Here is a 288,358-nt window from a genome sequence, read left to right as displayed (position 1 = left end):
TCCCGGAAGAGTTCTATATGGAAGTCGGTAAGGGGCTCATTGAGTTAGGGTCATAAGTCCGACTCCTGAAGACTTGGCCATCGCCACATAACTTTTTGTTTTATTTTCTTTCTTTTCTTTTGGAGGACAATTTTAAGAATGATTAATTTGTTATATTGAGAGCTTGTACTGAAATCGTTCGAAATTAATTTTTAAAATTGCTCGAAAGTACAAAATTTAATCCAGCTATGATGTGTTTATTTCATTGTCGCAAAACTGCATGTACATGCTCAGTACCTTTGCGCATACCTTGTTCAGGCCTGTTCCCTGATCCCAGACTGCGGGGGGGGGGGGGGGGGGTTCTTTAAATCCTATAGTGGATTTTTTTAATGTTTTTATATGCACAGCTGCAGCTGTCAACCCCCTGTATATGAAGCGACTTCGCGCGGCAGCTTGTGCCGACATGACAGAATGTACAATCTTTTGACATGGGTTTCAGAACCGGATTTTAGCTTCGCGGAGTTTTGAGCAGCGGTATTTATTATTTACATTCTCCACTTTGTTCTTATTCCCTCTTCCTTTCTCCTTCCTTCTCTATTCTTCGGAACACTGGTGCCTAGGGCCTACGAAACACTTAATCCGGGTCTGCTGGTGGCGCTTCAGGGCCCCTCGAAAAGAATAATTAATGTGTAAAAGTCAGAGTTTCTAAAACTAGTTTGGTCTATTGATTTCTTAAACAAATCACCCGCGGAATTTTAAGGAAACTGAAACATCGCATGATGAGAAAGAGAAATATCCTGCAAAAAAATGGACCTGTCACTTCCGAAAACTTCCGTGTGGACTCGTGGAACTCGATCACTCGTTTAAGCATGAATATTCCTGGCAAATTTTTTTTGGAACAAACTTGAAGGATTTACTTTTATTTACAAACAAATCTCAAATGACCGTTGATAAGAACTGTATTAAAACGTGATCCAAACGAAATCTAGAATCCATCAGATGTAGGTAGGTATTAAAATCTTCGCGTCGTTATCATATTGTTCTCACGCAAGTAGGCGATGTGAAAACAGACGTGATCGAACAAGGAGACCTAGGTACGAAAATAGGTCGTAGGTAAAATTCGCTTTTACCCATTTCCAACTGATTTCTCATCTATTCTGAGGCACTTTTGTCAGTTGATAAAATTATACACAAATCGATAGGTGTGATTTCTGAATTTCATGATTTATTTCTTCCTGTCCTTTCATCTTTGCCGTATCCCAATAATTTTGGACTCGCCAGCCGGGCTAAGTTAAGGAATAGTTTGACTAGCCCGCCTCTGTTTTGACTAGCATTTGGCTAGCGGGCTACCGCTAATTTCGAACCCTGAAGGCTTCACTATTTATGACCATTGCAACTAAATGAACTTTCTGTAGCATCAGGTTTTGTTCCCCACTGAAGAATGATTTACGTATCTTTAACATTAAGTGCCCTGATTGTGGGAGTACTATGCCCGGACGCACGCTTCCCGGACCCAGGTAATGAGCGGATCTCCGTCATCGAAGAGTTCGGGAGTAGAGTTATCAGCTGCACCGTTATCGCCTTTCGTGGCGTCGCCGTGTGGCTTCGGCATTTCGCCGCTCAGTATCCGCAGATGCAGTTTTGACGCGATCTTTTGTCGCAGCTCGCCACCTATATATGCTAGGACGGTCCATGACCAGATTTTCCCAGTCGTTGATGGAAATGTTGGTGGCATTGAGGTGGCGTTTGATGACGTCCTTGTAGCACAGCTTGCGCTTCGGCCTGCAGCCTGGCCGTCTGGGTGATTCCGGGAGCTCGCCACTGAAAAGGAGGATCTTCGGCAGTGTGTGCTCGTGCCCACGACGACATGCCCTGCCAGCGGAGCTGCATATTCAGCCACGACATGCCCGCATGATGCGCACTTCATCGAGTGATCCCGCAGGAAATGATAGACCGGGGGTCGCGCTGCTAAATGGTCCGTAGGTTCTTGATAATTGAGGTTGCAGGCCAGTAAATCGTTCCGAAATTGCCTGCGCCGGCCAAATCACGATTTGCATGCCCTCAAATTCTTCAATATTTGAGCGTATTGTGGGCCATGAACTTGAGGTTTGTAAAAAAATATATATATATATGGTCGGAAGCGTGCACAGAACTGTGAGCTTGCGTTTCAGTAAAATTTGGATGAAATTGAGGCCCTAAAAGTGCTCAGGCTGTTTTTAAATGGAGTGTATAGGCAGCGTGGAAGTAACGTGTAGCCTCTATACGTATAACATTTACTAGTGCTTGCCGTTCTGAAGCACGACAACCATGGGCGTCGATGGGGGGCATGTCCACCCCCCCCCCCCAACTATGTTCGTTCCCGAATAAACAATTGTGGCCTACATTTGGTTTTATATAGCTCAGAATAGCTTATTCAAGTACTCCAAACTAGAAAGGTATGTTTAGAATTGTGATCTTTTGGATAAAGTGGTCAGAAATTGCCCCCAGATCGCACCACAGAGCATCTAGAATCCATTTGTTTTTCAAAGCCCTCAAGCGGGCCCCCAACCCCACGCCGTTAAGCTTTGCACTCACATTAGTTCTGATCAAGACACACATGTACATGCATGTAATGTACCATCCGCACTTTTGAGAAGCGATTGACGCGCTTGGTGCCAACAGCGTTTTAGAGCTAGGACCTATACCATTTTACCCTGGCTTTATTTGTACAGTGCTTTGTACTTCAATAGCATACATTTTGTGCCGGTGCCTAAGGCCTGCTCAAAGTAGATGTTTTCGTTGAAATAAAACACCCAAAGTGTACAAATTCGTTAGAATTAAGAAAAAAAGAGCAAAAGGGAAAAAAGAGTGAAGAACACGCGGACAGTACGTCTTTAAGGATACGAGTTATATTAATGAGTTACTGCATTTTTTATGTTTTTGATGCAGAACCTGGACCCCTATTCAGCTGGAGGCCCTCCGAGCCCGTCCGGCAAAAATCTTCTGACGCCGATTCGGTGACGAAGCCGACGGTTCGAAAATCGCGTTTCCCTATGCACCCCTGTTGACGACCTTCGTGTACATACATTGAGTAGCATAATACGCTCCATCTTTAGCATCACCATGTGGTATCGTAGCTGCATTATCTATTTTTAGCTGAAAGACAAACCTTTTGCAGAGTATCATTAGCACGATAATACCAAAGTCCACAGCGTTAATGACTAGCGATAAATGTTTGGTATTATAAACATAGGATTTGGAAACAAACAAAACTTGTTTTGCATTCATAATCCTGAGGCATATTTCTGATGTATTTTCAATTTGCTACACTTAGACCTGTAGTTTGATTTGGATTCAAGGAATAAGGAAGTTCAACGAACACAGACCCCCTGAAATACTGGACCCGCTCTACACTGCAAAAACTGCAGTGTTAAATTTACACCATTGGTATCTATATAGGACCATCTGGTGTTAAATTTCACTGGTGTTGTCCTATGTAGATACCGAATGGTGTTAAATTAACACTACAGTTTTTGCAGTGTATGACGATGAAACTTTCCCAGTATTTTCTCATACCACGCCATGTCCGAACTCAAAATGCTTACCGCCCCAATTGCGCCCCCCCCCCCCCCAAAAAAATAAAACCTACCCTTGTTTTGGATAATGTGTATAAGTCCTCATAAACACAATGAGCGGATCGTCTTTTAATTTTATGTGTCGGGATCTAGAAAGCGCCATCTCTATAAAAAACAATGCCCTTGAAGTATTTCAGTAAATTCGGTTGCGTATTTAGCAGGGGTAATTTCAATATTTGTTTTACAGCAGAGCACGGTCATACCATGGCGGTAGGAATATACATTTATGGTCATACCTACTTTATCCCCTACCTTGCTTTGCCAAAAAGGCTTGAGAACTATAGCATCACCGAAGAGGATGCAACAATTGTGCGTAAAAACGCCGGGAAAAATGCCAATTGCCTCTTATACTAAGCTTCTAGCAAACCACTAGGCGTCATGTTCAAACACTCTATTTTTCCAGTTGCCACACAAGAGATCATTGCTGCGTTATCTCCGGGTTGTACATTTTTTTCGAAAGGGCAAACACGAACAAGATTACTTTGAGAGTAGCGGGTTGCGATGTATCAACCCCAAGAAAAACATCAAACAAAGATAGGGTGTTTGTTGATGGTGTGGGCAGGGAGATTAGCCCAGATCACTGTGACTTTTCGGCACTGAATGATACTTCCATATGGGTGAATGGAGGACGAGGAACACCATTGCAATTTCGACGCTGCGTTTTTGAAAAGAATAGAAGGAAACCTTAGGGGACAAATTGGAGCAAGATCAGTTAGTTATTTGGAAGAGCTGCAACCAACTGCTAACAACAGCTTTTCAGTGTAGTCGACCACTTCTGATGCTTATAAATTTGACTCGAATAGATGAATTCAAGTCACTTCATTGTTGGAAAACTGAAGGTGGAAGGATTTTTCAAGTAGTCAACTTCCATGAAGATTTATGGAAATTCTTCGATTGCAACAGCTGGACTAATTGGCATTTTGCCGAAACATGAACCGCGACAACAATGAAATTGTTAGCTGCCATTTTACGGCGCGTTACGGGTCGTCGGGTAATTTTGACTTTTTTCACGCTTAAATGATACAGGTTTTAAATTGATGATGCGAAGCTGCGATACAAATGAATGTCATGGAGCACTTTAGTGGATTCTCCGACCACGAAATGGCAGAGAAGTCCAAGCGAGTCCTGATGTGCAACAAACTGGAGCGCCAAAGATACTTGGAGACCTGCCAGCGGCTGGACCGGGCCAACGTTCGGCAGCTTAGGGCCTACGACGCCGAAATGTCCGATCTCAGGAAGGAGTTGCACCGCTTCACCCAGGCCAAGCGGAGCATGCGACCGCCGGACGACAGCCCCGAGAGACTTTCCACGGTGGCTTCACCGGAGAGGGTTCAAGAGAACATATCGCCTCGATCTCCGCGATACAAGGCAAAGCAGGGAAGCAAGACGATTGTTGGAACTAATATTGGAACAGAACTAGTAAAATCTGCGGTTACTTTAAGTGCCTCAAAAACCAAGTCCGACTCGGTCCGGAAACTCGACGAACCATCAGAATCGGTGAAGGATCCCGTGGAATCCAACGGTGTAGATGAGCATTTGAGTAAACGTCTTCCAAGCAATAGTGTGGTAAATTCTGGACTAGAGGAAGACCAGATTCCGTTCAGAGCAACACTAAGAGCATATCGAAAAACAGCTGGCAAAACGAAAATGCCACAAATATTCTACAACCGCTCGTCTGTGATGAATAACAAAGGAAAACAAGAGACACTTATTAAACAACAGACAGCCACAAAATCGGAGCCCCAGCCTCTTACAGCGGACAGTATCATCTCTGCCGTTGCCGATTCCAACAAAGGTCTGATGCCTTCTCCTCCAGATATTGAATTACCGTCCTACATCAAACCCCCACGCCTAGGGAAGATTGATGAATCTGACGAGTCGTCAGAGAGGGGGAGCATCACCCCTCGTCTGACCCCGTCCCCGCAGCAGGGGAAAACCGGGACGAGCGATTTCAGCCAATCTGCCGGACTTCTGCGTGGCTTGGAGTGGCTGAGCAATCAGATGAGACAAAGTGCGCTCCGGACCGATGACACCGTTACAGCCACATTTCCCGAATCATCCTCTACAGATGTTCCTCATGTTGGAAACTCCAACATCAGCGATATGCCTCTCCCACCGATCGCACTCGGAAAAACATCCACCATGTCCACAGGCAGCGACGAGAACGCATCATCGCATCTGGGAAACTTAGAGGTCGACGACATTTTGTCCTACACGCGACAGCAGGAGAGATCAGCTCGTGCCAACCGCTACCGAGTGAACAGTGCGGCTTTGCATTACCTCGGCGAAGGGAGCTTCTACGGCCTGGAGCAAGGAGACGGGGCTGGGTATGGTGGACTCGCCGAAACCACGCGGCCACGCAGGAAGAGCGACTTCGGCCAGGGTCGACACATGACGGTACGGATCGAAAAAAGACGGGTGCTTCGAGGGGAAAGCAACTTGAACAGAAAAACTCTTGTTATGAAGTGAGCCGGAGAATTAACTATATAAAGAGTATATCGATGACACTGTTTAAATGTTCAGGTGATCTTTGTGTGACTATCTTATTAATTAACAATACCATAGGATCAACTTTTGAAAACCAACTTTGAGCATTTTCTTCCAAATAATTCGGCAGTTTATCAAGCAGCCTTTTCCTTTGTACATGAAACGAACCATACATGCAGTGGCACTCTTTAAATTCCGAAGAGTGAAAATTCACTTCATTCGAGTGAAGATTCAATCCCACAGTCGGAAAGTATAGGGACTAGACGTTTTGGAGTGAAATTTCTGCAATCGTAAAGATCGAGGTTTCACTCGAGCTTCGACTGAAATGGCTCTTTTTTCAGACTATTTCAATCGAAAATGAGAGTGATTTTCACTCTAAAACGTCTAGTCCCAAATTTCACTCTTTGCAATTTAGAGAGTATAACTTTTAAGCATCCCTCATTTCCCCTCATAGATTTAATTATAAAGAAAAGGAAAAACAGAAGTTGGAAGAAGAGGAAATGCGTGTATAATGCATGCCTTTAGAAAAGAAACATGAACTTTTCTGAACTTGATAAAACAGAAAAACAATGGTGGACCATAATTCTTTCGACACGCGATCACAAACTGACAGGTAGAAGTACCAGTCAGGTAAAGTTCATTATGATTTTTTTTGTATTCTGCTACAAAGGGCGGATCCAGATCCAAATTTGGGGGGTGGGGGCCGGTCTACAGTATTTCTTTTCTTCAAAAAAGGGATTGTTTATCAAAAAGGGAAGGGGTTTAAGTATATAGGATCGAGCGCTATTTCCAAATTGTAATTAACATTTTAGGCAAATAGATGGTTTTACTCCTCCGATAAAAAAAAATCGTTGGGGGGGGGGGGGACGGGTGCATGGCCCCCGTTACCCACCGGATCTTCCAATATCTACCCTAGATATGGTTTGAGGTTAACATTCTGTAATTCATTAAATGTTATAACAGTCAACATTAGGCAATCGCCCTTTAAACAACTTTATTTAAATATAAGCGTCCATGTCAGGCAAACAAATCGCTCTTAATCCATACCTATAGCTCGCAGACGACTGTTTTGAAAGGTCACATTTCACCTTTATCAATTAGGCGCTCTCAAGGTATAATGAGGGTGGGTAGGGAGGAACTTTGTTCAAGAACGATGCTCCACTATATTATGTAAAAGATACGAGGAGCACGTGACCAAATGGGCTAATTGTAAAAAAAAGAAAAAAAAAGAATGGGTCTGTTTCCTCTATGGGGATATTTCTCCGGCAATTAAAGGTAATATTCAACATTTGCTGCTGTAATTTTCAGAAATGGATGGATTTCGGGGTAACTATTTTGTAGCAAATATTGTTATGCTGTTTAAAGACTAGCGTTATGGATGCTCGAAAAAAAACAAGACAAAAATGCTGTACTTGTAGTTTGGTTCCCTTACCCCACTTCCTGTGCCGCGATTTCACAGGATGCTTGAGACCATTATTTACTGACAGTCAAGTAAGGTATTTCATAATACATGTGTAGTTTGTTTTTATGTTTGCAAATGTGATATTTTTAAGTCCGTGATCATCGAAATCTATTTCTGGAATTGTAGGCAACTATTAACAACGCCGTATCAGGACATTAAAGTTCGTTCGTAGTACGCAGTACATGCGAACTTACCGATATACATGCGATATTTGCTCTTGCTAAGCAACGGAAGATAATCATGATGTAAGTTTACACGCTCACACACGGCGAAAACAAGCAAACCTTGACAGCGATTGCTAGGGCTTGATGCGGGCGCTGTGAATGTTGCCACGCAGCCAACTGCAGCATGGCTCGTAAATTTTCTTTCTGAAACTTATTAATACTGGTTTATCATGTCAATGTAGTGGAAGAACTTCACGGTGCACATTCGGCCAGATTACGCTAAAATTTCATGTTTTTTATTGCTGGGTCACAGAAAATCCACATAATGTCTTATATATACGGAGAAAACGTAACAACATGCATTGCAAAATTGCCTGGGTTAATTTTACCCAAGAAAGGGTGAAAACTGGAACTACCCAAACTTGGGTTGTTCTGTAACCAATTGTTTGGGTTAGAATTTCTGCTAAATTCAACCAAAACTTGTAGTCATACAAGACCAAATTGGTCTTGTATGACTACAAGTTTTGGTTGAATTTAAATTCGCCCATGGGTAACAATCTCTTGTTAATCTCTTGTGCTTAGGCTATATCTGACGCGGCAACCTTTTTTTTTTGGCCTTGTCTATACGTTTTTCAAACATCAAATTTTGAGTCAGTGGACTGTCAAGGAAAGACTGCACAGTAGAAATGGTGCTCAGAAGTGAAACAATTTTTCTACCCACATTTGTATACGTAAGTCTTAACATAGTCATGTTTAGATTTTTAGCACAGTATACAAGTCCACTGGTGGTAGCAAAGTATATATTTGGAGTTCGTAATCATCACATGTTAATTTCGGGGCACCCGGCAGTCGCCGGGGCTGAGTATTGGTGGCGCTGTTTCAAACAGACAATCTTGAACGTTTTTCGACAATAGCTGGCGCTCTTCGTTGCGGAAAATTCGCCGGCACGGCAGACACACGATTTTCCCGACAGAGCGACGATTTGCCTGACAACAATTAATGTGGGTACAGGACGATGAATTTGCGGTTAGAGAATTATTAATAGGAGAGTGTGACATGTCTCACTTCCCTCCTCTAGCAAAAAGCCCGTGATAGTATCATTGAGACTATAAGTGCAGTAAAGCAGCTGACAACTCACAACCTAAATATTTTTTATTGAAAAAAAATCGTTATTCTTTAAACGAAATATTGTTTTTCTCTCCCTAAACAGTGTCTTGTGTCGCGACACGTAGCAAAACTTGGCGATAGGCTGCAGTGGCAGTCCAAACACAACATTTGCCTCACTTTTGCACAGGAACGATAGTCCACGTCGACACGCTATCTCAAAAATTAAGTGGAGCATTGAATTGAATTGTGGCCAGATGATTGGTCATGAAAGAAGACAAACTAGACAGAAGATTTAAACGAAATATTGTTTTTCTATCCCTAAACAGTGTCTTGTTTCGCGACAAGTGGCAAAACTTGGCGATGGGCTGCAGTGGCAGTTCAAACAGAACATTTGCCACACTTTTGCACAGGAACGATAGTCCACGTCGACACGCTATCTCAAAAATTAATTGGAGCATTGAATTGAATTGTGGCCAGATGATTGGTCATGAAAAGAAGACAAAGTAGACAGAAGATTTAAAGGGAATGTACATTATTTGCTTTTGCTGTAATTTTCAGAAATACATGGATTTGGAGGATTAGTATGTTATAGCAAATGTTGTTAAACCGACTTGCTTCACGTTTTAGGAAAACCAAGAAAACCAATCATGTTCTTGTAGTCTGGTTCCCTGAACCACTTTAGATTAAAAGGAGTAATTTATAGACTTTAGGGAATTGTAAGGTCAGAGAATTAGTCTAGCACGCTTGTACCTAGTTGTGAAATCAATTTTATCAATTGCAAAGAAAATGCTGAATAACGTAATATAAAAAAAAATTAGGAGCAGTCTTTGAAAAAAAGTCAGTTTTCTCCAACGATGGTCGGCCAACCAGTGTTGGAAATTGATACACCAATACCACTTTACTTAAAAAATGTCAGCACAGAAGGAGCCACGCTTTTATGGGATCCTTTACACTGTCATTTCCTAACAATCCAGCAAAGTATTTTGTGATAATTTGATCATTTTTTTTTTTATGTTCGCAAATGTTGTATCTTCCCTTTAAAACGGTCTTTTCTCAAGAAACAAAACTCACGTTTGAGAAGCTAACAACTTTTAAAATCTTGGAAGAGCGTGAAGGGACATCGCATTATGGCAGTGAACCCAATCTGGAATTAAAAAAGAAACCGCTTTAAGCCATCGAGGATTATAGCAATGATACCGGAGGTCAGATTATTAACCAAATATCTCCATCAACCTACTCCACTATTATTGACAGACATGCGACTTGAGTGCTCGCACGATCCCAAACCCACAACAATTCCCCTTGTCAAATATCACAGCTCAAGGCTTATTTATTTGTCTGCACACTCGTCAAATTCGAACGAGGGAAACCCACTCGATCGGCAAGATGTAGTCAAAGGACTTTGTCCAAAATTAGAGCGATCGGAATGCTCGATTGAAGGGCAAATACATAGAAATTACTGAGTTGTAGGCCTATGTTTGCTCCGCTGTTTATACGCCTCAAGTATCGCCGTCGAGCCATGGTGACGAACTAGACCCCGGCACTTGAGCACGTATACGCAATTATAACCCTCGTGTTTCTTGTTCTTGTTCTTTTAACCGGAAAATAAAACAACACTCTTTTAAATCAACTGTCATTTCATATTTCTGAGCTGTGACACGATATGCTGCTTTGGTATTTAATACAGAGACCACAACTTTAATGTGCAGTCGATGAGAAACGTAGTTGGCCTACGGATTCATTGAATGTGTGAACTGAAGGAGTCTCAACTGGATAGCCATCACCGGACCGTTCTTGCTTCCAAGGAAGTTTGGCCGTCAGGAAATTTTCTAAACAATTAGCCCAGGAGCTCTGAGACTTGTACCAGGATAAGAAACACATGTATGCCCTCTCCGCATCTACGCCGCCAACCCCTTCTCGAACAACAGCGAGAAGCGGTTTGTACAGACCTGGCCGTCAGGGAAATTTATACGCCAAAATTGTGTTCTCAGACCATTCTGCTGATGTACTGAACAACACCATTAGGCCCTATAGAATTTCAAGCAATTATCCTCTCATTGGTATTGATTGATACTGATGCCTTTACCGCTTTTGCAATGAAAAAGGCAACTGGAAGAAGAGTGCAGTACCTCTCCCATCAGAACAAAATGGCAGAGGCCCAACTAGGGGAAAGGTCTGCCAAGCTGGATCGGCAGTTTGTGAGCACACGCTCCGCCTACGAACTGGAGAGGAGACAATTAGCCCAGGAACTCCGAGACTTGTACCGGGATAAGAAACGCTTGTCTGACCGCTTAGCATCCACGCCGCCAACAGCTTCTCGGACAACCGCGAGAAGCGGTTGTACAGACCTGGCTGTCAGGAAAATTTCCGTACCTTCGAAGATCTCGCCGGCAACGCGTGATCCCAACCTTGCCTGGAGCAGTTCATCAGAAGGGCAGACATTCTTCAGACGTCCGCGAGCCATGTCAAGAAGTCTCGTGGATATACCTGGCGAATTACGGAAGCTTGAGCGAGCAAATAACCTGGACTGCAGCATCTCTTGCGAACGTCTACCTTCTTGGAAACATGAGTCCGTCTCGCTGATGATCAAGGAGAACACGACCAAGAAAACACCGAGATCTAGCCACTACCGTAGAAGTACTTCCTCGGCCGACAGTCTCCCTCCAATATCAACTTTAGAGGGCATGAATTACTTTCGCAGTTTGCACAGTTACACGGGAAGAAGAAGGGATGAACATCCGACTGTAGAGTACGAACTTTCACATATCCCACGGAATATCAAACGCGGGATGGAGATCAATCAGCAGCCACTGTTACGGACGTTGACACTTCGTGATCATCCTGGCAACGAAAGTAAAGAGCTGGCGCAGTTCATTGAGACTTCCATGAACTCACCATTGTCAGAACAAACAGTGACAGACACGTCTTCCACTCGTCAATCAAGTATTCCGTCGGAGCAATATGGGAATAAAGGAAGGTTTTCTCACGAGGTTTTGACGGACGAAGAGTCCAATCTCAGACAAAACGTCGAAGAAACCAGTTGGTCATCTCCATGTGGTGAAGAGAAAGTATTGAATGACGAATCGAAATCAGAAAATGAGGAGAATCTGGAAAATCAAGAGATGCAATCTGGCTTTCTAAGTCCTCGCATTCCAGATCCCGACAATAGAAAGAACATGAACAGTCGAGTAGACCCCGCAGTCAAACACGAGTCAGGAACGACCTTAGCCACAAAACGAGACAACCATGAATCGTCGGCTTCCTCCAATACTCAAACGAGTCCCCGAGGCCAGTCCGGAGTTTTGCAATCACGCAAAAACTCACTGTCCCTCCGCAAGACGTCAACCGGTTCCCAACACGGTTGTGTCCTCCTAGGTCCGGCTCCATCGCAAGAGGCCCTCCAGAAAGCCGCTCGGAAAGTCTCAATTGAGGGAAGTGCCCCATTAATCAACATCTCGGCTGCCGTACACGGGAAGACCCGCCGTGCTGGGACTGGACTTGCTCCGTACATGAGCAATGTATTTTTGGATCAGGCAGAAGCAGGAGGCGGGGTGATGATGTCGAGCGGGGTAGCGCTGGACTCAGATCTGGTTGCAGTCTCCAACTTCAATCCAAGCAGGAGGCCCTCGTACGGTGTTCCGACCAACGCGGCCGAGCGTTCCAGAGAGAGGAGCTCCCTGGCGCTCCGCGGTAACAGAGTACGGCAGGAAGATCCCTCTACGGCGGAGCTTATTCGGTACTACCAGGACGTGCCCGAGGCGGCAGCATTAGCGGGCATCAGCGTGGAACCTCTAGACCTATCAGAGTTGGAATCTTGTCGGTATTTGAGGAAGTACGTTCCGAAATCCATGAGGGATGGGGATCCGTGTGAAGGCGATATCTAAGTTGGTGAGCAATATGGACTGCAAGGACATAAAAGGACCGCTCCAAAACGTAAATGATTGTATCCCTGTATGGCATACTCTATTCGGAATGGATTTATTACAGTAGTGTCTCAGCGATGATACACTTTCTCAGTGGAAGTTTGGTAAGCTTTAGCATTATTGTTCAACACCGCATATGCAGCCAGCAATTCGGTTTGGTTGAAGATTCGATTATCTGAAAGTTTCTGTAGCAGAAGCAAACTTTTCTTTCCCCGTAACGTGATTCACCTTAAGGGCACCAGTCCAACTGTTTAAATTATACAGGTGTTTATGATTATTGATAGTGGACCAGCCAAAGTGGAATATTACATTTTGGACGGCATTTTGTGGTAATAGCAGGCAACCATGTCAGATCAATCAGTCAAAGGATGGAGAAGAAAATGTAGGTCGATGCCACCCTTAATTTTGACCAAAACATACCTAATTTGCATAAATTGTTTATCCCTGCCGTGTTATATTTTTATTCCCATAGTTAGGTATATTCTTTATTTTTTTATTTTTTTTAAAGTCTTTTTTTTCAGTTTATTTTTGGTGAATCTACTAACACACCCTTACTTAGATAACATTTTCTGAATTAAATAAGTGACTGAATAATTATGAGGACATAGTAACGATCCAAAATGGCTACTATTACACCCAAAAAATTGCGCGCATTTACCTTTTCTCCAGATATCATCAAGTAGTTTTGCCAAACCTCAGTATTGATGAGCTTCAAATTCACTAAGTTGCTCACTGGCGCAGTTACCATATTAGAACCTTATGGAATATCATGTGAACACGGATAACATTGTGATATTTAGCTCCGAAAACAAAAAAGAGGAAAACTGATCTGGCTGGCCGTAAATTTGACTAGAATTAAGCAAAGGTTCGCTTGAATGAAAGGGAGACTTGAATAAGTCAAAGAAATCCCCCCCCCCCCAAAAAAAAATCATTGCTTGCAATAATTATGTCAATGTCAAAATGTTTTCTTTCCATTAAGTTTCTCTTCAATAGTTTTGGGGATTCCTTGAACTTTTTTCAAATCTCTCACGTTAGGCAACCCTTCACTAAGTAACAGACACCTCGTTTCCCCGTTTTTGTTTGTTTGCTGGGCTAAATATCACTATGTTATCACTGTTCACATGATTTACCGTAAGGTTTGAATAGGGTAACTGTGCCAGTGAGCAACTTGGTGAATTTAAAGCTTATTAATACTGAGGTTTGGCAAGACTACTTGATGATATCTTGAAACAAGGTAAATGCGCACAATTTTTGGGTATAATTAGCAGCCGTTTTGGATCGTTACTATGTCCTCATATTTATTCATCCTTATTTTCTAATTGTCTAAAAAAAATTATTATTTTTTTGCCATTTTCAAGGGTTTTTGGTCACATTCATGAGCAAAACTTTGACGTCATTCCAGGCAGAAATCAGAAATATCAATGCTACGGATACTTCAGCACAATAGAAGTTGCTAGAATTTTCGATATTTTGCGGTTGTAAATTTCTTTTCTTTAGCTATTCGTTGTTGTGTCAGTAGGGCCTAGGCTATACATGACAGTAAGCTAATCTGCAAACCTTTTTCACAAACTAATGTTTTCAATTAGCAGATGAAAACAAGTTTTCAAAACTTTTTTGCGTTATCCCTGCTTTTTCTACTGAATGGGGGACTCTATGTTTAATTTTTAATTTACAGTTCAAGATATTTTTCCTGTTAAATTGTAACTAATCTGTATCAGAATTTTGTGGAAATTGCGAATAAATCAAATCAAATCAAAACAGAAAAACCCTAAACTGAACAGTGTCTTACTGAAATGACATCACAGCAACAGCGTCCTCAGTTGTCCGGAAAAGCATGTATTTTTTTAATGTTTAAAGAAGAGCTCTTTTCACTAAAATTAAACAAAAAGGGATGTCTAATAGTTGTCATACATTTAAAAGGAGTAGAAATTGCACAAATTGTGTTCCTATGAAAAATGTATCGCATGCATGAACCCTTTAAATCAACACAGGTTCACATTATGTCAATAGGCTTGTTTCCTGGTAATCGCCAATGTTCTTTTGAAATCTCACGTGCCTTTAAAATTTTACTTTCGGATGCAAAACTTAATATCAGAATTATTTGACACTATTCAATTCTAAGTCCAGCAAAAAAATGTACTTCCAGACATTCTTTTATTTTTGAAAATGCCAGCGTCTTAAAAAGAAAATATACAACATTTGCTGTTGCTGTAATTTTCAGAAATGGATGGATTTGGAAGGTTAGTATTTTATAGCAAATATTGTTACACTGACTTGTTTGCAGTTTTGTATTCGTGGATGCTGGAAAAACCAAGAAAATCAATTATGTTCCTGTAGTCTGGTTGCCTGACCCCACTTAAGATGAAACGGAGCAACTAATAGACGTCGGGGAATTGTAAGGTCAGGGAACCAGTCTAGCTGGCTTGTACCCGTTCATATACGTGTGTAATCGACAGCAAAAAACAAAATGCGGACTAACCAATGGTAAATTGGGGGCAGTATTTTTTTTAAAAGCCAGTTTTTTTTCCAACGCTGGTCGGCCAACCAGCGTTGGAAATTAATACAAAAATACGACTTTTCTTGAAAATGACAGCACACCAGGTGCCATGATTTTACAGGATGCTTTAGACTGTCATTCACTAACAGTCCAGTAACGTATTTCATAATAATTTGGTATTTGTATTATTTAATATTTGCAGATGTTGCATATTCCCTTTAACGATTTCGACAGGTATTACTAATATTTTAGCGAGAATACGTAGCCAAAACTCGTTTGAAATAAAGGACATCCCTCCTGACGTTGACTAGAGCAGGCTAGTCGAAACGTTGAGACCAAAGACAAGTTCTTTTAGAACTTAAAGCAGGACTGTTCTTATCAGAACTAAAACTACTAAGTGAAAGTTGACAATGAGCAGGACAGGTTCTTTTCAGAACTAAATATCTTCTAAGCAGTAGTTATTACCACGCAAAGCCTTAAATCTGACATCCTAGATCCATTGATAATAACGTAGGGCCACTATATTATCGAAAATTCAACATTGTTCATGGATTTATTGTTCATGAAAAAAAAAATTCACATTTTCGCTGAAAGCAAGGGGGCCGTATTTCTTCAACTGCGTGGCTGTTGGCATTCATTACATGTAGAGATCACATACAATGGAACAACAGTGCGCGGCAATACAATGTTTCACTTGATGTCAATGAACCGTCGACCACACCACTTCAGCATTCCGCATGAATTCACAATCTCCATTTTTGAAGCTGCAAGGTAACTTTGCAAACCATAACAACACTGCAGAGGGAATATCTTAGAGTTATTCTTACTTTTATTTTGCATTGATGTCTTTTACTATACATGGCTCAATTTACGATGGGTTTTGTGCCAGAGAAAAAAAAGTTGGAGGAATAAGAATTGCTAATGGGATGGGATTGCTAAACAGAATTTAATGTGGCTCATAATGGTGAAGGATAAAATGAATACTAAATAGGTGATCTCGGTTGATGTTCTATCCCGCTCATTGTTTCGCACGTCACAATGCGCAAGGACAAATGCTTGGAAATGTGCGCAAGTCTGTTCAGACAAAATGCGGGTATATATAGTAAACAGCATTTTGCCATTAGGCAGACCCATTATTTCTGCTTGCTTGCGCATGATGATTTTTTTTACAACAAAAGTAATGCCGTATTTTGCCAGAGAGCAAATTGCTCACCTGCTGTTTTTTTCTTTCTGTTTTTACAAGTAAGGGAGAAATAAATTTAAAGTGATGGCCGTACAATATTGTTTATAGCTCAAAGTGCTCTTTTTATCCGAAACGGTGAGCAAGGTGAAAAGACGATGTAACTGTTTTCTCATGTTCGAATTCGAGGATTTTTTTCCCAACCGACTCTTATGTGGGGAGATTTGACAGAAGACAGCCGTGCTAAACTCCAACCAGCATATTTCTACATTAAAATGGCTACGAGCTGCTTCTGAAGTTTCGTAGGTTGTCGCCTTTGCGTGTATATGTTCGGAGATTTTGGACTTTAATTCCCGGTGACGATATGAAGCTCTGGCAGAAATCTCTTGTGCTCATCCTAGCGCTCTTCCTCTATCTGTTCCTCGGGGCGCTGGTCTTCCGGTTCCTGGAGGTAGGGGCCAACGAAGCAGCCCAGCGGGTCTTCTTGGACGAGGTGGAGGCCTTCTTGGACAACCACACCTGCGTCTCGGAGGAAGACCTACGCGAGCTCTTCCGGGCGGTGGAGACAGCCCTCCTGAGCGGGGCCTTCAAGCTGGACAGCGATCCGACCAACGATCAGGACTTGGTCGTCTGGGACATGCCCAGTGCTGTGTTCTTTACGACCACTGTGGTCACAACTATCGGTAAGACACCGTTGTTTTCGTCTTCTCTGCTCTTTATAACATAGAAAGTAATTGTTGAAAGTTCAGGAAGCAGAAGAATGATGCATGGATTCCGGTGCTTAATAATCAAAACCAACCTCCATTTGTAAACGAAAAGTGAAGCACTGAGAAATTTCGTGTACATGCAGGGTGAGTCAACAAAAACGAAACCCAAATGTCGGGACTATCGTTTTAGTGACGTTCTGCATGTAGCACTTTCGAAATTTAGGATATGAAAGCCCAATTCCTAAGCTTTCTTTTAGTACAAGAATCATTCCAATCACTTATGTACTTTTTAAGTTACGGAATTTTATACACGACCACCGTTTTAAAGTTCTGTCCACGGATCACAAAAAAGGTGTGCGTTCTTTCAGCAAAACGAAAACAATTCACACACATCCTTTTTGTGATCCGTGGACAGAACATTAAAGGGAATATACATCATTTGCTTTTGCTGTAATTTTCAGAAATGGATGGAATTGGGGGGTTGGAAATATATAGCAAATATAGTTACACTGACTTTTTTGAGGTTTTGGGTTCGAAAATGCTATAAAACCAAGAAAAACGATCATTTTCCTGTAGTCTGGTTCCCTGACTCCATATAAGAAGAAACAGAGCAGTTTACATACATTGGGGAATTGTAAGGTCAGGGAACCAGTCTAGCTTGCTCGTACCCGTTCATAGGTTTGTAATCGATTGCAAACAAGTGCGATGGTCAATTGGGGCCAGTATTTGAAAAAAAGCCAGTTGTTTCCAACGCTGATCGGCCGGTCAGCGTTGGAAATTGATACAAAAATACCACTTTTCTTGAAAATGACAGTATACCAGGTGCCATGATTTTACAGGATGCTTTACACTGTCATTCACTAACAGTCCAGCAAGGTATTTCAAAATAATTCGGTAGTTTTATTTTTTGATGTTTGCAAATGTTGTATTTTCCCTTTAAAACGGTGGTTGTGTTTAAAATCCCGTAACTTACAAAATACATAAGTGATTTGAATGATTCTTACACTGAAAGGAAGCTTATGAATTGGGCTTTTATATCCTAGATTTTGAAAGTGTTACATTTAGAACTCTACCTAAAACAGTGGTCCCGACATTTGGGTTTCTTTTTTTTTTACTCACCCTTTAGTGTAAAGAAAGCTGTTTAGTTGTGCAGCTTCAAACTTGTCGTGTTATGTTTTACATTCAAAAGAGTAACGGTAGTCAAATATACGGGGTTCGTACTTTTGAAGGAGAGGGCACTGGGTTGGTTTAATCTGAGTAAACCAAAATTGAATGTTTTGGACATAGAATGGTTGACGCGGTAAACATTTGCTGTCTGCTTTATTGTGAACACGTAAGAATCGGTTTTCATCATAGAAGAGAAAACTCATCAACAAATAATTACTTGTAATTCAAATGTTGTAGGCCTACTCGCAATTCAACTCTTTGTAATTCTTTATAATTTTTTTTTACAGGCTACGGCAATTTGGCTCCTAAGACCCCCCTGGGCCGAGTTGTGTGCATGTTCTACGCTCTGGTAGGGATCCCCCTGACATACTGGCTTCTCTCGGCGGTGGGTGATACGTTCCAGGGATGTTGGCGACCGTGCCACGGCCTGATCAAACGGTGCACCAAGCACCTCAAGCCCGGTTCCACCCGCACTGCGGTGGAAGTCATCATTATCTGCATCTGTCTTTACGTCCTGATCGTCGCTCTACCGGGTATCGTCTTCAGTTACCTGGAGAACTGGGACTTCTTCCAGTCGCAGTACTTCTGCTTCATCTCGCTGAGCACCATCGGCTTCGGAGATTTCGTGCCGGCACAGAGCCCGGAGCTGACGCCTCTTTCACGCTGGCTGTACAAGCTGGGCACGGCGGCCTATCTCATCATCGGTCTTAGCATCCTGTCCGTGGCCATCAAGGGATTCCTGGACTCGCAACAGACCAAGCTGAACAAATGGAAGGCCAGGATAGCGGCAAAGCGGTTGGTGCAACTGCATGATCAGCAGCAGCAGCAATCGCAGCAGCAGTTGGCTGGTGAACATACATTGCAAGATTACGATGACAAGAATAAAGTAGTAAAGATAAACGGGTGTGTAACGGAAAGCGAAGAATTTTATAAATGAACATTAACAAATAAAAATTGTAAGATAACATACCAAAGAGTATTGGAGATAAAACACATGCACTATTATGTTAGTTATTGTTTGTTTCAAATCAAGAACTGATTTGAAGTTATTCCTGGAGACGGAAGATTGGAAACATACAAAAGAATCGCTGGGAATGTTGCATGGGTGAATGTGAATTCGAATAAGGCGTTTTGCCCTTCACTGAGCGTGCATTTGACGATCTGTGCATTTTTCCTTCCCATGTTGCCCATTCTTTGTCTTTGTAACCCGCACACAAGTCAGATGGGGTGTGTTATTACATGGCTGAATCATAACTAAAAACGCAATTTTTGGGTTTACCAGAACGGGTTAATCCAGGCTGGCAAAAATGAGGTTGTCGGTTCAGACCCTATCCTAAAGAGACAACAAATTGAAGGGTGTTGATCCAAGCCCAGGTCATAGAATTCGGTAACATCTGAAAGAGGAACAATGATTTTTTTGTAATTTTTAGCGTGTTTTTAGTCTAGTCCAAGACGGAAGGCTTTTTTATATGTTGTCTTTTATATATCACCATGTGATCCTGGTATATGTTTTTAACTATGTTTAATATGGCACTGAAGGTACATCGTAAAATATATAAATGTAAAGTTAATCAGTTCAGAAATGTACATGCACGTTTTGAAGGTTTGCTTGAACAATTCCTTTACCACCGGGATAAAAAAATAAAGTTCTTAAAAGAGTGAAATGATTTGTTGTTATCGTGTTACTTGTGTTGACGTTCTTATATAGTAGCTCACAGATCTGTCAACAACAATCAGCTTTCAAGTTTTCCGTATATTTATGGCCCACTGCTTCATCCGGGGACCGGGGGGGGGGGCAGCGCGGGGGGCCACTGCCCCGCTCCGAACTTTCATTTCTTCTTCCCCTTATTTAAAATATTAAATCTGAAGAGGAATGTAGACAACTGTTTCTAAATCGGCGCTACTCGTCCCTTTAAGTAAGTAGACAGCGCGCCCCCTTGTGCCAAAATGAGGTGCAAAGGCCGGTGTCATATGAAAATTCGATTCCTGTGAAAATCGGACTCCTTTTTCCATGTTATTGGTTAATCCCTCGCACGTGACCAGTTACTCTCCTAATTATAATACTTAGGCATTCGCAATACTACCAACGAGTCCATACCGGGAGTCGGATATTGACGCCGACCACTCAAACACCCCATAATGGTACCGAGACTGGTTCCGCCCCCCCCCCCCCCCCATGGACTGGTAGCCAGTTCCATTTACAGTAATTTATTGAAGTCCCCCCCCCCCCCGCCATCACCCGAGCGTGTGCATAGATTGATTTGTTTTTATCTTTGATTGATTTATCTTTGAATAATTTTATCTTTGAAAAAGTATGATGTTTACAACGTTTACAATGTTTACAACGCATGAATGACGGTTGAACACATGCCTATAGCAAAAAACCTTAGACCTACTCTCACCATAACCAGCGGCAGGCGCGGATCCAACGGGTCCAATTGAGGGACTGGGAACCAGTCTAGTCCTGCATATAATTTGCATACATTTGGAGTAAAACAGCCCCTCGTGTTTCAGGATCCATTGCCCACTACCTCTCCCAACATTCAAATCCAATGAACAGTGGAGGGACCCGGAACTAGTTCCATTATCCATAAGGTTGCAGACCAGTAAATCGGTCCGAAATTGACGCCGGCCAAATCACAATTTGCATGCCCTCAAAATCTTCATTATTTGAGCATGCTGTGGGCCATGAGCTCGAGGGTTTGTAAAAAATATGGGTGGAAGCCGTGCACAGGACTGTGAGCTTGTAGTTCCGTGAGCTTGTAGTTCCTGTGAGCTTGTAGTTCCGATGAAATTGGGGCCCTTAAAGCGCTCTATTTTGCAATGGAGTGTAGGCATGGCGATGGGCTTCAGGACTATTTTCAGGGGTGATCATCTTCCGATTGAAATTTCTCCTAAAAGTCATCAGTTCATCAGTTGCCCCCCTTCCAAAAAAAAAAAAAGATGATGAAATAAGCTTTAATTTGATGTGTGTCTCGAACACCTTGGAGAGTTGTGAGTATTTTCCCCGAATTTCTGAAGTGGGAGCATTTACCATTGGGATCTATGGAAGTTTATTTACTGGTCTGCAAACTATAAACATTACAAAGGATTCAGTGAAAACAAAAATTGGTGGCGCTCTTCTTTCTATATTCCCGCATACGTTTCAGTGCACAAATAGTCGTTGAACGTGTTCTTTGATTTTGAATCTTCTTGAAAAGGCTATGGATGGTTTCAGGAATCTTTTTAACAGAATAAAGTGTTTTTTACCCAAAAAAAGTATCACAAGAGGAATATATTCCGGTTTAAAATTTAAATGATAGAATGGCCTGCAATGAATGAAAAGTGAAGATAATGATTATTTTCTTTCTTCAGGTTTTTAATGAGAACAGCGACACCACGTCCAAAGGTGTACAGATTTCTTTTTGCCGTCATCATTAGGGTGTAGACCTGTAAATATTAGCTGCCTTGGACTCCAGTGTCAATTAAAATAGGGAAAATACCCACAACTCTCCAAGGCGTTTGAGACACACATCATATTATAGCTAATTTCATCATCTTTCTTTTTTTGTTTAATTTTTGGGGGCTTAACCCTAAAAGGTCCAAGTTACTTTGACCATCTCTCGGCCGGGTGCGGATTCCGCCCCCCCCCCCAAGATCTCGGCCATCGAGTGACGAAAAATTATGAAACTCGGTACATGCATAGAACAACTTATCATAAACATACCCAAGACATTTAATGACAATAGATCAAAGGGTTTTGGTATTATGGCTAATTAGTTATTCATATGCACAAATGGTAATTCTGCTTTGTGCACACTATACGTATATGGGGAAATTCAGTTTTATGGCGCCTAGCGCCGAAAAAAATTTCCTGCGCGGCAACCCGTGATCCAAATTTTATGTTTTTGGTATCAAAAGAATTTTCAAGGCTATCGCGGAAAAAGTTGAGGGGGTGGGCCCCCCGGCCCTTTTAGGGTTAACCTGTGACTTCTGGGAGAAATTTTCATCCAAATATTATGATCACCACTAATAGTAGTCCTGAATCCGGTCGCCATTTTGAAGAAATGATGCCTACGCCCCATTGCAAAATAGCGCAGTTTTGGGCCCAATTTACTCAGAACTCGCAGTCCTATTCACGGCTTCCGACCTTCTTTTTTTTTTTTTTTTTTTTACAAACCCTCCAGTTTTTTGAATAACAGAAAAAAATGGGGGCATACAAATCGTGATTTGGTCCGTGTAGGCAATTTAGGGTCTATTGACTAGCCTGCACCCTTTATCATACCCGAAATTTTGTTATTTTCCTACACACCAGTTTACGGTAAAAGGGAGGATCTGTATATCCTATTTCATCAAAAATGAGGAGGTTATCTGAGTTCGATATCAGGCCTGAACATGGGCAGCTTGTACGCGACTTAATGCCCATCATCCTAACTCATAGGAGAAAAAATCACGCCATTGCTTGTGGGAAATTATGCCGTAAAAAATGGGATGGTTTTATACTTTAATCAGTTTTCCTTTTGAGACGAAGACACTAAAGGTCCAACCCCCCCCCCCTTCAAAAAGTCTCGATTCATCCGGGATTTGTTTTAGCTATGTTGTTTTATGTCCCAGATCTCAACCCCTGAACTACATCTCGTTGAAATCAGGCCCGAAACAAGTCTACATGTGCAGAGCTCTATATCCCTTACACAGCGCCCTAGAAGTGTTATATACGGAAGCGTTAAAATAAAAAATAAGTCATAATTATGACTTATTATTAAGTCATAATTATGACTTATATTTTATAATTACGACTTAGGATATCTCATAAATATGACTTAATACTAAGTCATTACTATAACATATAAGTCATAAATATGACTTAATGATCAGTCAAAATCATGAGATATAAGTCATAATTATGATATAACAATTAATACTAAGTCATTATTATTAGATATAAGTCATAACAATGACTGAATAATGAGTCATAATTATGAGATATAAGTCATAATTATGACTTATTTCTTTTTTTTTTAGTTTGTATTATGTCCCTTTAATGCTTCCGTAGTTATAAAATATGAATTGAGGAAAATAAGCGGGTTTGGATTTTCTCGGCGACGCCTCTGATAACGGCCAAAATGATAAAGTACCTCGGCCTCGCGCTCAAGTGGAAATGTACCAGCAAATGTAGCGAAACTACCACACCATTGTTGTATAGTTTTAAAATCAGGGTTTGCGCAAATTGCGGGTTCTATACATCACCAGGGATCACCTTTTGTCTCACGTTTGATGGAGACAGTTTCGATACTGATCTGGATAGCCATTCAAATCAAAGATGTTTAAAACCTAAAAAAAAAAATGGAATATATATATGGAAAGACAAGACATTGTTCGTGAATTCAACTGATTACTTTATCGTGTTTAAAACAGCGGCGGCGGAACGGTTTTCAAACTGGGGGGATTACCAAAAAGGGGCACTTGCAAATCCGTGCTGAAATTTCGACACGTTTTTTTCACCGGACACTTGGCCTCCGTAAAATCAAATAGCTGGGGGGGGGGGGGGGGGGGGGGGGGGGGGGGCTGGTTCCCATCTTCCAAATTAGGGGCCGCTCTTCAAAACTGGCAATTATGCAAACTATGCATTATGTGCCCATTTTCAGGGCGCATTGTATTAAAGGGTTTTGGGGATCGGTTTTCAGATTCCTCGTTTACATCAAAACTGTCTATACCATTTTAGAAAATACTTGCTGATAGCAAACTATCCGACATTTAGGGCAAGTTTTGTTTTATCCCGAGGGGCACTAGGGTAAATCTGGCGGGCAAGTACGGACATTGTCGGCAAGAGGGGCACTGGGGTAAATCTGGGGGTTAAGTGCGGACATTTCTGTCGGCAAGAGGGGCACTTAGGTAAATCTGGGGGGCAAGTGCCCCCCCCCTCCCCCGATCCGCCGCATCCAAGAAAGACAGGGCATTGTTCGTGAATTCAACTGATCACTTTCATGGTGTTTAAAATGTATCCGGAGTCAATCATGTAATCGCTAGAACATTGCCAAAAGAGCGCTCGTGTGTCAAGAAAATAACTTTAGAAGTCCAGGCACGTAAAACAAACACTTTCAAGTTTGGAGATCATTAATTGTGTTTTAAAGTTTTTGGGCTCCCATTTTTAAATAAAAAATCACACAATGCTAAAATTTTGACTCATGAAGGTTGTCTATAATTGAAACATTCTTGTACATTTTTATTTCAAAGTATTACTTAATTTCGAAGTTAATCACATTTTTTTATGCTTGCGACCTTTTATCGGTCCGTCTGCCTTAAATGGCATTTCCTTTTGCCAGGAATAAACTTGAACTCCATTACCTCCCATTTCAATGGGCCGTTAGCGTACTTGAAACATGTTTTGTGACGTTAGTATTATTATTACATGCTAACATCCTTTTAGCAGGGAAAATGATGAAAAACCTCCTTCCGTCTTTTTCATGCTATTAATGACGTGGGAATGGCGCATCCCATTGAGATAAAAATGTTCACCAAAATGAAAGACATTTCCATGCTCTATTGACTTTCTGACCGGCCCAATTTTTTTCACCTTATAACGAGCTTCTCCCACGAACCCCCTAATTTTGTTGTGTGGTAATTTGAGTGCTACCATCCTACACTATACGGGCAGAGTTCCCAATAGACAAGTTAAAGAAACTGTCGGAACATCATAAGTTTGCAAACTGTTTCCCATTCCGAGGATCATATCTTCGTTTCAAACTCTGAGTTGGAAATATTAACGGAGCCATGGCCCGAGTCACAATCCCCATCACGTGTCACTTCAACGGTGAGTCGGTACGACAGTCCAGTCACTCCCTGTCCCTGTGCGTCTCTCCTAAAGGCATCCATCAGGCCAAACTCCGTGTGATAGCTTCGAGCAAGGTTCGAAATCGCAGACTCCGCGGGGGGAATGTGCCTTGCGGCGCTGGGCGGGCTGGGCCTCAGGGTGTAGCTGCGGCATTTCTGACCGCGCGTCCTGCGGAATCTGGCATGCGCCCGGTGCAGGTTCTTCCGCTGGGAGTGCCAAACCCCTTTAAAGACGATGGAGATCAAGCTCAGGCCCAGGAAGAAGTAGACCAGGATGCCCATCTTGTAGCTCCAGTCCAAGACGTAAGAGTCTCCTTCCCTTTCCTGGCCGTAGATCAAGTCCCCGAAGCCGATGGTGCTGAGGGAGACGAAGCAGAAGTACTGGGCCCGCCACCAGTCCCAGGGTTCGGTCTTGGTGAAGATGACGGACGGAAGAAGGGCGAGTAGCATCCACAGCCCCGTCAGGGTCAGGACACCTAGCAGTACCCGACGGGCTTTCTTGGACCTGATGGCCTTGAAGCACCTGTCCGAGCCTCGGATGAACTTCTTCCAGAGCTCGTTGAACGTGTCGCCAACCACGGAGAGCATGGCGTAACACAACGGTATGCCCAGGATCGCAAAGAAGAGGCAGAAAATCTGCCCGCCGGGAGTTTTGGGTGCCTGTCTCCCGTAACCTATATACCAAAAAAATATGGTTACAAAGTTTAGAAAATGTTCACTGTGTGTTGATGAATCAGGTATTCTGAAAATTAATTAGGAATGCTCTTAGCTTTTGAATGTATTACTTGAAGGGCATTTAGTTATGGACGGTGAAAAATAGTTCCAGTTTTTTGGTCCAGAGAAAGAAATGGTACATGCATGTTGAGAAAGAGACATTCTGACTTGAGGTATATGTAATTTGGATGAGGACCTAGAATTTTAATCATGTCGATCTATTAAATTGAAGAAAAAAAGGTTGTGTAACGATTCAGGAAGTTGGTTATTTACAAATCTTGTCGAAATTTGGTCATTGTGTATGACATGAACACTTTGAAAATGGGTTTATAGATTTGTTGGATTATTGGCAATGCAGCCTTGGCCTATTGGAGGGCTGTTGAAAGGAACGTTGGTTTTCGCGTATTAATGTTCCTATTTTGTGACTTGAAGGAGCTGTATGGATAACTTGAAGACGATACAAACTGTGTGTATACGAGCCTGCTTGTTGTGTGAACAATTGACAAGTATGCGAAAAAAATCATTTAAACCGAGTGCTTAATAAATGCATTCAATGTTAGTGACACCATGGGTTAGTGACACCATGGGTCTAAATTTGGGAGTTTTTGGGGGGCGGCAGTTATCCACCCACGAGGACGCTTTTGAAGAAAAAACACTCACCTATAGTGGTCACAACACTGGAGGCAAAAAGAATGGCGTTCGGCCAGGACCACACCGGGACCAGTTCGCTGTCTGGAATTGCCAAGGCAGAATGGAACGCCTCTCTGGAGCTAGCCACACCCGCCTTCTCTAGTAAGGCTAGCACTCGGTCCGGGGTCGCACCGCAGGCGTAGTGGCCCTGTACGAAGACAGCCAGCTTGTCGAAGAATTCCGTCTGGGCGCGGCTGGTCGCATCGTTCTCGATCCGGATCATGACGAAGGCGCCAACAGACAGATAGACAAACAAGGCCGTGAGGAGCAACAAGCATTTCTTCCAAGGTTTCATCGTTGGGGCTGGTCCTTTCACACGCAAGATTCGTTTGACAGGTCGCCGGCCACTTACAAACGCGCTCGGTCGAACTGTATCTTCGTTGAAGGGAAAAACCTCACAATGTCATCGTTTATTCTGCCAATGTGCAATCTTTCGTAAAAAACAGAACCAACTAAAGACCGCTTTAGGAGTTCATGGTCTCACTCACATGCCTTTTAACCATCATGAATGAAACTGATGCTCACGCAATCCGTTCATGCTTGTTCTGACCGTTTTATAAATCATTCTTCAACCGTCTATAAATTATAACCAGTATCAGAGGCCATTAAACCCAGTTTACTTGCTGGCTGAAGTGTAATGCAGTACTATCCCTTTCTCGCAAAAAGTGCGGGCAAGGGGAAATCCTTGAATATAAAGTAGTCATATACACAACAGGAGGGCGGATTTTGATTTAAAAATCCGTTTAGACTACAAGATATGCAGAAAGCGCAAGAGACTTTCTTAAGCACAATATAACCGTTTCACAAAAACTGGTCAACCTTTCGAAGTTAAGTGATCAGTGTCTTTCAATGCTTATCTTAGAGTGAATTCAGATAACGCTTGGGTGTATGCGTTGGAATTGATCGCGTTACTTTAAAGGGCAGCCGGACGGTCGGGAATGTCTTCGTGTAAAGTGTCAGTGTTGTCATCCATGACAGGTCCTCCGTCATTTTTGTGTCATGTTCGTTTTTTGTTCTCTATCACCGGTAGTAGTATTGTTCAGCAAGACAACGATCATCATCGCCTTCTTTTGAGAGAAATCTACAAGCATCAAACAGTGTTGTTTGTTTATTTTTTTAATATGAATAGGGTCGATTAACACTGTTGCAAGAATATTTCAATGAACATTACCAAAAGACCCAACGGCATTGATGGAAACAACAAAGGTATTTCAACAAAAATTACCGACCTTCACTTTTCGACACGCACGAGTTCATTGGAAATAGACTCCTAAAAAAAATAGCCCATCAAGACTTTATACGCCTCATAAAACTGTCTGTGTGTGACGAACAACGTTTGAAAAGAAACCCGCATGTTTATAAGAAATCTCGCGGTCTCGTGGTTGAGAGCTATGGGCTAAATTTGAGGTGAAGAATCCGCCATTTTTTAAAAGTCATTTACACACTCGATATGTGCTCGTCTCAGCCACCAAACTGTAAAATCTTGCCTGAGTGACAAGACGCTTTCTAGTTAAAAGGCCACCATGATGAAGCCCTGGGTGAAGTCTGTGATCCTCCTGCCCCTGTTCATTCTCTACATCTTCCTTGGGGCCTACGCATTCCTCCGATTGGAGCAGGGGAACGCGGAGGCCGCTCGGGAAGAGTTCTTCGGGTTCCTTGTGCCGTTCGTCCTCAATCACTCCCAGTGCCTGTCGAGCGACGAGCTGCTGTCCTTACTAAACAAGCGTGCCGTGGCCAGGGCGAAGGGCGTGTACACACCATCCTTGTTGGTGGGAGGGCAGTTGTTGAGCTTCTGGAGCTGGTCCAATTCGATCGTGTTTGCCTCTACCATTGTCACGACCGTGGGTGAGTGATGATGCGAAAACACTGCACCAACAGTTGTTGAAAGGTGTTACCAGGGTTATAAGCCCCCTATTTTACCGTAGGCTACATGTCAATATATTCATTCAACGCGGTAGAAGTATTTGTTTTGGAGTGAGCAGTCTGCATGCCCTATCCGCGTAGGTCAGGATTTTTGTCCATCAGTGGCGTAGCCTAGGAGGTCACGTGCCCCCCACAAATTTTCCGTGCCCCCCCCCCCCCCCCCGGGTGCCCCCATTCCTTCTCCAACCTAGAAAGAGTGTTTGTATTAAGTTGTATTAATTTTTTCATAGCCAAAGGCTTACTGTTTACAATGTCTTATGTCAATGGATATAGCGAGGCATGGGGCCCAAGTGGGAAAACTGCAATAGGACGTTTGCGATGTGCCCCCTCGACATTATGATGCCTCCTCTGTGGCCCTCACTAAAAAAAATCCTTGCTACGCCACTGTCTATCTGTCTAAAGGGCAGGCTGCTAGGGATACAGTTGGTCTCTCGTGTTCAGTACTATTTTTGCCTTCCCTTGCTGAAACCATATCGATTATACCACGAAAGTGAAGACTGGAACATTAATGTACAATTTACCGAGCTTATTCACGATTTTTCTTTGACTCCGATATACGGTTTATTTAGAGACAGTTTTTAATTTTGAAAGATAAAAAAAGGAACGACTACTGTGTGAAACAAAGATGCATAATTCACAGTGAGCATGATTTTTTGTAAAAAAAATCAACTTCAATTATTGAATTGATTGAATGATCAAATCAAAATTTGCTTGACATATAGCCCTACACCTGGTTTACAAAATAGCTTTAATTAATGTTTCCAGTTCAGCTAACTGCCTCATTTTTCATGAACACATTTTGCTTTTAGTTTATGACCTATTACATAACACCTTATTTCGTTTTATTAGACGTGTTATATAAAGACCTACTTCAAGCTACATTGAAGTATTTATCGCAAAAAAAAAGAACTGGACACTCTGAAGCAGATTTGTGAAAATATTCTTGTATATCTCTTTACAAAACTTAGGATATGGAAGGTTGGTACCCAAAACTGTGGGCGGTCAGGTTTTCTGCATTGCCTACGCCATTCTGGGCATTCCCCTGTGTTATAAGATGCTGTCGGTGGTCGGGGATACCTTCCAGAGTCTTTGGCAACACTCGCTCAGGCTCTTCGACAAGGCGGTGGCTTGCTTGAAGTCTCATCGCACCCGGAAACTCCTCGGCGTGCTGGTGACCATTTTCGTACTCTGGATCTTTCTCGTGATGATCCCCGCGGTCATATTTGCCAACACCGAGTCCTGGTCGCTGGTGGACGCCCAGTACTTCAGCTTCGTCTCCCTCAGCACCATCGGCTTCGGCGACATCGTCTACGGGATGGAGGACCGACTGATGACGGTCACGCAGGATTGGTTGTACAAGATCGGCATGCTGGCATACTTCCTGATCGGTTTAAGCGTCATCTCCATCGTCTTCAAAGGCGTGTGGCGGGCACAGAAGGACCGCCTCAAGCAGGCGCAGGAGACAACCCGGCGGTTTTGGCAGAACCGGGGCGGCAGGCACCGCAGCTACTCACTGGGCACTCCCGAACCCATGGACGAGGTACTGCAGGCCCGTGGTTTGTTCACGCGCAAGCAGAGCAACCCAACGCAGGAGCCGATCTTCGAGGAGCACTCCTCCGAGGATGAAGAGATTGAGAGGACTATGGCCATGGATGCCATGGAGATGACCGGCAGGAAGGCCTCCGTCTTCTCCCTGTCTTACCGGAGTGTCACCATGAGGCGAATTGTGGCCGACAAAGACTCGGGTCATGGCTCCTGTAATAATTCATTCATGGGAGATAATGGATTTATTAACTCTGAAATCTAGGGGCAGACCGTGGCAAAATAATTGTACCAAAAAGAAAAAGGACAAAAATGACAGTTTGACTATAAACTCGATCTCTGTTTCATATACTTTTCTTTCTTATTCAAAATTTGGTACGAAGAATATTTTGCCCGTAAAATCCACTTCCTATCGCACACTTCAGTGAAATTTAAAGCGGACAAAAGGAATAACAAACCCTGACTCTGGACGTTCGTGAAGATTTTATTTCAACATTACTGCAACTAGAAAATTGCATGAATTATGAACGTACTGTTATTAACTGCATGATTGTAATGAAGAAAATAAATAAATAAATAAATAAATAAATAAATAACGTAAAGGGAATCGTGTGATCTCAATTAAATGTTTAATCTTAATCAGTTCCCTAATTGTGTCCGGCAATGAGACAGTCTGTTGTTTAAATAAGTCTTAAAACAATATCACATTTTCCATCTATAATGTATTAAACATTCCATTTCAACAACACTGCTCAATTCTAGTGAACGAGTTCTCTAACTATAGACAAAATGTGATTTGTCGAAAAGGCTGAGGTCCTACTTGCCAATATGTTAATGTGAGACTAGAATGTATTGTGACTTTGAGGGGGCATCGCAAATCGTGAATATTGACGTCAATATTTACGTCAAAAAAAAAATCAGTTTTAAACGTCAGGGTGAGGGCTGTTTATCATTTGTATTGGGCGTACGGGGGGACCGACAGGGGGATGGGAAAGTGGCAAAGTGGCGGGGGAATTGCAAGTTCACCTGAAATCGTTGTGCAAACACAACCGACATGACATCAACTTGCAAGCCTACAGGAGGTTTACCTCAACCGTCGCACGCGAGAGTAGCCTTGACCAAGGCTATCAGCTTGTTCCCATATGAGCTTGTTCCCGCTACCGCACACGGCGCGCGCAGCAACACAATGTTGTACTATACCGTTAGCCCCAACGACCCTTGCGTGTGCTTTGTGTGCATGTACGTACGCCCCACACTCACTTCCGCAAACAGCCGTACAGTAAGTCGAGGCAGGAGATAGCCTTGACGCAACCGTGTAGGCTGAATATGATAATTAGTTCGCGCTATGGTAAATAGTCTTCTCTCATTGGATAACGGCTGACAAAAATATGAATATTTATTAAATTGCATAATACGACCAAAGGTTTATAAACCAGACGGCCTGTGGTAACAATAATTATTGTAAAACACCCCCTTAAAATCTTAAATAATAGTAGAATAATATTTATAAAGTTACACATAGTTTGGGTCGAAAATGAAATGAAAAGGATGAAAAATTAGACCTTCAAAAAACGGCAAACGGTACAAAACCGCACGCCGGCAAAAACGATGTCACCATGGACAGAGGCCGTCCACTGTAGGCACCGGCCCGGCTGGCGCCATGCAGTGAGACACGCTGCGCTTTCACGTTCAGCGGCCAAAAAAGCGCTCACACTATTGAGTATGTATCTACCGCTGACTTTTTTTGGGGGGGAGGGGTATCTCTCCTTCAGCAAACTTATTCTGTAAGATGAAAAAAAGTAAAACTGCTGCAAACTGCTTACTGACTGGATGGACCTGAAATATATAAATCTTAAAATTAATGTGGCCTGACGTTGCGAACTTAGCAAGTTCTTCTTCAGAGGCTAAAACAGTTTTAGCCTCTGAAGAAGAACTTGCTAAGTTCGCAACGTCAGGCCACATTAATTTTAAGATTTATTCTGTAAGACTTATTTTAACTTGTATGAACAACTTATAAGTTATATGTCGTATGTACGACTAATATATCGACAGGGTACGACATATTTCGACAGGGTACGACTAATATCATCGACAGGTTACGACATATATGTCGACAGGGTATGACATATCAAACATATGACATAATGTCGACAGGTGCCGGTACGACATATATGTCGTGCATAAGTCGAGTCGACAGGGTACGATATATGTCGCATAAGACAAAGTCGTATATATAAGTACGACTTAATATCTCGTGTGTACAAAATATGAATTGTAACTCGTATGTTCGACTTGTTTGTCGATTATGTCCTACATACAACATATCTTGTGAGAACGACTTGTATCTCGTACGATTTACATCTACGACTTACATGTCGTACGTATGTCGTAGGTACGACATACGATTCATACGTACGCGTTAAAATACATGTGTCGTACGTATGAGATGTACATGTATGTTGCACATGGTACGAATTCAGGGAGAGTTTGTTTTTTCACCATGTACCTGACAGTTTCGTATATTTCCATCCCAAAGTCAATAGCTCGTTTCTTGCACTTAATTCATACGGGTGCTTATAGATACGAGTTAACCTGCATTCGATTAAATGGGTACAATTTGACCTGGGTCCGAGTTGACCTATTCCCTACATTCGCTGTCCGGCAGAATAGCACGGGCAGGTAGCGGCGTGATAATGTACGCTGTTGCACCGACAAAATGTCGGCGGACGGTCTTGAACTGTCCAATTCGCAATACATTGGAAAGATATCATTTTGAACAATTGTTCACTCATATAGCGGCATATTTTATTTGTTTGTAATAAAACTGGAAAAATGGTTTAAAATGGGACCATGGTTTGAGTGAACATACATGTACGTGGTGTATACAGTAATTTGCGGGTCATGAATATGTATATCGCGAGTCAAAGTTTACGGGCTTTGATTGGATATCGTGTAATATATGCGCATCAGAAATTTTCGGCCGATTTCGGTCGAAACTATAAAGAAACACATAAGAATTCGCTACGGTTGCGTCAAGGCTATCTTCCGCCTCGACTTGCTGTACGTACGGCTGTTTGCGGAAGTGTGTGTGGGGCGTACGTACATGCACACAAAGCACACGCAAGGGTCGTTGAGGCTAACGGTATAGTACAACTAGTGATTGTGTCGCGGCGCGCGCGGTGTGCGGTAGCGGGAACAAGTTCGTATGGGAACAAGCTGATAGCCTTGGTCAAGGCTAACGCGAGAGCTATACGTGCTGAGCAAAATAAAAGTCGTTCGAGACCGTCTGCTCAGCACGTAGCACACAAAATATCACAGTGTGCGGTCAATTTAGGGTCAAACGAGGATAATCTGGCCACAACTCAATCAGCTTGTCCTAAACTGACATTTTTGATATGGCCATCATCCTGAAATCACGTGACCAGAGTATGTGCTTTCGTTGGCTAGTTATTTTGTAGCTCAGCACGTAGCTCAGTTGACCACACACGGTGAAATATCTCACCTGTTTGATTTGTTTCGCCTCGCGAGGCGTAAAACTCACCCGTGTGCAGTCAACACATAGAGCTATATTAAAGGGAATGTACAACTTTTGCTTTTGCTACAATTTTCATAAATAAATGGGTTTGGAGGATTAGAATGATATAGCAAATATTGTTAAACGGATTTTTTTCACATTTTGGGCTTGTAGATGCTGGAAAAATCAAAGAAAACCAATCATGTTCTTGTAGTCTGGTTCCCTGACACCACTCAAGATGAAACGGAGAAATTTGTAGACTTTGGGTATTTGTAAGATCAGGGTATCAGTCTGGCAGGCTTGTACCTCTTCATAATTATGTGTGTAATCAATTTCAAAGAAAATGCGGAATAACTAAATATGAAAAAAAATAGGAGCAGTTATTGAAAATAAGCCACCAAAATACAATTTTTCTTGAAAATGTTAGCACACCAGGAGCCACAATTTTACAGGATGTTTTAGATTGTCATTCCCTAACAATCCAGTTGGGTATTTCATGATAAATTTGATCATTTCGTTTTTTGATGTTAGCAAATGTTGTATCTTCCCTTTAAGTCATATAATATAGCTCTATGGGTCAACCTGAGCTATGTGCTGAGCTACAAAATTATCTAGCCAATGAAAGCACATACTCTGGTCATGTGATTTCAAGATGGCGGCCCCCATCGAAAGTGTCAGCGACTTTGTCGGCGACTATAGTTTAGAGGACAAGCTGGTTGAGTTGTGGCCAGATTTTCCTTGTTTGTCGGTCGCATGATTTTAAAAATGGGGACCAACGCCAGCAGGCTTTAGAAGAAATTGCAAAACAATCATGAAATCACTGCGTGAACAGAGTATGTGCTTTCATTGGCTAGTTAATGTTTTTAGCTCAGTACGTAGCTCTTGTTGACCGCACGAGTTTTTCGCCTTCGGTTGCGACTGGTCCATTGTTGCTTATAGTTTTCAGAACATGCCGGCTGCGTCTCTTCGGAAAGTTCTCGGCAAAATAGTAAAAAAAAAACCAAAAAAACACACACATACACACTCACACCCGTTTGTTTATGGTGTAAATCGAGGATTTTCTATTGTTGCTCTTCCCTTTTCCTTTGTTTATACTCTAACTTTTTTGTAACAGCTCTCATTGGTGTTGTACACGTTTTCTAACCGAGGAGTTCTCGATTTGGTTCCTGTTCTCGATTCATCGATGATGTTGCACGTGTGTGTCCTCGATCTGCACCATAAACAAACGCACACACACAGTGGTGCACTTCTATACGCTCGAGGACAATGCTTTGTGTTTCCCTTTGTCCCTGTAATATAACACTCTCCCATAGACTAAACACAATTGCACGATCGAGGATCGTTTTCAACAAAAGACCCAACACTCGAGGACTGAAACGATCATTTGTTCTCCCTTTTTGAGGTCTGTCCTCCAACGTAAAGCCATACAAGAACACATAAGTGTGCAAACACCTTTAATCGGGGACCCCCTATTGTCCCTCTTTTGTTTTTACCCCAACTTTTTAGGAAGACCTCCCATGTGTTTTGTACACGATCGTCAATCGTGGACCTTCGGGAATTGTGGGCCCTTTTGTCCTCTATTGTTCAACGTCCCCTCTTGAATGCAAAAACAAACCAAGGCACACACAAGTGACACGCTTTCCACAATCACGGGACAGTTTCTATGGATGAGGTGCGTTTTAATCGATACGTATACCAGCTTTCTTTGAAATGCTCGACCTCGTTAAAAATGCTGGTTATTATAGTGTATTGCTCAAAAAAGAATTCACCAAAACCATGATACAAATGAAATAAATTTAAAAATAAACAAATGCAAAATGGCAATTTTAATCAAACATGCACAATGAAAATCAATAGAAGTGGTCCACATATATTTGATTTAATCGACTAAATATTGTATTGTAGACCTACATAGTCAGTTATCTTTGTGGTTTATTTGAAGAAAAAAAAGTTAATAATGTTTGCATTGATTGACATTTGAAAAAGAGATGCATCAGAATGAAGGGCAAACTATGCTCTTTCGTCTACATATATAAAAACTACTTTTCATTTGTATCCAGTCATAGCTAAGGCCAAAAAAAAGTCTCCGGTTTCTGATATGCGCGCGCGTCGCCGTAGCCAATCATGCGCGTCGGCAAAATGAAAAAGTTTTTTTTTCAATGAAAGATGATGTCTCAAACCACCAAACTCACTGGTTTGACTGGAATCCTGCTGCTGCACAATCTTAACGTGTTTCTAGATGGGGTTATGATCGAGAATAAGCTTTATGTGGCCTCTCTGGACTCCCATATATTTGCACGAAGTTTAGTCGGGCACCATTTGCAATCATCAGCCGACATTATTTTGAAGCAAAAAAAACAGGTAAAAAGAAAAACAAGCCGCGTCGCCGCACCACTTTTTGGGCAAGCTCCATACCAGAAACCGGAGACTTATTTTTTTTTGGCCTAAGGATGAAGGCCAGTAAATATGCCCAATATTGCGTACCCTGGCAAAAACATGATTTGCATGCCCTCAAATTCTCCAGTATTACAGTATTTTGTTGGCCATGTAAAAAAAAAAGGTTGGAATCCGTGAAGAGGACTGCGAGCTCGTATTTCTGTGAAATTCGGATGAAATTAGGCACCAAAACTGATCTATTTTGCAATGGAGCGAAAGCATCCTTTCTCAAAATGGCGGTGGGCTACAAGACTACATTTAGGGGTAATCCTCTTCGGATGGAATTCTCTCCCAAAAGTCACTGATTTAACCCCCCCCCCAAAAAAAAAAGATTAAACAGAAAATGAAAGATGATGAAACAGGCTTTAATTTGATAGAATTATCACTGAGGATTATGGCAGATTATTTTTTACTGGTCTGCAACCCTAAGGGCTAAGTATACTCAGTCCGCTCAGGAACTGTAGAGGGCGCCCAGGGTCTACGCTTGAGGGATCTGAACACTGCCTTGTGTGCTAGTCTTAACTCAGAACTGTGTTTGCACATTCGTTCCCAACACAAAAACGCGCGCCATTCTGGAAGCTACCCACAGACAGAGGGCGCTATAATAATGGTCAGGTCAGAAAAAACTTAGACTTAACCGTTCACGAGGAGATGTTAAAAATTGTCGACGCAAGGCCCCTAAGCGTAAGCGTAAGCGTAAGTGTAAGGAAATCGTGCGAAGCCTGAAGTGCCCAGTCACAGACCGTTAATTGTTATGGGCGGCAATAACAATGTCATTGTGCATGTAACGGTTCAATCATGTGCAAAAAAGTGGCATATAGGTAGAATTGTCCGTTTGGATTAAAAACAAAAAGCGATTTTCGAGCTATTATATATAATTTCTGTAAATATAAGCACCATCGTACCGGCCAATGTAATTATAAGCTCCTTTATAGTACGGTTCCCGGACCAAAGTATGCGGAGTATTCTGACAAATCTAAATGAAATCACTGAGGTGGACGCACGGCACGTGACCAATACGTGCAGGAACCTGACACGTTTCCGAAAATGTCCGAAGTTTACCGAATTCGTTTCGTTGTCACTGGAATATGTTCGTGATAGCTGGGGTATATCCGGATGTAAAATGTTTTGTTTTTATTTATACCAACAAAATAGCTGTTTTGCTTGTTGCTAGTTTTGAAAACTTTTGAGCTCATTAATTCAAGGCTTTATACATTCAATATTTCAAATCTTAATGTCCAATGTAGACATTGTGCCTCAAGTATGCACTGTATGAGGCCTAGGGCTGGGCTTTTCCAACCTCGTTCCAAGAGTGTCGAGCAGTACGCGCCCACCACTACCCTATCTCTCACCCAGGTATTGGATCATTAGCATGTACACATTTTTTGAACACGTATGTTACAACTGATAATGTAGTAACCAACGGATAACGTATCACTGACCAATAATGTCACACAAATTGACCGATATTGTATCACTAACCGATAATGTAACAAAAATTGACCGATAGTGTAGTAAACTGTACTACACTATTAGTCAATTGTGGTAACATTATCGGTCCTGGCCGATAATGTAACAAAACATAGACTGATAGTGTACATTTTACTACACTATCGGTCAATGTCTGTTACATTATCGGCTATTGATACAATATCGGTCAATTAGTGTGACATTATCGGTTGGTGATACGTTATCCGTTGGTTACTACATTATCAGTTGTAACACACGTATGCAAATGAGGAATAGTCTGGTGCCTGCCTGTGCGTTACATTTATAATATTTGTGTTGGTGTGCGATGTCTGGGGTAAAATCCAGAATAATAGGGCCTAAGTACAAGTGAAGTCTGTCTCGAGCAAATGTGGTCCATCAGGCCGGCGTTTATCTCCGGTTTCAATAGCATGAAATGACTAAGAATATTGGTACTAACTCCCACTGGTTGTGATTTTAGCCCCTCGCAGGTTACTCCCCAGCTTTATACTCCTGGGTGGAGAGAGGCAAGAGGGGTGAAGTAGCTTGCCCAAGGACCAGCAGCTGGATTCGAAACCCTGATCCTCTTATCGTAACCACTATAGGCCACACTCCCCTAATAGGTCCTTGGCCAGTACATACAAATACTTCCTTAGATCGAGGAAACATTGAGTATTATGCAATACGTATGCATTCACTTTGCTGGGCATAATTAATGTCAACTACATGTACCAGCATGTTTATACCTTGCATTAAGAGGCGCATTGCAATGAGTGTGGATGGTGGCACGTATGCAGAACTAATTATAACTGTGCACTGTGTTGGGTAAAGTCAATAAAATGCGGATGGTGAAATGTATCAATATGGTGTTCTTCGGTTGAAACACGTCAAATAAATACTCCTACAGTTATTCAAATATCTGGCTGAGTATTCATCGGTCGACAGCGACATCAAAACAGGTCGACAAATCTGAAAATGTTACCCTCGACAGTGTCGCAGGTCAGTGGTTACTGTTATAATTGACAAAAAACCTTGGTAATTATTCGGCGAAGCAATCGTCAGGGGCTGTCGAAGGCAATCTCAACCGGGGTATATCATCCGCGGATCGATAAGCAATGCTGCCATGAAAGCCAGTGTGAAATCACTCCTGCTCCTCGCCACTACCTGCGGGTACGTCTTCCTAGGTGGCTACATCTTTGTGGCTCTGGAGCACAAGCAATCTGTGGAAAACCATCAGAAGCTAATCCGTCAAGTCGCCGGCTTCCTGGCCAACCACAGCCGCTGCGGTGTGGTGGAGGATCGTCTGCGGGACTTTTTGGAGAACTCTGTAGCCACGGCTAATGGGAATGGAGTGATGCTGTCTCACGCTCATCCGGCCAGTGGCGTGCAGGACATCTGGACATTTTCGCACGCTCTTGTTTTCGCTTTCGAAGTCGTGACGACTATCGGTAAATATATACTCTTTTTACTAATAACAGTCAATAATTGTATTTCTTATCAAAATCCAGCATTGAGAACTAAAGTGAGTCAAACGGTCTTCCATGGTAAAATGTCATCAGACAATGTGTTTATTTAAAAAATCCAGTTCATCAGAAGTTTATTAGAAGTTTGTAAAAAAAAAAAAAAACAGTTGCACGTTCTTCTCGGATGAGACATTATTTTCCCTCCTTTATAAAAGAAAATATATATGTCCGTACTTCTGTCATGAAATAAAATTATTTCCAATTTGCCGTAAACACACTCAATCAGTTTGACGTTATACAGCTGCGGTACCCTTTTGACATCATGGTGTACAATTCATGTACTTAACGGGAAACGTAAATTCACGTAGGGGACACTGGTAATTAGCCAGTACGGTAACATACTTATCGATTTAATGGGAAAATCTTGCTCGCATCAAAAACAATGTGAAAGTATTCCGGTATCGTTCGAAAGATCGAAAACAATCATTGAAGATGGGGCCAGCGGGGACTTTTTACGTGCGTTAGCATGGCATTCCAGTTTAAAATACAAAACCCCTATAATCGTGGGTTACACCTGTATGTTCCGACACCCCTATGTTCCGATACCCCTATGTTCCGACACCCTATGATGTTCCGACTGCATATACTATTCCTACCCCTAACTCTAACCCTAACCGGGAGTATTATTATTATTATTATTATTTATTCGGCCAACAAATGAACCAAAGTACAATGACAAAGCAAATAAAAAGTAAAAAGTAAACAAAAATTGGAAATTGAAAAGTAAGACCAGACAAGACTGAAGAATGCGAGTAGAAATGGGTCGGGGGAGGGGGGAGGGAAGGGAGGGTGGACAGTTTGACAGGGGAGAGGAGATAGAGGGACAGAAAACAAAAACAATATAACATTCCAAACCGGCCAGGGTAAACAAAAGTGTACTAAAACACTGTCGGAACAGAGGGGTGTCGGAACAGAGGGGTGTCGGAACATAGAGCAGTCACCCAATCATGCATGGCTGTTTGTCTCAAACTAGTGAGCTCACACTGTACAATGGGTTATTCCTATACTCGCAGCAGAGAATCTGAATTGCGAAGGACGCGGGGACGCGGCCAAAACGTGGTTGAGCCGAAGACATGTAAAGGTGCCTTAGGCTGCCGCCATACGAGCCGTGTCTGACCACGGAGCACAGCCAGGGATCGAAAGTGTTGATTTTTGTGGAGGGAGGAAAACCGAAGAGCCCGCAGAAAACCTAGCTCGTGGCACAAGAGAGAATCAACAAACAGCTCCACTCACATCTGGTCCGAGCCGGGAATCGAACCCGGGCCACAGTGCTGAGAGGGGGAAAAAAGAATTAACAAAAAGCAAATCTTCCCTTTATAATCCTCATGCAAGATGAGAGGGGCGCATGCGACGAGATCATGTCTTGAAAACTAAAAAGAAAACGAAACAGGGAAAACGATACGACGGTTAACAAAGAAATCTTTGCACAACATCTTTTACCACATTAAGTTCTGCTGCATATTTCGAACTATGCCCTTTCGTCATACGAACCTTAATCAGCATAGGGGACATCATGATTCACATTCACATGGAACAATCTCACGGTCTGAATAATGAGCGCGGTATAAAAAATAATCTAAAGCCTGTCGCACACATATTTCGTTTTACGGTTCACCGATCTTCGGGCGTTCGCACGGAGTTGCATGCGCTGCAAAATCGGACCGATCTGACCGTACACTGAGCGATCATATGAAATCAAACGTGTGATATTTTTTCGCATCCGATTTCACCGGATCCGCTGACACCGGAAAAGTGTGCGAGCAGCATCCCCTTTCACCCGCCGAAGGCAATAGTTACGCTAACTTAACCAATCAGATTCACGAAGGAAGTCACTTGACTCAAAATTGACGGTTGTCATTTTGTCATCATTGTAGGTGGTCATCATGTGAGTGGACATCTTTTTGACCGATTATTGAACAGAATCGGGCATTTGTGCGGGTTAATGTCACTGTCTCCGAAACGATGGGGAACAACCGTACCGGGTGACTCAATAATGGTCACCCGGATGGTAAACCGGTAAAATCGGACATGTGTGCGGTGGGCTTGTTTACTTCCGAACAATACTGGGCGGAATAATTCCACAGGATATTTTGTACCATTCGTATCTTTACTCTGAGCAAAGTTTGGGTCAGGTGATTGCAAATGATCATATACGTTGCTTCAAGCTGCATATTTTGTTTCCGTTTGCATGCAGGTGAAGGAGTGCTGGTGCCCAGGACATTTGAAGGTCGTCTATTCGCCATGGCCTACGCCGCTATCGGTGTTCCCCTTTGCTACTTAATGCTGTCCGCAGTGGGGGACACCTTTTTATTCATGTGGAGGAAACTGCGCCGTCTCTTCTCCCGTATACGGCAACGAACCATTCGCGTGGCCCTGGGAGTAACCTGTACCCTGATCGTCTTGCACCTAGTCCTGACCGTTATCCCAGCTTTCATCGTGTCCTATCACGAAGGATGGGACTTTTTCACCTCGCAGTATTACTGCTTCATGGTCCTAAGCACCGTGGGCCTGGGGGACTATTCCCGCAAGCGGAAAATGGAAGACTCGGAGGAAATGGAATGGGCCTGGACTGTACTCTGTGTGCTGTACGACCTGCTCTGCCTCAGTATCGTCTCCGTCCTCTTCAAAGGTATGAACGAGTACAGGGAGCACGTGCGCACCCGGAAGGAGGAGGCAAATCAGGAGGAACAATGTTGGGCAGACAGACGGGGAGACGAGGCGTCATCGTCTGCTCACGGCAGTGTAAGCCCATCGATCTGAGCTTCGAACTGGGCAAAATCTAGTCCAATGAACTTGGAGATGTCCCAGACTCTGGACTGGGTTCGTTATCCCTAATCAACAGTTAAAAAAAGATCCTGACCAACTAGGATATGGAACTTGCACCGTTATCTGTCAAGAAATCTCAAACCGAACAAACTTGCTTTTGTGGTTTTTTACGTTTTAATCGCTGTTATTGATACATCCCAAATCGGCCGATATATTGAGCAAGGAATAGCATTTTAAAAAAAAATATGACAATCACATGCCTAGGCTGGAATCAAAATAGCATGCCCCAAACCTTTACAAACTTATACCACAAACTCACACAGACACCGTTTTCCGGTTTTCACTTTTATTTAGGAGACGTTTCATCATTAAGTTCCGTCATTAATTGAGTCGACGATTGGTGGACGAGTGCAGAATACTATTTTGCACCAGATACATCATGTGTTTTTGCAGAGAGCAAGGAGCAGGAGGTTCGTGATGGCATTAGCCCCGCCGTCCGAAACGAAATTGATTAAGGCCGGGCGGGCCGGCAATTAACACAGCTCGGCCGAATCATTTACCCATTTATACTTCTGGGTGGAGAGAGGCAAGTGGGTCGAAGTGGCCGGCCCAAGGACACAACATGTCTCAGCAGCTGGATTCGAACCCCTGGCCCTCTGATAATGAGTCAAGAACCGTCACCACTATAGGCCACACTCCCCTAATAGGGCCGAATACTGAGTATAAATATCTGACCAGTACATAAAAAATACTTCCCTAAATCAACCCGGTTTAGATCCAGGAATCCTTGAGTGTTATGCAATACGTATGCAAATTCTTTGCTCGGCATAATATAAACTAATGTCACCTATACCAGCATGTTTGTTATATCCTGCATTAAGAGGCTAATCCCAATGAGTGTGGTGGCACGTATGCGGAATTAATTATAACTGTGCACTGTGTTGTGTAAAGTCAATAAAAATGTGCGGCTGGTGAAATGTATATCAATATTGTGTCGTTCGGTTGAAACACGTCCTAAAATACCTCTGCAGTTACTCACATTTCAGGCCAAGTATTCATCGGTCGACTGCGACATCGAAATAGGTCGACAAATCCGAGAAACAAATGTTACCCTAGACAGTCTCGCAGTTCAGTGATTACCGTTTGAAAACACTTTAGTTATCCGGCGAAGCAATCGTCAGGGGCTGCCGAAGGCCTTTTCAACCGAATTATTATCCGCAGATTGGGAAGGCAAGCATCTGTAGCTCTGCCATGAAAGCCTGGGTGAAATCGCTCCTGCTCCTCGCCTCTACCTGCGGGTACATCTTCCTAGGCGGCTGCACTTTCATGGCTCTGGAGCACCAGCAACCCACGGCAACCCATAAGGAGCTTACCCGTCAAGTCGCCGGCTTCCTGGCCAACCACAGCCACTGCGGTATGGTGGAGGATCGTCTGCGGGACTTTTTGGAGAACTCTGTAGCCACGGCTTATGGGAATGGAGTGTTGCTGTCTCACGCTCATCCGGCCAGGGGCGTCCAGGACATCTGGACATTTTCGAATGCCTTTGTTTTTGCATTCGAAGTCGTGACTACTATCGGTAAATATATATTGTTAACCAACGGTCAATAATTTATTCCGTACCAAAATCCAGCACTTGAGAACTAGATTCAGTAGAACGGTCTATTATGTTACAGAGAATGCGTAAATTTATTCAAAAATCCAGTTGACCAGAAGTTTATTATAGAAGTTTAAAGAGGAAAAGCAAACAATAAAATTGTACGTCCTGCTCGCCAGTGATCAAAATTATTTCCCTCCTTTATGAACGAAACAATATAAAGCTGTCCGTGCTTCTGTCATCAAATACAATTATTTCAACTTAGCCCAAAACATACTCATTCAGTTTGACGTGGAAATACATGCAGCTGCTGCAGCAGTACCCGTTGGATATAATCCAACTCGGAAACGCAAATTTCAATCCAAACCTTTCAGCCTTTAAAAAATACAACTCTACTTACATTATGCTCTGAGCCGGGAATCGAACCAGGGCCACACTGCAGTGGTGAGAGGTGAGCAATTCACGCACGAGCAAATTTAATCCTGATACAAGATGTATTAATATCGGTTCAGAGTTTGCATGCGATGAGATCGTGTTTTGAAAAATAAAAAAAACCCACCGAAATACGAAAAACGATACGACAGTTAACAAAGAAAATCTATGCACACTTTTTACCCTTTATGTTGCATATTTCGAACTATGCCCTTTCGTGATGCGATTCCTAATCACTGGCATACGGGACATCATGATTCACATTCTCATAAAGCAATCTGACGGTCTAAGTAATGAGGGCGGTATAAAAATCATCTAAAGCCCGTCGCACACCTTTTTTTTTACCGGTTTACCGACCATCGGGCGATCGTACGGAGGTGTGCACTGAAACATCGGACCGATCTGACCGTACACCGAGCGACCGCATGGAATCCAACATGTTGTTTTTTTTTCGCATCCGATTTCACCAGATCCTATGTCACCGAAAAGGTGTGCGAGCAGCATCCCATTTCACCTGAGGCAATATTTACGTTAACTTAACCAATCAGATTCACGGAGGAAGTCACATGATTCAAAATGGACGACTGTCTTTTGTCATCATTTTTCGCATCCGATTTCACCAGATCCTATGTCACCGAAAAGGTGTGCGAGCAGCACCCCATTTCACCTGAGGCAATATTTACGTTAACTTAACCAATCAGATTCACGGAGGAAGTCACATGATTCAAAATGGACGACTGTCTTTTGTCATCATTGTGAGTGGTCATCACGTGAGTGGACATCATGTGGCCGATTATAGAACGGAATCGGGCATGTGTGCGGGTTAACGTCGCTGTCTCCGAAACGATGCAAGGGGGGAAAAAACCATACCGTTGATCCAATTTGAACCGGTAAAATTTGACAGGTGTGTGGTGGGCTTGTTTACTTCCGAACAATACTGGGAGGCATAATTCCACAGGATATTTTGTACCATTCGTATCTTTACTCTGAGCAAAGTTTGGGTCAGGTAAGTGCAAATGATCATATACGTTGCTTCAAGCTGCATAATTTGTTTCCGTTTGCATGCAGGTGAAGGAGTGATGGTGCCCAGGACATCTAAAGGTCGTCTATTCGCCATGGTCTACGCCGCTATCGGTGTCCCCCTTTGCTACTTAATGCTGTCCGCAGTGGGGGACACCTTTTATTTCACGTGGAGGAAACTGCGCCATCTCTTCTCCCGTATACGGCAACGAACCATTCGCGTGGCCCTGGGAGTTTCCTGTACCCTGATCGTCTTGCATCTAGTCCTGTCCGACTTCCCAGCTATCCTCGTGTCCACGCACCAAGGATGGGACTTTTTCACCTCGCAGTATTACTGCTTCATGGTCCTAAGCACTGTGGGCCTGGGGGACCTGTCCCGCAAGCGGCAAATGCAAGAATCGGAGGAAATGGAATGGGTTAAGCATGCACTCTCGGTGCTTTACGACCTGCTCTGCCTAAGTATCGTCTCCGTTATCTACAAAGGTGTGAACGAGTACCGAGAGCAAGTCCGGAAGGAGGAGGCGAATCAGGAGGAGCAATCTAGGGCAGACAGACGGGGAGACGAGGCGTCATCGTCTACTCACTGCAGTAAATCCATCGATTCAAGCTTCGAACTGGGCAAAATCGAGTTCATTGAACTCGGAGCTGGCCCAGACTCTGGACGGGGTTCGTTGTCCCTATTCAACAGTTAAAAAAGCTCCTGACCAACTAGGATATGGAACTTGCAACGGTATCTGTCAAGAAATCTCAAATCGAACGCACTTGCTTTTTTTTTTTTTTTACGTTTTCATCGCTGTTATATTGATGAATCCCAAATCGGCTGATTAATGAAGCAGGAAAGAGCATTAAAAAAAAAAAAATAATTAAATGAAAATCACATGCCTAGGCTGGAATCAATTAAGGTAAAAATCCTGCCCCGAACCTTTACAAACATTATGGCACAAACTCACACAGGCACCGTTTTCAGGCTTTCACTTAGATTTATTTAGGGGACGTTTCATTATGAAGATCCGTCATTGAGTCAACGATTGCTGGACGAGTGTAGTATACTATTTCGGACCGCATACCTAATGTGTTTTTACATCGCTGAAGTCATTAGACAAGCGTTAACGTACAGCAGAGAGGAAGGAGCAGGAGGTTCGTGATGTCATTAGCCCGCGTCCGAAAAAGAAATTGGTTACGGCCGGGCCGGCAACAACACAGCTCGGCCGAGCTGCAAAATTTGCAACGTGAAGCAAACGTTATGAATATATCAATTTGGTTCGACATTATAGGCTTGTTAATGGTGTTAAGCCAGTGAGAAGTTTTAGTCGAAGACTAAAGTGTTACTGCGTGGCTATGGCCAAGTAATTTAGAGGTAGCCTCTATTTTACGGTGGTTGTTCGTTCATTGATGTCTAATAGCGTACAGGTGCACTCTAAAAAAAAAAAAAAATGGTCAGACTTGACTAGAAACCAGTTAAATTGGACCAGTCATTCAGGGTAAGCTGGGTGCAAATAAAAATCAGTCAATCTTACTAGATTTTTTTTCCAATCTTACTAGCCTTTGGAAAAAGAGTTATGCAAAGATCTGAAATTGGAGTCAAACCCAACTACTTTTTCTAATCTTAGTATGAAACTTTGCATGTTGAACTTTATTCCTCGTCAATTTTCCAAAACAAGGAAAACCAGTCAATATTTTGACTAAGTTGTTTTTAGAGTGTGGATTCGAATAAAACTGCAATGGTTCATGGGCAGACCACCGTCATGGGTTGATGCTGTTTCAACGAACTGACGAACAACGATTGAAGATGGTCGAACTATCTCCAGAATGTATGGGTGTGAATAAACTACATTTAAGATGTGTCCCGAGGTAATTATATACCCTAAAACAAATATAAGAAACACCTTTTTTATGTGAGTAAATGTAATAAAACACAGCAAGAGAAAACGTTGTATACCCAGTCAAAATGACGGTACTGGGCTACTGACTTCTTGATCTTGATCCAATACGTGGTAACGGATCCAGTAGAATCCATGTGGAGCCACACAGGGGCGATCGGAGTCTACACTATACACACTTCCGCCCTGGCCCTGGTCTACGCTCCCGTTGAATACTTGTGCACCTGTTATGGTCTAGGAGTGTTCACACACACCTGGTGGGAGAAAGCCTACACAAAACGCTCCGTGTCTTCACTGGCTGCCTGCGACCAACCACAGCTGGAACAGCTCCCAGTTCTAGCAGGAATCCCGCCAGCTGCCCTGAGAAGGAAATCCCACGTAATGGCATTGGCTCGCCGTGCGCTCAACCCAGACCACCAATACTCCATCAGGTCATCACTGAATTAGAAGCAATCAAGGCACCCATTCGCACCCGAGACACAGTCACTGCTCCAACAGGCTAGGCACGCACCAAGACAACAGCATCCAAATGGACTGTCAACAGATGGTCGCAGCAGTGGCAACTGTCATCATCGCCCCTGCATCTCCAAGCCATCGAAGTGCTCTGCCTGAATTGAATAGGTGCCAGCATTTGCACACCCTAACAGCAAACGGTACAGAGCCTGAACTGGGCCAGTTCTAGAGCAGTATGAAGATAAACCATAACGGCAAAACGTAACAAAGCCCGAATCGTATAGGTGCCGTGCTTACAGACCATGAACGGCAAACGGCGAAGAGCGTGCAGCGGGTCAATTCATAGGTACTCGGTAAAGGTAACGTAAAACGGAACAGAGTCTGAATTGAGTAGGTGCTAACACAGGAGACTTTAATGACAAACGATACAGAGTCTAAAACGGGCTAATTCTAGATCAGTAAAGATACACTATCACGGCAATACGGATCAAAGCCTGAATATGTCTTGCAGACCATAATGGCAAACGGTATAGAGCCTGAAGTGGGCCATTGTGTTCTAGATCAGCAAAGATAACTCATTACGGTAAAACGGAACAACGACCCGAATTGAATAAATGTCTTTCCTTTGTCCCTGTAATATAACACTCTCCAGACTAAGCAGACAAACTTACTACAGAGGACCGTTTCAAACAGTAGTTGCAGACCAACGGAACAAGGCCTGAATTAAATAGGTCTTGAAGGCCATATGGGCAGGCGTTATACAGAGCCTTGACCGGGCCAGTTCTAGATCAGTAAAGATAAACCATAACGGCAAACCGGGCAAAACGGACCAGAAGCCTGAATACATTAATTCTCGCATAATGGCAATAGGGTACAGAATATCTTCAAAGCTGGACAGTTCTGGGCCTGTTACGGCGCGGCGGAACAGTTCTGGGCCTGTAGCAAACAATATGGGCAATGTGGTAAGTGCACCGATGCTCGATCGATGAAACAGGCAAACCATATTAAGTGGACAGTATTTACATCCTTTAATGGACAAGTGTCATTCCAGTATGCCCTTCCGGTTCCAGCAAACCATAACTGGAAGAGTTACCTATATACATACTACATGGTCATACTGGATCACAGGCAAACCAATGGCGAGACGTTCTAAAAGTACAGGACTATCCTAATGCGACTATATGGGTAGTCGGGTAATTGCCAGCACATTCATTGCTTCGATGTCCTATGGAAGAAAGTATCAATCAACTAAAACCATTTTTACTCTTGCTTGGTTGGTACTTGGTTGGTTCTTCTCCTAAGGACTTCCACAAGGGAGTATATAACTAGGAGGGCAGGAACACCGGGGCAAACCCTTCTCTTAGCGATAAGTGTTACTGTGTTCTTTTACGTGCGTTAGGCCTTATACAACACACGGGACCTCCGGCTTAACGTCCCAACCGAAGGACGAAGCAATAATGGTTAAGTGCCTTGCTTAAGGGCACAAGTGTCAGGGTCCGGGCTCGAACCCACGCCACTGTTGCCTCTGAAACACCAGAGCATGAGTCCGGTGCTCTTAACCACTATAGGCCATGACACTCCACAATCGTATAATTGCCATCGTATAATTTAGACCGACCTTGTACTTTACCAATGAGAACTTAGCTGAATTACCCGCATTTTAAGCGCATGTTCTTGACAGGATACGCAAAACTAGAAAGCAAGCAAAAGGTAACAGAAAAACCATTAAAACGACTACATGTATATGTATTTGCAGAGTGGCAAGTCATACTTGCATAGGCGACTAATTGTCAATGGAGTACCAGCAAGTAAATCGTAGGTTGTACGGCAACAGTATATCGGGTAAGGAATTCCAAAGCGATGTAGAACGTGGGAAAGATATTGGAATAGTCTTGTTCCTGCACGTCTAGGTATATCATGCAACGGTGCATGCATGAGAACAGCAGAAAGCCAAGGTTGTCACTCAAACTATATGTCAAAGATCACATCGTTTGTGATGTGAAATAGACATCCATGCATTTTATATGAAGGATATTTGTACCAGCTATATTGAGTCAGAGCTCTTGAGGCTGTGACCTACAACTCGATCAGTCGGTAATAATTCTTGTCGTTGAGAGGTTTTTTATGGCAGCATCACTAGACACGGCGAAGTATAAAACCGCTGTCTGGATGAACGGCAGTGGTTAGGTTGAGGGCTGATGTGTATTTGAGACGTATAGGCCTATGCCTACACGAATGATGACGACCACTCAAAGTTGGCAGACCCAGAAAGTTGGGTATAACCTACTGTAACTTGATATATAGTTAATGTTATGTGGTGCACTCGGACTTTTTGATTTTTATGCCGGAGAGATTTATTGGGCCTTTTTTTTCATTACAAAACTGACGGAGCGGAGTTACAGACTTCATGTGGCCGAACTTTTGATGAGACAACTTTATCCAGCAGAGGTGTGCTGAATAAAACGAACGATAGCCTTTTATTTAAGTAGCGCATGGAGCAAAATGGATTGATTCCAGAGGGACGGGAGAAAATTTATGGTTGTTTGCTAGCAAAGCTGTACAATGGAGCTATCTGTTTTATAGCCCATGCTTAGACCGAAGTTTAATAGGTTTGCATCGAGGACAGCAAGTAGAACTGATATTGTTTATGTAGTTAACGATGACAGCTTTGACGAAAACAAGGACCCGGTGGCTGGTCAAGACAATCATCTTGAGCCTCTGTTTCTATGCCTACTTGTTGCTGGGGGCGCTGACCTTCCAGGCTATCGAGGCCGAGACGCTCAAGAACTCGCTCCGGAAATCACGAGCAGAGCTCTTCCGAGCGATTCATAACTTCACCGATGCGCACCGGAACTGCGGCGTGGCTACGGGCGGTGTCAGGGCAGTGCTCAAGGCGGCAAATGCCGCGTGGGAACGGGACGCTTTTCATGCTGATGCTGTTCCGTCCAAAGGGGCCCAACCTGTGTGGAACCTGGCCGACTCCATGGCCTTCTCCTTGTCAGTTGTCACAACTATAGGTGAGTATTAAGCTCGCTCTCCCCATGCTCTTCACTGACGTTCGATACTTAGTTGCTATTGAAAAAGTTATTACCTTTTGAATTAGACATCGAACGATAAAATCCATCAACGTTTAGTAACTGAATAGGATCATTAACAGTCCGACAATAATTCGGCTCTCGCAGGGCGGGTTCATTTGTGCGCAAAAATGAAAGCCCTTTTCCAGAGGGCTGCATACGCCCAAAATTGGGGGGGGGGGGTCGTTAAGACAAAACATACAAATTGAAAATTCGTTTGGAAAAAACTCCTTTCTCTTTTAAAGCACGGGGCACGCATCTTTAAGTGCCTGGCCTTATATCGAGCTGCAGTAATGTTACTATACGCATAGAGACCTATTATGTATGGAAGGACTGAGCTTGAATGTGATTTATTGCATCTCTGCTTTTACCGATCCCTTTTCAGGTTATGGAGATTTAGTGCCCAGGACCATGGGAGGCCAGCTCATCTGTACGGTATACGCAGCCCTGGGAGTCCCGCTCTGCTACTACATGCTCATGGTGGTGGGTCAGACGTTCCGTGCAGCCTGGGTGACGCTGTTCCACTGCCTGGCCAATCTCAAGCACCGTGCAGCCCGCCGGTGTATGTACCTCATCATGCCACTCACCTCGCTGTGGATCTTCCTGGCCGTCATACCGAGCCTGACGCTGATGCAGACTGAGGGCTGGCCGTTCCTGACGGCGCAGTACCACAGCTTTATCTCGCTCAGCACCATCGGCTTCGGAGACGAGCAGCCCCGTCGAAGCTCGCCCTACACGGGCTACGTGTACGCACTCAAAGTGATCTTTGCCTTGTACATTCTGGTGGGACTCAGCATTATCTCCATTACTTTCAACGGCGTGTCCACGGCAGTTAAAGAGTTTCGGGACAAGAGAAAACGGAAAAGGAAAGAAAGACGTCACAGAATACAAGTTGAAGACCACCTGGCGCTTGGGGGTAGCCCAGACGTCATTCCCCTATCCTATACACAAAGGCTATCAGTATCAAGAACTGAACTGTAAGCCAAGTAACTTTCATGATAAGTGCCATCACACACGTTAGATCATGCGGTGTGGAGGGCTGCCCAGAAACTAATAACTTTGTAAACTTTGATCATTAAACAAACTGATTAGAATGGAAGACATCGGTTCATAACACCGTCATATACTTCCGACAATCCGAACTGCACACCCACTTCCTTATTGGAGCCTGATGATTTCACCCTCAACTGTTCTTGAAATATCAGTGGTGATCTACGGGGCCGCCAAAAAAGGAAAATATCAGGAGAAGCAATATCAGACGCCTGTTAACCCCCCCCCCCCCCCTCTTGAGCCAAACCCGAAGCCCCCCCCCCCCCCCCCGCACACGCTTCCGATTTTACGGTTCACATCGGATCATCGGGCCATCTGACGTACAAATCGGAGAGGTGGTGTGCGCTGAAAAATCGGACCGATCTGACCGTACACAAGGCGATCGGATGAAATAAATGATGTTTGATATTTTTCGCATCCGATTTCACCGGATCCGATGTCGCCGGGAAAGGGTGCGGGCAGCAGCCCGAATTTACCGGACGCATCATTTATGTTAACCAATCAGATTCACGAAGGAAGTCAGATGATTCAAAAATTGACGGCTGTTGTGACTGGTCATCATGTGACAGATCATCACGTGACCGATTATAGAGGAATCGGACATGTTATGTGTACGGGTTAATGTTGCGGTGCGGTCTCCGCAACGGTGAAAACGTACCGGTGATCTGGTGATCCGGTGATCTTAACATTAGGATATTTACATCTACATGTATAGTCGATCAAAGATCGAACGGGGAAAAGGGCATAATTGAAACCATATTGGAACGCGATAATGCGCCCGGCTCTTGTTGCATTACAAAACACTGCATTCGAATCGACCAATCAGACCTTTAGTCCCGATTTGGGAATAAAATGACGTCACGATTTAGTCAAGCTGACTCCGATTGGCTGGCATTATCTGCATGTCTCTATATCAGACGTTATACAGGATACTCAGACCACGGATCCTACACACAAGGATTAACGACTCGGCCCAACTCCTGGTTAGACGCGTGATAACGGCCCGTACTGGTGGCAAATACCATGAATACTTTTCAACAAAAGACCACTGCGCGCGGTGGCTTTCAGATTTGCAAGGCTCTGCGCCCGATCTGGCCTCGAAGTCTGTCAAGCTAACGAATTATATTATTGAATATTCATGATCTACGTTTTTGGTCTTTATTATTGAATTCTGATAAGTAATAACTACATAACCATGGTAATGCCGAGCACAATATCTTTAGTTTTAAGATGAACAATGAAATGTCGCATTTGTTTTATCGGTTTGGCATCTTATCTCTCTAAAACTTTTTAATAAAAGCCTAATTGAAAACGAAATTTGGGTAAACGGTGTTCTCCTCGAAATTTGACGTTTATTTCCCGGGTAAATACTTCATCTATGACGACAAAAACTGCACAATACCATCTGTTATATCCTGAAGTATTTATTTTTAAACAATATTTTGGAACAATTAAATCTTAAATAAGGAGTAGTTTTGCTTACAGTTTTATGAATATTTCCGTTTTAGATGTCTTGCAAAAACCCAACACAATAGGACACCAGAATGTATTGCTGCTCTGTGATGTATGGATTTGTATAGCAAAGACAGGTGTGCAACCATTCTGCGTTCCTCTAGAGGTCTCCAACTTAGCCTTGAAATCATGGAGGAAACACTGTCGGTCTTGGTGTATTGGTTTGTCACAAATCTAGCGGCTCTGCGCTGGACTGCCTCGATTTGGGATGAGTGTTTTTTATGAGATGGGACCCAGATACTAGCACAATATTCCAAGCGTGGGAGAACAAGGGTTTTGTAGGCTGCTTCTTTTACCCGTGGAGAACAGCTGTACAGATTTCTACGGATGAGACCCAGCATCTGGTTTTCTATGACGACTCGCTGGGTGCGGGTGGTGAGGAAACATTCAATACATTTCAGCAGGGAACCCTGGATGCCCACTTCCTGCAGTTTTCTTAATAGGCGCTGATGAGGGACTTTATCAAATGCTTTGGAGAAATCCGTTATGATGACATCCATCTGGCTATGGGAATCTGGGTAGCTGGTGATGTCATCTACGACATTTGCAAGTTGAGTTTCGCACGATCTCTCCTTCCGAAACCCATGATGTTCATCTGATAAAATGTAATGATCTTCAAGATGTGACATTACATGGGAATGAATGGTGTGTTCAAGGGTTTTACAGCAAAATGAAGTTAACGAAATGGGACGATAATTTTCCGGGTTTGAGTGGTCGCCTTTTTATAGATAGGCGTTTTGCTGCTCTCCAGTCGGTTGGGAGGATTCCGGTATCCAAAGATTTCTGGTATCATTTCTGGAGGATTGGTGCTATGCTGCCTGAATAATCCTTGAGTAGCCTTGCTGGAATGCCGTCAGGGCCGGCTGCTTTGTGGCTGTCAACAGCTTTGAGCAATTTCTGGACTCCTTCTTGGACCAAGCGTACAGCAAAGAGGGAGTATAAACACGCAGAAACGTTTCAGCATAAGGAGATTGGTTAAAGGCATATAGGATCATTTGGGGGGTTTTTTCCATGCATTTTGTTCGTTTCCAAATACACCAACAATCCAAAGAAGCAGAGTTTTAGCTCAGTGGATGCACAACCCTTTGATCACGAAACACGATCTCGTCGATGGCATTGTATATTCCAGAAACCAGTCAATTGACTGATCGTTGGAAATCACCTGCATGTACATTTCTTGATTTCTTCTGAAATGACAGCAAGCCAGATGGAATAATTAGACGGGATGTTTAGTGCCAGTATACAATCCTGAATCTAAGTAAGCTTTTTGATAATAATTTGGTAGGTTACTTTTGGGATACATGCAAATGATCCAATACGCCTTTCTAAGAGAGTAATCCGAGTATCACCCGTTATCCACGGAGCAAGACTCCATAACGTCTGACATGTCTAGACATGCAGATGCAATCGGAGTCGACTTTACTAAATCGCGACGTCATTTCATTCCTAAATCAGGACTTAATGGTTTGATTGGTCAATTCGAATGCAGTGATTTGTAAAACAACAACAGCCGGGCGCGATATCGCGTAACATGATACAGAGCGCGTGACACAATTTTTGTACATGTATCCATTGTCTATGACACGCAACGGGTGAATGACCGAAGACCCGATATAGAAAGCGCCCGCTGATTGGTCAAATCTAGGAGGTCAAGAGGCGGGGTCTTGCCTAATTAATCAGCAAATCTGTTCATATGTGATAGACATAGACTATTAAGAGAGGGCAGACAAAGGCAATAATGAACAAGTCCAACGAAAGTCCATATTAGTCCTTATTTCTAGTCACGAAGTTAGATTTTATTATATACCTTTGAAAAATAATCAAACAACCAAATTACATGTTACCTCACTCATAAAATATCGACATCAACAAATTATTTAACTTTGGAATAAACTACTATTGCAGTTTTGATCAATTAATAAAAAGCAGCAATCTCAATTTCTAAAAAAAGAGTGTTTCTTATATACGTCTCATGCTAGTATTTTATCTCTGGACAGTTGCTGCAGCAACACTTTTATGACAAGATACGGTAACATGAATCTTTAAAGGATAACCAGGTAGGCTTACTTTAACAATATTAAGGAGCATTTATTCCAAACTAAAATTTGAACGGAATAGACCCCTGTTTCAACTAAATAGCCAAGTACACATACCTAATATCTTTTTGAAACTCCAAAGTAAAATAAACTGCATACCACACAAGCTATGGTCATTTCAAGTTAATCTTGTGAAAAATCAAAATTTCAATAAAATGATTGATAAAGCATGAGTAACCATTCCACGTAATCAGTTTTTACACTTAAAATGTTTGAAGCTGTAAAAATGGATACAAAATAAGTCAACAGCACTCAAACAAACCTACTGCTAAGTTTACTGTCTGCTACTACATGTTTAAGTCTTTTACACTATTGTATATCGTCTATTGATTTGGTTGCAATTGGAAGCACAAAAAAAAACACATTAGGCACTTTTATAAATATCTCAAATACATAATCTTTCTCAAGTCATTATCACAGATTGAAAAACATAATCCCTGCATCAAAGACTACTAGAGTCTAAATTTTAACTTTTGGTCATTTCAACAGCTGATTGCTTGTTTTCAAAAATAAACTTGTTATCTTTGGTTTTGTAATGTGGGCCCAATTTCATGGCTTTGCTTAACACAGGAAAGAATATTCGCCAACCATAGAACATATGTGATGCGATCAAGCTAAATGAGTCTTTTGTCGACCCTGGTCAAAATCTTTTTTACTACAGATTTGAAAAGAGCACAATCTCAGCATTACTGCTGTGGAAACTACATGCTGATACCATCTTTAGTTCAAAATTATGGAAGTGGGAACACCCAGAGACGTGATGAAGTGATGTGATGAAGTGGCCCTATTTTGATCTGTATCTCCAAATGAAAAGTCCCGACAAACGACTCATGTAGCTTGATGGCATCACATATTCGAACAAAATGTATTTTGTTCTTTTGGATTTTGCTGATAAGCATATAAGAACAATGATCATAAGCACAGAGTTGTGTGGTTGCAACGCCAAGAGTTTGGGTGCCAAACTTGATTTAATCATTATTGGTGATGACATTCATTCATTCATTTCATTCATTCATTCTTTATGATTCCGATCAATGTGATCAATCACAAGGACCTTGACTATGACACTCCTGGTAAAAAAAAAGTTTCATTCACAGAAAAAATCACAATCTCTTGTCTCATTGCGCTTCATGTACAGGGTGAGGAAAAATAGCGGAACCCTAACCCCAAAAAATGTATTTCATATTTACAAAAATATATAGCACCAAAAATAATCATGAATGGAAAGCCAATTTCATAAACTTCTTTTAGATGAAAAAATACTGAAATTGCTCAATCCTTTCAAATAATATCATCATTTAAACGCAATGACCCTAAAACCTGTTTCGTCCAAAAATAAAGCGATTTATTGTGTGTTCTGACTGTTCTTTGGAACAACAAAGAAAATGACACAGAATACTTTTTTAAAAAGCCGGGCCTTCAAAAGGAGTTTGTTGAATATTTTTAACTTTTCACCTGAGGGTTTATCGCTGGTGATGTTTGAAGATACTTGTGACGACGATTCTTGAAAATCGCATTTTTTGACGAAAGAGGTTTTAGGGTCATTGCGTTTAACTGGTGATATACTTTATGAACGGATTGATTAATTTGTGTTATTTTTTCATCTAAAAGTAGTTTATGATATTAGCTTTCCAGTCATTATCATTTTTGGTGCTACATCTTTTTTATAATATGAAATATGTTTTGGGGGGTTTCGGTTCCGCTTTTTTTTTAACTCACCCTGTACGTACATGTAACTAAGCCCGTCCCTGTTAGTACATCACTCCTTCTTACCAGTACGTCTCAAGCCTTTTTTTCACTGTCCGCTGAGGAAGTCCCTCATGTGCTTGTTGACCACGTCTGGCGCGTCCTGCTGCACCCAGTGACTGGCCCCCGGTACGATCTTGATGGTCAGGTTCTGGACGTATTTGTCCGTCCCGTCCAGGAGTTTTATGGTCAGCGCTTTGTCCTGGTCACCCCAGACGATGAGGGTCGGGGTGGTCATAGTGGACTTGATGCGTGGGGGGTAGCGGACGGCGGCACGGTAGTAGTTGATCATCCCGGTCAGGTTACCTGTGTGTAAATAAGTACTTTTTAAAGATGTGCTCTTCCAAAAAATAGATTTTTTTTTCTCCTCACAAATTTTCAATTGGTATATTTTGTTTTAAAGACACAGTCCATCATTTACAGCTATCCAAAAGTAACTGACATATTTATTGTTGAAAAGCATACTTGGTTTAAAGATAGTAATGGGACTAAACTCCCCTATGAATTATTCTTTCTGGCAAGCTGTCATTTTGAAGAAATCAACGAAAGAAGGCCTTTCTATCGATAAAAACGCATCGGTGCAAATGTCCATTGGTATATTGTTTTTTTATTCAGCGAAGCGCACACAAGCGTTGACTAGACGCACACACGCGCGCGGTTGCTATAATTCGTTGGTTCAGTGCGCGACATCGCGTAGCTGCAATCAGCTCAGTGAGAACGTGTCTCAGAAGCTGAATTCAGGCCCAATTCAAAACATGACTCAGCAACTTTTGATTTGAAATCGAGATCCTAAAATATTTTTTCTCGGAATATACAGCATTCACTGAGCTGAAACTTCATCAGGTTAGTTGTTCAGCACTTAGTTGTTTTGAGCACTTTTGTTGCTTCAAATGAACGTAATGCACAAATTACAAATGATGCTACCCCCCCCCTACACATGATGCTACCCCCTACACATCCCCCCCCCCCCCCCCCCCCCCCTCTGTGATTTTGGGTGTCTGCAACCTACTGGAAAAGGGCTTTAATTTTGCGCATGACTGAACCCGCCCTGCGAGAGCCAAATTATTGTCAGGCCACAAATAAGTCGAATTTTGTAAAGGAATAAATCAATGCAATCAGTGGAATTTTTTGTTCGATGTCTCATTCAAAAGTGAACACTTTTTACATTGCTGAGACTAAAACGGCGAAGCTGCCATGGCTCGCTGTTGAAGGCGGGAAGGGAGGCTGAATTTAGGGTTGGGGATGGGCATGATGGAAGGGGATCGGGATTCAAGATGGTACAAAGGTGTAGGTCAGTTTTTTAAATGCCAACATAAAAGTCAACAAATGCCCTTACATGTACATGTATGTGCATGTACGACATCACCACCATCATCACACATCCCCCACCCCACCCTTCCCCCACCCTCTTCCCCCACCCCTTTTGACAAACAACAAAACAAAACCACAAAACACATTTTCCATCATCTCGTCTAGACCGCTCACATTTTCAAAATATTTGAATCAGAAAAAAATGTTTTTTAGGATAAAATACTCGAATTTATGGCACAGCTCTAAAAATGAAACTAGTTGCAAGAGCTTACTTTTGAGGCTCACGTCAGTTGAAAAAAAAAAAATTTTGAAATGGAAATCAACAGGAATGATCACCCTTTTCAAGGTTTTTACCGAATACATAATGTTTGCATCCATCAGAATGTAAAACTGTATGTTACACTTTGTGTTACATGTATATCAAAATTAAGAGGTCACTAAGCTCTTTTTAATCTTGGTGGAAAGTAAACGTCCTTAAGACTCATTTTTCAGGATCCTGTCACAAACAAACCAAATAATAAAATTCGAGATTTTCTGAACATATACATGTACATGTACCCATTGTATCGGTATGTGACACTTTTGAATGATTTTGATTATTGCTTTCACAGTTACATGTACAGCCTTGGACTGATATAGATCAATCCGGGCACACTGTCACTTCTACCGGAATCATGAAGATCCCCTTCAATGGCCAAAGCATTGTGCTAGCTATTGTTCAGATAATCCATTACGGGGCAGTTGCTATGTACAGTAGCATGCTGATGGTTTCGCCATTGAAGGATGCTTTGTGAATGTGCCCGGATATCTTGTACTCACTCATATCACAGAATGGCTGTTTATCACAACGGCAAATACGAATCCAGACTAAAGCTATCATAGGCAAACACAAGTGACACTGGTACACTGTATGTTCTGCAGATAAACACATTTCCTTGTGAAATCAAGGTGCACTACTAGTAGTCAACACAGTACCCAATTTGAATAAATGCTAGACGATATCATAACATGATTTTTAATGGGCAAACAAACCACAAGGAGAAACTAACTAGATGGATTTACATGTATAGGCCTAATAATTATAAAACTGAACAAAGCAAATGACTGGAGCAGGGTTTGAACCTGTGACTTCCGGATTGCCGTACCCTTGCTCTACCAACTGAGCTACATGTAACCATCCCTATTTTGGCAGTACCCCATTTTGTCAAAAATGACTTTGTTCAAGGGGTGCTAGTCAGGAGCCTGTATGCCATGTAGCCAGGGATCACACCCAAAGTCAGAATGCTAGCAGCATCAACAATGCCGCACACCTGGGTAATAGCAAACGGAGATCACTCAAAGAGGGTACGGCTTTTTACTACAAATCCTCAAATATAACCTCAAGGTGTTTGTTTTTTTAAATATCTCCCAAAAATCGGAGTTGGAATATCAAAGATGATGAAGGATATCTGGCTAGTTCACAAAGAACATAAAGAATCCTGGAGAAATATACATTGTAGGTGACATCATCCCATGAAAACATCTCTTCATTTGCACACCAGCTTTCATCAATTGCTATGTGTTAGCATTCAGCACTTCCAACTCAAGAACCATTGCGTTTCAAGAACATAGGTCTGGGAGCGGCCACCTATAATGGAGGATGTTGACATCATTTTGTAAACCAAGGTTGACTTTGCTCCAAATTACAATTTAATAACTTTTTGACTACCAGCATTTTTTTTTGATAGACAGCCCATGCTTGCTAAAACAAGTATCCAGGAATAGCCTATGTTATATAACACCGAAGTAAATCCTTGTCATTTGATTGGAGGATTGTAGGTCATGCGGCATTCATTAATCGAATCATTGCACGGCCTACGTCATAACCGTGCATTTTTGGTTCCATTCACCATGCATTTTCGTCCCATCCCTTTTGATCTTTTGCACGCCGCGTACACGCTAAGACGCGCAGCGGCCCAGCGCTATACGATCTTTGGGCTATTTAGACCATATCATGCGTTATAGCAGTACAAAACTTGCCTTTGAAGTTGCAGTTGCCTTAATGATTTTTTTTCTCATTTTTTAAGAACTTACAATGTTAATTTTCATTATTGTTAATGATTTGACTTTTCATACCTTTGTTAGCCTTGGCAAACTGAAAAAAAGTAGTGGATATGTTACAATTTTGTGAGTTTTGCTTGTTCTTAAATTTTTATCCTCCAATCGAATGACAAAGATCTACTTGGATGTTATATAAGACAAATAATGAATATTTTGCATTCGTGCAATGGTGGGAATATTTTCATTCGTTGAAAGATGGAATGTTCCATTCAACTTGGCTTCGCCTCGTTCAATTACGTTCAATGGAACATTCAATCATTCAACTCATGAAAATATTCTCACCATTGCACTCATTAACATTCATTATTTGTATACCAGGGCCCAATTTCACGGCGCTGCTAAGCACAAAAAGTTGCTTAGCACAAAACAAGTCTGGCTTATAAAAGCAGGTTATCAGCCAAAACCCCATGTGATTTTCATGCTAAGGAAACAAAGCTGAATACAAATCACAAGCAATATACATGTACATCACGTGGAGTTTTGGCTGGTAACCTGCTTTTACACATGTAAGCCAGACTTTTTTGGTGACTGCAAAGCAAATTTTTGTGCTTAGCAGCGCCGTGAAATTGGCCCCTGTACTGGCAGCAACGTAATTATATAATTGACCTCTATTAAAACCCAGTTATTCACAAAATGCAGTCACTAATCCAATCTCAAGTCAAATCACAAGAAAAATGGAATGACCAAGAAATGTTCACAGTTCATATATAAAGTCTGTCAACAGACCAGAGACTGGGTAACTTGGAGCTAGTAGCGTATCCAGGTTTTGGGTCAGGGGTGGGGAGGGGGGGGGGGGGGGGGAAGAATGGTCATTTTTAGGGGGGAAGTGATGAGCCAGATTTGTCTTCCCATTTGTATAACTGGTTAAATGCAGGGAGGGTATTGCAACTACTAATGGTTGTGAGGTGTTCGTGCTTTCATTTTCTTAAATAAAAAAGGCAAAGTGGGGGGGGGGAAGCTGCCACCCTCCTTTACTGGATACATCACTGCTTGACACTGACGACTAAGGCCTGGGAGGGCTAGACAACAACTGTTTGGCAAACATTTTACAATGTATATGTCTTTGCCATCTTGTCATGCTTGTGGCATTTATTACATACGCAGCTGGAATGTTCTTGCATCAGCTATTAGAGCTGTAACCGGTAGCAACAGTTGATGAACAGCTCTACATTATCGGTCTACCAGCATATATTTGGTTTTACCATAAAAACACTTGTGTTTACGATGTGTGCATAGTGGCATTGGTGAAAGCTAGTACAACTGAGTGAGCTCATACTTGCAGGTTCACATTTGAATAAATTATATAGAGTGTGAAATTAAAGTTGGCGAATGGAGACTGGACAGTTTCCTACTTAAATACCATATTTTCTCTGAAAAATTAAAATTTGTCTGAGCAGTTGTGTGTCTAATGGACTCGCTTAAAGGGACATTACGTCCTGGAAGTTGGTCAATTAGGCTGCAAAACGGGTTTTACACGCAATGATATTGATTGGAAAGAGCATTTATAAGTAGGATATAAACATCCACACCACCATCCTTTAAACACTCTGCGCTTTTTGTGTTATTCTTGCGAGAACGAATTTCGCCGGGGGTCAAAATGTTGACACTCAAACATCGAGCTGTTTGGTGCTAGTCGTGAATCCTGCCACATTTGTGTATTAGTGCTGTGTGTATTACCTGTATGTGCCACACACACAACACACGAGTATACTGAATGAACACGGCTGGTAATGTGTATGCGATGCCGCAAAATGTCAGATGCAAACGACCGGTGTTTTTTTTTGGCTTTTCACTGGAACGTTTCTTTCAACCAGACCTTTGAAATAGGATTAGTAAACAATCCAAAACATGAAATTTTGGGGGATTACAGGCCGTAATGTCCTTTTTAATGACATTTTTACTTGGTATATTCTATTACTCCTTGTAAAAAAAACAAAATCCATGACTTTTCCATGAGTTTTTCCATGAATTTCCATGATAACTTTGAATTCCAGGATTTCACCCATGACTGTCAGAACCTTGGTGTATCTACCTTTCTGAGAGGTGCAGTACTTGAATGCCTCGATGTCTTCCTTGCTCATGTTCTCTTTGTGTCGGAGACCCATACCGTCCGACAGGAAGGCTCCCGAGATGAACCCATAGTCATTCGACCGGCAATTGAGTTCGGGGAGGAACGGCAGCTGGAAGAAGAAAATGTACCTGATGGAAAAAAAGAAAGAAGAAAACAGTGTTAACGAAAACAGTTTTAAATGTATGTAGAACCTTTTGTTTTTGCGAATTTTTTTTTTTTGGTTTAAATCAAAGCAACAAAATTGCTCAAATTCTCGAGTAAGGTGCATCTAACAACTACCCTGAAGAAGTATTGCCTTTGCTAACACCTCCCCCGTAACACCTCTGTATCTTGATTGGCCAAGAGTGGGTCACATGGTATTCGCTATTTTTGCTATCCTGCTGTAATGTGCATGGCCAAAAAGATGCCAAAGTATACTATGCGACCAGCATTGTAGGTCAAATTAGGTTTTGCCCTTCACCGACGTATAAACACTGTATACTCAGTGTGTTACCTCCCGAGTGAAAGTTGGGAGAAATCATTCGGGTGGGACTCGAACCCATGACCTCCTGCTTTCTAGTGCAGATGTCTTAACACTCGACCACCGAGCTAACAGGATGGCTGGTTCCCATCTTATGAACAATAATAATTGAGTGGTCGGGCACAACCCGACCACTCTTTGGATCTGTTACAATAAATCTTTCTTTCTTTCTTTTTTTTCCCCGGACAATACTTCTCCGCGGGTTTTCTCCTAAACGGTATACGGTATGAACTTGTAACTTTCATACAACCCTCATCCGAAGTGGTGCATATTACTCTGACGTCATGATGACGTCATCGGGTGTCAAATTACAAGCGATTTTAGCTGGAAAAGGGTCAAATTACCTTCACCTATAACTCTTGAACAAAATAATCAGTGGGTTTATATTCTGTAATAAGATAGACCATGAATTGATGAACATTTCTTTTCGTGTACGTGAACTCACTTGACCTCTTCTTCCGGGACAACAGGAAGGTTAAAGTAAGGTGAATTCAAAATGAAGACTTTAGCCTGAAATCAAAACAAAGCAAAATTTCTTCCATACAGTTTACGGTATGATCATAAAACCTAGTGTGAATTTGTACCACGTTACGAAGATACTATAGATTTTGTTACGTTATCATGACGTCATCAGGTATCAAATTACAAGTGATTTAAGGGCAAATTTTGACGAAATACATGTAGTTTGCGCTATATCTTTTGAACTAAATAGAGTATCGTGTTCGTTTTTTCGTGAGGTTGTAGACTATGCCGTGAAAAACATTTCTTGTTCCCGGACAAAAAACCGCTTGACCTTCACTTCCGATGTTACCGGAAGTGCAATAAAAACCGAATATAGCTCAAAAGCGGAAGCATTTTACTACACACATATAAATTATAAATCATGAAAGTGTTTAGTGAGAAATGCCAGTCACACAAAAAAAACAGTGTGATGACGTCATTATTCAAAAGGGCACCCCCTAGTGGCACATACAATATTGTTTGCTTTCTTTAATTTGAAAACCATCCGTTCAAATTTTACCAAATCGCCCCGTGATATTTTCTGACTAACCACAGATAACTTGGCAAGGTTTCAAATTCATGACGTAATCAGACCGGAAGTTACTTCTATGAGAATTTGAAAATGATCATATTTTAAATTAAATTCTATCATTTGATCCTTGTTGTATATCTTCGTATATATATACAATAAATATATCTTCACACATATAAATAATGCAAGTGTTTAGTGAGAAATGCAAATCACCAAAAAAGTGTGATGACGTCATCATCCGAAAGGGCGCCCCCTAGCGGCACACAAAATAGTGTTTGTTTTCTATAATCTAAAGACCATCGGTTCTAATTTTACGAAATCGCTCCTTGATATTCTTTGATTAACCACAGATGACTTGGCAAGGTTTCAAATTCATGACGTCATCTATGAGAATTTGAAAACTATCATATTTTAAATTGAATTCTATCATTTGATCCATGTCGTATATCTTCGTAGCCCAAATAACGATATCCATAACAATGTTAACCTTTTGCTTCCAAATACCAGTGACGTCATGAAACCGGAAGTTAGATGTTATAAATACATACAATTATATTTTCCATATTTCCATACGTTATTTAACTTCACAATAAACATTTATCCACTCCGAACTAAATCAGTTTTCACTTCCCGATTTTTAATAATGACGTCATCAAGCCAGAAATAACTCGTATGTGTACAGAAAATGTTTATGGAAATTTATCACACCGTTAAAGATGCATTTTTAAACAAAATAGTTTATTGTGATGGAAAGGATTTAATTTCGTGATGCCTTGTTCTTACATCAACATATTCATAACTTAACTCGGCAGTGTTTTATGAAAACAATTGCCTGCCCGACCACTCTGCGTTTGTAACAACAAACGCGAACCTCTAGTGTTTTGTTTACTTTTCTCAAATTTTGATTAAACCTGTTCTTTGCTGCATGATTAAATAGACGATTTATAATTTACTCTGTTGCCAGACATAAACAACTAATTAATATTACACATATTTCACAACCACGATGACAAACCTCTTTCTTTCAAACCATTTTCCTCCACCTGTTGTAAACCTACATACTGTTTTCCAGTAAAGGAATGTACGAAAGACACTGGTGAATCCATGCTAGGTATATTAATCATTGGCAATGCAAGCATTATCCCATTCACGCTAACTAAATTGGTTGCCCAGAAAGTAACTTCTCCCCCTCCCCACTCCGCACGCCCCCTTCACACGCTGTATCCGCCAACGTAATGAAAGTACCCGCAACATTTCTTCGTTTAAACTCCTCATGGCGTTCATTTGAAAATTCGTTAGAAATAAAAACTAGTCCACATCAAATTTTAAATTACTACGAAAATTTAAAATATATTATTAATCCAGGAAACAACCAAGGATGCACTTTACTTTGTTTTGCACTTTCCTCAATGGTAAAAAGAAAGGGAAACACATAATTACAGTTGCACATTTCTAACATGAAGAGGCAAAAACAATTACATTCTAGTTGAGTGGTCGGGCACAACCCGACCACTCTTTGGATCTGTTGCGATTAATTGAGTGGTCGGGCACAACCCGACCACTGTCTAGAATTGTTCTCATAAATCTTCTTTCTTTCCTTTTTTTTCCGGACAATACTTCTCCGCGGGTTTTCTCCTAAACGGTATATGGTATGAACTTGTAACTTTTAGCATATATCAACCCTCATCCCTAGTGGTGCATATTACTCTGACGTCATGATGACGTCATCGGGTGTCAAGTTACACGCGATTTTAGCTGAAAAAGTGACCAAATACTTTCACCTAAAACTATAGAACAAAATTATCATTGAGTGGTCGGGCACAACCCGACCACTCTTTGGATCTGTTACGATTAATCTTTCTTTCTTTCTTTCTTTCTTTCTTTTTTTTTCCGGACAATACTTCTCCGCGGGTTTTCTCTTAAACGGTATATGGTATGAACTTGTAACTTTCAATATATATCGACCCTCATCCGAAGTGGTGCATATTACTCTGACGTCATGATTACGTCATCAGGTGTCAAATTACAAGTGATTTTATCTGAAAAAGTGACCAATTACTTTCACCTATAACTCTTGAACTAAACATTCAATGATGTTTGTATTCTGTAATCAGATAGACCATTAAACGCTTAATAGTTTTTGTCGTGTACGTGAACTCGCTTGACCTTTACTTCCGGGTCTACCGGAAGGTCAAAGTTAGGTGATTTCAAAATGAAGACGTCAGCCTGACATCAAAACAAAGCAACATTTTTTCCGAACGGTTCACGGTATGATCACAAAACCTTGTGTGAACTTGTACCATGTTACGAAGATGTTATAAATATTGTTACATCATCATGACGTCATCGGGTATCAAATTACAAGTGATTTAAGGGCAAATTTGGACAAAATAGTTTGCGTTATATCTTTTGAACTAAGAGTATCGTGTTCGTTTTTCCGTGAGGCTGTAGACTATGCCGTGAGAAACATTTCATGTTACTGGATGCAAAACCGCTTGACCTTTACTGCCGGTGTTACCGGAAGTGCAATAAAAACTGAATATAACTCAAAAGTGGAAGCATTTTACTACAGACACATATATTATGTAAGTGTTTAGTGAGGAATGCAAGACGCAAAAAAAACAGTGTGATGACGTCAACATCCGAAAGGGCGCCCCCTATCGGCACATATAATAGAGTTTCCCTTCTTTAATTTTAAAACCATCCGTCCAAATTTTACCAAATCACCCCTTGATATTCTCTGATTAACCACAGATAACTTGGCAAGGTTTCAAATTCATGACATCATCAAACCGGAAGTTACTTTAAGGAGAATTTGAAAAGGATCATAGTTTTAATTTAATTCTATCATTTGATCCCGAAGTCCAAATAATGATATCCATTACAATGTTCACCTTTGGATCTCTAATGCTGCGACGTCATCAAACCGGAAGTTAGGTGTTATTAATACGTCATCAAACCGGAAGTTAGGTATTATTAATACAAACAATTATATTTCCCATATTTTCATACGTTATTTTAACTTTACAATGAAAAATGATCCTCTCCGAACTTTATCAGTATTCACTAACCGTTTTTGACTGATGACGTAATCAAACCAGAAATAACTGTTTTTTGTGCACATAGAATGTTTACTGAATTTATCACACCGTTAAAGATATCTTTTTGAAACATTGATTGTACTTGAAGGGATTTAATTTCGTGATCCTTCTTTCGTGATCCTTTTTTAACTGGGCAGTGTATAATGAAAAGGCTGTCCGCCCGACCACTCTGCGTTTGTAACTCAACAAACGCGAAACTCTATTTGATGTTTGTATTCCGTAATCAGATAGACCATTAATTGATAAACATTTTTTGTCGGTACGTGAACTCGCTTGGCCTTTACTTCCGGGTCTACCGGAAGGTCAAATTTACGTGAATTCAAAATAAAGACTTTAGCCTGAAATCAAAACAAAGCAAAATTTCATCCAAACGGTAAACGCTATGATCATTAAACCTAGTGTGAACTTGTACCATGTTACGAAGATGTTATAGTCTTTGTAACGTCATCATGACGTCATCAGGTATCAAATTACAAGTGATTTAAGGCCAAGTTTTGACAAAATAGTTTGCGCTAGGCCTATATCTTTTGAACTAAATTGAGTAGGCCTATCGTGTTCGTTTTTCCGTGAAGTTTTAGACTATGCTGTGAGAAACGTTTCTCTTTTCCGGACACAAAACTGCTTGACCTTTCCTTCCGGTGTTACTGGAAGTGCAATAAAAACTGAATATAACTCAAAAGCGGAAGAATTTTAATACAGACAAATATACCGGTATTATGAAAGTGTTTAGTGAGGAATGCCAGACACAAAAAAACAGTATGATGAAGTCATCATCCGAAAGGGCGCCCCTAGCGGCACAAAAAATAGTGTTTCTTTTCTTTAATTTTAAAACCATCAGTTCAAATTTTACCAAATCGCCCCTTGATATTCTTTGATTAACCACAGATAACTTGGCAAGGTATCTAATTCATGACGTCATCAGATCGGAAGTTATGTCTATGAGAATTTGAAAACGATCATATTTTAAATTGAATTCCATCATTTGATCCATGTCGTATATCTTCGTAGCCCAAATAACGATATCCATAACAATGTTAACCTTTTGCTTCCAAATACTAGTGACGTCATGAAACCGGAAGTTAGATGTTATAAATACATACAATTATATTTTCCATATTTCCATACGTTATTTAACTTCACAATAAACATTTATCCACTCCGAACTAAATCAGTTTTCACTTCCCGATTTTTAATAATGACGTCATCAAGCCAGAAATAACTTGTATGTGTACAGAAAATGTTTATGGAAATTTATCACACCGTTAAAGATGCATTTTTAAACAAAATAACTTATTGTGATGGAAAGGATTTAATTTCATGATGCCTTGTTCTTACATCAACATATTCATAACTTAATTCGGCATAGGTTTTATGAAAACAATTGCCTGCCCGACCACTCTGCGTTTGTTACAACAAACGCGAACCTCTAGTGTTTTGTTTACTTTTCTCAAATTTTGATTAAACCTGTTCTTTGCTGCATGATTAAATAGACGATTTATAATTTACTCTGTTGCCAGACATAAACAACTAATTAATATTACACATATTTCACAACCACGATGACAAACCTCTTTCTTTCAAACCATTTTCCTCCACCTGTTGTAAACCTAATACTGTTTTCCAGTAAAGGAATGTACGAAAGACACTGGTGAATCCATGCTAGGTATATTAATCATTGGCAATGCAAGCATGATCCCATTCACGCTAACTAAATTGGTTGCCCAGAAAAGTACATTCTCCCCCTCCCCACTGCGCACGCCCCCTTCACACGCTGTATCCGCCAACGTAATGAAAGTACCCGCAACATTTCTTCGTTTAAACTCCTCATGGCGTTCATATGAAAATTCATTAGAAATAAAAACTAATCCACATCAAATTTTAAATTACTACGGAAATTTAAAATATATTATTAATCCAGGAAACAACCAAGGATGCACTTTACTTTGTTTTGCACTTTCCTCAATGGTAAAAAGAAAGGGAAACACATAATTACAGTTGCACATTTTTAACAAGAGGCAAAAACAATAACATTCTAGTTGAGTGGTCGGGCACAACCCGACCACTCTTTGGATCTGTTGCGATTAATTGAGTGCTCGGGCACAACCCGAACACTGTCTAAAATTGTTCTCATCAATCTTCTTTCTTTCCTTTTTTTTCCGGACAATACTTCTCCGCGGGTTTTCTCCTAAATGGTATATGGTATGAACTTGTAACTTTTAGCATATATCAACCCTCATCCCTAGTGGTGCATATTACTCTGACGTCATGATGACGTCATCGGGTGTCAAGTTACACGCGATTTTAGCTGGAAAAAAGACCAAATACTTTCACCTATAACTATAGAACTAAATTATCATTGATGTTTGTATTCCGTAATCAGATAGACCATTAATTGATAACCATTTTTTGTCGGTACATGAACTCGCTTGGCCTTTACTTCCGGGTCTACCGGAAGGTCAAAGTTACGTGAATTCAAAATAAAGACTTTAGCCTGAAATCAAAACAAAGCAAACTTTCATCCAAACGGTAAACGCTATGATCATTAAACCTAGTGTTAACTTGTACCATGTTACGAAGATGTTATAATCTTTGTAACGTCATCATGACGTCATCATGACGTCATCAGGTATCAAATTACAAGTGATTTAAGGCCAAATTTTGACAAAATAGTTTGCGCTATATCTTTTGAACTAAATTGAGTATCGCGTTCGTTTTTCCGTGAAGTTTTAGACTATGCTGTGAGAAACGTTTCTCTTTTCCCGACACAAAACTGCTTGACCTTTCCTTCCAGTGTTACTGGAAGTGCAATAAAAACTGAATATAACTCAAAAGCGGAAGAATTTTAATACAGACAAATATATTATGAAAGTGTTTAGTGAGGAATGCCAGACACAAAAAACAGTATGATGACGTCATCATCCGAAAGGGCGCCCCTAGCGGCACATAAAATAGTGTTTCTTTTCTTTAATTTTAAAACCATAGGTTCAAATTTTACCAAATCGCCCCTTGATATTCTTTGATTAACCACAGATAACTTGGCAAGGTATCTAATTCATGACGTCATCAGACCGGAAGTTACTTCTATAAAAATTTTCAACGATCATATTTTAAATTTAATTCTATCATTTGATCCATGTCGTATATCTTAGCCCAAATAGCGATACCATTACAATGTTCTCCTTTTGCTTCCAAATACTGTGACGTCATCAAACCGGACATTCGGTGTTATGAATACATGCACTTATATTTTCCACATTTTCATACGTTTATTTAACTTCACAATGAACATCCACTCCGAACTAAATCAGTATTCACGTCCCGTTTTTGACTAATGACATTTTTGACAAGTCAGAAATAACTTGTATGTGTACATATAATGTTTACTGAAATTTATCACACCGTTAAAGATGTATAACAAAATAATTTATTGTACTGGAAAGGATTTAATTTGGTGATCCTTTGTTCTTACATAAAAATATTCATAACTTAACTGGACAGTGTTTCATAAAATAGTTGTCTACCCGACCACTCTGCATTTGTAGCAACAAACGCAAATCTCTAGTTAACAATAATTGCGCTTTACAATTATTACCCCATTCATCAGGCCAGGGCTTGAATTGAACGACGGCCACGACGGCCAGTGCCGTCGTTGCCTTCTTACTGGCCGAGGTGCCCCACAAAAAATCCCTGTCTTCACGGCCAGTTTTGCCTTGCCCCATAATTACCTTGGCCGTCGTGCCCTTTTTGCAAAAACATCTATCAGCCTATTAAAACCACTACAATCCTTGATTCCAGTTGTTTTTCCACACATTGACAATGTATTTCGATGCCATGCCAGCCCGATCAGTTGTCTTAATATCTCGCCGAATCAATCACACGCGCGCAGTACGGCCTTGGTGCCCTCTATAATTTTGCTCCATTCAAGGCCAAAGTGGCCTTGCCCTAAAAATCCCCAAATTCAAGGCCTGTCAGGCCATGGGACCACGTGGCAGCCGATATCAGCGCTCAATCGGTCCTCGACCCTCACAGGTACCCATTTATACTCCTGGGTGGAGAGAGGCAATTGTAGTTAAGTGTCTTGCCCAAGGGCACAAACACCATGTCCCTGGCAGGGTTCGAACCCATGCACCTTCGTACATGAGGCAAACACCGTAACCATGGTAACCACTGGACCATGGCATTCTACAACGGTATTGTAAGCAAATGCATACGGGTCAACAGATGTTGCGCAGGCATATTGATCCCAAGCGCTTGCGCTACAGAGCTGGGTTGAAACATTTTGTGAAGGGGTGGTTTGGAAGAAAAGTTCAAGTAAATTTTCAACTAATTTCGAATTGAAATAGAAATACACTTTTAATTGTATATTTATGGTAGTTGTCTCTTAAAATCAAGCAGCATCTGAGGGTGAGGTGCTATAAAACAAATAGTGACTGCTTTGACTTGTGATGTAATAAAATTAGCCTCCCGTGGTGATCTATGGAACATTCTATTTTCTTGAGAAAATAGAATGCTAGATGGATCACCTTGGGAGACGAGTTTTACAATACCACTTGAAGCAGTCAATATTTGTATACTACACATTTGGCGAAAACAGAGGAAATGTATGCACAGTTTTTTGTGCCTCATAACAGGAATCCGTTGCTAATTAGAAAAAGCTGCTGAACACTTTACATGCTAAGCGAAATATCATTGGAGACCTTGTCACAAGCAATCCACATTTGGGGGTTATTGGAGGCACTGTTTCCATTTAACAAACTTTCAAGTCCTTTTGCCTTCCGTTTCAAACATAGCAGGGCATATCTCTAGCAAAATTGTGCATTGACAAAAGGGTGCATATATTGAGATGCATTCTGTTTTGTGCTAGATGTGACCAGTCTGATGTGACGAGGCAAAAGGGCGTAACTATACGACATACGTCTTTTTGCCTTACGTTATGCTCATTATCAAAGTGCCATGATAATGCACTGGATGTGCTATCTAAAAAATACATGTATAAGCCTTTTCATTATGTTGGTGATAGATCATGGTAAAATGGTGCAACGAGTTTAAAATTGCCTTCCCCCCCCCAAAAAAAAAAACCAATAAAGACTACAAACTGACATTTCTACGGTATACAACATGATTTACAGCCTGCGGTAGAAAAATTGGTTTAACTGATGGTAAAAAATATAAAAACATGGAAAGCCTTGAACTTTTAACATGATTTTCTTGAAATGCGTTTTTTTCCCCCCGAAGTTCCACCCTTTTGCCGTGAGAGGGCCACCCAGTGAGATACAACTGGTGCATGTACCAGCTCATGCACTTATGCATGAAGTACGCACGACTAACTTTATTCTCAACATGCACAAACCTATACTGCCGTAGCAAATTCGCAAGCACATCTGCACCCGATTTCATCAAACTCCTCGTAACTTACGATGTATCGCAGCGATGCGACGCGTCATATCTCTACGCGATCCATTTCACAAAACACGTCGTAGGTGTATTTATAGCACAACTCGGTGACTGTTTTATGTATTTAGTCAGCGTAAAGTAAATAGTCGTCTGATATTCAACAAAGAGTCGTCAGATCTCAGCTCAAAATTTGTTTAAACGTAAAACAAAATGGCGGCCGTGCGATGCAATTTTGAAGGAAAACAAGCCCTCACTGGACTGTAAACTACTTTGAAATTTCAACTTCAATATTCCGGTCTAATTCATAATTATTCAATGAATTTTCTATTTACAACTTTACGCACATTGCCTCGGTATTATAATCTCGTTTATGTAATGTTTATGGCATAAAACTGGTTGAGAAAATGACTCTTCTTATTTTGCGATGACCACTAGACACGTCGTAACTTGCGACGTGTTTCAAGCCGTTGTCAAGGAACTTACGACGCGTTCAACACATCGCAACTTTCGTGAAATGGATGATACGACGCGTTGCGAGTTGCGAGGTATTACACGTCATAACTTGTGTTGCGACGCGTCGCAGCACTTCGTGAAATCGGGTGCAGGCTTCCTCAGCAATGCATTGGAATGTCTCCCCCAACTCTCCCGCTGTAAACGTCGACAGGGTACTAGTACAACGGAGTCCACATCAACACTTACCAAGAAGCCAGGATCTGTCTCCAGTTGAGGTTGTCGTTAAAGCAACGGGGGTGGGGTATGTTCATGACGATGAGCTTGTCCACGATATCGGGATAGGTTGCAGCCACGTACCAGGCAATAGCTCCACCCCAGTCATGGGCCACCAGGGTGCATGAATTGTAGCCCAGGCCTTTCACAACTTCCTTTACATCCTCTGTAAGATAAGTATATTTTATTTGCAGGAAATACAATATACTGATCCAGTAAGCCCCGCCCACAAGCATGTCAGATTTTTGTGTACACATGGCCGACATTAATCTCATATGTGTTTGGTGGAAGGGAATTTTACCAGTGTGCTCTAGACACATGTACATGCATAAAGAGGATACAAATTAAGCTATTGTAATGAGAAAATAATAATAATAATGATGGTTATTTATAAAGCGCACGTATCCACCATTATTAGTGCTCAAGGCGCTACATCATTATTACCCTGCTCATTGGGCCAATGAAACATTCTAAATACCATCTCAGCTCTCTGGGGAGTAGACAGCTTGATGCTGCCATTTCGGCACAAAGCAGCTTAAATCAACCACAATAATCACCTGTGCCCTCACAGGTACCCATTTACTCCTGGGTGGAAAGAAGCAATGAGTGACAAAGTGCCTTGCCCAAGGGCACGCGCACCATAACCCCGGGCAGGACTCGAACCCACAACCTACAGAATTACCCGCAGACCACAAATTCAATGCTCCAGACCACGAGGCCACGGCGCTCCACAAATACAGACCGAATATTCATACAAATATTTATAATCACCCAATTGGAGGACGACTGCATTAAGCTTTGCTCCAGAATTATAAAATTATAAGATGTCAGATGTAACAGGGACAGAAAAAAAGTAGACCCCAAAGTTAATAGCGTGACCCAGATATACAGAAAGTTGTACAAAAGCCGTACACAATTTTGAGTATTCTATAGGTTTGCGCACAAACATGGACGTGTCCAGCAGTGTTGTAGGTCTGGAGACCGGTCTCGGTCTCGGTCTCGAGACCACTTTTGGCTGGTCTCGGTCTCAGTCTTGGTCTTGAGAGCTGTGGTCTCGGTCTTGGTCTCGGACTATCCGGTCTCGACTACAACACTGGACTGTCCAGCAGGCTACATTGTGTGCAGCAAGTAAACTCTCTCTGTCTCTTTGGTTTCGTTATACCTGTAAGTTTGTCCATGGTGTAGTTGGCGACACCGCTCGGAGTGTCCGAGTCTCCATACGCACGCTGATCAATGGCAACAACCCTGCAATTCCACAAAGGCAACCAGAAATTCATTGACAAAAATAAATGTTTACATTTTTTATATTAGTGTCACATTCATTCTCTAATGTCACGTTCAGCAGATTTATCCCCCGTGATCGTCGTGGAGCCTGTTATTGCACAACTTATCAAGGTTGATCAAGACACTCACAACTTTATGTTGTGAAAGTAAATGAATTTCTATTTTCCTCTTAACATAATTTTTAGAGTTGCCCAACGATTCCGAAGAAAGCAGGACAAAATCATTTTCAAAATGGCAGGCTGAGGTGATCCAACGACTGATTCGTGAATGAACAAATTCACACACAAACAGCTGTCGTAAATGCTGCTTTTATCTTCGTCCGAAATGTTTAAATTGCAGTGAAATCTCGATAAGTCAAACTCTGATAACTCAAAACAACTGTTTAGTCAAACAAAGAATCCATTGCCTTCAGTAGTATAACAATGATATATATAACCCCTGTTTAACTCAAAACTCTGCTAAGTCAAACTTTGAACCTGTTCCCTTGAGGTTTGACTTATCGAGATTTCACTGAATTTAAAATGTTGCGCAGCTAAGCCAAGTTTCGTGAAATCGATCATAGCTTTACTGCGCAACAAATTTGTTGCGTAAGTCTCGCATGGCGAAAGCTGCGCACTTTTTCGTGAAATCGGCTGCTGCAATACCTGTAGTCTTTCTTGAATTCCATGATCTGATAGCGCCACGAGTACCAACACTCGGGGAAGCCGTGCAACATCAGCATCAGGGGTTTAGTCTCGTCACCAGCTGATACGTAGTGCAGCCTAACGTCCTGCAGGAGCAAAACATCCAAAAGGACGGCTCTTAAAATTAGAAACCAGTTCCTGAGACTGGATACGCAGACTAGTGGGAGTAATGCATTGCAGGCCAGAAAGTGAAAAGGTGCAAACTGTGGAAATTGCAGGAATTAACTTGCAGCCACTCACATTTTTAACAGCGTAGTGGCTATCGTTACGACAGTCGTAGCGCAATATTCAAATACTACTATGTAAAACGCCTTGGTCCAGTGGTTACGGTGTTTGACTCACGCACGATGCATGGTGCATGGGTTCGAACCCTGCCAGGAACATGGTGTTTGTGCCCTTGGGTAAGACACTTAACTACAATTGCCTCTCTCCACCCAGGAGTATAAATAGGTACCCGTGAGGGTTGAAGACCGATTGAGCGCTGATATCGGCTGCCGCTTGGTCTCATGGCCTGATGAACAGAGTAATAATTGTAAAGCGCTTTGAGATTGTTGATGCGATGGAAAACGCTAAATATGCACTACGATTATTATTATTATGTTATGGCATTGTAAAAACACAATGCAAATGTCATGAATATATATCAGATTTACAACTGCCCATCCAACCAGAACGCTTCGGTAGTGTAAGACCGAAATTTGTACTGTCCCAAAGCCCATACTACCGCTCTCACAACAGGTGTTCCACATTACACCCCAAGGCCTTCACGTCACTCTTTCCCAAGCAACGCCCACAGCATACCAAGACTGTGATTGCACCCTTGTACAGGGGAAAATGACCTCATAGCTTACTCCCCCAGACTGACCATTACGTCAGTCCATGGTCAGTCTACCTTTACTCAGAAATGATGTCATACATGTGTAAGTTATGTTTTCCTTATATGACATCATCTCCTATTTTCACCTAAAGATGCCCCTCAGAAATTGTATAAAATGTCCCCATTTTCCTGCTGTCATGGAGTTCTCCTTTTTCTCCCTGGGAAACCAGAGGCATAGCCATAAGCTGATTCAGCCCTATGCTCTGGCCAGTCTTCATCTACGATTTTTCTTCCGTCTCCCACTTCTGTTTTTATACCAGACCCGGTTTTTAATTGAGTTCTTGAGAATAAAATAGTTTCTCCGTGAAAGCTGAGCTGATACAAGTGGGTCTTTGTATTCTTCGTTTTCATCGTTCATCCCGCTCTTAGCCACAGCTACCGTATCATAACATATAAGTATAGTCAAACATCCCAAAGACTATATCCAATTTTATATGTTACAGTAGCTCGATTGGGTCCATGTTAGATTAATAATGAGCTGGGGATCCGGGTTCAAAACCCCTGCCGCGCTACTCAATTTTTTTAATTTATTTTTTTAATAGATTTCTTAAGTTTTTAGGTTTTTCATCAAATTGATTTTTTTTTAGATTTCATTTTCTTCTTTAAAAATCAGTGGTACTTTCAATGGAGAATATTTTTTTAAAAGGGAACTAAGTCAGAGAACCTTCGGTTGATAGTCTGGTTCCAACAGCCCAAAAAATGTGACGTTGAATACTATTACGTCAGGGAAGCAGACAGTTCCGTAACGATAGCAGTTGAAAGTCTTGTTACGGCTGCCATAACGATAGTCACCGTGTTTTAACAATAGTGTGATATCATGGAAATTCCATCTACTCAACCAACGTACATGTACACATGTACATCTTCAACAAACCTTGGTGCGTATGAAACCGTGGGTCCCGAGATCCGGATTGTCCAAGCATTTGGGTCTGGTGTCCCGTGTCTTCCAGCTGAAGACCCGCTTTGGTCCCTTCTTGATGGCCGCAATCATGAGATGCAAGCAGACCATGGTGCCTCCAAAAAGGGCATAGCTCACCGTGAAAACCACAGCAAACAGCTGGGATAATATACTCTTTGCCATGGTTGACTAACTGATCTTCCCAACTGTGGGGGGTGGAAGAAATACAATGTAGATACTCCAGGTCAAGAATTAGAATAAAAAAAAAAGAAATTTAATTAAATTTGAATTAACCCATGAACCTTCTCCTCCTACTTAGTCTAATTCTAAAGAGGCCACTTATATTTGTGTCTCAAGCAGTGGCATTTAACATCCTGGAAAGAATGCTGCATCCTGTTGCCACTTTGGAAAGAATTTTGCATCCTGACGCGAATTTCGAAACAGAAATCTAGTGACCTTAACTTAAGTTTTGAGACCCTCTTGTCGACTCTAGTATTGAGAGTCTCAAATTTCTGGACAACGTGACATGTACAAATTCACTAAGTTAGCCACATTCGCCTACAAATCTCTCTTAAAACTTTGTCAACATATTCCTTACAGTTCTCATATGAAAGTATACTCTCTGAGGTACAACTACAAGATAAGCAAACAAAATTGGCTTTTTTTCTGATTAGAAGGTAGCGTCAGGATGCAACAGTTTTTCCACACATTTCCCATTTTGTTACAAAAAAAGTTAGAAAATACAAGTTTTAATGCTCTGACTCTCCATAGATTTTGAACACAATCAAAGAAGTGACGTCAGGATCCTTTTCTTTCCAACATTCTTTGCAACAACATGAAGCCACTGAGTGATTGCCCCCGCTGACATGACTGATCCCTGCCGCGCAGCTGCCCCCTAGATCAACCCCATGCAGTTCCCAGACCCAGCCCAGCAAACTGTACCCAACTTTAAACATTAGGTCTGTAGTTGTACCATCCATGAGAATGACTATAGGCACACATACATGACATACCTCTGGTTCTACTGCTGGTTCTGGAAGTACATGTACCCTCGTTGCGACATTAGTGTTGAGCAAGATTCGGCAATGGGTTTGCAAAGTAGTTAACAACTTTACGCAATACAATCCATCATTCATACATGCAATATCTGATTATCAATCAATGATTGATAATCAGATATTGAATCATATTGCAAGTCATGCCGGGTTACTTTTTAACTTGGACACGAAGACGGAAGAGGGTCTATCTTTTCCGGCTTCTAAAAGTTCTATTCTTCATAAGGCTACTGGGAAAGGTTTGTCTTAATAGTAATAAGATGAAAACTGACCAGCGGTAGTTATGACAAGTTTTATACAATCCGAAAAACCTTGGAAACTGGAAATATACCTACGTGCGTACTTGCCCGCCAGTCGACCGGTCGCGTTCAGTAAGTAAGCGAATTGGGTCATCAGCAGTAACCTAGGCCTCTTGGTGGCGCGGCGCACTGCTAGCGTAACTACTAACGGAAATGTTCAATGGTACGGTGCGTCTTAAGACGCACCTTCTTTCGTTGATTTCTTCAAAATGACAGCATGCATGCCATAAAGAATAATTTCAGAGGGAGTTTAGTCCCTTCCTGTCTTTTCAACCAAGTATGTTTTTCAACAATATTACGTCAGTTGCTTTTTGAATAGCTGCAAAACGATAGGCTGTAGCTTCAAACAGACGAATGGCTAGCCAAAAGAAAGTTTGTCTCAGTCCGAGACTGGGTTTGTGTTTTATTTCTCCATGATTAGATGGTATTCCTTTATACAGCTTGTCAAGCTGCCGCTGTAGCAAGCGGTTCGGCATATGGTATAAACAAGATGAATCAAATCACTGAGAAATAAAACATTTCTCCATATTGTTCAATAGTGCAGCATTGGCTGGTCTCGCACTCTTAATATTCTTTCAGTAGAGGGCGCGCCACAAAAATAGTGGTCTCGATAATTATCTACCAATAAACTACTGAGTTTGGGGGGCAACAACTCCAGAAATACAAGATGTATTCAATTGAATTTTCCTGTAGTGATTTGTCATTATGTTTAACATTACGAGATTTAATTTCATAAGAAACCGTCAAACAATGAAGCTACATTGACCGTAACAATACAGTGTTTTAAGCGCGACAAATGCAATCCGAATGAAAGTCAATGTGGATTTTTCGCAAGTAAAACACTACATTGTTACGATCATATTATTTTTATTGTTGCACTGTTTCTCCTGATATTCAATACACCTCTGACACACATTGTGAAAAATCAGTCCACAAAACTTCAGTTTAATACATTTTGTATTTCTTGAGTTTTTCATCGGAAAACGAGTTGTTAATTTTGTTCAATAGTGCAGCATCGGCTGGCCTCGCAATTTTAATATTCTTTCAGTAGAGGGCGTGCCACAAAAATAGTGGTCTCGAAAATTATCTACCACCAAACTCGTTTGGGGGGTGGGGCAACAACAGAAAACTCCAGAAATACAAGATGTATTCAATTGAATTTTCGTGTAGTGATTTGTCATTATGTTTAACATTACGAGATTTAATTTCATAAGAAACCGTCAAACAATGAAGCTACATTGACCGTAACAACACAGTGTTTTAAGCGCGACAAATGCAATCTGAATGAAAGTCAATGTGGATTTTTCGCAAGTAAAACACTACATTGTTACGATCATATTATTTTTATTGTTGCACTGTTTCTCCTGATATTCAATACACCTCTGACACACATTGTGAAAAATCAGTTAGCGGTGTGGAAAATCAAATTAGCGGTCTCGATAATTATCTACCACCAAACTCGTTGGGGGGGGGGGCAACAACTCCAGGAATGCAAGATGTATTCAATTGAATTTTCGTGCAGTGATTTGTCATTATGTTTAACATAACGAGATTTAATTTCAAAAGAAACCGTCAAACAATGAAGCTGTATTGACCGTAACAATACATTGTTTTAAGCGCGGGGTATGCATACGTTCTACAGCTTCGGCCTATTTGTCTTTTCTTGTGGTTTCTAAATCATTTTAGGTGAAATTATCCAACGTACGGTAACTTGCATCTGTAAGTTGTTATGTAAGTTTCAGCTTACTGATCCCGCAATCATTCTGCAATATCAAAGCATTACGGCTTTGACAGCAAAATGATTAGTCTGAGTATCACCCGTAATCCACGGAGCCATCTCCTGTCTAACGTCCGATATGTCAAAGCATGCAGATTTATGCAAGCCGCGCGAGTCGACTTTACTAAATCGTGACGTCATTTCATCCCAAAATCAGGACTAACGCTGTGATTGGTCAATTCGAATGCAGCGTTTTGTAATACAGCAACCATAGATATAGAACTTAAAATTCCATATCTATGACAACAACAGCCGGGAGCGCATTCGCGTAACATGATACCGAACGCCGCGCGCCTGACGTTTTTTTTTTAAATCGATGTCTTTGACGCGCAACGGGTGAATGACCGAAGACCCGATATACCTATAGACCGCTTGCAGACGCGTTCGATAATTGACGCGCGAAGGTGCGCGACGCCATGTTGTGGGACAAAATGTGCATGGATAGATATGCGCTTGACCCACAACATGGCGTCGCGCGCCTTCGCGCGTCGATTATCGAACGCGTCTGCAAGCGGTCTATGAGAAAGTGCCTGCTGATTGGTCGAAATCTAGGAAGTCAAAAGGCGGGGTCTTGCCTAATTAATCAACAAATCTGTTCGCGCATAATAGCCGTGGTCTATTACATAGACTACAAAATGATTAGCTTTGTGCTAAATACGTAGCGAACCTTGGTAGGTCGATGTCACATTTCATATCAATGTTCCAACTTACGTCAGAGGCGGATCAAGTGACTTTTGCTGCAGTTGGGTTGGGAGGAGTGGGAGTGGTTCAGGCCCGTCAGATACATAAAAGCCACTGCATGAAATCTTTACTTTAGTGTGTTAGAGCAGGAGAGGGGTTCGACCCCCCCCCCCCAGCCCCTCTGGATCCGTGACAGCATGTCACTGACAGTCAAAGGCAAGTCTGTACAAGCCCGGAATTTTCAAATTCAATCCTTAAGGTACGTACATTCGGGTGTTCCATTTGACTTTGGTTTTCTATTTTGTATTTCCAGTTCTAAGGGTGAGGGGCTTTGTTTTCTTGCGTTTTCCTATTTTGCGAATTACTATATATTTGGGGAACTCAGTTCACAATTATAGAAACGTTATTATTTTGAAACATGCAATAAACATATTACAATGTTCATTTTTATTTTTGCCCCGCATACTGCGTTTCTTACTTCAATTGGAAATTGCGACATTTTATGAGCGCTTCGCTCGTACCCCCGCCCTGCAAACAGCTAGGGCCTTGGGCGCCGGGCAGTTAAGAGCTGATGAGCTTGTGAAGCAAGTGGGAATGGCATTCTGGGTAACTAACCGCGGCCTATATTTTAAAACATAATTCAAGCTGATGCAGCTGTTTCTAAGGGTGCAGGTTAGTCTAGTTCTCTGACCCCATTGTCCTTTGAACTTCAGAAATATCTTTAGGTTGGGCCGGGAAACAGTCTAGGTGCAGGCCAGTAAATCGGTCCGAAATTGCCTACGCCGGCCAAATCACGATTTGCATACCCTCAGATTCCTCAGTATTTGAGCATATTGGGGGCCATGAACTTGAGGGTTCGTACAAAATAAGGATGTGAGCCGTGCACTGGAAGGCGAGCTTGAGTTAGCGAAAGCAAAATTGACTTCATAGTCGTACCTATAACATAGTCTATCAAAGCCTGATGTAAAAGCAAAGACACTGATACAAGTCGACTCAACTGATACTCGGATAAATGCCGTGCAAAATGTATTTATTTACATGTTTATTGCAAATGTGTTACGGGTATATACACCGTTAAGCAATACTTCACACACACCAAATGATATTATACAATGTACATCCGCTAACAAAAAACACTTTGGCAATGACGCAATAAAAACAAAGCCGGGTAGGTGGTAGAAAAATAAGAATCGAAACATTATTTAGATAAGTTTCATTTTCAAAAAACAGTTGAAAATATGCACGTTCCGATAGCTAGGCCTATGTACATGTTCTTATGAATAATGCGTAATTTCACATAATTATACCAACCAAAGTGATACTGTGTTGTTAATAAGTATATCAATTTATGCGCAATGCTTCATGGTAAATTATCCTGAAATGATTTAAAAGAATTTAAATCAAAATTAAACAAAAACTGAGGTCAACGGTAAGAATGGAATATAAATATAATAAGATAAAAGGGACATCATCTTTTCTGAACTTAGCTTTATACATGTATAATTATGAAGTATCATAATTCTGAAACGTGCATGCCTATCTGTTTAACTTTGCACCAAAAGTCACGTTGCATTATATCCATGGCAATTAATAGAATAATGAACTTATATCGTTAAAAAGAAATACGCACAATTAACGTTAAGTTTCACGAAATAACGGCAAGACTTTAACAAAATGATTCGCAAAACATAAACGAAGATGACAGTTACTTCGTCGGTTATAAATGTACACATAGTTAAAATAAAGGAAGCATTGTTATGGTAATAAGTACCCTTTTTACTTTATATAGGAACAAGACGAACAAAACAAAACCAACTGGATTGGAAAATAAACAATTAAATATTGATCGTGGAGGAAGAACATTCTGCACAATTTGTGATTTGCCATATAGGCCAGCAGCCTGGGGGTTTGGCCAGTATCAAATCAGGGCATAAATGATTATAGTGCGCATGCGCAAGGTATACCGCCCCTAGAGTGGTAACAAGCATTTTGATGGACATTTTGAAAAAAAAGGGTGATAACACCCAAAAAGCTGCCACCGCTGCAATGCTATCACATATTTTCCAACTCTGGAGGTGTATACCTTGACAAAAATCGCTATGACGATTATTCCCCTCCTTTGATAACGCCATGGCCAAATGTTGGACCGAGGCTGATGGCCTAATACCTTTTTTGGCCAGTGCACTGGTTTTTTCACACAATGGTGCTTATGTAAAGTTTCAGTGCACATACAGCCTCACGGCATACTACAACGCCCTACGGGCATTTAATAAACCTCGGTCTCGCCCCATTTGGAATCAGCCTACGTGATACTAGGCCAAATTAAGGCCCTTGCCTTGATTTCCCTACATTACTTTTGACAATACATGTACTGGCTTTCTAGATTATTCCGTAACCACATACAGAGCTGAGGTATAGTAAATCCCTTGATTTAGAAACTGGCTCAAGAAAATTGCACGTTCAGTTTGACATCACGAACATAGAGCACACAAACTGTTTTCCAAAACAATTTGCTATCAATTTGTAATATTTAAATACTAAACATGCTTAATAGTGTTTAGCAACTGAACATTGATGTTTAGGAATAAATGTTGAGATCGTGTTTAATTGCTAAGTACATTTTTTTGGAGTGTGCTTTACAAGTTATAGACTCTTATTTTACGGCCAAAATTAAAAGGAGTGACCAATAGTTTTTTTTCAAATCATGAGCGCGCCTCAAATAAAGGACGCATCACACATGCGCATGAGCGTGGTGTCACATCTGCTTCAGTAAAAATCAAATGACCTCCAATATTATTGTGGTCGTTAGCGTTTGTTGTTTTATCGCATAGTCTTTATTCTGACGAAATTTTACGACAGCGTTGTACATGTAAACACCCAAATGGGCCAAACAGTACGTCATACACAAACCCAATCATTACAAATGGTATGTGCGTACGGAATACGTTCGCGGATCGGAAATTTGCTTGTTAAATCACCATTTTGAGTGGTTCAACTGCCACACTATGGGCAAAATGCATTTAACATCAAAATGGATATATACGGTGTGGATCAGTTGGGGAAATAACTCCGCAATGCATGCAGTGGTGATTATAACAAGCTGGTTTTTCAGAGCCGTATACGTATCCCGTACACGCACCACTTTTAATGGTCCCTATTTTGGTTTTACGCGTTCTGGAGATAGCAAGTCGAAGAAAGTTTGTTATATAGAGGCCGTCATCATTTCTGGCTTGATGAAGTCTTGATTGGTTACCGATTTGAACTGGTTCTCTGCAATAGAAATAGAAGAGAAAATGATTGTCAATTCTCATACACTCTTAATAAAAAAAAGGTAATTATACTAACACTAATATTTATGATATACAAATATATATTCATGAACACTATCAAGAGTACTATTCATTATTTTGCATACTTTGCGACTTGGGTACATTTTTAGTTAATACTGCGACCCATTTATCCCCAGACAATACATTAGCACAAATTCAAAATGTGTTTAGAAATAAAATCGTCAACATTTCTTTCTTTCGTTTGTTGTTGTTGTTTTTTTTAGGCGGATCGACAAAAACAATTCTCTACAAACTTACCTCCGGAACCGTCTCTGTGAAAGAAGTGAGTGTCTACTGGTTTCAATGGTTTCATGTCCATATGTTGCATCGTCAGTAGCTGTGCATTGGTAAAACTAAAAAGAAACGAGGGGAAAAAACGTGTCAAACTTAATATACCGGGAACATCATATTGACTCTTTTGACATCCACTCACGATATTTTACTGTTTGATCGTTAGCTTTGACGATTATGCCAGAGGCTGGAATTTAATTGATACAGTCTGTATGGCATTTAATATTCGGCTGGTCAGCCGGATGTTAAATGTCATATATGTACTAAATGTTTCCCCGCCTGACTGTGCACCGAATCCGGGCAAGGGATGTGGATACCGACTTGTGACAAGTCCAACATGAGACAAGACTGTCTCCAATGCCACCATATTGGATTTTCCAGCCTTGCGCCTGTGCACGCATGTCGGACATTGGTTTTGATTGGTCCAAAACACCATTAAATGGGGTTTAGTACATCATCTTTTGCACAGCAAAATAGTTTTTTTTCTACATAAAACACAGACTTTTCTGTAAAAAGATTGGACAACAGGGTTAAGTGGCTCTTTCGAAGGAGAGGTCCTTTCCATGTTCCAGTTTTGTTGAGTTTGCATTTTTTTTTATGTGAAAACTAGGATTGTTTATTAGTTTGGCTGGTTTCAGTAACATTTAGCACTGAAGTATTTCGCGGCCGGTGTTGTGTGAAATTTGGACCCTCTGAAATACGGACTTGGATGACGCATGCCTCAGTGGACATAATTTGAGCAGGGACATGCATGTCACCTCTCCGACTTGGAATACTTATACAAAAAGACACGATTTCATAGGAATCCCGATTTTATATAACACCGGCCAGCAAATATGAAACTGTTTACTATAGCATATACATTTTGTAATTACCTGCGTTGGTTGAGGGGTCTGTAGTCATGTCTCATGAGCGAGGCACCGTGGGAAGACGATACTGATTCAGGAAGTTGCTCTAGGGTCAGAGATCTGATAAACTGATGATAGTCCACCTTATCTTCACCGTGTTTGTCGCATCTATTAAACAAATATATATTTATATGTAAATATTGTCAATTATTGTAAAGTTACACAAGATATACCATAAACTGCATTTGGCACAATGGGTAACTTTGGCAGAAGCCTTACCGGCATTACTGACAATTTTATACACTGGCGAAGGGACCTCACCTCTGCATGAGTCTGTCCAGCGCTTTGGCGCTCACGTTGATCTGGAACTTCCCACAAGCCTCCTTGAGGACTCTCTTCGTCACGTGACCTGTGTGGTTGGGGTCCATCTCCATGACGACCCGTCTGAGGTTGATGTGTAGTGGATCGGAAGGGTTCGGTGCCCTGATGGGGAAAAACAGAAAACCGCACAATTAGGAACTATCACTTCGAAAGAGTTAAATAAAGTCCAAGAAACAATTATTTTACGATGTGGGACATTTAAGGTAGGATTAATGGGACACCACAACATTTTTATGTCGTCATACTTATAGGCGATATTTGAAGAATATAGTTATGATCTGCATAATATATTTGAGCTTGATATACTTACCCCAACAACAAGTATTCACGCCGCTCTTTCATTTTTTATTATCGGCCCATAATTTTAGAATTTACGTATTTTCTTCGATATTCAGCTTGTTGTTGTGATGAATTCATTTAAAGTCGTTACAAAAACTTTGTTCTCACGACAAGTCAATCAAAACATAAGATTTTGGCCTTCTAGAAGTTGTTTAGTGAACCTCGTATATATACGTTAAAGTTCAAAGTAAACGTTATAAAAAAAGTACCCTGAATTAGTTTGGAATAAGTGATACATTTATTTATTACATTTCTTTACCCAGGGTTTGCCCAAACATTTGAAAACTGGTTTCCATTGGGGCCCATGCATACACTCACGTGTTGTAGTAGGATTTCTTGGCCAGGCGAATGCTATCAAAGATCCCATTGGCCATCGGATCTCTGCTCAAATCTTGCGTGTTTTTACTGCAATTATCAACACAGGAGAGAAGTTCAAATTCGATTTTAATGCAACAAGATATTTTACGTCAATACTTCCGACAAGACAAAGTAGAGTTAAAACATTACACAACAGATTTATTGTTTTCATTAAAGCTGAAGCTTGGACAGAGAAAGTTTCTTGCATTTTCCCCTCTATTTTTTTACATTGTAAGACGCGCAGCTTAAGTTAGACATGGCTCCTATAACAAATGATTTCATATAGGCCTACAGAAATAGGAAACGGTAAGAGTGACCAACAGCATATTCAAATGGAAGAACTAGCTTTCATACTTAACGCCACTTCGTTTACTCCTAAAACTTCACAGTCAAAATACTGACTATACTTGACTAGATAGACTTTTCAAGTCAGTTTAATCCAGACCACATTGATAGTTTTACTGAACTTAGTTTTACCCAATTTGACTGTTTTGTGATCGAACACATGGGGTACCTTCGCTACCACACTGTTTCTATCTTACCTGACCATCAGATGTGGATATTTAGGCTCCGTCTGATTCTTTGTCCCCGCCGCCGGAACGTCTCGGCCCGGGGTCGCCTCGGTAAAGTTGTCCCTGGCCTCCGTCGTGGGCGACACCTCGTCCGTGCCGAACTTGAAATGCACCCGCCGGCTGTCCCGGACGCGCTCGGCGTTCTCGGCCTGGAACAGCCGCAATTTGTCCCCCGTCTCGGCCGGCATGGACAGGCAGCAGCCGCTGTAGGCCTCGATGGTCTCGGACCGGCCGGGCAGGTTGGCCGGGTAAGGCAGGGCGCCGTCCCCGTCTAGGTACCGGTACTTGGGCAAGGGAGGGGCCACGGTGACTTTCAGGGAAGCCGGGAACTTCACGTAGCTCTCGTGAGATACTGTAACATTGGTAGCAAAGTTCGGATAAAAATTATCATCAATTACGGTCGAGTTTAATTAGGATATCTTATCACAAAATTTTATATGATTATTGAAATAAAGTATGTATAGTTCAACCACATACCGAACCAACAACACTGAAACAAAAGATCCATCGAAAGCCTTGAAATTAATTGGCTGACAATGAAATACGTCACTTTATGCACATTCATAAAAATCATACTCACGTGACTGATGCCTGTCTTCAGCGTCTCTGTCTTTATCACACGTTAATATAACGCTATTCTTGTCGTGTCTGCCTTTATTCTTCAAACCCTGGTCATCTCTCGATTTCAGCTGTTCAATAAATAGAACGTAAAAAAAACCAATTAATATTTCAAAATGTGTGATGTATCAGATCTAATGAGTCACGTGATTCCTTCAGATAAAATCTCATGCATGCAAAAATCAACATAATAATACATGTGATTATTTCAGTTTCTGGCAAAATATCTACAAAACCAACGTATTGGCAAACATTTTCACATGTTCAATTCTCCTTCTTTTTTTTACCTCGATTTCCATTAATAATAAAGGTTGCACCCATTATAAACGAAAATAGTACAGTAGGGACACATTCCCAGTGACTTAGGCACACACAAAAACCCCACAAACCCTTATATAACCCCCTTTTGATAATACACCCCCAGACAAAAAACTTTGTAATTATACTCAACCTAATCTCAACCTAGTGAAACGTTTTAAACAATTTGCGACATGAACATTCGTTCCAGAAATGGAGTTGAATTACAGAGAAACTAAAAATATCTCCCTACTGCCCAGTGTCTCCCTAGTGTAAAAGACAAAGTGTTTCCCTATACGGGTTCCAGAACAATATGCTTTCAGTAATCATGATATCATTGCAAATAATCGGAACAGTCCAAAAACATACTTCGATGATAGCAAGTTTATCAATAAAGACATTTATGGTCATATCATTGGGCCATTATGATCTTCATGGGAAGTAAAACACACACAATACATTCACTACAAAAACTGTAATGTTAATTTAACACCATTCGGTATCTATTGTATATAGGACAACACCAGTAAAATTTAACACCAGATGGTGCTATATAAATACCAATGGTGTAAATTTAACACTCCAGATTTTGCAGTGTAACACTGGAAAACACTACTCACAATGCTTCGCAATTGCACCTTGTCCTTTTCTTGGAAGCTTACGAAGTCACTCTGTTTCGTGCTATTTCCAAACTCAACCCCGTTTGTCGTATGCATCACCTGGAGAGTGTATCATGAAAATAAAGATTAAAAACCAAACTAATGATTGACATTAATAAGGTGATAGTCTCGATCTTGTAACGGGAGGAAAATGTTTCCATGATTTGTTTTCTTTGATATTTATTTCCTCCTGTGTATTTAACATCATTATTCGTTCAATTTAATTTGATTTCGAGCAACGGACTATCTGTGCGCAAAAGTAATGATCAATTGAGAGTGATGTGGTCAAACTTGTTCGTTCGGAAAAATTCTATTTCGTTTGTGGGCTTCCGATTTCGCATCTGAGAAGACGACTATGATAGAAGTGTTCATTTTCAATGAATGTTCAATGGAAAAAAATTCTGCACAGAAAAAAAATAGACACTTGTCCAACATTATTTTATTTCATTCTATCACTGTGATACTTTACCTTTTTAAGTTCTGTTTATATACATTGTTCATATTTCCTTTTCAAGCATTCATATATTTGGCCATTGTTTTTAGACATTTAGACCCTGTTTTAACACTATAACATAAATCATGTTTAATATCTTGCTAATGCAACTGCCAAATTTCGTTGCATCGAATTGATTCCTCGAGCAAAATCCAAAGCTCATGAAATGAAACGATTACTTACGAGATTTGCTACCTACATTTTACGCGTGAACAAAGATAGCCTGAATTATTTTGAACATTCGCTGGAACTCACCTCAGACGACGTAGGGCCTTGACACTTTTCCGGCTTCTTGTCCGTCTTCAATACTTGCGCGTCGTAGTCTTTGTGGTATATACTCGCTGGCTGGTCCGCGTCTGAGCCGAACTGGAGAAAAATTTATACAAGCCAGAAATTTCAAATAAGAATCAAAAATAAAGTATTTATCAAACTTTCTTGCGTAGATCTTGCAACGTCTTGCATGGATGTAAGTTGATTAACACGCAACCCGATACTTACTGATGAGAAAACAAAAATCTACAATGTCACTGCGTCATTATACTCTCTTAATTCCAAAGAGTAAAAATTCACTCCATTCGAGTGAAGATTCACTCTCACAGTCGGAAACTAGGGACTAGACGTTTTAGAGTGAAATTCCTTCCATCCTAAGATCGAGTTTTCACTCGAGCTTCGTCTGAAGTGGTTCTTTTTTCCGACTATTTCAATCAAACATGAGATTGATTTTCACTCTAAAACGTCTAGTCCCTAATTTCACTCTTTGGAACTTAGAGAGTAACTCCAGTTACTTTCCACAGCTTATATGTCCTGTTCCTGATTAAACAAATACATGAATAATATAGAAACACTACCTGAAAATGTACGCCAGTTTGGTATTCTTTGCCGGTCGATGCGTTCTCCAGCACGGGGCCACTGCCCCCAGAACCCCCGGCACTCTTCATTGCGTCACGCTGACTGGTTACATCGGCGGATCGCGTCACGCCATCTCTCCCCGTTGACACTTCTAGCTTCGCAGTGAGAAGAGGAGACTTGACTAAAAAGTAAAATGAAGGACAATTTTGTTGGATTAAAAAAACGACCTCTAATAATGAAATCAGGACTCTTTAAAGGTATTTGTAGGCTGCACTGCTATAAATACAGCAAGCCGGAAACAAAATATGTCGTGATGGACAGAAGACGATGAGAAAGAAGGCTACCGATTTAGACGACACGAAGTTTGAACTTATTCATAGGGTTAAATGTTATCTTTGACGTCTTGGTTGCAAAGTTAATGTCATGGTTTCGTAGATCAGTGACTTCCATTACAATTGAAGAAAACAAGGTTTGGGTAAAGATGAGTCGACAACATCAGAGTTCAAAACGTATACATGTATATTTCAACATATAACCGTTAAACATTTCACACCCATGATAGTCTGGTCATTCAGTCGTTTGATTTAATGCACTGTCAATATGCTTTTCAAAATAGGCCTATTATACAAAATGAAGTGTAATGTAATAATGAAAATGTGGCTTACGATTATACTGCTTGATGAAGTCTAAGTAGTCTATCGTGTTACCGGGCCCTTCTTTAGTCGATGCGAGCAGCTCATCTACGGTAGGTTGCGGAATAGGATCTAACAGACTATTACAGGCTCGCTGTAAGAGCTCCTTCGAGATATAGCCGGTCCTGCAATAACGATGGAAACATTCAAATAGTCATCATTCGTACGGTATATTTGGACCGGGTTGCGAGGCACATAGAGAATAAATAATAAGACATTTTGGTCAACTTGATTGGCTGAAAGAATTGGCAAGCTTGATAGGCACTATCAGAATGCCTGCTTCGTTGTGAACGAAAAATTAATATAATTTGTGACGGTTTTGCTCGTTCATTTTAATGCGCAACACGAGACAAAGTTAACCCCTTCAGTGCTTCAGCAAATCCCAGAATCTTGTCTTAAGCTTTTTGTTTTGATTTTTATACACTATGTGGAGATTTCATTCCAACAGGAACTTTGAGGCGATTTTAAATTTACCAAAAGTATCTATTTACTTCATCATATTATTTTTGTTTCGATATTTATTTAATTAGTGCACCATTTAACGTCAACCAATAAAATTGTCTGATAGTGCCTATCAAGCTTGCCAATAGTTTCAGCCAATCAAGTTGGTCGGTGCCGTCAGCCAATCAAGTTGCCCGATACTGTCAGCCAATCGAGCTGGCCGTTACTTACTTCATTGAGTCGTACTGCAAGAGGATGTTTCTCAAGATGGCAGCGTTGTCTTCGGCGGTCTTCTTAGCCGCGGTGACCGCGTCCAAGGGGTCAGGGGTCAGAATCATCTCTTCTTTCATACTCGCCCTGAAATGACACCGATTTCTTCATTATTTCCGTCCAAAAAAAAATCACTTTTAAAAATAAAAAATACCAAAATATTACATTAAAAAGATGTCACTCTGTTTTCGAATTATTATTCCCATAAAAAGTGAGCGCAAACAATTTTCAATAAGGTCCAGCTTGACGTTATACCGACATTTCGTGACTAACATTAAATAACTCAGTGGAAATCGAGTTGACTTATTCGTTTATTTTAGGAAGAGCTAATAATAACGGGTCGCTCTTAATTGCGCACATAAATATTGTGAAGATAGTTGTGAGTTGGTTTTTCTTTTTTAACTTTAGCAGATTAGTGTTTATGCGAAATAGTAGGAAAAGCCTAAACGATTACAAACTTTCTGGTGAGATTTTGCAGTGACGCAATGTGCAGAATCTCTTTTGAGAAGATGTGTGGTTCTGGAAAGAATCGGTTGGTTGTGAAACTCGACGTTCCGATCAGTATGCTGTGATCATCTTCAGAGATTCTGCACATTATTTATCGCAAACTCTCACTAGTTAACATTACCGCCATGCAAAGTTTCAAATCATATTAAAAGCTTTGATAAAATCACCATTGGTGCGGTGAATAATACAGAAAGATGGATGAAAGTTTAGACTCACTTCAAGGTGTCGGCGTCCTGCAAAAACCTGCCTTTTGCGATCTGCGTCGGTTCGACGAAGGCCGCCGATTTGGGCTCCTTGGGCGCCGCGTCGTAGTCTCTCTGGAACGTGGACAGCTTGGGTTTGGGCGCCGTGACGTTGTAGTCTCCACTCCGGAAGACATAGGATTCTCGCTCCTCTTCTAGCATTCTCCGGACCGTGGCGGCCGGGTCGCGATCGATGGGCTCCGTCTTGGAGCGGTACAGGGCCGGCGGCTGGAGCGGCTCGAGTCGGAGACCAGACCGGGGCCGGCCAGCCTTGAAGGAGGACACTGTCTCTGTTTGAAAGCTGGGATTCCACAATTTCAAAATTAAAATAAATTATTAAGTTTCAGTGAAACGTATGTATCTATTGTAAAATATTTTGTCGAATAATTTAATAGCTGTATATATTATTTGTATCGTTTTGGTTTGCGGTAACACCATGTGGTAATAACCATACGCTTAGAAGATATTTAGCTCTGAAAAGAATTTGTCCTGCTTATTATCAACTTTCGCCAAGTTCTTTTAGAACTTAGAGCAGGACTGTTCTTATCAGAACAAAAACTACTAAGCGAAAGTTGATAATAAGTATCTTCTGAGCAGTAGTTATTACCACATGGTGTTACCGCAAACCGAAACGATACCGATACTCCACCATGCAAAGCCTCAAATAGTATTTATTATTAGAAAAAAAATAACAAAAAAAGTTTATATGGCCACTCACTTGGAATCCTCGTTGCCGAATTGGAAGTGTGTGGTTCGGATGTCTTTCACATTGCGCCTGCGCATCTCTGTCCTGGCCTTCTGCAGATCCGGCAGTGTGGTTTCGCGTTGTATTGTCTGCAGAAATAAAATGATACAATGAGTGGTAAAAGCCGCTCTCAACCGTTCCATCACACCAATTTTATATGTTGTTTTTGTGAATTAAGAAGCATAAATAATCAAATCAAATCAAATAACTCACTTTGCTAAAGTCCGAATTGTAGAATGAAGTCCCCATTGCTGGATCTCGAAAGAAACGAGGGTTCATGTCCTGAAATAAAATAAAACGGGAACATACATCAGATTAATTTTGCCACTTCTGAATTTATGCTTGAAGTAATCGAATAATTTGTCTCTGAACTCTTCGTCCACGTTCAAAAGACAATACTTGGCAAGATGTTTAGAAGCAAATTATTTCTCATCACTTACCGGCAGATTTATTTGATTGTCTTGACGTAAAACAGTTTTCTGTAATGAAAAAGAAATGGATTTTGTTTTCTTACAAATTTTAGATCGTTTGGAATTCACAAATGCATGGGTGGTAAATGTAGATTAACTAATCATGGTCTTATTCGAGTAGTACACACAGTAAACGAAATAGTTGTCCCAATTATGGGGTCTGATATGGTTGCAGACCCGTAAATATACCACCATATATACCTCAGCGATAATTACGCCCACTTCCCGAAATTATGAAAAATATATACATGTACATGTACTCACAACTCTTCAAGGTGTTTGAGACACACATCAACTGAAAGCTCATTGAATCGTCTTTCATATTTCTGATACATTTTTTTTTTGGGGGGGGGGGTTAACCAGTAACTTTTGGACGAAAATTCCATCCAAAGATGATCACTCCTAAAAGCAGTCCTGAAGCCTATCCCCATTTTGAAAAAAAAAGGATACTGCGCTCCATCACACAACTGCAGAGCAATTTAAGGGCCCAATTCAGTTCATCCGAATTTGACAGAAAAACGAGATCGCAGTCATGTTAACGGCTTTCTCACTTTTTTTTTTAACAAACCCTCAAGTTCATGGCCCACAAAATGCTGTAATTTGTGCACGCAATTCGTGATTTGACCGGCATAGGCAATTTCGGGCCTATTTACTGGCCTGCACCCTTATGATGCTGATCGCTTCGACTGCATTATAAAAGCCAAAATCAGCACCACGAAACAGCGTCATTAAGCAATTTCCTTTCTCATGATTTTTGTAAGCCTAATCCGTTTGTGATCAAGCAAATCGTTAGCACGATTGAATACTGAAAATCTTTTCCCATATGGCCCTTCTCGGATTTTGTTGTTGGACACAACACTGAAGGTATAGTTACCCTTTGTGGTGGATGTTTCCTGTAGTCGTTGGTAGTGAGTGACTTCAGATAGACACCGTTGTCGACTGGCGCTGCGTCTCCTCGCATGTCGAAATGTGCCTGGTTCTTTACAGACAAAAATCAAAATATTTTTTGTTTTATTTCAGTGACCTTGAAAATAATATCACATTATAAACCAAATTTGTGCAAATTTCAATTTCCCTAAACTGTATGAATACAAGCCACTTTTTTCGATTTTGGAAGTGTCATTTTTCATTTGTGCCCATGCTGTTCCAAAAATTGGGGACGCTCTTGCAGTGATGTCACTTCCGGAGCACATACAGTTTAGGGATTTTCATATTTTCTTTCATGCAGCGTTTAAAGGCAAATTCGCCAAACCTATAATTTGAGACTTTTTTTTTTTAATATGTCACTTTTTTGGTCCTTACAAAGACATCAAAAGCCCGATTCAATTTTGTTGTTCAAAGCCTACCTGAACCCCGGAGTCCCATGACAGAGCTGTGATCTTATCCGGCTGTGTCCCCTTGGAATGAAACAGAAAATTAAATGTATGTTAATATAAAGAAAAAAAATAGTAAGTGATTGGAATGACGATGACGAATCCTATCAAACACCGGTCCCGCTTTATCATACTCTGTCCAGTCTCGACCAGGTTGAGCGTCCAACATAAAAAATGCTGAGTGGTTGCCAAACCGGTTTCTATACAAATTGTACGCATGCCCCAACAAAACTAGTTTTGAGAATTGATTTGGGTATTCAGTGCCATAATATATATCTTTCCACTCTATCGCACACGATGACCCTTAACCTCGAAACAATATCCCGACACGACCATTTCTTTTCACCTGACATAACCGTTTACAGAGTTGCCGCTCAACTGTCAAGTGAAGTTACGTTCAATTACGCAGTTTGCAGGCCTGTGCCAGAAAAAAATCTGCTAATATGATGGATTTTTTGAGGGAATAGAAATATAAATATAGCACAGAATGGGCCATACTGTGTATGTAATGTTGGAACAGAAGAAAATAATGCAAAATGGTGCATTATAAGCAGGCCTGTAGTTCAGTGCCCAAGCTTAGGACTCGAACGAGCACCTTCTTTTTATTGACGCACAGCTGTTTCTGTTTTAATATCGTTTTTTTTATGAATGTTCAAAAAGAATACAGACGCTGAAGAAAAAGGCCTACACTGAAAAATCTAGTGCTGAACTTTTGAACACATAAAAAACGTGCGACTTTTTTTTGGGGGGGGGGGTACAACCGTTTATAAACATTTGAACGCCTTTATATGGGGAGAGACGTCAAGGGTTCAAGCTCATAAAGCCCGGTTCATACTCGGCGCGAAAGCGAAAGCGAACGCGAATTTGTGACGACATGGCAAGTATTCGCGCTGCGAATTCACATTTCAACTCGGACGAATTTCGCAGCGAAAGTTTCATGACGTCAACTTCGCTTCGCATTCGCTTTCGCATGAAGTTTGAACCGGGCTTCAGGAGTAATTTTGAGTCTGATTCATTAAGCAGGTATCCATGCACCAAAAACAAAGCCACAAACAGCCGGTTTAAGTTTAGCAGCCGCTTGAATGAAATTTGACTTTTTTTGACAAAATATATACATTCCGTTTTACATTGTCTGCCTCGTGAACGATTCCAGTTGATTAGAACATGGAGGTATAGCTCCATGATTAGAAACACTAAACATGTGTTTAACTTTTAAACGCTTGACGTCAAGACATTCAATTTTTAAACGTATTTTTGCCATTACCTATAACCACTTGGTTTTTCAGTATACTGTTATATTTATGAAAGCATTTTACTGTGCTACGCTCCATCAAATATACATGAGATGTAAGCAAACACAGGTTATTCACAACAGTCGCATCACAGTATCGATCGTTGCTGCTGAAGTTAACAGTAAACAAGGCTGGGGACTCCAGTGAATTGTCCACCCAACGTAAAGCAAACACGGGACGAGTGTTTAAGAAAACTCGAGTCGAGTGTTGCTATATTGTTAAACCTTTCCCCATGTATTTATAGAACAAGCATGCCTGTCACGGCCCTTAGCCTAATGGTTAAGAGAAAATGCCGCAGAAAAGTGCAGATCAAAGTGAACAGGCACCAGTAAGGCAAGAGCAAAATGATGCTTGCTTAGAACTAGTCACTTTTTTGTACCTACATTTTTCACGTGTAGTCCTAGCCATGTTCAGATGTTTTGCACAGGAGGATATAGTTCGTTAATGGCATCGGCCTAATGAATTGTAATTCACGCCGATATTGTGAAGTTGGGGTTTTTAAAGATGCTTTGTGAGAAACAAAAGAGAAGCAAGGGTTTATTTGGACTGGAACCCATTAATTAATCTATATTTGAATTATACTTGATGGTACAGAACGTCGTACGATGTACATAAACATGTCGCATACATCAAAAAAGAATTTAACAAATCGTAGATTCAATCATGTGGGGAAAAAGTGGGCACAGTTAATGTTTAGAAATTTATTTAAACTCTAAACACACATTTTACAGTTGATATTTTTTAATGATGCAACCACGTGACCTAATTATCTCACTGGTTGAACAAAATACCCTCGTGAATGAGACTCTATAATAAAAGAGGCTATTTCACGCGTTACTGATTTATTATCATGAATCCGAATTAATCCGTGGGATGGCCATAATCCCTTAACCTTATCAGTGTTAACCCGCGTATTGAACAAGTTAACAACAATCGCAAATACTACGTGTGTTCAATACGCGGGAGATAAATTCAATTCCAATGTTTCATTGATAACAACAACTGTGCATGATGTACGATATTGCACTTTCGAGACCGAATTTCGGCAAACTGTAATGTAGACCATTTCATCACTGAATGCCGGTTTCCAATGAATTGCGATATACTTCAAGCATGAACGTTACATTTACATTTACATTTCTTTCTTTGGCTTTAGTGTCATCACATTTTGTTGGTGTGGGAGTCTGGACTCTGGAGTTGAGATGGGATTAGTACTTTGCTTCTCTGTTAAATGTCAAAGTTTTATAGTGTAATAAGTATGCCCAAGCTATCACAGTTTTTCATCCTCCGATCATTATATATATTCAAAAAAGTTACGTGCAAAGCGGAAAGAAGTCTAGAAACTCATTCACACATTTTTTTAAATACATCTTCCGTTATTCTTTGATCGTTTTAGCACGAAATAATTTCGTTCTCTGTGATATGAAATTCACTTTGAACGCTTCTTTTTGGACCTATACCGTATACGACCATTGCAAATTTATGGGCACAAGTCATTTCCATTTTATGGATAATTTAGAATTGAAACTATAATTTCAAACATTATTTTAATTGTGCCTTTGATATAATGCGAAACGGTGATTCTGCGTGCATTCTGTTCCACCTGACCGGCTAAACTATAACGTGAATATAGTTATGCACCGCTCTCAATGTCGGGTCGAAATTTCTCGGAAAATTGTCAAAGATTTTGTTAGGGCCCTGTCGGAGCGATTCTCCAGAAATACCACCCGTTTATATGGTACCACCCGTGTACGTGTAAACCTCACCACAACTCCCTGTATTTCTCCGGGCCTACCTTGTAAGCGAATTTAGTCGTGCTGGCCCATGGCGGTATTTTAGTCCTGTCACTCGTCAGGTTGGTGATGTGGTCTTGAGTGAGTGACCGCCGTAAGGCCCGGACCTCCTCCACACGGGACGCGCCGTACAGTTGCTCCCTCCTCCTGGCCGTCGACGCCGGGTTCAGTACGCTCATGTCTCCGGTCGACCGGGACTCCGGGCTTTACCAAGACGATTGGATGATTTGGGTGGGGAAAAACTGAAGTTGAAGTACTTGATAATGGATTTCCCCAGTGAAGTTTAAGAAGTCTGAACAAGGGAGATTGATACAAGGAGAAAGTGCTTTCCAGAGTTTTGCTTCACACCAGTTTCAGGAGAATTTTGTCTTGAATCGGCGATGTAAGTCAACGCGTGTGTATACGTTCCGCGTGCGGGACAGTGTTGCTGTTCGTTACCATTGTACACGTAACAAAATCAGTGTTTACGAGCGTTGCGTGGAGGTGCTGTGCGAGGGCGCTGTTCCGAGGAGCGATTGTTCGGGTTTTGTGCCGCGTTGCTAGACAACCAAGGCCAAATGTTAACCAAAAGGGCACCCCCAACAGCCCGAAGGGTCACTGTATGAGTCGGTTGTACCCTCATATCGATCCACTCAGCAGAGTTACGATTATCTTGAATAGCGACAAAAGGAAGCATCTCGCTCATAATACAACAGACCTTTCTCCAAAAAGTACCAGGTATACAAAAGGGGTCGCCGAAAGATTTGTGTATTAAAAGATAATCTTTTTGTCCAGCTTGATAGATTGCTCAATAATGGTACGTGGCCGGTGATCTTACTGCTGACGCACGGCGATATACTCAAAGATTAATGTCATTTGCATCACCGTTGGACTCGTGAATTTCCTCTATGTAAACAAACAAAAATGGTTTATAGAGGCTGGCGAGAAAATACTACAGATCTTGCAATGAGGCTACAAAATGTATGGAAGTTTTATGGATATATTTGTTCACTTTTATTGCCAAGAAAGTACAATGTCCTTTTCTCATTTGTGGTATCGTTTATGGTCTTTCATTATATTATAACCGAATGTAATTTAGTAACAACTGCAGATAAATAATTAATAATGTCGCAGACTCAAATCGACATACACAGCACTGTTACTTTAATTCCACATGCAGGCCAAAGCTTTTTTTTTAGACTATAATTTCACCTATAACTCAAAGGAAAATTGTAGCTCGGATATTAATTCTTAAAGGTTTTCCCAGCATTTTCATAACGTTTATCATTCAAATTCCGCACCTCTTCCTATATTCAAATTCGTCCCTCAACATCGATTTAGTGCGCTAACGTTTAATTTCGTCCTGTGTCAGACAATTCAGTTCAAGCAAATTCAAACAATGACCACTCGTTTTCGTCCCGGCTTCGTCTCGTCTATGCCAAACCTTGTTATTCAAAAATCAAATTCGTCTAATTAATTGATATAAGACGAATTCGATCTCTGAATGCTGCCGAATGGCGTTGATCTGTACTGATGAATATTCTCGACCCGGTGACTAAAGAGGGTGACCAAACTTAAAATTAAATGGTATATAATAAATGACTAAATTGGTTTTGTTAAAAGCGTGTGAATTTTTCGTGGATGAAATGATAGAGTTGGTGAATTTGAATTTAAAAATATGTTAAAATAGCCGGGGAACCATTTCTAATTGAAAGATAGGCCTAATTGGTAAGGGTTAAAAAGTCTTTGTAGCTGATGTAGTTAAGCGATCCGCAGTAGACGGCATGCAATCTTTACGAGCAGAAGTCACTCAGCTGATCAAACGTTGCGGTGCCGAAAGTCAAACGTTTCGGCCGTGCAGACGTGAACCGATTTAGCGCAGTTCAGTCAATTCGGCGCAGACGGTCCGAACGATTCGCCACAGACGTATGATTCGACGCAGATCAAGTCATTGAACGATTCGGCGCTGAAGTCAGTCCGAACGATTCGTCACGAACGTCGATTAAAGTGTTATAAGTTTCAGTTTCTTTCCCGGTGCTATTTTCGAGTTTTACCCCCAAATAAGTTTTTAAATTATTATAATTTGTCTAGCAATAGGCCTACAAAGTTATTCACTTTTGAATGAAACTTCGAACAAAAAAATAATCCAACCCTGGTTGGACACTCTTTGCCATCCCCTTACAAAAACCTCAGGATCAACCACTGAAATCCAGGGATAAGTTTTCTTTTAATTGCTACAATAAAGCATTCATCAGAAACGAGATTTGAACCTGCCACCCATAACACCGTCGGGGTTATTTCGCAGATTTACATCCGGCTCCAGTCACTTTATTTGTTCTATTTTATAAATCGGTCTCTTATTCCGAATTTAACCAAAGCAATTCAGTTGCACATCGTGTCAATTTTCTTTAAATTTGAGTCAACTCATCTTGACCAACGCGTACCTTGGTTAAGACAACCCGTTACCCATACACAAAGGTTAAAGATTCACTTACAATTTCATTCTTTTTCATTGTTTAAGGGATCGGATTTGACAGAGTTATCTTCATAGACGTCGTGGAGAGATCTATATGATCTTCAAACACTTCCGTTTGACATTGGCCCGGTTATTTTAAAGCGTTTATCATTCGAATTCACCATTTCTAATATTCAAATTTGTCCATCAACATCGATTTAGTGCACTTTCAATATTTAATTATTTTCGTCTTTTGTCAGACAGCGACAGCCCCCCTCCCATGAAACCTTGTCGCCCCCCCCCCCCCCCCCCCACTGAGATTTTGAGTTTCTAAAAAAAATATCATTGATCTACATGACGCCCCCCCCCCATGAAATGTTCCAGCCCCCCCCCAGCGGCCCCCCCCCCCCCATGAAAAATTCCTGGCTACGCCACTGGTCCAAACAAATTCAAACAATGAGCACACGTCACGGTTTTCGACTCGGTGTATTCGATTTCGTCCTGTCTACGCCGAATCTTGTTATTCAGAAATCAAATTCGTATAATTTTATTGATTTATATAAGACGAATTCGATCTCTGAATGCTGCCATTCGGCAACAGCTTAGACGAATTTGATCTGTAATGACGAATATTCTCGACCCGGCGACTAAAGAGGGTCACCATACTTGATTGAATGGTAAATGACTCAAATTGGTTTTGTTAAAAGCGTGTGAAATGTTTCTCGGACGAAATTAAAGGAAAGAGTTTGTGAATCAAGTGAACAATCTTTTAAAATAGCCGGGAAAACCGTATATTTGAATCGTTACAATCTCAACAATGTGTTTTCTCTTCTATTTAATGCATCCCCCTTTTTTTAGGTTTCGGATTTGACAAATAGACTTACTGACAATTATATTCAGAAACCTCTGAGCGAGACGGTGGCGCACCCAGGATTTCTTGGGGAGGGCTCACAATTTATGTTTCAAATTCTTTCGAAGTTAATTTGAAGAAAAAAAAATCCGAAAATGTTTAGCCGCAGGAAAAAAAATGGGTTTTTTTTTTTTTTTTTTTTGGGGGGGGGGGACTATTTTGACGTTGGTGGCGCCACCTTCACCCCTATTATACTATTCAAAAATAGGCCACATACATATCGCCAAGGTCAAATCGTGGGAGTAAAAAAAACAAAAAAACATTGACAACCTCGAGCGGGGGGGGGGGGGCTCAAGCCCCCCGAGTCCCCCCCCCCCCCCTTGGGTGCGCCACTGGAGTGAGACGTAACTTACATCGATGAGTAATCATCAAAATCTTCTGTTTGATTATAACGGGGACCTGTTGTTTTCTCCCAATTAAACGTATGTATGAACCATTAGGCCAAAAAAAAAAAGTCTCCGGTTTCTGGTATGGAGCTTGCCCAAAAAGTGGTGCGGCGACGCGGCTTTTTTTTTTTTTTTACCAGTGATTTTTTTGCCTCAAATGTGTGCTGATGACTGCAAATGGTGCCCGACTAGACTTAGTGCAAATACATACATAACCCCATCTAAAAACACGTTAAAATTGTGCAGCAGCAGGATTCCAGTCTAACCAGTGAATTTGGCGGTTTTGAGACATCATCTTTCATTGAAAAAAAAAACTTTTTCATTTTGCCGACGCGCATGGCTACGGCGACGCGCGCGCATACCAGAAACCAGAGACTTTTTTTTTGGCCTTAACGAACATGGTATAATTTTCTTCAAAAGGAAATCGGGAGTTTTTGAAACTATTTTACTCAACCCGTCATCCGGTTTTGTTTCCTTTTGCCAACGATTTTGTTTCTTTCTTTTAATAAGAAATTTGAAGTTTGTGAATTTGTCTCCCGTTGTTTAGAAATTGGTTTGGTGTGTGCTTCGAAGGTTGGGCTTATTATTTTTTGGCCTTCAATTTTTTATACTTCGTTTTGAGAACTTGTTTAATTAATTATAATTTGTTTAGCTTCCATTTTTTTAAGATTTCGGAATTGTTAAATGCTTGACTAATTATTCTCGTAATGGTGCTTTTTTTTAGACATTTAAAAATTATTGGTTTCTTTGGTTTTTACTTGAGGGAAGTGGATTTTCTGTCAAGTTACAATGTCAGCATGTACTAAAATAATTGTATGTCCTTTTTCCATAAAATTCAAAGCATTGTACATGTATAAACAAATTCATGGCGTTATACACCCGTCGTCCCTTATACATGCACATGCGCGTATTCAAATTTCTAATGATGTTTTTGTGACGTGATAATTGTATTTCCACCCATGGAGGACCATGCCGGAAATTATGTAAGCCTAAACCGGCCTTGACCCATTATACACGTCATGCACAGACCGGCTTGAGTCCGTTGCGCATGTATGGTGATGTACATGTACATGTACACAACGTACCAGCAGGCCTGTACATACAAGATATCACGAGCAGATTGTATGCGGATACTGATAACAAAAGGCCTGTACGGGTCAACGGTTTATGCATAGTACGCATACGAATGAATGGGATGGGCCGTAACGGTTGTCGTGCGTGTGCCGGTTTGTTTACAAGCAATTCAAATCAGAATGTTTAAATGCCATAACCGTTACGAGGAGTACGAGTCGGCATAGCTAAATGGTATAGCTAACTCAGTTCCCATCAGCATTTTTACTGCAAAAACATAATATTTTTGAATATATGTGTATTGTCTAGGTTCTGTCGTAAAATGGAAAGCCTGGAGGAAAATACAGAACTGGAAATCAAGATGAGCGATCTGTACCCGCGGTTCTTGAGTGGCATCAAGGAGCATCAGGCACCATCATGTTTGGAGATGCTTCGGTTAGAGATGTACCAGGCGTGGATTGACGGCAAAGGGGACGCTAGTTATCATGTCACAGCATCAGAGGCCGTCGGCATGGCCATCGGACACAAACACGTACAGTACGTGGAATATCTGCTGCAGGAATACCCAGTCCAAGCCATGAGGACTGGGGGGTACCGCTGCAGTCACGTCGCCCGGGCCGTTGAGACGGACCTGCCAGCCGTGGTACGCAGGCTTCTCCAGCACACGCTGATGCTGCCTGCCTCGCAAAATCACCGCTCCAAGCTGTACCACTACGGGTTCCGATTCAGAAAGAATATACGCTCCCCTTGTAATGGACCGAAGGGACTGGATTCCAAATTCAAGAGCAAGAAGACGAAGAAGGTGACGATGATGAGCTACTTGAACAAGCCGTCGGGATGCATGGTGTCCGGACCCAGTAAGACGGCCGTGCATCTGGCCAGCGAGATGGGCCGCGCGGCCTGCCTGGCTGAGCTGCTCCATCACGGAGCCATCCCGACCCCAAAGGACAACGCCGGATTCAATCCCTTGGACTGCGCTCTTCGTAAACTCTGCAGCGACAGTAGGAGCCTCAACCCGGCCAAACTAGCTCAAACCTTGAAGGAGCTGTTTCCCTTCCTACCCGTGGTCCAGGCTGCTCCGGAGACGGTGGATCTGGTTCGGAAGACTGCGGAACGAGCCGATATTTCCCCGGAGTTGAAGGAGATTCTGTCATGGGTACTCAAAGAGATGGGAACCCCAAGATCCCTGGAACAGATCTGCAGACACCGGATCCGGACGGAAATCGGACATGCAGGCTTACAACCTGTTCCGGTTGGGGTTCTGCAGTTGCCCTTACCTAAACTTATCAAACAATATCTCTTCGCATCGTTTTGATTTGAGAACAAATTAATTTGATGTACCATGCTGGATGGTTCAACTGTCGCTTTCCCATGCTAATAGAAGTATCAACGGCTTGCGTTCTATACCGAACTCAATAATGGATGGATCATACATGTACAGTCGAACACTTTTATAACAAGGTCCTTTGGACTTTGGACTTACTACCCAACCTTGTTATAACAGGTACAGTCGAGTCTCGTTAATACAAACTCGTTCAGACCATGGAGCTATTGTAGCTCCATGTTCAGACCTAGCCAAATTGTTTGTTATATCAGAATTTTGTATTAAGAGGAATATCAGTCCCACTCACTGTGCACATAAATGCACAGTCGGGACCAAGGCTTTTTGTTTGTTTATGACCAGAATTTGGTATTAACAGAGTTTGTACTAACGAGAGTCGACTGTACATGTACTTGGGGCGTAAACTGTTGCTTGTCTTCTTATCAGGGTTCGACTGTACTTGTAATTATTTTCAATGTGGAATGCAGACATTTTAATTGCATTCTGTTTATTGCTACATGGTTGTGGGGGTTTTTTTTTGGGGGGGGGGGGATATTGGGTCCGGAAAAGGCAATGAACATGTATATGCATGGAAATCTTTGTAATTATTTATTCAAATTTTACAAGTACATTTGTACATGTAGTGTACATATCTGCATCATGAAGTTTAAAATTTATAAATCTCTTGTAAAGTCTTGTAAATAGTTTCTCACTTACATAAATAAAATGAATTACAAAATAACGTCGAAATGAATAATATCAAAGGAATTTCATCCGTTGGAAAGTTCTCTCTGTAAAGGTCCAGATTATTGAAACGAATTTTAAAAGATACAGAAGTTGAAAACGCTCATCATCACAGATTACAGATTCAGTTTGAAAAAAAGGTGTTGTATAATTTATAGACGTCTTTTGCCGTAGAAGGTGAAATATGGACATATTATTATAGACCCATATTCTAAAAGTTGAAAAGATATAATTATTTCCTTCTCACTTTTCCAGGCTATTGCGTAATTGGAAAACTGATAAAGATGGCGGTTCGTATTGTGAAACAATCTCTAAAAACTCCCCATAAAATCATTTCGCTAAGATCAATGTATTGCAATCTTGATTAGCGGGTTTGACAACGTTACATTTTATGTCAAAATATCGCATAGACATCTTATACATGTAAATATATTTATTTCGTTATATTTATTTTATCTCTCTCAGGCATTGTTGTGTTTTTATCTTTTAATTGAATATTAATTAAAAAAAATTATTAATGACATTAAAATTTGGTAATCCCTTTTTAAATTTAATTTTGATATAATACATATTGTAATTATTTGGGCCTACTAATATCAACCAATTAAATGGTTTTCTCGAAAATGGAACTTGTTGAGAGTCAATTCATTTTGGTTTATATTAAATTGTCATAATTATATTTCGTGTGCATTGTCTTCTCATTTGCATCATGATCACTTTGGTATTTCTAGTACTGTAAGCCTACGCATATCTTTCGAGATTCAGTCGAAATTAGATTCTTTCTAATTGCTATCTTTGTAGTCCTGCAAAAGTTATTCACTTTTGGTTAAGAAGACATCGAACCAACTAGTGATAAGTACTTCCACTTCCGAATTTCAGGCAAAATACTCGCAACCCTCCAAGGTGTTTAAGACACACATCAAATGAAAACTTATCTTATTCATCATCTTTCGTTTTCCGTTCACTTTCTTGGGGTAAACCGGTGAATTTTTGGAGAAAATTCCATCCAAACTGCTAAAGATAATCGCACCTCAATTTGGTCCTGTATCCCAATGATGCCTGCGCTCCATTGCAAAATACCGAAATTGAGCAAAATTATTATTGTAAAGCCTTATTTCATCCGAAATTCACAGAAATGATACGAGTGCGCTGCCCTCTGCACGGCTTCCACCCTTCTTCTTCTTTTTTTAAATTTTTTATAAATCTTTAAATTCATGGCCCTCAAAATGCTCCAAGGGCATGCAAATCGTAATTTGGACGGTGCAGGCAATTTCGGGCCTTTTCTGACCTGCATCCCGATAATTTCCCCCAAAGTCATCATATTACCCCAAAAAATTGTAAAGCAAAAGAAAGATGATAAAATAAGCTTTAATTTTTATGTGTGTCTCGAACGCCTTGGAGAGTAAATTGTGGCAGTTTAATGCATCCATAGGGGCACTGTTAAAAGCGGACACGCCAGGACACTCACGGACAGTAGGTGGCGCTCTTCATCCCTTCCGAATGACATGACACACTTTTTTCCCCTCCCCTCTTCTCTGACACCATAACAAAAATATAGTGGTAATAATGTCCGCCAGTGCACAAAATACGGACAGCTAGGCATTTTGGTTAGGGTGTATTGTGCATAATCGTCGGATTTGAACAGCGCCCCCATTGAAATTATTGTGCGAGCGCCCGGGTACTATATTGCAAACTGCGTTTCTTGCTTCAATTGGAAATTGCAACATTAATGTCATATTGATCGAAACAAAACTTCGTTTTTATTATAGTCAATTATTAAAAAATCATTGATTTATTTCATAGACCTTTGCTTTGTTTTTAATACTACCGTAGGCCTGCCGAACAGATGTAATCATCAAACTTATTAAACCAAAGTTTTAAAAAATAGAGGCTAAAAAAATCAAAAAGTTATGTGCTAGCCAAGCATTCAGGGATCGGTCTGAGCCATAACAATGCCCCAGCCAATCCCTTAGGACTCTTCCGGGATCTCGGGGGTCCCGACCAATACACACTTCCTTCCCTGTCCATCCATGTAACCCCGGAGGGCCAGTCACCATGTAAAAGCAAAGAGCTAAGGGAGGAACAGGGCGGCACCCTAAGCCCTGATCCTCCGAGTGGACCACATGCCCTGAACCTGTACGAAGGCGCCAATCTGGAACTCGCGGACAGTACCAGCAGCAGTGCTTACCGATTAAGCTAAGGTACTGTTGGTATTCTACGACGGGAAATTAAACATCTTATAATGACTGAATAGAACGCGTGCGGTGAAAAGCAAAATAGACACCGACGGGATTCGATCCCGGGCTCCGCGATTCGTGGACGACAGATCTAACCACTCGACCATCAGGCTTCCTTAGAATTCTCGCCAAACACAATTTGTTTTAATGATAGGTGGACAAACCTCTGTGTGCATCTGTTTTGGCTCCATGGACGAACAGAATTGAAGTCTATATTCCGGGCAATAATGAGTCAACTGTTATGGCATTTGTTTGGAAAATAATGTATACGGCAGCCTCGTTAGCCGTAGACCTATACGTGTGCTAAGCATACCTTTCGTTACGCAACAATGAACACGATTATTATGTATATAGGCTTTTTTTTAAACAGGCATCAGGTGCGTTGAGGGGCGGATCCAGGAATATTGGCGGGGTGGGGGATCAGGCCCGTTGAGATTTTTATATCCGATCTTATCAATATTATAATTGTTAGCCTATTCATAGTCATAGCGGAAGGGGGGGGGGCGTTCCACCCCCTTCCTGGATCCGCGCCTGACTTCTACTCTTTGTATTTGGATAGATGATTCTAAAATCCGTCACTATTTTAACATGGTACGGACGTCTTTAAAAAGGAAACGATAATTGTTTCTACCGATAATTGTTTTCCTTCATCAGCCTGTTATCAAACAATGTTTTCGTGAAAAAATAAGGTCAACAGCAAGTTTTTTCCTCAATTCTCAAAAAAAAAATTAAAATGTATACAAAATCAACATTGCACCAGGACACCCCATTACACTAGAGGAGCTGTTCAAGATACCGATGTGCCTCCGTTATGATAGCTGATGAGCTTCACAGAATCTGGTGAACTCGTTCGTAACCCCCGCCCTGAAAAAAACAGGGCCTAGAGCGCTATATAATAGCGCTGGACCGGGGAAGGGCTGCATAGGTGCGATCCTGCATTAACCCTAAAGGGGCCGGGTTATTTTGACCATCTCTCAGCCGGGGGGGGGGTCTAAGATCTCAGCCATCGGTACATGAAACTCGGTACATGCATAGAGCAACTCTTCATGAACATACCCAAGAAATTTCATGACCAAAGGTCAAAGGGTTTTGGAATTATGGCTAATTAATTATTCATATGTATGAATGGCAATTCTGGTCTGTATAGGCCTACACGACGTATATGGGAAAATTCAGTTTTCACGGCGCGTAGCGCCTGAAAAAATTTCGCTGCGCGACAACCCCTCGTCCGATTAATATTTTTTTATGTTTTTGGTGTCAAAAGATGCGCAAGGCTCGAGGCTAAAAAGTCATCAAAGCTTGGGTCGCGAAAAAAAAAAATTCAAAGGCTATCGCGGAAAAAGTCGAGGGGGGGGGGCGGATTCCGCCCCCGGCCCCTTTAGGGTTAAAATTCCCATAGACACTTGTGCTAAAATTTAATGATGCATATACTTCAAACTTCTTTTTAAAATACTCAGAACTCTCACAGGTATTTAAGCTGCACAAAAAGAAAAATGATGATCAACATGTCATTTTTTTGGTGGTTGACCATTGACTTTTCGAGAAAATTCTCACCCCAAGAAGACGACCCCTATTTTTCCCAAAACGGAAAGGTAGCCATCTTGAAAACGATTCTTCCACAATGTGGCATTATAGCGCCACTTTCGAGCCCAATTGCATCCAAAATGCTCATAATTAACTTAAGCCCCAAGTCCGGGCTAGTGGTTCATTGCCATAAATAGGCTAGGCCTATCTCTTCAATTCCCCAATTTTTTTATGGCTCTCAGAAGTCTCTAATACATGATATTTTGAGGGTATAACTTTTATTCATGAGCTCGGCGGATGAATTTAGGCCTATTTACCGGTGTGCACCCTGTATGAGCTTAAACTTGTGAAGGAAGTGGGAATGGCATTCTGGGTAACTATAAGACATGTAGCTGTTTAAAGGGTGCAGGCCAGTACTGTGGCGTAGCTAGGTTTTTTTTTTGAGGGGGCATCAGAATCTCATGCCGGGGCACATTCGCAAACCCATGCAGTTAGGCCCCATAATGCCTCGCTATATCCATTGACATTAGAAATTGTAAACAGTATTGCCTTTTGCCAAGTCAAAAAAACAAAACAACTTACCTGAAAACCCCGGCCTTTTTGGTTGGGAAGGAAAAAGGTCATTATAGTGTTTTGGCACTGTGGGGTAGCTGGGGGGGGGGGGGGGGGGGGGGGGGGGGGGGGGGGGGGGGGGGGGGGGCACGGCCCCCCCCCCCCCCCCCCCCCCCCCCCCCCCCCCCCCCCCCCCCCGTGGATTATGCCAGCGCCACTGCATGGAGTGCATGTTCCGGCCTCCATGATATTTTTTTGTTGGGGAGGGGGTTGTATGGGTATGGTGTCGTTCGTAGTTAGCTGGTTATGAAGTGCTTGCAGTTTATTTAGTTAACAAAACAGAAAATGAAAGAACTTTGCAGATGTACCTATAGGGGAAGGAAGTTGCCGCATCCGCCTTCTGGATACGCCATTGGTCCGGATCGCATCATTTAAAATGCAGTGCAACTGGCATGATCGAGAATTAAACAGTACCGTCTTCGGAGATGAGACATTGAGGACACTTTTGGTTAACCCTTGTATTTCATGTAGGCCTACATTTACCATCACCGAAGTTACAAATAGCCCTACTACTATTGTATCTGCAATGTTACTCTCACTTAAATTACCCTTTCAAGTTTCATTAAGTTAGTTCAGTTTACATTGTGAGATCCCCACAGGACGTCCCCAACCCAAAGTCCACCTTATTTGAAGTGCGCCACCACAAAAATTTAAAATTTTGCCACAGCATGCAGCATGCAAGCGGCAGCATGCAAATGAGGCCAGAGGTCGACACGTGGGATTCAAGATGGCTGCCGCGGGAGCCATTTCGTACTCGCCAAATGGTAGTTTTTTGGCAGTTTCCAGCCCCGACGGGCGCCTTTCGCTGTGGGACACGACTTCTGCAACTATTACTCAGCAGTACACGCCAAGTTCGCACCTGTCAGCCACCTGCACTTGCTTGTCCTGGTGCCCAACAAGAACGGTGAGTGCTCGGTGCAGCGCCGCGTTAATAAAGTTGCACAACATTGAATCTGTTGCCCAATTTCCGGACACCACCCAATGCCGTTCGGGTTGAACTTGACAAGTTGATGCTGTGTCTTCGTCACATGCCATTGGTTAGACTAGCCTCATAAATTACAAGACTGTCGAACGCTGGCTTATATTGCTAGTTTGGGTAATCCTTACTTTTAGGACACCTCTATTTTTTACGAGTCTCTTCAAAACTGACTTTTGCAGATGTCTGTCCAGTACCAAAGTGACTTTTGCAGGCTAAAGCAGTCTTTTTTCTTCATATAAACTCATGTTAGTTGTAATTTTGAAAGCACTTTCAAAGAAAATGTGACTTTCCTACCTTTTTTCGCAGTCAGATGTGCATGTTGTAGTTCTCACAACACAGTGAAATCCCTACATAATGAAAGCCTGATGCTGATTGGCTGCTAAAAAAAATAAATAAGATGTTTATATTTTATCAGCCAATCAGCAACGAGCTTTCATTGCATCAAGCTTTCACGTTTGCCATCTTGGTTTTTGAGTCTGTTTTCTGGTTGTCATCGTCGTCTTTTACCCCTGAATTTCCCTCATAAATCAAAGCCCTGCCCTCTTTCCACAAAATTAAACCTGCTGATATTCAAGAAGGTGTCATTGCCAATTGTTCAGATGTGCCAAGAAGTATCAGATTTATGTCAATTTTGAGTGTCATTTAGTCAACTGTTTTGGTGAGTCTTTCCCTTCCTATATAGGAACGGGGTCCTAAAAGTAAGGATTACCCTAGTTTGGGCAATGGGAAAACATGTGGAAATGCAAATACATAGCCATGATAGCCGGGCCTACCGACCGGCATGGTCGTCACGGCCGTACATGATCATCATCATGATGATTATTTTTGTTCTGCATGTTTGTCATGTTTGTTTGGAAGCCTTGCCAATGCTAAACATTTGTTTAGAACGTGTACCGATGTACGTTTCAGCCGTCTCCACCTTCGGTGTATTCAAAGCCCTAGTGTCATACTGCGTGGATCGATTGGAGCATGTATCATTACACGAAACATTCGTTGATAAAGCGAGAAATGATATATGAAGAAAAACGTGACTGCAGAAAACAAAATCAGTTTAAGGTCATCAATGTCCAGGTCATTTCTTTGTACTTTAATTAGCCCCCCCCCCTCAAATGTTGTATTTCCTATTTCATTAAAAAACATCTAATGAGTGGGTGGGTAAAATCGCGTTACAGCTGCCGTAACCATCATAACCACTCCTTTGTTTTACATGACAAATCAACTGTTCATTCTGCATTTGCTGCACTGTTTATAAGCTTCACTGAATGGCACGTTAAGACCGCCAAATTACAACCAAATTAAATACAAAAATTATAATTTAAAAAAACAATCTTTAGGGGGGGCACCATTTATAAAAAATAAAAAAAAAAAGTTTAGGTTTTGCCTTTTTTTTAAAGTTTGATTGGTATTAGTAACGCAGGTATTTTTTTCTTGGCCTTTCTTTTATGTTATGACAAATAACTCACAGCAAAGCATCAGCAAGTATTGGGCTGGTACATAAATTTTTTAACTATGAGTCTAAAATATTATCACACTGACAGTGAATTCCTACTTGTTATGACTCCGTAAATTTGTTTTCTTGTATAGGAGCCAGCTAAGAAGAAGAGACGATCACACAAAGTACTTAAGAGAGAAAATGATGTCTCAGCTGTCTCGCATTCAGACCTGGTTGCCTTGGGGACGCAGGCTGGCACCATCCTATTGTATAGTCTTGCTAAAGCGGACATACACAGACACTTGGTAAGAACATAGAAGGTTTTTTTTTTTTATCAAGTGGCTGATCAAAAATGAACCATGTTGGAATCAGGCATTATATAACCGACATACATATCCTTGTCATTTGATTGGTGGAACTCATTCACGTGACATTCGTTATTGCTCCCATTCATGCCGCGGCTCAAAAAGTACTATCCACCCATGGGGAATGGGAAATACTATTAAGTAGTTTCGGTCACTCTTGTTCCATGATGCGGTATTTGTGTGCAAATGCATGCTGGTGTGCGCGTAGCGCGTATTGTTCCAAAGAGCCAGCGCTACAGCGTTGGGTTCAAACATTTTCATGAAGGGGTGGTTTGGAAGAGAGAAACACATTTTCCTCCAGTTTTTATTGAAATAAAAGTTCAAATATATCAAATGACAAGGATCTATATGTCAGTTATATAAAACAAATATTGAGTGGCTTTAAATTGTGAAATGGGAGGAATATTATCGCTCGGTAAAATCTGGACTTCTCCAGTTCACTCGGCTTCGCCTCGTGAAATGGAAAAGTCCAGATTTTACCTTGCGATAATATTCCTCCCATTTCACTCTGAGCCACTCAATATTTGAATACTATCTCACCGTTAATGAGGAGTAACAGCATTATGGTTTGAGGCAAAAGATTATGGGCACTTTCAACGGCCAGAAAAGGAGAGTTGGGGAGACCTAGTCTGGTTCCCGGTCCATCCACTGCGTATTTCGTATGATCCAAAGTTATTGGGGGCGGGGATTAGTCTCGGAGACCATCGCAAGTAAAATTCAAATGCACCCGCGCCCCGACTACGCCTGACGCTCAGGCGAAGACGCTGTGGCTAAAAGCTTTGGCACATTCAGAAAGTCAGTTGTCCGTACTTCGGGCGCGAACCAGTACAGTACGCACACACTGTTTGTTCGGTACGCTCTCAAAAGTGGGAAAACGCGCCCTCTTTGTTGGCGCACGGAGCCCATGCCAGAGGAAGAATAAAAACGAGAGAATCTGACATTGCTTTTTTACATGTGCATCACTCAAAGTGCGAGTTGAAAATGGCAAACTTCTCGACTTTTTTTGAAGTGGGATGGCAGTATGCATGGTATGCAACAAGTAGTTGAGTGTCTTATGTAGGACACATTGATTTTTATTCGAATGCAACATTATGCTCGTTGAATTTGAAAAAAGTAATCCTGAACCCTTAAGGGTATTTTGGCTAGAAACCTGCTTATTGCTTAATGCAACTTCACACCATGCGTGATACAGTCAACGAGTCCGTATTTCCTAGGAGTCCAAATTTCAGACCACGGCGATAGTACAAACTGTACAAAGTTAAATATATCAGCTGAATGGATGGTGAAGTACAAAAACACTCTTGCTGTTGATCCTTGATTTAGGACCAGGGCCACACAGATAAGGTCAACGACATCTGCTGGCACCCAGACGGCGAGACACTATTCAGCTGCTCCAATGATCAGTACATCATAGAGTGGGACGTCAAGCGTAGCCAAGTCAAATGGTAAGATAGGAGTGATATGGATAGACTTGAAACTGTTACACACAACTTTCACTTTGAGCCTAGTGTGTTACATCCCAAGCGAAAGTTGGAAAATATCACTCGGGTGGGACTCGAACCCACGACCTCCTGCTTTCTAGTGCAGATGTCTTACCACTCGACCACCGAGCTAACGGGATCGGTTGGCTGGTTCGAATCTGATGTACATAGCAGCGGGTACCGCATTAACTATTCATAAGATGGAATTTGCATCGGGGCAATGTAAATCATCTTAGTTTTTTTTTTACCTTAACTCCCCAGCATAATTTACTAGGAAACGTACCCATTCAGGCAAATTCCAACACCCACATGGGAAATTGTACACACACACTGTTGGACTTAGTTTCTGGAGGTATGCCAAACCCAATGTAAAAGACCATCTGTTTAGGGGTACTCTACCTATCCCAACAGATTTAAACAAAACCTGCTTTTGAACTTTGATGGGTTGAGTTCGGTTAGGGTTAAGGGATGTACAGTGACAAAGGAATGCCTTCGTCGCAGCTTATTTGCATAGCTTGTGATTTGAAATGAGACTGACTGACTTGCGATTGACTTGCGATTGATTTGTGATTGACTTGGGACTGACTTGGGACTGACTTGCAATTGAATTGAAGTGATAACAATTTGACTACGTTAACATTATATGAGGCTTGATACCCCTTGAAAGATAATGGAAAAGAATATTCTGTTGGGTTTTTGCTGAGTGGTGGATCTCAAGTGATTCAAAAAGCTTCCAAGCCAAAATTCCTGGAGAGTTAGGAGACAGAAATAACCAGGAAAAAAAGTAGCAAAGCAGGTACATTTTATAGTAGAATTGTGTCAGTAAAGACACCGTCTTCCCTTGTCACACATTTAAGATAATTGTTGAGAAGATGTATGTCCCATCAACTAAACATTCCCCGTACATTTTCTCTTTGAACAGTAAGTGGAAAGCAGACAGCCATTCTGTTCATTCTATCTGCCTCTGTCCCGGGGCCCGAGCCCTCCTCTCAGCAGGCAGAATGATCCAGCTGTGGGATTTGGACACCAAGAAAGTTTTAAAAGTGAGTACCGGTTTAGGATTTCCTCATACCCTGGTGGGAAATCAATATTCAGAGTAGTAAGTAAAGCCCTTTAAAACCCCTCAGATGAAGGGTTATACAGTGTTAAAGGTAGAGTAGATCATTTGCAGCTATCCAAAAAGCAAGTGATGAAATTATTGTTGAAAAGCTGACTTGGTTTAAAGCTATAATCCATCATTTGCAGCCATCCGAAAAGTAACTGGCGTAATTATTGTTGAAAAACATACCTGGTTGAAAGATAGTAAGTGGACTAAACTCCCTGTGAAATTATTCTTTCTGGCAAGCTGTCACTTTGAAGTAATCAACGAAAGAAGGCCTTTCCAACGGTGCGTCTTAAGACGCACCGTAGGAAATTTAAATTAGTATTTCATTTTGTGCGCGCGGTTGCTATAATTCGTCAGATCAGTGCGCAACATCGCGTATAGCTGCAATTCAAAACAATTCAAAACATGATTCAGCAACTTTTGATTTGAAATTGAGATCCTAGAATGCTGTTTTTCTCGGAATGTACAGCTGAAGCTGAGCTGAAACTTCATCAGGTTAGTTGTTCTTTCATTAGATTTTGAACACTTTTGTTGCTTCAAATGAACAAAATGCACAAATTACAAATGATGGACTATATCTTTTAAGATGGAGATGCCAATAAACTCGCTGTGAAATTATTCTTTCTGGCATGCTGTCGTTTTGAAGAAAAGAATAAAAGAAGGCCATTTCCAAAGATGCGTCAAGTGACGCATTTTTGGAAATTTCCATTAGTAGTTGATTTGTAATTCCACGAATCTGGGAATGAGTGCGCCCAAGCATTGACACGACGCATACGCGCATGCAGTTGTATAATTTGTCGGCTCAGTGCGTGACTGTGCATAGCTGCGATCGGCTAAATGACAAAGTGTCCAGGATGCCGAATTCAGGCGCAATTCAAAACATGGCTCGTCATTTTTGATTTAAAATCGAGAAACCTAGAATATTGATTTCTCTGAATATACAGCATTCATTGAGCTAAAACTTTATCAAGTTAGTTGTTGAGCAACTTCCTTTTAGATTTTTAGCACTTTTGTTGCTTCAAACGGAAAAAACGCACGATATATATAATATCACATAATATATAATATCACATGACGCCACATCCCCTGCAATGACGTCATCTTGACATAATGACAACACTTGTCAATGCACATTTTGTCATTGTGTTTTTGGTTTGAACCAAGTTTAAAGTCAATCCGATGAAAAGAAGTGTGCGATTTTGGAAGCAGAATAAAATTATAAATATTTAAAAAAATCATAAAAAAGACAAAATGCAAGGATTTAAGGGAGAGGCTTAGTTATATCTAAATGCTCCATGGTTGTATATATGCTCCCATTTTACTGTCTTCTGAACTCAAGATTGGTGCAGGAAAAACCGATTTATTTGTTTTGTTTTGCTTTTTTGGCAAAATTTGTTTCTTTCAGACTTTGAATAGTTAAATATTACAACATTATCTCTGTGAAAACACTCCGAAACGTATTGCTATTTCACAAAACATAACGTTCATGACGAAAAATGTGGCAAAATTGCTGAATTTGTACAATATGAATATGCATTTCGAAACCTGACTGTGTAATGAACCCCTCAGAAATACGTCACTTGAGGGCGCACTGACCTGCCAGCAGGTGCTGCCAGAAGTTTGTGTAAATGAGCCTTCTGATCTAGATACAAAACCGGATCAATTCCAAAGAAATTGCAAACAGCTATTCCATTCTGTTGTCCAGCATTTCAATAATGCATGATTGTTTTTTCTTCTTTTTTATCTCAGAAATTTACCGGTCACGCAAGCCCGGTAACGAGGTTAAAGGTCGTTCCCAGCTCCGCCCCAGAGTCACCTGACGTAACTAGCAGCTTAGAGTCCGTTGATGGGCTGTACTTCCTCTCCTGCGCTGAGAGGGATAGGGTACTTAATGTATGGTAGGTAGCCTCAATCCTCTTATTCATACCATTTAGAGAGCTTCATGCAACTGCTCTCCTCCTTCCCCTCCCACCCCACAATCGCTCCAAATATTGACCGGGGTCTATGAAAACTTTCCTACTGCAAAGCTTTTGATAGTGGCTTTGCTCATACTCTGTCAGAAAAGCTGATTATTTTCAAATTAAGAAATCAAATCAAGAAGATTATTATTATTATTATTAATCATTTCTGGTAATGAAACCAGGGATTCCTCAAAAGCGCCCTAGGCACTGTAGCTCGCAAGCCTGAAATCAATCGGACACCCCTAGCACTGTTTCAGGCCATTGCAGGCCCAAGTCCATCATACTCCATCAATATTTAGTCACGTCAGGCCTTCTGGACCAAGTCTTCCAAAATCCACCAAAATGGGGGATGGATTTTGATGGAGTTGGGGTGGTTAGGATTAAAGTACAAGTCAGCCATTTTGGAAAACATTAGCAAAACAATCAGGAAGACAAAGCACCATTGTTAACATCTACCAACATTGGTGGCAAACTTTTGGTCCGGTCCCACTGAAGAAATCTTCACATCCCATGGGACGATACGGAATGTGGTACTTGTCCATATCACGGCGCGGTGCGCGGCGTGTGAACAAAACCAGGCCAATCAACAACTTGATTTCAAGTACCACTATGCTAACACAACTCCCAAAGAGTGAGAGTTGTAATTAACCCTTTTTTTTCGTTTCAAACCCTCAGGCAAGTACGGTCATCATCCAAGAGTAAAGCCTCCATTGCTTCCCTGGTTGTCCCCGACGAGCCCCTGGATTTTGACATTCTGAATTCTTCCGAAGACCCAGTAAGTTGACTTTAAAAATGAGGCCAAAAAAAACAAGCAAATAAAATTTTGTTAGAGAGGGTGGGATTATTCAGTCAGGAGATTGAGATATTTTTTTAAAAACAAAATTCTGCTGAATTCCAGAAGATCCACGAGAGGATATTTTGTATATTGAATTGTCAACATGAAAACAAGAACCTTTAGTAAAGTGATTACAAAAATCTTCTAGAATCCATTGTAAATCACTAGGAAAGGCCTACTTGTACGTTCTGATTAGTGGACTTATTCTTAAGACTTAAGTCCAAATAGTTTTGAAAGCAGAATGTAACATGGCAAAAAGTCAATGGTAGATTTTCTATCAGTTAAAATTCCTCGACTTTTGGCAGTGCCATGGCAAAGACACTGACCAAAGTCAGCAACATGAGACATACTGAAAGTTAAATTTGCATGACAGTTGTAGTCTTAACTAGTTCGCATCGGATGATGTGTATACCCGCAAACATTTTGCAGTAGTCGGAACGGATGATGGATAAACACGCAGGGAGCGAGGCCCGAAATATCCGTCAGCGACCCGCTCGCAACGAGCGTGGCCGGAAATATGAGTGTGCTGGCCGAGGGTAATGGCTTTAACCCGCCAGGCATGAGATCGAGTGAAAAGTAATCCCGTGCCTCGTTCCGTTCTTGTCAAAATAATCTTGGCGCGAACTAGTAAAATAGAATTGGTAATATTCTGTTCTCCACTCCTGTTATAATATGTTTAATCAAGCGCAGTCCTTCTGATTTGAGGCGTGCGATCACACCCCCACACCATCGCACACCTAAAAGCCTCCCGAGAAGTGTGAATAATTGCACGCCTGAATTTCCCTGGACCACAGATCACACACCTAGAAAACCACACACCTAGAAAAAACACACACCTAGAAAATCCAGGTGTGCCTTTTTCCACACGCCTGGGATTTTCAAATCAGAAGGACTGAAGCCGTTATTGTAAAATAACGAAACACTAATTTTAACTATTTTTTTTTCCTTTCTTCAGAAAACGTACCTCTCTGTTGTCACAAGGGGCGGGGAAGTCCACATTTTTGATCCAGTATTGAATGGGTAAGAAACAACACAGATCCGAAAATGACTGCCTTCTTTACTAGTCATTGAAGTGTTTACAAAATACACCTTGATGGTCTTTGCCCACCCCTTAAAAAAGTCACTCCTAATGACCATCATTGTGAACTGTTAATAATTCATGTTGTGCCCAAAAGTTGATCCCAAGTTCCCAACTCTTTTAGAAAAACATCCTGAATGTGCAGTTCCCATATGTTTAAGCTTTTCACATTATTAGAAGCAACAAGTGCCATTTTCGTGTTTATTTAGTGAAACTTTTGTTCACAATTGTTTTATTCTTTCTTTTAAAATATGTGAAATAGGCATATTAGAGAATACAAATGTCACTTAAAGGGAATGTACAACATTTGCTTTTGCTGCAATTTTCAGAAATAAATGGATTTGGGGGATTAGTACGTTATAGCAAATACTGTTATGCTGACTTGTTTCACGTTTTGGGTTCGTAGATGCTGGGAAAAACCAATGAAACCAATCATATTCTTGTAGTCTGATTCCCTGACCCCACTTAAGATGAAACGGAGCAATTTATAGACTTTGGGTAATTGTAAGATCAGAGAATCAGTCTAGCAGGCTTGTAGTCTTCACAGGTGTGTAAACAATTGCAAAAGAAATTGCAGACGAACTAAATATGAAAAATTAGGAGCACTTTTTGAAAAAAAAAACAGTTTTCTCCAACGCTGGTCGGCCGACCAACGTTGGAAAAATACAGTTTTTCGTGAAGATGTCAGCATACCGGGAGCCACAACTTTACAGGATGCTTTAGACTGTCATTCCCTAACAAGCTTGTAAGATATTTTGTGATAATTTTATCATTTCGTTTTTGGATGTTTGCAAATCTTGTAACTTCCCTTTAATCTGAAAATCGAAGAAAAAAAAATCACCCCCTTCCGTTTTTTTTTTGGGGGGGGGGGGGTGCACTATGGCCTGTGCCCAGTTCTGTCTCACTTTGCCAGAATTCCTCACTATTTTGACCAGCTGCCCAGAAGAGTCTGTTTTTAACAGAACATGTAACAATTGTAGTTTTTCCTTCTGCCAACAGCAAAGCCAAGAACCAGCTTCTGGCAAGATCACACCTCCTGGTGACCACGGAGGGCGGGAAGGACACGCCCCCTCGGCCCATTCCCATCCTGGCTGCTCTCCTGTGCCGGGAACCACAGGTGCCCGTCCTCATCGCCCACGGCACCATATTCAAACTCACATTTGAGAGAGTGGTGAGTACAAGTTACCAGACTTGACCATTTTGACTCGGTCCAGTCATTCTTGATTGGGTAGGTAGTCTCCCATGCCTGATTTGAATTGAATTGCAGGTGTTTGCTCGTGTCGTATGTGAATAGAGTTATTCATCGATTGTCTCCTAAGTCACGGGGGTTTTCTCCGGCAACAAAAATCACCACTTTAGACCTGGCTGTGCCCTATGGTAAGACATAGGTTGTATGGTAGCTGCCTAAGGCACCTTTACCACGGTCCGACTTAAGCGGTAGCCCGCTAGCTAAATGCTAGTCTAAACAGTGGCGGGCTAGTCAAACTATTCCGTAGCGCGGCTGGCGAGTCAAAAATTATTGGGATATGACAAAGATTAAAGGACAAGAAGAAATAAATCATTAAATTTAGAAAGCAAACCTGTATCACTGCCTAATTTTGTTGACTGTTTTTAGGTTAAATTATCAGATCTGTTTATTAAAAACACTGACAAGATTGCCTCAGGATACACGCTGTACATGCACGCAAATTGTTGTTTATGAGACACTCTATTAAAGAAAACAATGCGGACTAGTGAAAATGTCCACGGGCTAGTTAAGAGTCTGTTTCAGTAGCCCGGCTGGCTAGTAAAAAAAGGGTCAAGGTCGACTTGACCATATTATAGCTGCATCCTTCGCAATTCAGCTTTTGCTGCGAGTTTGGATGATTAGACCCCCAAATTTATTTATGTATTTCTGTCCGTTTTGTTGCTCAACTTGTTTTGATTTAACCGGCCATTCCTAAGCAGACAAAAATGTCTTGTTCCCTTGCATTTATTATTGTTCATTTTTTTAATTTCTTTTTTGTGATATTAAGTTGTGGGGTTTATGTTGAAAAAAAAGCAAGTAAACACTAGTCGTCGTACTAAATTGTCCATCTTCCCTCATACATTTGTTATGCGACATAATTATTGCTTGCCAGCAAACAGTGAACTTAAAAAAATAGTAAAACTGCAGTAAAGAAGCGTTGAATGCAAAGACAAATGCAAAAACATAACATTCAAAGAAAATTTAAAATCTTTTATTGAGGTTTTAAAGGGCAAGCAGTAGGCAACAATTATTTTAGCAGTAGAAAGTTCAGTCCTCATAAAACGAACAAAACTTTAATTGATGAACAAATTACCATACTTCTTTCAAATCCTTTCCATTTTTTAGTCATTCCTATCAGAAGACAAGAGCATCTGCTTAATACGGGAAGATCCCTCAACTCAAGCCGTCCCCCAAGTGTCTGGAGAAAAGGTAAGGACGTAGGAAAATGTGGTTCTGAAGTACATGAGTATTACATAATAGCTTTTGTACAGGCTGGTCATCAACTACCAGAAACCCCTGTGGATTATACTGTATAACTGTCAAAGCCTGTTGAAGTGGATTGATAGATAGGGTGACCATTAATACTGGTACAGCTTGTGTAGCAGCCATTTTAACCTGTCAATTGTACCAATATGAGGCCAGTTGGCAGACCTGATACAAACGATAAGCTGTTAGATTTTGACCCTCTACAGATTGTCACTGAGATAGGGAGGGTTAAAAAAACCTGGATATTAACCCTAACCCTTGGGTATTTTTACTAGAAAGTATCCTGAATCCGCCAAAATCCATCAATTTTGTCATGCAAAAAAAATGTTGGTCTCCTGAGTCCATCCGAATTCATCAGGAATCCACCAGTGAGTCCATCAGAATCCACAAGTGTAGTACATATAACTCGTACACACCAAACATATAACCAAGGAGTTCAAACTGTTGAGATCCTGAATCCATCAAAGTCCCCCAACTGCTCAATATGGAGGTATCCTGAATCCATCAAAATCCTGCAGTACCACTAGGCTTACTGTCATGAATCTATCAAAAATCCCCCAACTTTTTCAATTGAAGGCATCCTGAATCCGCTGAAATACTCCAAAACAGGGGTGTGGAATTTGATGGATTCAGGTACGTTAGGGTTAATGAGGCCTCAGACCACTGCTATCATTGGCTATGGAATGTTTTCGGTCGAGCATGGAGTTGACTTTTAGAAATATCTCAATCCTCTGTGTACTTTGATCTCCTTCAGTTGAAGAAACCTATTGTGACTGGAGCAGAAGCAGTGAAGACACCCAGTACCCTGGCACACAGTGGCTACAGGGCAGCAGCAGCAGCAGGAGGCGAGGCCGCTGTTGAAGGAAGGAAAAGCAAGAGAAAAAGCTCTCAATCTACAGTAAGAGCTGGAAACATTTTCTTCAACTGCTGATTATTGGGTTAAAGCTACAGTCCATCATTTGCACCTATCCAATAAGTAACTGACAAAATTATTGTTGAAAAGTATACTTGGTTTAAAGATAAGTAATAGCACTAAACTCCCTGTGAAAATATTATTTCTGGCAAGCTGTCGTTTCGAAGAAGACAATGAAAGAAGGCAAATTCCAACGATGCGTCTGAAGACACATTCTTGGAAGTTTCCGTTTTAGTAGTTCGTTTTTTAATTTGGCGAAGCGCGCGCACTACTTAACTGTGCACACCTAAAAAGGCTTCACCGTGAAAAGTCAGTTATGCCACCAGAGCAGTCAGTGATTATTCTCAGTAACCCTTTCTTTGTCCTGGCAGGTAAGCATTGAGGAGCGGCTGGTCGCCCTCAACGTCGCCGGTGCTCAGGTAGACATGTCAACCCAGAACCAGAGTGCCAAGACAGGATCGCTAGTCATGCTGCTGACGCAGGGACTCCAGAGTGGTGACAAGAACATGCTCAATGTGAGTCTGCACGCGTGTGTTGAACTCTGCTTGATGCAACAGCAGTGTAACAAGATCCCACAGGTCAAAACAAATCCATGGCCAAACTGTCTCAGAGCCTGTGGTTTGCCAGCTGCAGCAGGATACAGCTGTGGCATTGCTCAATGGGACTAGCTCCCACTGTCTCAATAGTGGCCGTTGATGCACTGGGGTTGATATCTCAATGCAACAAGGCCAAACAGACTTGTAAAACTATTTCACTGTGTTGCATCTGACAGGGTTGGGGTTAAGACAACATAAGTTTGAATATAGAAATTGACCGGAGTGGGACTCGAGCCTGCAACCGCTGGCACACTGTACCGGTGCTCGACCCAAACGTGCTACCAGACCTATGTTGGCAGTTTCCCAAATCGAGCGATTCACAATGTAGTGCGCCACCAAGAGTTTGCCATGGAGAGTCAACTTTTCAAGTTTACGGTCGACAAAATATGGCCCATTTGAATGAGTGTCAGTAGACACTTGAGCTAATTTGTTATAGATTGGGGCATAGCATTCTGCCGCCTTACCAAAAATCACCATATTGATACAAAGAAAAGAAAAGGGCAAACATATACTCGAATCATACGCTTACGAAACTACTGACCAGAAAAAACGAACAATTTCAAATGTCCCACTCTGCGAATTTGTCGACCATCTCCCACAATGCACTGGGAAAAATGAACTCTCCGTGGCAAACTATTGGTGGCGCTCTGCATTGTGAATCGCCCGAATTGACGGTGTGTCTTTGTACGTGTTGTACATAACCCTTGAGGACTGACACACAAAGGGAGAACAACAGATCCTTTCAGTCCTCGGGAGTTGGGTCTTTTGTTGGAAACGGTCCCCTGTAGTAAGTTTGTGCACGCTTAGTCTATGGGGGAGTGTTATATTACAGGGACAAAGGGAAACACAAAGCATTGTCCTCGAGAGTAAAGTAAAACATGACTGCGCTCAGTAGGTGTTGATCAGAAGCCATATACCTTAAGGTGTCATGTGGCCAGGGATCATGCCCAATGCAAAATGATGGCAGTTTGTATCAGTACATGTAGTTGCTGAAAACCCTTGGAAATAATGCGGTGGTGCTTATATAGCACTTTATACCAAAGATCTCAAAGCACTTCACAATTATTACCCCCGTTCATCAGGCCATGAGACCAGTTTTTACAGCAGTTCGAGATCAGCGCATTCGGGTCTCTGCCTTCACAGGTACCCATTTACACTCCTGGGTGGAGAGAGTGATTGGAGTAAAGTGTCTTGCCGAAGAACACAAGCACCATGTTCCCCGTCAGGGTTCAAACCCACTTACCACGCAAGTCAAACACTGTTACCATTAGACCACAGCGTTCCACATGGCAATTGGGGATAGGATACAGATTTCAATTAAAAAGATCTTCAAGAAACTCAAGGAAAATGACCCTGGTTATGCAGTATTCAGATGAATTCAAATCTGTACAGTCCAGCCACTCATTGGTTTGGTATCCCATGTATAAAGAGTGTGTCCTGTTTACTGGAGACTGCTGAATTGTTTAAGAGATGTAGGGTAATTGCTCAAACTGCATAGAAAGTGAATTTTAAATTTTGAATTTGAATATTATTTTCTCTTGTACATAAATCAATGTAATTTTTCATTTGTTCAAAGCGTATTTTGCTGCTTCTTTTTTTTTTGAGACATATATTTATTGATTTTGTTATCTTGCTATGTACCAGATTTCTTTTATTTATGGATGTATTTCTCTCAGGAGTATGGAATAAATGTCTTCTTAAATTTGAATTTGAAGTGTAAATACAACTTCATGAATTGCATTCCTTTGACAGAGCGTGTTTCAGCAGCAAAAGGAGTCAGTCATCAGGAGAACGGTTCAGAGACTGCCTATCCCACTCGTAGTGAGTCTCGTACAAGAGCTAGCCTCACGGATGAACACAACACCACAGAGGTAAGCAGAAGAAGTCATCTCTTGGCTAGTCATCCATTTTGATTTCTAAGTTTCTGAAAAATGCCCACCTTCAATTGTCAGTAACTGCCAAGGCTCGCACCTGAATTTTTTAACGATCAGCCAAATATTCTGTGTAGATTTTATATCTTGGAAATGTTTCTGAGCGTAAACATTGGATAATTTTTAACTACTCTGTAAAAATGACCCTGGTTAAATTTTCGTTACATTTGGTTCTAAGTGGGATAAATCTTAGCTCTGTGTTTGATGAAGCTTGCAATGCTCAGCAAGCAATTTTTTTGTACAATATTAAAACTCACAGTGGTTTCCTCTGGTGTAAATTAGATCCAATTGCACTGTCATATATGTGACCCGCTCTGCAAAAATGAGTCTGATGTCGCATAGCTTGAATTCCAGCTTTTACCACTTTTAAATGGAAACAGTGAAAATTTGCTCAAAATTTGGAGTTTTTGTTTTATTTTGGTTGTTTGAGAGTTTTAGTTCAGATATCTTACACAGAAATTTAAATATTGTAAAAAAAAGACTAACAAATTTATGATTTTTGGTGCTTTTTGGCGAGCTGCGAAGCAGATGCGAGCCTATGTAATACCAATTTCCGTCTGTCTGTCCGGGCGCCCGTCCGGGCGTCCGTCCGTCCGTCCGTCTGTCCGGCCGTCCGCGTTCAGATAAAAATGTTGAAGTTTTTGGTTTTAGTTAACTTGGGGAAAAAAATTAAATGCAGTTGTCATGTATCATCTCTAGGCCTATAACTTCAGTTAGGTTCATATCATTGCAGTAAATTTTATGATTTTATTGAGGAACTTTAATTCAAGGAAATGTTAAAGTTTTTAATTGTTACATGTACATGTATACTGGTATAACATGTACATGTGTGTATACCGGTATAACATGTACATGTACACTATGCATTTTGGGGATGTGCATGAGCTTCTGGTTTGATCTTTTAGTTTTATGGGATTGGAGTAGGGATGGGGTAGGGGAGGGTGGGGTGGGTTGGGGGATAGGGGTTGGAGTTAGGGTTTGTGTGAGTAGGATGAGTAGGGGAGCTAGGATGGGTGGGGTGGGGTGGGTTGGGGTGGGGTGGGGAGAGGGGTTGGAATACTGGGTTTGGGTGGGGTGGGGATTTGTAGGGGTGGGGTGGGAACTTGTAGGGGTGGGGTGGGACAGGTAGGGAGAGGATGGGCATGGATGTAGGGGTTGGGTTAGGAGGGGGTTGGGCAGGGGGCGGGATATAGGATCGGAGTAGGGGTTGGGTTGGGGATGTGTAGGGATGGGTTGTTGTAGGGGTTGGATAAGGGGAGGGGGCAATATATAGGGATCAGAATAGGGGTTGCATGGGGTCAGGTGGGGATGTATGGGTGGGGGAATGGGGTGGGCGGGATATTGGAATTTGAGTAAGGGTTAGGGTGGGGATGTGTAGTGTGGGTAAGGACAGATAGGGGAAGATAGGGTAGGTGGGTGTAGGGGGTTGGGGTAGGGGAGGGTACGGGTCAGGGGAGGGGGAAGGAGATAGGGATTGGAGTTTGGGTGGGGTTGGGATGTGTAGCTGATAGGGTGGGGATGGTTAGGGGAGGATGGAATGGGTGTGGGTAGGGGGTGGGGGGGGGGGAGGGGGCGGGTTGGGGATGGGGTAAGGTTTTTGGATGGGGTAAGGTTTGGGGGAGGTGGTGAACGTGCTGTGTCTACATGTACATGTATACCCATTCTTGTTCTGCATTTGTGGCGACTACACAAGATTTTTCCCATGGTAATACAAGTATGGGGAGCAGAAAACACTGTTGGGGCTGCAAAAATCCACAACTGGGTCCTAATTACCCTAACAATGGAAAACTCCCCCATAATACAGTGACGGCTAACCTATATACACATGTATTTATTAGGTAATCTGTTGACTTTTTATGTGGACATTTAAAAACTGACCCCTACACCTAGGCACATCATCAAGAATCCTGATCCCCTTCCATCATGCCCATCCCCAACCCTACCTTCAGCCTCCCTTCCTGCCTTGGACAGCGAGCCATGGCGGCTTCGCCGTTCTAGTCTTGGTTAGTTACAGTGTATTTGTAATTTTTAAACCCTTTTTTCTTAATTGAGACATTTCTTGCTTTGCAAAAACTTGACAGAATTAAAAAAGGCACAACAGTGCAACCAAATGTCCTAGAGAGTTCCATGATATACCAAATGAAAGCTTATTTCATTCCCATTTTATCAATGTAGTTAACTCAAAATTTCAGTTTTGCCACAACAGACTCATTTTTGTGGAGCGGGTCACATATACAGTCTGTGACAGAAAACAAAGATAATAGTATTTTTCCAGGTGGATAAATCCAGTTATCTAGTTCAGCATTACCACTAGAAGTCGTTTGTGCTATGTAGCGAACTATAACTTAGTTTTATTTAAACTCAAAAGTTGAAAGAAAACTTAATTTTGAAATTGAACAAAGAATTTGACTGGAGCAATGTCTTTGTTCAAGGGGCGCTGGTCAGAAGCCATAACCCCATATAAGCCAAGTAGCCAGGGACGATGCTTTCAAAATCAGCAATGCTGCAATTGTGGGAAATAGCTAACAGGGATAACTGAAAGAAGTAACGGCTTTTTATTACAAATTTTCAAATAAACGTCAAAAGTGAAACTGACTTAGTGCATTATAATTATTTTTAAGCTGAACAAAGAAATTGACTGGAGCATGGTTTGAACCTGCAACCTCCGCTCCAGTCAATTTTTTCCTTTCAATTTTAACTTATAATTGACCTATCGCGGTAGAATTGCGGTAGAATCGCGTCAACGCAGCTTGTGAAATATTGTCCAATTACATGATACACAAATGGACGCGGATCTCGCAAAATGTGAGACAAACAAAACATAGTGTACATAAAATTCCATTGGGTTGTCTGAGGGGCGTGGCTAAATGGCAAACCGCGATTGGTCAATAATGCACCTAGTCAGTTCTCCTCTGTGGTTTATTTAAAAGAAAAACCACTCTGTCTTGACATACTAATTTTGCTGTCGCTGTAAGTTTTTAGGAAGATGCGTGTCTTGCGTATCAACTCTTTCACTGAGATTGTGTGGGTATTTCTTATCAGTGGACTGGTGCTAGCCCAGTGGACCAAGGTGGTGCTGAGGGAGCGGGCGTCCTACCTCATGACCTGCCCGGAGCTTGTCACCAAACTAGGCCAGGTGTACGAGATGATTAACACGAGGACGCACCAAGCCTCGCGGATGACCAGGCTACACGGCAAACTGGATCTCATGCTGGCACAGGTAATATTATCGTTTCAATAAGGGAATAAATCTGTGCTTGGCTGGTTTTAAACAAGTGCATTTAAAACTGGCTCAGGGGTCTGAATGCAGATATTCGGCAAGGGACATTTACAGCGACTAGGCCCCTGAGCCGGTTTTAAACTCACTTCTTTAATAACAGCCAAGCACATTTTTATTCCCATTCATAAATACCTTTGAGTCAACAACTCAAAAACAAGTCAAAAATTATATATTTCCAACGATTTTGTTCAACAATTTGGCTTAATGCTTTTTGAAACACCCCTCTAGTCATGTTAAGGTATGTGCCTCTTGCGAGTTGTCGTAAACATCTCCTTATATGGAGATTGTCATGCGCGTTGCACACACTGTGCGATCTGTGCGAATTCAGGACTTTGGAAATACGGACTCATTGCTAGTATTGCGCAAGCCAAAGTGAAGATTTTGAATTTCAACCAATACAAGGGTTAAAGGGACCAGATTTCATTGGAGTCCAACTTCATGTGACACTGGAATAGTGTTAAAGACCAGCCAGCCGGTGTTTTATCAACCATTTAAAACCACCCACATGACAGGCTCTCGACCAATAGGAATGGGTAAACTGTCCTAGACCAATGAAATTACAGTATCCGAGCACAGGATATAACAAAATATTTTGGTAGTTTTGTTTTTGGATGTTTGCAAATATTGTATATTGCCTTAAACAACTTTTTTAGTGCCTTTTTACTCTGTGTGTCAGCAGTCATCCTTTGCTACATGTATAGGCCCAATCTGCTTCCATGTACTCTTCATAACTTCAGCTTGTCTCTTATTTTTTTCATTTCAACAGATTGCTTCTCAGAAGCAGCGTGAGGAAGAACAGGAAAGGCCCACCAAAGCAATGCTGGTGTATGAAGAAGGTAAATTATTCAGTTCTTGAAAACATACTCAAGATGGAAAATCTTTAAAAAATGACGCATCAACGTGTAATATAAACACTGTATACTCAGTGTGTTACCTCTCGAGTGAAAGTTGGAAAATCACTTGGGTGGGACTCAAACCCACGACCTCCTGCTTTCTAGTGCAGATGTCTTACCACTCGACCAAGCTCGAGCTATATCAACATGAACTATTGACCCTGAAAATCCTAACCAAACCCCTGCCCCTCTGACAAGAACCACATCCTTGTGTAATAAAACCCTTATAGTGAGTCTAGCCGGCCTTGCCGCGGAACATGGATAATCAGTCATCCTGTCAACAAGACTATTCAGCAAGCTCTTCTGACAATTGTTAAACCTTGATTTGATAGTCAGCAAATAGTTGAGTGATTTTGGACCTTATAACATATAATGTGTACTGCAAACTGCAGTACGGTCGTGAAACCGTGCGTGGAAAATGGCATACAAATGCGAGGATTTTAAGGTTAATATTGATAGTAAAACCTATGCCATCTTACACAGAAAATCCTTTCACGTACTTAAAGATTAAATGTAATACATGGACTGTCTTTATTAAAGCTTTTTTTCTCGTTATATAGATTCTTCAGACGAGGGTGACATTATGGAGGAACCATATCCCATGCACTCGGAATCAGAGGTAGGCAGTTACTTCCTTATGTAAATCTGTTACCAACTCAGGCATGTTTGTGTATGGCTATAGATATTCACTTCAGTGTGCCAGTGAATTATACCTGAACCCTAGCCACAGAACGGCTTTTTTTGAAGCGGCTTATGCTAATTGGTCTTAATGTGACCTTCGACCAACCAGGTATCAGAGGTATCAGAGGTGACATCATGTGCAACTCGCTATCCGCTATGCGTGTACACAGCATGGATGTACTGTGCGCTATGCGTCAATGCGAAACGCATAGTACATTGTCGATTATCACCCCTTTTCAATACATGATTATTTAATCATGTATTGTTTGATTGAAAGGGGATGAATTGCTGAACATACATGTGCCAATTGTCTGTGTTTCAAAGCAAGATTAGCCGCATATATGAGGCTTTCATCGAAGGCTGCCATTTTGGATTTCTGCTTTGGTGCACGATGCAAAACAACGGAACGGTCAATGCAAACCCTCTCTATTGTGCTCACATGTCAGACATTTTGAGCACAAATGTCAGACATCAATCACCACTGTGATTGGCGAGACTTAGTAGATAGGTCAATTGACATCAGTGTCCTCAACGGTACTCGCACAGAGCGGATGAAATAAATAATTTCTCCTTGAATTTTTCTTTTCTTCTTCAACATTACAGGGTGAGTGGGAGGAGCTATCAGAAATGGATGCCCAGGAATCCCAGGCCGTCCAAGATGAGGAGCCAGGGGGGAACGAGAGTGACATGTCCGACATGGAGGAAGATGAGGTTGAGAATGATGAAGAAGATGAAGATGACGATGACGATGTTGGGGAACCATCAAGTAGCGACGATGAGGATTGAGGAGATTTTTTCCATAATCTAGGATGATTACCACCAATGGACTGAGTCACATTAACCTGACTGCCACTGTCATTATTAGTCTTCTCTTTAATGACTCAGTCTGTCACTATAAACGCAAGAAAGGACACCGTCCTGAACCGCTAAATATCATATTTTTTTCACTTCTTGAAAATCGTACTGATTTCAGAACTGCATTCATGTGATGTACAAGTCTTGGCCATTAGTACAACTGTTTGCTTGCGGTCCTGTGCGTATTGATTGTGCCATGGCATGCCAGCGAAACCATGTGAGGCTCATGCAGATTGCATATTCATTAAACGCCCTGAATACATGCATACATTATGCCATCTTAATCGGTTTAGTGGGCACGTGTGGTCTAGCGGTAGAGCACAGGATTCATGATCGTGAGGTTGTGGGTTCGAGCCCCGCCGTGGCAATGCGTGTTGTGCCCTTGAGTAAGGCGCTTTACCTCAATTACTCCTCTCAACCCAGTTGTTAAATGGGTACCGGCATTATTCAATGCTGGGAAGGTAACGGACTCACTGTGGAGACGATGTGGCAATCCCCCACAGCAGATATGAGTCTGGCCCAATCGCTTATGAAAGAGAGATGGGCACTCCGTTCCTGTGAACACAGGTTTATCCCCTTAATCGGTTTGCGCATGCACCGCAGTAGATTTTAAAATGGAACAGTAGCAAAAGGAGAGGGTTTGAAGCTTTATAGAAGGGGCCTAGAATCTGAGAGCAAATTTAAAGGGAATCATACTTTTTGAAAGTAAGTGAGAAAACAGACATTTTCCAGTTAGCCGAATTCGTAAACATGATATTGAGTATTTGAGGACCGTGTCCGTGTCTGGCGTCGATAGCGACAGTACAAGACCGAGTCAGTCAAGAGGGGACTATTAATGACAGAGGTAGTCTGGCTAGAAGCACAAGTACTTTCCACGAACTGGTACACCTCCCTTGGATATGCCAGTGTGGATTAAAACTAGTAATTTATTCATCCTCGACAAATAATTTAAGTATTTTTTAGCCCCAAGTCTTTGTATATGAGATACCGGTACATGATAACCAGACTTAGATTGCTTGCTGATAACTAGCAAGAGGCTAGGAAGACTTGAATGTTATGCCGAGCCAGAGTTTAAAGAGCCATTCATCAATTATTTAGGGTGAATAGTGTTTAACTGTCCATGCTTAATGCATTGAAACTATGCTGCATTTTCTATTTTCTCCCCTTTTTTGTCAACTGTAGCTGTTGAATTTCTCATGCACAGACGCAGGTCTGGAACTTCGTTGTTTGATGGCAAGCATTTTTTTTAGGGGTTTGATAATAGGCATTTTTATTGACCCAGCTGTCTGGCATTCTTGCCAGGGACATTCCTGAATCCTCCAAAATCCTCCACTGTGCAGCAAATCAGTTGCATGTTCTCGGTACATGTACTTGAAAGTTTCAAGGGACGTCGACCGTTATGCAGAGCAATGGTGGCTGGGCTGTACCTTCCACAATTTTTTCCACAGGAATTTTGCTGACCTATATTGTGATCTACACACAATCGTATTAATACTTCTGATACATGGAGACGTCCATTTATGACGTCACTGTTTCTCGAATAGCAAATTCATTCATTGGCCAAGTTACCAGTCGTGCTCTTCACTATTCTACAGTGCTTTAATACAATTTCCATAAAATGGACTTTTCTATTTGCAGAAACACTCTGTGAATTACAGGATAACGAAATTGATCTCCACTGCTACTGCTTTTTTATTTCTTAAGCTGTCATACTTTTATCATATTCAACCCCCTCCCCCAATCTTTTTGGACTCCAGTTCTGGTTCACTGTGTGTTAAAATCATGTTTCAAAGATGCAATGGTTTGTCCAGTTCACGTTTGTTACCTGTTAAAATCATGTTTTAAAATGCAGTTGTATTCCCTTCGCAAAAATTGTGTGTATTTTTATCACGAGTCTTGCTCCGTGCTGGCCTTTTGCTAACTGCTTCTGTATTGGTGAAACACTTTGCCATGCCCAAAACGCCCAAAAGTTATGGCTATGTCTGTTTTCAGCATTTCTCTACATAGTTGCAATTGACGAGGACCTAGACATGAGATCAACAGCATCTAGACATGAGATTTGGATGCGGCTTTGTATTCAAATCCAGCCCATTACATGTGCAGTTCTCTTTCCTGCAAACTTTGTCAACAAAAGGAACCACCGTGTTCCTTTGCTAGTATGGGCCCGTCTCCATTCATATCTGGGACGAGTTCCGGACAAGTTGCGGGTAGAATCATTCACTTTGTCCAGAAGAAGCTCTGCATTTGTCCCGGACATGTTCCGGGGAAATTTACATTAGCAACAGCTTGACTCACCAATACTTCGGTGCGGGAATATTGCGGGGAAGTTGTCAAGAATCCTGCAACGAATGGAGTGTCATGGCCTAGCGGTTAAGAGCACCGGACTCATGCTCTGGTGTTTCAGAGGCAACAGTGGCGTGGGTTCGAGCCCGGGCCCGGACACTTGTGCCCTTAAGCAAGGTACTTAACCATTCTTGCTTCGTCCTTCAGATGGGACGTAAAGCTGTAGGTCCCGTGTGTTGTATAAGGCCTAACGCACGTAAAAGAACCCAGAAACGCTTATCGCTAAGAGAAGGGGTTTGCCCCGGTGTTTCTGGCAGGAAGGATGTGTATACATCATGTGCGAGTATACTCCAGCGGAGGTTTCTGCACAGTATAGGAAGATGAGATGATGAGGATAACTGATACAATGTCTGCAACTTGTCCGAAACTGGTTCTGGATATGAATTGAGACAGGCCCTACTGTGTTGGACTGTGCTAAGTGAGATTTGAGGCTTTACTAATGAATGACAGGTTTACAGAAACACCATGCGGGAATAATTTCTCACACTGGAATGGTTCTGAAAAGAACCAGAGGTATAAACTCGACGTTCTGGTCAGTATGCTGTCAAATACTACTCATGAGTTTGTGTATCGTTTAATATCAGGAAAATGAGTACACTAAACATCCATTATTATTTTTGGCCATCCTTAAAGTGAGGTATTAAGATAATGTTTTCCCGACAGATTTAAGTTTTATGTTTTTTGAACATGATTCATACATGTTTTGGACATGCCTAAATCATGTGATACTTGTAAGATTTTATTGTACAAATTCTGTAGTGTTTGTTTTAATTTCGAAAGTGCCTTGATCTTAATTATGCCAAAAAAACCTTTGTTTTCCTGCAACCCTGGCTTATCAGCAATATATATATAATTTTACAGGCATTATAGTTGTGCTTCCCTCTATAGTTCTACCAATTTATTGTTGATCCTGTCTAGCAGGCAGTAATGTGTTGGTTGTGGCTTGCAATACCTGCATAGAAAAGTCCTTGCATCAACAGCACTAGAGGGAGAGTGTTGGTTTGGATGTCTGTTAAAGAGGTTGTGGAATGCTCGAAGACATTTCTGTCATTTTTCGGGTATATGTAGCCTAAGGTGTGATGAAATAAAAAAGACTGTTGTTTCTGTCATGAAATGAATACAAAAGGTGCTTTTGAGAGCTGTTTTTCAGGTCCTGTTTCGACCTGAACAATTTGTGTAAAAGTCGTCGTTGGGGGCAGCAAACAAAACATAGTAAATCGTGACGTAATAAACAGGACTCCCGATGCAGCGTAGTATAAACGAGTCCTGTTTATTACGTCACGATTTACTATGTTTTGTTTGCTTCCCCCAACGACGACTTTTACACAAATTGCACGTTCGGGTCAAAACAGGACCTAAAAAAACAGCTCTCAAAAGTACCTTTTGTACTCATTTCATGACAGACACAATAGTCGTTTTTATTTCATCACACCTTAGGCTACATATACCCGAAAAATGACGGAAATGTCTTCGAGCATTCCACAACCTCTTTAAGAAAAAACATTGAAAATGTAATATTATTAACCGGAAATACAATTTCAAAACGATTCTTATGACAAGTTGTAAATTGTCAATTCAGTTCACATTAGTACCATCCGACATGGTCATATTAAATTGAAAATAGCAAAATGCATGTCCATTACAATGAGCGATTATACACTGCAGTTACTGTAGAAACCATTCAACAATTATTGACTGCTGTGATGTGGGATATGCCGTTTTCAACACCCGAGGGGCGCATAGCACCCGAGGAGAACTATGCGTTCGAGGGGGTTGAAAACGGCATATCCCACATCACAGCAGTCAATAATTGTTTTGTTATATCGTGTCAATAACTCAAAAAGATTAATGGTTGTAACTTACCGTGTGAGAAATAAATTAAACCACTGCGATGTTACATTTGATAACTGAATGTCCAACTACAACTAGACATGAGACTAAGCGTTTGACGTTGCAGTTTTCATTGCGCAAAGCTAGCGCGCCGGCAGGTTCCACATGCGCGCGCAACGGGCAACGCTGAAAGTGTGATATCACCCTCAGTGTGTGACATGCATTTTTATTGTCCAGACATGTGGCCGTCCTAGACCAATGAAGTTACAGCATCCGAACACACGATATAACAGAGTGGTCTAGTCAGTTTCTTGCGTCTTGTTCTCTAATGGTGCCTCAACATGAGAGCTCAACAGGGCTATACAAACTGGTAGTCCATTATTTGGATATTTCCGACTTCTTGTGTTATCTCAGTATGGAACTGAAAGATAGGACAGCATTGCCTATATTACTTAATAGGATTATCCCCAACTTTCAACTACCATCAAAGAAATAAAATACATCTGTTTTTTTAAAATATTTTTGTCAGATGCTTCGACTTAAATCTGCAAAGTCTTAAAGGGAAAATACAACATTTGCAAACATCGAAAAATAAAACTACCAAGGTTTTACGAAATACCTTGCTAAGATGTTGGTAAATGACTGTCTAAAGCATCCTGTAAAATTATGGCACCTGGTGTGAAGTCATTTTCAAGAAAATGGTATTTTTGTATACATTTCCAACAGTGGTCGGCCGACCACCGTTGGAAAAACCTAACTATTTTTCAACAACTGCTCAATTTTTACCATTTGTTTCAGTCCAAATTGTGTTTGCTTTTGGTAACATGTTCATGAACGGGTGCAGGTCAGCTAGACTGGTTCCCTTACCTTACAATTTTCCGGCACCTATAAATTGATCCATTTCATTTTTAGTGGAGTCAGGGAACCGGACTACTTGCACATTTGTGTTTTTCTTGGTTTTTCCAGCATTTTCGGACACAAAACTTCAAACATGTCAGTGTAACAATATTTTGATCTATTATACTAACCCCTCAACTAGTTAATTTCTGAAAAATACAGCAAAAGCCAATGATGTACATTCCCTTTTAAAGAACAATCCTAATTCACCCTTGATTTGTGTTGATTTCAGTGTCTACTTTACCTCTTCTCAATAGTTTTTCTTGGTGTAGGGATGGGTGTTATAAATTCTGTAAAATTAAATACATGTACTGCCAAATCAAACACCAAAAGGTTCAATCCCACCATATTTTTATTAGATACTTTTCATTGGGATGATATGATGTAAATACATTTTACATAGACACCCTTGTTTAAATGCAGTCTATGGCAAGCCTAAATGTAATAATGTTGCTTCCTTGAATTTATACAATTGTCACAAGATTGCAAATTGTTTTTCATATTTTAAGTAAAAATAGTTATTTTGCTTGAATCGTTAGTTGCCTTTTTATTTGACATAACATGGAAACCTCATTTTCCAGATCAGCCTTGGCAAATGTTACTTGTAAATTGCTGTATGTACATGTTTATCTTACCTTTTTTTCCCTTGAAATTAGGTTTTGCTTTTTTATCTTCAATTTTCCTGACTAAATTTGCTCACCTTTATTTTATATTTTTTTGGTGTCATTTCTCCATGAGGTGTTCATGTACATTTTTGAAGAAAACAAAATCAATTGAAAAACCAAAAATTGAAAAATACGTCTTAATTATTTTCCACCTCACTTTGAAAATGGAATCCTCTTCTGAAGCTAAACTTAACTCAGAGTAAATGGAGTTGCATTAAAAGAAAAGAAGTGGGGATTTGTAAAACTTTGCTCTCCGTAAAAAAAAATGAAGAAATAAGTTTTCCCTGATCAAAATAAAAGAAGTTTATTACTGAGAAAAATTGGTTCGTGTCATTTAATTTTGTGTGAAATTAAAGATGTATGATGTTCACACGGCTGCAGATAGTACTTGTACTTTTTTGTAGTGAATTATGATGGTCATTAGGCAGTGTTAATGATTTGTGATATTGGTTGTACAAATGAAAATTGATATGATGCAGGATAACTTTTTTTTAGTAACTACTTATAAACTACTTTTGCATAAATGGGTCAAACAGGCACATTTAAATACCCAAGTGAATGTATTGATGTCTGGGATGACGTCACACCAGTGTATAGCAGCTGTTTATGTGCTGATACGACCCGCATTACATGTGCATGCGTAATACGCGTTTATTGTACGTACGTACGTGCAGGCTACGGAACTGTGCACGTATACGACTAATGTACGACTAATGATATAGATTTTGGTTTGCTCCCGGACACAGAAACTGTAAACAAATCCGAGAATTATACCCTTTTGTACTTCCGCCATGTGCTAAAATTCCTTTGTCTTTGAGTGGGTCGCAATACTGGCATCGTCATCGGACTCAGACAACGGTGGGTTGTCTCCTCCACCGGTGAAAAAACAACGCCTTTCTGCCGCCGCAATGCAAGCCAACTCGACCGCAGCGGTGCACAATGGAGACGCGAGCGTACTCAACAGCAACGGGGCCAATATGGCCCCCGAACCGGTCATCAGCAACGGTGTTGAGGCGGCCAGCAGTGGCGCCGGGCCGTCCTCTTCGGCCGAAGGAATCTCTCGCAATCCCCGTGCCAAGCAGTTGTCCCAATGCGACAGAGACATTGTGAGACTCATAGGGCAGCATTTGAAGGGATTAGGCCTGACGTAAGTTGCCTGGTCCAAACAATAACAATAACAACATGCCATAAACGCTTACCCCATAAACTATGCTGCCATCAAATTTAATGATCAAAAAATTGTGCTGTTTTGATTCATTGAATCGTAGAACATGTAAAAGAAGAAGAGATTTAACACGTTTATATGTTCAAATAAGGCGTTAACAATATCATGGTTAACAAAGCAGTCACAACATAATTGATTCACACTATTTCCTCATTTTTTTCTGGAGTGTTTTGAAAAAAGGAGAAGCCAGTATTTCAATTTGTTTCAATTGCAATTTCATTTAGGCCAATTGGACCTTTAAGTTAAAATGAGATTTGTCTTCATTACACATGCAACACATAGAAAGATAAACCATGAGTGCTAAATAATTAAATCAAAAAGCAAAATGATTGTCAGTAATAAACCAATGACTTATACTGCTTGTACATTTAGTTACATGTATACACTACATGTAGATTTGTAAACCCACTAACCCTACCCTTTTTTGACTATATTAACCCTAACGTCCCTGAATCCATCAAAATCCACACCCCTGTTTTGGGGGATTTCGGCGGATTCAGGATACCCCCATATTGCACAAACTGGGGGATTTTGATGGATTTAGGATTGTAAGCCTAGAGAAACTGCAGGATTTAGATGGTCTCAGGATACCTCAATATTTAGCTGTTTGGGGACTTTGGCGGATTCAGGATCTCAACATATTTACTCCCGCCTAAATGGTGGATTCTGATGGACTCACTGGCCACCAACATTTTTTTGCTTGGCAAAATTGATGGATTTTGGCGGATTCAGGATACTTTCTAGTAAAAGAGCCCAAGGGGTTAGGGTTAATAATTATTAACCTTGACCCTTTCAGATTTATTCTTCAAAAATGAGGGTTTGTAACGTTAGGATTCTGCTGGAATCGAGGAAGTTGGAGCCAAACTACTAGGTTGAGGCTAGTCCGAGTAACTTGGACCCAACTTACATGTGCTACAGTACTGGATTGTGCTTTCACATTTAACTACAAATGTACATTCTCGGTGTGCATATATTTGTACATCATACATACATGCCGTGATGTGCATGTATACATGCAACTATGTTGTTCAATATTAATAGAGGGGTTGTTTCAGTTTTTTCATTCAGAAAAAAATTCAACAATACACCATGTATGATGTAGAGAACAATGCTTGGGCGGAAAGAATACTTCTTGGATTTATTGCGGTCTGAGAGTTGTCGAACAATGAAACTTGTTCAACTCCAGTTTCCTGTTGTTTATTCAGCATTTTTAAAGCAAAAAAAAAAAAGAAAACAGAGGAAAAAAAATGCCACTAATAAATATTGCATTATACTTTCTAGTAGAAAAGTATAATTGGAGAGTGAAATTACTCAACCAGGATGATTGAAAATGGCGACCAGAATCCTGATTATTAGTGTTTTATTTGTATGACAACAGAATCCACCACAATTATGGCCAACCCATTGTATGTGTAAATGCCTGTCTTTGTTTTGTTTGTCACAGTTTGTCACACAAACCCCATTCACAGTGATTGCAACGTGTGTAATTGCTATAGACTCTGAATGACCCTTGTACATGTGGCGTACATCTAGTTGTACATGTACATGTAGACCTGTGTAAATTTATGCAAGTCATATACATGTACATGCATGTACGACTCTCAATTTGTGTACTGTGTGTAATGAATAATTAACTTGATTCACCTTTGAACCAAGTTAATGCATTTTGAAACAAAGACTTGAGTTGACCTGTGGGAACTGGTTCCATTTGGCAAAACAAGATGTCAAAGGCATACATACATTTACTTGTACGTGGGATCATTTGCATTAATTTATTTATCCCAAAAGTAACCTACCAAATTATCAAAAATCTGAAGTCTAAAGGTCATACTAATACTAAACACCTGGTGAAATTATTCCGTCTGGCTTGCTGTCATTAACTCTCCTGCGCAAACATACATTCTGTGCAAAGTTGTCCTTTCAGTCAAAATCAATCAAGTGACTGTTTTCAACGCTTAAGAGCTCCCAGCCCACATAAAGCAGGGTTGACTGGCTGTGACTGTTTATAGCTTGATACAGCTATGCTTAAACTGTGATTGATAAGACAGCTGTGCCACCACAGCTGACTGTTGCCTGAAGTTGACTAGTCAGAGTGCTTGCTGTAGAAATATGATCTGAGTGTTGGTGACTGGCCTGAGTTTACCAGCAGGGGAAGTGGATGGATTGTTTGACTGTCTGTGACTGTTCAAACAGTAGGGGGTTGAGAATATATCAAGAAATGTATGTACATGTATGTCTACATGTAGTTGATTTTCAACAATCAGTCAATTGACTGATTTTTGGAAATACAGAGTGCTATGGATGAAATCGTGTTTCGTGGTCAAAATTTAACGTGTTACCATTTTATTGAAAAGTGTAATCCTGCCAATCTGAAATTCAACAGGTTAGGTTTTGCACGCAGAGTTTGAGTGGTGTTATATTGGAAATTCACAAAATGCGTGAAAAGCAAATGATCTAGAATTCTAGATGCTTTCCAAGGCCCCCATGTACCCAAATTCCCCTAACATCTCCAACCACCATAAATCTTTCCTCCCATTACAATTGTTGGAATCAGATCACTACCACCCTCCCCCACCTTTGCCCACCAGGGAAATCACTTATCCAAACTTCCTTCCCATAGCAATAATCATGATTTCCTGGGATCATGCATTGTACAGGTTCTTGTGATTTTTTTCATCAGGTTTAGTTCTGCAAGTTTTTTTTCACTTATATTCACATCTCATGTGTTTAATCAATACCAAAAAAACCCGCTCATTTTTCAATAAAAACCAACATAGTTTGGAAATATGCCCTTTATTTTTTTAATGAACTTAGTAGGGCCTACTCTCTTGATCTAAAAAATTAAGTTCTACGTTCAGTACGGTACCTTCCCTGGTAAATGTATTGTAGTGCTTAAAGGGAAAATACAACATTTGCAAACATCAAAAAATAAAACTACCAAATCATTTTGAAATACCTTGCTGGACTGTTAGTGAATGACAGTGTAAAGCATCCTGTAAAATCATGGCACCTGGTATACTGTCATTTTCAAGAAAAGTGGTATTTTTGTATCAATTTCCAACGCTGATCGGCTGATCAGCGTTGGAAAAAACTGGCTTTTTTTCAAATAGTCCTACTGGCCCTAGTTGACCATCGCACTTGTTTGCAATCGATTACACACCTATGAATGGGTACAAGCCAGCTAGACTGGTTCCCTGACCTTACAATTCCCCAATATATGTAAACTGCTCTGTTTCTTCTTAAATGGAGTCAGGGAACCAGACTACAGGAAAATGATTGTTTTTCTTGGTTTTTATAGCATTTTCGAACCCAAAACCTCAAAAAAGTCAGTGTAACTATATTTGCTATATATTTCCAACCCCCCAATTCCATCCATTTCTGAAAATTACAGCAAAAGCAAATGATGTATATTCCCTTTAACCAATTAACACCTACAATGTATAACACCTTTTTCAAACTTTCAAAATTCCTGTATTTGATTAAAGTCGCCTTTTTTCTTTTCTTCTCATCTCCCATGCAGTCAGACTGTCGATCAGCTGATGATCGAATCAGATTGTCGGCTTGAAGACCCCTCAGCATCCAAGTTCCGCGCCCATGTCATGGCTGGGGAGTTTGGCAAGGTAGGCTCAGTCATGCACTGCTAAAAAGGATATTCTTCAAAGTGGAAAAAATCTTTAGTTCAAGAATAAGTCTCACTCCTAAAAACTTTTGCTAGGGAGTGATGCAAGAAAACAGTTCTTCAAACCAAGAACTAATTTCTTAAACTTAAATGTAAGAAAATCTTTTTTAGCAATGTGTGACCTGATATCGTGTGATCCGGCTCCGCCAAATAAGTGAAGAGCCTAGAGTTTTTAAACAAAAAAATGAGATTTTGGTGTTATTGATTAGAAACAAGACCTTTCCAATAAAATGAAACTCAAAGAACAAGAAAATTACTTCTGATATCATCCTGTAACTGCATTGAAAATTTTTTTTTTAAAAAGTCCTAAAAGTGTTCGGTGTTGGCACAGAAATTTTAAAAATTAAGGTGACAAACATTTTTTTAAATTTTCTGTCCTTTTTGCCAAACAGGCAGAGGAGGACTTGGAGGAACTGAAACCCCAGATGACCTGTCCACAGAGTCTTATGGTAAGCGCTGGATAGCAGGGACCTGGGTATGAGTTGAAGTACAGGTACCAGACAATGGCCACTCAATATTTAAATCCTGTTTGTAAAACAGGATTTAAAACACATGCCTTTGTCGCAGTTCACTTGAAGAGCTTGTCATTTGACTTGAAACTGGATGCCTTGTGATGGATTTGTGAGGACTTATCTGCAACTCGATCTACATGTTATTAACATTAACAAAATTGAGCTATCGCGGTAGAATCACATTAGAATCGCGCCAACGCAGCTTGTAAAATATTGTCCAATTACATGATATACAAATGGACGCGGAACGCGCAACATCTGAGACAAACAAAATTTAGCGTACAAACGTTCCATAGGGTTGTCTAAGGGGCGTGGCCAACTCGCAAACTGCGAAAGGTCAATTGTACATATACAAGTACTTCTGAAATCTTTTAGAGGCTATACATTTTAGCTGCAGATTACACAGAAATTGTCGGACCCCATTATTTCTGCACGATCAAAAACATGGTGGAGTGGACGAATGAAATATGGCAGCTGCCTGATGAATATTTATGAGGTATAGTAAAACAAATACAACATGTTTTTGCGGGGAAATAGTGAAAACAAATGATCCCTCGGTGTTGGATGATTGGGAGATAGTCCCAATCATCCAACACCTCGGGGTCATTAGTTTTCACTACTTCCCCGACAAACCATGTTGTATTTGTATATTAAACAGTGAGCCATTTTTGTTGCTCTAGAAATTGGGTGAAAATGCCACAAACATGAGATCCTACAAAATTAATGGTTCATGCAATTCCATGAGCTACATTACACTATAAAGATACTTCTCATTCATTAACCCTAACTCCCTAGGCCTTTTTGCTAGGATGTAGCCTCAATCCTGCAAAATCCTCCAATTGGCCAATTGGAAAAATAGCATATGTAGCCTCAATCCTGCAAATTCCTCCGTTATTTCTTGAATATGGTCCATGGAGGGATGACCACTGCCTGAATCCTGCAAAATCCTCCGGCTATGTCTGTCAATAGGCTGAGGCAGAGGCAGTGACATCCTGGAGCAGTGCGGAGGATGTCAAGTATAATCAAGGACTAAATTTATGCACGGCTGAGCATAAACAACACAAGGTCCGGCCTAAGACCTTGACACAGTGCGTACTCCGAAATCAGCAACGCACTTTTGCCATGTAACCTCAATCCTGCAAATTCCTCCAATTTGCAAAAAGGATTTTGGAGGATTCAGGGCGGTTAGGGTTAACAGTTTACGACAGATTGCTATAACCAAGAATTTTTTGTTCATGCATGTCATCCTGCGATATAACAGGGTTTATCTAAAAAAAGAAAAACAACACACACCCAACCTGGACAAATGGTTACATCCTTATTAAATTACATGTAAATATGCGAAATTGCCACCTTCTGTACCAGTACATGTATCGGTACCAGCATGTTCTGTGTACGGTACATGTATGTATATCGGTATGTGTTTATTGCTGGCATATATTGCATGTGAGCTGTAACGTATCCTGCATTGTAATGATCGTGCATAAAAAAAGGGAATTGACACTGGTTTCTGTTAAGGAGAATACACGAGAAAGTGTGGATTCGTAATTTAAGAATTCACGAGGCGCAAATTTCTTTCTGACTAAAAGTAGTTTTTTTTGCAGTGACGGCGGAGAATCTTCCATTGAAGATTCATTGGTAATTTTCGGAAAGCAAATGTTCACGCAGATGGTCCTATTCATGCTCATTGTGGAGAACAATTGTCCGACGTGTTCAAAGTGTGGATTCGTAATTCCGAATCCACACTTTACTAAAGATTCGTCGTTCCGAATCCACACTTTGTGACCAGTGTAAGAGATTCGTAGATCCGAATCCACTCTTTTAACAATAGTGTGACGTCATAGCAATGGTTTAATGAAGTTGAGACACTTTATGTGTAGTTTACCTATTCACATGTAAACATTATTCAATACATTTGTACAGGCTGAGTCAAAAAAGGCGGAACCCAAACCCCAACACATATATATTTCATATTTAAACAAATATGTAGCACCAAACATAATAATGACTGGAAAGCCAATTTCATAAGCTACATTTAGATGAAACAAATACTGAAATTGCTCAATCCGTTCAAAGAATATCACCATTTAAACGCAATGACCCTAAAACCTGTTTCTTCCAACAAGAGCAGTTTATTGTGTATTCTGCCTGTTTGGAACAACAAAGCAAATGACACAGAATACTTGTTTCAACAACTGCCAACAACTGCAGTGCACAATATCTTTATGAATAACCCTGGTTAGGCAAACAATATGATTTATCATATCCACTTTTTTTAAAAAGATGGGCCTTCAAAAAGACTTTGTTGAATATTTTTAACTTTTAAACTGAGAATTTATCGCCGGTGATGTTTAAAGGCAATTTGTGACGACGATTCCTGAAATCACATTTTTCGATGAAAGAGGTTTTAGGGTCATTATGTTTAAATGGAGATATTGTTTGAACGGATCGAGCGATTTCAGTAATGTTTTCATCTAAAAGTAGCTTATGAAATTGGCTTTCCAGTCATTATTATGTTTTGTGCTACATATTTTTTTAAATATGAAATATAGTTTGGGGGTTTGGGTTCTGCTTTTTTGACTCACCCTGTACCGGTAAATACACATTTGAAGGCAGTTCTCCTTTTTTTTTTTTTTTTTTTTTTTTTTGCCACAAACATCCCACCACAATGTACAATTTCTCCAGAGCTTGAAAAAAAATCTGGGTTTATGTTTTTATTCTTCCTACCACACAAAAATCACTGTGACAAGCAAAAAAATGTGCATGAAAGTTGTGCGATACATGTCTGCAAACACGTCAAAGTTTCCCTTTCAATTTCCTGGTTCGATATTCTGACGAAATAATGTAGTAAGCAACGGATAAAATATCGCCAACCAATAATGTCGAACCAGACTACAAAAGCATGATAGGTTTTCTTGGTTTTTCCAGCATCTACAAGCCCAAAACGTGAAACAAGTCAGTTTAACAATATTTGCTACAACATACTAATCCTCCAAATACATTTATTTCTGAAAATTGCATCAAAAGCAAATGTTGTACATTCCCTTTAAGATTTTGAGCAATTTTATTACTTCAAACGAAAACAAATGCACAAAAAGCAAATTAATCCTATGGACATGTACATCTACAAATGTACATGTACATCTACATGAACCTTTAAGGTTGTTGCACATTATATACCTGGTTGTTGATCGTGGTGAGGAATTTCTGAACGTTTTCATAGTTCGCGTGGTTTTAATATAGTTTCCCTGACCTCCCTTGACGTGCATCATGCATGTAATTTCTAGTTGGAGTTGGGACACATTTTTTAGGAATTAATTCCTCCGGGCAATAGGCCTACTATGCCAGGCTTTCCAACCATGACAGACAATTGTTGACAAAAATGTTTTTCTTGAAAAATGTAGCCCATATGAGCTTGGAGGTATTTTCAAAGTACACGTACCCCTGTCAATGTTAGTGCATCAACAGGTATACGTATCACTCGCAACAATACATGTCCCTGTGATTTATCCATGGCACATCAACATGTACAATGTACATATGCAGCTTTGCCTTTTCAAGGGTGGATATTGAAAAGTATAGTGGAAAGAAAATCATACTAAGCAGACCTAACAAAGAACAGTGAGTATAACTACACATTCCGATCTCAAACTCTTGTCGCGACAACTTTTCCATTCTTTGAATTGTATGCCCATCACCAGTATTGTGATTCGTACAAGTCCGAAAGTTTGGAATAATTCATAAATGCTTTCCATCCGGCAGACGTCAGAAATTTGCCTCAATGCTTTCAATAGCGCATGGACTGTTCCCAATGTTTCATTATAAGTATTGTCTTGGAGAGTGCGGTACTAAGTCTGAGATCAATTAATGATATAATTGAATGACACAGAGACAGTTCTTTAGATACATTCGTCTAAGAAGTTAGGGTCATGTTCCCGTCTCAGTCTAGCTCTAGTGACCTCGTGTATGACTAACTAAGTGTAACACAAGAGGGCGCTATTATCATAACACTTAACAGTAATAAGTATGCCAAGTTTTACTGACTTTGAAGCTACTGTATATATTCCCTATACACATACGTAAACACTACACATTTATGCATATCTAAGGACACTATATTTGTGCATATTCAATTTAAAAGCTGGTTCCTACTCAGTGGGAACGCAAATGCGACCACTAATTTGTGACGTCATATCAAATCTTGCTATGAATTCACAAAAGTTAAACGCATTTCAAATCTGGCGAAGTTCCCAGTGAATGCTTCCTGACGTCTTATTCGCCTCGCATTTGCATAAAAAATCCTCTGTCATGTGAAATTTTGGAAATCAACCTGCCTGTTAATCTCTGTATCGATCACAACCACTCCAGGAATGGCTTTAAGGATTTATCGGGAATAAACAAAAAATATAAAGTTGATCTAAGAACTTGACCGCAGTGGGGTTTGAACCAGCGACCTTTGGATTACCCTTCCAGTGCTCTACATTTTCGTACCAACTGAGCTATCCATTGCTATGTTGGCAGCTCCCCATTATGTTATTAAAACAATGTTACACAAGTGCTCATCAGTTATTTTCATACAGTCCAAATTTTACTTTATTTCAAATTTTTAATTTTTTTTTTATCCTTGCCACAATTTCCTGAACAGAAGATGAAGTTCCTGCTTCTTGAGCAGAAATACCTGGAGTATCTGGAGGAGAGTCGGATCTTGGAAGCGCTGCAGTGTTTACGCCAAGAGCTGACACCTCTCAAATTCAACACAGACAGAGTCCATGTGCTGAGCGGGTGAGATCTCTCATGAAGGGTTTTTTTTTTTTTTTTGCAATTTTTTTTTTTAAACCCCTTGACTGTAGGGCTGTGATGAATATACCAAATATTCAAATATCATCAACAGAATATCCGAAAAGCACTTTTTCAATACAAATATTCGATAAATGTGAGCAATCTCGAGGAGATGGTGAAAAATGTCTGTAATGTTATTTCAGTCGTATAATAAGTTGCGTGGTTTTAATGCTTGTCAAATGCCACACTTTTGTAACGTCGACCAGATCTTGGGTTTTCACACCTCAGAGGAAACTTACACAGACACTATTCTTCAGGATTTTGGGGCTCTAGGCCGTTTATTCTTGCCACTTTCTTACACGAGGCTCTCTCCTTTTACAACTCACAACAAGAAACAAAACTTCATACCAAAATGTCCATTACTGAGTCAGCGCAGTCCGGCAACGGGTCTCCCTGGCCAAGCAGCAGGGTCCCAACGCTACGGTTGCACCGTGGGTCCATGCTGGCGCCCTCTGCCGGCGGCCCGGCACCGACGTTACACTTTTGTCGAAAGCCATTATTTGAGAGGTTCCAAGAGGACTATTAGCTCAACTCTCTGGCTGGCAATGTCAGCATCAAGGCCTGCCCAGCACTCAGAATAAATCAAGTGACTGTCTTTAACAGTTTCAGTGCTCCCTCCCTTCATCAAGCAGGATTGACTGGCTGTGATTGTTATGAAACCTGATATAGCTGTGCTTTGACTGTAGGAGATTGATAAGCCAGCTGTGCCTACCGGTCACCTGCTTTTGTCTGTTGATGGAATTTGACTGTCACAGTGCCTACATGAAGTATGATATACATGACTGTTGGTGACTAGCCTGTGTAAAAGGCATGGTAGGGGAACAGGATTAAATTGTTGACTGTCTGTGACTGATCAAACAATAGGAGGGATTAAAATCGGTCAAATATCAGCCATTCTGTTAACCTGTTCTTTATATTATTTTGATAAGCTCTTTGCTTTTTTTTCGTCAGTACACGTACTTCATTTGAAATTTCAACTGCAATATTCAAGGCTAATTCATAATTATTCAATGCATTTTCTATTAACAACTTCACACACATTGTCTCGGTATTATAGTCTTGTTTATGTATTTTGTTATGGCATAAAACTGGCCAAGAAAAGAATGCGTCTTATTTTGCGATGACCACTAGACACGTCATTAAAGATATATATGATGTAGTCCATCATTTGTAATTTGTGCATTTTGTTCGTTTGAAGCAACTAAAAGTGCTCAAAATCTAAAGAAGGGTACTGAACAACTAACCTGATGAAGTTTCAGCTCAGCTGTATATTCCGAGAAAAACAGCATTCTAGGATCTCAATTTCAAATCAAAAGTTCCTGAATCATGTTTTGAATTGGTCCTGAATTCAGCGTCTGAGACACGTTCTCACTGAGCCGATTGCAGCTACGCGATGTCGCGCACTGATCCGATGAATTAAAGCAACTGCGCACGCGTGTGGGTCGTGTCAGCACTTGCGCCCGCTTCGCTGAATAAAAAAACCAACTACTAACGGAAATTTCCAACGGTGCGTCTTAAGATCTTTAATGATTACTTCAAAATAACAGCTTGCCAGAAAGAATAATTTCACAGGGAGTTTAGCCCCCTTACTATCTTTCAACCAAGTATGTTTTTCAACAATAATTATGCCAGTTACTTTTCAGATAACTGCAAATGATGGACTATAGCTTTAAATTTGGGACTTGTTTTTAGCCGTTGTCAAGCATGTCAAGGAACTCACGACGCGTATAACACATCGCAAGTTTCGTGAAATGGATCATACGACACGTCGCGAGTTGCGACGTGTTACATGTCATAACTCTCTAAAATCGGGTGCTGGACTGTTACACTTGACCAATGCATTTCGAATATTCGATCAAGTGAAGTTGAGAATATTCGAATAATAAATTATTGAGCACTGCACAGCTCTACTGGGGTAATTGGCTGTGGAATTAATTTGCCTTCCTACACGTACATGTACCTGCCGACAGTCTGTTCAGCACCTGTTGGGAAATGAATATGGGAAGTGTAAAATCCAAGCCAGATTGTCGGCTTTGCAAGGAACAGGAGGCGGTCGGAAGAAGCTTGCAATCGCCTTCACTGCAGCCTTATGATTAAATTGCCTGTTGGATGCTTTATGACATCATATGTCGGCTTGTCTTATTTAAGCCGGGCGCCGTTTTAAATTGATTTGTGATCCGTTACAACAAAATGAGCTTAAAGTCAGACTTTTGAAGAATTGACATATTTTTATGTATGGATTCTGCAGTACAAGCCATTTCTAATCATATATTGTAGAGTACTGATTTCTGAGCAACAGAAATATAGGCTGCCAACTAGATTGAAGCTGTTCAACCAATTTTTGAGAAAATAGCGTTTAAAAAAATCTGGCTGTTGTATTACAGTGAATAAACCTTCAAATAATAAAATAGGATGAAACTAGGTTTTAGAGATGTTTGGTAGAACAAAAACACTTGGGGAAAGGTGTAGAACAGGTCTTACGGATTTTGGTTCACGTGAAAAACAAAACGTTGAACACCCCTTCAAAATTTGGCTTTGCCCAAGTGTACTGGAATATGGCGATTTCCAACCTAGTGCTCATTTCTCCTATTGTTTATTTCTTTTGATTTTGAGCCATTTTGTGCGTAGAGCTCCATTTGGATCACCCAAGCCTTTTCAATTTACATGTAGTACCTTCCTTACAATGTTCCTAATGAATATCTTTGCAGGTTTCTGATGTGCACAAGCAAAGATGAGCTCCATAGGAGAGCAGATTGGGCCGGGAAGGGCAACGCTTCCAGGACAAAACTAATGGAGCAACTCCAAGGTATTTAAAAGGAAGGACCCCATAACAAACTCTGTAAAGGAAAGACCCAATGTGTCCAGCAGCAAATTGGGTTGATGATACATGTAACGGAGTGTTGTTGATGACAAACGACGCTGGCAGTCATTGTTATAATAAAGGGACATGGATGAAGATAGCAATGGTGATGATAATAAGAAAGAATGAATAAATAATACAAGTATACAGGGTGAGTAAAAAAAAAACGAAACCCAAACGTCGGGACCATTGTTTTCGTGAAGTTCTGCATGTAGCACTTTCAAAATATAGGATATAAAAGCCCAATTCATAAGCTTTCTTTTAGTACAAGAATCGTTCAAATCACTTACGTACTTTTCATGTTACAGAATTTTAAACACAACCACCGTTTTAAGGTTCTGTCCACGGATCACCAAAAAGTTCAGTATTCTTTCAGCAAAACAAATCACATAGGGATGTGTGTGAATTGTTTTCGTTTTGCTAAAAGAACGCACACCTTTTTTTGTGATCCGTGCACAGAACTTTAAAACAATTGTTGTGTTTAAAATTCTGTAACTTGAAAAGTACATAAGTGATTGAAAGATTCTTGTACGGAAAGAAAGTTTATGAATTGGGCTTTCATGTCCTAGATTTTGAAAGTGCTACATGCAGAACTTCAATAAAACAATAGTCCCGACATGTAGGTTTCGTTTACTCACCCTGTATATGCCAATAATTCAAATGCCAATGACAATGTATATTCTCAATCATTAAGTTGGAGTAGCTAGAAAAACAAAGCAAATCAGAAAAAATGGTTGACTTACTGAATAAAATAACTCGCTCCACTATCTGTCATTTGACCAGTCGAATGCAACATAGCTGTAGTTCTATCCAGTAAGTCCAGTGTTTAGATTAATTTTGTTATTTTGATGCAAATACCATTATTTTCAAGTCAACTTGAATCCTCCATCCTGATAAGTCGATCCATGGCAACAAGCCATGCTGCATATAAAACCCTGTAGCATGGCCACGGGCCCATACAGCAATCCGCATATTGCGCTATTCTAAGCTTACGCGAAGCGATTTGGTACCATTGCTGCACAGTATTCATCGTGAATTCAAAAGTGGCGTGTTTGCTTGAAAATAAATTTGTTGTCCCACTTGCGCTCGTGGAACACGGAAAATGCACTCCCGCTCATGGGATAACTAATAATATTTGTGATGTGATGAAGCTAAATGAGTTGTTTGTCTGGAATTTTTATTTGGAAACTTCATCACATCACTTTATCACATCTCTTGATGTTCTAACTTCCATAATTTTTGAACTAAAGATGGTATCAGCATGCGGTTTTCACAGCAGTAATGCTGAGATGGTGCTCTTTTCAAATCGGTAATAGAAATTTTTTTGACTAGGGTCGACAAACGACTTGTGTAGCTTGATCGCATCACATTTGTGTTGAAAAAAATTACATTATAACTGCTGTTGCTGATAACACTTCAAGAAAAAGCAAGCATTTGAGACCATCAAGCTCTCTACCTGTTTAAATATCCTTCCTTAAATCCTTTGTTATATTTTTGCTATCCTAAGCCTTCCTGCCTCCATCTGTGATGCTACCCCCGCGCCGGTTATACACCCTCCTCAGTCAGGCCGTGGAGCTACAGAAACACCGCTGTCCCTACCACAACACCGCCATCAAGAACGACGATTCCCTTCAGTCTATTTCACTCCTGCACGATCATATATGTAGTCGGTAAGATTACGAGGAGGATGAGAAATGGACGGTCCCAGATTTGGCCATGAGCCCCGCCCACCTTTGAATTGTGTACATTTCTCAGAACTTGTGGCTGAGTTTGACCGGGGTCACCTGACTAAAAGTTGCGATGTAATTGGTCCATGCGCGCTGTTTGATTGACAGGTGGAACGGGTCTAATAGGAGGATACACTTCTTTTTCAAAGGCATATCCGGTTTGTTAGTAAAACCTTTAAAGGTATAGTCCATCATTGGTAATTTCTGCATTTTGTTCGTTTGAAGCAACAAAAGTGCTCAAGATCTAAAGAAGGGTGCTGAACAACTAACCTGATGAAGTTTCAGCTCAGCTTCAGCTGTATATTTCGAGAAAAACAGCATTTTAGGATTTCAATTTCAAATCAAAAGTTGCTGAATCATGTTTTAAATTGGGCCTGAATTCAGTGTCCGAGACACGTTCGCACTGAGCCCATTGCAGCTACGCGATGTTGCGTACTGATCTGACGAATTATAGCAACTGTGTGTGCGCGTGTGCGTCGTGTCAACGCTTGCGTGCACCTCGCCGAATAAAATAACGAGCTATTAACGGAAATTTCCAACGGTGCTTCTTAAGACGCACCGTTGGAAACGCCTTCTTTCATTGATTTCTTAAGAATGACAGCTTGCCAGAAAGAATAATTTCACAGGGAGTTTAGTCCCCTTACTATCTTTCAACCAAGTATGTTTTTCAACAATAATTACGCCAGTTACTTTTTGGATAGCTGCAAATGATGGACTCTGGCTTTAAAGCATTGCGAACCCAGACATGACTCTACTTCTTACAGTGATCGAGTCCGTAGTGAGTGATTGGATTGGTCTTGAAATTTTTTTCACCAAGTTGGTTGATCTTTAATTTTGTTCCCATCCTCCAGGAACCAGTTTCCCTCCAAGTCCCGGCAAGTCCTGCCCGACCACTGCGACGAGGTGTGGTTCTGTAAATTCTCACCTGATGGTACTAAGCTGGCCACGGGATCCAAAGACACAACCGTCATCATTTGGGATGTTAATAAGGTAATTATTAATATTATTCGTTTGTTTCTGGTAATGAAAACAAGCTTTCCTCAAAAGCTCCAATGGCACTATAGTGCACAAGCTTGGAGAAAGCTATAAACCAATCCATGCTATCAGTTCTAGCATGAAGGCCCCTTCAATGGCGAAAGCATAGTGCTAGCTATTGTCCAGAGATAGGGAACTAATATTGACTATCCACCCTCAAACTATGTTATATTCATAAATACCTCGGACAGTTTAGCTATTCCTATTGGTCGAGAGCCCGTCACGTGGCCGGTCTTAAACGGATGATAAAGACATGGCCAGCTGGTCTTAAACACTTTTCCAGTGTCACAATAAAATGTGGACTCCTAAAAATCCAGTGCCTCTTACCGTTTCATTGGTTGAACGTTCACAATCCTCACGTAGGCATGCGCAACACTACAAGCGAGTCAGAATTTTATAGTTCTAAATTCAAAACGCAACGCCCCAGGTGCGTTCTGCGTGACATCGCGCAGAACATGTTACGCGCGCGTCAATCTCCATAAAAGGGTTGTTTACATCTTACTCGCCAGCTGAACACTCCATTATTTTGCTAAAGGGATGTTTCAAAAAGCATGAAGTGAACTTGTTGAACAAAATCGGGATTTTTTGAACAAATTATTTGATTTTTTTTTTACCGAAAAGGTATTTATGAATGGGAATAAATATGTGCTCCGTCGGTATTCATCACTCTGTTTAAGACCACTTAGAGTCTGGGTGCTGATAATTACCCTCGCCTCCGGCTCGGGTAATTATCAGCACCCAGACTCTAAGTGGTCTTAAACAGAGTGATAAAAACCTCCGGAGCACACATTTATTCCCTTATTTGTGTACTACAGCAGGGACCTTTTTCTCCCTTGTCAGGCAATTTAGGTGTTTAAATTGTGCAATTTTTTGTTTTTACTATGCAGGAAACATTAGAGTTGAAAGCCATTAAAACCCTGGAAGGCCATTCCTACGGCGTTTCCTTCCTAGCCTGGAGCCCAGACTGCAAGTATCTAATAGCCTGTGGTCCAGAGGAGTGCTCCGAATTGTGGGTCTGGAATGTAGAGGTATGAAGTTCTAAAAACAGCTTGGCAATTCTTCTGCAGTTTGATTTGATGAAGGAATGTTTATGAGTGCAATGGTAAGAATAATTTCATGAGGTGACAGATGGAATGTTCCATTCCATGAGGTGAAGCCAAGTGGAATGGAGTAGTCCATCTGTTACCGAATGAACTGATTCTTTCAGTTGTATGAGTGTGAAATATTTGTCCACTTCTTTGGCTTCTTACCTGTTGGACCTATAATTGCATATTTCCTTTGCTTCGTAAATAACCGCTGAAGTAAAGATTTGCTGTAGCATGCCACAGCGCCCTCCTGCGTCAGCGCCCACAATAGTCGGAGCCCGCGCTAGTAATTCCTCTTTTTCTTTATCGCTCGTGACGGTAGGACGTGTTTTCAGTGCTCATAGTAGCATTCCCGTTTTTACTTTAGCTGTTATTTGCATAGCTAAGGAAATGTGCAATCATAGGTCCAACTGGTAAGTAGTGCCCTCGTGGACAACTAAACACCGTAGTTTGGGGGTGATTTGCTTTATACACGACCGGAATAAATCCTCGTCATCTGAATGGTGATACAGTGAAACGCCACTAAAACAGACACCGCTGTAACAAACATTTGGCTCCCGAAAAAGTAAAGTCAATCATAATGCACAATACTATAAAAAACGACCACTATAGGGAATGTTTTTTTTATGGACCCCATCATGTTCGTTATAGTGGTGTTTCAGTTTAGGGGTTTTCTGTTCAAACTGTGAACCCAGAATGTGCTTATTGAAAATATTTGTCAGAAAAGTTTGCTTACTGCCATGTACTGCCATGTACTGACACAACCACGAATCACCAAAGGAAAAGAACATTTACGACAGAGAAATATCCAAAGCTCTGGCAACTTTTGGTGCTGAAATAGCTGTAACCTTGAGGTTTCTGACTGAAATGACATCACATTTTTCCTCATGAACATGAGGAATATGGAAATTTGCATTAGCATAAAACCATAAAAATGGCAACAAAATACCCTTTTTAAATGGGAAAACGAAAATTGAAATTAAGGTTAAATGGGACATGAAGGTGCATTTCCAATGATTACATTCAAAAACCACATTACATGGGCCCTTTAACTCAGTCCCCATTTTCATTAAACCATTGTTTATACTGACAGTTTTTAAGTAGCTTTTTTACTGTTTATTTTTGTCATTATCAGACTGGGGAAAGTAAAACTAAGATCAGCCAATCACCGGAGGACAGTTTAACGAGCGCATCCTGGAATTTGGACTGCAAACGCTTTGTCACAGGAGGCAACCGGGGACAGTTTTATCAGTGTGTGAGTACAGGTGCCAGACGGTGACATGATGTGATAGCACATGGATGCTTTATAAACGCTGCTGGCTGAATGAGGGAATAGGGAATTATTGCACAAAATGTGGATAGAAACCACACGCAAAATATGGTAATGGTGGCTTGAAGCCACAGTCCATCATTTGCAGCTATCCAAAAAGTAACTGGCGCAATTATTGTTGAAAAACATACTTGGTTGAAAGATAGTAAGGGACTAAACTCCCTGTGAAATAATTCTTTCTGGCAAGCTGTCATTTTGAAGAAATCAACAAAAGAAGGCCTTTCCAACGGTAAATTCAAATTAGCAGTTCGTTTTGTTATTTGGCAAAGCGCGCACAAGCATTTGCACGAGGCACACACGCACGGTTGCTATAATTCGTCGGATCAGTGCACGACATCGCGTAGCTGCAATCGGCTAAGTGAGAACATGTCTTGGAATTCAGGCCCAATTCAAAACATGATTCAGCAACTTTTGATTTGAAATCAAGATCCTAGAATGCTGTTTTTCTCGAAATATTCAGCTAAAGCTGAAACTTCATCAGGTTAGTTGTTCAGCATCCTTCTTTAGATCTTGTATGTCTTGAGCACTTTTGTTGCTTCAAACGAACAAAATGCACAAATTACAAATGATGGACTATACCTTTAACATTACTGTCATGTTTGTTTCGATGCCACTTTTCCGACTATATTGTGAAGTGCTTTGAGATATTGGCATACAGGGCTGTATAAGAACCGCCTTATGATTATGATTATCATTTTTGCTGCCATTTCAGCTAAATTAAAAATTAAACTGAAAAGTATCCTCTCCCCTATCAAAACAATTATCTTTTCCGCTGTTTCGGCAATTTGCCGAAATAGCCTTTGTAATTGTTAAGAATTTTTTGTCCTTCTTTAAAAAACTTTTTCAGATTTCCTCCATACGATTTGTACACATTTTCTTTTCAGACACCCACTTTGGCATTTAAAAAAAATCTGATCAACTTAATTCTTGGCACACAGCGCTTCTTTATTGCCTACAGCTCCTCACTAGCCGAAACAGCCCAGTGTTCTGTTGAATATGTTGCAGAACAGACTATTGGTCTCTAGTTTTCATTCTTTTTTTTCTTTTTTTTTTGGTACAGGATTTAGATGGTAACGTCTTGGAATCCTGGGAGGGTGTTCGAGTGCAGAGCCTCTGCATCAAGGGAGACACTAACATCGTACTGGCCGCCGATACGCACAACCGCATCAGAGCATACAACTTTGAGGACCTCACAGATCAACATGTGTAAGTGTGTTTTAGATCAGGCAGCAACTTTATTTCGTTCAAAGCTCGAGACCGTTTTACGTACAATTGAACATGTTTTTGTTGTTGCATGCGAGACCCGTTACCCTAATTTGCCAGTGATAAATCCTCCAGGCTTGTGCGGTATTGGACTTGGAGAGTCCATGGTATGAGCACTGTGCGCCAACAAAAGAGGGCGCATTTTTACCACGTTTGAGAGCACCGTGGACGGGACACACAGCGTGTGCGTACTGTACTGTACTGGTTCGAGCGCGCCTGAGTACGCACGACTTGCTGAATGTGCCAAAGCTATTTGCCACAGCGTCTTCGCGTGAGTGTCAGACATCGTGTTGGACTCCCAGACTTATCCCTGCCCCCAATAACTTTGGATCATGCAAAATACGCAGTGGATGGACCAGGAACCAGTCTAGGCCTCCCCTAACTCTCCTTTTCTGGCGTTGAAGGACTACTTGTGCAAGGAGCCCATACCGACACAGAAATATAGCAGTATGCGGTATAACAGGGTAATTTTCTGGGAGGACTATTATTGTATTAAAATACAATAAGTAAGATCACATTTTGTTTCTTCACATTTCTAGAATCCAAGAGGACCATTCCATCATGTCGTTCACCATCAGCTCCAACCAGCGGCAGGCCCTTCTGAGCGTGGCCTACCAGGGCGTCCACCTCTGGGACATCAAGGATAAAGTCCTGGTCCGGAAGTTCCAGGGCGTCACCCACGGGTTCTACACCATCCACTCCTGCTTCGGCGGGGTCAATGAGAAGTTCATCGCCAGCGGGAGTGAAGGTCAGTCTGGGACAAAAATCAGGCAGAAAATTAAAGAGGTTGTGGAATGCTCGAAGACATTTCCGTCATTTTTTGGGTATATGTAGCCTAAGGTGTGATGAAATAAAAACGACTATTGTTTCTGTCATGAAATGAGTACAAAGGTTACTTTTGAGAGCTATTTTTCAGGTCCTGTTTCGACCCGAACGTGCAATTTGTGTAAAAGTCGTCGTTGCGGGCAGCAAACAAAACACAGTAAATCATGACGTAATAAACAGGACTCGTTTATGCTACTCTGCATCGGGAGTCCTGTTTATTACGTCACGATTTACTGTGTTTTGTTTGCTGCCCGCAACGGCGACTTTTACACAAATTGCACGTTCGGGTCGAAACAGGCATGACAGGACTTGAAAAACAGCTGTCAAAAGTACCTTTTGTACTCATTTTATGACAGAAACAATAGTCGTTTTTATTTCATCACACCTTAGGCTACATATACCCGAAAAATGACGGAAATGTCTTCAAGCATTCCACAACCTCTTTAAAGATATAGTCCATCATTTGTAATTTGTGTATTTTGTTCGTTTGAAGCAACACAAGTGCTCAAAATCTAAAGAAGGGTACTGAACAGCTAACCTGATGAAGTTTCAGCTCAGCTTCAGCTGTATATTCCGAGAAAAACAGCATTCTAGGATCTCAATTTCAATCCAAAAGTTGCTGAATCATGTTTTGAATTGGGCCTGAATTCAGCGTCCGAGACACGTTCTCACTGAGCCGATTGCAGCTACGCGATGTCGCGCACTGATCCGACGAATTATAGCAAGTGCGTGTGCGTCGTGCCAATGCTTGCGCGCGCTTCGCCGAATAACAAAAACTTCTAATTTAAATTTCCTACGGTGCGTCTTAAGAAGCACCGTTGGAAAGGCCTTCTTTCGTTGATTACTTCAAAATGACAGCTTGCCAGAAAGAATAATTTCACAGGGAGTTTAGTTCCCTTACTATCTTTCAACCAAGTATGTGTTTCAACAATAATTACGCCAGTTACTTTTCGGATAGCTGCAAATGATGGACTATAGCTTTATCTATGGACTTAGCTTGGACACAAGTACCCCCCCCCAACAGTTACAAGATGAGAGTAGGGGAGAGGGGATTTTGAGAGTCTACGGCATACCGTGATTGGGGAGTGTGGCCTAGTGGTTAGGGTTCGCGACTCATGATCAGAGGGTCAGGGGCTCAAATCCAGCTGCTGGCCATATGTTGTGTCCTTGGGCAAGCCACTTCACCCCCACTTGCCTCTCTCCACCCAGGAGTATAAATGGGTATCGGCATTAGCCGGGGAGCAACTTGCGATGGACTAGCATCCCATCCAGGGGGAGTAGAAATATTCTCAGTCGTTTCCTGCTACTGAAACCGGAGATAAATATGGCAGTATTCGGTATTATAGGGTACATTTCTGGGCGGACTATTATATTGTCAAAATACATTAAGACACGTGGAATTAGGGAAACAAGCAGTATGGGCAAAACTTTAAAGGCCCTACTTGAGTTGGTCACAAAGCACCTAGCGACTAGTAACCACAATTGTCACCTAGATACCATGAACACAAGAAATTTGAACACTTTAGTGCAGATGTTGCCAAGTTGTTTCTGTTAATACCTTTTTAAAAGGGTTTTCGCACACATCTGGCCAAGAGGGAAAATTGAGCTAATGAAATTCCATGAAGTTGAAAAGTTGACACTTTGCGGCGATTGACCTATCGTGGTAGAATTGCGTTAGAATCGCGTCAACACAGATTGTGAAATATTGTCCAATTACATGATATACAAATGGACGCAAAATACGCAAAATCTGAGACGAACAAAACTTAGTGTACAAAAACTCCATAAGGTTGTCTAAGTGGCGTGGCTAACTCGCAAACAGCGATAGGTCAATTGCTTGGTGGTGTATCATATTGTGCAACCTGTCTATTTTATCCCTGCGCAGACAATAACGTGTACATATGGCACATCAAAGATGAGATGCCCATCGCAGTACTGCAGGGCCACACGCGGACAGTCAACTGTGTAGCCTGGAATCCAGTGCTTCCTAACATGCTGGTCAGTGTCTCGGATGACTGCACCATTCGAGTCTGGGGACCGGACGAGTCGGGTAAGGAAACCCAGGCTAGGGTGGGGACTGAAGAACAAATTGAAGTTTAGGGTTCAGTTCTATGTCTGTGCTTACTGCAACAGTATTTTCTCAGTTTAACATGGAAAACGTACAACCCATAACCAAGGATTTTGTGCATGCAGAGTGTCTGTGGTAGCACTTAAAGCTGTCAAATTAGGTTTTTTGCCCTTCACCGACGTTTTTAAACACTGTATACTCAGTGTGTTACCTCCCAAGTGAAAGTTGGACAAAATCACTCGGGTGGGACTCGAACCCACGACCTCCTGCTTTCTAGTGCAGATGTCTTACCACTCGACCACCGAGCTAACGGGATCGGGTGGCCGGTTCGAATCTGATGTACATAGCAGCGGGTACCGCATAAACTATTATATTCCATCTTATAATACTTAAAGCTGTGTTCGTGTGGGTCACTTCTAGATACTCTAGAGAGTAGGAAAATGTTATGTGCACTCAGCATTCAAGTGACATGGAGTACCGAAGTGAATACGTCACGCGCACAAAATGTGTGTAAAAGACATTAGCACGTGATTCAGCCCGTGAACCAACACGTGCGCGTACTCCTACACTTAATGACGTCACACTACGGTACTCCATTGCTCAGTCGTTATTAAGGATGTTGTTAGTAAGGAGCTAGAATAAATAAATACATTTCACTTCACAATTTGTAAATTTACTGAGGAGTTCATTTGGGAAATTTTAACGACAAATTTCTCGCTTACTTAAATGCCGGAAAATTGGGAAATGAAAATACCTTTCAATCCGTCAGATTTTGTCTGATTGCCATATTCTGTGCATTATCGGAAAGCTGATTCAATGTCCTTACCAAATGAGCCCAATATCCCAGTTTTCACAAATTGGTCTGAAAGTGACTGGTTTTGTCACATATACGAGTTTATTTTAACAGTTTTACTCAATACACAAACTATTTTTCATACAAATGTATGTTTCACATTTTTGTTGAAGTTTGTCTGTGTTTTTTTAAAAGCAAACTTTTTACATGTATTTACATTTTTGGTTCTGTTTCAGAGGGTGACGGTAGCACGGAAGTATGATGTCAACCTACAGGGAGTGGCTTGGATTAACCCACACCCTAACTGTCAAAAAACTGACAACCACACAATGAAGACATTATCATCTGAACTTGACAACTTGTGTCCTGTCGTGTTTTTTTTTTTTATATATATTAATACGCAAAATGTTTTTAGTCGGTCAGAGGAAGTGCTAAGGAGGGATCAACTTTAACGTGGAGACTAGACCTTCGAGAGCTACGTTGCTTGTTTGAAGAGAGAAAAAAAAAAGTGTAGATGGGGTTGTTAGTTCAGGATCTGGATATTGTGTGTAACATATTTCCGCTACTGTTTCAACTGTTTGCGTTAACTGGCCATGGGTGCTGTGTTAAGGGCTCCGTGCACAAGTACCCGTCAACGGTAGTAGGGAGAGTTTGGGGAGACCACGGGGGGACTACCACTGGGATAGACATTCAAACGCGCTGCCGGTAACGCCTGGGGCTCATGCGAAGACGCTTTGGCTGTGTGCACGTTCAGAATAGAATGAGTCGCGCGTACTTTGCGCTGTATGCGCGAGAACCAGTACGCGCATGCGGTGTGTGTCCCCCAACTGGAGCTCCAAAAAAAGTGGTAAAAAAACACCCTCTCTTAATTGTTCACGCACGGAGTCCATTGACGGAATAGGACAACTTCACAGCTGGCTGGGTTCGTGTCTGCAACCTTACTTCACTTCAACTGCTTGGCATGGCTTCTACTGGGGAAAAAAGTCAACGGCAGAGGTGAATATTTATTGCTACTGAGGAGTGATGTTGATGGGTATGTGAAGCGACTAGGCTTACCGGAGACCGGACCTCATAACGCACGTGTACATTGTATATGAAGACAGGCAACGGCCTCATACTTCTGACACATTTTCGTACCTGTAGATCTTGTCGGTCGAGCTTGCAAGCATGGCACAGAACGGAGACGCACGACACATCTGGATTTGATATTTAAATTAGGTTGACCTCTATGTTATAGGTTGACCTCTATGTTATAGGTCGCCATTTTGAGTCTGTGCTCAGACTGTGATGCGTGTAGCTTTTTAGCAATTCTCCAGCCGGAACAACTGTCTTCTTTCAGTTTTCTACACCAATTGGTTTTTGCGCTTTTGAGCAGAAAGAGGAAAGTGCATCGAAGATGGGAAGTGAACAGTGCCAAGGCATGGTGGGATAAGTTTGGCCGGGTCATGTGACTCGTGGTGCGCCGTCCTATTGGCCGACGGTCAAACTCGGAGCAGACTGCTGGCACCGCCTTCAGCGACATGTTTGTGTTATTCTGTGAATAGTCTACGTGGAAACTTGTGCGTACGCACATTACGTTTTACATGTCTCGCCCTGATTATAACATGTTGCTTGTAAAGGGAATGCTGCCCTCTATAGCCGACAGTTGGTCAGGATGAAAAAATGCTATGGTGGTTTTTTTTTTTAATTTAAACAAATTAAACTTTGGGGTTGTGTCTAGGAATGTTATAGAGTCAGGTATAGGTGTGTGTGTGTGTAGGAGCCCCAGTGTTTATGCATGTACATTTTGTACAGAATCTGTATGGCATAACAGCATTAATTGTCGGTAGTATTTATAGAGCTTGTGTTGTGTCGGGAGATAGGGAAACTGCAGTATGCAGGGCTGCACTTGTGACGAGAATATGGGGAAATCAGTCTTGGCCACTCTTGGCTACTGAGACCCAAGTTATCCAGGATTACCATTCACCAAGTTACGAACTTCATTGAGCCAAAAAATTAATCGCTGGATTTTTTTTTCCTGTTGATTAACCAGTTCGCATCAGAAGGCCGTGTTAACACGCACTGGCTGTTTTTATACACAGGCACGTCTGATGGGTTAAAACCTCAAGCGTGCCTCGACTCGCCTCCAAGCTCTGGGTGATGTCTAAACACGCTCATCCCTCATGTCTATTGTGCACACACACAAAGTCCGTGAAGTCTGTGGAGGCGGACCGAGTGTTGATCATGAATTGGCCGCTGTGCATGGACTATTCTACAATTTATACTCCGTTGCACACCCCGGAGTGTTGAAAAATTTGAGGTTTTGGCAAGAACTATCGTACAAATACTGTTGTAATGACTCTTGCGAATCAGTATTTGTGACATTTGGCTTTATATCAGAAGTTGGCTGCTATATTTTGCCTTTTTTCGAAGATCAAAATTTTTGGCAAAATAATCCCGGCGCGAAGTGGTTAAACAAATTTCAAAAGACTGATCTGCTACGCCCCGCCCCATAAAGATCTGACATGCGTGCACTTGCAAATAACACGCGTGTCTGGAACATGCCGTTAGGCTTAGGTTAGTCGCATGTGTTGATACCCATGTGTATGGTGTGGGCGGGCCTAATGGATTGGTCTGTCGCATCGAGTATCCGGTTCGTCAGTGATTTCGTCATACACCCGCACTCACCACTGATTACAAGCGCCCATTGGATAAACATTCAAGTTGCGTTTTTAAAACTTCCGTTCCATTCTTGCTATGCTTCACTGTGTGAAGTACGCGTGGCTAAGTTAAGATGACGTCACACTAACGAACCGGATAGGACCTACCGGTACTCACGCAAATTAGAGAGGAAAGTATAATTGGCTTTGACATCATTTTGAAGACGTATGTATGTAAAAAATAAATTGAATTCGTTGAAGGGTGGGGGGAACGCAACTTTAAAAATGTAGTAGCTGATTTCTACAGAATCATCATAGTATCAATCAAGAAAGGGTTGTGGTCTCGTCATGAGATTGTTTGAACAAGCTCGATCGGATCTCGGAAGCTGCCGGCCAACGAATTCGTGTTCATGCATGAGTCACGTGATTGTGCCATGTAATTTCTGGAAGGAGTAGTGTTTTGGGTAAAATAATTCAGGTTTTTAACCCCAGTGACTCCATGATGACCTTTGGTCATGTGACATGGGCTGGGCTACTGATATTTTTGACAAAGTTTGGTTGAAATCGGTCAAAATATGTAGGAGCAGGACATTGTCAACGGACGTTCCAGCCAGACGGAATTGTGGGGTGATAGCATTGTGTTCCCATTATCCCTTTTTCTAAAGATTCTCTTCTGGGGTGATGTTTTTCTATTGTGAAAATAGTGGGGTGATGTGTCCTGAAAGGAACATCACCCCACAAGGGTGGTATGGTCAGAACTTTTGTACTAACTAATGGACAGACATGATGATTTGGTCAGCTGCTATCCCGCAGCTAAAAACAAGAAAAGATGTGTTTAAGACTCCTGTGCATTCCCAAAATTGACTTTATATTTGCATTGTAAACTGGATGCCAAGTAGTGAAAAATGTGTTGACTGTAAGCCCAAGCATCTATTGACTGACAACTATGGTGCACCTTGGCACAACTATAGACTTCTATGCGGTTTTAATAGCCCATTAGTCACTGTATTGTCCCACACCGCCCTGCCTGTTACTCCCTGTAGCGCCCGAAACCGCCTGAGCATTCTATGGTGTTGTTGATTCATCCGTGAATAAACACAAAGTAATACAATGTAATTCAGGTGCTGATGGGTTCAAACAACTACTGACAACTATGAGATGTTGTTTAGCACCGTGTGATTTGATATCAGAAATGTGACGTGTCAAAATGTGATTGTCAATTTTTGTTTTTAAATTTGTATTTACACAGTTCACAAAGACTTACATGTACTTCTTGAGATTGACCCCCCATGTTAGCCCGGGTCAGACATAAATGCTGCGTTTGAAGTTGGAAGGTTTCCCTTGTTTGAGCAGTTCAGGCATTTGCACTGTGTACATCTGGAAATTTTTTAAAGAGAAGCTTCATTGTACTGGTGACCTGCCAAAAGAATTCTTATGTGTACATGATTTGAATGCAGGATTTCTGCATAATTGGAGTGTTCTCACGCCAAAAAAAAGGGTTTCGAAGTGCAAGGCATAAATGTGAAATCTCCCCCCCCCCCAACACAAAACCAGTCACTTGGACCACAGAGGCAGGGTTTGATTTTAGCGGTAGCCCGCCAGCCAAATGCTAGTCAAAACAGCGCCAAGCTAGTCAAGCTATTCCTCAAGTAGCCCAGCTGGCGAGTCAAAAATTACTGATGAAACAGATGAAAGGACAGGAAGAAAACCTGTATCAATTTGTGTCTAATTTTATTACATGTAACTGTTTAGGGTTAAATTATTAGATCTGTTTATCCAAAACATTGCAAAGATTGCCTCGGGATGTGTTTTTTTTTTTTACATGTATGCACATTTTTGTTTATGAGACACTCTAACTAAAAAAGAAAAACATGCGGGCTAGTGCAAATGCCCGCAGGCTAGTTAAGAGTCTGTTTCAGTAGCCCAGCTGGCCAGTGAAAAAAAGAGGTGTTTCCTACCTCCATGCTTGGACCAATTTTTGAAAACTGTGACTTTGTAACATACATGTATATGAAATTCTGAAATTTAGGACCTCGGAAAGTTAAAAAAAAAATTTGAAAAAACTTGTCGTTCAGGTGTCCCAAATTATCTCCTTAGCAATGCACATTTCTATAACAGCAATTGAAATGAAATTTGGAGTATACATTCATCATTTGTTCTAGTTATTTACACAAATTTTCATCAGTGTTGTATGGATGATAGGCTGTATTTCAAAATAACGTCCGTGTGACTTCGAATTGGTTTTGTGCTGGAGTGAAGGTTTTTAAGTTGTGAGAAAACTCCAGTGGAAAAAAGTAAATGTGACCCACTCCACAAAAAAGGGTATAAAGTCGCGCTGTGCATTATCGTGTAATGGCCCGCTCAACGTTGAGAGGATGAAAATTGTGATTTCCATTTTTGTCGTGAATGTCATCTTTACTACCTCAACTTTTGGGGTTCATTCACAGAAATGTTGATTTCAATTAATAAAGTGGGGGGAAAAACCCACAATTTTGAGTGCATCGTGCCCAAATCTACAACAGAGCCAGTTATTTCAAAGCCTGTTTTCTCAGTTGTGTAATTTGAACTCCAAGGAAGTAATTAATATGCAAATACATCGCATCTCCAGAATGAGAGGGGCTATGGAGCTCTGTTATATACCAAATGAAAGCTTACGCTGTGGGCTTTCCAACCATGTATATAAGTCAATCTCACCTTTTTTTTTGTGGCGCGGGTCACAAATGTACAATGAGCAATTTCTTTTGCAACAAAATGTCTTGACAACGACTTTTCAAGATCGTCTAAAGAACCGAGATACAAACAATCAAACAATATGCCCACATTACTGACTTTAGATTGAAGGCATTTTAGCCATGTATGTCGTATGTACCTAGCTTGAACCTTTTTTTGGTATGTTTCTCCAACATTTTGTTGAAATGGGTGTAATTTTTATTTTTAACATATCCTACATGCCACAGTTTTTGTCAAATGCACAATGAAACACCTGTGTAATTATTCTTTCAACAATTCTGCTGTCTTTTATTAACAATGCATAGACTGAATAAAAAACGATCACAAAGTAGCAATTGGAATGTATTGTATATCATTTTTACAAAGTTCTTTGCTCATACAAATGTTATTTAATTAAAACAAAATAATGGCATTACATAGGACAGATGCACTGAGCGTGCCTACATTCTTTTGTTAACCCTAACTCCCTAGGCATTTTTGCTAGGATGCAACCTCAATCCTGCAAAATCCTTGAATGTGGTCCTTGGAGGGATGAACACTGCCTCAATCCTGCAAAATCCTCCAGCAATCGCTGTCAATATGTTGAGGCAGAGCCAGTGACATCCTGGAGCAGTGCAGAGGATTTCAATATATTTATAATATAAGCCTAAATGTATGCACGGCTGAGCATAAACAACACAAGGTTCGGCCCAAGACCTTGACACAGTGCATCCTCCAAAATTAGCCTGACATTTTTGCCATATAGCCTGAATCCTGCAAAATCCTTCATTTTGCAAAGAGGATTTTGGAGGATTTGTGAAGGTTAGGGTTAAAAGGTACATACATGTGGGATCCCTCGCTTTTTGTGCATTTTTTGTTTGTCTGAAGTAACAAAAGTACTGAAAATCTTAAGTAAGGTGCATAAGAACAAATCTGTTGAAGTTTTAGCTTAGTGGTTGCTATACATTTTTAGAAAACAGGGAAACATATGCACAATTGTTTGGGTCTCGTAACTGGAATCCATTGCTAATGCACGTAAAAGATAAAAGATTGTTTGCGGACACACTTTTTTAAAACCACCTTGAATGATCTGGGAAAGTTAGGGTTAACTTTCAATTCCTACTTCAAAAAGTTGGTGTGAAATGGATCAGAAAATGAGCCAGATTACCCTTAATTTTCTGGACGACAGTTTAGCATCACACACGTTCATCTATTTTTGTAAAAAAATCACAGTTCATACAAATCTGCCTCTTCAAACATGGAAAAGGCAATAAAAACTGACTTACTCTGCACTTTCTGCAAAGTGTGTCAGAACCATAGAGCTACATGTATATTAGATTACTAGAGCGCTAACTCTTCTTTCTTGCGTGCGGAGAAGCTTTGAAGCCGCTCCAGGCGCAGACATTTTGAATTCATGTGCTTGTTTGTAGAACACAATCACAACAGATGGATTGAATTTTAAAAGTGTACTCTAAATACAACGCGCAAGTAGAAAATACGCAAACAACTTAAGCGCGTCATAATGGTTAAAAAAACGTCACGGCAAAAGCATCTGCAGCAGGGGACATGCACACGTTGCGCTGTTTGCGTAGAGCAAAATGAAATGCTCATTTGCAGATCGTGCATTTTGGTTTTGGGCGTATCGGCTTCGATGACGCACCGGTATGGAATACAAACGCAGATATGCAAATAGACGTACAAAATACGTACACAATATCTAGTTCTCCATAGGTTTGTGTACAAACATGGATGCGCCTAGCAGGCATAACTTTGTACATGAGTTATAGCGCTCTAGTAATTTAATATAGCTCTGTGGTCGGAACTGTAAAGTTGCAAAATGTGAAATGTTATGTACATCTTCACAATAAAATGTAGAGTAGGCTATTACATAAGAGTTTTGCAAAATCAACTGTAGGACGAGCAAGCCCACACTCTACTGAAGGCCGGTTCATTCTTGGCACGAAAGCAAACACAAAACGCATTTGTGACGTCACAAGTATGAATTTGCAAACAATTGAGCAGATTAACTCTGGCGAATTTGCCGTGAACGTTTCCTGATTTTCAAATGTATTCACATTCACCGGCCTTTAAACCACGTTGTATTCGTACATCACTTCACATGCTTGGGAGTCACTGTTGATAAGGCTTTGCCATTCAACATGTTCACCAGGGTGCCGTCGGAGTGTGACCTTTTGACCTCTCGGGTATGCGGCCGAAAGTAGAAACAGATGTTCTTTGTCGAACCGTTACAGCTGCTGATCTGTAAAAAATAAAAACCGATATTTTTATACAGCTCATCTCTAAATTCAAATGGGCAAGTAAAACCTATTCGATAACAGTGGTTGATCATAAACCAATTTTCGTAAGCAAAACCGTTCAGAGGTATTACATACATTGTATCACTGAGGAGTTTCCAATTTATAGGGAATGGGAAAGTGTTATCTTTCATGCCATTTTACATTGTGTGACTTTTTTTTGTTATTTGTTTTATTCAAAATTATTTCACAACCACGTTAAAGGTACTACAGGGCGAGTCAAAAAACACAAAACCCAAATGTCGGGACTATTGTTTTAGTGAAGTTCTGCATGTAACCTTCAAAATCTAGGATATAAAAGCCCAATTCACTAGCTTTCTTTAAATACAAGAATCTTTCAAATCACTCATGTACTTTTCAAGTTATGAAACTTTAAACACAATCACCATTTTAAGGTTCTGTCCATGGATCACACAAAAGGTGTGCGTTCTTTCAGCAAAACGAAAACAATTCACACATATCCCTATGCGATTTGTTTTCGTTTTGCTGAAAGAACACTTACCGTTTTGTGATCCGTGGACAGAACTTATAAAACGGTGGTTGTGTTTAAAAGTCCGTAACTTGAAAAGTACATGAGTGATTTCAATGGTTCTTGTACTAAAAGAAAGTTTATGAATTTGGCTTTTATATCTTAGATTTTGAAAGTGCTACATTTAGAACTTCACTAAAACAATGGTCCCGACATTTAAATTTAGTTATTTTGACTCACCCTGTATACAACGTTGGCAGACATCAAAAGACAAAACTACCAAACTACTATGAAATATCTTACTTGACTGTAAGTAAATAGTATTCTCAAGCATCCTGTGAAATCACGGCACCTGGTGTGCTGTCATTTTCAAGAAAAGTGGATGTCTTATATCCAAAAACTGACTTTTTTTCAAATACTGCCCCCAATTCACCAAATTTAATTAGTCCACAGTTTGTTTGCAAAATCGGTTACACATCCATGAATGGGCGCAAGCCAGCTTGTTTGGTTCCTTGACTTGACAATTCTCCGACATCTATTAAGTGCTCTGTTTTGTCTGAAGTAGGGTGAGAGAACCAGACTACAAGAAAAGCATCTTTTCCCTTGGTTTTTCCAACATATATGAACACAAAATTTCAAACAAGTCAGTGTAACAATATTTAATATACTATTACTAACTCCCAAATCCATTCATTCCTGAAAATTACAGCAAAAGCAAATATTGTAATATTACCTTTAAACTCATTCTCAATGAAATGACCACTTCAATAACATACTCAAACAACTTAAAAATGTCCTTTGTTCAGACACAAAACTTAATCAGTTAGAATCAAGACTTATTCTGGGATTTTATTCTAGAGATATTTTTGAGTTTCAGTGTAAGCCGTCTTAATTTAAAACAACAAACCTAACACCTCTCTGGCTAATGACAGGTTTTAAAAATGTTTTTATCACTATACCTTTGGTGTCTCTCTGCCTGAACTTGTTCCATCGAGAGAATCAGTCAGTTCTGTGCTTTGCGTTGCCGCATTACCATTGGCTGCTTCATTGCCCGCTGTTGAATTACCAGGTGGGTGTCTGTGGTTTCCAGAGCAACTGCACGTGCACATTTGATGCTGGGCGTGGCTTGTCAAAGAGCCCCGCCCCCTGCCCTTAGCATCTCTTGGCGAGTCCAGGCTTCTGCTGCGCTTCACCAGTCCTGGGAAAATCGCTTCAGCTGCCGAATCCGAACCGTCTTGGTTCTGATTTTCACTCTTGAAATTCTTATTTGTGGTTAATAACTCTTCCGCAAACTCATTCCTCTTGCGCTTCTGGCCTGGACGTGGAGATTCTTTCAAGCCTGTGTCGATTTTTTCAACTGAAGTTTCTAAAAGCATGTTCCGATGAGAAGCAGAATCAATGGCCATAACAGCTGAACTTTGGTCATCTATTGGAGTATCTGCTGTCTTAACAGGACTTGGTTTAGTTGGCCGGTTCCCATTTGAAAAGTCTTGCAGGTGATCGTGTGCCTTGCTTCTTGTGTTTGCAATCAAATCCAACTCCACTTGTAAATCCTTGGTCGAATCAATAGATATCGCTGCTCCGTCTAGAATTCCTAATCTCTTGGCCTTCGCTGGAACATCACAAGGCAAATCCTCTCTCTGCGCACTGTCGTGCTGCTTCAAAACGGTACCGACATGTTTGGTCTTTGGGGAACTTTTAAGCTCCTTGAGCCCAGAATTAAATCCTGATTGTGCATCTACTACAATCTGTTCCGAGCCACTAACTTTGGTGTTTGTGATATTGATGTCATTCAGATTTGCAGTTCCGAGAACAGTACACTTTTCCTTGGGCGCTTTCTGTGGAGATGATGCCTGCCTTTCGGAGTCGGTTTTTGTGCACGAGTTCTCGACGTCTTGACTGTTCTCCTTACACTTGACGTTGGTTTTGGGGCTGTTCTTGAGCCAGTCCGATATTGAAGAGTTGCGCCTGCTTGGGGGTTTGGGAGTTGTCGGGGTTGTTGGGGGAGCTGAGGAGACTTTCCCCGTTTCTTGTTCATAAGACGTGGATCTACTCAGACGAGGGGGTGTTGAGTGGCAAGTTCGGAGGGAAGCATTTTCGGTAACGGGCGGAAGATTTTCCTTCACTGCAAGAAAAAAAAAAAGGCTGATCAATTGTAATTGATATCAGGGTGGACAAAGAAACTGAATGGGCCAATTTTTTAAAATTTTGGGATCGATTCCGATTCCATACTGGTGTCACGATTCCATTCGGAATCAAATTCATTGCTATCCATCCAAAAAAGCCGTGAGGAAAGACATCTACAGGGTGAGTAAAAAAAAACACATTTTCTTTATCAAAGTTAAGTTTATCAGAAATAGAATAAGGGTGGCCAAAATAAAAAAAATGATAAAAAAAGGCCTTTTTTTATACTCGCCAATTATAATTTCACTTATAATGTGTTTTGTATGACACAAAAATCTGTTTGGAAAACTATTCTTTGAAGAACTATTGGGAACTGATTCCTCACAAAAGTGGAGCCACAATTCCGATTCCTACTTTGGAATCGATTCTATTCGATTATGACTTGGAATCGCCCAAGCCTACAATTATGCTCTTTTTAATTAACATGAAAAAACAACTTTGGAAAACTTGTGATGTCTGGTTACACTTCACATATTTCTTGAGTCTTGCAATTAAAAAAAAAAAAAATTCCATCCTAAAGTGATTGTCAAAATACCAGGTCGTCAAAAAGTTTGCCTCTTAACCCCTTATCCCCTCTTTCCAAAAAAAAAAAGGGTTTGAAAATATATGGGGTTTTTTGAGAATTTTATAAACAATGCTACATACTTTGAGTACTCAATTGCGACTGTTCAGCATGTCCAATCAGTCCGTCTTGAGCTTGATGACGTGTAGGTGGGTTTTCATAGTTGTGCAATCGCCAGATGCGAATGGAGGCATCATCTGCACCAGTTATAACCTGTATTCATAAATACCTCAGACAGTTTAGCCATTCCTATTGGTCGAGAGCCAGTCACGTGGCCGGTATTAAACGGATGATAAAGACATGGCTAGCTGGTCTTAAACACTTTTCCAGTGTCACAATAAAATGTGGACTCCTAAAAATCCAGTGCCTCTTATCGTTTCATTGGTTGAACGTTCACAATCCTCACGTAGGCATGCGCAACACTACCATGGAGTTAGAATTTTATAGTTCTAAATTCAAAACGCAACGCGCCAGGTGCGTTCTGCGCGACATCGCATAGAACATGATACGCGCGCGTCAATCTCCATAAAAGGGTGGTTTTCATCTTACTCGCCAGCTGAACATTCCATTATTTTGCAGGAGGGATGATTCAAAAACCATAAAGTAAATTTGTTGAACAAAATCGGGATGTTTTGAACGAATTATATGATTTTTTTTTACCGAAAAGGTATTTATGAATGGGAATAAATATGTACTCCGTCGGTATTTATCACTCTGTTTAATACCACTTAGAGTCTGGGTGCTGATAATTACCCTCGCCTCCGGCTCGGGTAATTATCAGCACCCAGACTCTAAGTGGTATTAAACAGAGTGATAAAAACCTCCGGAGCACACATTTATTCCCTTAATAATAATAAAATAATAATAATTATTATTATTGATAAAATGCCCGTATCTACCATTATTGGTGCTTGAGGCATTATTACCCTGCTCATTGGGCCAATGAAACATTCCAAAGACAATCTCAGCTCCCTGAGGAGTATACAGCTTGATGCGGCCATTATGCAGATAGGCAGCTAAAACCAATCACAACAACCATCTCTGCCCTCACAGGTACCTATTTACTCCTGGGTGGAGAGAAGCAATGAGTGACAAAGTGCCTTGCACAAGGGCACATGCATCATAGCCCCAGGCGGGAAAACAGCAGAAATGGGACTCAACAGTAAAAAAAAAGTGTCACTGTCAAATTAGTGACGTACATGGACTCTGACATTTTTGTCTGAAATTTGAGGTATAAAGGCAAAGTACACACACATGTATCATAAAAATATGTGTTTTACAAATTTTCAAAAAGTCTGAAATCAGACTCAATACTACAATTTGTTTGTACTGAGTTAAATTTTGCCTTCATGTCTGCATTTCGTAAAACAAGAGATTTTCAAAAAATAATGGCAAGCAGTCAGTTTCATTTTTAAGACCGGCGGTAAGTGATTTGTGCCTTACGACACATAGGCCCACACACACTGCTCTGCATAACATGGCAACTACGTTATTTTATTTACCTTAGGAAAGTCATCCTCTGCCCAGGTAACCATAGTAACCTCATCTTCATGTCCGCAGAGGGTGACAGGGGGAGCTTGTGGCCGTTCAACCTGCAGGGAAACGCAGCCACCAGAATTGGTACTTGAGAATGTTTCACGTATTTATGTAATGTCATTCTTTACCTGTGCAGAAAACCGATCTGCTTGAGAAAAAAAAACGGAACTGGGTCTGTTTGAAAAAAACGGAACAGCTGCTTGAAAAACAAAAACAGAACTTTTTTGTATGTGAAAAAAGCCTCTCTGACACAAAGTCCCCGTTGTCATCTTTCTCTTGTTGTAGCCAAGCCCGGTTCTATTTATTTTTGCTTATACTGTCGGTTCTATAGAAAAATCTTGGGCATTTGTAAATTTTTTCTGGAAAGTTTTGTGAGTGTAAAATCAGTATTTTATTAACTTAAAATTTCAATAGATGGTGATTCTATGAAGGTGATACTCCCCCATAGGAAAGTACATGAAGTCATAGTCAAAACTCGTTTTTGTATAACCTTTTGTCCTCCGGCCCGAACACTCAGATTATCACTTACTACTTAAGAAAAATAATGATTGCCAGACTATTCTTGCCCTCTTGCCATATAAAAAGTAGTAGAGACTTATAAAAAGCAATCTCACGATACTTACATTCCAAATATATGCCTTGCCATCTCTAGACCCGCTGAGCAGAAGGCCGTCGTCACGAGAGAGGGCGCTCTTGACGTAAAACGAGGAGTTCTGGTGGCCGGAGTAAGTTGCTATGGGTCGCGTCGGGGAGCCGAGAGTGCTGTAGCGATAGATGATGTCGTCGGTGCAACTCGCAAAAAACTCACTGCGCGTGGAGTTGAACACAAGGCTGGAGAAGCCTGAAATGATTAAAAAAAACTTAAAAACATGTTGTCAAACTTTGCGATATTTATAATGCAAGATGGTCTGAAGGTTTCAGATGGCCTTTCTTCGATGACTTCCACTTCCATAGCCCAAGTTCAATTCCTGCCCTGGTCCACATGTGGATTGGTTTTTCAGTCCCTACCTGATTCTGTGGGTTTTCCCCCAGAATTTTCTTCTGGAGGTTTCCTCCAACCTCTAAAATGTGTTCAGCGTCTTCTCTTTATACATGTTATAGGTTTCCTCAGGCTACGAACTACAGAAAAGCCTTGGGCGCTCTTAAGGAATCCTTTGTTTCATTACCAAAATAGACAAATAAATAAATGTGAGCAAGAACCACAATCAAACCCACAATTCCAATTTTTTTTTGCCCGGATCGTACAAAATATCCATTCTGCAAGATTATGCAAAAGATGCTCTGGCACATTCCGACTATTTTGTTGGGTTGGGTCAATTTGATAGTGCAGGTTTTACTATGAAATAGTCTTTAATTTAAAGTTTCAGCTGTAATACCAGATTAGGATGAATTAAAAGCTTTCATTCCACATGTGCGTTTTACAGTCTGTTTTATTTCCGTAATGTGTTTCAGCCTACAGGCCTAAACTAGCCAACAGACACAAAATGGACTCAAATAAACATTGCGGATTTACAGGTTTATTCTACCAATAGATGCTTACCGCCGTTTTTGATGCTAGATCCAGCGTAGGGGTACACTAGTTTGGGCGTCGGTGCCTTCTTCATTCCCTTGTTGCATTTTCTCAGATCCCAAACTTTGATTGTGCTGGACAATAAAATAGATGACATCAGATGGAAAAGTATTCAAACACTATACAATTTTTTACAAAACAAAGCGATTGCCTTCATTTCTCAGAAATGCCGAAATTTTTCCAACACCAGCTAAAATCTTTCTCCTTCTACTTAAGCCGGACATCTGTGTACGTCCTAAATCGGGGACCCGGTTTAGTTTCAAAATTGCACTAGTTCCAAACTTGTACTACCAGTTCCAAATTTTTCATGGTTGATGCCAAGTACCCAATTCCAAATAAATAGTCCATTGTATTTTTCGTGAAGATTTCATGGATTTACAAGTGAACCAAAGAGTGGAACAGCCCTTTACTAATGATTCCCTTAAAAAGTAACAACGTAACTACTGAAATTGCCACAAACATGCAGGTAATTTTCTGGTGAAAACCTTGATTAATGTTGCAAAATACCACAGCTGTTCTGCCAAGGGCAGCACAGATTATCTGTTTAAAAGTAGCACCATGAAAGTTGCTTTCAACTATTGCTCACCTGTCGGTGGCACCAGCTGAGAACAATGACATATCGTCCTGGAAGTTGACGACAGTGACACTAGACAGGTTGTCACCCCTCATTGGCAGAGAGGGGGACAGTCTGCTTCTCTTCCTGGAGGGAGTGTTGCGCAGCTTGGATGCCTCAGCATGGGCCTCCCTGATGACGTTGACTGCTGTGTGGTAGGGTGCCTGGCTTCCACCTAGATGAGAGGAATGCTAATGCTTATAAGAATGGGTTGGGTTGAGTAGGGTTGGTGGGGTGGCATTGGGTAGGGTTGAACTGGGTTGGCCTGGGCAAGGCTAGGCTGGGCTGGGCTGGGCTGGGCTGGTTTGGTTTTGGTGCGGTTGGGTTGGGTTGGGTTGGGTTGGGTTGGGATGGGTTGGCTTGGGCTGGGTTGGGCTGTGTTGACCTGGGAAGAGCTGGGGTGGGCTAGGCTGGGTTGATTTGGGTGGGTTGGGTTGAGCTGGGTTGGGTTCGGTTGGGTTTGGTTTGGCTGGGTTGGGTTCGGTTGAGATGGGTTGAGTTGGGTTGGGTTGAATTGGGATGGCCTGGGCTGGGCTAGGCTGGGTTCGTTTGGGTGGGTTGGTTTTGGTTGGGCTGGTTTGAGTTGGGTTGGGTTGGGATGGATTGGCTTGGGCTGGGTTGAGCTGTGTTGACCTGGGATGAGCTGGTGTGGGCAAGGCTGTGTTGGTTTGGGTGGGTTGGGTTGAGCTTGGTTGGATTGAGCTTGGTTGGGTTGGGTTGGGTTTGGTTTGGCTGGGTTGGGTTCGGTTGGAATAGGTTGCGTTGGGGTTTGGTTGGATTGGGTTGAGTTGGGATGGGCTGGGCTAGGCTGGGTTCGTTTAGGTGGGTTGGTTTCAGTTGGGCTGGGTTGGGTTGGGCTGGGCTGGGCTGGGCTGGGCTAGGTTGGTTTAGGTGGGTTGGTTTTCATCTGGTTGGATTAGGTTGCATGGGTTGGGTTTCATCTGATTGGATTGGGTTGCATTTGTGTGGTACAAATAGCTTGGCTTGGCTTGCCTTGGCCTTGACACATTAGGTTGGGTTGTGTTGGGTGGGGTTATTAAAGTTAGGTTTGATTTTGTCAAACTGGTTTGAGTTTGGATTGGTTGGATGAGTTCAGTGAAACCCAAAGCAATTCGGCCACTCATTAATCAATTTGTTTAGTTTTCACTTGTGGAGCACTGCATCAAGCCAATGTAAAGTGAAAGCCTCAGGCCTAACATACCTGAATCTATCAAGTGTTGGGTTGGGAAGTTTGGTGCGGTTATGGTTAATGGTTCTTTCTGTTCATATACTGTAACTTTGATATTGCTTGTTGTTGAGAGGTTGGTTATTCATTGGCTTATTTGAACACCATTCTTGTCTTTATCATTTTTTAAAGCTGGGTGTTACCTCTGTTGTTACACCTAGTGTCCCACACCAAGATGTTGCCGTCCCGGGCCCCAGTGGCAAACACATGGCTGTCGCCGGGACGGAAACACACCGACTTGAGGCTGCAGCTGTGACCCCTGAAGACACCCAGGGGGGTGCCCGTCACTGCGTCCCACAGGCCCGCCATCTGGTCCCCCGACGCGGTCACCAGCTGGTTCTTGCCGCTGGCCCACGCTACATCGAACACCGCATTTTTGTGTGCACGAAAGACTGCAAAATGTGGCATGAATGCAATATACCTTGGTAAAGAAAGTGCATGAGCCAAACATTCAGAGAAATGAATGTCTCATTGGTTATTGAGTATTTTACACTTTTTTTATTTGAAAGGAGTATTTCAAAATGAAATGTAGAAAGATAAAATTGAAAAAGTAAGAAAACAGACGGACTTCAATATTCTGGATTTTACTGAAATCATTCTGGGTCTTATTTTTTTAATTTGCTGAGTTGTTTGAATTGTCATTGTTGCAAGCAGTTGTTAATCAAACTGATTAGCTATATTAATTAATTAGTGTAATCTGCAGTATCACGCATTCTTATACACGAACTCCCTGGGCATTTTTGCTAGGATGCAACCTTAATCCTGCAAAATCCTCCAACTGCCTCCATGTAAAAATAACATACAGCCTCAATCCTGCAAAATGCTCCATTAATTTTTAAATGTGGTCCTTGGAGGGATGACCACTGCCTCAATCCTGCAAAATCCTCCAGCAATCGCTGTCAATATGTTGAGGCAGAACCATTGACATCCTGGAGCAGTGCAGAGGGTTCCAAGTATAATCCAGGCCTAAATTTATGCACGGCTGAGCATAAACTGAACACAAGGTCCGGCCCATAACCTTGACACAGTGCATCCTCCAAAATCAGCCCGACATTTTTGCCATATAGCCTCCATCCTGCAAAATCCTCATTTTACTACTTTGAATCAAGACCTAATATATTTGAAATTCAATTGAATAACATTTTGAATATTTCAGTACTGAACTATTCCAAACTGACTTGGCTGTATTACACAAGCACAATAAATAACACAAACAGTTCATACCTTTGACAACTTCGGCAGAATGCCTCGTGTTAAGGAGGGTCACGAATCCATCCTCATCAACCACAGCCAACAGATGAGAACTGTTGGCCATCTTTGAGATGCTGCATGCAAACGGGGGAACTTGCTCCAGCTGACTCTCCGATTCAAAGATGTACTGGTCACTTGGCGAGCAGCAAAGCCGCAACATTGTTTCGTGCACGAAGTCCCATACATCACGATATCCTGATACTGTGATAGTGAAACAAAAGGCTTGTAACATAAATCGCCAACAATTCCAACAAATTGTGAAACCAACAAAATTAGCTGGTCTAACGTTTGGGTCTTAACCCTAACCCTGCCAGATGCAACACAGTGCATCAGATGGAAAAGTCTGGTGCACTTTGATGCTTCAGCTACCAACACCAGTGCATAAACGGCCGCTTCTATTTGTTATTATACTTATACATGTATATTTTGTTATCGGCATGCCCAATAAATTCCACATTTGCGAAAGAGATTTATGGAGGCCGATCCGAACATTTGCAACTTTTCCTGATCACATGGGTCGCTGGTACCCCGACCAGCTGAACACGCAAAATGATAGGAGCCTGCCGAGTACCTGTTGGCTCTGCACAATGCTGCAGAACGCATGGGCGCATACGATTAGATGCGCATGCGATCTGCAGTGTTCTGCACGGTGTTCATGTAGCTACGGGCCCCTCTTTCCTTGGAAAGAATGTTACAACCTGACGCTGCTTTTTTCTTCATAAGGATATCATCTCAATGAAGGGCAGTCATTGCAAAAATGATGATAAGACATGAATCTGGGACTGAAAAACATTTCCCAATTTTGTTCAGAAATACTTAGAAAATTTTCTTGACTCTCCATGATAGACTTTGTACAAAACCGCTGAAGTAGCATCAGGTTGCAGCATTCTTCCCCCCCCCCCCCCCATTCCGTCATGCCTAGCCTGTGTTAAGTCAAATAAAATAAAAGTGGATTTTGGTGTCTTAACTTAAGCATTTTGTCATGTTTGTATAGGGAACCGGGTCTGTACTGTAGATACAAGATCGCCCGGCTGACTCCATCTTGCCACTGCACTGGCTCTGCCTTTGCACTGACCACTCACTCACCTTCATGTTTGAGTAGGCCTAGGCCTATTTTTGAACCGTGTTTGGCTCTTGCTGTTGTCAGTGACAGAACCATGATGAACAAAAGTAAACGCTGCTGAATCACAATATCACGCATTCATTTGAATTTTGATGAATCACAATATCACGCGATCATCGCTTGCTATAGCTAATGCCAGCTCGATGAAATTAACGACGGATGTGGTGAAACATATGTCATGTGTACGTAGTGCAATGCGTACTCCCGTCCCGGAATCCCACATGCAGGGCTACATACAGTATGTCAGTAATATCGTGATGCCCGGTCCGCACCCGTACCGTGACCGTCGATGACCGGTAGACTCGACATTAAAATTTGGCGCGCCTCTCTCCTGAACTTGCGGGAAAGCTGGCCTCGTTCAAATTATCAGAAAACTTGATTTAATTTTCTCCTCATAAATAATCGATTATTTATGCGATATTACCGGGTTAATTGTTGTTTGGTACTTTAAACATTTTCGTTTTAAAAAAGTAATCATGAAACTTGCTTATTTTGTTTAAAAATAGAGCACAATTTTAGTAATGTTTTGAAAATAATGATTAAATTTGAGCCCTTGGTGGCGCTAAATATACACCGACAAAACTGTAGAGGGCAGCAAACAGCCGACCAGAGAAAGCGAGAGCGCGGAGAAAAAAACTTGCTGAAGAAATACACAGTAAACACTAACATTACATTTTTTTTATGAGAGTTTAGTTTATGCATTGATTTCGGCATGTTTGCTGTGTCTAGTATGATGATTATTATAACAATGTTTTTAGAGTTTGGTCATTGTTGGTTTTATAATTTAATTTGTTCATGCAGAAACTAAAAAGTTAAGGGGGGGGGCGGGGGCATTTGTGCTGGGGGGGATGCGAGGCCGTTGGGGGGGGGGGGGGGGGGAGGAGGCCTGGGGAGACTACTCTGGCCCTTCACATAAGACCTAGTACTTGCTTTTCAAGGCCTAGGCCTAACTCTTTTCAGTGTAATGCCTAAACAATACACTGTAGTGTAGGCTAGTAGTTAGGTAGTAGCCTAGTAGTACAGAAAACTTTAAAACGGTTTGCTGTCGCTGATGTTCGAGCTGCCATATCAGCATTGCATGGCATGTCTACGGTACAAGTGCCACTGATATTGGCTGCCCACATGGCAAACGTTGAGTCATGGCAAAGAAACGAAGGAGTTTCTGGACAAAATGTTGCAACCTGACACCACTTTTTTCTTCATATATCATCTCAATGAAGGTCATTCATTGTACAAATGATGATTAGACATGAATCTGGGACTGAGAAACATTTCCAATTTTGTTAGGAAATACTTAGAAATTTTTCTTGACTCTCCATCCATAGACTTTGTACACAATCGTGGAAGTGGCGTCAGGTTACAACATTTTTTCCGAGTTCCTATTTCAATATGCAATTCCATGCAAATGTAAAAAAGAATAATCTCTCATTTCTGTAAAACTTTAAACTGGACAAAACATTGATGATTGGGTGTAAGACTATGTCAGATCTTAATTTTGCTGCCTTTCGTCAGCACTCTCTGGATTATTATCATCGAGGAAGACACGGCTCATGCCAATGTATCAGAAAGAAACTTGAAAGGCAAACATTTTCTTGATGAACTGGATTTGCCTAAAGAACATCGATGCCTCATATGGTGACATATATGTTTCCTGCACTTGGACATATGGTGTTCTACCCTAGTCCAAAAATGTGTGACTGTGTATATGACATGTATGAGAGTCCCAAAACTTAAATTATTAAAAACCTGCAATACAAGAAAATAGACTGGCACTTGAAACAACCAGTCCAACACCGCTTCAGTACTGCATCAATCAACTGTCAACTGACTGTGCCAAAATAAATATCTAGGATGTTGGGTACTAGGTCACTTTTCTAGATATTTCTCCATAGACAGGCACCAGACTAATGACAATAAATAAAGAAGTCAGTCTTGTCAAACAGTTGGACCGTGGATGGACATGTAGAAGTCCAGCCTTTAGCCTCATTTTGAAATCACTTGACTTCTCTCTCTTGTGCAAGCCACTGCCAAATATTGAAGAAAAGTCTCCTTTAAAAAATTGAATAAAGTCTTCAAACTTGGTTGGTGAAATACTGAGGAACTTTTCTTTGCCCATTGAAAGTTTTGGAGAAATTTGCAGGCTAAAGAGTGAGTGAAGTTTTGAGCACTTAACGTCCCAGTCTAGTCCTACCCACAGTTGAGTTTGGAAATGTTTTACTAGCCTTGCTTTTCTGCTTTTATTCTGTTTTCTTTAGACTGTGTTGTTCACATTGACCATGAGGTTGTCAGCAATGCCCAGTGACGCTGGTTATGGAGAACAGGAGCAAGATGCTAATACGGCACTGTTGGAGCTTGATAAAGGCAAGTTGGAAATGCACCGAGTGTTGCTTAGTGTTGCAGAAATACTTACTGTGAGAACAAAGACTTTATTGCTTGTCTGGATTCTCCGGTCTTTAGTGAAAAGGAAATCACATGGTTGACTAGTCAACAAACTCGCTGTAACCACTTCGCATATGGGAAATTTTGGTTTTCGCAACAGGCAAAATTTTCCAGCCAACTTCTGATATACAGCCAAATGCCACAAATACTGATTTTCCAAGACTAATTTTCAACAGTATTTGTGCGATATTTCTTGCCGAATCCTCATATGTTACAGTACTCTGGGGTGTACACTGGAGCGTAAATTGTACAACAATAGGCTGTGCACTACCCGTAGAACTATAGGGTTCCACATGACCGTATAAATCTCCATGTTGCTCAGTACGGAACATAGCTTTTTTCATCATTTTTTGCCGAGATCGGGACAGAATACACCAGTGTTTGTTTGATGCATTATACGTGAGTATGTCAAGAAGTACAGTATGGAGTTGAGGGGCAAACTGTGCAGCAGATTTCTGGCAATGGCTGTATGTTGATGTACATTTTTGTACTTAGTAGTTGTTTCGAAGTAGTCAACAAGGCGTTGGCGATTCGTCTATGGGGTTCCGCTACCATAGTTCTAGGGGTAGCCGTGCGCAACAGCCAATTCAAGATCAACACACGGTCTGCATCCACAGACTTCACAAACTCTGTGTGTGTGTACAAAAAGCATGAGGGATTAGCGTGTTTCAGGCATGCAACTTTTCCTCGGATCAGCTGATTTCCTCTTTTTTTACTTCCCATGTGTGCCATTGAAAATAGAAAAACACTGTACAAAGTCTGGGAAAAATTTGAATTTCCTCTTTTTTTGTGATTTCCCAGTTGCATGCCTGGTGTTTAGACGTCACCTGGAGGCAAGTCGAGGCAATCTTGACGTCTTAACCCGTCAGCCATGGCCAAGTTCGCGCTAGGACTATAGTTGACCGATGGTAAATCTAGTCGATGGTGGTTGACTACGCTAGTTGATTATTTGTAACCAACGTACTGAGGCTGGTTGCATCGCTGGTAACCAATAGCCGCGCGCATTCATAACGCTAGCAGAGAACCAGAATCCAGAAGTTTTGCAATGACAGCGTTTGACTAGAGACGTTTGCATGTTGCTATTAGTGTGCAGGCGTAAGTTACGTCACAAATCAACCACTAGTCGACTAATGGTCCTTGCCCGAACTTGGCCTCAGCCTGTGTATAAAAACAGCCATTGTGTGTTATCATGTCCTCCGACCCGAACTGGTTAATGAATTTTTTGGTTTTTTTTCTTTCAGGTCTACGATCTCTCAAAGTGGGGGAACAGTGTGAGGCCATAGTGCGTTTTCCTCGGCTGTTTGAGAAGTATCCGTTCCCTATCCTCATCAATTCTGCCTTCTTGAAGCTTGCTGACGTCTTCAGGGACGGGTAAGTGGCCTCTTGCCCAACTGCTGTTGCTGTTGTTTCTGTGTTTTGGCTTTTCCATAATGTGCGGAAAAGTCATTGGTTTTGTTAGTTTTTTTTTGTTTATTTTTCTTCTTCTTCCTTGTTCTTCTTCCCAAATCCCATAGAAATTGTATATGTTTCATTTTCGGGGTCACTTTTGACATTAAACATGCTTCTATCTTGAAACTTTGCACAAACTGAGACCCTTTACTGAACTCATGCATATTGTTCAGACGTCATGATGACATCATCATGTGTCATGTGACGTCATCTTAAAGCTGCATTTTTCAAAGGCTTATATCTAGAAAACTACAAGGCAAATTGGATTGAAACTTTGTATGTCTATAGGCAGGGATGTCTATAGGCAGGGATGTCTGTAGGCAGGATGGTTAGCCGCAAGCTTGCAGGGAGACGGTTATTCGGTGACTCTGGCCACAAGTACACGTATAGTGCGCTTGTAAAGTTGCTGGAGCGCAGGTTTGGGTCAGCTCGACAGAGTGAAAATTATCTCGTCGAACTGAGACATCGGCGCCAAAAGCCGAAGGAGACTCTGCTTGAATTAGGGCAAGCGATTCACGAATTGACAGCGAGAGCATACCCTGAGTTGCAGGAAGATGCTCGTGAGAGGTTGGCTAAGAACCACTTCATAGATACTGTTGACAGTCATTCAGTTAGGGAGGGCATCAATAGGGCTCATCCAAAAACTTTGGATGAAGCAGTCCAGGCTGCCCTGGAGACTGAGAACTTCGAGAAGGTTGAACAGCACAGATTGCTGGACTGGAAGCCCGCCAAATTGGCGAGAGCTTTGGGCTCAGTAACTGAACAGAGGCTTGACACTCTCGAGGAAAATCTCAATAAGCAGGCCAAAACTTTGGACTCTGTGGCTGAATTGGTGAAGTCTTTGTCGGGTCAGATTACAGGTCAAGGTCAGGGTAGGGGCGTGTTGTCTCCCCAGACTCACAAGCCCGGTAGGCCTGAACCTGGGGCCTTGCGGTGTTTCAGATGTGGTGACAAAGGGCACTTCGCCCGGGAGTGCAAGAAAACTCCAAAGCAGGGAAACGTCAGTCAGCCCCCTGTAGAACCCGCGGGAGGGCTGGGTGGTCAAAAGGGTTCAAGAGACAACACAGGGACAGCGAGGGTGGTGGTGGAGAGAAAAGGTCAAAGCCTGGGGATGGGCAACGAGTTATAAGTTATAACTCTGCCTAATCCCAGTCATGGAGCTCGTTATGGTTTGTTTGTTGATGGGATGGTCAGGACGACAAAGTGTCGATTTTTGATCGACACGGGGTCCACCGATACTTTGATAAATAGTACGGTGTACTACCAAATTCCTAAGGAGAAGAGGCCCATCTGACAGACGGAAGACGTTCAGGTAAAGCAAGTTGACGGTAGTCGGCTAGCCGTGTTGGGTATAGCTTGGGTAGAGGTGGGTCGAACCACGCACCAAGTCAGGGCAGTGTTTGTTGACATGAAGTACTGTGGTATCCTGGGCATGGATTTCCTGGTACCCACAGGTGGAAATTTAGATTTCCAGTCGAAAGAGTGGAGGCTCAATGGTGAGCGAATCAAATGCACAAATGGTGCTGGCGAGCATTTTGTTGGTCGTGTTGTAGTTTCTAAAACTACAGTGATTCCGTCAGGTCATGAGGCCGTGGTCCCGGGTATAATTGCTCGGAAGGGTGCCGACTTGGTCGGGCCTACCATGGTGGAACCGATGGAAAGTGGCGGTGACCTAGCCAAGAAGGGCTTGGTGTTGGCCAGATCTCTGGTTGAGACTGAAGCCGATGTTGTTGCGTTGCGGGTCTTCAATCCCGGAAGGGAGAAAAGAGTTGCCCGTGAGGGGACAACAGAGGGAACGATCTCCCAGGTAGAAGTTGGTTCAATTCATGGTGAGTAGGATAGGGTGACAAATGCTGGTGAAGAGTTACCCCAGCACTTACAAGATTTGTTTGAGAAGGGTACAGCTAATGTGGAGGCTATGTACCATGGGGATGTCCGGAAATGTCTTGTAGACTTTCAGAGCGTGTTGTCCAAGGGTGACCATGACATTGGTCGCACGGACGTGGTGCAGCATCACATAAATACTGGTGATGCTAAGCCGATGAAAGAGCGGATGAGGCGTCATCCGTATTGCCATCAGGAGGAAATCCAGAGGCAAGTCGGTGATTTGGAAAAGAGGGGGGTGATTGAACCTTCCGACAGTCCATTAGCGGCAAATGTTGTTTTGGTTGACAAAAAGGATGGTACGAAACGCTTCTGTATTGATTACAGAAAGTTGAATTCGGTGACCATCAAGGATGCCTATCCGGTGCCGCGCATGGATGAAACATTCGATGCGTTGGGCGGGCGAAGTGGTTTATACACTTGACTTGGCGTTGGGGTACTGGCAAGTCGCTCTGGATGAGGACGCCAGCCAAAAGTCAACATTTGTTGTGAGGAGCGGGTTGTACCGGTACAAATGCATGCCTTTTGGGCTGTGCAATGCCCCGGCGACATTTGAAAAGGTCATGGCCGGTTTGCAGTGGGAAATCCTACTGATTTATTTGGATGACATCATCGTGTTTGGTCAGTCGGTGATGGAGACCCTAGAACGTCTCCGGGTAAGCTCAAGCCCAGCAAGTGTCATTTGTTTCAGAGGTCAGTGGCTTACCTAGGGCACATTGTGTCCTCAGAAGGGGTAGCCACGGATCCTCAGAAGATTGAGGCAGTGGCAAATTGGCCGGTTCCAAGGTGTGTACGAGATGTGCGAAGCTTTTTAGGCCTCGCATCGTACTACCGGAAGTTCATAAAGGGGTTTGCAGAAGTGGCGAGTCCACTTCATGCGTTGACCGAAAAATCAAGAGAGTTTGTGTGGAGTGAGAGTTGTCAAGAGGCATTTGACGAACTGAAGGGCGGGCGTTTGAAGCCGCCCCAGTTTTGTCATATCCTATGCCCGAGGGTGACTTCATCCTGGACACCGATGCCAGTGGTGAAGGTATCGGGCGGTGTTGTCGCAGGTCCAGGGTGGTGACGAAAAAGTGCTTGCGTAAGCGAGCCGGAAGCTCAGCAAACCTGAGTGAAATTACTGTGTCACTTGTAAAGAGTTGTTGGCTGTGGTTGTGTACTTGAAGTATTTCAAACAATACTTGTACGGCCGCAGGGTGACGGTCAGAACTGACCATGCCGCATTGCGGTGGGTGCTTAATTTTAAGAACCAAGAGGGTCAGCTGGCGAGGTGGATTGAGGTCCTGTCTCAATATGACTTGGTCATTGAGCACAGGAGTGGCAAGAAGCATGGTAATGCTGATGGGTTGTCGAGACGGCAATGCAAACAGTGCGGCCGTGAGGAAGTGGTCAAGGAGGATGAGGCAACTGGTGTGGTACCCGAGGTTCAGCCTCAAGGGAGTGAGTTTTTGGTTAGGGGCGTAGCTGCCCAACCAACCCTGTCTCGAAGTGCTTTAAAGGAAGCACAGTCACAAGATGACACCATGAGTTGGCTCATGAAGTTGAAGGAGGACGGTGATAGTCGTCCTGAGTGGGAGACGGTCTCGCACTTGTCAGCAGCCTGTAAGACCTATTGGTCACAGTGGGACCAGTTAGAGGTCCGAGATGGAGTTCTACATAGGAGGTGGGACTCCGACGACGGAAAGTCCGTCCGGTGGCTGTTGGTTTTGCCACTGAAGTTCCGGAAGGAAATTCTGTCAGAGTTGCATGGTGGGCAACTTAGTGGTCATTTGGGGGTCAGCAAAACTCTGGCCAAAGTCAAAGCCAGGTACTTCTGGCCAGGCATGTCTGCGGACGTACGGTCTTTTCTCCGAGGTTGGAATGTCTGTGCCAGGAGAAAGTCGGCTGCCAAGTAGAGGGTTGCGCCCCTACAGCAGTATCGAGTTGGTGTTCCAATGGAGCGAGTAGCAATAGACTTGCTCGGGCCATTGCCCGTCACGGACAATGGTAATCGTTGGGTGTTGGTGGTTGGCGACTACTGCACTAAGTGGATGGAAGCATTTCCGCTTCTTGACGCTACTGCAGTTACAGTTGCGCACACTTTGGTGACTGAGTTTGTCTGTCGATTCGGGGTGCCCCAAGAACTTCACTCTGATCAGGGCACAAACTTTGAGTCAGTAGTGTTCAGGGAAATGTGCCAAATTCTCGGCATTTCGAAAACCCGGACAACCGCCTATAATCCGAAATCGGACAGCATGGTTGAGAGGTTTAACAAAACCTTAGTCAACATCGTGGCGATGCTCATTGACCCTAGGCGAAGGCAGAAGGACTGGGATGAGTTCCTCCCCTTTGCGACCTTCGCTTACAGGTGCACGCCGCAAGACTCGATTGGGGAATCGCCCAACATGATGATGTTGGGGCGAGAGGTGAATGTCCCAGTGGATCTGGTGACAGGGTGTCCTGAGGTTGAGGTGGAAGCCACTGCGGACTTGGCTGAAACGTTACAAAGTAATAAGCAGGAGGCCCATAATAGGGCGAGGAATTGTCTCGGGAAAAGTGCCTGGAGGCAAAAGAAGAATTTTGAAAGGAGAGCGTCTCAACATGGGTTGAAGGAGGGCCAATTTGTGTGGCTACACAACCCTGCGAAGAAAAAGCACTTGTCCCCCAAACTCCAACTTAGATGGGAAGGACCATGGCTTGTTGTCAAGAAGTTGTCAGATGTGACAGTTCGAATCCAGCTTAGGCGTGGTGGTAAACTAAAGGTTGTCGATGTAGACCGACTAAAACCATATGTCAATGAAGGCAATTGAACCGTAAGGTTGTCAGTCCAGGGATAAGGTGACAGAAAGCCTCCCCATGGATGCAATCCCCGAGGTTCAAGATGACAGAGAGTCGTCTGAGGAGTTGGCCGAAGTGGCCGAAAATGAGGATCCTGTGATGAAAAATACCATTACATAGGAGTTGAGTCCAAGTAGTCCAGCCAGGCAGTCAGAACGGCCGGATGAGTCACCACCAAGACGGTACCCAAGACGGGCCCACAAATTGCCCCTGCGGTATCGTTAGTGTCAAGATTTGCTGTTGAGGTAGTTGAGGGATGAGGCTCCAGTCTCCCCTGGTTCATCCCCCGCATTCCTGCATCCCCCCACTGGAAGAGGTGGCGAGAGCATCCCAGCACGCCCCGAAGTAACCCCATTCCAGAGAGACATCCCCCGGAAAAAGATGAGGACGGCAACTGTACAGGTCCAGTCATCATCTCAGACTTGGCCGGATGGCAACCTCATTATCTCCGAAGAGAACCACCGGATGAGCTACAAGCAAGTGTCCGTTGATGAGAACGGGCGTCCTGTCGACAAGTGAACGACGGGTTCCAGTTAATGTTTTTGTGTGTTTAATCAATTTTCTAAAGCTTCTAAGGTTTTAAACAGTTATATTTCTTTCTTAAATGTTTTCTTAAAAGTTTTATTGAAAGTTTCATAAATGTTTTTTATAAAAGTTTATTGTCGGTAAAGAAAAAAAAATGTATATAATTTAATTGAAAAATTCGTTGTTTAAACTCTGTAAAATTTATCCCAGTTAAATCATGTAAAATTCCGATTGGCGAAAATCTTGCCATCCAATTAAGTGTACATTTCATCAGTCTTAAATTATCCTTAAATTTCTGCCTTTAATCTGTATAAAATAAATGCAAATTTCCCCTAAATTCTTGTGAATATTTAATGAGCTAAAATTTGACCCAGATGAGTATAATTTTTCCTTAAATTTCTTGTGAATATTTAATGAGCAAAAATGTGATTCAGATGCTGTACGATAATTCGCTGTAAAATCTTGTGAATATTTAATTAGCAAATTTTGGGGTTGCGCTGGTGTGTGTAGCTGAATTCTGGCTTACACACACGGCATAGCGGGTACCCTGCTAACGGACTGTATACATTGCTAAGCGGCTGTTGTGACGCTGTGTTTTGCTGACTTAGCGATTCATTACTAGCGCTATGCATAGTTGCTCATTGCTGTTATTGTTGTCTAGTGCTTAATGCTCTGTGCGTTGTTGCATAGACGAGCAGCGGGCTATCTCCAGTAATTAAAGAAAGACCCTGTTATTAAAACAACCCACCAAATCACATGCTAATTAATGTACCTGATTATTGTTGAATAAATTATGATCATTGTTGTTTGAGATTAGCGACAATTCTGCTTCCGGTGTTTATGTTTACAGGTTTATTGTGCAATTAATTAACAGAGATAAATAATCAACACTCATTCATAATCGGGCGGTAGATTTCCACCAAAACGGACCTGCACTCTTAGCCTTGAAGGTCGCTCTGAGTGATCTCTCGTCTAGGGAAGAGCCTTGGTTTGGGAGGATTGTCCACACCCCACTAGGAGTCAGACTTATCCTAACAGACTTGGGTTGGCCCGGGGGGTTCCCGCCACAGTAGCAAACGGGGTATCCTAATGTACATGTAGCTAACAAAATTCCCCAAAGGTCTGTATAAATGACGTCATCATAAGACAATCAGATTCAAAATTACGACCCCTCCAATGAGTGTGGACTTTTTTTTTTTTGGCGGTGTCTATTTCTACTTTGTTACCTTCTTGTAGGAGTAACTTTCTGCGTCTGTGCGTGGTGAAGGTTGCACAACAGAGCCGGCTCCATTTGGACAAGATACTCAACGTGGATGAGTTCGTCCGGCGAATCTTTTTTGTCATCCATAGCAACGACCCTGTTGCCAGGGCGATAACCCTCAGGTTTGACTTTTAAAACTTTTTGCAGGCTTGCATTTTTCTTGAGATCAGATGATTTTTTTCGTTCCTTCATCTCCATGTTTTTTTTTTAACCTTGAATTCTTCTTTAAACCTAACCCCCTAGGCCTTTTTTGCCAGAAACCGTCCTCAATCCTCCAAAATTGTGCACTGATATTCAGATGAAGGATACCCAGCGCCTCAATCCTTCAAAAATCGTCAGACAGTCCTGCCTCAAAAATTGCATTCATCCTCAATCCTCCAAAATCATCCTCCTCTTCAAACACCATTCAGCCTCATTCCTCCAAAATCCTCACGTGCTTCAACACCATTCGTCCTCAATCTTCCAAAATCCTTCAAAACCACCAGGAGGACTTTGGAGGATTGAGATGAGTTGGGGTTAAACATCCAAGTTGAAAACATTTGTGTTTCAAGAATGTTGGGTTCCATGACACATTATTAGAAAGCCTGTTTACAGAAAGCCTGTATATTTGTTATGGAGAAAATAAGCTTGGGTGTTCTTTTGGATGTTCAGAACCATATTTTCAAACACCATTCATCCTCAATCCTCCAAAATCCTCCTAAACCACCAGGAGGATTTTGGAGGATTGAGATGGGTTAGGGTTAAACATCCAAGTTGAAAACATTTGTGTTTCAAGAATGTTGGGTTCCATGACACATTATTAGAAAGCCTGTTTACAGAAAGCCTGTATATTTGTTATGGGGAAAATAAGCTTGGGTGTACTTTTGGATGTTCATATCTGCTGAAACCTACCCATTGGTAGTCTGAGTATGACGGAGCAAGTCTCGTGTATAACGTCTGATATGTCAAAGCATGCAGATTTATGCGATCTTCCGCCTCAGCCACATCGAATCGACTTTACTAAATCATGACGTCATTTCATTCCCAAATCTGGACTAAATGTGTGATTGGTCAATTCGAATGCAGTGTTTTGTAATACAACAACAGTCGGGCGCGTATTGCGTAACATAATACAGAGCGCGTGACCACAGCCTTTATTGCTGTGTCTAGGGTATTATTTTTTTTATCCATGGCTATGACGCGACAATGGTGAATGACCGAAGACCCGATATGGAAAGCACCCGCTGATTGGTCAAAAAGTAGAGGTCAAGATGCGGTTGTCTTGCATAATTAATCATCTGCTCAAATGTAATAGTCATAGACTAACCATTGGTTTGAAAATCTTTATAAGTTTATCTGAATAGGAAAAATAAATGAAATGTAAAAGTTTTTCTTGATTTTATTTTCAGAGTCTTGGGAAGTATCGCAGGCATCATTGCCGAGAAGAAGAATGTACACCATAGCATTCACAATGGTCTGGATTCCCACGACAGGGTAGAGCTTGAGTCAGCCATCTATGCTGCCTCCTGCTTCTCTGCTGAATCAAGGTACCTGACTATATCGCTGAAAATCCCTGAAATAACAGTTTTTTTCTATTGTATATATTGGTTTGGTGTTATGTTTGACGACTGGAATCGTCTTTGAAGAATATGATTGTTAACAATCTCTAAGGTAGGAGTGGGATTAGTGAGATTTTGTTCTGATTTGAGCATTTTTGAAGAATTCTTTTTGAGATTTGGAATTACTGAGGTTTTACCGTGAAGGTGCCTTAGGAGAGAGAGGTGGAGGGAGTGATTCCCTATTTGCAGGGGACGTATTAAGCCGAGAACCCTAAACCCTAAATTGTTACTCACGAGTACCTGCCTCTACTCGCCAGGATGAGTACTCGAGTAGATGAAAAACCACAAGTAGACCAAATAGTAGCATAAACTACTCGCGAGTACTCGAGTAATTGATACTTGTCCAGTGGTAGTAACTATGCAAAAAAGTAACAGGCGACTTTTTCCTGCGCCGCATACTTATCTATTAATCGCGTGCACTTCACGTATAATGTGGTGCTTAGATAGCGCCTTATACCAAAGGTGTCAAAGCGCTTTACAATTATTACCCCTGTTCATCAGGCAACGAGACCACTTCTGCAGCAGCTGAGTATCAGCCCATATGGCCCGTACTTTCGCAGGTACCCATTTACTCCTGGGTGGAGAGAAGCAATGCGTGACAAAGTGCCTTGCCCAAGGGCACACGCACCATAACCCCAGGCTTGACTTGAAAAACGCACAACCTGCAGCTTTACCTGCAGACCACAAATCCAGTGCCCTTAACCACGAGGCCACAGCACTCCACACAGGGGCACCCACGTAACACGTGCGTCAATCAGTGCCTACGTGTGATTTGTCCGTTTAGCGGAGCTCTGACAAGTGCACGAAGTCCGTAAACTTGGCTTTTCTCTCTTCCCAGAACGTTTGCCTCAGGGATCTGTCACAAGCTAGCCGAGCTGATCCAGGGACTGTCCATTCCAGCCGAGATCAAGCTGAAGCTCATCCCGATCTTCAAGCACATGCACCACGACACTCCCTCGGCGGCCTTTGCCCGCCAGCTCTGCCTGGATCTCCTGCCGTCCTACCCAGCCAAGAGCTTCCTGACCATCACGCTGCGGACTTTATCACAGCTGGCCGCTGCTTCACTGGTTCATATTCCAGATCAGGTATGTTTAGTTAATTAATTAACCGTGCCTTGCTAACATTTTTAATAGCCACTGTCCAACGGTCATACTGTCATGACGAAAACGGCCGTCTTAAGAAAGTGGCTAGTTTCACACACCATTTTGGACCTCTGTTGGGAGCCCCTGGGGAGCCCTTATGTAAACAAAACTCCCCTCCCTGCTCCACAGTCCCAGCGAGATAATCACTGGTGGTTAAATGAACTACCACCTGTTGGCCACACTGCTTTCTGGAACTATACTTTCCGGTGATTGTGGTTTATGCTAGCATAGCAGTAAAAGATTGTTCTCGGCCATTTGTTCACCGATTTTCACAGTTCAACATATAAAACAAGTCAACATTTCAGGTACATCATCATGATAATACTTAAAGATTGAATTTAGCAATGAAATAATCTGCTTGAAATCTCTCAGGCAGAGTGTCCTTCGCTCCTTTATGGAACCTATTATAGGATAAGCGCAGCTAAGAGTCTTAATCCCCCCAGGGTCAACTCTCCAAAATGGTGTGTCCCAACCCGAGTGGTGGCGTATATGGTTAGTCGGGTTGGTCTTAAGAGGAGTGTTCGCCTCATAGTTAACTACAGATTTGAATAGGGTCCAAATACAAGTCCGCTACTTTATGTCTATCATATTTAGGTTGAATAAGTGGTAAGAGAACTGCAAACAGCCATCACTTGAGCTTGCTGACTAGCCTTGTTGACAGGATTATCCATGCCCTGCGGATAGGCCAGCTAAACTCGCTATAAGGATTTTATTACACAAACGTGGTTCTTGTCATGGGGCTTGTGTTTGGCTTGCATTTTCAGGGTCAATAGTTCAACCTACTTTAAAGGGGTACCCACAACGTTATTTGGTATGTTTGACTGAGGAACTTGTGAAATATGATTTTTTTTTTGCCTGTCAGAATAATTCAAAACTTGAGGAAACAGGATTTTTTTTTAGAGCACAGTGGCACAGCGGACTAGTCAAACTCACTCAACAGACCATGAACAGACAAAGCAGGCAAGTTGTGGGCACAGCTGGCTTATCAATTACCCACGGCCAAAGCGAAGCTGTATCGAGTTACAGAAACAGTCAAGGCCTGTCAGTCTTGCTTTATGTAGGCTGGGAATTCTTAACTGTTGAAACCAGTCACTTGATTGATTTTGACTTTAAGGATAACTTGGCACAGAATGTATGTTTGCATTCTTTTTGTTTTGTGCCCAATTTTGATACAGGAGTTGATATGTAAGTTTTTGGTTTTGTTAGGTTGGTCTTCTTTTGGGCTATCTATGCCATGATCCCCGCATAGCCGTTCAGATGACCTGCGTACAGGACTTGTGCCTCTTGGCCAGGAAGGCACCTCACATGTGGACTGGCGACAACCTCTCTACTCTGACCCAGCAGTGCCAGGGTCGCGAGTCAACAACCTTGCTGGCCAACCGACTCAGAATCCTGGCCATTCTCTTTGCCACGCCGGCCCTGTTGTTGCAGGAACAAGGTACTTATACAAGAATAAGATTTAAACTTTAATTTCCTCCAGATGCATGCTCTTCAACATATTAACCCTCCGAGCAGCAAAGCGGTGATACAATTCTCCACATATTCCAAATATGGGCATAACTTTTTTTTCTTCAATGGGCCAATTAGGCCAAGCTTCCATGTAATCCTCACCCCTACTATACACCACAAGCCTGTAGACTCCCATTGGCCAGACCCTAGCCACTCCGGAGTAAGGAGTGTTGAAAGACAGAAGCCAAGATGGCGGCTCATGCCTTTGTGCAGTAATTAGAGAAAGTGGCGGCCAAACCCTTCGTGCCGCCGATCCCTTTGTGTCAATCCCTCGTGCCGCCCAGAGCTCAGACAGGTTGTAAACAATCCCTGACGATGTGAATGACCTATATCTTGTGCATGTACAGGCATGCAGGGGTTATTGACCTAGAAACACATGTGGTGATAAAATTCTCCACGTGGCAACTCCGTGTGATTTTTTTTTCATGAAGTACTTCAATTTGTTAGTTGTGTGCATAGATGTAAAAAAAAACAACCTGCAATGTTCCCTATTTTGGTGTTTGCAACCTTCTAGAGAAGGATTTTATTTGGGTTGCTTTTACAACCTAATGCACAACAAGATCTGGCTGAATGATTCTCGGGCTGCAAATAACAAAAAAAATGTAAAATAATTATTTCATTACTCAACAGGGGCGAGTTTTCATGTTTAATGTCTCATTTAAAAGTTGCTGACTTATGTATTGCCTAGAAAAAGAGCAGTTTAAAAAATTTGGGATGACAATTCGGGCAATTCACAATGCCGTGCGTCATCAAGATTTTGCCGTGCAACAAAACATGTCCCATTTGAATGAGTGTCAGCAGACAACTTGAGCTAATTTGTTATAGATTGGGGCATAGCGTTCTGCCGCCTTACAAAAAACACCATATTGATAAAAAGAAAAGAAAAGGGCGAAATGATATTCGCATCATACACTTATGAAACTACTGACTGGAAAAACGCAACATTTCAAATGTCCCGCTCTGCAAATTTGTCAACCATCTCCCACAATGCACTGTGAAAAATGAAATCTCCGTGGCAAACTTTTGGTGGCGCACTGCATTGTGAATCGCCCGAATTGAATAATAATAATAATGTGTATTTATATAGCGCACCTAATAACCAGTATCGGTGCTCAAGCAGCTACATCATGATTGCCCTGCTCATTGGGCCAATGAAACGTACATTCCAAATACCATCTCAGCTTCCTGGGGAGTATACAGCTCGATGCTGCCATTTTGGCATTAAGTAGCTAAAATCAATCACATTAGCCATCTCTGCCCTCACAGGTACCCATTTACTCCTGGGTGGGGAGAAGCAATGAGTGACAAATTGCCTTGCCCAATTGCACACGCACCATAACCCCAGGCTGGACTCGAACCCACAAACTGCCGAATTACCCGCAGACCACAGATTCAATGCTCCAGACCACAACACCAAAATCCCTTGCAGAGAGCAACTTCACGTGTTTGTCAATCATTTTTTTTAAAAAGGAAGGCCAGTTTCTCTTATTAACTACTTACAGACGGTATACATTTCAAATTGTTTTGTCAAAGATCAAAACCAATTGTTCCAGATGAACATTTGAATTTGTGCTGACAGATGACACTTCAATTGAAGTTTAGAATAATGGATTCCTGCCTTTTCTGTTCATCACATGTATCCATGTATTACATCATGATCATCTTCCGTTCTCTTTGTGCCTCCTAGTTGAGGCCATTGCAACCCTCTGTAGCACCCTGAGTCACCACTGGGACGTGAGCGTCGCGGCAACGGCCATCCAGATAAGGACCCTTCTGGCCAAATGGGGGAATGCTGGCCCTGGTTTCCATGACAACCGAGAATCCCTCGTCCTCTCGTACATGGCGATAGCATCGGCAGCTCAGAATGTTGTCATACAGTGCTTGGCCGAGGAAACAAGGACATCAGTACAAGCCCTCAAGGTAAATAATATGAAATACTTAACATCATCATACTGTCAGTACGTGGTAAACAATTTCAGCAATCTCAATTTTATTATTGTTACAATTATTATTAGTTACTTATTTCTGGTAATGAAACCAAGTATTCCTCAAAAGCGCCCTAGGCACTGTAGCTCGCAAGCCTGAAGAAACCTGCAGAGAGAAGACAATGAGAAGAACACTTGTAGAGATGTTGATGTTTGTCATGTTTGTCGGCAGGTCGTGCTGGGCTGTGTCCGTGATTTGAGTGAGAGGTGTCCAGAGGCCCTACCAGCATTGATCAACACACTGACCACCGCTCTGACATCCACCTCAGGTGAGAAGTCTTTGCAGGCACAGCTCCATAACATAGTATTAAAAAAAACATAGTTTCATGGTGGATAGTTGATTTTTACTCCCCCTCGTTATTGGAAGTTCACAAACTAGTTCCCACGCCAAAGGCGAGTCCATTTTCAATTCATCACATCTATATTGTAAAAGACGAGGGAACTAGTTTGTCAACTTCAAATACCAAGAGGAGCTAATAATTTGTAGAGTATGGTGCAGTTGTACATGCAGGAGTGCTTGTTGTTGCACTCGTGGTCATGCCCGTACTGTATGGTGTCGTTGCACAAGCAGCAGTCGGTGAGCACACCGCTGCCTTGTTCGGCGTCTTTTTGCCGTCAGTTTTTTCCTTATGGTTACCATGGATCACAATTCTTCCGTCGGAGATTAAGAAAGGACAAAAGCGAAGTGAAGTATTTGATACAAATAATTATTTCACTCCGTGAAGAAAATGACAGCGGTTCCCGCTATCACCCGTTGTGGCGTAATGACTGCGCATGCGCGTGGCGGGATCTCACGGAATCTCTCGCGATATTTCGAAATAAAATATGTTATATCTCGTTTATTATACCTCATGCCTATTTACCAAATTTCATCTAGTTATCTGGGCAAAATGTTGGTGTGTGCCGCCATTATTTCATGTAGCTAGGGCAAAGTTTGTGAGTGCACACTACCTCCGTGTAGTAGTTCCGTTATTGTTTTTGCGTAGTAGACTTATTGCACTGGTTACTTATGCAATAGTTGACTGCACATCACATTTCCCCTGTGCGCGAATCCCTGATAAATAGCAAAACTATCGGCCGACATGTAATGGTGAATGGTCTGTTAAGAAGTCGGCTGTCACTCATGAATATGAGTTACTGTGCACACACGCTGGTTTTTTTTTTTTTGGTCTGATCTGTTAAATTAGCCAATGTTCAAAGAAAATGTTGTCTTTTGCGGACAGGGGAGAGCAGTTTGGCATTGTGCCAATGTCTTGTGTCTCTTGGGGAATCCCGACCGGAGGATCTATTCACCCATCACCTGCCGATCCTACAACAACTGTACGCTGATGCCCTCCATCAGGAGCAAGCTCAGGGCGACGGGAGAAACAACAGCGTGAAACACGATATGCTCGTAAGTCACTGGCATTTGTTAGACCATTACGATTGGATTACAGTCTTTTATCGATTGTGTTACTTAGTACTATGGACTTCTGTGCCATGATAACTACAGGGTGAGTCAAAACACACAAAACCCAAATGTCGGGACTATTGTTTTAGTGAAGTTCTGCATGTAGCACTTTCAAAATCTAGGATATGAAAGCCCAGTTCAAAAGCTTCTGATTCCGCCCCCCCCCCCCCAAGATCTCGGCTATCGAGTGCCGAAAAATTTTGAAACTCGGTACATGCATAGAGCTACTCATCGTGAACATACCCAAGGAATTTCATGACTATAGGTCAAAGGGTTTGGAATTATGGCTAATTAATTATTCATATGCACGAATGGTAATTGTGCTCTATGTACACGACATATATGGGAAAGTTCAGTATACTGGTATAGCGCCGGAAAATTATATGTTTTTTGGTAATCCGATTTTTATGTTTTTGGTATCAAAAGATGCGCAAGGCTCGAGGCTAAAAAGTCATAACAGCTCTGGTCGCAAAAAAAAAATTTCAAGGCTATCGCGGAAAAAGTTGAGGGGGCAGCTGATTCTGCCCCCCCCCCCCGGCCCTTTTAGGGTTAAAATTGATACTACCCGTCCTGTTATACAGGTTGGCTTAGCAATGTTGCTGCTGCTAGCCGACAGGAAGGGCCGATCCTGCCAGAGCATCAGTCAGAATATCCAGAGATTAGTTGATCACTACCCGTGGCCAGCGTACCGCATTGCGCACCAAGCAACAAGACTGGTGAGTAGCTTACGCCCCTCATGTTGCATCTGAATAATAGGTTGTGCCCATCACTGATGCATTCTTTATGAACATGGTATACTCAGTGTTGTCGCGAGAGATTGTGAGTAAAACAAAAATTACGAACTACTCATGGGGGACACGAACCCACGACCTCCTGCTTACTAGTGCAGGCGTCTTACCACTCCACCACCGAGCTTGCCAGGGTCGGCTGGCTGGTTCGAATCTGATATAGCAGCGGGTACCGCAACCGAATCAGAATACGTCAGTGAAGTGCAAAACCCTGTGAATTGATATCACCCCGATGCAGATTCCATCTGAAGTATCTGAATAATTTGACTTTGGCTAGCATTAATTAACACATGGGCCTATGGAAGTGGCTTAGTCCACTTTCCATAGACACGTTTGTTATTGCCGATCATAGCCATGTACTTCAGACGCGTCCTTACCAACGATATCCATCCCCTTTTTTATGGAGCTCTAGAGGTGTTTTCAAAAGGGGCGAGAAATGTCAGGATTTTTCCTCGTTTCAGGATTTTCGGCAGGATTTTTCCCGATGTCTGGATTGTTTGGTCAGGATTTTCCTGATTTCTGCATTTTTTAAGAATCCCTTATGAAATCTGGAATTCCGGATGGTTTTACTGTAAAGGTGTTTTACTTTTTACCATAAAGGTTTATATAGAACAAAAGAAATTGGCGTTCAGGGGTGCTTAAGGTCTATGCACTCGGTGACCATCAAAACTCTCTACAGAGTATTTTGTGGAGTTTTCAATTTCTCCCAATATTCTCCCTGAATCAAGTCACAAGTCTTAACAAGTCAATCATCAGTCTAGTACCAGTTAAAAGTCCCAAGTGCCAAGCTATTCAAATGACTTGTGACAAATGCATTCTTCAGGCATGCAACTTTTCCTCGGATCAGCTGATTTCCTCTTTTTTTACTTCCCATGTGTGCCATTGAAAATAGAAAAACACTGTACAAAGTCTGGGGAAAATTTGAATTTCCTCTTTTTTTGTGATTTCCCAGTTGCATGCCTGATTCTTATGTCATCGTTCATTCCATTAGTGTTGTGACCTGACATGATTTGCATTGCAGTATTACCTACCCTTTATTCTACAGCAGAAATACAGTTAACATAAAAAAAAAAAAATTATTGATATCATATTAAATTTTTTTTAATTGATTATTGGTACCAGTGTTCTTCCTATTCTTTCTTTGGGTGGGGGTTGAATATTGTAATTGCTCTTGTTCCACAATTTTGTATGTTTTCAGAATTGCCATGAAACTGCAGCGGAAATTTTTGTCAAGCTAGCAACACAGGTACTTTTGAATTGTTATATAAATAATGAAAGGTTTGCGGAAACACCATGTGCGAATAATTTCTCACGGTCTCCTGAAGATGGTCAGAGCATACTGATCGGAACGTCGAGTTCATACCTCTGGTTCTTTTCAGAACCATTCTCTTAGTTGAGAAATTATTCGCACATGGTGTTTCCGCAAACCTTTCATTATTTAGTATCTCCACCATGCAAAGCCTCAAATCTTACTGAATTGTCATATAATTATATTCATATGATTAAAAATGTTGTATGATTTATCGTAACCTATTAGGACCTGTACTACATTGTATTACATTGTGTTTATTCACTAAAGAATCTGTAAAACCATAGAGTGCTTGTGCGGTTTTAGGGGCTACAGTGAGTAATAGGCAGGGCGGTTTTGGGTGCTACAGTGACTAAAGGGTTAACCAGTTTGTGCCTGATGATGTGTATACACGCAAGGGTTTTGTGGTATTCGGAACGGATGACGGTTAAACACGCAGGGAGCGAAACCGGAAATATCTGTCTGCGACCCGCTCGCAGTGATCAAGGCCGAATATATGAGTGTGCTGCCCGAGGGTGATGGCTTTAACCCGCCTTGCTTGAGGTCGAGTGAAAAGTAATTCCGTGCCTCGTTCGGTTCTTGTCCAAACAATCCTGGCGTGAACTGGTTAAAGAAAAAAACCTACTTTTTCTTGTTTGGGCATTTCCAACCCCCTGAAAATGGCGGTTGCTTTTGCGCAAGATCAGATCTGGTTTCTGGTCTCTACATTATTGATGACAATGGGGCAGGAACCAATTACCTTGCGAGAACATAATTATTGTTTGGCCCAAAATATTTCAAAGTTTTTAAAGTAATGATTCCGTAACTAATTGTGGGCCAATTTTGTTGTTGTTGGGTGTCTCACTTTTAAGTGATTAACTTGTGTATTCCTAGAAAAATAACAAGGATGATACCTAAATGTTGCATGGATAGGACATGTTTAATCCTTTGAAAAAAACCTGTTTATTTTCTGGCCCTCTTCAGGTTGCCTCTGAGCACTACTACTACTGGCTGTGCGGCTTGGAGCAGTTCTGCCTGGGAGAGACCTGCCTCGCAGACATCACTGAGAAGCCTGACAATCTCATGCCTTGCCTAGCCAAGGCCTTGCAACACTATGAAAAAGGCTTGTCCAATCTCAAGGTAAAAGATCTGTAATGGAATGTCAGCCTGAAAGCATCGTTTGCTCTTCATGCATTTGTTGGTTTCCAATAATAACACCACTCAAAATCCAAAGCAGAACGTGCAAAACCTAACCTGTTGAACTTGCAGCTCAGTGGATATTATACTTTTCAAGAAAACAGTGAAAAATCATGCACAACCTTTTGATCATGAAACACGATTTCGTCTATAGCACTCTTTATTTCCAAATATCAGTCAGTTGACTGATCATTGGAAATGACCTACATTTCTTGATTTCCTCTAATGACGGCATGTCAGACGGACAATTTCACAGGGCGTTTAGTACCAGTACAATCTTTAATCCAAGTAAGCTTTTTTGATGATTCAGTAGTCAATAATGGTAAATAATTAGCCCTAACTGCCCTGAATCCTCCAAAATCCTTTTTGCAAATTGGAGGAATTTGCAGGATTGAGGTTACATGGCAAAAGTACATTGCTGATTTCGGAGTACGCACTGTGTCAAGGTCTTGGGCCGGACCTTGTGTTGTTTATGCTCAGCCGTGCATAAATTTAGTCCTTGCTTATACTTGACATCCTCCGCACTGCTCCAGGATGTCACTGCCTCTGCCTCAGCCTATTGACAGTTATAGCCAGAGGATTTTGCAGGATTCGGGCAGTGGTCACCCCTCCATGGACCATATTCAAGAAATAACAGAGGAATTTGTAGGATTGAGGCTATATGCTACTTTTCCATGAGGCCAATTGGAGGATTTTTCAGGATTGAGGCTACATCCTAGCAAAAAGGCCTAGGGAGTTAGGGCTTTAGTCAATTATGGTTACCGATAGCTAAACAAAAGTGTATATCTGAAGTTACAATATTACAGCATTCTTGACTCCATATTCGCAGGCGGCCTCGACGCCCTCCCACCCTCTCCTGTTCCACTGTGACTACATGAGGCTGCGGGCAGATATGCTGCATTCCTGTCTGCTCCTACTGTCCTGCCTAGCAACCATCCGGACCTGCCCGCCTCCCGCTATTGCACCGGCTGTTGCCTTGACGATGGGCCAGGAGCTGCTGAGATGTGGGCACATGGCAACAGAGGTAGAGCCACTTCTATTAAAGTCTCTTCTAAAAAAACAAATACACTTTACTACCTTCATGTATTGTCCATCGTTCTGTGCGGACTTTAATAATCACGTTCAGCTAACTTAGTTTTATCACTTGAACCCATATAGTCTGGTTCACAATGTACTTAATCCAAGTTTCGTTGGGATTTTGGGGGGATTAGGTAAACTTTTATTTCCTTTGTTCGGGAGTAATGTGTGACTTATTCTACTGGCTTTGATCTGTAAATTTGATAAATAAAAAAGTAAACAAAAATAAACAAAACATCCTAATGAAACCAAATAAAAAGCATTTGGAAGACCAATTATTCTACTCGGCAATACATTAGACACGATTTTGAATACTACCCCCACTTTTCTGAAAACATGCCCAATTTTATAAGGTTTTTTTGTGGGACAACCTGTATTTGCTTTTCCAATGATTTTGACATAATTATTTCTAACTACTTTTTTTCAGAAGTTATTGAGAAAAGTAAAAACAAAAAGTGTAAGAGGGAACATAATTTGCCTTTTGATGGTATATTATTAACATTTGGTTAGTTGGATAGTAATTAAAATCGTTCATGATTTGTTACTGATCTTGGATCCTAGATGCAGCAATGTGCGACACAGGTCCAACAGTTGAGTGTCCGTTATGCTCGGCTGTACCAGACTTCCTTTGATGCTGATCCCGACTCGCTCAGCAAGATCAAATTGTATCCTTACTAAAACAAGGCTCTCGTGAGCGAGTCCCAGGAACAACAATGGTTCAACCATCAGTCATTCTGTCCTCACCATGTGCCTGTGCAATAAGCCATTTGCGAGTTAAATTTGAATGAAATCTGGAACGCTGACTTAATCCAACGCTTTGCACGTTTTAACTTTGCAACCCCCAGCTCTGGCATGGTCTGGTATCTTTGTGCCATTCTCACCCATTGTGAACAATGTATTGGTGCTGAGCGTCTCTTTTGTAACTATGCAAGAGCTTGCCTCGAATCATGTGATTAGCAACAGTGTCTTTGGTCTGGAGAATTCAAAGTTAAAATGTGCCAAGCACTCTGAGCAAGCCAGTGTACCAGATGTTTTTCAAATGCAAATCCCAAAGGTTATAGGTCACTCGCAAATGGCTCATTACGTTTTGCTCATACTACCTCAGTTTTACCATCGTTGACTACTCGCACATTGTCCATTCTTGCTGCTCTTGCTGGTTAGGGGCCTGGATGCGGACAATGGCCCTAGCCGTACATTATCTGTGGCCAGGCCCTAAAGCGCGTACTTATTTTCAACGTACATGATCAAAACCTTAAACATACTTGTTTAAAACCGGCCAAGCATATATTAATAAGATGGATTTTTTTTATATTTTTTTTTAATTTTTTATATATACATGTAATATATTTATTCCCATTCATACATACCTTTCGGTCAAAAAGTCAAAACAAGTCAAAAATTCACAAATTTCCAACGATTTTGTTCAATAGTTTTAGCGCAGATTTGTGAAATGCTCCTCTCGCCATATATATGGTATGTGCCTCGGGCGCCTAGTGCTAAAAATCTCCTTTTATGGAAATTGGCACGCGCGAGGCACGTTCTGCACAATGTGGCGCAGAACACAGCAGTGCTTTACAGGAAGGTTTAAAACCATCCCCATTCAAATCAATGTAACCAATGCGAGGCTGGAAGGAAAAATAGTCTGGTTCCTTTTTGCACAAAAAACGTTATCATTCAGCACTGTTATTGGATACAGGGAACATGACTGATATGGTGGCAGCATGATAAAGGTCTATGGAGTACCGAAGTGAATACGTCACGCGTGCGAAATGTATGTGAAAGACATTAGCGCGTGATTCAGCCCGTGAACCAACACGCGCGCGTACTCCATTCGTTTGCAGTACACTTTCTGGTTCTAAATGACGTCACACTTCGGTACTCCATAGAGATGGGTAAACTACCTCAGGTATTTATGAATACAAAATAAGGTCATGGAGAACCAGCACTGCAACTTTGTTGCAGTACAATTAATAAAAACAAAGTTCCTTCACTGCTGTTTTTCAAAGAATTCAACAACAGTGTTTGTTGCTTGGTCATGCCATTGACTGCCTCATCCTCAACAATCCAGCCTACAGGTAAGAACGACATTTCAACAGTTGATTTGCTAGTCCTCATCGCAACAAATTAACTGAAATGCTATAACACATGAACTTTGCAGTGCTTTGTCACTACACATCCAAAGTGTTACGTGAATTTAGGGAATAACATCTCACAAACAAGTTGCATTTGATTTGGTGGCTTCCCCGCAGTGGCTCCAAGCAGTGGAATCTCCTGGGTAGCTGTAATGCCGTGGAGGGCTCAACAGGAACCAACAAGCAACAAGCCAAAAAGCAGCTACAGTTGACGGACGCCATCTTGAAAGATCTGCAGAACGTTCTAGCGCAGACGGACGGACAGTCTATTTCTCATCAGGTACATATTAAGAGGCCCTAAATACAAATTGTGTACTCAGTAGGGCTTGTAGTATACTTACTTTCGGCACTGATTACGTAAAGTAATAGCTTGTATATAGTCTGCGCTGTCATTATAAATTCAATTTTAATGAATTGAAAGACGCAAATATATTGGCATGGAAGAAAATCGCATTTTGGAATCAAACACTGTGTTCGCACACAGAGCCTGTTACCAGTGTTAAGAGAGTCCCTCACTAGTCCAGTCACAAGTAATTCACGAATCAATTGGCATGCTAGGGCACCAGTAAACAGGGGATGAACAATAACAAGGAAATCGTCTCCTGACAATGACTAGAGCAGGCTAGTCGAAATGTTGAGACCAAAGACAAGTTCTTTTAGAACAAGTTCTTTTAGAACTAAGCAGGACTGATCTTATCAGAATTAAAAACTACTTGGCGAAAGTTGATAATAAGCAGGACAAGTTCTTATCTGAACTAAAAATCTACTGAGCGACAGTAGTTGTTACCACATGGTGTTACCGCAAACCGAAACGATAACAAAGAAATGGGTTTTTAACAGTTCATTTGAATATCTTGTGACTGGACTTGTAAGGACTTGCGATGGAATTTGTTTTGCAACCAACATTTTTGGGGGTTCAGTTATCAGTTTATTTATTTTGTCTCATTAATTGTTTTTTGTTTCAGCATGTGAATTGCCTAATTGAGGCCTGTGCAGGGATGATGCGATTGCCTTTTGGTTTTCCACGCTACTTCTTCCAGGCGTTACAGTCAACCAGCATCAAGGTAGACCACCTTAGTCCTGTTTCAGTTTGTGTTGATCAGTCCAAACTTTCCTGATGTTCTACTTTTGTCCCATTCTTGCTAGCTGGGGTTGTCCTCTTGTTCGCCGTAAGTCTAAGTTGGGGGAGACCTAGACTGGTTCCTGGTCCATCCACTGCCTATTTCAAATGATCCAAAGACAAACCGAATCCACTTATTTGCCAGTTGATAAAGACACCGTGATGGTGTCGCAAGATCCTGATAGGAGCTCTGTAACTCAAGTCTCAAAAAGGTACCTCCTGTTTATTTCACTTATTTGCTAGTTTGACACTCGTCCAACCGCACTGTAGTTGAGTTCACGTCAATGGTCAGCTTTTGTAACAGGTGATCTGATTGGACAGAAATTGTATCAATCCATATTTGGAATTGTCATGAATAATTAATCATGCAAGGTCTAATAGTAAATGTGTGGACTTGGTTCTCCAGGGTACCTTACCGTACTGTAGTTGAGGTCACGTCGGTGGTCAGCTTTTGTAACAGGTGATCTGATTGTACAGAAATTGTATCAATCCATATTTGGAAGTGTCGTAAATAATTAATCGGGCGAGGTCTAATAGTAAATGCGTGGACTTGGTTCTCCAGGGTACCTTCAACTGTACTGTACTTGAGTTCACGTCAGTGGTCAGCTTTTGTAACAAGTGATCTGATTGGACAGAAATTGTATCAATCCATATTTGGAAGTGTCATGAATAATTAATCATGCAAGGTCTAATAGTAAATGCGTGGACTTGGTTCTCCAGGGTACCTTACCGTACTGTAGTTGAGCTCACGTTGGTGGTCAGCTTTTGTAACAAGTGATCTGATTGGACAGAAATGGTATCAATCCATATTTGGAAGTGTCATGAATAATTAATCATGCAAGGTCTAATAGTAAATACGTGGACTTGGTTCTCCAGGGTACCTTACCGTACTGTAGTTGAGCTCACGTTGGTGGTCAGCTTTTGTAACAAGTGATCTGATTGGACAGAAATTGTATCAATCCTTATTTGGAAGTGTCATGAATAATTAATCGTGCAAGGTCAAAATAGTAAATACTCGGACTCGGTTCGCCGGGGTACCATCTTACTGCGAACGAGAGTAAGACTACCCTTTAGCAATGAACGGTTTGAGGAAATGGACATCATAATAAGAACTGCTCGCCCGAGTACAAGTGGTCTATTGTACCTCATGATCCTCAGAAATTTAATTTGACTTGTTGGGGATCATATCTGTTCTCAATGGTGTTATGTTATTTTTTTTCCAGCTTGCTTTGTCACCAACTGCACGTAATCCAAATGAACCTGTATCATTGGCTACGGACACGCACTTGGCTATGAAGGTCGAAGGTGTTATACAGCATGGTAGCAAACCCGGTGAGAACTGACAATTTGTTGGTGTGGTGAAAGCCATCCAGACTCATACATAGAAGCAATATTCACGTAGACCAATAATCAATATAATTTGCACAAAACTGTATCAAAAACGTCATGATGTGCATAGAGTTTTAGTCTTTGGATATGGGCTCCGTGCACAAGCACCCCTTCAACGGCCCGAAAGGAGAGTTGGGGGTGACCTAGACTGGTTCCTGGTCCATCCACTGCGTATTTCGAATGGTCCAAAGTTATTGGGGGCGGGGATTAGTCTGCGAGACAGTCGAACGTATTCGCGGGCTGACGACGCGGCCATCGTGCGACGATGCTATGGTTTAGCTTTTTACACACTCAGGATAAATTAGTCGTGTGTACTTCACATGCGAACCAGTCCTGTACTCACATGTGGTGTCCCGTCCAATTAAGGGCTCTCAAAGTGGTTAAAACGCGCCCTCTTTTGTTGGCGTACAGAGCCCATGGACTGCTTTGAGTGGTACTGTAAATTTGGCCTCCCACAGTGATGTTAAAATAGAATGGATCGATAGTTTTAACCCTTGCTTACCAGACTCTCCAAAACACTTCAATAGAATAAGAAACCGTCCTTCCTTTGTTGCATTGACAGCAACAATCTCCCAGGAACAGCAAAGTTATCCTCCGAGCCCGATTATCAATAAGTATCCTCCAAATCACTGAAATGGGACTCCTTGCTGATTGGGGTTTAATTGCATCCTTCATGCACTCCATGTGGAGGGGATTGACATATCGGGCGGGCTGATTGGCATCAACTGTTGACACTCAACAAATAACATCTTTTGTGTGGTTCTTTTTTCTCAAACCCTTCAGGCCTTTTCCGCAAGGTGAGCAAGGTGAAGCTGGTGGTTACGTCATCCTGCGCGACTGCCAAGACTACAGCTGTTGGCAAGTCCAGTGAGGTATGCTTTGCACTCAAGAACCTATTCTTTTCTCTCTTCGAAGTATGGAGGTCTTTTTTCATAACTAGTTTTCTGAGGTTTCCGTTGCTTTTAAAGCTTCCAAGCTGGGTTTTGCTGTATGACTCAAGTTTAAATATGTTATGGTATCATGGATAGTCGTGATGTTAGAAGCAACTTTTCGCAGAGAAAAAAAATTACTTGAAATCCTAGCAATGCAAGCCTAGAAATGCAACAGCGTGATTTTTATGGATGAAAATTATATACCCTGAATTTTTTGTATGCAATAGCACAAAAAACGAAAATTTTCTAAGCACATTTGTAGGTACTTTTACAATGTATGTTTTACTTTTTACTGGTATTCCCGACAATAGAGCTTGCAAGTTTACCTCAAAAATGTGCGGGATCTACAACATGTGTAATGTCCTATTTTAATAATAATATTAATGTAGACTTGTAATGTGCCATGTCTGCCACATAGTGACACTCTTAGCGCAGAAAGTATATTAAATATAAAAATATTTTGTTTATTTATTTTGTGTCCTGACTAGGCTTATCCAGTCAAGGACATTATTTAGGTTCTGTGAAAGAAGAGAAAGCATTTACAGTTTATAATATATTGAAAATATTGCAAATTGACGACCACAGTAAGATGAAAAATTTCGACCTCAAATTCCGTTTAATTGAATAGGCAAATAACAGTTGGATAAATTCTAACACAGGAGTCTTTGACTAGCTCAGTGTTTGGTACCAAGACATTCACATAAAAACTGAATGTGAACTGGCGAGACTTGCACACTCTATTATCACTTGATAGGAAAAGCATGTCAGCCCAAAATGGTGCATTTTAGACAAGAGTGATCCTTTAAGACTCATTTGTTGGATCTTGTGTCACTTTTCTCTCCCGTTAGTCTGACGGTGGGACCAGTGAAGGTACGTGGTCGGTGGAGCCCCACCACGACTACTTCAGCATCCAGATCCTGCTGTCGCTGCCCGTGGTCGGTACCCACACCATCAACGTAGAGGCCAGCGTGGTGGACAGCGACGGCAGCTGCTGGCAGACCGGTCCCAAGCTCAGTCTGCTGGTCAAGACGTATGAGGAGTTCTCCTTGCAGCAGCGACAGCAGCAGCAGCAGCAGCAGCAGGCCACTGGGACCAGATGAGCGTTGGTGGGTTGTTGCCGGCAAGCAGAGATGACTGGTTCACACTCGTTCACACTGTTTGTGAATACTAAAGGTGTAGCTGTTGAGCTATATTTCTTCAAATCATGGTTTGAGGCAAAGTATTGGAGAATTACTAGTCCCATGGTGTGGGTGATTTTGACTCATGCACCGCCTTATGCAAAGAGGATTCCTATCCATTATCAAAGTCCAATTGCATTAAGTGAATTGGAATTTACGCCTCATTTCAGTATACATGTATTTGTCAGACTCAAAAAAATGACTCGGGGGGGGGGGGGGGGGGGGGGGGGGGGGGGGGAGAGAATAACAACGACACTTGTGAATACACACTAGCATTTTTTACCATTATGCCTGAGGACAAGGTATTGTCTTTTCCTTTGTCCCTTTAATAGCACTCTCCCATTAAAGCACACGCTCTTACGTTCAAGGACCGTTTTCAACAAAAGATGCGTGTTCGAGGGTAACAAAGAATCTGTCATTCTCTCTTTTTAGGCCATCAGCCTGGGGGATTTGGCCAGTATCAAATCAGGGCATAAATGATTATAGTGCGCATGCGCAAGGTATACCGCCCCTGGACTGAGGCTGATGGCCTATTTCATTTCTGTCCTCGGGATGTATGTAATACAAGAGCCCAATTTGACACTGCTTCTGTTACTGTATCTCTGCGACACGAACTACGTGTTGATCATGTTTTTATGTGTTGACTGCAGCATCTCATCCCCCCTCCTTGACAAAATCTTGGATTCTACATCTCAAGCACCTTACTTCGGGGATTTCCTAGATCAGGCACGGTTATGAGATTTGAGAGTATAGTTTTTCTATGGATAGGTCTTCTTGAGAAAACCTGAAAAAAAGTCACTTTGTAAATTGACAACCATCATGAATGTAGTATAAACCCTAACCTTCCCAAATTCTCTGTGCGAAATAGAGGATTTTGCAGGATTGAGGCTATATGGCAAAAAGATGTGGCTGATTTTGGAGGATGCACCGTGTCATGATCTTGGGCAGAATCTTGTATTGTTTATTCTCAGCTGTGCATAAATTTGGGCCTGTATTATATTTAAAATCCTCCGCACTGCTCCAGGATGTCGCTGGCTCTGCCTCAACATACTGACAGCGATTGCTGGAGGATTTTGCAGGATTGAGGCAGTGGTCACCCCTCAAAGGATCACATTCAAGAAATAACGGAGGATTTCGGAGGATTTAGGCTGTATACAATTTTTACATGGAGGCAGTTGGAGGATTTTGCAGGATTTAGGTTGCATCCTAGCAAAAATGCCTAGGGAGTTTTGGAATAATGATTGACCCAATGTGCATTGAATTAAAAAGGCAGAACTTGCTTAATGACAGACAAAACACTGCTCTGTTGTGAATTATTTTCTCTTCATAGGAATTTTGTACATTTATTCTCATCAAATAGCTCGCCAGTTTGACTAAAGATGTAAGACTCTAGTCCTTAACCCATTTGCCCATGCACTAAATTGTATTACATTGTATTTATTCACTGAAAAAAAGGTCTCTCTCAAATGACGTCACTTCCTACAGATTGCCACGTGCATCAGCATTTTGGGCGTCAAATTTCCGTGGTGCGCATCGGCTGCGCCGTATTTTGAAGACATTTCAAGCAACTCGCTTATAGCACACTGCGCGCACACGCACCTGATGGCGTTGAACATGCAGTTGTAATTTTCCTACGAAGATGGCGTCCTATGAGAGAGATCTATAAGCAGGGCGGTTTCAGGCACTTCAGTGACTAATGGGATAATTTTCAAAGGAGGGTATCAATAATGAGCCTTTGTTGTGCTCAGTCTTTTAAAATGTACCTTTCTGGCAGTTTGACCTTTTGGTCTTAACATTTGGCGCTGAACCATTTATCAAAGTAATTACAAAGATGCCAAATGAGGATCAACCAGAAACTTTCATGTGCTGAGATTTGAAGTTTAAATTGATAGTTACAAGACTGTAATTGGTTTGAACTTTAAAATATATCTTCACAGATTCTAATGAGAAGTACATGTATTTTGAAAGTGTGTGCTTTATAAATTCCTGTTTATATCTTTACATCGTTTCAAAATCCAACTGATAAGCTGATATGAACTATGACAGTTACCAAACGCACAGATTGTTGACACTTGATTTTTAGAAATAGATGATCCAACATTTACAAATAAGGTTTATAGTACATGTACATGTACATGTATGTCAGCTTTGTCAAAAGTTAGCTTATATTATTAATGTACACAATTCTTTAACCTTTTTAGATACAAGTTTTAAGCAAAACACAGACATTTTCATTTTTTGAAAAATCTTCATGGCGACTACATGATAGATTTGCCACCCATGACGTAAGAGTACCTAAGACACAGTCGATACATGATAAAAGATAACTTTTTTCCTTGACAATGTAATGTTCTAAGCCCACCAAATATTTAAAAAAAATAATCAACATGTGGGCACAGTAGAATCAACATGTTGTGTACAACAAATATATCTACCTTGTGTTTTCAAATATGAAATAATACTAGGCAAGAGTAACGCAGGGATTCATTGGGTAAACTCATAAAAGGAAATCGCCTTCTTCCCTGCCTGACATCTCTGTTTGATACGCTACTGTAAAAAAAATAATCTACAGACGTCGGTGTCATATGTCTATTGCCGTTTTCAGTTCTTGTAAAACTCCTTGCAACTCGGACTCCATACACAAGAGTAAACCTGTAGCCGAAAAGAAATGTTAAAAATCCTTGAAGTCAAAAGACACAAAAAGAATAGTATGGTACACGTATACAAAAAGTGACAGACAGACAATTCGGGTGTTACACAATGCAGTGCACCATCAAGAGTTTGCCTCGGAGAGACCATTTTTCAAGTTCACAGTCGACAAAACACGGCCCATTTGAACGAGTATCAGTAGACAACTTGAGCTAATTTGTTAAGAATTGGGGCATAGCGTTCTGCTGCCATACAAGAAAACACCATATTGATAACAAGCAAAGAAAAGGGCAAACAGATATTCTCATCATGAGTTTATACGAAAGTACTGACCGGACAAACTAACAATTTCAAATAGCCTATGCTGAGAATTTTTCGACCATCTCCAAAAATGCACTGGGAAAAATGAGGTCCCCGTTGTGAAACGCCCAAATTGGTTCGAGTTTCCATCAAGATCTAAGCAACGTGGTTCTGAACTTCTGGCAATGTACCCTGCTGTCGGTTTGAAGAAACTTTAAAAAGCATGATTTTTGTGCTTGTGTGGAACTGCATGTGTAGATATAAGCTGAGGGGGCTTAGTTGGACAACAGGTGATGTCCAGGGCTTTAGAGAATAAGTCATATAACAAGGAATAATGGTGTTTAAATCACCGATGATTGGCAGCTGATTTGTGGACTGGTTGGAAGTAGTCCCGACCTAAAATCAGGTGATCCGAGTTCGAATCCCAGTGAGCGTTTTTCACTTCTTCTCATTTTACCTTTTAAATAACTAAAATGAAGAAGGAACAATTCTCACAAGATGTGGAGAACAAGGCATTAGATATGCATGTAATCATGGAGGAATGATGTAATGGACCAATCAGAAGATGGGAAACGGATGTCATTTGGGAAAAAAAAAACAATTCGCAGGCTGGCCCTTTCTGGGACAGGCAAACACTACCTTATTCAATGTGTGGTCAAAAGGACTCCAAACATGCCAGAAACCTTGCTTACCTGTGTTGGCCGTACTACTTGCAATTAGACTTATGACCAATGGAAGCTGGTTGAACTGAACCACCTGCAAAGAATGCAAATGGGCCAATCAAGTCAGGCTTTAGAGAAATAGGAATCTGCAACGTAAACACCATGCCAAGTTATGGTTCATTAAAGACATAGTCCATCATTTGTAATTTGTGCATTTTGTTCGTTTGAAGCAACAAAAGAGCTCAAAATCTAATGAAGGATACTGAACAACTAACCCGATGAAGTTTCAGCTCAGCTTCAGCTGTATATTCCGAGGAAAACAGCATTCTAGGATCTCAATTTCAAATCAAAAGTTGCTGAATCATGTTTTGAATTGGGCCTGAATTCAGCGTCCAAGAAACGTTCTCACTGAGCCGATTGCAGCTACGCGATGTCGCGCACTGATCCGACGAAATATATCAACGACGCATGCCTGTGCATCGTGCAAATGCTTGCGCGCGCTTCGCCGAATAACACAACGAACTACTAATTTAAATGTTCCTACGGTGCGTCTTAAGAAGCACCGTTGGAAAGGCCTTCTTTCGTTGATTACTTCAGAATGGGAGTTTAGTCCCCTTACTATCTTTCAACCAAGTATGTTTTTCAACAATAATTACGCCAGTTACTTTTCGGATAGCTGCAAATGATGGACTATAGCTTTAAGGTAACACAAAACCTTTTCTGGTAAACTCAAGTTCTTGAGGTGAACTTCTACTTTAACCCTAACTCCCTTGAGTGATTTACTAGGAACCTTCCTCACTCTTGCAAAATCCAACACCACATGGTAAACTCAACACCCAAACTGTTGGACTCTGATTATGGTGGTACGCCTGGTCCCATGTAAAACATAATCAGTTTACTATTGCAGTACTCACTCCAACAGAATCAAACAAAACATGCAGTTGGATTTTCAAGGGTTGGGCGTGGTTAGGGTTAAAGATGGTTTATGTAGCTGATGTTATAAACACAGGTCCCTAGACATAGACCCTTCATCACCAAATATAAACCAACAAGGCCTGAATATACAATTAAAATAGCCATGAGTGGATGTTTCTAATTAACTAAATTAATTCAACTGAAATATATCCAGTTTGAAAGACAATGCGATCAGTACAATCTAGATGATGATCAGAACACAGTGATTGAGACATTGAAGCTGTTGAAATGCCAAAACCGTTGTCAAGCAACCTTATCTCAAGTCAAGTCAAGCTGTACGAAAGGTGTGACCATTAAGCATTCTCTTGTCACTGTTGTGACTTCCGATTTGACTTCTGACGTGACTTGCAATTTGACCTGTAAAACTGCATTGCCGGTGAGTAGAATCGTGATTTGCGGCCACTACACTTGGGACAAGGTAGGGAAGCCTTTGCCCACCTGGTAAGCTCCGTACATGCAGATGATGCTCTTGTTGTGTGACAAGCCCAGCTTACTGGCTTGATCGGCTGCCATGGCAAAGGTTGCTAGAAAGGCTGGCTTCAAGGCTTGCTCTGGAACAGCCTCTGAGGTGACTGCAATAGAAAGAATCTTTCTTTTTTATCATTATCAAATCCAGTTGTAAAATCAAGGATTCCTCAAAAGAGCACAACATAGCTTGCAGGCCTGGAGGCAAAGAAATAATTAAGCGTTAAAGGTACGAGGAATACTTCAGATAAAATATCCTGAGGAATCAGAAATCCACTAACCCCAACCTTCCCAAATCCTGCAAAATCCTCTTTGCGAAATGGAGGATTTTGCAGGATTGAGGCTATATGGCAAAAAAGTGCGGCTGATTTTGTTGGATGCACTGTGTCAAGGTCTTGGGCCGGACCTTGTGTTGTTTACGCCCAGCCATGCATAAATTTAGGCCATGATTTATACATGTTATATTTGAAATCCTCCACACTGCTCCAGGATGTCAATGGTTCTGCCTCAACATATTGACAGCGATTGCTGGAGGATTTTGCAGGATTGAGGCAGTGGTCACCCCTCCAAGGACCACATTCAGGAAATAACAGAGCATTTTGCAGGATTGAGGCTGTATGCTATTTTTACATGGAGCAGTTGGAGGATTTTTCAGGATTCAGATTGCATCCTAGCAAAAATGCTTAGTGAGTTAGGGTTACATGATGTTTGGACGTGAACCTAATCCATGTCTACGGAGAGGGGATATGAACCCGGGCACAAGGTTTGAAGGCGAGGGAAGTCGGTAGGCCTACTACTGCACTCACCTGACTCAAACTGACAGCAAATGAATGCAAGTAGGTTGATAACTTGAAACTTCTTCTTTTACCAAATTCAAATTGGCCCGGTTCTCCAGTATGAAGAGAACTCATGACATGAAGTGTGTACAAATATATTTGACCCTGTCTCAAGGTCATGCTGGCTGATCTCTGATGATTATCATGTAAGATATTGAGGCATGCTTGGGACTACAATGTTTGGGAATACCTCCCCCCCCCCATGCCCCCCCCCCCATGCCACCCCCCCCCCCCCCCCCACTATTTACACACCTTTAATCACCGGTACCCCATCTCTGTCGGTAACAATTATGGCCTCCAGTCCTTCCACCCTGAAAAGAGACAAAAGAAGAAACTGACAATCTAATGGCATATGAAATGGACCATTTTTCAACAAAACAATTAATTCAACAAATCGTACAACACTAGAAATTTGGAGAGTGTGGCCTAGTGGTTGGGGGGTTTGACTCATGATCAGAGGATCAGAGCTTCAAATCAAGCTGCTGGTCAAATGTTGTGTCCTCGGGCAAGCCACTTCGCCCCCACTTGCCTATCTTCACCCAGGAGTATAAATATGGGCCTGGCATTAGCCATGTTAGCTGGGGAGTAACCTGCGATGGACTGGTATCCCATCCAGGGGTAATAGAAACATTGTCAATTATTTCATGCCGGAGATACATGCTGGACTAATGGGCTATATATTGGCTCGAGCATAGACTTTACAACACTTGGAATCTACCACATTTGTCATGTTAGTATAGCTCCCACATAATAACTTACATCTGGAGCAACTTGAAGAAGTATTTCCTTAACTCCTGTAAAAGAGAAATATGAATATAGAAAAACACAAGGTGTTCATTAATATTGATGTATATAAAAAATGATAATATCAAAAAAAACCTTACAAATACATGAAATAAAACTCTCTTAACTATCATGACTATTGACTTTCATTTGACATGTTTAAACAAAACTAGAGGGGGCTGCCTATCTGACCTGACCGTTACAGTTTTGACAAGTTTGTAAAATTGTACAATTTCTAAAATTCTAGTTTCTACTAAAATTAATTCTACCACTGTCTACGAACATGACGCAAATGATGAAGTCCAACATAACAATGACAAGCATGACAAGGTATTCCTTATGCGTAAGGGCACACTCATGTTCATCAAAATGACCTGAAATTGTGAAAAGTGCCGAAAGTTGTAAATCTGATGAAGAAACATTATTTTAGTGCAAACATTCTTTGATAATACTAGTACTTTAACTTTTTCAGAACCACACTTCTTCCAAGAAGTAGATATTACTTTCCACCTCACCTGCCACGCATGCATGCTGTTACCCGCGATTTTTCTACTTTTTCTCATCCGCCAGAATCAAAGTTCAACCCAAGATACATGTAAGACAACATACAGGAGGAATACAGAGTCAATGACAATGAGTCTGACATTGACACTGTCCTGACGAGTTGTTAAAATTGCTTTTTCTACTGACAATGGAACTAACTCTCTGACGGAACTTACCTCGACCATTTTCCTTATGTATCAAATTTAGATTATTATTAACTTCGAACGTCAAATCACATTTTCACGGTTTAAGAATGAGATAAAGTCTAGACTGCTGTCACATGCACCTGCTAGTGCTAAATTTTTAACCTAAATCATATCAACAGCGCCCTCCCAATACAGGCGCTGCACGTGATTTTATTTACAAAAAGGGGGTTTCCAAACCCGGTTTTGGTCCACTGTGACTTCAGGAGAATTTAGGCCCCTAGACGTGGGGAAAATAGGCTCAATGTAGCTCTATTTTCTGTTTCATAAGCACTACATCTTATGATTTAAGAACAAAGTCCAGTGCATTCCATTTGATTGAATTTAGGCCATTAGATATGAATGTGGAGCAAGTTACACAACCGCGGCTGAAACAAAGCCGTAATTTGCAACCACGACCTACGCGGATTTGCAAGTAGACTTATTTCAAGTGTGACTCTATTTATCATATTTCTTTGCATCCTATTATCGCGCGCGTACAACAATCAACAGACAGCACCCGATCTGGGATCGCGACCAGCGAACTGTCTGAAATACATGTATACCGCCCTCTTGTGAGCCACCCCAACTCATTCCATAAACTCGGATTTATGCGGTCGACAGGTAAGGAGATTGTTTTCCGATATTTATTCGCTTTTTACATGTAAACACCGTCTGTGCGTTTTAATATTGTCTATGCTTCCATGTATCACGTCACTGTGTATTTGATATCACTACTACGAACATTAGGGGCTTTTTAGTGAGTAAATTTATACCGGAAATATGGTCAAAATTTTGGGTGGTATCCGTAGAGAATTCTCATCCTGGACGTCAGTCGTAATGCATGCAATGAAGACTTCGTCCAACCTGGGCTAAGGTTGAACATGATGTTGACATGGACGGTTGAACTTGAAGGAAGCTACCGTTTTACCTCGTTACAGAAGCTTATTTCACGCCTACATTTTCTGTGACTGTGTCCTTATCTATTGATCCGGGGGGTTCAGGAATTCCATAGCATATGTGATGCTGACCGACGTTAATCAGGAAAATAAACTCTAAAGGGGTAAAGCAACGTTAAACTTGTACGTTTTTGTAGTCTCTTTTCATCAGTTTATCACCGAGTCGTACGTCCCCATGTACGTGCGTCGAAAGCACGCACGCACGCTAGCGCCCTCCTTTGTTTAGTTTTGGTTGGAACAGTGACGTCACTCCAGCCAACCGACGTCACGAAAACGCTCAACCAATGACCAATTTCTGGTAACTGGCGCGAAAACATGCTCGGTCATTGGATAAGCAACTGCGCCTTCAAGTTAGTGCGCATGCGTATGAGGGTGGTTACTAAGCAAATCGCGCGTGCGCACTGCGCGTTCACGTTGCACAAACTCGGTCATTGTACGTGTGAGAAACTGATGAAACGAGTCTACAAAAACGTACAAGTTTAACGTTGCTTTAGAGTTTATTTTCCTGATTAAGGTCGGTCAGCATCGCATATAGAATTCCTGAACCCAGCGGCCCAATAGATAAGGACACATAGAATACTAAGACGTAAAAATTAGCTTCTCCAACAAGGTAAAAATATTGAAAATATTGGTCATAATTTTTTTCGCCCGTTTTTAAGCACTTCATACCCTGGACTCCCTCCGTAACGTAGGGAGGAAAGGGAGTCCACCTGGGCTAGTTCAACCTAGTCCTAGGCATGGGTAATCCTTATCTTTAGGACACCTCTATTTTTTACGAGTTCTGTTCAAAACTGACCTTTGCAGATGACTGTCCAGTACCAAAGTGACTTTTGCAGGCTAAAGCAGTTTTTTTGTCTTCATATAAGCTCATGTTAGTTGTAATTTTTGAAAGCACTTTCAAAGAAAATGTGACTTTCCTAGTCCTACCTTTTTTTGCAGTCAGACGTGCATATTGTCGTTCTCACAACACGAGTGAAAGGCGAAGTTGTAATTTTCATGGATTCCTTATTTCAATTAAAGGGGCACTAGGTCCTGAAATCCCCAAAAATTTCATGTTTTGGATTGTTTACTTAGCCTATTTCAAACATCTGGTTGAAAGGAAACCAACCTAATGTCTTACCGTTCCCGAGAAAAGACAAAAAAAAACCTGCTTGTTTACATCGGACATGACGGAGTAGGAATACATTTTTTGTGTCATTCTCAGTGTACGATATACACATTGTGTGTCTCTGGAACAGCGGTGACCAATCACCAATGCAAAAAAAAGTGGTTTCTTCAACATCCGCAAAAGGCGAACACTGTTGTTACGGTGTCTTTGGGAGAGCATACATGTAACTCCTGAAGGGAAGCTCGTATGGCATTTATTTTTGCACCATTGTCTTTCTCCCGTCCAGAGCTTTAACTAATTCAACCATATTTACCAAAATATTAAAACTGGTGTTATATTGCTACCTGTTGTGTTGATTGTTAGTTTTTGTAACTTCAATTTTGTCTGTTTGTACTCGGGCCGAGCCAGGCATGGAGCTTGGAGATTTTCCTAACTCCACTTTTTAGCCCCATTAATGTGGCCAATTTACTGGACTACCACCGTAAATAAAGGCCACACTCGGAACATGTACCCGAATACCCCTATCACTATCACTGTTACCCTATATTGTCAATAGGGTAAAAAAGGAAGTATTCGACCAGATAAGGAAAAGTGGCACTGTGTCTAGTGTAATTGATCTTTGCCATATCAGTTATGACATGATCATGTACATTATGTACCTACGGTACTATGTTAGCACCATAGCATCAACCCTTGTCGTAAGTCCTCAAGGTGCTTGCTCAGCAATGATTGGTCGGATTCTGCCTCAGGACGAATATACCCCCAAAAATGGTAAAGGGGAGAATTTGACCAGATAAGGAAAACCAGCACTGCCTAGTGTAACTGAGAGAGTGAGATCTTAACTGTAGTCAGTGTTTCCCCTGCCCATTCAAACGTGAGGCGGCCCACCTCGCTACTTTCAGTGACCACCTCGCTCAATTTTTGCCAATATCACCACCTCGCTGTGAAGATTTGCAATAAAGGAAATTCTAATCAAAAAATTTTCATTTTGTGTAATTTATGAGCCTTTTCCTTAATCTCTAGACTCTATGTATCAAGAACTCACAATTTGGATGTGTAGATATGGCATCATCACGCATTTTTTTGTGAGCGCTGCATTCTTTTCAGTTTGCAGACTGCGTAAATTTTGTTTCAATCATCAATTTGAATTTTTACCACCTGGCTCAGTTCATTAGCCAGGGGAAACACTGACTGTAGTAACATGACCTGCCTGACTGTTCCAATCCTCGTGATTGAGGGTCAGGTACCACAATCTGCCACACCTGCCTTCACCACCTGCCTCTGTCCCGTGCTGTAACTGTGCACTCTGCTAGTGCTAGCAGCTTTCCTGTCCAGTCTTTGATGTCATCACCCCATCTTCTCCTCTGCCTTCCTCTGGCCAGCCTTCCGTCAGTTCTAGGTACCATGCCTACCCTCGAAGACATGGGTGTAGAGGTTCTGAGCCCTGGTGAGGTGGCCGAACTACTGTGCAGCTTCTGTCTTTGGAGAGTTGCCACTAGCACTCTCTCTGTTGCCCTTTCCATTCATTCTGTGAGCCGCACAGCTATCATCCTTAACTCCCGCCTGTTGCACTTCATCTCGAACCCCTTCAGCCTGTTGATGTCAATGGTTTTAAAGGTCCGTGCTTCATAGCCATACCGGTACTTCTGGTAAGTTCAGATTGGTGTCATCAGAATGTTGGGTGTAAATAGTTTGGAAATATCCATCAGAAGAGTTGCTTTGCTAGTGGAGTCAGTCGCATTTGTGCCCGATGTTTCATTTCGTAGAACTGACGGCAGTGAGTGTTTTCTAGATCTGGCCTTCACGAAACTCCAGAACCGTTTTGGGTTTCTTCCCAACATGCAAGAGTCCAGCTAATGACTTCAGGTATTCAGCATATTGCTTTCGAGAGAGCTGCTTGAATGTTGATCTTGCTAACTTGAAAGCAGTTATATTTATATCAGAAGGATCAGCACGCTTCTTTCTGAAAGTTCTCTCCTTCTCTTTGATGGCTTGCAACACCTCAGCGTCAAACCAGGGCAGAGACGAATGGCGAGGTCGAAACTCGAAAGTTGCAGGTGCGACATCAATTAGAGCAGCTTCCTCCAGATCATGAAACAGTGCAAGGCTGATTCTTGATAGGTTACACAAGCCTTCGAAAAAAAATGTGTGGAGAGCTTGGTAAGGGCAAACATACATTCCTGTAATTCATTGGCCCCATCGACTGCAATTGTCACGCAGCTATTTCTACTCGACTCGCATGTAACTTTGCAACTTTTCAAACTGCATCATTTTTCATAAACTGTTGTCAGTGTTGGACTATTTAACAGTCTTTGGTAGCAAATGGAGTATCAAAATGTAACGAACAACATTCCCCAAAGGTCTGTATAAATGATGCTATCATAAGACGATCAGATTCAAAATTGTGACCCCTCCAATGAGTGTGGACTTTCTTTTTCTGCGGTGTCCGAGCTGAAACTTCAATACATGTAACAGTACATGTAGGGAGATGCACCCTATACGTAGGATTCGAACAAAAACCTCACAAAACAATACATATGTATGTAATCCTGAAACTTTTGATGTAAGTTATTTTTCAGAACATCCTTGTGTACATACGTACGTGTACATATGTACATTGTGAACTTTGTATGATCTGTATGTATTGTGCAGTAGGCATATTTATTTCAGAAATTGTACAGTTGGCACGTTTTAGTATTTGTGCGTCAACACACACCTTGTATTGCGCTCAGGAATTTTACATTGTTATGTTTACATAATTTACATGTGCGTGTGATTGTCAAGTATGACCAGCTATTGTAGTGTGTCTGTTGTTGTCGTGATCCATTGATCCATTACACAGAATCCACACATGTAGCCAATGGTAGATGGAGCTGCAGGCTTACGCACATGAGGGACCTTGCAATTAAAATAGTACCTAATGGCCCTACATGTCTGAACCGATGACTCATCCCATCAATGTGAGTCATTTCAGCTTGCGTGGCTGGCTAGGAAATACCTTCATTACGTGTATCCCAGGTGTCCATCGCATAATGTGTGTACCAGTAAGTGTGTTTGGTTCATTGGTTGAGGGATTTCATATCATATTGGATGTGATAATGGTTCGGACGTTGCGGTGTGGGACTGGCAGGTTCACTTCATGACTTGAGTGGTTGATGAGGGCGCACTGTGCGGGACTTGAACTGTAAGTCTAAGCAGTTACGGGACCATGTACACAGGTACATTGTACATGCATACTGTAGTTCTTACTGTAGCAGGTACTGGGTTGTGAATTGCACTGCCAGACTGGAGCTTTTAAACAGAGGACGGGCCTCCCGTGGTGAGCGACTATTTTAAATTTTACCGTTTTAGCTAAAACGGTGTCTGAACATGGCCAGATTGCAGTGTGTATACATATGCAGTATGATTACATACCGTACATCAGGCATGCAACTTTTCCTCAGATCTGCTGATTTCCTCGTTTTGTACTTCTCATGAATGCCATTAAAATTGATTATACCGATACTACAGTCTTTCGTGGTTTGGAGTTTCCTTGTTTTTTCTAAATTCCCATTTGCATGCCTGGTACATGTAGTGATGCATACAGCAACCGCAGGTGACATCTAGACGTGCAGGCCGGTTCATGTACAGTATATGTATGTAAACTTATGTACATGTACATTTTGTACCGGTATATGGGTGGACTGGAAATTTATACATGTACATGTAGTTATACATCAGCTCATAATGGTGGTGAGGCATGTGTACATGTACCAAGGCTGGAGGCTTTCAAAGAGGTTTGTATGTACTCACGCTCTATACACTCCAATAAAAACATTATTGAGCAATCCCCTCTTTTGTTGAACCTTGCATACAAGAGTTGATGTCACAGAAATTACACTAATCTCTTCAAATGCGCGGTTGTAATATTGTGAGTCGCTCTATGTGGAATCAGCAGGCTTTCTCTGAATATGATACAATGTACGTGTACCTACATGTACATACATGTACCGTACATGTATGGAAATACCTGTAGGTCCGATGTCAATATTGTGAAATCATTGTATTCATTGTGTAGGTGTACTGGTACCTGCAGATAGTAACGGTATCTTGTTGTGAATGCAGGCTGCTATTTGAAGGTCACCAAATTTAACAGTTTCTTTCGTTAGCTGACTTTATTGCAAACAGATCAAGGTTGCGCTGAGTAAACTCTCAAGTCTTGTATGCAAGGTTCAACAAAAGAGGGGATTGCTCAATAATGTTTTTATTGGAGTGTATAGAGCGTGAGTACATGTGCAAACCTCTTTGAAAGCCTCCAACCTTGGTACATACATGTACACATGTAGCTGGGTAAGTTTTGGGATCTGTGGTGGATGGCCATTGCTTGGTGTCAATTAAACTCCCCTGAATCTAACAATTAATGTCCAGCAGTGGGTAACTTCAGCAACAAAAGCCCCTTTTTTACCTGATTGTTCGGTGCTAATAAAACCTGAAAGGGGTTATGAAAGAGGTTATTTTAGGTAAAAATGTTTTGCCTTCAACATGTTCAAAGCAGTGTACAATAACATAATTTGCCATACTGTAGTGTATACAGGTGCCATTGAGGAATTACAAAGTATCCTCCATGCACTATGCAGGAACACAAAGTACGCCCTTCATGCCTTAGACTTTGCAATTGCAGGCATTATGTAGGTATACTGTTGTACCAAATATCTGCTACAGTAAACGGATCTGAAGCGTATCAAATGTTCATGGTTGAACGAGCCAGTAATAATACAAAATTGGATGTTTTGTCACCAACAATTGTACCGGAATGTATTGTGTAAATACGGGTATGTACATTGTATTTCAGATGTGTCGACTGTCAAATTTGTGGTCCACGGGCAATCACGGCCATATGCCATTTCTGAATTGTTAGCAGCTACCATATGATGTATGTACCAGAACAGTAAGCCTGCATTTAGAATCCAGAATTTATAATTAAATCTGAGTGTCTTCATTCTCTTGGGTTGTACATGTACATGTACATGTACCGGTACATGTTCTGCTGGGTACCGATAACGAAATATCACATGCTGTATGAGTGTCACAAATCCCATAGATTCTTAACCATATTAACCCTCCTACACAAACGTACATTCTGTGTTAAGTTGTCCTTGCTGCCGAAATCAATCAAGTGACTGTTTTCAACAGTTAAAAGCTCTCAGCCCACAAAAAGCAGGATTGACTGGCTGCGACTGTTTATGTAACTTAGGTGCCGGTTAGTCCGAGTAACTTGGACCCAACTTATCGCCTTTTTTAACATTTGGCCATGGTCTGGCGATAGTAAGGTCCAAGCTAATACTGCGAGCTGGACAACACCGTCCCAAAAACCAACATTTTCCAACAAAAACTATCAGATTTCACCTTCAAAACGGCCTCCAAATTACTAGATATGCCACCTGAGGTACACGTAGACATCGATGATTAAGATGGTTGTACTGAAGTTAACTTACGATCCGGAAAAAAGTGAAATTTTCCGTTCATTTTGGAGAGCTCCCCTCGCGATCTTGAACACGTTAAATTTCCGATCGTGTTTAATGTTTGAACGACGTGATTTCTTCTTCATGCCCAGCGTACATTCGATGGTCCCCGTATCCCGAGTGTGATTCCGTTACCGAGTGCGCGCGATGCATCTATTATGATAATGAGTAGACTGGATCACGTTTGTAAACACATGTGCATTTCAAACGATAATAGGGAGTCAGGAACTAGCGCAGCTTTTATGGCGGATACCAGTTCAAGCTGGTTCCCGATTCCCTTTTACAGTTCGAAATGCACATGTATGTGTTTACAAACGTGACTCATTATCATAATCGATGCATCGTGCGCGCTCGGTAACGGAATCGCACTCGGGATACGGGGACCATCGAATGTATGCTGGGCATGAAGAAGAAATCGCGTCGTTCAAACATTAAACACGATCGGAAATTTAACGTGTTCAAGATCGCGAGGGGAGCTCTCCGAAATGAACGGAAAATTTCACTTTTTTCCGGATCGTAAGTTAACTTCAGTACAACCATCTTAATCATCGATGTCTACTTGTACCTCAGGTGGCATATCTAGTAATTTGGAGGCCGTTTTGAAGGTGAAATCTGATGTTTTTTGTTGGAAAATGTTGGTTTTTGGGACGGTGTTGTCCAGCTGGCGGTATTAGCTTGGACCTTACTATCGCCAGACCATGGCCAAATGTTAAAAAAGGCGATAAGTTGGGTCCAAGTTACTCGGACTAGGTGCCGGTATGCTTTGACTGTAGGTGATTGATAAGCCAGCTGTGCCTACCACTTGCTTGCTTTCAAGTGTCTGTTGACTGAATTTGATTAGTCACAGTGCTTGCTTGAAAACTGATCTGACTGTTGGTAATTAGCCTGTGTAAAAGGCATGGCCGGGGAAGAGGATTATTTTTTGACTGTATGTGACTGTTCAGATAGCAAGAGGGTTAAAGATTCTTACATAAAATGAATTAAGAATTGTGCAATATTGCCTCTTTGGAGCTCTACCCAATTATATCACATTAACTTGCTAACATTTGAGCTTGAAAATATCGGCTGTCGCGAATTTTGGTTGCTGTAAATTCATGTACAGATACTTTGAAAATATGTGCAGTATAGGCCTACGTGTACTGTACTACAAACTAGTGCAAGTTTGCAATATGAAAATTTCACAGAGATTGGAAGATCCTGCATACATGTCAATGATGCACATGTCAAACCCATACTCATTTTTTGTACCAATATTGTGGCATCATTATTTGTTTTTCATGATTACAGATCTAGCAAGTTCGTCCAGCCTCTTGCCCCCGCGACCCTAGATGACCCAAGTTGACCTTTATATAAGCCTTGGCCTTGATGTGATTTGTTTCCTGTTGACGCCCAGGGCGGGTGTGCGTTGTGTGTGTGCTACATGTGCTGATACGTGCGTAGGGAGATCTGCCTGCCTGCCATGACGTGGTGTCTTGTGGGTAATACAGGGGCCGTTCACATATTGCCTCAGTCCATGATCTTTGTCGGACGAGACAACTGCGAGATCAATATAACGGTGAGTCTTTGTAAGCATTCACAATTGTGCAGTCATGAATGCAAAGTTCTATGGGGAAAAATTTCTCATAAGATACGCCTGTACCGGTATGCTAAGAAAATGCTTGTTTATAGTGGTGTGTACAGGGTGTATCAAAAATTTTGTAATGTACATGTATGTGACAGAGCCATGCAATTAAAGATATAGTCCATCATTTGTAATTTGTGCATTTTGTTCATTTGAAGCAACAAAAGTGTTCAAAATCTAAAGAAGGGTACTGAACAACTAACCTGATGAAGTTTCAGCTCAGCTTCAGCTGTATATTCCAAGAAAAACAGCATTCTAGGATCTCAATTTCAAATCAAAAGTTGCTGAATCATGTTTTGAATTGGGCCTGAATATAGTGTCCGAGACACGTTCTCACAGAGCCGATTGCAGCTAGGCGATGTCGCGCACTGATCCGACGAATTATAGCAACCGCGCGTGCGTGTGCGTCGTGCCAATGCTTGCGCGCACTTCGCCGAATAACAAAATGAACTACTAATTTAAATTTCCTACAGTGCGTCTTAAGAAGCACCGTTGGAAAGGCCTTCTTTCGTTGATTACTTCAAAATGACTGCTTGCCAGAAAGACTAATTTCACAGGGAGTTTAATCCTCTTACTATCTTTCAACCAAGTATGTCTTTCAACAATAATTACGCCAGTTACTTTTCGGATAGCTGCAAATGATGGACTATAGCCTTAAGCATGATATCTAATTAATGATTCAGAGAAATGATCCATTTTTGCCAGCTTGTTGGCCTATGATCCTAGTCTGTAATCTCCTTGACCATTACATTTTTCAGGTAAATTCACTGAGCTCCTAACATGCCTAAAGGTTAAAACAAAAAGAAATTGTTGATTTGTAATGTTCGTGACGCTGGAATTACCCCCTCAACAACTGTGTACAACTCTAAGTTGTCGTGATGAAGAGTTTTTCAACAGTAGGGCCTACCAGTACATTGAAACTGCTCAATTGTGGCTTGTGATGACATATTGAGGAGACACTGTGCAGGAATTTTAATGAGGAACTGCCAGCTGGTCTCGGTACAATTTGACTAAGGGTTGTGTCATCATATCTCAACTAATAGAGGGATGTCTAGCTTTAAATGTTAATAAAGATACTCCCAGGTTCCCGTCACGCCCATGACAAATTTAAAAAAGAGACTTCACAAATACAATTTTCATGTACGGTAGGTGTTAGCAACAGAATCCAGTTACGAGACCAAAAAAAGTGAGCATACTTTTTTTTAAGTTGAACTGAATGTATACGTTGTAGTATGCACATGAGGTGAGTTTTTTTGGCAAATTTGTAAAAAAATTGTTGCTTCAAACAAAAAAATGCACAAAAAGCAAATGATAGGCCTACATGTACTTAATACCTTTGTAACATGTATGTATGTGTGTGCATGTACCGGTACCTTCAACCAACCCTAACCTCCCCAATGCCATCAAAATCCAACCCCCTCCCCCTTCCCATTTTGGTGTATTTTGGGGAACTTAGTCTTGCAGGCCTGGTGTGACTAAAGATTGATGGAGTATGATGGACTTGGCTCTGCAGGCCTAAAGCCCGGTTCATACTTCATGCGAAAGCGAATGCGAAGCGAATTTGACGTCATGAAACATTCGCTGCGAAATTCACCCGAGTTGAAATGTGTTCAACTTTTACGAATTCACATCGCGAATACTCTCCATGACATCACAAATTTGGGTTTGCTTTCGCTTTCACGCCGAGTATGAACCGGGCTTTAAGCAAAGCGTGTATCGGAAGCAGTGTGATTGATGGATTTTGGCGGACTTGGTCCAGTACTTAGTAAAAGATAGTGGAATTAGGGTCAATAATGGAACATTTGTGTCTTTGCCCCTTTCCCCCCCTTTTTATGGGGGGGGGGGCAGCTATAAATGTATTAGGATTAGCAATGTAAATAATCAAACCTTGAAGATTAAAAGTAACATGGAAATGCCTGATTCTGTGCATTGGTTGTATGACCATTGAGAAAGGTTGTCGCCTAGCTTTGAGTTATTAAAATAATGTCAGTCCTTTCTTTTTGTTTGTTTTATTAGTCTCGGAGCGTTGACAAACGACACTCGGTCATCAACTTTGACAGAAGCGACGATGCCTTCTGCATCAAGGACATGGAAACATTGAACGGGGTGAGTCGTGGAATATTAAATCCAAAATTAGAAATTTTGTTTTCATAGGTTTTTTTTACCCTAACTCCCTAGGGGGTGTGCAAAATCGTATTGAATTTGGAGGATTCAGGACTGTTAGGGCTATACGTAATGAGATAACATTTGAGAAAATGGATTGCCAAAAGTTTATGAAATATCCTACTTGATAGTAAGAAACTAATGGGATCAAGCATCCTTTGAAATCAGTGCGCCTAGTAATTTCTCATTTTCAAGAAAAGAGGAATTACTGTACCGTCATTTTCTTGTGATGGTTAGGACCAAACCATCGCGAGAAAAAAAAGGAAAACCTTGCTTTGTGTCAAGAAAAATTGAAGATCTATGAATTTTCACATTTTTCTCAAAAAGTATATCTACTGAGCTGAAATTTTGACAGGTTACGTTTTTATATAATAATCTGCTTCAGATTTTTTGTATTGTTGTTCCTTGAATCGGCCAAAATATAGTTTTTTTGTTAATGGTGTCCATTACCTTACTAGGCTCTGTACTGCCCCACACCGCCCTGCCTATTACTCGCTGTGCCGCCCTTAACTGCCTGAGCAAATAAAGACGGTGTATTCCCGAGGAACAGATTTTGGATAATTTTGATTGGCCTTTTTTTTTCCATTTTCAAGATGGCAGTCTTTATTTCTGGTTTCTTTTCTCCGTGCAATTGCAGACATTTGTTAACGACACAAGAATACCTGATTCAACCTACATCAGTCTACAGCGCGGGGACTCCATTAGGTTTGGATATGATATCCTTTTGAAAAAGCTTGAGGTGTATTTGTAATTGTACTTTAAAGGGAATGTACACATCATTGGCTTTTGCTGTAATTTTCAGAAATGAATTATTTGAGAGGTTAGTATAATAGATCAAATATTGTTACACTGACATTTTTTAAGTTTGATGTTCGAAAAGGTTGGAAAAACCAAGAAAAACAAAAATGTTCAAGTAGTCTGGTTCCCTGACTCCACAAAAGATAAAATAGATCAATTTATAGATGATGGAAAATTGTAAGGCAAGGGAACCAGTCTAGCTGGCCTGCACCCGTTTATGAACATGTAACCAATAGCAAACAACATTTGGACTGAAAAAATGGTAAATTTGGAGCAGTAGTTGAAAAATAGTTAGGTTTTTCCAACGCTGGTCGGCCGACCACCGTTGGAAATGTTTACAAAAATACCATTTTCTTGAAAATGACTTGACACTAGGTGCCATAATTTTACAAGATGCTTGAGACTGTCATTTACCAACATCCTAGTAAGGTATTTCGTAAAAACTTGGTAGTTTTATTTTTCGATGTTTGCAAATGTTGTATAGTCCCTTTAAAGGTAAAACTATGAAGTGAGTATGAACTCACAAAACGTTTAGAGCAACATTTGCCCCGGTTGAAATACGTTTAACTTTCGCCTTGCCATGGCATCACTTTTAAGGCAAAAAAGAGTACTTAACCTCCATTTTGAGGAAACAAAAACAGAAAAACAACAATTGTGGCATACATACACATCCTGACTTATATTTGCTTTAAAACTTCCAAAACTAACATCAGTATTTTGTGGGTCACTGTTGTAAAAGTACATGTACTATTGCAGCAGACCTGGTTAACACGAAATGTTTCCATCCATTGCACAGAGCCTGCCAATTAAATGGAAAAACTGTCTTGATTCATAGCGACATAAAGTGTATACTTCTTGAGAAATGCCTTTGATTTGTGTTCGGCATATATTTCATGTCAACATTCGTGCCTGTCAGAATAAAGCGTAATTCAACCAAATCAGTCGCAGCTTCCAAAGCTCTATTCCATGATGTTTCTATTATAACATAAGTACAGCTCCCAGGCATCTTTGAATGGTCCAAGAAAAATTATGTTGTGTTTCCTAATGTAACATTGAGAAAAAAAGGTGTGTGGGTAAAAAAAAAATTGCTCTGAATTTGTATGCATACATGTAGCCAGAAAAAAATAGGATAGGGTACTGGTCGATTAACCCTCCTATGCAAACATACATTATGTGCCAAGTTGTCTTTGCAGTCAAAATCAATCAAGTGACTGTCAACCCTTAAGAATTCCAAGCACACATAAAAGCAGGATTGACTGTCTTTGACTGATTAAGTAACTCGATGCAGCTATGCTTTGACTCCTGGTGAGTGATAAAACAGCTGTGACCACAACTTGCCTGCTTTGTCTGTTGACCCAGTTTGACTAGACACAGTGCTCGCTGGACAAATGATCTGACTGCTGGTGACAGTGACTGCTCTATGTTCCGACACCCCTATGTTCCGACAACCTAGATTGTGTTACTCCCGGTTAGGGTTAGGGTTAGGAATAGGAATATGTGCAGTCGGAACATAGGGGTGTCGGAACATAGAGGTGTAACCCTGGTGACTAGCCTTTGTTAAAAGTTAATCGTTATTAATTTGTGTTTTTTTCCCCCATGCATTCATAATAGTTAACATTATTATTCTGTGTTTATTGTGCTGATTTTAGGCATCACTGCACAGCTCGGCAAGACCGCACTGCCGACCAACTTACAGAAAATTTTAAAAATTATTTCAAAAAATTGAGGGCAATGTCCACAAAAACTAGGATGTGGTTGGCACTATAATATTTTTCTTCATTTATTAGAAAGATTGAGGTTCTGCATTATTTTCTACGTAGGCTGGGGTAACCTGAAACACAGTCACAGATTTTTTTTCTTGGTCTACGGAGGTAGTTTTTCCCGGTATAGAATTACACTTGCCGTCAGTCCCACATTTATACTTTATTATGATGTTACCCCATACTGGAAGGCCAGCAGCGTGTTTTCATTTCGTGAATAGAACAAGAAAAGTGGCCTAAAGGAGGCTTTGTTCCAACCCTCAGCCAACCATTGTCACTCTGGGCCTGAATGCAATATTGTCCTTGTAAAGTGGGTGAGGTGAAACGAAGAGAAAGAATATAAAAGCCTGGTAGAATTGTGTCCCTAAATGCACATGCAGTAAACTTTCTGTCGACGGTCTGTGTGAATTACTGAGTGTTTTCAAAAGATCAAGTTTTTCTCATGCCACATTTCTGTACACACAGCTGCCAGGGTAGTTATGTTTTGCATGTGTTGCCACCATACATAGGTGTACTGTTCATGCAGTTCGCATACAATTAGTAAGACTGAATGGCTGTAGATGCAGTGCAGATTCATTATGGGCAACAGTGTGCACAGAGGACTAGTCATCTATGCTAACTGGTCGTAATGAGAACATGAAGAATGTCTTGGAAAATCACAAGTGTATCAGCTTCCAAGCCTGAGATGTAGTTTCAGTTTAATAGTTGGGTCATTCTAATTTTGGGGGGTTTTTCCTTGACCAACTTTGCCACATCCCGTGACTTATCGTTTTGACGAGGTGGACCCCAGCAGCGTCAGACAATTCAAAGCCGAAGACGGAATCAACAAACTGGTAAGTTAGTTTGTTTAGTTAATGTAAAATACATGTACATTTGTGATTGTTTAGTTTTAAAGGTACAGTCCATCATTTGTAATTTGTTCATTTTGCTTGTTTGAAGCAACAAACTTGCTCAAAATCTAAAGAAGGATGCTGAGCATGAATATACAACTTCAGTTGTATATTCCGAGAAAAACAACATTCTAGGATCTGGATTTCAAATCAAAAGTTGCTGAATCATGTTTTGAATTGGGCCTGAATTCAGCGTCCGAGACACGTTCTCACTGAGCTGATTGCAGCTACGCGATGTCGCGCACTGATCCGACAAATTAAAGCAACCGCATGCATGTGCGTCGTGTCAAGGCTTGCACGTGCTTCGCCGAATAAAAAAACGAACTACTAACAGAAATTTCCTACGATGCGTCTTTAGACACATCGTTGGAAAGGCCTTCATTCGTTATTTATTCAAAATGCTAGCATGCCAGAAAGAATAATTTCACAGGGAGTTTAGTCCTCTTACTGTCTTTCAACCAAGTATGCTTTTCAACAATAATTACATCAGTTACTTTTTGGATAGCTGCAAATGATGGACTGTACATGAGCTTTAAGAAGGAAAAATTAGGATATTAAGACACATACATACAGTGGTTCCTACCGTAGCTTCAAGTACATGTATCTTCAAATTTGTAAAGGCACCGAAGATAAAATGAGCAGGCATATGAGCAGCAGTCTCACCAGACATAACTACCGGGACATGTAAGCATGATGCTCTGCCCATGCCGATTAAAAAAATAATTTCCCCAACATTGAGAACAATTTTATTATCTTTTTAAAATTGTATTATCTCGCGACCAAAAGGTCAAATTGTTGTCCAATGTACATGTACAATGACACTTTGGTGCACCATTTTGAAAACCTACATGTATCAAAGTGAAAATGAGCACTTCAACTCGCCTTTTATTATTATTTGGTGCTCCATAGTATCTAATTTCTCTTTTTATAACTAACTGTACATGTACCAGTACATGTACCAGTATGTATGCATGTTTTGTTGTACATACTACGTGCGACATGTATGGAAATACATGTCATATTATTACATGTATGTACAGGCACATTTGACAAGTACATTTACATGCATGTAATTGGAACTCTGCCTTTTAGGTACTTGTTGGGTACAATTATACCCAAGAAACTTTTGGAAGTAAATCATTTTTAGATGAAGTCTATTCCATTCCAAAAATTGTTACATACATTGACTTTCTCCTTAGCAGACAAAACAAATATTTGTTTTAGCCCAGGAACAGGAAATACCAGTACATGTACATGACAATTAGATGTATGTAACACATATTAATGCATGGTACATGTTGGATTTTCTACTTAAAATAGTTAGTGGAGGCCCAGACACGTACATCCTCTTATTTAGTAATCCTGTGTATGTCCTTTGTGTCTATCCACCTCAATGAAGATGTGGTGGTAGGAATTCCCATCAGATTTCTGTTTTAAGTTATATGCTGGTAGCCTCTCACTGGAAGCTGTTTTTTCCTCTAATGCCGTTTGATGGTTGTCGGATGCAGGCCAGTGGATTTTCATTATCGAGGAGTGCATGTCATTAGTCTGCTAGTGTAATTGCCCTTGTTAAAGGAAATTGCAGATTTAATAGAAGCAAGACTAGTGTCTTGTGTACTGAAAGAGGTGGAAAACTACAAAGCATCTACATTTGTGCATGCCAAGAGAAATTTATGCCTGATGTATGTACGCGAACATGATATTCCAACTGCACAATTTGAAAATTTTTACTTAGGGACAAACGCGGCGGATAAATACACACAAGTCTATGAGGCATGGGTAATCAATTCTGCAGTTTTTTCATGCAATTAAAGCAATTAAAGCGACGATGGAAACTTTCGTTCGCCCAAGAATTGGGCATACAAAACTTCACTTTCCAAACTTTTTGAAATTGTGTGCTTATTGTACTTTTTTGATGACCAGTGCCCGCTGTGATTTTGTATATCCGGAAAGGATAAATTGTCAAATCTTGATGTGCATACATGTACATGCACAGTTGGAATACTGAACTGGCACATTCCAAGACTTTATGCCACATATGCCCTCATTTGTTATACTGCAGGAAGATAAAATGGAGAACGTTCAGGGATGTTATACATGTACATGTACATGTACATTGTACATTTTACATTTTATAGATGACAGAGATGCATTCATGTGGGTAGTGTACAGTAATTTGCCATATGACAGAATGATGAATGTAGACAGCTGGAAACCCTTCAATGCATGACATCATTATCTCTGAATGGGTGTTGGCCTACAACATAAATGTACATGTACATTGTATTTAATGTCACATGATATGACTGTAACTTTGTATGTTAAATTATTATTTCACATTGGATTAATTTTTTCTCAACTTCAGTGTAAATACAGCTTTTTCAACATGGTACCGTACATATACATGTATGCAGGTTGAAAGATTCCCATGTCTGGCCATCACTTTTCACCCTGTGCACAAACCCTGTGAGACTGGTCTGAAAATTTCTAAGTGTTTTCTCAGTAAATACTTCAACATTTTCCCTGCCAAATCACTTTCTGATGGCCGATACTGTGATAGGTCACTGAAGGAAAATAAATTAGTGATGGCCAGATATGGGAATCATTCCCTACAGATTGATTTTTTTTTAGCAGTACAAATAATTTGTGCATTATGAATGAGACAAGAATTGCAAATAAAGTAGGCCCCAAATGAAGAGATTCACCGAGGAATATATTTTGATTTTTTTAAGTTTGGAAAGCTAGGGTTTGCATACTGTGAGTTTCGTGAAGGCGCACATTATTTTTTTTTGCATTACTCTTTTGTATTAATACATTTACATTGATGTACATGTACATGTACGTGTGTACTAGATTTTTTCATCTGGCATGTCTGGGTTTCTTTACACGCATGCACTTAACATTTTCAAGGAGATCATGGATGGCACGGGGAATAGCATTGAAAAGGAGACGAAAGATGGCGGTGATGAAAATGAATACGACGAAGAAATGAAGGAGGTTTGTCCTCTGTGCTTGTATGTATCGGTGCAGTGTACATCCAGTAAAGTACCCTAGGAAACAGCTTTGTGTATTGGCATGATGGTGGTACAATGTACCGGTAGCATAGTTAATATCCGTGTAATTTACAGTGTACAGTGTACATGGTGTATGTGTATATTGTGCCATTGACTCTGTGCAGATAATAGTGAATTCCACCATATATCATACTTGCTGCAATAACAAATTCCTTCAGTAATTGTTTAGTGCACACAAGTGTAAATTTGACTGTGCACATCTCTTGTGATTGAAATGTTCAGAAACTGTCAGTGTCTTACTGTCATTCCTCGCTAGGATGTCATTGTGCACAATGTTTATAGTGTAAACATATGCAGCCTTTTGTCCATTGTAAATTGACTTAATGTGCTGTGTAGTGCACAGTTGTAGATGATTCTTTTGTATTAAACCATTGCTATGACGTCACACTATTGTTAAAGAGTGTGGATTCGGATCTACGAATCTCTTACACTGGTCACTAAGTGTGGATTCGGAACGAAGAATCTTTAGTAAAGTGTGGATTCGGAATTACGAATCCACACTTTGAACACGTTGGACAATATTTCTTCATAATGCCATAATGATCGAGCCTGAATACTAGAATAGGACCGTCTACGTGACAATTTGTTTTCCAAAAATTACCAATGCATCTTCACTGTCACATTCGCCGCTGTCACTGCAAAAAAAAACTACTTTTGGTCAGAAAGAAATCTGAAATATCCATTTTGGCGTAAGGAGCCTATACACACAAAATGGCTTGGTTGTACGGGTGTGGCAATAAACTAAACACGTCAGGGAAAAATGTTGCAACCTGACGCTACTTCCGCGCTTGTGTACGAAGTCTATGGAGAGTCATTTCAAGTATTTCCTAACAAAATGTGAAACATTTCTCAGTCCCAGATTCATGTCTTATCATCATTTTTGCAACAAATGGCCTTCATTAACATGTAGATGATATGAAGAAAAAAGTGGCGTCAGGTTGCAACATTCTTTCCAATACTTCTGTTGACGCAATGGTTTAAGTTAAAGAATACACTCGCAAGTGTGGATTCTTAATTTACGAATTCACTCGGCGCTTCGCGCCTCGTGAATTCTTAAATTACGAATCCACACTTTCTCGTGTATTCTCCTTAACAGCTGCTTCAACTTCTTGCATGTATTAGAGATTTATTTGCAATGCTCTACATGTAGTGTTCATGTTCATCTTTGTCAACGTACATGTACAATGTACATACTGTACCTGTATGGGTCATTCTTTAACTTTGGAGTCCACATTTTCCTGTCCCCTGTTACATGTACCATAGAGCAAGGACCTATCTGACATGTACAATAAATGGATTTGTTATTGGATGGACTCCTTAATTCCTTTTTCCTCCAAGAGTGATTATAAATTGCAAACTACTGACCCAACAAATAAAAAAATTTAAAAAAATGATTTGAAGTCATCCTTAATGCTACTTGAATGACAAATTACAAAGTTCAGAGGTAACAGGGACAGGAAAAAATGTCGCAGTACTTTGGACCCTGAATTTATAGAATGACCCACATGTGCAGTCTTGCTCAGGTTGTGTTCTGACACACCAACGTATTATTTGAACTGTCATCATCCACAAGCAAAGTTAAATAAACAAGTTTAATTGGCGTGGACATTTTTGCTGCGTGAAAGGTTTGCTCGTCAGAATACCCCTGGGCATGAATCATATTTCATCGTTCATCATTGCTGTCTAGAGGCACTCGACATTTGTACTTTGACCTCAGAATAAGAAAATCACTTTCCCAATCAATGTGAAAGAAAGTATCAAAATAACAAAAGTGAAAATAGAAGTACCCCGGTACCCAGAAAGAACTCGGGGAAAAATAATTAATTCATATGGCAAAAATACATACATACATTTCTTGATGGTTTTGTATGCATACACATGTACTGTAAATATGTACAATGTATGTATTTTTACATTGTACATGTATATAATCATGTATCGGGGGTACTTGTATGACATGGTACATGTGCATGAATCGTATTGTATTACATGTACAAATCTACATTGTTTAGTTAGTTATTCAACATAATGGTAGTACATGTTTACGTGAGGGTTTCTTTCCTTCTAGTTTCGAGTTAAGTAAGTGGTTATGTGTGTAGAGTGCACGTATAGAGAAGTAAATTGTACCAGAATAGAGAACAGAAGTGAATGTATCACTATTACTTTCTAATTTAAATCCTTTCCCCTGCATGAACATTTGATTTTGATGCACAACAGCTTTCATTATTGATGTACTGCTAACTGCTTTGAGAAATTATAAATTGTACACGTAATTTTTTTTTTCAATAATTTCTAAAGTTGATGTCAATGTTACATTTTATATGTGCAAGTATGTGCATGTTCTGGTCGGTGATGTCATGTGCTGGGAGATACATCATGTACAGGTTCAGTTAAGGCCGGTTCATTTGTACTTCACACGAAAGCTGAAGCAAAAACGAATTTCATGACGTCAGCAATTGACTGATCCATTATGCCCCGCCACATGGTGTTTTGACCAATTACAGCCATGATTTATGTATGCATGTCCTGCATGCATGCCCCAAAATCTGACATGCGTGCTGGATAATGTACTGTGGCATTGGAGAGGTGTGCATGTACCGTACATGTCAGTGTTGTACATGTTGTCCAGTCCATCACATTAGTCCTTTCACAAGTCCAGTCACAAGTCCAGTCACAAGTCCGGTCACAAGTCCAGTCACAAGTCCAGTCACAAGTCCAGTCACAAGTCCAGTCACAAGTCCAGTCACAAGTCCAGTCACAAGTCCGGTCACAAGTCCATCGCATGTCCAGTCACAAGTCCAGTCACAAGTCCAGTCACAAGTCCAGTCACAAGTCCAGTCACAAGTCCAGTCACAAGTCCTTTCACAAGTCCAGTCACAAGTCCAGTCACAAGTCCGGTCACAAGTCCATCGCATGTCCAGTCACAAGTCCAGTCACAAGTCCAGTCACAAGTCCAGTCACAAGTCCAGTCACAAGTCCAGTCACAAGTCCTTTCACAAGTCCGGTCACAAGTCCAGTCACAAGTCCTTTCACAAGTCCAGTCACAAGTCCAGTCACAAGTCCGGTCACAAGTCCATCGCATGTCCAGTCACAAGTCCAGTCACAAGTCCAATCACAAGTCCAGTCACAAGTCCCGTCACAAGTCCAGTCACAAGTCCTTTCATAAGTCCAGTCACAAGTCCAGTCACAAGTCCAGTCACAAGTCCAGTCACAAGTCCTTTCATAAGTCCAGTCACAAGTCCAGTCACAAGTCCTTTCATAAGTCCAGTCACAAGTCCAGTCACAAGTCCTTTCATAAGTCCAGTCACAAGTCCAGTCACAAGTCCTTTCATAAGTCCAGTCACAAGTAACAGGATGAGCAGTGACAAAGGAATGCTGTTGTAACAGTTCATTGGAATAGCTAATGACTTGACTTCATGGATCGGTCTATTGAAGTATCATTGTGATGATTGCTATTACCCTAACGAATTCGCTTTGCACTGAAATCCGCATGAAGTACCGTACATGAACTGGCCTTTAGATAACAGTATATATGCATTCTGTACATGTACGCCCCTGTATGTTTGTCATGTTCAGCTTTTCACATCCTCTGATTTCAGGACATACTTCAGCCATCCAAGTCCAACTCGGGGGTGACTCCCTCGACCTATGATACATATTATTTGTTAATTTGCCAATTTATCTCTCAGATTTGTCTGACTTGGAAAATGACGTATCAACACTGTATCCATTTCAGTCTTTTGTAGACTGCCCCTGAATTAACGCAGTTCATCAAAATTTGATCGAGTCCTTTTTTCTGTTTGTCACTTGGAACACAGGGCTACTCAACCAAGCCCAGCCGACAGCACAATTCCCAGTATGAGCCCAGAACCACAGCGGTGGAGAACAGAATGATGTCACACGGTAGGACAACGCCTCTCAAACAAGGTAATGTTAGTGATTCCAAGAGTGCAAGTGGTACATAGAACATGCAGAATAATGTTGTGTGTCAATGTTTCGTATGCGGAACGTAGCACGTCTGTGTCCCCTGTGCCACAAGGCTGGAGGCTTAGTGACAAATGGGATGATGACGCACTTCAGCATTCAAAATTCCAGGAATGAAGTAAAGTCTGTCATGAGCAATATGGCCCATCAGGCTGGCACTTATCTGCATTTTCAGTGGTGTGAGGCAACTTAGTATATTTCTATTCCCCCTGGATGGGATGCCAGTCCATCGCAGCTTACTCCCCAGCTAATGCCAGTACTCATTTATACTCATGGGCGGAGAGTGGCATGTGAGGGTGAAGTGGCTTGTCCAAGGACACAACATATGGTCAGCAGCTGGATTCAAACCCCTAAAACCCTCTTATCATGAGCCACAAACACTAGGCCACACTCATTCTGTTCCAGGAGTGCAATGTGGATCATTACATGTGGTTTATCTTCATGCAAACTTGATGCACAGTAACAATGCAAATTGCTGTAGTCACGTTCCAGCTGATATTCCATTACACATGCAAGGATAAAAAAAAGTTGCCCCGTGATACATGCCATGTATTATAGACTGGGCAATATATGAAAATACCATACGGTTGTTGCCATGGACTGACCAATCAGGATGAAGAATTCACATGCTTTGAAAGCACCCCCGGAAAAAAAAATATATATACAGTTTCAATCCTAAAGTATACTTTTCTGATAGTGAACTGAGTTTTAGAAATTTTGTTTTCTGCACACTTAGTTGTGTGCGTATTACAGGCACATTTATATCTCTCATAAAGTAATGTTACAGGTAGAAAAGATGTTTTGAAATGTTTACAAGTTGATTGTTTTGTTATCCCCTTGAGGACTGGGTGTAATGGGGACATTCCTCCACACATAGAGCAAGTGGCCCGCATGACTGCACAGCCTTTGTGTGGTAGCGGGACTGCACAAAAGCAGCAGCTGTGGAACTACCCACTAGCCGTGTGCCACAGCATACCACAGCTGGCAACTGCATTCCAATGAGGATTAGCGGCCGCGGCCATGACCGCTTCCCGTCCTTAAGGGGTTAAAGACTGGTGTTGTTATTTGGTCAATATGTATACACAGCCCTGACAACTATCAATTGAGTATTGGCTTATTTATTTGTGACTATTATTAGAGTTTTCCGTGAGTTCCCAGCCATCCTCTCTCTACGGCCAGCCAGCATGGTGGGGACAGGATGATGTCGTAAAGGGGGAGGGACCTGTGAATGAGATGGAGGAGGGCGGACGGAAATCTAGGACTGGGAACCACACGGCCAATGGAAAAGGTATCTGGTGCCAACAGCTTTAGGCTGGTTCTTACTTGATGCAACTTGAGATTTTAGGCACAAATAATGTGTCATCCATTTCCTGCACAACAGAGGTCTTTGAAGCATTCAGGAACTTTTCTAGAAAACATGCAAGAGGATAAGGGTTTTTAAAATGGTGTAAATAATAAAAATAGTTAAGTGGTGCTTATATAGCACTTTACATGCCCTGTTCATCAAGCCATGAGACCATTTTTCTACAGCAGATTGACATCTGCGCAGTCCAGTATCTACCCGCACAGGTACCCATTTATACTCCTGGGTGGAGAGAGGTCATTGTAGTAAAGTGTCTTGCCCAAGAACACAAGCACCAAGTTCCACATCGGGGATCAAACCCACGTACCGTGGCACATAAGTCGAACACAATATTCATTGACTTTACAGAAGATTTACAATGTAAGAGTCTCTTATTCTTGTCTCGTAGATGCTCATGCATCTCCTAGTCATCCCAGCCACAAGCACCTGGAGCGTCCCACCAGGCTTCCCCTGAACGAAGCCGAACGGGACCGGGACATCCCCATCCACATGTACACCCGCCAGGCCACCGGCCTGCACCCCACCACGCCCGTCAAGCGACCCTCGACCCCCGAGCACACGGAGGTCACCCTGGTCTCTGCCTCGGAGAAGCACGTGGGCTTCACCATCGAGTTCAACGCCAAGGAGGACGCCCCTAAGCTGTCCATGAACGAGAGCCTGAGTGAGTTTGTGCCGGCGGGGGTCAGGAGTAAGTTTGAAGGCAGCAGCAAGATGGTAGAGGATATGAAGGCTGAGAGAATGAAGAAGAGTGTGACTGATGACCAAGACAGCTATCAGGTACCATAGTAAATTTGTTTAATAAAAGAAACATTTGGCTCTTGTCAGTGTAGTGTTATACAGCACCGAGCTATTGACTACCCCAACTTGGACATTACTTTGATGATTTTCGACATTACTTACATGTAGATGCTCCTGAACCATACATGCATATCAAAAGCGGTGATCTGTGCGTTCTTTTCAACTTTCAGTGATCTGGCACTTTACGTAAGCATTCAAGGAAAATTATGGATTTTACGGAAAAACAGGTGTGAGAATATTACTTTGAAGTGGAAAAGAAGCCTCGTTGAGCAAAAGCATGGTGTGGCACTATGTTGTGAATCTTTGTTGTTGAGTTGCTGGAACGTCTGCACTTGTTGGGACGAGGTCATGGTCCAGGTCCTGCCCAACTAAACAAAATGAATTGCACAAGTTTTTTTGTCAAGGAGAAACCTTTTACTTAATGAAAACGGAAGATGTTGTACCGGTAGGTGGCAGTGTGAAGTTGGTGAAATTGTGATAAACGTTGACTCTGTGTTTCTTCCTAATGTTAGTCTCCACGGATGTCACCCTCAGCTGTCCAGAAACTCAACACCATGTGGTCCAGTGGCAAAAAGGGCAGCAAGGCCGGCCCAGGAGACTCCAGAACGGCAAATAATTCAGGTACAAATCATACATTGTTTTAACTATCATGACTATGATCAACCCCATAAAATATATCTGATGTTACCTCAACGTGCTTCCCTGTTTGGCTTAAGGTTTTCTTCTCTCAAATATATACCGTACTGTAACTGAAGTTTTGTGGAGGTTTTGTTACATTAACCCTCCTATGGAAATGCGCATTTTGAACCTTGCTATTACTTGGGTCAAAATCGGCCAAGAGACCATTGGTGACCCATTGAAAAACTGAGCATAGAAGTGTATTATTGACCAGTTGTGACTGCTGAAGTATCTAACCATGAGCATGATTTGACCAGCTATATGACCTACTGAATAGTGGTTGGTACTGGATATTGGCTGACTGCTATTGACTTTTTAAAAAATCATTCAAGATTTGAAAGGTGCTGGTATTGACTTACTAGAACATTATCTACCGGTATGTAGTCAAAACAGCTTTTTGTTGCAAGTGACTGATGGTGTCTTGATAAAAACATCCCCCTGCCTTGGTTTACAATCCCTGAGTCAACAAACTTTGCCATTGTTTGTTGAATATAAAAATGGGATGTCCCATTTTGCTACAGGAATGGTCAAAAAAGCATTGTATTGCAAAACTAATTGAAATTCATATTATTGTTATTGGAAATTCGTAATTATCTGAACACCCACCTCCAAAAAAAAAGCAGAAATCAACATCCTAAAGCCCAGCAACTATCCTCCCATGCATAATGAGTAACATGTGGTGCCTTTCAATGGCTGTCCCAAGAGTCAAAACTGGTTGACCGATTTTAACCTACCGTTGTACTAATCACACACAATATCTGACCATTGGTGACCAGCCTGTGTTAAAAGTATAGCAGGGGGAGAGAAAGGACATTTTGACCATCTGTGACGTTTTAAGCAGCAGGAGGGTTAATAATATATTTATAGTATCTAACTTATTTTAAAATATAGACTATATTTATGTAGCTTTCTTGCTGTATGAACTTAACCAACTTAAACGTTAATAAAGAAAATAATCCGATCGTTACTTTGTTCACCAAGCAGAAACCAGTAAAGGGGATGCAGCAAAGCAGTTGAAGATGCGACCGCTCGTGTCGCCAAGGCAACCCGTCTCCTCCAAATCGGGCCCCGTCAAGTCCCAGTCCTCGCACGGCCCTCACAAGAATGACGACCACCACAATGACCAGAACGGGGACAATGTGAGCGAGTCTGGCACCTACACCATCGAGAGCGAGAGCCAGTCCAAAGAGGTCTTGGAAGCACGGTCCAAAATTGACGAGGTGTTCGGAGTTGGGGCGAGCATGGATGCCAAGCAGGGCAGCGATGAGGACACGGACAAGGACATCGAGGACGAAGAAATCCAAGAGGAAGCAGTCACCATGGAAAGGGTCCAAACCCAGGAGATGGACGTCGGCAAATACTTGGACCGGGAATATGGCAAGCCCAGTGAACAGGGAACTGCAAAACCGCCATTTCAGGTTTGTTTCTCATCTTCGTATAAAGATAATACCCATGGCGTAATCAACAAACAAGTTCATTCATATAGTTGTTTGCTCATGCTAAGTGTCTAAATTTTGGATAAATAGGGACTGTGAATTGTTTAGGCCTAGTGGTCTGGAGCATTGAATTTGTGGGCTGCGGGTAATTCTGCAGGTTGTGGGTTGAATCCTGCCCGGGATTATGGTGCGTGTGCCCTTGAGCAAGGCGCTTTGTCACTCATTGCTTCTCTCCAGTCGGGAGTAGATGGGTACCGGGTACCTGTGAGGGCAGAGTTGGTTACTGTGAGAGGTTGATTACAGCCAAAAGCGCCTAAACGGCTGCCTGTTGGTTGTGTATGCTCCCCATGGAGTTGAGAAGGTTTCAGGAGTGTTTGCCTGTTGAAAAGGGGTAATAATAATTGTAAAGCCTTTTGATACCCCATTTAAAAGTGCTATATAAATGCCTGTTATTATTATTATTATTATTATAAACACATCAGTGGCAACAACCTGTATCGAATGCAGTATCACAAAACTCAGCTTCGGTACTGGCTTAGGCCTCCTCTCTGGCTCCAGAAGTATGAAAGAAACCTCTGGCGTCTTTCTGCCTTACAGTCAAGGCTGAGGTGTTGATTTGGGAAACAATTAACTTGAATGAACTGGAACATCCTTCATATAGGGGCCTAAGGCTTGAGGTTAAGCTGAAGCCGGGCAAGGAGAAACGACAAAAATATGCATGCATACCAATGAAGGACATCGTACATGTATGTTACCTCATGCACCAAAGAATATCTCAAATTTTTTTTTAAAGTGCCATTAAACATGCATTATTTGTTATATTTCTTTGTAGCCCAAACCTCCAGCCACTGGATCATCCAATGCTCCAGCCTGGGTCAGGCAGTGGGCAGTCCTCGCTGGCAAAGACACGAGTCCCCGCGAGCCCGGCCGATCTCCACGCAGCGACACCTCGCAGAGTCCCAGGAATTACAGCCAGGATGCAGGAGCCGCAGAGGATATGCCCAGTAGATCCCCTCATCAGGCTGGCCAGGGCCCCACTGCCCCACCAAGGAGAGGGGGTAAACGGCTCTTGCCCACGACCCCGCCAGAGAGGGGTGACAGACTATCACCACATCTGACCAGCTCGGAAGATTCTTCCAGACCAAATGGCTTACACGTAAGACAGTCGCCATCAAGTGCCTTTTACAGTCCACGCAACCGAGAGGGTGTTGCCTCTTCCCAACAGGAAGAGCCAACTGCATATGAAACTAATGTTTCTTGGCGGGAATTGTCAACAGAGCCTAAACCTGCAGTATTTGTTAGTAAACCGGTGGCAGAAGTGGGATCTTCATCTGCTGTGCCAGTACGCGACGAAGAGGACTTTCATACAGAGGTTTCCATGGACACAGAGATCCTGTTAAAGGACACCGAAACATTTGTGAAAAGCTTAGAAATGCGTATGCGTGACCGGCAGCGGTCAACTCCCTCACCAGACTTCTCAGAGTCTTATGACCTGTCCCATCGATCATTTGATGGTGACATCGATACAGATTTGGACACGGCCAGCTGTGTGAGTTTAGTAGGAACCTCTGGAGCATACCCGCTCACGACCAACCAAGCCAGTCTTCCACCTTCTGGATATCAAGCAAAGAGGAGTGTTCACGACCGGAAGACGGAATCCAAGGCCAAGACTCCTGATGAAAAGAACAAAAAGGGAGGCATCTGGAACCGGTTATCCCAGCCTTCCAGATACAAACGCAATGAGAAAACTCCCCCAGCCCAAAGCAAAGACTCCTCAGTCACCTCAGATGGCATGAGCGATTCGATGGACTCTGCATCATTCCGACGAAACACCAATATAACAGGATCGTTGCCAACAGGGCGTATTACTGGCCGGAAAACCCCAAGAGAGTCTGAGAGCAAGGACAAAACTCCCAAGATCGTAGGCAAGATCAAGGCCAACCTCAGCAAGCCGCGGCAGACCCGGAGCACCATGCTGCGCAAGTCACGCTTTGATGGCAAGGACTCCCCAGGTCCGGAGCACAGCGACATCAGCCCCAGCTCCAGTATCTCAGACATGAGCAGCTCCAGGAACTCTTCCATGCTCCGACGGTCGGTCCCATCCCAGAAGGAATCCCTCGCCAGGTGCCAGAGCCCCAAGGATCTTCACTCCAGGACCAAGACAGCCAGCGCAAGGATTGACACTGGCCGACAGAGGATCAGTAGCCGCAGCAGCGAGCAGACTCCACGGAGTGAGGTCAGCCTGGGTGCACAGATTGTCCAGCAGGCACGCTCACAATCCCTGAGGGAACGTAAGATAAACTCTGGGGAGACCAGTGCCAGGATCATGGGCAAGGTCCAGAACTCATCAACCCGAACAACTACAACAACAACATCCTCCAGAAAAAGCTCTCTGAGCTCCACTGACTCTGCAGCAGTTAAGAAAGCACCCACTGGGACTTGGAGAAGGTTGGTCAACTTGTTTCTTTTTACTTCTTAAATCATTTTAAAAGTCATGAAAGTGGCAGGCATAACCCTAATGCTATGCACACAGGTAGCATTTTGAGTTGCATAACCTTAGTAAGCTCTGTTTTTGTTATAACAGATAGTATACTTACTTATGAAGAGAGAATCATCAAACAATGTTTTTTTTACACTTGATACATGTATATAGACCCTGTTGACTCTATGGTCTGATTTATTTGGTAAGCTAAAAACCTTAAAATCTGTAACTCTCCAATGCAAACATACATTCTGTGCCAAGTTGTCATTTCAGTCAAAATCAATCAAGTGACTGTTTTCAACAGTTAAGAATTCCAATAAAAAGGCAGAATTGACTGGCCGTGACTGCCCATGTAAATTGTGTAACTTGATCTACAGCTTTTCTTTGAATGTGGGTGATTGATAAGCCAGCTGTGCCCACAACTTGCCTGCTTTGTCTGTTCATGGTCTGTTGACTGAGTTTGACTAGTCACAGTGTTTGATTGACATAGGATCTGACCGATGGTGACTAGCATGTGTTAAAAGTATAGCAGGGGAAGTGGATGGAAATTTTGACTGTCTGTGACTGTTTAAAGCTATAGTCCATCATTTGCAGCTATCTGAAAAGTAACCTTCGTAATTATTGTTGAAAAACATACTTGGTTGAAAGATAGTAAGGGGACTAAACTCCCTGTGAAATTATTCTTTCTGGCAAGCTATCATTTTGAAGTAATCAACGAAAGAAGGCCTTTCCAACGGTGCTTCTTAAGACACACCGTAGGAAATTTAAATTAGTAGTTCGTTTTGTTATTCGGCGAAGCGCATTGGCAAGACGCATACGCACGCGCGGTTGCTATAATTCGTCGGATCAGCGCGCAACATCGCGTAGCTGCAATCGGCTCAGTGAGAACGTGTCTCGGACTCTGAATTCAGGCCCAATTCAAAACATGATTCAGCAACTTTTGATTTGAAATTGAGATCCTAGAATGCTGTTTTTCTCGGAATATACAGCTGAAGCTGAGCTAAAACTTCATCAGGTTGGTTGTTCAGTACCCTTCTTTAAATTTTGAGCACTTTATGTTGCTTCAAACGAGCAAAATGCACAAATTACAAATGATGGACTATATCTTTAAATAGCAGGAGGGTTAATCAAAGCATATGAGCGTTTAACAGTGTCTTTTCTTAAAATTTGAAATGATTTTGTTAGATACAAGGAGCCACCAACAGAGACTGATGCAGTGGATGCCTACATCAGAACAGTCACCAGCCGCAAATCCTCGTTATCCAGTGCGGACGAGAGCAGTATCAAATCGGCGCCGGCTTACAACTACTACAAGCCCCGCAGCAACAGTAACCCCTCACATCAGCAGCAGCAGCAGCAGCAGCAGCACAGGACGGCGATGTCCATGCAGCACCTGGCCGGGGCGCACTACCAGCAGCAGTGGTCCAGGCAGGAGGGCCTGCAGAATGGCACGGCAGCGGGCGACATCGCCCAGGCTAGCAACTCGCTGGCCGAGAATCTGCAGAGGCTGTCTAAAGGGGAGAGCACGCTGGGAATGGCCATGGAGCACATACCCAAAGATGAGGTAAAGAAGACTTGGTCCCTAAAACCCATGAATTGATATTCAGGAGAGAGACATCAAGCTTTAGAGGGATTAGACATCATCAAATTAGATTTCATCAAAGATAACACAGTGCATAATATGGAGCTGTTCAAACTAAGAATTAAGGTATACAAAGAATGACTGCTTCGAGTGGTGTAGTAAAACTAGCCTCCCGAGGTGATCCATGAAGCATTCTATTTTTCCTGTTTTATAACACCAAGATACATGTATCTTGTCTTCACATACTGTTCCAGAAGCTGTTACAATGTAGAATAGGCAGTATTCTCAGTACTGTAGATCTCTTATTAAATGTCTCATTCAAAATACAATCAAATAGAATACATTTGCTTGAAAACTGTCTGTGACTTTAAGCAAATGAATTTTTCTCCCTCACTCATATTTTTCTGTGTGGTTCCAACACACAGCTTCTCTTTCACTTTGTGGTAAGTAATCACTAAAATCAGCTGATCAGTGTCAATTTTAACAGTCTCGGTGTTACTGCCTGCTTTGCTTTTCTCTATGTGGTTGTACATGTATGTGGTTGTGTAGCGTTTATAACTGTATTTGATAGATTGCCTCCCAGTTAAAGTTATTTTTCTAATGGCCGCCTCATACGCGCACATCTTACAAATGGCACCACAGAAACGTAGTGCTGTTATGTTTCATTGGCACTTGTTTTCACTCTTTGGGCTCTCCTTTGTCGTAACAAAATAACAAATTGGATGGAGTATGAGTCGGCCATAAGACCAGTTTTCACACTGGCTGTCTGCATGGTAATTTCCTATCCCATCCAGTGACTACCGGAAAAAGGGTACCCTTGTTTCCAGAACAATAACCGCAACTCCCTAGGCATTTTTGCTGGGATGCAACCTCAATCCTGCAAAATTCTCCTACTGCCTCCATGTAAAATTTGCATAGAGCCTCAGTCCTGCAAAATCCTCTGTCATTTCTTGAATGTGGTCCTTGGAGGGGTGACCACTGCCTCAAGCCTGCAAAATCCTCCAGCAATCACTGTCAATATGTTGAGGCACAGCCAGTGACATCCTGGAGCAGTGCAGAGGATTTCAAGTATAATCTACATGTTCAGGCCTAAATTTGTGCACAGCTATAAACAACACAAGGTCAGGCCCAAGACCTTGACACAGTGCATCCTCCAAAATCAGCCACACATTTTTGCCTATAGCCAGTCAATCCTGCAAAATCCTCCATTTTGCAAAGAGGATTTGGAAGGATTTGGGAAGGTTAGGGTTAATGGGCGAGGTTCGTCACTTTCGCTGTATCCCTTTTTGTACTTTGTTTTAGCCTTTGGATTCCTTATACATTTGTAACATCACTGTGAACCCAGAAATGTCTCAAGTTTCTTCGCTTTCTGACAAAATACTTGAAATGTGTACACTGGTTGTTAAAATTTTACTGGAATGGATTTTGTTCAAAGTGCATGTACATGTACCGGTAGTGGCAATTTTGTTTATAGCCCTTTTTTTTTTTTATCTTTGTACACTTAGTCACTGCACAATAGCACTGGTCACTGTTACCGTGGTTACCAATTCTGGACACATTACGCCACAATTCGGCAACACTGGGAGCTGGTTTGCACTGGTTTGCTTTGGTTATTGTACATTGGTACCGTACCCTATAATTATCGGTAGTGTGACCAGTGCTGAATAGTGGCTGTTGGTTTTATTTCTTTTGTTGAAATAAAAAAAAAATCTGAATTGTTAACCCTACTCTAACTGTTAAACAGCAACCATACATGTACGTATACTTGTACATAGCCATGTACATGGAGCCTGATAAATCTTTGTACAGGTACAGACTTAAAGATATAGTCCATTATTTGTAATTTGTGCATTTTGTTCGTTTGAAGCAACAAAAGTGCTCAAGATCTAAAGAAGGGTGCTGAACAACTAACCTGATGAAGTTTCAGCTCAGCTTCAGTTGTATATTCCGAGAAAAACAGCATTCTAGGATCTCAATTTCAAATCAAAAGTTGCTGAATCATGTTTTGAATTGGGCCTGAATTCAGCGTCCGAGACACTTTCTCACTGAGCCGGTTGCACCTATACGCGATGTCGCGCACTGATCCGACGAATTATAGCAACCGCACGCGCGTGTGCGTCATGCCAATGCTTGCGCGCGCTTTGCCGAATAACAAAATGAACTACTAATTTAAATTTTCCTACGGTGCGTCTTAAGACGCACCGAAGACGCACTGTTGGAAAGGCCTTCTTTTGTTGATTACTTCAAAATGACAGCTTACCAGAAAGAATAATTTCACAGGGAGTTTAGTCCACTTACTATCTTTCAACCAAGTATGTTTTTCAACAATAATTACGCCAGTTACTTTTCGGATGGCTGCAAATGATGGACTATAGCTTTAAAGCAATTTGTTCATGTATGCAGGCATGTACATGTATGTACATGTGCCTGTATTGCCAAGTTCTTTTATTGTACTCACTGTAATGTAGCTTTTGTTAAAGAGCACACAAAAATTTAATTTCTTTTTTTTTGGTTGGTTGTAAACTTGTGGTTTTTCCTGCATGAGCCTTACCCCAAAATTTAAGTGAAATATGGGTTGAGCTGAAATTGCTAAAAGCAGGAATTAAAAATAAAATACATACATTTGCAGAGCTCACAAGTGCAATGAATCATGCCACTTACATGTAAATCGTAAATTTGATTGTGTATTGTGTCCCATGTAACTAAAAGGTGGCTTGTCATTCATTCTTACTCACTTACCGCGCTAATGGCATTTCAGATGTTCACAGTATATAGTGATAGCCAAAAAAAAACCCACAAAATGTGAATAAACTGTCAATAGTCTTGACTCTGCGGAGGGATAATTTGTATAAGGTACCGGTAACTGTTAGTAAAGTTTGCTGTTTTTAGCCTTCCTGAGGGTTTCCGTCAACTCAAAATACATTTGGTTGCCTATAATTACTGAGTGTATCTTAACCCATAAGCATGCTTCCTACACTCGGTTGTCAATGCATACAAGTGACGATTTCATGTGTCTCTGAACAAACTTATTGTTGTATTTCCTCCGAAAACAGAGAATGATGGATGAGATATTGTCTGAAGATACAGTGGGTGTCGGCGAGAGAGTGACTCAGAGAGATGAGATGGAGAACAACCACAGACAGCCGTTACAGCGATCAACGTCGCTCGGCTACGACAACACTGGAGGTAAAGTAAAGTACTTGGTACTTGATTCTTCTCCTAAGGACTTCCACAAGGGAGTATAACTAGGAGGCCAAAAACACCGGGGCAAACCCTTTCTCTTAGCGATAAGTGTTACTGGGTTCTTTTACGTGCGTTAGGCCTTATACAACATACGGGACCTCTGGCTTAACGTCCCATCCGAAGGACGAAGCAGTAATGGTTAAGTGCCTTGCTCAAGGGCACAAGTGTCCGGGCCCGGGCTGGAACCCACGCCACTGTTGCCTCTGAAACGCCAGAGCATGAGTCCGGTGCTCCTAACCGCTAGGCCACGACACTCCAAAGAAAGTACAGTGCTTTCTTTTTGGATCCGAAACATTGATGTACGTGTACCTTTTCTACATAGGATTCTGAAGTTGAAGTTATTCCCCCAGTGCTATTTTTGAGTTCCATCCCCCCAAATATGTAACAAAAATTTAAATCACTGTTTTTTTTAGTGATACGTAAGTTATTGAATTTTAAATGAAATGTGCCAAAAAAAATCCACCCATGCTTAGTTATGGAATTATTACATGACAAAGTTCAAATTTTCGCAAATGGATTATATACTCCACGCAAAGCCTTTTTGTGCTTAGAGGTGCAAAAGTTACCCCAAATAAAAGCCTTGTAAAAGTAGTTAAATAAAAGTAGTCAAATAAAAAAGTAGTTTCGTTGTTTAAATAAACTACACAAATTGAAAATAAAGAAAAAAATTGAATATAATGAAGAGCGCGGAGAGAGCAACATCAACAATTATTTTATTGAATTTACCAACTTAGATACATGTGATAGTATTCATCATCCAAAAAACAAGGTTTATTGTGTACATTATCACTAAAAATTAGCTATGGTACGATGTTTGTTTTCTAGGCCTATTTTCTCAGTCGCCGCCATCTGCCCAGCCAGGCAGTCCCCCTGTGGCAATGAAGCACAAACAGTGGACCAAACCAGAGGTAAATGATATTGAAATAGGTACTGAAGTTGCCACCCACGTGCACAGTGATAATGGAATGCAGTCAATTGTACGCTTGACACTGGTGTGACGGTGATATGAGTGTATGCATACTAACCCTCCTTTGCAAACAAACATTCTGTTCAAAGCTGTCCTTTCAGTCAAAATCAATCAAGTAACTGTTTTTAACAGTTACATGTAAGACCAGCCTACATAAAGCAGGATTGACTGGCTGTGACTGTTTATGCAACTTGATACTGGTATGCTTTGACTGTAGGTGATTGATAAATCAGCTGTGCCTACCACTTGCTTGCTTTTGTCTGTTGACTGAATTTGACTAGTCACAGTGCTTGCTTGAAATGTGATCTGACTGTTGGTGACTAGTCTGTGTAAAAGGCATGGCAGGGAAGAGGATTGAATTTTTTTTGTCTGTGACTGCTGTATGCACCAAGGAGTCATTGAAAGGAGTCATTGAAAGTTGATATTTCGAAGAAAAAAAGTCACAAAATCTTGCACAACTCATAAGTGATGATGTGTAGGCTAATATCTGTCTATGGCAGTCGTCCAATTTGCAGTGTTCCAGTTTTGCTGTACTTTACAGAGGCCAATTTCACGGCGCTGCTAAGCACAAAAATCTGCTTAGCACAAAGAAGTCTGGCTTATAAAAGCAGGTTACCAGCCAAAACTCCTTGTGGTGTATATTGCTCATGATTGGTATTCAGCTGCTGTTTGCTTAGTATGAAAATCACATGGAGTTTTGGCTGGTAACCTGCTTTTCTAAGCCAGATTTTTTGTGCTAAGCAAATTTGTGTGCTAAGCAGCTCCGTGAAATTGACCCCAGGTATACTCTATACTTGTTGCACATTCAGTGCACCAGTACATGCATTCTGATGGTTTTGTGGTGCTCAGTGGTCTTGTGTCAAACTAGAAGGCTGAAAGGGATGGTGTCCCTAAGCTCTGTGTAGAGACTGGCCAGTTTATTGTCAATTTGGCAGTTTGGGTGTATGTGTTTGTTTATGATGTAAATCGAGGACACACGTGCAGTATCATTGATGAATCGAGGACAGGAACCAAATCGAGGATTCCTCTGTTGGAAAACGTGTACAAAACCAATAAGAGCTGTTGCAAAAAAGTTGGAATAAACAATGGAAACGGGAAAAGGAACAATAGAAAATCCTCGATTTACACCATAAACAAACATGTGTGTTCATGCATATGTAAACAAAATCCAAATTAAGATACATTTTGTATCTTACAGTTGCCCAAAACCTGCTGTGAAATTGACTCAGTAAAATTATTCAAATTGCCAATGCGATTTGTTTTCTGAAAGAAATTTCAATGACAAATTGTCTGTGTATTCAACTGTAAATTTGTTTTTGTTTCCCGTAGTCATTTGACATGCTGGTGATGTCTTCAATAAATCATCTATCCGTTAAACTGAAGGACTCCACGGACAAGCTAGCTTACAAACTCAAGTAAGTACAATTTTTCAAGGATGTTTGAGGAGCCCCAATTTGCCCATGTTTCAATCTGCTTTCTGTAGCATGCAACAATATACAAATAATGAATGTTTGTGAGTGCAATGGTAAGAATAATTTCATGAGGTGACAGATGAAATGTTCCATTCCACGAGGCGAAGCCGAGTGGAATGGAACATTTCATCTGTCACCGAATGAAATTATTCTTTCCATTGCACGAACGTGAAACATTCATAATTTGTTTTATATAACACCTGAATAAATCCTTGTCATCTGATTGGTTGATTTTTAATAGCCAATTTATTCAGGTTAAAATTGTTTAAAAGTTCCACAAGTTCATCATATTTATATTAATGCAAACTGTTCAACAGGTTCAGAACATTCATATTAAATTTTTCTGGATTTAAAACAGCGCGCCACCAGCAGCAGTGACACCGTGCAATGGAAGTTCTATTCACCGTGCAATATAACTTCCATTGCACTGTGCGCTGCGCGCCACGCGCGCGCCGTGCGTTGGTACGAATAATTCAATGACATGTGATCAACGATACACCAATCAGATGAGGAGGATTTATTCAGGTGTTGTATAACTGATAATATTTCTGTTGCCCCTGGATGGGATGCTAGTCCATCGCAGGTTACTTCCAGATAATGCCAGTATCTATTTAGACTCCTGGATGGAGAGAGGCATGTGAGGGTGAAGTGGTTTGCCCAAGGACACAACATATGGCCAGCAGCTGGATTCGAAACCCTGACCCTCTGATCATGAGTCTTGAACCCATACCACTAGTCCACACTCGGCTAGCAAATGCATACAAATCAGACCAACTTGGCAAAAGAAGATTCTGGATTAAAAAAAAAAACTCCATGTCTCTGTCATTATCGACTGCAGGAGTACAAGCCAAGAATCAATGGAAAGCTTACAAATCGTCTTTTCAGATGCAACCATGTGTTGAAAATTCGTTACTTTTTAATATGCGTATCCTCCTATGCAAACATACATTCTCTGCCAATTTGGCCTTTCAGTCTAAATCAATCAAGTGACAGTTTTGAACAGTTAAAAATCCCCAGCCTACATAAAGCAGAATTGACTGGCCGTGGCTGTGTATGTGACTCGATACAGCTTTGCTTTGACCTGGGTAACTGATAAGCCACCTGTGCCCACAACCTGCATGCTTTTTCTGTTCATGGTCTGTTGACTGAGGTAGACTAGTCACAGTGCTTGCTTGACTTATGATCTGACTGCTGGTGACTAGCCTGTGTTGAAAGTGTGGCAGGGGAAATGGATGGAAATTTTGATTGTCTGTGACTGTTTAAATAGCAGGAGGGTTGAGACGTATATGTAAATTTTTTTTCCATACACCCAGTATGTGTATTCATTTTGGAGCACAGGCACTCAAAAATGTGGCATCACAAACTTCCCAAGATGGACTCCGTGCACAAGTACCCCCTCAACGGTCACAAAGAGAAAGTTGGGGGAGACCACTGGGAGGGACATTCAAATGCATTACCTGTCGGGCCTGACGTTCACGAACGCGCACGCATTGTGCGCCTTCCACTTGGGCTTTTGTATGTGGCAACAAGGCACCATCTACTGTTTGTGCACAGAGTCCATTAACTATGCCAAACTTGATCCAGTCTCAAAAATGCTAGTGTTCTTTTGTTTTTCTCTTTCTTTCAGGAAACTGCAGTCTCCCAATGCAACAGATGCTGAGCTCCGAGAAGTCTTGAAGGATGCCGAATCACCGCTACTGAAGACGCATAACAAGGAGATAGCAAACATCTTGAAGAATATGAGACAACTGGAAAAAAGACTAACAGGTAAGGTTAAAAAAAAGGGCCATTGTTCAATGCTTTGTAAACCATAAACTTCTTAAGAACTGAACTGACCACCCAGTCAACCAATGCAATACATAGAAAGAATGTTGCAACCTGGCGCCACTTTTTCCTTCATATATCATCTCGATAAAGGTCAGTCATTGCAAAACAGTTGAAAAGACATGAATCTGGGACTGAGAAACATTTCCAACTTTGTTAGGAAATATGGAAAATTTTCTTGACTCTTCAAAGACTTTGTACACAACCGCTGAAGTGGCGTCTGGATACTACATTCTTTCCCAATACATTCCTGTAGTACACCTTAGACATGTTGGATAACAAACCAAATTCATATATTCATCCTCCTTCCCGTTCCCTTTTATGATCCCGTTTCAATCGATTAAGATTGAATGCATAACAAACACACTTGTTTTATTCCTTCAGAAATCCACACAATGATTGACCCCCGGGACGCCATTGAGCTCCCGGAGCAGCTCACCCCGGCTGCCCAGATCCGACGCAAGTACATCAGCGACTACGGTGCCAGCAGCACCAGCAGCAGCAGCGTGACGATACAAGGGCCGGCGGGGGTCCAGTCCAAGGCGCAGCAGTGGGGTAAAAGCGGGCAACAAGGACCCAGCCCGGGGAAGGGTGCAAGCCCTGCTCAGACGCCTAAGTCATCGAGGAGTGACGAGTCGGAATATTATTTGTAGGAAAGCATTGAAAAATATGTATTGGTGAGGAGAAAGAGGTTGTATTTATACGCATTTTATAGTAGACCTTGAACAATGGAACAGAGTATAGGGTCACGATTGGGTGAAGATACACAGTTGGAAATCGTTAAGAATACCCCTGCTTCTCACTATCACTTAATACACCCATGATCCAATGGTCGTACCGTAAACTACAGTAAATGTTTGAATTTGCTCCAAATCCACTCAACCATTTACTATCAAATTTGGGTTGTATAGTGGTCAGACGACTGCAAACAGCCATCACTTGAGCTTGCTGAATAGCCATGTTGACAGGATTATCCATGCCCAGCTGAGAGGCCAGCTAGACTCGCAATAAGGATTTTACTACACAAACATGTGGTTCTTGTCATGGGGCTTGTGTTTGGCTAGGATTTTCAGGGTCAATAGTTCAACCTAATTTAAAGGGGCACTCACAATGTCATTTGGCTATGTTTGAATGAGGAACTTGTGAAATATGAAACGTTTGACCGAAAAATGTCGGAGTAATTGAACAATTAAGAAACCCGGACGTGATTTTAGAGCACAATCAGTCAGCAGAGAGTTTTTTAACCAACTAAGGTTCTTCCCAAAAAATATAAACAATAAGAGGTCGGGGGAGGTGTTATGAAACCTTGGCTTAACTCCAGCTTTGGCTTCTTATGTGACATCTCAAATTATTTAGAAACCATTAATCATGTTCAACGCTTAAACTAATTGGACATTCTAAGTTTCGGGCCTCATTATAGGGTTTGATGCCACTAAAAACAGAACATTTGACCAGTGCCCAGTGGCTCTGAAAATTTCCCACTTACTGTAGCTGCAAATTCCGTGCTTACAAGTAAGCGCACAATTTCACAGGTTTGCGAGTTTTGGCTTACGCGGAATTTCGCATACATGTGTGCATACATTGTGCATCCCGTAACGAAGGATTCTGTACTAACGTGGTTAGCACAGAATATTTTGACTAGCGCTGTTAGCAGAGAATGGCGATTGTAAGCGTGGCATTCTGTTGTTATCAGAGCCGTGATATTGGGCCTAGATCCCATCAAATACATCTAAATGTTGAGGACCTTTTTTCCCTAGCAGTTTTGATATGCCAATGTAACAGTGTTCCGTGTACTTTCATTGTGATAACACGTATCACTCACTCAATTCGACATCTGTATGTGACAGATATTATGTCTGTAATTTCCATTGGGTAAAAATTGTAAAAGAAAAAAAATAATAGTTACAACTTACTGAACGATATGCATATTGCCTGCAAACCGTGACTCATTTTGTTGGGTTTGGTTACAGAGTTGGGGTTTTGATGCACCCAGTGTTGGACTGACATAAAAACTAGTCGAATGGAATACAATTTTTTTTCAACAAAGTTGTTTGTCTTTATCTTGAAGGGGGGATGGGGAATAGTTAGTGCTCATATGTATGCGGCAAAGTGTGCATTTCAAATTACTTGAACCTTTCAAAATGTTGAAAGAATGCTAAAGTAGCATTAAAGTTGCATATATGAAAACCTAAAAGTTCCAAACTAACTTTATGCCTAACAAAATACATCAATTGAATCTCTGCTAAAATACACATAGGTTTGCAAAGTTGTGTATAGCAAAAGCTCTCGCACAACTTGAGCACTTGTCGGTTTTTCAAATTGTAGATAGCACTGCTTGTACAGATGCCTTACATAAGATTGTTAGATTATTCCTAAATGATAGTGAATACATCTACTCATTCATAAAAGAAATTGCTGTACAACCACCAAAAATAAAGTTTATGAGAAAACTTGCTGGACCAATCTCAAAAGAGGGGTAAAAGATTGATGACGACTTCGAGATCTTGTAGATAACAAATCCTGCTGCTTGATACAACGATTATTTGGTCACTAATATTGTTGGGTCCCGACTGTGTGATGTAGCACTTCATGGCCCAAGGAAACGGTTCGTGGATTATGCAAGTTAAAGTAGCTGACTCCATGCAGTTTTTAGAGTTTCATCCCGAAAAATAGATTTTGATTTTAAATTGCTATTTTTTTAGCAGTACAAAAATTATTCACTTTTAATGAGACATCAAACAAGATATCTGATTATTATTGTCACAAATTTTGACTTATTTGTGGACAGACAATAATCCATGCGTATCTTTATGTGCCATATGGGTGCAAAGGCAACTCAAAATAAAAGTGTATCTTAAAAGCATTGACATTTTCAAATATAAAAAAAGTTTATCTGTTTAAATAAAACATACAAATTTAAAATTTGTTAGGATAAAAAAATCAAATAAATTAAAGGGAACGGCTAGAGCAACTGTAACCCTAACCTTACCAAATCCCCCTAAAATCGTCTTTGCAGAATGGAGGATTTTGCAGGATTGAGGCTATATGGCACAAGTGTGTGGCTGATTTTGAGGATGCACTGTGTCAAGGTCTTGGGCTGGACCTTGTGTTGTTAATGCTCAGCTTTGCATAAATGTAAGTCTAGATTATACTTGAAATCCTCCACACTGCTGCAGGATGTCACTGGCTCTGCCTCAACACATTGACAGCGATTGCTGGAGGATTTTGCTGGATTGAGGCAGTGGTCACCCCTCCGAGGACCACATTCAAGAAATAGCGGACGATTTTGGAGGATTGAGGCTGGATGCAATTTTTTTACATGGAGGCAGTTGGAGGATTTGCAGGATTGAGGTTGCATCCCAGCAAAAATGCCCAGGGAGTTAAATGAAGTCAAGGGAAATGGACCTATTAAAGCAAAACAAGCAACTGCTTTTCCATATATACTGTAAAGAAGTTCCTGTATGTACATGTACAGTTATAGTTATATTTATGCATGCCCGCTGGTGTGAAATTACAGCTTTTTAAATAAGGTGCCTTGTGTGCAAGTTCATCCCTCCATTAACTGAGCAAAATTGCTACCGAAATGCAATAATTATAATTTGCCCGAGTTGTCTTGGCTAGTTGACTTCCAGTTTGTGGATAAAAGGAGAAACAGACATTTGAATATATGTCAGCATTTTTGCAAAAACTTGGTGTACCAATTTTTACATGCTTTTTGCTTTTTGTTAAGCTTGCTCATAACATTGATGTACGTGTATCTTGCATTTCCAATGAAGTGAAAGGTTTGATTTGCAAACCAATGCGTACTCAATGTGCTAACAAGCAAAATGGAAAAGGAAGGATCGTTTTGAGAGTGATTAGACGTAATAGTTCACAATGAATGTTAAAACATGCAACATACATTTGAAATAAAATCACCGAGTAGATGATACGAATCCATCACTTGCTATAGACCATTATCATGTTGCAGCCATTTGATTTTTTTCCCACTCAAATCAATGTAACCGAAGCGAGGCTGGAATGGAAAATAGTCTGGTTCCTTTTTGCACCAAAAACATTATCATTCAGTTATTCAATACAGGATAACTACTGGTATTGGATACAGGGAACATGAAGGAAATGGTGGCAGCACGATAAAGGTCTATTGCGGAATCCAATCAGAGTACAAGAGGCAAGTGTCCGTCCCAGGCTTTACTATTGTCGCCAGGTTGTGAAAGTGTATCCTGGGAACAAGGTTGCAGGCAAAGTGGGATTTAAACTTATTGAGGATTTGCAGATAAGCTATCTGATCTTTATAAGATTTGAGGCATCGAGGAAAGCACATGTAGAAAGCAAAATACTGGCTAAACAATACAGTGGTTGTAGCTGTACAGATCCACTTGTAAATTTGATTGATATCAATGTTAGGAACACAAAACTTTTATTTATTTGTTTTTGTTAAGTTTGTATAATTTATTATTCTACATGCACCATTGATAATTGTACATTCGGTTTTTGTATGCATAAGTTGAAATAGATCCACTTGTATTCTATTTTGTACAGATAATGATTATTTTGGGGGCTTTCCAAATTCTACAGAAATGTTGGTCATCGGTAGAAATTTAATTAACTGTACAAATCGAGAAAAGCTCCCAGTTTATATACAATTTATCAAAACAGCTGTTTTTTATGAGCATTTTGTTCTGTGTTAAAAAAATTAATAAAATGGTATTGGGGAAATGTGTACATAAATTCTCGATCACATTGATAGAGAAAGTTTTGTACATCCTGCAGCGTGAAGCATTCCTTGATTTTGGCTACAAATTCCATCAACTTCTAACCGACAGGCTGGCAGCGAAGTTTGCACATTGTTGAAGATATACAAGTTGATTAAATAAGGAGCTTGTAAAATGCTCCAGTGTCTTGGCAGTACCACACCAAAGAGATCTAGCATATTCAAGCTTTAAAATATGGTGCTTAGAAATTCAAAGTATTCTCCTGTGATTGTTTTTTTTTTTTGGTGATACATTTTTGTTTGCAAATGGTTTTGGCATTACCTTTAACTTTTGATTTCAACAAAACTTTTTGAATAGTGCTAAGAAACGTTTAACACTTGTGTCACTATCAATTATGATTGGTTTTGGTTATCACAGCTCAGCATAGTGGTACATTTCGAAGTAATACAAAATCATGCTTATCAAATTATTATTTTTTGATAAAATTTGCAGAATTCTTTTCATGCTATGCTGCTCTAGAAAACATATGTACTTCCATGCTTTGGATGTTTGGAAGATTTCTTACTCCATTTTGTGTGAAACGGTGCACATTATGCAAATGTGTACCTTTTTTGTTGCAGTGCAAAAATTGAGAATTGGAAATATCATTTCAACCATCTATGAATTCGTCGTTGTTGCAACCTCAGAAAATGAATTCTCATCCACACTCTGAAACAAAGCCCAGTTGGTTTCAAACACGAGAATAGGTCTTTTTTTTTCAGGAGAAACTACAAAAAAAGTTAGGCTGTGTTTGCTGTAAGATCTTGAATTGGCAAAAGATTCAGTAAGAGCTGTAATGTATCAATGTACATGTATGTCATATTTTAAGCGGACAGTGTGGTTACTAGAAGGCAGCCATATTTGGAGGTGCATCGCCCGAGATCAAGAGGTCTACTCATACCCATGCAATATATGCAAATCCTGTCGGAATTTTCGCTTTGAAGTACTTCTCAAAGAATGTGGGTTTCCAGCTTAATATTGCTAAATACTGTTGCATTTTGGACGCCGCGCATTGACAGTAGATGGTGCTTTTTTATCGCTTAAGAGAGCGCATTGGGAGGGACACACAGCGTGCACGCACTACGACCATTGGTTTGCGCATGCATGGTGTGAAGTACGCACACAAAAAATCTTAATAAAATGCAGTGTTGTTTTCAAGTACATCCTCATGAGTACGAGTACTTTCCACAAGTAGAAGAAGTTTCAATGTGTCAAATGTTTTCAGGGGCTTTTTTGCTGTTAAACTGGGCAAAAAAAATGAATGCAGAAGCTTCGCAAACAGTAGAAAACTGGTTCTTTTCCTGCATTTAGCTATGAAATTTGTTTTTATTCTCGTGGAAGAACATTTGCAAGAGTATGAGTATGAGTACTTTTTCATGAGTACGAGTATGGGTATTTTTTTTTCTGAAGAGTACGAGTACAAGTATGATTACCAAAAAATGTACTGAAGTACTACAACACTGCGCCAATGCTACAAGTATCTCACATTGTGATGTCAGTGGTCCCTCCCAACTCTCTCTACGTACCCGTTGAGTTGGTGCACTTGTGCACTGGTTCCATAAGCATATTTTAGACATTGGACTGAATTTAATGCATATACCTGTATTGTTCGCAAGGTGTTTTATTTGGTACAGCAATTAGTAGTGCCGAATTTTGGATGATGCAATTATCGAGTTGTAATCATAGAAATCATAAATATTAGTTCAATTTAAAATTGCAAAGTTTGATATTTTGTGGATCGTAATAATTTGGGCTACTAATCATCAAGGCATTGATTTGTATATCATTGATTTTTGAATTCAAGTTCGTGATTCTTTGCATTGCTATGCATGCCAATTGCCAAGGCAACTGCTGACGTTGAAATAAAATTGACAAATCCTGCACTCACAGGATAAGGACTGAATTTAACTGAATATTTGTTTTGAGTTTTGTTGTGCATAGTTATATCCCAGTGCTTGCATTTGGTGTTTTTATATACTAGCGTGGCATCCGCTAGCTGGTTGGAGTCATATATTGTTGATGTACCCTAACGTGGCGCGGCCCCCAACATGGGGGCTAATCAGCCCTTCCCGGCCCGACGCCCTAGGCCCTTTTTGCAGGGCGGGGGTACGTACGAAGCGCTTTCATAAAGGAGGCACATCGGTATTGTGAACAGCTCCCCTAGTGTAATGTGGTGTCCTGGTGTAATGTTTAAGGGTTTTTTAGACTTAAGGATGAGAACGTACTGCTGAAGAAGGACTGTTGGGAACAGCGAACGGAATAGGATAGAGGCCTGATTTACAGCGTTACCAAACAAATTCGTAAAAACACATTTCCTTTTTCTTCTAAAGGTCCGTATTATTTTGAAATAGTAGTGATGGAGCTGAGAATCTCTATCTGTATAAATTAAAAAAAGTAGAAGTCAGGCGCAGATCCACAGGGGTTTCGAACCCCCCACCCCACCCCGCCAGACACCCCCCCTCCCGCTCTGACACACAAAACAGGCTAAAAATTATAAAAATTATAAGATCGGATAGGGATATCCAACGGGCATGGCCCCCACCCCGCCAAAATTCAAAATAACCTTTAGATTTGATAATAGTGTTCATTGTTGCGTAACGATAAGTATGTATAGCGCACGTATAGGCCCACGACTAACGATCGAGGCTGCAGTTTACAATTTTCCAAACAAACGAAAACAGTTTATTCATTACTGCCCGAAACATCGACTTCTATTCTCTTCGTCCATGAAGCCAAAACAGATGCACACAGCAATGTTCCGGGTGTCTCCGCCTATTATTAAGACACATTGTTTTTGAGGAGACTTCTAAGGAAGCCTGATGGCCGAGTGGTTAGATCCGTCGTCCACGAATCGCGGGGCACGGGTTCGAATCCCGTCGGTGTCTTTTTGGCTTTTCACAGCACGCGTTCTTTTCAGTCATTATAAGATGTTTAATTTCCCGTCGTAGAACACCAACAGTACCTTAGCTTAATCGGTAAGCACTGCTGCTGGTACTGTCCGCGAGTTCCAGGTTGGCGCCTTCGTACAGGTTCAGGGCATGTGGTCCACTCGGAGGATCAGGGCTTAGGGGCCGCCCTGTTCCTCCCTTAGCTCTTTGCTTTTACATGGTGCCTGGCCCTCCGGGGTTATATGGATGGATAGGGAAGGAAATGTGTATTGGTCGGGGATGCCGAGACCCCGGAAGAGAACTAAGGGATTGGCTGGGGCATCGTTATGGCTCAGACCGATCCCTGAAAGCTTGACTAGCACATAACTTTTTGACTTTTTTTATCCGCTATCTTTTATACTTTGGTTTAATAAGTTTGATGATTACATCTGTTCGGCAGGCCTACGGTAGTATTAAAAACTAAGCAAAGGTCTGTGTAATAAATCAAGGAATTTTCAATGATTGACTATAATCAAAACAAAGTTTCGTTCAATCAATACGACAATACTATTATTAATGTCGCAATTTCCAAATGAAGTAAGAAACGCAGCATGCAATATTGTACCGGGCAAAAATATAAATGTACATTGTAATATGTTAATGGCATGTTTCAAAATAATAACGTTAAATCTTTAATTGTGAACATTCCCCAAATATATAATTATTCGCAAGATAGGAAAACGCAAGAAAACAAAGCCCCTTACCCTTAAAACTGGAAATACAAAATTTAAAAAAAGTCAAGTGGAAAACCCCAATGTACCTTAAAGATTGAATTGGAAAATTCCATAACATGGGGCTTTTACAGATTTGCCTTTGACTGTCAGTGAGATGCAGTAACGAATCCAGAGGGGCTGGGGGGTCGAATCCTTCTCCTGCTCTGACACAATAAAGTATGTATATGTGTATCTTAATCTGACGGACCTGAACCACTCCCCCTCCTCCCAACCCATCCCCAGCAAAAGTTACTAGATCCACCTCTGACGTAAGTTGGTACATTGATATGAAATGTGATATCGACTTATTACTATTTGGACCCAAATGAAGTTTCTGTAACTCATGTAGGATGAAAGAATGAAATGGGGTAAGCAAGGGGTTAGCCTTACATTTTTGATGAATTTTGGACAAAATATGATTTTTTTTTTAAATTGATATATCTGTCCCTCAATTGAGTTGGAATGTGTTCGAGGACCCCTCAGGAGTTTTCCTAGAAAGTTTTGAGCAATTTCGTTTTTTTGGCCAAAATTGACAAAAACTGCAAGGGGTTAGCCTTACATTTTTTAATGAATTTTGACAAAAATATGATTTTTTTTTAAATTGATATATCTGTCCCTAAAACAATTTGGAATGTGTTCGAGGGTCCATTAGGAGTCTTTCCGGGAAGTTTTGAGCAATTTCATTTTTTGACCAAAATTGACAAAAATTGCAAGGGGTTAGCCTTACATTTTTAATGAAATTTGGCCAAAATATGTTGTTTTTTTTAATTTATATATCTGTACCTCAATCGAGTTAAATGTCTTCGAGGACCCCTTAGGAGTCTTTAAGGAAAGGTTTGAGCAATTTAATTTTTTTTTGCCAAATTTGACAAAACTTGCAATGGATTAGCCTTACATTTTTGATGAATTTTGCCAAAATATGATTTATTTAGTTGATATATCTGTCCCTAAAATGATTTTGAATGTGTTCGAGGGTCCCTTAGGAGTCTACCCGTGAAGTTTAGAGCAATTTCATTTCTTGACAAAAATTGCAAGGGGTAAGCCTTACATTTTTGATGAAATATGAATTTCATCGAGTTGGAATGAGTTGGAGGGTCCTTTAGAAGCCTTTCCGGGAAGTTTGGAGCAATTTCATTTCTTGACCAAAATTGACAAATATTGCAAGGGGTAAGTCTTACATTTTCGATGAAATGTGGCCAAAATATGTATTTCTTTTGGAATGAGTTCGAGGGTCCTTTAGGAGTCTTTCCAGGAAGTTTAGAGCAATTTCATTTCTTGACCAAAATGGGCAAAAATTGGAAGGGGTTAACTTTACATTCTCGATGAATTTGGCCAAAATATGTATTTCTTTTTAATGATTTGTCTGTCCCTAAATCGAGTCGGAATATTTTTGAGAGTCCCCTTGGAGTCTTTCCAGGAAGGTTAGAGCTATTTCATTTCTTGACTAAAATTGACACAAATTGCAAGGTGTTAGCCTTACATTTTTGATTAAATATGAATTTCTTTTAATTGATATATCTGTCCCTAAAACGAGTTGGAATGTATTCGAGGGTCCTTTAGGTGTCTTCCCGGAAAGTTAGAGCAATTTCATTTCTTGACCAAAATTGACAAAAATTACATTTTTGATGAAATTTGGCCAAAATATGAATTTCTTTTAATTGATATACCTGTCCCTAAAACGAGTCGGAATGTGTTCGAGGGTCCCCTAGGAGTCTTTCCAGGAAGTTTTTAGCAATTTTATTTTTTGACCAAAATTGACAAAAAATTGCAAGGGGTTAGCCTTACATTTTCGATGAAATTTTGCCAAAATATGTTTTTAATTTTTATTGATATATCTGTCCGTAAATCGAGTTGGAAAGAGTTCGAGGGTCCTTTAGGAGCCTTTCCAGGAAGTTTAGAGCAATTCAATTTTTGACCCAAATTGAAAAAAATTGCAAGGGGTTAGCCTTACATTTTTGATGAAATTTGGCCAAAATATGAATTTTTTAAATTGATATAATTGTCCCTAAATCGAGCTGAAATCAGTTCGAGGGTCCTTAAGGAGTCTTTCTAGAAAGTTTAGAGCAATTTCAATTTTTGACCAAAATTGACAAAAATTGCAAGGGGTTAGCCTTACATTTTCGATGAAATTTGGCCAAAATATGAATTTTTTTTAAGTGATATGTCTGTCCCTCAAATAAGTCGGAATGTGTTCGAGGGTCCCCTCGGAGTCTTTCAAGGAAGTTTAGATCAATTTCATTTTTTGACCGAAATTGACAAAAATTGCAAGGGGTTAGCCTTACATTTTTGATGAAATTTGGCCAAAATATAAATTTCTTTTAATAGATATATCTGTCCCTAAAACGAGTTGGAATGTGTTCGAGGGTCCCCTATGAGTGTTTCTAGGAAGTTTTGAGCGATTTCATTTTTTGACCAAAATTGACAAAAATTGCAAGGGGTTAGCCTTACATTTTTGATGAAATTTGGCCAAAACAGGAATTTTTTTTAATTGATATAATTGTCCCTAAATCGAACTGAAATCAGTTCGAGGGTACTTTAGGAGTCTTTCTAGAAAGTTAAGAGCAATTTCAATTTTTGACCAAAATTGACAATAATTGCAAGGGGTTAGCTTAAAATTTTTGATGAAATTTGGCCAAAATATGTTTTTAATTTTTATTGATAAATCTGTCCGTTAATCGAGTTGGAATGAGTTCGAGGGTCTTTTAGGAGCCTTTCCAGGAAGTTTAGATCAATTTCATTTTTTGACCAAAAATGACAAAAATTGCAAGGGGTTTAGCCCTACATTTTCGATGAAATTTGGCCAAAACATGAATTTCTTGTAATTGATATATCTGTCCCTAAAACGAGTAGGAATGTGTTCGAGGGTCCCCTTACGTGTCTTTCCAAGAGGCTTAGAGCAATTTAATTTCATTTTTTGACCAAAATTGATAAAAATTGCAAAAGGTTAGCCTTACATTTTTAATGAAATTTAGCCAAAATATAATTTTTTTTTTAATTTCCAGGAAGTTTAGAGCAATGTCGTTTTATGACCAAAATTGACAAAAATTGCAAGGGGTTAGCCTTACTGTTTCGATGAAATTTGGCCAAAATATACATATATTTTAATTGATAAATCTGTCCCTAAAACGAATTGGAATGTATTCGAGGGTCCCTTACGAGTCCTTCCAGGAAGTTTAGAGCAATTTCATTTTTTGACAAAAATTGCAAGGGGTTAGCCTTACATATTTGATGATTTTTAATGATTAAAAATCTGGCCAGATTTCAATTTAATAGAGATATTTTGTCGTCCAGGACTATCGTTTCTGTGCAAAAGTGAGGCAAATGATCTGTTTTGAGTGCAACTGCAGCCTATCCCCCAATTTGTCTCCGTTTTTGCACAAGACACTGTTGAGGAAGAGAAAAACAATATTTTGTCTAAATCTTCTGTCTTTTTTGTGTATTTTTAATGATTAATAATCTGACCAGAATTCGATTTAATGCGTCACTGAATTTTGAAGATATTTTGTCGCCCAGGACTATACGTTTCTGTGCAAAAGTGAGGCAAATGATCTGTTTGGACTGCAATTGCAGCCTATCCCCCAAATGTTCACCGTTTTTGCACAAGACACTGTTGAGGAAGAGAAAAACAATATTTTGTTAAAATCTTCTGTCCTTTTGTCTATTTTTAATGATTAATAATCTGGCCAGAATTCAATTGAATGCGTCACTGAATTTTGGAAATATTTTGTCGTCCAGGACTATCGTTTCTGTGCAAAAGTGAGGCAAATGATCTGTTTGGAGTGCAACTGCAGCCTATCCCCCATTTTTTCTCCGTTTTTGCACGAGACACTTTTGAGGAAGAGAAAAACAATATTTTGTCTAAATCTTCTGTCTTTTTTGTCTATTTTTAATGATTAATAATCGGGCCAGAATTCGATTTAATGCGTCACTGAAGTTTGGAGATATTTTGTCGTCTGGGACTATCGTTTCTGTGCAAAAGTGAGGCAAATGATCTGTTTGGAGTGCAACTGCAGCCTGTCCCAAATTTTTCTCCGTTTCTGGACAAGACTCTGAGGAGGAAGAGAAAAACAATATTTTGTCTAAATCTTCTGTCTTTTTTGTCTATTTTTAATGATTAATAATCTGGCCAGATTTCAATTTAATGCGTCACTGAAATTTGGAAATATTTTGTCGTCCAGGAGTATCGTTTCTGTGCAAAAGTGAGGCAAATGATCTGTTTGGAGTGCAACTGCAGCCTATCCCCCAATTTTTCTCCGTTTCTGGACAAGACTCTGATGAGGAAGAGAAAAACAATATTTTGTCTAAATCTTCTGTCTTTTTTGTCTATTTTTAATGATTAATAATCTGGCCAGATTTCAATTTAATGCGTCACTGAAATTTGGAAATATTTTGTCGTCCAGGACTATCGTTTCTGTGCAAAAGTGAGGCAAATGATCTGTTTGGAGTGCAACTGCAGCCTATCCCCCAATTTTTCTCCGTTTCTGGACAAGACTCTGATGAGGAAGAGAAAAACAATATTTTGTCTAAATCTTCTGTCTTTTTTGTCTATTTTTAATGATTAATAATCTGGCCAGATTTCAATTTGATGCGTCACTGAATTTTGGAAATATTTTGTCGTCCAGGACTATCGTTTCTGTGCAAAAGTGAGGCAAATGATCTGTTTGGAGTGCAACTGCAGCCTATCCCCCAATTTTTCTCCGTTTTTGCACAAGACACTGTTGAGGAAGAGAAAAACAATATTTTGTCTAAATCTTCTGTCTTTTTTGTCTATTTTTAATGATTCATAATCGGGCCAGAATTCGATTTAATGCGTCACTGAATTTTAGAGATATTTTGTCGTCCAGGACTATCGTTTCTGTGCAAAAGTGAGGCAAATGATCTGTTTGGAGTGCAACTGCAGCCTATCCCCCAATTTGTCTCCGTTTCTGCACAAGACACTGTTGAGGAAGAGAAAAACAATATTTTGTCTTAGTCTTCTGTCTTTTCTATCTATTTTTAATGATTAATAATCTGGCCAGAATTCAATTTAATGCGTCACTGAATTTTGGAGATATTTTGTCGCCCAGGACTATACGTTTCTGTGCAAAAGTGAGGCAAATGATCTGTTTGGACTGCAACTGCAGCCTATCCCCCAATTTTTCTCCGTTTTTGCACAAGACACTGTTGAGGAAGAGAAAAACAATATTTTGTCTAAATCTTCTGTCTTTTTTGTCTATTTTTAATGATTCATAATCGGGCCAGAATTCGATTTAATGCGTCACTGAATTTTAGCGATATTTTGTCGTCCAGGACTATCGTTTCTGTGCAAAAGTGAGGCAAATGATCTGTTTGGACTGCAACTGCAGCCTATCCCCCAATTTGTCTCCGTTTTTGCACAAGACACTGTTGAGGAAGAGAAAAACAATATTTTGTCTAAATCTTCTGTCTTTTTTGTGTATTTTTAATGATTAATAATCTGACCAGAATTCGATTTAATGCGTCACTGAATTTTGAAGATATTTTGTCGCCCAGGACTATACGTTTCTGTGCAAAAGTGAGGCAAATGATCTGTTTGGACTGCAATTGCAGCCTATCCGCCAAATGTTCACCGTTTTTGCACAAGACACTGTTGAGGAAGAGAAAAACAATATTTTGTTAAAATCTTCTGTCCTTTTGTCTATTTTTAATGATTAATAATCTGGCCAGATTTCAATTTAATGCGTCACTGAAATTTGAAAATATTTTGTCGTCCAGGATTATCGTTTCTGTGCAAAAGTGAGGCAAATGATCTGTTTGGAGTGCAACTGCAGCCTATCCCCCAATTTTTCTCCGTTTCTGGACAAGACTCTGATGAGGAAGAGAAAAACAATATTTTGTCTAAATCTTCTGTCTTTTTTGTCTATTTTTAATGATTAATAATCTGGCCAGATTTCAATTTGATGCGTCACTGAAGTTTGGAGATATTTTGTCGTCTGGGACTATCGTTTCTGTGCAAAAGTTAGGCAAATGATCTGTTTGGAGTGCAACTGCAGCCTGTCCCCAAATTTTTCTCCGTTTCTGGACAAGACTCTGAGGAGGAAGAGAAAAACAATATTTTGTCTAAATCTTCTGTCTTTTTTGTCTATTTTTAATGATTAATAATCTGGCCAGATTTCAATTTAATGCTTCACTGAATTTGGAAATATTTTGTCGTCCAGGAGTATCGTTTCTGTGCAAAAGTGAGGCAAATGATCTGTTTGGACTGCAACTGCAGCCTATCCCCCAATTTGTCTCCGTTTTTGCACAAGACACTGTTGAGGAAGAGAAAAACAATATTTTGTCTAAATCTTCTGTCTTTTTTGTGTATTTTTAATGATTAATAATCTGACCAGAATTCGATTTAATGCGTCACTGAATTTTGAAGATATTTTGTCGCCCAGGACTATACGTTTCTGTGCAAAAGTGAGGCAAATGATCTGTTTGGACTGCAATTGCAGCCTATCCGCCAAATGTTCACCGTTTTTGCACAAGACACTGTTGAGGAAGAGAAAAACAATATTTTGTTAAAATCTTCTGTCCTTTTGTCTATTTTTAATGATTAATAATCTGGCCAGATTTCAATTTAATGCGTCACTGAAATTTGAAAATATTTTGTCGTCCAGGATTATCGTTTCTGTGCAAAAGTGAGGCAAATGATCTGTTTGGAGTGCAACTGCAGCCTATCCCCCAATTTTTCTCCGTTTCTGGACAAGACTCTGATGAGGAAGAGAAAAACAATATTTTGTCTAAATCTTCTGTCTTTTTTGTCTATTTTTAATGATTAATAATCTGGCCAGATTTCAATTTGATGCGTCACTGAAGTTTGGAGATATTTTGTCGTCTGGGACTATCGTTTCTGTGCAAAAGTTAGGCAAATGATCTGTTTGGAGTGCAACTGCAGCCTGTCCCCAAATTTTTCTCCGTTTCTGGACAAGACTCTGAGGAGGAAGAGAAAAACAATATTTTGTCTAAATCTTCTGTCTTTTTTGTCTATTTTTAATGATTAATAATCTGGCCAGATTTCAATTTAATGCTTCACTGAAATTTGGAAATATTTTGTCGTCCAGGAGTATCGTTTCTGTGCAAAAGTGAGGCAAATGATCTGTTTGGACTGCAACTGCAGCCTATCCCCCAATTTGTCTCCGTTTTTGCACAAGACACTGTTGAGGAAGAGAAAAACAATATTTTGTCTAAATCTTCTGTCTTTTTTGTGTATTTTTAATGATTAATAATCTGACCAGAATTCGATTTAATGCGTCACTGAATTTTGAAGATATTTTGTCGCCCAGGACTATACGTTTCTGTGCAAAAGTGAGGCAAATGATCTGTTTGGACTGCAATTGCAGCCTATCCCCCAAATGTTCACCGTTTTTGCACAAGACACTGTTGAGGAAGAGAAAAACAATATTTTGTTAAAATCTTCTGTCCTTTTGTCTATTTTTAATGATGAATAATCTGGCCAGAATTCAATTGAATGCGTCACTGAATTTTGGAAATATTTTGTCGTCCAGGACTATCGTTTCTGTGCAAAAGTGAGGCAAATGATCTGTTTGGAGTGCAACTGCAGCCTATCCCCCATTTTTTCTCCGTTTTTGCACGAGACACTTTTGAGGAAGAGAAAAACAATATTTTGTCTAAATCTTCTGTCTTTTTTGTCTATTTTTAATGATTAATAATCGGGCCAGAATTCGATTTAATGCGTCACTGAAGTTTGGAGATATTTTGTCGTCTGGGACTATCGTTTCTGTGCAAAAGTGAGGCAAATGATCTGTTTGGAGTGCAACTGCAGCCTGTCCCAAATTTTTCTCCGTTTCTGGACAAGACTCTGAGGAGGAAGAGAAAAACAATATTTTGTCTAAATCTTCTGTCTTTTTTGTCTATTTTTAATGATTAATAATCTGGCCAGATTTCAATTTAATGCGTCACTGAAATTTGGAAATATTTTGTCGTCCAGGAGTATCGTTTCTGTGCAAAAGTGAGGCAAATGATCTGTTTGGAGAGCAACTGCAGCCTATCCCCCAATTTTTCTCCGTTTCTGGACAAGACTCTGATGAGGAAGAGAAAAACAATATTTTGTCTAAATCTTCTGTATTTTTTGTCTATTTTTAATGATTAATAATCTGGCCAGATTTCAATTTGATGCGTCACTGAATTTTGGAAATATTTTGTCGTCCAGGACTATCGTTTCTGTGCAAAAGTGAGGCAAATGATCTGTTTGGAGTGCAACTGCAGCCTATCCCCCAATTTTTCTCCGTTTCTGGACAAGACTCTGATGAGGAAGAGAAAAACAATATTTTGTCTAAATCTTCTGTCTTTTTTGTCTATTTTTAATGATTAATAATCTGGCCAGATTTCAATTTGATGCGTCACTGAATTTTGGAAATATTTTGTCGTCCAGGACTATCGTTTCTGTGCAAAAGTGAGGCAAATGATCTGTTTGGAGTGCAACTGCAGCCTATCCCCCAATTTTTCTCCGTTTTTGCACAAGACACTGTTGAGGAAGAGAAAAACAATATTTTGTCTAAATCTTCTGTCTTTTTTGTCTATTTTTAATGATTCATAATCGGGCCAGAATTCGATTTAATGCGTCACTGAATTTTAGCGATATTTTGTCGTCCAGGACTATCGTTTCTGTGCAAAAGTGAGGCAAATGATCTGTTTGGAGTGCAACTGCAGCCTATCCCCCAATTTGTCTCCGTTTCTGCACAAGACACTGTTGAGGAAGAGAAAAACAATATTTTGTCTTAGTCTTCTGTCTTTTCTATCTATTTTTAATGATTAATAATCTGGCCAGAATTCAATTTAATGCGTCACTGAATTTTGGAGATATTTTGTCGCCCAGGACTATACGTTTCTGTGCAAAAGTGAGGCAAATGATCTGTTTGGACTGCAACTGCAGCCTATCCCCCAATTTTTCTCCGTTTTTGCACAAGACACTGTTGAGGAAGAGAAAAACAATATTTTGTCTAAATCTTCTGTCTTTTTTGTCTATTTTTAATGATTCATAATCGGGCCAGAATTCGATTTAATGCGTCACTGAATTTTAGCGATATTTTGTCGTCCAGGACTATCGTTTCTGTGCAAAAGTGAGGCAAATGATCTGTTTGGACTGCAACTGCAGCCTATCCCCCAATTTGTCTCCGTTTTTGCACAAGACACTGTTGAGGAAGAGAAAAACAATATTTTGTCTAAATCTTCTGTCTTTTTTGTGTATTTTAATGATTAATAATCTGACCAGAATTCGATTTAATGCGTCACTGAATTTTGAAGATATTTTGTCGCCCAGGACTATACGTTTCTGTGCAAAAGTGAGGCAAATGATCTGTTTGGACTGCAATTGCAGCCTATCCGCCAAATGTTCACCGTTTTTGCACAAGACACTGTTGAGGAAGAGAAAAACAATATTTTGTTAAAATCTTCTGTCCTTTTGTCTATTTTTAATGATTAATAATCTGGCCAGATTTCAATTTAATGCGTCACTGAAATTTGAAAATATTTTGTCGTCCAGGATTATCGTTTCTGTGCAAAAGTGAGGCAAATGATCTGTTTGGAGTGCAACTGCAGCCTATCCCCCAATTTTTCTCCGTTTCTGGACAAGACTCTGATGAGGAAGAGAAAAACAATATTTTGTCTAAATCTTCTGTCTTTTTTGTCTATTTTTAATGATTAATAATCTGGCCAGATTTCAATTTGATGCGTCACTGAAGTTTGGAGATATTTTGTCGTCTGGGACTATCGTTTCTGTGCAAAAGTTAGGCAAATGATCTGTTTGGAGTGCAACTGCAGCCTGTCCCCAAATTTTTCTCCGTTTCTGGACAAGACTCTGAGGAGGAAGAGAAAAACAATATTTTGTCTAAATCTTCTGTCTTTTTTGTCTATTTTTAATGATTAATAATCTGGCCAGATTTCAATTTAATGCGTCACTGAATTTTGGAAATATTTTGTCGTCCAGGACTATCGTTTCTGTGCAAAAGTGAGGCAAATGATCTGTTTGGAGTGCAACTGCAGCCTATCCCCCAATTTTTCTCCGTTTCTGGACAAGACTCTGATGAGGAAGAGAAAAACAATATTTTGTCTAAATCTTCTGTCTTTTTTGTCTATTTTTAATGATTAATAATCTGGCCAGATTTCAATTTGATGCGTCACTGAATTTTGGAAATATTTTGTCGTCCAGGACTATCGTTTCTGTGCAAAAGTGAGGCAAATGATCTGTTTGGAGTGCAACTGCAGCCTATCCCCCAATTTTTCTCCGTTTTTGCACAAGACACTGTTGAGGAAGAGAAAAACAATATTTTGTCTAAATCTTCTGTCTTTTTTGTCTATTTTTAATGATTCATAATCGGGCCAGAATTCGATTTAATGCGTCACTGGATTTTAGCGATATTTTGTCGTCCAGGACTATCGTTTCTGTGCAAAAGTGAGGCAAATGATCTGTTTGGACTGCAATTGCAGCCTATCCCCCAAATGTTCACCGTTTTTGCACAAGACACTGTTGAGGAAGAGAAAAACAATATTTTGTTAAAATCTTCTGTCCTTTTGTCTATTTTTAATGATTAATAATCTGGCCAGAATTCAATTGAATGCGTCACTGAATTTTGGAAATATTTTGTCGTCCAGGACTATCGTTTCTGTGCAAAAGTGAGGCAAATGATCTGTTTGGAGTGCAACTGCAGCCTATCCCCCAATTTTTCTCCGTTTTTGCACGAGACACTTTTGAGGAAGAGAAAAACAATATTTTGTCTAAATCTTCTGTCTTTTTTGTCTATTTTTAATGATTAATAATCGGGCCAGAATTCGATTTAATGCGTCACTGAAGTTTGGAGATATTTTGTCGTCTTGGACTATCGTTTCTGTGCAAAAGTGAGGCAAATGATCTGTTTGGAGTGCAACTGCAGCCTGTCCCCAAATTTTTCTCCGTTTCTGGACAAGACTCTGAGGAGGAAGAGAAAAACAATATTTTGTCTAAATCTTCTGTCTTTTTTGTCTATTTTTAATGATTAATAATCTGGCCAGATTTCAATTTAATGCGTCACTGAAATTTGGAAATATTTTGTCGTCAAGGAGTATCGTTTCTGTGCAAAAGTGAGGCAAATGATCTGTTTGGAGTGCAACTGCAGCCTATCCCCCAATTTTTCTCCGTTTCTGGACAAGACTCTGATGAGGAAGAGAAAAACAATATTTTGTCTAAATCTTCTGTCTTTTTTGTCTATTTTTAATGATTAATAATCTGGCCTGATTTCAATTTGATGCGTCACTGAATTTTGGAAATATTTTGTCGTCCAGGACTATCGTTTCTGTGCAAAAGTGAGGCAAATGATCTGTTTGGAGTGCAACTGCAGCCTATCCCCCAATTTTTCTCCGTTTTTGCACAAGACACTGTTGAGGAAGAGAAAAACAATATTTTGTTTAAATCTTCTGTCTTTTTTGTCTATTTTTAATGATTCATAATCGGGCCAGAATTCGATTTAATGCGTCACTGAATTTTAGCGATATTTTGTCGTCCAGGACTATCGTTTCTGTGCAAAAGTGAGGCAAATGATCTGTTTGGAGTGCAACTGCAGCCTATCCCCCAATTTTTCTCCGTTTTTGCATGAGACACTTTTGAGGAAGAGAAAAACAATATTTTGTCTAAATCTTCTGTCTTTTTTGTCTATTTTTAATGATTAATAATCGGGCCAGAATTCGATTTAATGCGTCACTGAAGTTTGGAGATATTTTGTCGTCTTGGACTATCGTTTCTGTGCAAAAGTGAGGCAAATGATCTGTTTGGAGTGCAACTGCAGCCTGTCCCCAAATTTTTCTCCGTTTCTGGACAAGACTCTGAGGAGGAAGAGAAAAACAATATTTTGTCTAAATCTTCTGTCTTTTTTGTCTATTTTTAATGATTAATAATCTGGCCAGATTTCAATTTAATGCGTCACTGAAATTTGGAAATATTTTGTCGTCAAGGAGTATCGTTTCTGTGCAAAAGTGAGGCAAATGATCTGTTTGGACTGCAACTGCAGCCTGTCCCCCAATTTGTCTCCGTTTTTGCACAAGACACTGTTGAGGAAGAGAAAAACAATATTTTGTCTTAGTCTTCTGTCTTTTCTATCTATTTTTAATGATTAATAATCTGGCCAGAATTCAATTTAATGCGTCACTGAATTTTGGAGATATTTTGTCGTCCAGGACTATCGTTTCTGTGCAAAAGTGAGGCAAATGATCTGTTTGGACTGCAACTGCAGCCTATCCCCCAATTTGTCTCCGTTTTTGCACAAGACACTGTTGAGGAAGAGAAAAACAATATTTTGTCTAAATCTTCTGTCTTTTTTGTGTATTTTTAATGATTAATAATCTGACCAGAATTCGATTTAATGCGTCACTGAATTTTGAAGATATTTTGTCGCCCAGGACTATACGTTTCTGTGCAAAAGTGAGGCAAATGATCTGTTTGGACTGCAATTGCAGCCTATCCGCCAAATGTTCACCGTTTTTGCACAAGACACTGTTGAGGAAGAGAAAAACAATATTTTGTTAAAATCTTCTGTCCTTTTGTCTATTTTTAATGATTAATAATCTGGCCAGAATTCAATTGAATGCGTCACTGAATTTTGGAAATATTTTGTCGTCCAGGACTATCGTTTCTGTGCAAAAGTGAGGCAAATGATCTGTTTGGAGTGCAACTGCAGCCTATCCCCCAATTTTTCTCCGTTTTTGCACGAGACACTTTTGAGGAAGAGAAAAACAATATTTTGTCTAAATCTTCTGTCTTTTTTGTCTATTTTTAATGATTAATAATCGGGCCAGAATTCGATTTAATGCGTCACTGAAGTTTGGAGATATTTTGTCGTCTTGGACTATCGTTTCTGTGCAAAAGTGAGGCAAATGATCTGTTTGGAGTGCAACTGCAGCCTGTCCCCAAATTTTTCTCCGTTTCTGGACAAGACTCTGAGGAGGAAGAGAAAAACAATATTTTGTCTAAATCTTCTGTCTTTTTTGTCTATTTTTAATGATTAATAATCTGGCCAGATTTCAATTTAATGCGTCACTGAAATTTGGAAATATTTTGTCGTCAAGGAGTATCGTTTCTGTGCAAAAGTGAGGCAAATGATCTGTTTGGAGTGCAACTGCAGCCTATCCCCCAATTTTTCTCCGTTTCTGGACAAGACTCTGATGAGGAAGAGAAAAACAATATTTTGTCTAAATCTTCTGTCTTTTTTGTCTATTTTTAATGATTAATAATCTGGCCAGATTTCAATTTGATGCGTCACTGAATTTTGGAAATATTTTGTCGACCAGGACTATCGTTTCTGTGCAAAAGTGAGGCAAATGATCTGTTTGGAGTGCAACTGCAGCCTATCCCCCAATTTTTCTCCGTTTTTGCACAAGACACTGTTGAGGAAGAGAAAAACAATATTTTGTCTAAATCTTCTGTCTTTTTTGTCTATTTTTAATGATTCATAATCGGGCCAGAATTCGATTTAATGCGTCACTGAATTTTAGCGATATTTTGTCGTCCAGGACTATCGTTTCTGTGCAAAAGTGAGGCAAATGATCTGTTTGGACTGCAACTGCAGCCTATCCCCCAATTTGTCTCCGTTTTTGCACAAGACACTGTTGAGGAAGAGAAAAACAATATTTTGTCTTAGTCTTCTGTCTTTTCTATCTATTTTTAATGATTAATAATCTGGCCAGAATTCAATTTAATGCGTCACTGAATTTTGGAGATATTTTGTCGTCCAGGACTATCGTTTCTGTGCAAAAGTGAGGCAAATGATCTGTTTGGAGTGCAACTGCAGCCTATCCCCCAATTTGTCTCCGTTTTTGCACAAGACACTGTTGAGGAAGAGAAAAACAATATTTTGTCTAAATCTTCTGTCTTTTTTGTGTATTTTTAATGATTAATAATCTGACCAGAATTCGATTTAATGCGTCACTGAATTTTGAAGATATTTTGTCGCCCAGGACTATACGTTTCTGTGCAAAAGTGAGGCAAATGATCTGTTTGGACTGCAATTGCAGCCTATCCGCCAAATGTTCACCGTTTTTGCACAAGACACTGTTGAGGAAGCGAAAAACAATATTTTGTTAAAATCTTCTGTCCTTTTGTCTATTTTTAATGATTAATAATCTGGCCAGAATTCAATTGAATGCGTCACTGAATTTTGGAAATATTTTGTCGTCCAGGACTATCGTTTCTGTGCAAAAGTGAGGCAAATGATCTGTTTGGAGTGCAACTGCAGCCTATCCCCCAATTTGTCTCCGTTTTTGCACGAGACACTTTTGAGGAAGAGAAAAACAATATTTTGTCTAAATCTTCTGTCTTTTTTGTCTATTTTTAATGATTAATAATCGGGCCAGAATTCGATTTAATGCGTCACTGAAGTTTGGAGATATTTTGTCGTCTTGGACTATCGTTTCTGTGCAAAAGTGAGGCAAATGATCTGTTTGGAGTGCAACTGCAGCCTGTCCCCAAATTTTTCTCCGTTTCTGGACAAGACTCTGAGGAGGAAGAGAAAAACAATATTTTGTCTAAATCTTCTGTCTTTTTTGTCTATTTTTAATGATTAATAATCTGGCCAGATTTCAATTTAATGCGTCACTGAAATTTGGAAATATTTTGTCGTCAAGGAGTATCGTTTCTGTGCAAAAGTGAGGCAAATGATCTGTTTGGAGTGCAACTGCAGCCTATCCCCCAATTTTTCTCCGTTTCTGGACAAGACTCTGATGAGGAAGAGAAAAACAATATTTTGTCTAAATCTTCTGTCTTTTTTGTCTATTTTTAATGATTAATAATCTGGCCAGATTTCAATTTGATGCGTCACTGAATTTTGGAAATATTTTGTCGTCCAGGACTATCGTTTCTGTGCAAAAGTGAGGCAAATGATCTGTTTGGAGTGCAACTGCAGCCTATCCCCCAATTTTTTTCTCCGTTTTTGCACAAGACACTGTTGAGGAAGAGAAAAACAATATTTTGTCTAAATCTTCTGTCTTTTTTGTCTATTTTTAATGATTCATAATCGGGCCAGAATTCGATTTAATGCGTCACTGAATTTTAGCGATATTTTGTCGTCCAGGACTATCGTTTCTGTGCAAAAGTGAGGCAAATGATCTGTTTGGAATGCAACTGCAGCCTATCCCCCAATTTGTCTCCGTTTTTGCACAAGACACTGTTGAGGAAGAGAAAAACAATATTTTGTCTTAGTCTTCTGTCTTTTCTATCTATTTTTAATGATTAATAATCTGGCCAGAATTCAATTTAATGCGTCACTGAATTTTGGAGATATTTTGTCGTCCAGGACTATCGTTTCTGTGCAAAAGTGAGGCAAATGATCTGTTTGGACTGCAACTGCAGCCTATCCCACAATTTGTCTCCGTTTTTGCACAAGACACTGTTGAGGAAGAGAAAAACAATATTTTGTCTAAATCTTCTGTCTTTTTTGTGTATTTTTAATGATTAATAATCTGACCAGAATTCGATTTAATGCGTCACTGAATTTTGAAGATATTTTGTCGCCCAGGACTATACGTTTCTGTGCAAAAGTGAGGCAAATGATCTGTTTGGACTGCAATTGCAGCCTATCCGCCAAATGTTCACCGTTTTTGCACAAGACACTGTTGAGGAAGCGAAAAACAATATTTTGTTAAAATCTTCTGTCCTTTTGTCTATTTTTAATGATTAATAATCTGGCCAGAATTCAATTGAATGTGTCACTGAATTTTGGAAATATTTTGTCGTCCAGGACTATCGTTTCTGTGCAAAAGTGAGGCAAATGATCTGTTTGGAGTGCAACTGCAGCCTATCCCCCAATTTGTCTCCGTTTTTGCACGAGACACTTTTGAGGAAGAGAAAAACAATATTTTGTCTAAATCTTCTGTCTTTTTTGTCTATTTTTAATGATTAATAATCGGGCCAGAATTCGATTTAATGCGTCACTGAAGTTTGGAGATATTTTGTCGTCTTGGACTATCGTTTCTGTGCAAAAGTGAGGCAAATGATCTGTTTGGAGTGCAACTGCAGCCTGTCCCCAAATTTTTCTCCGTTTCTGGACAAGACTCTGAGGAGGAAGAGAAAAACAATATTTTGTCTAAATCTTCTGTCTTTTTTGTCTATTTTTAATGATTAATAATCTGGCCAGATTTCAATTTAATGCGTCACTGAAATTTGGAAATATTTTGTCGTCAAGGAGTATCGTTTCTGTGCAAAAGTGAGGCAAATGATCTGTTTGGAGTGCAACTGCAGCCTATCCCCCAATTTTTCTCCGTTTCTGGACAAGACTCTGATGAGGAAGAGAAAAACAATATTTTGTCTAAATCTTCTGTCTTTTTTGTCTATTTTTAATGATTAATAATCTGGCCAGATTTCAATTTGATGCGTCACTGAATTTTGGAAATATTTTGTCGACCAGGACTATCGTTTCTGTGCAAAAGTGAGGCAAATGATCTGTTTGGAGTGCAACTGCAGCCTATCCCCCAATTTTTCTCCGTTTTTGCACAAGACACTGTTGAGGAAGAGAAAAACAATATTTTGTCTAAATCTTCTGTCTTTTTTGTCTATTTTTAATGATTCATAATCGGGCCAGAATTCGATTTAATGCGTCACTGAATTTTAGCGATATTTTGTCGTCCAGGACTATCGTTTCTGTGCAAAAGTGAGGCAAATGATCTGTTTGGACTGCAACTGCAGCCTATCCCCCAATTTGTCTCCGTTTTTGCACAAGACACTGTTGAGGAAGAGAAAAACAATATTTTGTCTTAGTCTTCTGTCTTTTCTATCTATTTTTAATGATTAATAATCTGGCCAGAATTCAATTTAATGCGTCACTGAATTTTGGAGATATTTTGTCGTCCAGGACTATCGTTTCTGTGCAAAAGTGAGGCAAATGATCTGTTTGGAGTGCAACTGCAGCCTATCCCCCAATTTGTCTCCGTTTTTGCACAAGACACTGTTGAGGAAGAGAAAAACAATATTTTGTCTAAATCTTCTGTCTTTTTTGTGTATTTTTAATGATTAATAATCTGACCAGAATTCGATTTAATGCGTCACTGAATTTTGAAGATATTTTGTCGCCCAGGACTATACGTTTCTGTGCAAAAGTGAGGCAAATGATCTGTTTGGACTGCAATTGCAGCCTATCCGCCAAATGTTCACCGTTTTTGCACAAGACACTGTTGAGGAAGCGAAAAACAATATTTTGTTAAAATCTTCTGTCCTTTTGTCTATTTTTAATGATTAATAATCTGGCCAGAATTCAATTGAATGCGTCACTGAATTTTGGAAATATTTTGTCGTCCAGGACTATCGTTTCTGTGCAAAAGTGAGGCAAATGATCTGTTTGGAGTGCAACTGCAGCCTATCCCCCAATTTGTCTCCGTTTTTGCACGAGACACTTTTGAGGAAGAGAAAAACAATATTTTGTCTAAATCTTCTGTCTTTTTTGTCTATTTTTAATGATTAATAATCGGGCCAGAATTCGATTTAATGCGTCACTGAAGTTTGGAGATATTTTGTCGTCTTGGACTATCGTTTCTGTGCAAAAGTGAGGCAAATGATCTGTTTGGAGTGCAACTGCAGCCTGTCCCCAAATTTTTCTCCGTTTCTGGACAAGACTCTGAGGAGGAAGAGAAAAACAATATTTTGTCTAAATCTTCTGTCTTTTTTGTCTATTTTTAATGATTAATAATCTGGCCAGATTTCAATTTAATGCGTCACTGAAATTTGGAAATATTTTGTCGTCAAGGAGTATCGTTTCTGTGCAAAAGTGAGGCAAATGATCTGTTTGGAGTGCAACTGCAGCCTATCCCCCAATTTTTCTCCGTTTCTGGACAAGACTCTGATGAGGAAGAGAAAAACAATATTTTGTCTAAATCTTCTGTCTTTTTTGTCTATTTTTAATGATTAATAATCTGGCCTGATTTCAATTTGATGCGTCACTGAATTTTGGAAATATTTTGTCGTCCAGGACTATCGTTTCTGTGCAAAAGTGAGGCAAATGATCTGTTTGGAGTGCAACTGCAGCCTATCCCCCAATTTTTCTCCGTTTTTGCACAAGACACTGTTGAGGAAGAGAAAAACAATATTTTGTTTAAATCTTCTGTCTTTTTTGTCTATTTTTAATGATTCATAATCGGGCCAGAATTCGATTTAATGCGTCACTGAATTTTAGCGATATTTTGTCGTCCAGGACTATCGTTTCTGTGCAAAAGTGAGGCAAATGATCTGTTTGGACTGCAACTGCAGCCTGTCCCCCAATTTGTCTCCGTTTTTGCACAAGACACTGTTGAGGAAGAGAAAAACAATATTTTGTCTTAGTCTTCTGTCTTTTCTATCTATTTTTAATGATTAATAATCTGGCCAGAATTCAATTTAATGCGTCACTGAATTTTGGAGATATTTTGTCGTCCAGGACTATCGTTTCTGTGCAAAAGTGAGGCAAATGATCTGTTTGGACTGCAACTGCAGCCTATCCCCCAATTTGTCTCCGTTTTTGCACAAGACACTGTTGAGGAAGAGAAAAACAATATTTTGTCTAAATCTTCTGTCTTTTTTGTGTATTTTTAATGATTAATAATCTGACCAGAATTCGATTTAATGCGTCACTGAATTTTGAAGATATTTTGTCGCCCAGGACTATACGTTTCTGTGCAAAAGTGAGGCAAATGATCTGTTTGGACTGCAATTGCAGCCTATCCGCCAAATGTTCACCGTTTTTGCACAAGACACTGTTGAGGAAGAGAAAAACAATATTTTGTTAAAATCTTCTGTCCTTTTGTCTATTTTTAATGATTAATAATCTGGCCAGAATTCAATTGAATGCGTCACTGAATTTTGGAAATATTTTGTCGTCCAGGACTATCGTTTCTGTGCAAAAGTGAGGCAAATGATCTGTTTGGAGTGCAACTGCAGCCTATCCCCCAATTTTTCTCCGTTTTTGCATGAGACACTTTTGAGGAAGAGAAAAACAATATTTTGTCTAAATCTTCTGTCTTTTTTGTCTATTTTTAATGATTAATAATCGGGCCAGAATTCGATTTAATGCGTCACTGAAGTTTGGAGATATTTTGTCGTCTTGGACTATCGTTTCTGTGCAAAAGTGAGGCAAATGATCTGTTTGGAGTGCAACTGCAGCCTGTCCCCAAATTTTTCTCCGTTTCTGGACAAGACTCTGAGGAGGAAGAGAAAAACAATATTTTGTCTAAATCTTCTGTCTTTTTTGTCTATTTTTAATGATTAATAATCTGGCCAGATTTCAATTTAATGCGTCACTGAAATTTGGAAATATTTTGTCGTCAAGGAGTATCGTTTCTGTGCAAAAGTGAGGCAAATGATCTGTTTGGAGTGCAACTGCAGCCTATCCCCCAATTTTTCTCCGTTTCTGGACAAGACTCTGATGAGGAAGAGAAAAACAATATTTTGTCTAAATCTTCTGTCTTTTTTGTCTATTTTTAATGATTAATAATCTGGCCTGATTTCAATTTGATGCGTCACTGAATTTTGGAAATATTTTGTCGTCCAGGACTATCGTTTCTGTGCAAAAGTGAGGCAAATGATCTGTTTGGAGTGCAACTGCAGCCTATCCCCCAATTTTTCTCCGTTTTTGCACAAGACACTGTTGAGGAAGAGAAAAACAATATTTTGTCTAAATCTTCTGTCTTTTTTGTCTATTTTTAATGATTCATAATCGGGCCAGAATTCGATTTAATGCGTCACTGAATTTTAGCGATATTTTGTCGTCCAGGACTATCGTTTCTGTGCAAAAGTGAGGCAAATGATCTGTTTGGACTGCAACTGCAGCCTGTCCCCCAATTTGTCTCCGTTTTTGCACAAGACACTGTTGAGGAAGAGAAAAACAATATTTTGTCTTAGTCTTCTGTCTTTTCTATCTATTTTTAATGATTAATAATCTGGCCAGAATTCAATTTAATGCGTCACTGAATTTTGGAGATATTTTGTCGTCCAGGACTATCGTTTCTGTGCAAAAGTGAGGCAAATGATCTGTTTGGACTGCAACTGCAGCCTATCCCCCAATTTGTCTCCGTTTTTGCACAAGACACTGTTGAGGAAGAGAAAAACAATATTTTGTCTAAATCTTCTGTCTTTTTTGTGTATTTTTAATGATTAATAATCTGACCAGAATTCGATTTAATGCGTCACTGAATTTTGAAGATATTTTGTCGCCCAGGACTATACGTTTCTGTGCAAAAGTGAGGCAAATGATCTGTTTGGACTGCAATTGCAGCCTATCCGCCAAATGTTCACCGTTTTTGCACAAGACACTGTTGAGGAAGAGAAAAACAATATTTTGTTAAAATCTTCTGTCCTTTTGTCTATTTTTAATGATTAATAATCTGGCCAGAATTCAATTGAATGCGTCACTGAATTTTGGAAATATTTTGTCGTCCAGGACTATCGTTTCTGTGCAAAAGTGAGGCAAATGATCTGTTTGGAGTGCAACTGCAGCCTATCCCCCAATTTTTCTCCGTTTTTGCACGAGACACTTTTGAGGAAGAGAAAAACAATATTTTGTCTAAATCTTCTGTCTTTTTTGTCTATTTTTAATGATTAATAATCGGGCCAGAATTCGATTTAATGCGTCACTGAAGTTTGGAGATATTTTGTCGTCTTGGACTATCGTTTCTGTGCAAAAGTGAGGCAAATGATCTGTTTGGAGTGCAACTGCAGCCTGTCCCCAAATTTTTCTCCGTTTCTGGACAAGACTCTGAGGAGGAAGAGAAAAACAATATTTTGTCTAAATCTTCTGTCTTTTTTGTCTATTTTTAATGATTAATAATCTGGCCAGATTTCAATTTAATGCGTCACTGAAATTTGGAAATATTTTGTCGTCAAGGAGTATCGTTTCTGTGCAAAAGTGAGGCAAATGATCTGTTTGGAGTGCAACTGCAGCCTATCCCCCAATTTTTCTCCGTTTCTGGACAAGACTCTGATGAGGAAGAGAAAAACAATATTTTGTCTAAATCTTCTGTCTTTTTTGTCTATTTTTAATGATTAATAATCTGGCCAGATTTCAATTTGATGCGTCACTGAATTTTGGAAATATTTTGTCGACCAGGACTATCGTTTCTGTGCAAAAGTGAGGCAAATGATCTGTTTGGAGTGCAACTGCAGCCTATCCCCCAATTTTTCTCCGTTTTTGCACAAGACACTGTTGAGGAAGAGAAAAACAATATTTTGTCTAAATCTTCTGTCTTTTTTGTCTATTTTTAATGATTAATAATCGGGCCAGAATTCGATTTAATGCGTCACTGAAGTTTGGAGATATTTTGTCGTCTTGGACTATCGTTTCTGTGCAAAAGTGAGGCAAATGATCTGTTTGGAGTGCAACTGCAGCCTGTCCCCAAATTTTTCTCCGTTTCTGGACAAGACTCTGAGGAGGAAGAGAAAAACAATATTTTGTCTAAATCTTCTGTCTTTTTTGTCTATTTTTAATGATTAATAATCTGGCCAGATTTCAATTTAATGCGTCACTGAAATTTGGAAATATTTTGTCGTCAAGGAGTATCGTTTCTGTGCAAAAGTGAGGCAAATGATCTGTTTGGAGTGCAACTGCAGCCTATCCCCCAATTTTTCTCCGTTTCTGGACAAGACTCTGATGAGGAAGAGAAAAACAATATTTTGTCTAAATCTTCTGTCTTTTTTGTCTATTTTTAATGATTAATAATCTGGCCTGATTTCAATTTGATGCGTCACTGAATTTTGGAAATATTTTGTCGTCCAGGACTATCGTTTCTGTGCAAAAGTGAGGCAAATGATCTGTTTGGAGTGCAACTGCAGCCTATCCCCCAATTTTTTTCTCCGTTTTTGCACAAGACACTGTTGAGGAAGAGAAAAACAATATTTTGTCTAAATCTTCTGTCTTTTTTGTCTATTTTTAATGATTCATAATCGGGCCAGAATTCGATTTAATGCGTCACTGAATTTTAGCGATATTTTGTCGTCCAGGACTATCGTTTCTGTGCAAAAGTGAGGCAAATGATCTGTTTGGAATGCAACTGCAGCCTATCCCCCAATTTGTCTCCGTTTTTGCACAAGACACTGTTGAGGAAGAGAAAAACAATATTTTGTCTTAGTCTTCTGTCTTTTCTATCTATTTTTAATGATTAATAATCTGGCCAGAATTCAATTTAATGCGTCACTGAATTTTGGAGATATTTTGTCGTCCAGGACTATCGTTTCTGTGCAAAAGTGAGGCAAATGATCTGTTTGGACTGCAACTGCAGCCTATCCCACAATTTGTCTCCGTTTTTGCACAAGACACTGTTGAGGAAGAGAAAAACAATATTTTGTCTAAATCTTCTGTCTTTTTTGTGTATTTTTAATGATTAATAATCTGACCAGAATTCGATTTAATGCGTCACTGAATTTTGAAGATATTTTGTCGCCCAGGACTATACGTTTCTGTGCAAAAGTGAGGCAAATGATCTGTTTGGACTGCAATTGCAGCCTATCCGCCAAATGTTCACCGTTTTTGCACAAGACACTGTTGAGGAAGCGAAAAACAATATTTTGTTAAAATCTTCTGTCCTTTTGTCTATTTTTAATGATTAATAATCTGGCCAGAATTCAATTGAATGTGTCACTGAATTTTGGAAATATTTTGTCGTCCAGGACTATCGTTTCTGTGCAAAAGTGAGGCAAATGATCTGTTTGGAGTGCAACTGCAGCCTATCCCCCAATTTGTCTCCGTTTTTGCACGAGACACTTTTGAGGAAGAGAAAAACAATATTTTGTCTAAATCTTCTGTCTTTTTTGTCTATTTTTAATGATTAATAATCGGGCCAGAATTCGATTTAATGCGTCACTGAAGTTTGGAGATATTTTGTCGTCTTGGACTATCGTTTCTGTGCAAAAGTGAGGCAAATGATCTGTTTGGAGTGCAACTGCAGCCTGTCCCCAAATTTTTCTCCGTTTCTGGACAAGACTCTGAGGAGGAAGAGAAAAACAATATTTTGTCTAAATCTTCTGTCTTTTTTGTCTATTTTTAATGATTAATAATCTGGCCAGATTTCAATTTAATGCGTCACTGAAATTTGGAAATATTTTGTCGTCAAGGAGTATCGTTTCTGTGCAAAAGTGAGGCAAATGATCTGTTTGGAGGGCAACTGCAGCCTATCCCCCAATTTTTCTCCGTTTCTGGACAAGACTCTGATGAGGAAGAGAAAAACAATATTTTGTCTAAATCTTCTGTCTTTTTTGTCTATTTTTAATGATTAATAATCTGGCCAGATTTCAATTTGATGCGTCACTGAATTTTGGAAATATTTTGTCGTCCAGGACTATCGTTTCTGTGCAAAAGTGAGGCAAATGATCTGTTTGGAGTGCAACTGCAGCCTATCCCCCAATTTTTTTCTCCGTTTTTGCACAAGACACTGTTGAGGAAGAGAAAAACAATATTTTGTCTAAATCTTCTGTCTTTTTTGTCTATTTTTAATGATTCATAATCGGGCCAGAATTCGATTTAATGCGTCACTGAATTTTAGCGATATTTTGTCGTCCAGGACTATCGTTTCTGTGCAAAAGTGAGGCAAATGATCTGTTTGGACTGCAACTGCAGCCTATCCCCAATTTGTCTCCGTTTTTGCACAAGACACTGTTGAGGAAGAGAAAAACAATATTTTGTCTTAGTCTTCTGTCTTTTCTATCTATTTTTAATGATTAATAATCTGGCCAGAATTCAATTTAATGCGTCACTGAATTTTGGAGATATTTTGTCGTCCAGGACTATCGTTTCTGTGCAAAAGTGAGGCAAATGATCTGTTTGGACTGCAACTGCAGCCTATCCCCCAATTTGTCTCCGTTTTTGCACAAGACACTGTTGAGGAAGAGAAACACAATATTTTGTCTAAATCTTCTGTCTTTTTTGTGTATTTTTAATGATTAATAATCTGACCAGAATTCGATTTAATGCGTCACTGAATTTTGAAGATATTTTGTCGCCCAGAACTACGTTTCTGTGCAAAAGTGAGGCAAATGATCTGTTTGGACTGCAATTGCAGCCTATCCGCCAAATGTTCACCGTTTTTGCACAAGACACTGTTGAGGAAGAGAAAAACAATATTTTGTTAAAATCTTCTGTCCTTTTGTCTATTTTTAATGATTAATAATCTGGCCAGAATTCAATTGAATGCGTCACTGAATTTTGGAAATATTTTGTCGTCTGGGACTATCGTTTCTGTGCAAAAGTGAGGCAAATGATCTGTTTGGAGTGCAACTGCAGCCTATCCCCCAATTTTTCTCCGTTTTTGCACGAGACACTTTTGAGGAAGAGAAAAACAATATTTTGTCTAAATCTTCTGTCTTTTTTGTCTATTTTTAATGATTAATAATCGGGCCAGAATTCGATTTAATGCGTCACTGAAGTTTGGAGATATTTTGTCGTCTGGGACTATCGTTTCTGTGCAAAAGTGAGGCAAATGATCTGTTTGGAGTGCAACTGCAGCCTGTCCCCAAATTTTTCTCCGTTTCTGGACAAGACTCTGAGGAGGAAGAGAAAAACAATATTTTGTTCAAATCTTCTGTCTTTTTTGTCTATTTTTAATGATTAATAATCTGGCCAGATTTCAATTTAATGCGTCACTGAAATTTGGAAATATTTTGTCGTCAAGGAGTATCGTTTCTGTGCAAAAGTGAGGCAAATGATCTGTTTGGAGTGCAACTGCAGCCTATCCCCCAATTTTTCTCCGTTTCTGGACAAGACTCTGAGGAGGAAGAGAAAAACAATATTTTGTCTAAATCTTCTGTCTTTTTTGTCTATTTTTAATGATTAATAATCTGGCCAGATTTCAATTTAATGCGTCACTGAAATTTGGAAATATTTTGTCGTCAAGGAGTATCGTTTCTGTGCAAAAGTGAGGCAAATGATCTGTTTGGAGTGCAACTGCAGCCTATCCCCCAATTTGTCTCCGTTTTTGCACAAGACACTGTTGAGGAAGAGAAAAACAATATTTTGTCTTAGTCTTCTGTCTTTTCTATCTATTTTTAATGATTAATAATCTGGCCAGAATTCAATTTAATGCGTCACTGTATTTTGGAGATATTTTGTCGTCCAGGACTATCGTTTCTGTGCAAAAGTGAGGCAAATGATCTGTTTGGACTGCAATTGCAGCCTATCCGCCAAATGTTCACCGTTTTTGCACAAGACACTGTTGAGGAAGAGAAAAACAATATTTTGTTCAAATCTTCTGTCTTTTTTGTCTATTTTTAATGATTAATAATCTGGCCAGATTTCAATTTAATGCGTCACTGAAATTTGGAAATATTTTGTCGTCAAGGAGTATCGTTTCTGTGCAAAAGTGAGGCAAATGATCTGTTTGGAGTGCAACTGCAGCCTATCCCCCAATTTTTCTCCGTTTCTGGACAAGACTCTGAGGAGGAAGAGAAAAACAATATTTTGTCTAAATCTTCTGTCTTTTTTGTCTATTTTTAATGATTAATAATCTGGCCAGATTTCAATTTAATGCGTCACTGAAATTTGGAAATATTTTGTCGTCAAGGAGTATCGTTTCTGTGCAAAAGTGAGGCAAATGATCTGTTTGGAGTGCAACTGCAGCCTATCCCCCAATTTGTCTCCGTTTTTGCACAAGACACTGTTGAGGAAGAGAAAAACAATATTTTGTCTAAATCTTCTGTCTTTTTTGTGTATTTTTAATGATTAATAATCTGACCAGAATTCGATTTAATGCGTCACTGAATTTTGAAGATATTTTGTCGCCCAGGACTATACGTTTCTGTGCAAAAGTGAGGCAAATGATCTGTTTGGACTGCAATTGCAGCCTATCCGCCAAATGTTCACCGTTTTTGCACAAGACACTGTTGAGGAAGAGAAAAACAATATTTTGTTCAAATCTTCTGTCTTTTTTGTCTATTTTTAATGATTAATAATCTGGCCAGATTTCAATTTAATGCGTCACTGAATTTTGGAAATATTTTGTCGTCCAGGACTATCGTTTCTGTGCAAAAGTGAGGCAAATGATCTGTTTGGAGTGCAACTGCAGCCTATCCCCCAATTTGTCTCCGTTTTTGCACGAGACACTTTTGAGGAAGAGAAAAACAATATTTTGTCTAAATCTTCTGTCTTTTTTGTCTATTTTTAATGATTAATAATCGGGCCAGAATTCGATTTAATGCGTCACTGAAGTTTGGAGATATTTTGTCGTCTGAAACTATCGTTTCTGTGCAAAAGTGAGGCAAATGATCTGTTTGGAGTGCAACTGCAGCCTGTCCCCAAATTTTTCTCCGTTTCTGGACAAGACTCTGAGGAGGAAGAGAAAAACAATATTTTGTTCAAATCTTCTATCTTTTTTGTCTATTTTTAATGATTAATAATCTGGCCAGATTTCAATTTAATGCGTCACTGAAATTTGGAAAGATTTTTTCGTCCAGGACTATCGTTTCTGTGCAAAAGTGAGGCAAATGATCTGTTTGGAGTGCAACTGCAGCCTATCCCCCAATTTTTCTCCGTTTCTGGACAAGACTCTGATGAGGAAGAGAAAAACAATATTTTGTCTAAATCTTCTGTCTTTTTTGTCTATTTTTAATGATTAATAATCTGGCTAGATTTCAATTTGATGCGTCACTGAATTTTGGAAATATTTTGTCGTCCAGGACTATCGTTTCTGTGCAAAAGTGAGGCAAATGATCTGTTTGGAGTGCAACTGCAGCCTATCCCCCAATTTTTCTCCGTTTCTGGACAAGACTCTGATGAGGAAGAGAAAAACAATATTTTGTCTAAATCTTCTGTCTTTTTTGTCTATTTTTAATGATTAATAATCTGACCAGATTTCAATTTGATGCGTCACTGAATTCTGGAAATATTTTGTCGTCCAGGACTATCGTTTCTGTGCAAAAGTGAGGCAAATGATCTGTTTGGAGTGCAACTGCAGCCTATCCCCCAATTTTTCTCCGTTTTTGCACAAGACACTGTTGAGGAAGAGAAAAACAATATTTTGTCTAAATCTTCTGTCTTTTTTGTCTATTTTTAATGATTCATAATCGGGCCAGAATTCAATTTAATGTGTCACTGAATTTTAGAGATATTTTGTCGTCCAGGACTATCGTTTCTGTGCAAAAGTGAGGCAAATGATCTGTTTGGACTGCAACTGCAGCCTATCCCCCAATTTGTCTCCGTTTTTGCACAAGACACTGTTGAGGAAGAGAAAAACAATATTTTGTCTTAGTCTTCTGTCTTTTCTATCTATTTTTAATGATTAATAATCTGGCCAGAATTCAATTTAATGCGTCACTGAATTTTGGAGATATTTTGTCGTCCAGGACTATCGTTTCTGTGCAAAAGTGAGGCAAATGATCTGTTTGGACTGCAACTGCAGCCTATCCCCCATTTTTTTCCCCGTGTTTGCACAAGACAGTGTTGAGGAAGAGAAAAACAATATTTTGTCTAAATCTTCTGTCTTTTTTGTCTATTTTTAATGATTCATAATCGGGCCAGAATTCGATTTAATGCGTCAGTGAATTTTAGAGATATTTTGTCGTCCAGGACTATCGTTTCTGTGCAAAAGTGAGGCAAATGATCTGTTTGGACTGCAACTGCAGCCTATCCCCCAATTTTTCTCCGATTTTGCACAAGACACTGTTGAGGAAGAGAAAAACAATATTTTGTCTAAATCTTCTGTCTTTTTTGTCTATTTTTAATGATCAATAATCAGGCCAGAATTCGATTTAATGCATCACTGAATTTTGAAGATATTTTGTCGTCCAGGACTATCGTTTCTGTGCAAAAGTGAGGCAAATGATCTGTTTGGAGTGCAACTGCAGCTATTTTTAATGAATAATAATCTGGCAAAAATTTCAATTTAATGCGTCACTGAATTTTGAAATTTTGCCAAAATATGAATTTCTTGAATTGATATATCTGTCCCTCAATCGAGTTGTAATGTGTTGGAGGACCTCTTAGGAGTCTTCCAGGAAAGTTTTGAGCAATTTCATTTTTTTAAACCAAAATTGACAAATATTGCTAAAAAATTTTAAGGAAATTTGGCCAAAAATATGTATTTCTTTTAATTGATATATCTGTCCCTACATCGAGTTGGAATGAGTTCGAGGGTCCTTTAGAAGTCTTTCCAGGAAGTTAAGAGCAATTTCATTTTTTGACCAAAATTGACAAATATTGCAATTTACATTTTTGATGAAATTTGGCCAAAATATGAATTTCTTTTTATTGATATATCTGTCCCTCAATCGAGTTGGAATGTGTTCGAGGACCCCTTAGGAGTGTTCCAGGAAAGTTTAGAGCAATTTCGTTTTTTCTTTTGGCCAAAACTGACAAAAATTGCAAGGGTGAGCCTTACATTTTTGATGAATTTTGGCCAAAATATGATTTTTTTTAATTGATATATCTGTCCCTAAATTGATTTGGAATGTGCCTAGCCTTTCCCTGCCCAGCGCCCTAGGCCCTGTTTGCAGGGCGGGGTACGGGCTATCATAAAGGAGGCACATCTATCGTGAACAGCTCCCCTAGTGTAATGTGGTGTCCTGGTGTAATGTTATTTTCGTGTAAATTTAAGATTTTATTTTTAAATTTAAGGATGAGAACGTTCTGTTTACTTGATATATATATTTTAGGAAAAATACGTTTGATTACAGCCTGGTGAAGGACTGTTTGGAACAGCGAACGGAATAGGATAGAGGCCTGATTTACAGTGTTACCAAACAAATCTATAAGAACAAATTATCGTGTCCTTTTTTTTTTTAAACGTCGGTATTATTTTGAAATAGTAGTGATGGAGTTGAGAATCTGTATCTGTCCAAATAAAAACAGTAGAAGTCAGGCGCGGATCCACACGGGATTGAAACCTCCCACCCCACTGGACAGCCCCCCCCCCCACTCTGATGCACAAAACAGGCTAAAAATTATAAAATTATAAGATCGGATATAGAAATCTAACGGGCCTGAACCCCCCCCCCCCGCCCCCGCCAAAATTCAAAATAGCCTACATAATAATAGTGTTCATTGTTGCGTAACGATAAGTGTGTTTAGCACACGTACAGGCCAACGACTAACGAGGCTGCCGTATTATTTTCCAAACTTAAGGAAAACAGTTGACTCATGATACTGTTCGAAACATCTACTTCAATTCTGTCGGTTCCTCCATGAAGCCAAAACAGATGCACACAGCAATGTTCCAGGTTTGTCCAACTATATTACGACAAATTGTTTTTGAGGAGAATTCTAAGGAAGCCTGATGGCCGAGTGGTTAGATCCGTC

The 288,358-nt window shown here is 40.8% G+C and overlaps 15 protein-coding genes across 20 annotated transcripts; 10 read left to right on the top strand and 5 right to left on the bottom strand.

Annotated features, from left to right (window-relative positions):
- Nucleotides 1-16,350: 16,350 nt before the first annotated feature.
- On the top strand, nt 16,351-19,954 carry LOC119742415 (potassium channel subfamily K member 4-like). The gene is made up of 2 exons (XM_038218336.1): nt 16,351-17,096; nt 18,575-19,954. The coding sequence occupies exons 1-2, from the start codon at nt 16,778-16,780 to the stop codon at nt 19,222-19,224; spliced, it is 969 nt and encodes a 322-aa protein (XP_038074264.1). The 5' UTR covers nt 16,351-16,777; the 3' UTR covers nt 19,225-19,954.
- A 4,488-nt stretch (nt 19,955-24,442) lies between these two features.
- Nucleotides 24,443-27,436, bottom strand: LOC119742407 (potassium channel subfamily K member 7-like). Its single transcript, XM_038218328.1, has 2 exons — nt 26,472-27,436; nt 24,443-25,771 (listed from the first exon to the last, which is right to left on the bottom strand). The coding sequence occupies exons 1-2, from the start codon at nt 26,794-26,796 to the stop codon at nt 24,993-24,995; spliced, it is 1,104 nt and encodes a 367-aa protein (XP_038074256.1). The 5' UTR covers nt 26,797-27,436; the 3' UTR covers nt 24,443-24,992.
- Nucleotides 27,437-27,836: 400 nt separating this feature from the next.
- On the top strand, nt 27,837-30,568 carry LOC119742403 (potassium channel subfamily K member 16-like). The gene is made up of 2 exons (XM_038218313.1): nt 27,837-28,346; nt 29,393-30,568. Exons 1-2 carry the CDS (start codon nt 28,025-28,027, stop codon nt 30,229-30,231), a joined length of 1,161 nt encoding a protein of 386 aa, XP_038074241.1. The 5' UTR covers nt 27,837-28,024; the 3' UTR covers nt 30,232-30,568.
- A 7,594-nt stretch (nt 30,569-38,162) lies between these two features.
- On the top strand, nt 38,163-42,653 carry LOC119742398 (potassium channel subfamily K member 16-like). The gene is made up of 2 exons (XM_038218299.1): nt 38,163-38,831; nt 41,101-42,653. Exons 1-2 carry the CDS (start codon nt 38,507-38,509, stop codon nt 41,664-41,666), a joined length of 891 nt encoding a protein of 296 aa, XP_038074227.1. The 5' UTR covers nt 38,163-38,506; the 3' UTR covers nt 41,667-42,653.
- Nucleotides 42,654-42,741: 88 nt separating this feature from the next.
- On the top strand, nt 42,742-46,234 carry LOC119742388 (potassium channel subfamily K member 9-like). The gene is made up of 2 exons (XM_038218287.1): nt 42,742-43,248; nt 44,767-46,234. The coding sequence occupies exons 1-2, from the start codon at nt 42,924-42,926 to the stop codon at nt 45,408-45,410; spliced, it is 969 nt and encodes a 322-aa protein (XP_038074215.1). The 5' UTR covers nt 42,742-42,923; the 3' UTR covers nt 45,411-46,234.
- Nucleotides 46,235-48,700: 2,466 nt separating this feature from the next.
- LOC119742377 (potassium channel subfamily K member 16-like) lies at nt 48,701-51,387 on the top strand. The gene is made up of 2 exons (XM_038218280.1): nt 48,701-50,068; nt 50,511-51,387. The coding sequence occupies exons 1-2, from the start codon at nt 49,711-49,713 to the stop codon at nt 51,104-51,106; spliced, it is 954 nt and encodes a 317-aa protein (XP_038074208.1). The 5' UTR covers nt 48,701-49,710; the 3' UTR covers nt 51,107-51,387.
- Nucleotides 51,388-56,224: 4,837 nt separating this feature from the next.
- LOC119742351 (epoxide hydrolase 4-like) lies at nt 56,225-77,986 on the bottom strand. 2 transcript variants are annotated; one of them, XM_038218276.1, is made up of 7 exons: nt 77,918-77,986; nt 76,504-76,733; nt 74,714-74,838; nt 73,948-74,030; nt 72,759-72,951; nt 61,973-62,139; nt 56,225-56,835 (listed from the first exon to the last, which is right to left on the bottom strand). In XM_038218276.1, exons 2-7 carry the CDS (start codon nt 76,708-76,710, stop codon nt 56,579-56,581), a joined length of 1,032 nt encoding a protein of 343 aa, XP_038074204.1. In that variant the 5' UTR covers nt 76,711-76,733; nt 77,918-77,986; the 3' UTR covers nt 56,225-56,578. The 2 variants fall into 2 exon arrangements, with proteins under 2 accessions (XP_038074204.1, XP_038074203.1); XM_038218275.1 differs by having other exon boundaries at nt 77,914-77,959.
- Nucleotides 77,987-81,364: 3,378 nt separating this feature from the next.
- LOC119742319 lies at nt 81,365-97,684 on the bottom strand. The gene is made up of 19 exons (XM_038218273.1): nt 97,200-97,684; nt 94,086-94,136; nt 93,614-93,718; nt 92,710-92,748; nt 92,483-92,551; nt 92,243-92,358; nt 91,499-91,825; nt 90,737-90,862; nt 90,038-90,189; nt 89,372-89,553; nt 88,779-88,889; nt 87,992-88,090; nt 87,037-87,145; nt 86,427-86,808; nt 85,846-85,932; nt 85,129-85,290; nt 84,835-84,975; nt 83,927-84,021; nt 81,365-83,609 (listed from the first exon to the last, which is right to left on the bottom strand). The coding sequence occupies exons 1-19, from the start codon at nt 97,374-97,376 to the stop codon at nt 83,542-83,544; spliced, it is 2,598 nt and encodes an 865-aa protein (XP_038074201.1). The 5' UTR covers nt 97,377-97,684; the 3' UTR covers nt 81,365-83,541.
- Nucleotides 97,685-97,762: 78 nt separating this feature from the next.
- On the top strand, nt 97,763-103,561 carry LOC119742335. The gene is made up of 2 exons (XM_038218274.1): nt 97,763-97,914; nt 102,308-103,561. Exons 1-2 carry the CDS (start codon nt 97,799-97,801, stop codon nt 103,311-103,313), a joined length of 1,122 nt encoding a protein of 373 aa, XP_038074202.1. The 5' UTR covers nt 97,763-97,798; the 3' UTR covers nt 103,314-103,561.
- Nucleotides 103,562-109,119: 5,558 nt separating this feature from the next.
- LOC119742303 (WD repeat-containing protein 43-like) lies at nt 109,120-129,700 on the top strand. The gene is made up of 16 exons (XM_038218271.1): nt 109,120-109,340; nt 111,000-111,152; nt 112,536-112,657; nt 113,616-113,736; nt 115,548-115,696; nt 116,435-116,534; nt 117,550-117,614; nt 118,672-118,843; nt 120,026-120,109; nt 120,921-121,064; nt 121,451-121,594; nt 123,428-123,546; nt 126,649-126,826; nt 127,653-127,722; nt 128,340-128,398; nt 129,064-129,700. The coding sequence occupies exons 1-16, from the start codon at nt 109,164-109,166 to the stop codon at nt 129,244-129,246; spliced, it is 2,040 nt and encodes a 679-aa protein (XP_038074199.1). The 5' UTR covers nt 109,120-109,163; the 3' UTR covers nt 129,247-129,700.
- A 5,983-nt stretch (nt 129,701-135,683) lies between these two features.
- LOC119742287 (WD repeat-containing protein 26-like) lies at nt 135,684-158,566 on the top strand. Its single transcript, XM_038218270.1, has 13 exons — nt 135,684-136,197; nt 139,796-139,895; nt 140,347-140,403; nt 145,112-145,248; nt 148,014-148,111; nt 149,673-149,835; nt 150,744-150,882; nt 151,815-151,955; nt 153,148-153,267; nt 154,403-154,548; nt 155,145-155,353; nt 157,316-157,480; nt 158,528-158,566. Exons 1-13 carry the CDS (start codon nt 135,959-135,961, stop codon nt 158,551-158,553), a joined length of 1,740 nt encoding a protein of 579 aa, XP_038074198.1. The 5' UTR covers nt 135,684-135,958; the 3' UTR covers nt 158,554-158,566.
- Nucleotides 158,567-165,652: 7,086 nt separating this feature from the next.
- LOC119742271 (denticleless protein homolog) lies at nt 165,653-176,857 on the bottom strand. Its single transcript, XM_038218269.1, has 10 exons — nt 176,451-176,857; nt 175,338-175,565; nt 174,257-174,505; nt 172,862-173,063; nt 172,246-172,349; nt 171,329-171,546; nt 170,672-170,761; nt 169,253-169,382; nt 167,383-168,548; nt 165,653-165,899 (listed from the first exon to the last, which is right to left on the bottom strand). Exons 1-10 carry the CDS (start codon nt 176,563-176,565, stop codon nt 165,750-165,752), a joined length of 2,652 nt encoding a protein of 883 aa, XP_038074197.1. The 5' UTR covers nt 176,566-176,857; the 3' UTR covers nt 165,653-165,749.
- A 150-nt stretch (nt 176,858-177,007) lies between these two features.
- On the top strand, nt 177,008-205,865 carry LOC119742235 (integrator complex subunit 7-like). 3 transcript variants are annotated; one of them, XM_038218266.1, is made up of 21 exons: nt 177,008-177,142; nt 178,743-178,848; nt 180,168-180,297; nt 186,838-186,984; nt 188,251-188,388; nt 189,299-189,545; nt 190,809-191,040; nt 192,799-193,031; nt 193,269-193,365; nt 194,320-194,489; nt 195,128-195,262; nt 196,533-196,580; nt 197,607-197,762; nt 198,649-198,843; nt 199,458-199,561; nt 200,903-200,971; nt 201,146-201,308; nt 201,994-202,092; nt 203,372-203,480; nt 204,321-204,409; nt 205,318-205,865. In XM_038218266.1, the coding sequence occupies exons 1-21, from the start codon at nt 177,023-177,025 to the stop codon at nt 205,567-205,569; spliced, it is 3,039 nt and encodes a 1,012-aa protein (XP_038074194.1). In that variant the 5' UTR covers nt 177,008-177,022; the 3' UTR covers nt 205,570-205,865. The 3 variants fall into 3 exon arrangements, with proteins under 3 accessions (XP_038074194.1, XP_038074195.1, XP_038074196.1); XM_038218267.1 differs by lacking the exon at nt 177,008-177,142 and adding an exon at nt 177,556-177,579; XM_038218268.1 differs by lacking the exon at nt 177,008-177,142 and adding an exon at nt 178,617-178,635.
- Nucleotides 205,866-206,956: 1,091 nt separating this feature from the next.
- On the bottom strand, nt 206,957-213,188 carry LOC119742219 (ragulator complex protein LAMTOR3-A-like). Its single transcript, XM_038218265.1, has 6 exons — nt 213,037-213,188; nt 212,294-212,328; nt 211,787-211,845; nt 210,672-210,805; nt 209,289-209,352; nt 206,957-208,299 (listed from the first exon to the last, which is right to left on the bottom strand). The coding sequence occupies exons 1-6, from the start codon at nt 213,043-213,045 to the stop codon at nt 208,229-208,231; spliced, it is 372 nt and encodes a 123-aa protein (XP_038074193.1). The 5' UTR covers nt 213,046-213,188; the 3' UTR covers nt 206,957-208,228.
- Nucleotides 213,189-213,610: 422 nt separating this feature from the next.
- Nucleotides 213,611-254,390, top strand: LOC119742199 (centrosomal protein of 170 kDa protein B-like). 3 transcript variants are annotated; one of them, XM_038218245.1, is made up of 19 exons: nt 213,611-213,666; nt 221,898-222,165; nt 224,248-224,337; nt 225,032-225,110; nt 227,706-227,785; nt 230,753-230,839; nt 234,735-234,843; nt 236,039-236,188; nt 236,652-237,040; nt 237,574-237,682; nt 238,724-239,157; nt 240,008-241,623; nt 242,843-243,221; nt 243,665-243,682; nt 246,293-246,425; nt 247,308-247,390; nt 248,779-248,864; nt 250,549-250,688; nt 251,130-254,390. In XM_038218245.1, the coding sequence occupies exons 2-19, from the start codon at nt 222,070-222,072 to the stop codon at nt 251,396-251,398; spliced, it is 4,347 nt and encodes a 1,448-aa protein (XP_038074173.1). In that variant the 5' UTR covers nt 213,611-213,666; nt 221,898-222,069; the 3' UTR covers nt 251,399-254,390. The 3 variants fall into 3 exon arrangements, with proteins under 3 accessions (XP_038074173.1, XP_038074190.1, XP_038074181.1); XM_038218262.1 differs by lacking the exon at nt 230,753-230,839; XM_038218253.1 differs by lacking the exon at nt 243,665-243,682.
- Nucleotides 254,391-288,358: the final 33,968 nt, after the last annotated feature.

Source organism: Patiria miniata, unplaced genomic scaffold (assembly GCF_015706575.1).
Source record: "Patiria miniata isolate m_02_andy unplaced genomic scaffold, ASM1570657v1 HiC_scaffold_11, whole genome shotgun sequence".
NCBI lineage: Eukaryota > Metazoa > Echinodermata > Asteroidea > Valvatida > Asterinidae > Patiria > Patiria miniata.
The sequence above is the reverse complement of the archived record's forward strand: the minus strand, read 5'-3'. Positions and strand labels throughout refer to the sequence as shown.

Excerpts from the sequence above, each read along its gene's own strand:
- LOC119742199 (XM_038218245.1), top strand. The coding sequence starts at position 222,070 with ATGACGTGGTGTCTTGTGGGTAATACAGGGGCCGTTCACATATTGCCT. Across the intron at positions 236,189-236,651 it reads CCACACGGCCAATGGAAAAG|ATGCTCATGCATCTCCTAGT; the intron begins GTATCTGGTGCC and ends CTTGTCTCGTAG. Across the intron at positions 248,865-250,548 it reads AAGCTAGCTTACAAACTCAA|GAAACTGCAGTCTCCCAATG; the intron begins GTAAGTACAATT and ends TCTTTCTTTCAG.
- LOC119742271 (XM_038218269.1), bottom strand. The coding sequence starts at position 176,565 with ATGCGTGATATTGTGATTCAGCAGCGTTTACTTTTGTTCATCATGGTT. Across the intron at positions 171,547-172,245 it reads ATCTAGCATCAAAAACGGCG|GCTTCTCCAGCCTTGTGTTC; the intron begins GTAAGCATCTAT and ends TAATCATTTCAG. Across the intron at positions 170,762-171,328 it reads GCAAGGCATATATTTGGAAT|GTTGAACGGCCACAAGCTCC; the intron begins GTAAGTATCGTG and ends GTTTCCCTGCAG.
- LOC119742415 (XM_038218336.1), top strand. The coding sequence starts at position 16,778 with ATGAAGCTCTGGCAGAAATCTCTTGTGCTCATCCTAGCGCTCTTCCTC. Across the intron at positions 17,097-18,574 it reads CACTGTGGTCACAACTATCG|GCTACGGCAATTTGGCTCCT; the intron begins GTAAGACACCGT and ends TTTTTTTTACAG.
- LOC119742335 (XM_038218274.1), top strand. The coding sequence starts at position 97,799 with ATGAGTCGGTTGTACCCTCATATCGATCCACTCAGCAGAGTTACGATT. Across the intron at positions 97,915-102,307 it reads CTTTCTCCAAAAAGTACCAG|GTTCTGTCGTAAAATGGAAA; the intron begins GTATACAAAAGG and ends TGTATTGTCTAG.
- LOC119742398 (XM_038218299.1), top strand. The coding sequence starts at position 38,507 with ATGAAAGCCAGTGTGAAATCACTCCTGCTCCTCGCCACTACCTGCGGG. Across the intron at positions 38,832-41,100 it reads CGAAGTCGTGACGACTATCG|GTGAAGGAGTGCTGGTGCCC; the intron begins GTAAATATATAC and ends GTTTGCATGCAG.
- LOC119742377 (XM_038218280.1), top strand. The coding sequence starts at position 49,711 with ATGACAGCTTTGACGAAAACAAGGACCCGGTGGCTGGTCAAGACAATC. Across the intron at positions 50,069-50,510 it reads GTCAGTTGTCACAACTATAG|GTTATGGAGATTTAGTGCCC; the intron begins GTGAGTATTAAG and ends ATCCCTTTTCAG.
- LOC119742388 (XM_038218287.1), top strand. The coding sequence starts at position 42,924 with ATGAAAGCCTGGGTGAAATCGCTCCTGCTCCTCGCCTCTACCTGCGGG. Across the intron at positions 43,249-44,766 it reads CGAAGTCGTGACTACTATCG|GTGAAGGAGTGATGGTGCCC; the intron begins GTAAATATATAT and ends GTTTGCATGCAG.
- LOC119742235 (XM_038218266.1), top strand. The coding sequence starts at position 177,023 with ATGATTAAATTTGAGCCCTTGGTGGCGCTAAATATACACCGACAAAAC. Across the intron at positions 198,844-199,457 it reads GTGGGCACATGGCAACAGAG|ATGCAGCAATGTGCGACACA; the intron begins GTAGAGCCACTT and ends CTTGGATCCTAG. Across the intron at positions 204,410-205,317 it reads CTGTTGGCAAGTCCAGTGAG|TCTGACGGTGGGACCAGTGA; the intron begins GTATGCTTTGCA and ends CTCTCCCGTTAG.
- LOC119742287 (XM_038218270.1), top strand. The coding sequence starts at position 135,959 with ATGCAAGCCAACTCGACCGCAGCGGTGCACAATGGAGACGCGAGCGTA. Across the intron at positions 153,268-154,402 it reads GGGGACAGTTTTATCAGTGT|GATTTAGATGGTAACGTCTT; the intron begins GTGAGTACAGGT and ends TTTTTGGTACAG. Across the intron at positions 155,354-157,315 it reads CATCGCCAGCGGGAGTGAAG|ACAATAACGTGTACATATGG; the intron begins GTCAGTCTGGGA and ends ATCCCTGCGCAG.
- LOC119742403 (XM_038218313.1), top strand. The coding sequence starts at position 28,025 with ATGATGAAGCCCTGGGTGAAGTCTGTGATCCTCCTGCCCCTGTTCATT. Across the intron at positions 28,347-29,392 it reads TACCATTGTCACGACCGTGG|GATATGGAAGGTTGGTACCC; the intron begins GTGAGTGATGAT and ends TACAAAACTTAG.
- LOC119742351 (XM_038218276.1), bottom strand. The coding sequence starts at position 76,710 with ATGGCAAAGAGTATATTATCCCAGCTGTTTGCTGTGGTTTTCACGGTG. Across the intron at positions 74,031-74,713 it reads GAATTCAAGAAAGACTACAG|GGTTGTTGCCATTGATCAGC; the intron begins GTATTGCAGCAG and ends GTGGAATTGCAG. Across the intron at positions 56,836-61,972 it reads GTACTGCACCTCTCAGAAAG|GTAACCTGACCGGGATGATC; the intron begins GTAGATACACCA and ends ATTTACACACAG.
- LOC119742219 (XM_038218265.1), bottom strand. Across the intron at positions 210,806-211,786 it reads TGGGGTACCGGTGATTAAAG|TCACCTCAGAGGCTGTTCCA; the intron begins GTGTGTAAATAG and ends TTTCTATTGCAG. Across the intron at positions 209,353-210,671 it reads GCATGTACGGAGCTTACCAG|GTGGTTCAGTTCAACCAGCT; the intron begins GTGGGCAAAGGC and ends CATTCTTTGCAG.
- LOC119742319 (XM_038218273.1), bottom strand. The coding sequence starts at position 97,376 with ATGAGCGTACTGAACCCGGCGTCGACGGCCAGGAGGAGGGAGCAACTG. Across the intron at positions 93,719-94,085 it reads CATGGGACTCCGGGGTTCAG|AACCAGGCACATTTCGACAT; the intron begins GTAGGCTTTGAA and ends TTGTCTGTAAAG. Across the intron at positions 87,146-87,991 it reads AGGTGCAATTGCGAAGCATT|CTGAAATCGAGAGATGACCA; the intron begins GTGAGTAGTGTT and ends TTTATTGAACAG.
- LOC119742407 (XM_038218328.1), bottom strand. The coding sequence starts at position 26,796 with ATGAAACCTTGGAAGAAATGCTTGTTGCTCCTCACGGCCTTGTTTGTC. Across the intron at positions 25,772-26,471 it reads CAGTGTTGTGACCACTATAG|GTTACGGGAGACAGGCACCC; the intron begins GTGAGTGTTTTT and ends TTTGGTATATAG.
- LOC119742303 (XM_038218271.1), top strand. The coding sequence starts at position 109,164 with ATGGCTGCCGCGGGAGCCATTTCGTACTCGCCAAATGGTAGTTTTTTG. Across the intron at positions 111,153-112,535 it reads CGGACATACACAGACACTTG|GACCAGGGCCACACAGATAA; the intron begins GTAAGAACATAG and ends TCCTTGATTTAG. Across the intron at positions 115,697-116,434 it reads GATAGGGTACTTAATGTATG|GCAAGTACGGTCATCATCCA; the intron begins GTAGGTAGCCTC and ends TCAAACCCTCAG.